This window comes from Trachemys scripta, chromosome 19, assembly GCF_013100865.1.
Source record: "Trachemys scripta elegans isolate TJP31775 chromosome 19, CAS_Tse_1.0, whole genome shotgun sequence".
NCBI classification, from domain to species: Eukaryota; Metazoa; Chordata; order Testudines; family Emydidae; genus Trachemys; species Trachemys scripta.
The window spans coordinates 10,748,132-11,036,489 of record NC_048316.1 but is presented as its reverse complement, the minus strand read 5'-3'; the positions used below and the strand labels follow the sequence as shown (position 1 = coordinate 11,036,489).

General features: G+C 41.2%; 6 protein-coding genes and 2 long non-coding RNA genes across 29 annotated transcripts in view; 4 read left to right on the top strand and 4 right to left on the bottom strand.

The window, feature by feature from the left end:
- KIF1B (kinesin family member 1B) overlaps positions 1-71,317 on the bottom strand; it is a 137,525-nt gene extending 66,208 nt beyond the window's left edge. For 3 of the 10 annotated variants that reach the window (XM_034753474.1, XM_034753477.1, XM_034753478.1), the window contains exons 1-18: positions 71,086-71,317; positions 62,873-63,060; positions 36,321-36,397; positions 33,269-33,448; positions 29,947-30,012; positions 27,197-27,375; positions 26,441-26,552; positions 25,235-25,312; positions 23,951-24,016; positions 20,329-20,404; positions 19,954-20,032; positions 19,230-19,372; positions 15,375-15,508; positions 11,644-11,723; positions 9,966-10,041; positions 3,798-3,877; positions 3,026-3,132; positions 1,566-1,649 (exon numbers count right to left, since the gene is read on the bottom strand). In XM_034753474.1, the coding sequence (XP_034609365.1) occupies positions 1,566-1,649; positions 3,026-3,132; positions 3,798-3,877; positions 9,966-10,041; positions 11,644-11,723; positions 15,375-15,508; positions 19,230-19,372; positions 19,954-20,032; positions 20,329-20,404; positions 23,951-24,016; positions 25,235-25,312; positions 26,441-26,552; positions 27,197-27,375; positions 29,947-30,012; positions 33,269-33,448; positions 36,321-36,397; positions 62,873-62,978 (1,723 nt within the window). In that variant the 5' untranslated portion in view covers positions 62,979-63,060; positions 71,086-71,317. Of the gene's footprint in view, positions 1-1,565; positions 1,650-3,025; positions 3,133-3,797; positions 3,878-9,965; positions 10,042-11,643; positions 11,724-15,374; positions 15,587-18,069; positions 18,112-19,229; positions 19,373-19,953; positions 20,033-20,328; positions 20,405-23,080; positions 23,099-23,950; positions 24,017-25,234; positions 25,313-26,440; positions 26,553-27,196; positions 27,376-29,946; positions 30,013-33,268; positions 33,449-36,320; positions 36,398-62,872; positions 63,061-71,085 lie in introns of all 10 variants that reach the window. The other 7 variants (XM_034753469.1, XM_034753475.1, XM_034753472.1 and 4 more) reach the window with 5 other exon arrangements.
- Positions 71,318-71,644: 327 nt separating this feature from the next.
- LOC117867998 lies at positions 71,645-83,799 on the top strand. 7 transcript variants are annotated; one of them, XR_004643551.1, is made up of 5 exons: positions 71,645-71,824; positions 76,830-77,018; positions 78,338-78,429; positions 78,533-78,608; positions 83,053-83,799. It is a non-coding gene; the product is annotated as an uncharacterized LOC117867998 (long non-coding RNA). The 7 variants fall into 7 exon arrangements; XR_004643550.1 differs by lacking the exon at positions 71,645-71,824 and adding an exon at positions 75,100-75,453; XR_004643549.1 differs by lacking the exon at positions 71,645-71,824 and adding an exon at positions 75,100-75,545.
- Positions 83,800-87,355: 3,556 nt separating this feature from the next.
- Positions 87,356-152,456, bottom strand: UBE4B (ubiquitination factor E4B). Of its 4 annotated transcripts, none has more exons than XM_034753214.1 (29): positions 151,905-152,456; positions 140,998-141,184; positions 130,887-131,022; positions 130,394-130,481; positions 126,319-126,463; positions 125,180-125,408; positions 123,337-123,747; positions 122,244-122,357; positions 118,110-118,251; positions 117,468-117,568; positions 115,475-115,589; positions 111,544-111,627; positions 109,876-109,932; positions 108,978-109,094; positions 108,793-108,891; positions 108,133-108,246; positions 106,941-107,139; positions 106,577-106,715; positions 104,224-104,323; positions 102,004-102,131; positions 101,548-101,646; positions 99,870-100,105; positions 97,936-98,062; positions 96,628-96,772; positions 94,004-94,138; positions 93,136-93,327; positions 89,919-90,093; positions 89,124-89,270; positions 87,356-88,692 (listed from the first exon to the last, which is right to left on the bottom strand). In XM_034753214.1, exons 1-29 carry the CDS (start codon positions 151,926-151,928, stop codon positions 88,631-88,633), a joined length of 4,047 nt encoding a protein of 1,348 aa, XP_034609105.1. In that variant the 5' UTR covers positions 151,929-152,456; the 3' UTR covers positions 87,356-88,630. The 4 variants fall into 4 exon arrangements, with proteins under 4 accessions (XP_034609105.1, XP_034609106.1, XP_034609107.1 ...); XM_034753215.1 differs by having other exon boundaries at positions 123,574-123,747; positions 151,905-152,452; XM_034753216.1 differs by lacking the exon at positions 122,244-122,357 and having other exon boundaries at positions 123,574-123,747; positions 151,905-152,450.
- Positions 90,069-93,890, top strand: LOC117867851. The gene is made up of 3 exons (XR_004643526.1): positions 90,069-91,213; positions 91,563-91,745; positions 93,614-93,890. It is a non-coding gene; the product is annotated as an uncharacterized LOC117867851 (long non-coding RNA).
- A 12,977-nt stretch (positions 152,457-165,433) lies between the features above and the next one.
- RBP7 (retinol binding protein 7) lies at positions 165,434-172,887 on the bottom strand. Its single transcript, XM_034753694.1, has 4 exons — positions 172,650-172,887; positions 168,822-169,000; positions 168,395-168,496; positions 165,434-165,728 (listed from the first exon to the last, which is right to left on the bottom strand). The coding sequence occupies exons 1-4, from the start codon at positions 172,720-172,722 to the stop codon at positions 165,678-165,680; spliced, it is 405 nt and encodes a 134-aa protein (XP_034609585.1). The 5' UTR covers positions 172,723-172,887; the 3' UTR covers positions 165,434-165,677.
- A 3,975-nt stretch (positions 172,888-176,862) lies between these two features.
- NMNAT1 (nicotinamide nucleotide adenylyltransferase 1) lies at positions 176,863-200,121 on the bottom strand. Of its 3 annotated transcripts, XM_034753147.1 has the most exons (6): positions 199,999-200,085; positions 195,724-195,802; positions 184,575-184,748; positions 182,874-183,057; positions 181,990-182,135; positions 176,863-180,404 (listed from the first exon to the last, which is right to left on the bottom strand). In XM_034753147.1, the coding sequence occupies exons 2-6, from the start codon at positions 195,734-195,736 to the stop codon at positions 179,992-179,994; spliced, it is 930 nt and encodes a 309-aa protein (XP_034609038.1). In that variant the 5' UTR covers positions 195,737-195,802; positions 199,999-200,085; the 3' UTR covers positions 176,863-179,991. The 3 variants fall into 3 exon arrangements, with proteins under 3 accessions (XP_034609038.1, XP_034609039.1, XP_034609037.1); XM_034753148.1 differs by lacking the exon at positions 195,724-195,802 and having other exon boundaries at positions 199,999-200,121; XM_034753146.1 differs by lacking the exons at positions 195,724-195,802; positions 199,999-200,085 and adding an exon at positions 191,539-192,417.
- Positions 200,122-200,166: 45 nt separating this feature from the next.
- Positions 200,167-214,295, top strand: LZIC (leucine zipper and CTNNBIP1 domain containing). Its single transcript, XM_034753149.1, has 7 exons — positions 200,167-200,264; positions 201,505-201,633; positions 204,369-204,504; positions 205,722-205,820; positions 206,559-206,654; positions 211,154-211,235; positions 212,352-214,295. The coding sequence occupies exons 2-7, from the start codon at positions 201,533-201,535 to the stop codon at positions 212,408-212,410; spliced, it is 573 nt and encodes a 190-aa protein (XP_034609040.1). The 5' UTR covers positions 200,167-200,264; positions 201,505-201,532; the 3' UTR covers positions 212,411-214,295.
- A 10,548-nt stretch (positions 214,296-224,843) lies between these two features.
- Positions 224,844-277,280, top strand: CTNNBIP1 (catenin beta interacting protein 1). 2 transcript variants are annotated; one of them, XM_034753374.1, is made up of 5 exons: positions 224,844-225,037; positions 245,467-245,563; positions 251,546-251,667; positions 252,719-252,809; positions 275,021-277,280. In XM_034753374.1, the coding sequence occupies exons 3-5, from the start codon at positions 251,572-251,574 to the stop codon at positions 275,077-275,079; spliced, it is 246 nt and encodes an 81-aa protein (XP_034609265.1). In that variant the 5' UTR covers positions 224,844-225,037; positions 245,467-245,563; positions 251,546-251,571; the 3' UTR covers positions 275,080-277,280. The 2 variants fall into 2 exon arrangements, with proteins under 2 accessions (XP_034609265.1, XP_034609266.1); XM_034753375.1 differs by lacking the exon at positions 224,844-225,037 and adding an exon at positions 228,638-228,660.
- The last annotated feature ends 11,078 nt before the right edge of the window (positions 277,281-288,358 follow it).

The window sequence follows — 288,358 nt, the reverse complement described above, 5'->3', positions numbered from 1 at the left end:
CAGAAGACAGGATTTCCCAATGAGAATTTGGACAATATTTAAACTTTTAGTAGTAGGTGGCCAAATGGGCAAAAGGAACACCCTACTTATTGCAGAGGAGGTTAAACTGTACATCCCACTGCATGCCCCAGAAAATGTCACATAAGAAAACCTGTCTATAGAGCCAGATTTAAACCCCTGCAGAACCATACCACAAAATAAAGAATGACTTGCTGATGGACTGACAGCTATAACAAGTAAGCTAGTCAACTAATTTTTTTTAAAAGAGGTGCAGAAATCATGGGCAAAAACCACCCCACAAACATTTCTATTTTAGATAATCTAACCACAACCATTTGAAGAATGAATGCTGTACATTTTAAAGTAGAGATTTGCCTGATATGTCACTTAAGTTTCTACTCAAGTCCTAATCAGGGGAATTTCTGGGGAGACATTTATTTCATTCTCCATAGCATAAGTAAGAGCCACAGTTAAGTGGTAAGGCAAGAATTGCATCTAAGTGTTACAGGAATCAGATGTACAGGAAACTTAAAACAAGTGCCTAGCATAATTGATAAAATACTTCTGCTCTCTCCATGTAACATAAATGAACCTCCAGAGCAATCAAGACGGTCACTGTGAACCTACTAGTAAAACAACCACCTTCTAAAGAGGTTAATGATTTTTAATCAATAGTTTTAATAATGTAATTGTCAAGAAATAGGCACTGAAAAGAGATATATAGGAAGCTATTTATAAAAATAAATTAGCTTGAAAGAACAGGAGTAGCAGTTCCCCCTCTGCAAGACATGCCCGGCTTGCACCTGCATTTTCAAAAGAGTGGGATGGTTGGAAGAGAGACTGGAAACCAACTCCCATCCCCACGACCATCATTCTGCTGAAATTGATTCACTTAATTCCTTGCAAGCACCCACTTACACTCCAGACTCCATTGCACTAGATTGCATTTCAGGACTAGAAGAACATATGCTCATGATTTAGAAGAAACTGAACCCTGCTGGTCTCAAACTTACAATTTATGAAAGCCACTCTCCCTGGCCCCTGAGACATGAGGAGATCTAACCAGGTTACTTAGTAGAGTTAAAAAAGGAAGGAGAGTCACTGTTGTACTCCTGCATGGGGTCACATCTTAGCTGTGCCAGAGAAGCTGGGAATTTTCCATCAGCAGCTGGCAGTCTGTCTGTTCTCTCACACTGCAACTGCCAAGGGCAGCAGTCTTGGCTAAATACATACTGGAAGAATATCAAAGTATGTAGGGAGAGAGAAGCAAGCAGAGAGTGCCCTATGTTGCAGTGATCATTTAAGTCCATCTTTGAGCTGTTGCAATCTGAAGGGCTTTAGAAAAAGAAAAGCAGGAACAGACACTAATGGCGAAAATGAGGTTAACTCCTATATGGTACCTCCACTACAAAAAAAAATAATAATAATAATAATACATCCCTTATCTTTAACAGCATCCAACTTTCTTCACTAGTCCCACATGAAATATCCTGTATGGACAATTCCTGAGGAACAATCTGTCCAAAAAAAAAAAAAACCAACCTCACACTTCTGAAGTCTCTTACCTGAGCGCAATTGCACAGGCTGTACAACCCTCTTGCCATTGACGTATGTTTCTGACCGTTCACAAGGCTCCAGAGTAACAATAACTAGAAGAAACACAACAGCATTAATGCCACAGAACTCAGTTTATTTAGTGAATGTCCCACAGTGAGGAAATGCAGAAAGCCTACCAACACATTGCATATAAGCAGACAACGCACTGCTCCCTATATCCTCCACAAAGATTCCAGGGAGATTATTCTTTGATATTACATCCTGGTTAGGAATGGATAGCAGCACATGACAAAGTGGCGCAGTTTTTCAGCCAGTATTTGACCACCCAGGTAGTACAGGTATCCATGTAACACATTTGCTAGGACTGTTTTGTTTTTTCTCCTCGTTTTTTCACAGGTGTAATGACTGTGCTGTCATACTGGATATTTGCACTGCCCAAACCTTGGTCAGGCACATACATGCCTTGTTATAAGGTTTGAATAATGAACTTAGTACATTTCACCCATCAGCACTTTAATTTCTTTGTAATTGATTTCAGCACTGCAATTATTGTAGGCAGATGTGACCAGCATTATGGGCCTGATCCTGAGACTTACTCGGCACTCTGTTCCTACTGAAATAACTTGGAGTCACAGGGGCTCAGCATCTCATGATTAGATCATATTTGCCTCAGTAACACCACTGGAAACTAGAAGGAACGTTGGCTAAGACTCCAGAGTTGTAGCAAGTAAAAGTTAAATACTTCTATAGCAATAACCTAAATAACCCCTTATAAACACTAAATTCTCAATATCCAAGATAAGCAAGTATTATCCCTGTATTATAGGTGACGGAACTAAAGCAGAGGGTAAGTGATTTGTCTCAGACCACTGAGGGATTTGGTCAAAGCCAGGATTAAAACTCAGGTGTTCCTGAGCTCCCACTGTTATCCTCCGACTAGCCCTATCATGGGTTCAGTTCCACTTTTCAAGAGGCAACCCGGTCACCCAGAGCAGGACAGAAGGAAACACCATTTATAGTCTCATCCAAAGAAGAGCACCTTTAACAGTGTAAAATTCGTTTAAGCTGTACTACACATTCCACCTGGTCACAACACAAAGGATCAAGACTGGATATGAATGCTGGCCCAAAGCAAGAGTGCTACCATCTGATCCAAATGGATGTAGTACAAAAATGTAAAATCTTAGTACTGCATTATTATAGTTATAGCTTCATCTCCAATAACTAAGTCATTACACCCACAGAGAAAATAACTTCACTGATCTGATGCACAAGGGCTATTCAAACCCCATCTAGCCTCTCAGCTCTTCTCCCCTCCACACTTCAGACACACATTTCAGACCACAGCTGCTAGTACAGAGATCAGTTTTTTGAAAGACTCAAACTATCCAGTGCTGAAGACCACTTTCATGGGGAAAGTTGCGCTTACTCCTGCATTTATACGTAGGAATTGTAAGTGCCATCTCACCATCACCATTGTGGTTCCTCTCACTTCGGAAGAGACAGTGTTCCTCTTTAATGTGAGCCCCACTCAGCACAATGTCTTGTCGCCGCTCAGCATCTGCCTGTCCAACCCTGCACCCAATAAAAAGCATTTTAGTCACAACTCAAACATTGTCTACTCTATAGCCCATACAGCAGATACATTTTTCTGGCTATGGTGGGAATAAAATACTACAGACTATTAAATCTATCCCTTACATTTTAAGAGCTGAGAAAATGCATCCTTAAATTTAATCTTGCGCATGTGAACAAGGACTGATTTCATTAAGCGTGTGTTTACACTGCTAGCCAAGAAAATAATATACCTGGGTTTGAGTGATGTGCTTAAAAAGGGAGAAGTGTGGAAAAAAACAAGAATGGAGAACTACTTTCAGTTTAATTTAAGGCAACACTAGAAATCCAACCAGTTTTATAGAGCTGAGCAGTTTTGAGTACTCCACTTACCCAAGTCCCCCAACCATTTTATATGGTTTTACTATAAATTACACCATCCTATATTTTCAAAGTGGTTTCTCTTTCTTGTTGCTCTGTGAAAGACCCAGTGGAAAACATCTAGGGAAGCTGAGTGACAATACACTGTACTATTAAACTAAATTAAATATATTTCTCTAATCTGTAATTTATGGTAATCTTAGGTGTTACTTGCAACAGCAGGTAAAACAGTTCAACAGAGAAGTGTAATTTAAACTGATGTCCCTTTAACAAGAAGTCTTAAGTGTAGTAGAGCCAAATCTCACCTAGTGATGCCATCTTTGATATAGTAAAGTAGACATTCTGACATGAGTGGATCTTCATTGAGGTTCACAAGATGAGGGGTCTGCAACAAAATACAGAACATGTTAATTGAGAGCTGAGTACCTTCAACAGCTTTGGAGACGGTAAAGGAACCAAACCACTTCATCATATATATCAGTGAAACTCCAGATTTCTCCAAAAAAACCCACATTTCTAAATTAAATGCAAACTTTTTCACACAGGCAGAGACCCATCTCAGGATAGGGGACAAATATCAGATTAACAGCTCCAGTTGGCTGATATTCTAGGTAAAGGATGCAGTGAAGAAAATATTTTAAACTGAAGAATTACAGATTCCTTGTCTCAGTAAATCTTGATAAAGGTGAGAGGGAGGGAAAGTTCAACAGCAGCATTCTTCCATATGCTTTGGTGTGAAAATGCTAGATTGTTGTGGATTTTTTTTTTTTTTAAATATAAAGAACAGACCCTCCTTATGCTCCATCTCCAGAGCTAGTAAACCTGGAAAGGATATCTAAACTACTGATGCTTCCTCATACAAGCAGCTAAGAATCTCTTCATCTACTATGCTACTCAACTTAAGTCTCTACAATTATTAAACCAACCTTCTTTGGTGAAAACACCCCACTGGAATCAGCAAACAAGTCACATGGCCTTGGTGTGAAAATCTGGCCAATGAGATAGCAGCAAATCACAGTTTAAAGAACACAAAAGAAAGGGTAAGAAACAAGAATCAGACCAAAGGACACTGAAAATATTAACAAGCCAGTTTCTTGTAACCTACAACTGTATTAGTAAGCAGATGATCTGTTTGGGTCATTCCCTTAGGAATGTCCATCAGTTTATTGTAACTCCAAAAGAAGTTTACTTGTTAGATGTGTAATAGCATACAATTCATGGAAGCTCAAAGGATATTTACATATCCTTTGATATGTAAATGAAATTGGTTCTGCTTTAAGCCTCCTGAGGTCCCTTCCAACCCTGAGATTCTATGATTCTATGATATGAGACAAGACAGCTGAGCTGATGCATGCTGTGAGAGACAAAGCAATAACCTTCACCTAGAAATTAAAGTATAGTATTTACATGGCACCTGTGCACTAGCAATAGGAACTATGGCCCCAGGGATGGGACAGGCCTTGTCAAATTAAAACTGCGCCCACTAGCCACCATTGAGAAAAGCATTCTCCAGCACAAACAAGGACTTCATATTGTCCATAGTGAAGTGTGGACTGAGCACAGTGTCTGAAAGGAATGGTGTTTGGCTTACTGTTAGCACCAAATAGGATTATAGACTACAGACCCAGTCAAACTGGGTCAGAGAAAAAAAAAATCCTTTGCTGTCCAAGAAAGTCAAAATGCCCAGGCAGCTATGTCATCCAACAATAAATTGTTTCTGGGCTTCAAAATTTTGGGGAGTTAGCTGAACAAATATGGGAGGTCAGTCCAGTGCAGAAAGTGACCTTGAAGTCATGTAAGTACCCACATATCAATTTACTAATTCACTTTGAATGGGGTTTATTTATGAAAACGATAAATGGAAATAAAGGGGAAATGACAGCACTTACTAGTAAATAAATATTCATACACTGAAATTTTTACTGCACTCAGAAATCCAGGATTTCTTATGAAAAAATAAATGATCGGAGTACACATTAGGGTGAAATCTGCATAGTCACGCAAAGAAAAATACAAAGTTGGCAGGATATATTATTTTTCTGTTTTATAGTACCTAATATATGAGAATCCTTTGTATAAATTTTTCATAAAGAAGATACTCTTTTTGCTTCTGTTTTCGAGCTATTTGATGTGAAAAATTCTAACCTATTGACACTTCCTGCTACAGGCAGCCAGAGATCTCAGTTTAGAACTTCACAAAAATCTAAACTGATTAAAACAAACCTTCTTTGGTGAAAACATCCCATTGGAATCAAACAAGTCCTGTGGCCTTGGTGTGAAAATCTAGCCAAGGCAAGGCACCATGCAGGTTAAAGAATAAAGTTAAGAGAAGTCAATAGGAGAGCAGATAGGCTGAGCGTCAACACAAAAAACATACCAACCAGCAAGAGATCAGAGAGGAGCAAGTCAGATAATTTGGGAATATGTCTGTACAATTTATGAATTGAATGTGAGATTATGAACCATGTGTGTGTCAGGCTGCAAACTCCATTTTGAATGTACAGCCTTTTGCCCTTTCTATGGCTTGTTTGCTTTCATGTGGCATATCTTCTAAAATCAGGGTTCTCAATTATGGGAGGGTGTCACGAACCATCAGCCTCCACCCCCAAACCATGCTTTGCTTCCAGTATTTAGAACAGTGTTAAATATAAAGAAGTGTTTTTAATTTATAAGGGGTTGCACTCAGAGATTTGCGGTGTGAAAGGGGTCACCAATACAAAAGTTTGAGAACCACTATTCTAAATAGTCCTCGGGTTTGCGGGACTTTCCCCGCTTTGCCCCACAAAGGCCTCTGTCCCACTTGAAGCAGTTCCAGTCCCACAAGGCTGGCTGGGCTCAGCTCCCTGCTCTAAGCGTTGCAACCTTGCCCCTGGCACATAACACTGCTCTGGGTTGGTCCAGCCAGCCTAACAGGGGAGCCGCCGGGCCCAATTTGAATGAGTGCCACACTGCCTGCCTTCCTGGACTCAGATGGTTCTCCAAGGGCTCATAAGGGAAGGGTGAGATAGAAAGTGAGGGATATCACTGTTGCAGATGTTCGTTTTGTATGAACTGTACTCTCCTGTACTTTACATGATTAAAGATAAGAGCACAGGAGTGTTAGACTGAGCAAAAAGCCTGTGTGTGTATTGACTGCTTCACAACTACTGTATGCCACAGAGAGTTTAAATGTAACCAGAAGTGTCATACCTTTATGGTGGAGTTCTGGGGGAGGGGTGAGTTTAAACACCAGAGAATCTGAAGGGTCAGCATTGGGAGTTAGGTGGCTGGACAGTGGGTTCCAACACTTAGCAGAGGTGCCCGATAGAAAGTCTGAGCCCTGAGACTGTGGCTAGAGACCCCAAAACTGTGGCAGCAGCTGGACTCAGTTCAGGCTCCCAAAGATTGAAACTCCAAGGATCCAGAGCATAGAGGACTGGATTCCCCTCCAGCAGTCCTAGTGGGTGTTCGGGAAGTGTGTTCAGAGTGAAGTGACTCCTCTTACCAGCAACCCTTAATGGAATAATCTGCTCTGAAGGGAGCCTCTGTGGCCCAGTGACAGAGTTAGAGGGGGCACAGAAATTAAACAGGACCCTTCCTCATCCCAAAAAAGATAAAGCTAACCAAAGACTACAAGAGAAGATATGCCACACTGCATTACCGCTGCTCAGTGAGCAACAGGAAGGCATTTAGAGTTGTAGAAGAGTTAGGAACTGCTGTTGTAATCTACTGAAAGACGCCAAATCCTACACGAGAGCTCAGCTACTACAAATAGCATTAAGGGATTTACACAGTATGGACATTTAGAAAAAAGTGCCTTGTGGTTTAGATGTGTGTATTTTGGTGCACAGGCAGTCCTCAGACTTATGACACAATTGGTTCCTGAAAATTGCGTCGTAAATCGAAACATCATAACTCAGAACCACAATCCAATCCATTGCAGGACCAAGCGTCGTAAAGTCAAAACTGATGGTCTTAAGTGGAATCAGGGTGTCAATTCAGAAATGTCAAAAGTGCCATTCGGCGCAAGTCAAACGTCATAAAGTCGAGGTCTGCCTATACTAGATTTTAATGAAAGTCAGACTGCCCTGTCACTGGGTAACCATAAATCAGAAAGCTTTTTAATCAAGAAAGTTTGGCAATTTGAAAGATGTTTTTGGTACTGGTAAAATGGGCAATTCAACCACCCTGAAGTCTATTGTTTTTTGGCACAATAGATACGCCCATAGACATCAGTGCAAATGTCCCATGCCCAGTGTTCAAGGATCTAGAAGGACCTCCCCTACTCTCACTCCTCCAGGGTGGACAGTATAGTTCAGTTTCCACAGCTCATTTCAAACAGTACCCTGCCATCAAGAGAGCAAATTGTGGAGATGGTTATGTTTGTGATGTGGATCTCGTTTCATTCAGGAACTGGACAGACAATTTTATGTCGTTCGATTTGTAAAGCTGATACAGATACTATGGAAGTTCTCCAATACCGCAGAGATGGGCACCAATATGAAGTATCATAGAGTCATACTAGTGCCTCTGAAGTAAAAAAGGTTTATAAAACATTCTAATTTTCTATCTAGAGCGCCAATACTTTCACAGCTACAGCTGTCAATTACCACAGGAAGAACTATAAAAACTAATCTAGACAGGCAGTAAGGAACAGAAGCAGAGGGGACTAGTAACAGATCAGTGGTCTAATGGGTTTATTTTCTCTAGTACATATTTCCACAGGCAGAACTTGCTAACTTCTATTGAAGCAACTACACATCCCTAACAGCTTTCATACACAAACCTGGTCAGCTGAAAAAGCATCAAGAGAGTCATTAAACAGAGTTGATGGCCTCTCAGGAAAAATCTATATGGTGATATGATCCACAATGTGAGAGAAGAGAAAAAAAAAAACCTCAAGGAAATGTCTCACGAGACTGAAGAAATATTATGAACCTTAGATGCTTTAGTAGTAAGTTGCAAAGGACAAACCAAAACCATTTGTAAGTGAAACATGTTCATTTAAACACATCAGGAAAAACAACATATCATTTCAGCTAAAGGCAAATCAATAAATCTGCCCTCCCGGGCTTCTGTGCAAAGTCTTCAGAAGGGTCCCAGTTAACACAACACTTGCAGTTCTCAGATTTTTTATTATTACACACTTAGGTAATGATGCCCAAGTCTCAATCGAAAAACTAGGCTAAGGTTTGTTTTGAGGGGGGAGAAAGGTCCCGTTCCAGATCTGGTAACTAATAATTACTGTGTTCACTGCATGGATAACTCCTCCCACAGCTCCCTCTTCTCATGAAAACGTTCACGTGGCATTAGATTTATCATATTTCCATAGTTGTGCCTCTTTCACCTTTCACTAACACTTAAGTAGAACTATTGATATGGACTAAAGGAACACTGCTCCCCTCCATGACTATGAATGCTCAGTGACAAATTAATGGATGTTTCATGAAGAAAATGGAGCCAGAACATCTTGGGATGTGATTTAATGGCAGCATTACTAAGCAACAGTTGTTGCAGGAAGTGGTGCTGGCAAGCTAGTTGGTAGCACATCTGAGTCAATGCTGAATCGGTGGCCTAGCATAGAGCAAGAGATACTGCTCTCAGAAGTGTTCGCTTTCTAAAGGAACATTAGATCTCTCAGCCATTTTTGGACATTAAGAGTCTTACAGTATTTCTCATACTGCTCCAGTTTCTTTTCTAAATTGAGGCTAGCATGTATAATACATTCTGCCTACCCTAATAATCAGCAGAAGGCACTGTGAACATCATTCTTTACTTTGCCTGCATACAGAGTACTAAGGACCTTCAAGACTGAAGTGTTGCAGAAATTTAAAGTAGTATAAATCATGAAAGGTAGCTTTTACCCCAGCAACTAATGGTTATCCAAAAACTCTGTGAAAGGTATACATTACTTGGGGGCCAAAGACCACTATAGCGTCTCTGTAGCTTACGAAGAAACCAGCCTCTATGTCAGGGGTGAGCAAACTATGGCCTGCTGGCCACTTCCGGCCTGTCAGACCATTTAATCTGGCCCTCAGCTCCCACTGGGGAGTGGGGGTTTGCCCAGCTCCGGCCGGGGAGTGGGATCAGGGACTTGTGCAGCTCCCAGGAAGCAGCCAGCATGATCCCCCTCCAGTTGCTATGTAGTATGCGGAGGTGTGGCCAGGTGGCTCTGTGCACTGCCCCTGCCCACACCCTCAGCCAGAGCCCTCACCGCCCCCTGGCATGCCCCAACAGCCTGCCCCATCCCAATCCCCCTCTGAACTCATTGGTACCAGCCCAGAGCACCCTCCTGCACCCCAAACCCCTCATCCCCAGCCGCCCCCCCCCACACCCCTACCCCCAATTTCATGAGCATTCATGGCCCACCATACAATTTTCATACCCCGATGTGGCCCTCAGGCTAAAAAGTTTGCCCACCCCTGCTCTATGTTAATGGTGGTTGACCAGCCTCTTCCAGAATTGACTCAACATTTATCATCAATATTCTGTACCTTTTTAGGGGAGAAGACCCCCAGTGTTCCTCCATCTTCCCGAATGGCAACTCCCATCTCGGCCAGCAAGGCCTCCCTACAAAGAGGAAAGCAAGAGGTGATGGAGGTGCTTTGTAACCCCACCGGTGCAAATCTGATCCAAATCAAAGTTTCACCTTATTGTTAGGGCCCTACCAAATTCACGGCCATGCAAAATGCATCACAAACTGAAATCTGGTCTCCCCCGTGAAATCTGGTCTTGTGTGTACTTTTACACTATAATATACAGATTTCATGGGGGAGACCAGTGTTTCTCAAACTGTGGGTCCTGACCCAAAAGGGGATCGCGGGGGGAGTTGCAAAGTTATTGGAGGGGGGTCATGGTATTGCAAACCTTACTTCTGCACTGCCTTCAGAGTTCAGTGGCTTGAGAGCGGCAGCTGCTGGCTAGGCGCCCAGCTCTGAAGGCAGCGCCCTGCCAGCAGCAGTGCAGAAATAAGGATGGCAAAACTATACCATGACACCCTTACTTCTGCACTGCTGTCTTCAGTGCTGGACGGCTGGAGAGCAGCAGCTGCAGGCTGAGGGCCCAGCCCTGAAGGCAACAGCACAGAAGTAAGGGTGGCAATACCATGCCATGCCATCCTTATTTCTGCACTGCTGCTGGTGGCAGCACTGTCTTCAGAGCTGGGCTCCCAGCCAGCAGTCGCTGCTCTCCAGCTGCCCAGCTCTGAAGGCAGCGCCTCCACCAGCAGCAGTGCAGAAGTAAGGATAGCAATACCACAATGCCCCTACATTAACCTTGTAACCCACCACCACAACACCCTTTTGGGTCAGGACCTCTACAGTTACAACCATGAAATTTCATATTTAAATATCTGAAATCATGAAATTTGTTATTTTTAAAATCCTATTACTGTGAAATTGACCAAAATGGACCATGAATTTGGTGGGCCCTAGTCATTGTATAATGTACTGCACTACCAACCAGCCTGCATCCTGATTGGCCACCAGCCCAGGGTGGTATCTTACATATGCAACAGGATTAACTCCTATCCTTCAGCTCCACAACACAAAGGGCTGCAGAACTTATGCAGGTCTGACACTCCAGTTTAGGGCAGGCAATGATACATCACAAGAGTGAGCACTTTTTACAATATTTATTCCACAAATCTGCCTATCCCTCAGGAAAAGCTAAGATCTGTTCTAAATGGCAATATTTATTCATGGTAAATGAGTATAGAAGCTAGATAAGTTACCAAGGCTTGAGTTTATGTTTCTGGTTCATTCTACAATTGGTCTACTCCCTCCACTAGATGAAATCACCCTAAAAATTCAAAGACAGTTAAGATGACCCATCCTCTTTTCTGTGCTTTCCTGGATTGAAACCCCAGAAGGCTGATGCTGCAACTCTAGATGCTGCTTCAGTCCCACCCTTACCCAACAGGAGTATCTTCTATGACAATTCTAAGCAGTGTCCTTGAGGTATGATATTGAAATACTGCTTCTGTCTGCATTACCCATTCACCTGCCATAGTGGAATACAAAGAGCAGACGACATGCCACCAAGAAGTGTGCTAGCTGCTTCAATACTCTGGTTTTCTTGGGCAAGATCAGCTTTTGACTATACTCTCTCCTTTCCCCCCCCCCCCTCCCCCCCCCCACCCAGAGGACATCCACAGCATTTCTTGCTCCTGACCTCTCCATCCTAATGGCCTCAGTCTTCCGCAGCTTCTCCTCCCATGTCTCATTCAGCTCTGCAATGATCTTCTCTGATTCCTGTGTAAAACCCCAGTATAGAATTAACAGACTGAAGGGGGATGATATGGAGCCCCCCAATTTAACACATCACATCTCAAAGAACCAGGGCTAACCAAGTATTGCAGACCTAAATGGGATCAGAATTATGAGGACCCAGCAGCAAATGCTCAAGTGCTAATTTTAAGCCTCATTGTCAATGCAAAGTTATTAACACAAAGCATCTCTGGGCAACCCAGACTCCTCCTACAATACCCATTTTTGCAGGAACCTACAAGAGCTAAGAACCTCCACCTTTGAAGTCAACTGTTATTCCCAAAGCTGTATACATTCGTACTGGCCAGGGCTTGACCAGCCTAGTGATTAGCTACAAAAAACCTGCAAGCAGCTCCAATTCCAAGTCACTGGGTTATAAGCATCCAGAAGATTATATGCTCAAGACATAATGGGTGCTGTTTAAGTCTCCAGGAAAGGAATCTTGTTAGACAAAGCAGGAACAGCTCCTGTCTACTGAGAATTTTTTGCCTGTAGCAGTCTCAATATCATAATAGCTAATAAGTCTTGGATTTTAGTATCTCATCCTATAAATTAGTTTGTAATGTATTCTGGAGCATTCTGGATGAAAAGTGTTATATAAATGGGTTTCAGAGTAGCAGCCGTGTTAGTCTGTATCTGCAAAAAGAACAGGAGTACTTGTGGCACCTTAACAACCCTAAATTTGTTAGTCTCTAAGGTGCCACAAGTACTCCTGTTCTTTTTATATAAATGGGTGTCATTATAACATTTGTTATTTGTTCTTGCATATTTCTGGAGCTATATAACTTGAGTGCCAAAGACACTACACAACAGGGTGTGGTTAAGGATGCCACATACCCCAAAATCAGCTTAATCATAATGGACAAGGTGACAAGTCAAATGCCTGCAGCATATGATACAAACCACACAGCCTGGTATGTACTTGCTGCACTTAGGAAGGGGCTATTTTAACCAGTTTCACCTTGGAATCTGTGCTGCATTCTCAGCCAGTCAGACTGATATTCTAGTCGAAGCTATTTCATAATAAACCTCAGCCCTTAACTTACACTTCCTCAGCAAAGCTACATTCAAGGACAAAAATGTGCAAATAAGCAAAGAGCATATTTTAAATATATTGTGAACAGCTGGCTGCAAAGGGCTGTGGCCAGCTGTTTACCAAGAGTAGCCTTTTGCGGGGTTGCACCAACCACAGTGCTGTGCAACAGGCTGAACCACTGATGGGGGTGGATGCAACGACACAGTTCGGAAGCTCATTAATTAGCCTCCCTTTTCCCATTGTTTAATCACCCTCCAGGCTCCTCTAGTGATGTAAACCTTTAGGAATGCAGCTCCCTCTCCCCCTGCACACACTCACAAACATCCTGATCATTACGGAAATATTAGAGACCACATCCGAAAGCTACAGCATAGAAGACTGAAAATTTATCAAAAAGCAGCATTAAAAAATGAACAAGTCTGCCCCAGAGGAATTCTCTCCATTCATAAAAGAAAAAGCAGAGTTAAATCATTTATGCTTCAGTGGACTGCACTGCTGCCTTAGGGACCCAGGAACGAATGCAAAAAGTCATACACAGACTTTTCACCTGAATAAAGCTGGGGGAAAGAGAAAAATTTCCCTCAATTCACCTTAAAGTTGTATTAAAAGAATACATTTTAAATGATAAAATCTCTTCAAGGACTCAGAGCCCTTGTATGGGGACAAATATTCAGATCAAAAGCTTATCATAATACAGGCTGGCCAACATTAAAGTGATCCTTGGCAACTGTCACCATTAAAGCCAAGTATAGGCCACAGAACCCTCATACCCTCGAGAATCCCTACAAGGGAGGCATGGCAATTAAAACTGACTTCCTAAACTACCTTCCAGATTTCACTCCATTTCTGGGCCCCCAAAATGGGCATCCATTTCAAGGAATCCTGAGGGCCTTCTGTCTTTAGTCCAGCCCTTCTAGTCCTAGACCAAATCAATGGGCTAGCGCTCGCATAGAAAGTTTGGGATAAGAGCTCCAGTAGCACTGGGCAATAGGCTGTCAAGTGTCCAAGAATTTTAGTAAATGAGGCTCTGAGTGTCAAGCTGAATGGGGGGCTCAATTCTCTCTCGCTCTGGTACTGAGGACTGAGCAGGATATTAGTAGCTCCCCAGCCCCCACAATAATCAGTGTGATTCAGTGTGGCATTTACTACCACGGTAAGAGGGTTCCAGCACCAGCTTACAAACCTGAAGCCAACAGCTTCTCTGGCAGCATTTCCGCTCCCCCCCCCCCGCCCCCAAGCAGCTTTTCACAGGGGCCTTTTCAATAGCTACAGCATTTACATAGCTTTAGCACAAGAGACCATTTCTTCTCTCTGGACGGAGATAAAGGGGAATATTTTTTGCCCTCACCACTCCATCCACTGTTTTGAATTGAGAGAAACGGTTATTTCTCTACCCTCTGATGCAACTTAAGATTACAGCAGAATGGATGACAATGAAGCAAAGTGGAAGTCATCAAAAATCTCACTCAAACAGGGAAATCACATCTGTGTAAGAGAATCCAGAAATCATTTTACAGGCACACCTCCCCCCTCACCACTTATTCTTTCTTCTTCCAGAAAAGCTAGTCTGCCCAGATCCCACTGGGAAGCAAAAATAAAGGTATCCACAAATTTAATTCTATGCCTCCATTTTGCTTTTGGCTCTAGAAACCCTCAATACTTGGAGTCATTAAGTTGACAAATTGTGTTGCTCTTCCCAATGGTTTTTTACAAGGATAAGTTGCCTTGAATATTGATAGGAAAGGAAGTGACTTTTCCTGGCAGCCTCACTCAGATTTCAAACCACCTTATGAATTGTTTTTTTAAATCTGGTTTATAGACGTCATTCAGTGACTTGGTGTCAGGGGACCGCAGAGACAGCGCCATTATCTCCATGGCAACAGCAGGTTTCTAATGGAAGGAGGATGTGCAGCGTGTATTCCAGCCCATCCAAACCCCTCCCCCCAGGCAGTGTCTCATGGAAAAGACATGAGAACGCAACACTCACATTCAACATACCCAGCTTCCCCCACTCATCCACCCATGAGGGATGGGAGCTTTGGTAAAAATGAAAGAAACCTTTCACTGTAATGCACTTTTGATGCTGTTCAATTCACACACATTTAGGACAAGGCTTCTATTGTCTGGATAAAGCAGGCTATTCTGTGTGCTTCACATTTTAATCTGTGGGGGTAGGGTGAAGACAGTGACAGGGTTATGCTGTTCTTTTTTTAGTTTGGGTACATTTAGGTTTTTTTAAAAGCTGATTGCATTGGCCAGTTCAGGGAGATGCTGAACAGGCCTCCCAAAACTCCCTTTGGCTACTCTGCTATTCAATCCTCTGTTACCACCACATAAGATTGTCAGCAAGTGTGCACTTGGATTACAGTTTGTTCTTGCCAAGTTTATTTCATAGTGGCTGAAGGCAAAAAATCAAGCTCAGATCTTCATGAATGAAAAGCTTATACATGAACCCACTCCCCAACTTGTCCGACCCAGCTGCACTTTCTGGGGTGCAAGGGCAGAAATAGAAAGGCACAGGTCATGTTTTCATAGGAAGACATCTCCCCATTACCCAGCCAGCCAAAATTACGTCCTGCTCAGTCTGCAATGGTACATACCTTCAAACGTTCAATGGCTTCCTCTCCTCCAGGTGTAGACATGATCCTTTCCTGTATGCTGGACACAGATGTTAAGCCCACCTGACTACTGAGAGAGCAGGAAGATGGAGATGCACTGAGGGACCCCATGGAGGCTGTGGAAAAATTGCCAGGGCGTTGATTCTCGGAGGCTAGCAAGTATCTATGTTTATTGTTCTGAAAATCTTTCAGATCTGGGTGAGACAGACAGACAGAAGGGAAGGCAGAAAGGAATAGACAAGGAGCAGAGAAAAGGGGAAAAGGAAGGAAACACTAGTGTAAGAGGAAAGCATTCAAGCTGCAACACAGACAAGATTAATAGTTTTAGATGGCAGTTCTGAAACAAATCCTTTAAAATAAATATCCCTGAGATATAAAAAGTTGCATTCAGTCCTTGAGAATTGTAAATAAGGACTCCAGTGTAAACTAATGTTACCAGTAAACTCCTGCCAAAATAAAGTCAAACACTCAACAAGACACTGTAAACCGGAAGAATCCCCCTGATCTAGGTAACAGCTGTGCACTGCCCTATTCCTATGATACCTTCAGCCTTCTAACACAACCGGACATTGTCACAGTGATGAGCAATGTGGGGCTGAAGGCTGGGAACAGAAATGGCCAGTTATCAGGAAATGTACTACTGGGCCAAAAAGCCTAAGCCACTAAGTTCAATCAAACTCATACCTAAGGAATCTGAAAGGAAAACAGTAATAAAAATCGTGATTTGCTGAATCTTAGTCTCCAAAGGTAATACGCCTGCTGAGATGCTACACAGAGCACAAGAGTAACTATAATTGCCTGTAGCTCAAGTTCCCCAAGGACAGGGTGCTGTAACCACCTATCCAGTCCTTGACAGGGTGAGTGATATGAGCATGGGCTCACGTTTATACCATTACATCTCATCTGTCCTAATCTGCTGTGGAAAAAAGGATCCACAATATATAACAGGTTACCTTTCTGCTAGGATACCTGTGCAAATGGCTTGAAGAGGTGGCACTGTTAAGTCTCTTGATCATGACTTAGAATGAACACAGGGAAGCATTTTAAGAGATGCCTGGAATTTGAGGCAGCTCTAATAGTCTAAATACTGAAAACCCAGGAGGCCTGAAGATGTCTATGAAAGTAGAAAATACAGGTCATTTGCGTACCTTTCCTTCCATTAAAAGTTATCCAGAGACCACCTACTCTGATCTGAATCCAATCCAAATACACCTCACAAAAACTTCACTTGTGTGTCAAAGACTGCTAACATGAGATGTTAGACAATTAAGTAGCTCCGGCCTCGCTGAGCCCCCCCTCACACCTTCTCTCTTCCCACTCAGACCAATCCTGCCGACATAAACCTTCTGTCCTATTTCACACCAATTTAGCCCTGTAGTTAGTAGTTCCATCAACTCAGTTTGAAAACCGCCATCTGCAGATACAGGAAGTGGAAAAATACAGAAGAGGGAGAGCTGCCAGGTGGAGGCAAGCAGGTAGGACAGAGCAGGAAGGATGGGGTCTTGAAAGGCCAGTGGGCACATGCACTCCCAAGGGACAAAGGAGGTAGCATTTGCAATCACTTTGGCTGTTGCTGAGTCCATACAGAACCTCTCTCTTAACATCATGCACATTTCTCTGGGTGATGCTGCAGCTGCTCACGGAGATGACAGATTTTTAGGCAACAAGCTTTAAGCAGCACCAAAAAAGGAAGGCCAGGCTGAGTCTTTACACTACCAGTATCTGAGTTCAGGAAATTTCAGACAGATCTCTTCCAGTCAGTATTGTTTTGGGGCGAGCAAGGGCTTTTGAAAAGGGCATAGGCATGGTCTAAAACAAAATAGTCTGCTTGGGACTTGCCGCCTCCCCCACCACCCCCACCCCCCCAAAAAATCTACAGAGAATCCATCGGTTCACAGAAGCAAGATATTTTTCTAAAGGTGGATTATAAAGAAGGAGGTACATTCCCTTTCACAGAAATAGTTGGTGAGGTCAGAAAGGAAAGTGCTGTTATACTGAACGTTATTCTCTGAGCCTACTATCTAATCCTTATCAGTTTCCTCACATTAAGATTCCTTCTTTCAGAGGAAAACCAATCTGTTCTAGACAGCAGCTATACTAATACCAAAGACAAATAAGAGTTCAAACAAAGAGATTGCTATCAGCACAAGGCACCCAACACCCCACACATGTGCAGAGGCTATCAAAGAAACATTCCCTTGGAGGAAATGGTTATTGTTTCATTTTACTTTAGTTTAAAGAATCAATTCTCAAATGTAAAATATTAAGACACATTCTGGGTAAGAAAATAAGTCATGAGGCTAGCGGTCCAGGGGGAAGGGAACCGGTTTAACTTATGAACTTGAAAAAATATTCTAAAAGAAATAGATTTGGGAAGTTCAAATCAGAACCATTATTTGTAACAAAAAAATAGGTTGGAGTATAACCATCCTCAGTCTCCCCAAAACAAGGAAGCAACAGACATATTAAAGAGTGGTTTCAACTTTGTGCTTTAACCAAAGGATGGCTCAGTAAGGGAGATGGAGGTTCATTTCATTTTCACGAGATAATAGACTCTGCCGTAACTGCTCTGTCTGGGATTTCCCTGTGAGGAATGCTGGCATGCAAAGCTCAGTTAAAAACTGGCCCAGCAGAAGCAGATTAGCAAGTAAGAGCTATAGAACCACACAATACACACATTTGCCTCCACTTCCAGAGTAATCATCTCCGATTGAATCAACTGAAGGGAAGCAAGAGGGAAATACAAGAAGGGTCAAAGTTCAGGATCAACAGTGACACAGGAAGGGAAGAGAATACTTGGCATTTGAAAGAACAAAAACAGTTTTCAATTTCACATCAAAATGTTTGTTTTGATTTGTTCCAATCTAACAGAAAGTTCTGTTTTTCAACCTAAAACAAAGACTGCATCAAATGTGAACACTTTTGAATCTGAGCGGAGTTTTTTTTTCTTTATCTATTCTCTTGAACAAATAACAATAGAAGATATATACAAGTTACACACTTCACATTGCCTGTGATTAAATCAGGGTCTTCCCTTCACAGGAAAACAAGCACCACAAGTCAGATAAAAAACATTCACTCTTTGCATACATTTTAACAGAGATTTTTTCTATTATTTACTAAAGGAAAACCAGTTTGCCACAAAAACTAACACTCATCTTCAAGGCATCTCCTGTAAAAGGAATTAAGGGCTGGTCTACACTTAGTCCGGATTTCGGACTAAGGTACGCAAATTCAGCTACGTTAATAACGTAGCTGAATTCGAAGTACCTTACTCCGGACTTACCGCGGTCCAGACGCGGCCGGAAGTCTCCCCCCGTCGACGCCGCGTACTCCTCTCGGCGAGCTGGAGTACCGGCGTCGATTGTGAGCACTTCCGGGATCGATCCCAGAACATCGATGGCGTGCCTCCGGACCAGCCGGTAAGTGAAGACTAGGCCTCTGTCACAGCCCAAATTCTCAAAGAATTTAGCATGGAAGATTTTAGCTTGTTTTCTGTGTTGGAGGTGAAGGTCAGAAAAACAGGACAAATCCAAGACAGGATCCTCAAACTTTTCTTTGCAGGCAAGAGACAGAGGAGCAGAGTTTGAATCTGATGTAGCAGGAACATAAAAAGGTGCTAGGGCATGTTATTTACAGAAGGGGATAGAGACAACCACTCACCAAAGCAATGTGAAAAAAATTAAATTAAATTGTGAAGCACTGAAATTTAATGACTACACCCCCTTCCCACACAAACCCAGCTTTCTCCAGCTCTAGGGCCTTGGTAATTAGTTTAGTTCCTGCAGCAGAGCACAGCCCCATGATGGAAAGGACTGGACTGCTTAACCCACTTACTGTCAATAATATCTCCTAGCCCTTGGGCACGCAGGAGATCCTTGAGCCTCGTCACCTCCTCCTTCAGCTCACGCACCAGCTTGGCATTGGGGTCTTCATTGATAACAGCATTGCACTTGATCTGCTTTGCACGATCTGCATATCTGGAAGCAGTCAAAAGACATACTAGTTTGGTTTTATATGGGACATATACAGCAACTCTCTACAGTCGTATACAAGTCCCTGCTGTTATTTCAGATTAACAAGATGCTGGATCAAGCAGCTTTACCTCAGAAGTGCTGTAGAGTAAGGAGCAGGGGTCACACTGAAAGGTTTTAAGCTCCAGCTACTCAGACTCCACTGAAGTTTTAGGTACTCAATACCTTTGAGAAATCAGGCTTAGGTGTTACCAGTGAAGCCATTTTAAACTGGGTTCTCTTCATGCATAAGATTATTTCTCTTTTGCACCATTAGACAGAAATTTCATCCTCATCTATAAGTACAGATAACTTGGAACTGGTCAAACTAAAACTTACCTGATTAAGTGAAGCAACTATACCCTCTCCTCTTGTTCTCACACACAGGACTGGGGTTCACTTTAGAATGATGGATTTTACAATACACAGCGTAGTCCCCTGGAACGCTCAGTTTTGCCTAATGCATGTTTCACGATAGGAAGGATGAGCACCTAGATACCTGAGCTGAAAGCCAAACATTTCCACTCCAGATTAGAGGCTAAAAGTACCTTAAAGTGCTCAAAGTTTCATCATAGTTGATATCTGCCGGACTCAGAGCAGCAACCATGGCAGTTCTGGAGTTTCCACCTATAATGAACAAGCAAGGTTTTAAATGAAGTTGCACTGGCACCTTGTAATGAGTATATTCTTGAATGTCAGTATTTCCCAGCCTAAACAATATCCATATTACAGTGTTCAACAAAATTACACAAAGTAGTAATAAGTAAACCCAGAGTAAATAAAACCCTGTAACAATAATAGTATGACTTAAAAATAGATACTGACATATTTAATACTCATATCATACAATGGATTCAGGCAGAAAATTGCTATGAAACACATGAAAATGGAGGGAAATATTGGCAGAGTCAGATTAGTCATACCTAGATTTTCCCGAAGTAGCCACGTTAGCACAGAATCCCTGTATGGAATAAAGTCTGTCTTCTTCTTCTTCTTACTCTACAAAAGAGACACACTTATTACTGAACAACAGTACCTGGAAAATGAAAAATTGAGTTTAGGAAAAAGGCAGAAATCATAATTGAACTGATCTCTTTTCTTAGATGCTTTAATCTTTCAAGGAGATGGAAAAGTATATGCAGTTTATTGTAGAAAGTTGAATGCAATGAGAACAAGGTTGGAAGAAGAAGTTGAACTTAATCTCTGTGGCAGGCTGAAAGTCGCTGATTAGACTAAGAATCTGGGGTGATCATGTCAATGTCTGGCAGCAGCTGAAGGGGGCTGCTATGCACATGAGAGAATCAGAGCACACATCAGAAGAGAAGATTATTAAGATGCTAGACAACAGGGCTGGTAAAGCCGTACATCAGATTCCATACACAAAATTAAAGGAGGGATACTGTACTGACCTTTGGAAGAGGTATATTACAGGCTATGAAGATGATAAAGCAACTTTAGGGTCAGAGAAAGCAGCAGTTGGGGACATGTGATTAGAAGAGAGCAGATCAAGAGGGGAAATGAGAAATGAAAGAGGTATAAACTCTAAACGGATAGAAGACAGTGGATGCTATGTAGGGTGACCAGATGTCCAGATATTATCAGGACTGTCCAAATACTAGGGGCTTTGCCTTACATACACAAGTATACCTCCACCCCCCACACCACCCCCTAAAAAGAGTGTCTTGATTTTTCACATTTGCTATCTGGTCATCTTAATGCTATGAGCCAATCAAAGGACTGGAAAATTAAACACTACCAACACCGACATCATAAGCTGAACCAAACTCACACTGTAAATGTAGTTCCTCCATTTCCTTACTTTTAATAGTTCTGCCCACCTACTTTACCCTCTCATTGTTATTTCCTTCATCTATAATAACAATGTAAGTGCTTTGGCTGCATTATCCCTGCTCCACCAAATAGTGATCCACCTAGGTAGTGTTTTCACAAGCTACTTTTTAAAATCAAATTTAAAGTACAATCAGAAACTAACTGGAAAGCATAAGATAAACGTTTATGTAAGTGGACCCAGGTGAAGGAACCAAACAGGATGAACAGCCCTGCTTCCACACAGAAACATTACTGACTTTTAGATTAAAAAAAATCCCATGCAACCTGTACTTGGACACAGAATGTTTCCTTTGGATGTTAAATGCCATTGCAATTAACACTCCATGAGGTGGGATAAATATTTTATTGGTTGCAATTTTAAACTCTCCTGACAGTCTCACAGTGGGAATGCAAAGGATAATGAGTCCACATGACTTGCTCAGAATACTCCTTAAAGGAAGGGTTATTCTGCATATGGAGAAAAAAACCATACAGTGGTTAAATTCTCCAGAACTAGTATCAGGATTTTTAAGTTTAGACAATAATAAAGCTTAATACACAAGGGAAAGGCTCAAGCTAAAACCCACTTTCCCTTTCAGGTTGTTGGGCTTTATGCTTTTCTGGAAAGCCAGAGAAGCAATTTGGAAAGACAGGGCTGGAGGGACACAGGTGGAAGGACATTTAATAAGTGACTCAGGAAAACGCTAAGATGATTAGGAAATGTGAGGACAAGGGAGAGGTCAAAAAGGACAGTAAGACTGAGTCAATGAAATTAGAAGCATGAGCACAAAGGGTGTTTCGTTTTATTATTTGTTTTTTAAGTAGCCTTGTACCTGGCTGCAGATTAGTGGGATTTGGGGACTGCTCAAACAAAACACAAGCTCACAATGCAGACAGCTCCCCAAGTCTTCCAGCATTCTGTCAATCACGGTCTTTATAAAAGGTTATAAGAAGAAATCCTTTGCGGGCAAGGAACAGACTTCCCTACAAGTTCCACTGTAAATATTTTCCATTCCCCACCCTTCTTAGCTCCCCAACTTGATTTTGATATATGAGCAGCGATTAGGGGTCATCAATGAAAGATCTCTGCAAAATGGGGTCCTTTGTCATCTGCTGACATGTGCAAGAGAGCAGGGAGGGAGATTAGCAGACATACACCTAGTTTCAAGAACTGCCAAAAGTTTAATTCTACAAGACACTATTAATTTAAGATTTGATTGTGCAATAGTAGTTTTGACTAGATGTTATGTGAAAGTCATCTTACTAACACTCAAAAGGTGATTACTGCACAAAAGGGAGTACCAGCCTTATAAAAATGATTTTCCCCTACTTGCCTCAGGTGAGTAACCTTTTGATGGCAAGTAAAATGAGTAAAAATTGCACATCAAAGCTTGTAAATTTTCATAGCAATTTTATAAGGTTAGCATAAACTGCAACCTGTGAGGCATCCTTTCGTGTGAAGGAAAAGAGTACGGGAAACCACTTGTAGTAAGCAAAGATGTTAAGATATTAAGTATTCCTAAGAAAAACGTCACCCACAAATCAGGAGCAGGGATGTAGTATAAAATTGTATTTATTCTTAAACATTCATTACACCTGCATTTTTTTCTTTTCTCCAACCCTAACAAGAACATTTTTATTTTGAGTTTTAGTACTGCTTTTCCTCATTACTTCATGGTCATGCCAATAAGCCTCTTCACTAAGTAAAATTCAGTCTACAACCCAAATCAAATAGTCATGGAAGCTCTTGACAGATCCCTGCTCTTGGTTTCCCAGGTGAAGCGCATCTGGCTCTACATCAGTCTACTAGGACTGAACATTCAAGGTTACTCAGCCCCACCATACCTTATTGGTGCAGTTATCCTAAAGTTGAAAGCATTAAAGGAAGAGGAAGAAAGAACACAAGATGAGCGACTGAACAAGACAGACTAGACCATTTCAATTGTTACGCTGGAGGATATGCATTGAATATGGCTTTTCTGAGGAACCAAATGCATGAGAACTGAATCTCCCAGAAAGCACTTAAATTAATTAGAAAGCTGTTAAGTCCAGTCAGACTGTCCCAAAGGTTAAATTTTCTGTAACTTAAGTGCACAGCAGCAGCTTTTCCAACATGCTGTCCCATTGCAACTGCAATGGAAGAAGCATTTTTATGCTACTCTATGATTACCTGTTTAGATTATAGGATACTTTCCAGCAGTTTAGTCATCAGGATAAAATTTCAGTTTTACAGTAGAATAACCCAAAGACCAAATGATTGCATACGACCCCTTATCATTCAAATCAAGCAAACTCCCAACAGGATGTATAAAGCTCTTCTTTTAATCAAAAAATGTCTGCTGCTTTTAAAAAAAAAATCACAACATTCAATATGTAAACATGTACTCTATTTGCTTTACTTCTTACAAATTTTATGCAAAAGCCTACAAACATTTGTACTTCACGGCTTCTTCCTAGCTAAGTAAATCAATGCTCCTGTCTTACTGCGAGCAAGTCCTGCACCAGAACCTATGAGATTAATAGATATTAACAACCTTGCATGTATCTATCATAAAATTAAAAAAAGGCTCAACTAGGCCAAGTACAGAGGTTAGCAAAGTAGATGGAAGGGCCTTGTTGGATTATATGGTCTCTTGCTGTTCCAGAATATTACCAAGCAGTGGAAGGTTTGAAAAGATGACAACTTCCTCTAGATAGATGCAATACTGTACTTACCACTTCTGCCAAGGCTGAAATTACTTTGCCAAGTGTTGTGAGAGACTTGTTGATATTCGCTCCTTCCTGGAAAGACAATCATTTGATGTGGTGATTCACACTACTCAAACAGGAACTCTGGTCCAGACTAAAAGGAGCTGGAGATCATGGCAAGTGTCATTGTGAAAGTAGATGTCTTAGATTTACAATAAAGTTAGTTTTACTGTGATCACACTGCCATGATTATCTGGGTCTTAACATTCGTTTATCACACAGGTACCTCCACTAATTTTATCATCTAAAGCTTGACCAAAACATGGGATACCAGTCTAAAAAAAGCTACTTCATGAAGAAATAACCCTTACACCCACCATATAAAAATCGCACATATTAGTGAAGGCAAAGGTAGATATTTTAAAATATCAGAATTAAAACAGAACCCACAAGCATTTTCATGCCATGTGTTATGTATTTCTTTTAAGGGGCGACGGACCTGTCTGGTTTTAAGATTAAGTTGGATAAGTTTATGGAGGGAATGGTTTAATGGTAAAACATAGTAGACAAGGAAAACCAAGCAATGGTACATGAATAGCATAATGGCCAACAAGGGTCAGGCTAGAGACTCTTGCCTATATGCTCGGGGTATTACTGATCGCCATATTTGGGGTCGGGAAGGAATTTTCCTCCAGGGTAGATTGGCTGAGCCTCTGGAGGTTTTTCGCCTTCCTCCGCAGCATGGGGCAGGGATCGCTAGCAGGAGGGTCTCAGCCAATTGAAGTCACTAAAACACAGGATTGGGGACTTTAACGGCAGAGTCCAGGGAAGGGTCTTGCGGCCTGCAGCATGCAGGGGGTCAGACCAGATGATCATAATGGTCCCTTCTGACCTTAAAGTCTATGAGTCTATGAGTCTATCCCAATATGAGAATTACATGCAATCATACAACTGAACAAACAGTCTCTGAAAATAGGGGGCCTCTTTGGTTCTAGACAGCATACCGAAGAGGTCTCATTTTTGCACAATAGCTAATGTGTTCAAGAACAAAGGACTATTGTAACATACCCATTACACCAGCCATAGAAAGATTTAAAAAAAAAAAAAATCAAATTGTTACTATTCCATAGCATCATTGATCAATGGGGCTGAAGTTCTGGATCTTTGATAGGACTGAATTTTTTATATTCTTTTGCTTATTAAGTAATGAATGGAGGAGAAAATAACTAAAGATTATCTTCAGACATCAGACTAATACACCATTTTCTCCTTTCTCCCTCATACAGCAGTGGCCCAATGCAATCCCATTACCTTTAATCGAGTCCCTTTGGCACCAGTTGAGTCTGCTCTCTCACTCCCAGCTAGATCCACAAGGCTAATCTTGCTGACCTAAAGAGGGAACACAGCAATAGTCAGAACTAGTTCTGGTGGAATTAGAACAAGAGAAAAATAAGTCTGATTACTTCATGATTCATGAAGTATTCTACTGTCCAAAATCATGATAGCCTGCTACAGATTCTACAGCTGTACTGTTTTTATTGGCAATCAATTTCAGAGAAGCAAAGTTGTTTCTGCATTAGGATAAATACATTCTGTTTTAAAGTGCAGCTATACTCTGAAAAATAGCTAAAATAAAGAATATTGTTTCATAAGTATGTAAGGACTTCCAGAGCAAACTGAGTCAAAAGATAATTTAATAGCTAGTGCTGCAAATAACCTAGGATCTAGAAAGAAAAAAAGACATGCTATGTTTTATTCATATTTGTATATGAAAAATCAGTAATAAGGAACTGGAACAACAGCAGAATAGAATGCAGGCCACTATCCCATAACCCTGAAGAGGCAAAACAATTCAGGAGGGAAAAACTTTGGTTTTCAACAGATCTGACCTAAATACACACTGGGATCAGATATGTGAAAATGGTTCATTTTTTATATAGTCACTTTTGCATACAGAGCCTCTTTGCTCTTCCACTACCCAAACCAACAGCAAGGCCAAACAACTCCACTCATACAGAATGTACTTCCTTTTAGCATGCAAATTCCATCTGTTTTGTTTTGCCTGAGTATCACTAAAGCAGGCCTATGCCTGAAAGAGGCTGCGGAGGATAGTTAACGAGGCATCAATTAGTTAGGCCTTGCCAAGCAGAAACACTGAAGCTTCTGTGTCCAAGCAGGAGGAAATTTTATTTCCCAGCTCATTCCAGATCCATCTTTCTTCTTGCTGGGTCTACTTTCCTACCCCCTCCCCAGCCCACGCCCTCTATATCTTTGCCATGCCTGCTTCCCCCATCTCAGCCACTACTTCAAACACAGTTTAGGAACAGAGTTCAGAAAACAAAACAAAAAACATAACAGTAATAAAAGTGCTCTGACAGGGTTGATATGGCATATAAGTAAATTCTCCCCCACTGAGAAGTACATCACGATGTGAGACAATTCCTACTTCCACCCCCAGTAAAATGAAGTAATTGAAAGCAGAATTAAGGTGATGGTCAGTTTTCCTCACTCCTCTACCTTCTCCGTGCAAAGGTCAGTTTCTGTGTCATGTCTCTTCTGAGTAAAGACAATCGTAAATACAGCGTGAGAGCGGCTACTTGTTTCATTCATGTTTGTAGCTGCCACGGTCCTAATAAAAAAAAATCAGACATTCATTTTTTTAAATGATCAGTTGGCTCCATGCTGCAACTACAGTTATCTGAACAGTTTTTACTGAGTACTGTCAATCTACACAATTACCTGTGCTTCCCTAATGCTACCCCCACTCCTCCCTCTGCACCAGTCTCCTTACATCATTCTTCCTTTGTCCATAGCCTGCTATATGGATTAACCAACCAGAGAGTATGGCTGAACAGGCCAACTTTACTCTTCCTCACCTTTTGGGTGGCTAGAAGTAGATTTTATTTTAACTGATTTATCACTGTATTTTTGTATACAGAGAAAACTAAAATTAAAAGGCATGTTACCAGAAGGAACTGCAACTAACGTATTTTACCAAAAGCTACTGCAAACATAAGGCATCAATAAAATGATGCGAAACCATTTCATAATACAAATTAGTGTTTGCGTCTAAATTGCACCAAAGTGTATTTTCACACCAGGTTTAATTCCTTTAGCAATTTTTAATGCAAGTTCTAGTTCCACATATGACAAAAGCTGCACAAAGGGGATTTCAAAACTGGCATTGTATGTCATGGTCCCAGCTGTGGAGCAGGGACACCATCCCACCACCACCCCAACTGGTACTGAGTACACATCCACATCATAACCAACCTGGCTTTGTTCCCAGCATCCATGAGGTCTGCAATGTCTGTATAAGAGGTGACTGCTAACTTGGACAGGTCCTCCACATACGGTCCGAGCAGAGGATGCTCTCGCACCCGCAAGTTCCCCTTGTTCTTCGGGTTCAATAAATCTCTGACTCTCTCACAATAAATCTCCATGTAACTGACCTGTGAATAGATTTGCATGGATAATTTACAGGTCCGGAAGGCCTCATTTTCTGTTGAGTGAAGCTCTGCAGCATTGTAGAGCACCACCATTAGGAAGGAGTCCTTCAGTTAAAAGGTGCATCCACAATTAAGGTATGTGGCAGCTTGACACACTCATGGGGAGAAGGTGAGAGCAATCCCACATTAGGTCTAAAATGTAAGCTTCACACTCTCTATCCATAGCAGTTTCTCTCCTCAACTTTTTCCTGGTTGGTCCAAACTAATGTGTGCTGTGGATCTTACTTTCCAGAAACTGTGCCACTTAATTCAAATCCACTACTTATGTAGATTCCATGATGAAATGAAGAGTTAGTAAAATACATCTTTGAGATACAACAGAATATGGGGCTTCATGTTCAATCATGCCACTTTTGGCTCTCTAGTATTTAAAGCAGCACAAAGTGCTGGTCAGATAAAAATCCCAAACCTCCAATGCGCTAACAATGCCAACTATAGTTACATGTCAGACCTGCACACTAACTCCAGCACAATTACAAAGTTAAAATTCTCTTAAGAGCATAATTTTTAATTGGCATGTTTCTCAGGGCACCAAGCTTATCCCATGTTAACAGATACTTAGTGACTTCAGCATCCAAAATATTAAATGACACAGTAAATTATTCACTTTCATTCTGTGGGAAGAATTCAGATGGAAGCAGCAGTTTTAGAAATATGAAAAGGAACCCCAAATATCTAAACCAGGACCAAAAGCCAGAGACAAAGGAACTTAAAATATCAAGTGGGTCACTGTTGCACAAGCAAATGTTTATTTTAACATTTACATAATTTCTGCAACCCAGTTCTAGCCTTTCCCCCACCCAGTTTGTCCCATGTCCACTCTCAGAGCCTTCCATCCACAATGAAGATCATTTTTCTGGCTTCTTTGCACAGCTCCCTCTGGACTCATCATCCACTCTTGCATCAAATAGTAGAAACAGTTCGAAAGTATGTTGCTCTTTCCATTCACAAGTATTAAGCACGCTGTCCCAGTGACATTCCACCCTCTGATTAAGCTCAAGTTCCAAAGTGACCCAGTGCTTTAAAACCTATTAAACGGACTAACTTTCCAGTAGCCTTTTCACAGCTCTAGAATTCACTAAAAGCTAATAATTGGAGTCATCTGCTTACTTAAAAGAAATGGATACAAAAACAAGACAAGTTGAATTTGATTTCTTTATTCAGAGCTTGCAGCACATTAGTCTGTTTTATGTTAACTGGTCCATTAAAATCAGTGCAAATATTTTTCCTTTTAGAGTTTTCACATTTTTCCCAATTGCATACTCTGACCCCAAATGAGAAAGAGGTTGAGAAAGTTACTAATTTCAGGAAGCTCTATGAAAAGATGAGTCCTGAAGAAGAGCACTGTATGAGCTCAAAAGCTTGTCTTTCTTACCAAAACAAGTTGGTCAAAAAAAAAGCTATTACCCTCACCCATCTTGCTTCTGAAAAGAAGAGGGCATTCTAAACATTGTGGATAAAGACAGTCATCTCAAAGTTCTAATACTTTCAACCAAATTCCTTGTGCAAACAGGTTCTAAATTGTTATGAGTAACATTCAGTTCAAGAGAGTCAGTCTGGGGTCTGCTCTGAAAGAACTAACTAAAAATTGATTTGAGTTCCACAAATGTTGTCTAATTGTTAAATTGGTTTAGTTTACACATTTAAAAGATCATTTTACTAAATGCGCTGCAATCTCACGCCGGGAGCTGAGACTCAAGCTGCACTCTGATTTACCCCATCACCAGCTGTATGAAAAGGTTCTGCAGTCAGAACTTGGTTACAAAACTTATGTGTGACCCAGAAGAGAATCCAGCTGATTATCTCTTAATTGTGCTGACTTGGAGACTAACAGGAATAAACTTATTTGTCTGGAAAGTGAGCAATTATAGCTAAACACACAGAGCAGATCTGCCAACCAAAGTGCTATTTTTACAGTCCAAATTTTAATCCTTTGCCAACTACGAACATACAGATCTTCCTGCACATTCACTTGGCTAGTAGCCTGGAAATTGCCTTTGTTCTAGGACTTAGCACAGACGACTAGTTTGGTCAGTTGGGACTCAGTCTATAACATTCTCTTCCTGTCAATTTTTTTTCCCCAGTACATATTCTGCATGAACTGTGTTCCCATTCTACTTACAGAAGAGAATGGCATCCCCCAGTAGCAGGCTAACAGAAGATTCCTGCGTAAGATTGCAACATCAGCTATTCTAAACTAGGCCTACGTTTAATAAGAACTAAAGTAATGACTAAAGGCAATTAAGAGAGAACACACTGAATAGGTTTCCCAACCAATAGTGGTAAAATGTTTGCAAGTTCATTTTAAGGCTTTTCAGGCCCAGAATCTATATTCATACAGACTAGTTTACCTTAGAAAGGCTTTGTTCATACATTTGTGTCAGGTGAGAAAGGGGAGTCAAGTGTTCATGAACATATGAAGCAGAAAACAATACCAACGATGTAGCAGCTTCTTCAGATCAGCAGCCTCATACCCACTAACAGTAACATGCCTCAGTCCACCAGTGTACTTACCTCCACAGAATAGGACATCTCCTCATTACTGTTGTCATTGATTTGCTCAAACAGTTCTTCACACAGCTAGAGAGAAAGTAAGCCTGAGTCAGACAGCAGTCAGTGAGCAATGACAAATAATTACTGTGACTCCATCTGTTCTCCTTCTATTCTTCCTATCTCCAAAAGTCACTTTAATTACATCAAACCACCACCGCAGTGTCCTGGTAAAAATGCAGTTAAACCCCATCCCCAATCACTAGTATTCAATCCTTTTATTTCTCTCTCATCAACTATGCCTCAGTTTAATCAACATTAATCTGCAATACCAAAACAGAATTACTCAACGTAAGAATTAGAAAGACAAGGTGGGTGAGGTAATATCTTCTATTAATATATTGGACCAACTTCTGTTGGTGAAAAATGAACTTTTGAGCTTACACAGAGCTTTTCTTTGGGTCTGGGAAAGGTGCTCTGTGTCAGAATTAAATAAGGGTTCCATTATGGGGTGATAGATGACAACTAGGGGCCATTCCCTCACTGAAGCAGGTTGTCTCCTACAACTGCTGAGGTATTAACTGCCCACTTCACCTTGAATGGGTCTTTTGCAACAGGTGTTAACTCTAACCATTCCACTTTGTATTTAGCAGTGACATGGAGAACCTTTCCCAGACCCAAAGAAAAAGCTCTGGAATTCATCTTTTTCATCAACAGAAGTTGGTCCAATAGTATTACCTCACCCACCTTGTCTCTCTAATATCCTGGGATCAACACAGCTACAGCACCACAGTACAAAAATGACAGCAACAATTGAAATAAGAAAAACAGATTATAAATTCTAGAGAAGGAGACGATTAAAAATATTAAATCCTCTCCCATCTGGCCATTAAATAAATAAATAAATAAATAAATGTGGCTATTTTTAGGAGAATAATCCTCAGAGTCCATTGGTTTGACAAAGTTCCAGGAATCATATTTGAGGCAACTAGTAGACGCTTCAAATCAGCTAGTAACTTGTTCATATGAAGGCTGCTGAAGCTACCCAGACAGACTCTATAGGAGAGATTCTGCTTTGTTTGAGGCTTGTATTTTGCTTAGTTAAAATTAAGATAACAAATGAAGCTACCAATAGTGGAGCAGCATATGTTATAGCTGGAAATGCATTAGAAGAATTGGGACTGCAGCGGGGGGAAGCATTGGTTTGGAAAAGGATAAAGGGTATAAGTAGGCCTCAGGGGCATCAGTATCTAAACAAGCCATTGCTTGTAAGATATGCAGCAGTGTGGACAGAGTGCCAGGGGACTTTAGGAGCACACACTCCGAACACTTAAGTTAGTGCATGGTTTTAAGATATCACTATTTTAGACCGCCACATAGATGTGTCAGAGGTTGGCTGGTAGGGGATCTAGTGAACATGAAAAGTGGAAGACCACAGACTACATTTGTGCATGGAGGACAGTTTTGCCCCTCCTGCGTAGATTTGTGTGCAGGTAAGGCAGAGGAACCAGTGAGTATATTCCATACAGAAATAATGCTTTCCCTTGTACATAGTTAGTTGTTTTTTTTCTTCTGTGGGATAATCTCTCAAGATGCAACTGGAGGAAGGGAGGGAGGAGAGGCTAGTAAGAACCCAAAGTAGATAACAGGAGCAATATTCTGGTTAGCTAGTTTTTAACATGGCCTTTGATTTGTATAACCTTGGGGAGCTAGAAAGATGAAAAAGCAAATGAAGAAACATCAAGTTTCTGCGTAAAGGCTTTGGACCCATTTCAGGTGTTATGCTCAAAAAGGTGTTAAATTCACAGAAGAAAAACAAGGTGTTAGATGTACGAACAACATTCCTTATTAACTATGCTCTGCACACATCTATGAGTAAAGTTTTCCCAAACGTGGTTGACATTTACACCTAACCTATGTGCCACTGCTAGTGGCAACAGAACACGTGTTATGTATTTGACTGCAGAGGTTTGAGCCATTAGCTTTCCGTTCTCTATTTCATACCTGGGGCATAGAGCCAGTAACTCCTGCTGCTGATCCTATAGCAGAACAATGACAGACTATTCAGCAAATTTATTTATTGAGGCTGAAACCCAATCTCTACTTTCATGGGAAAACTCCTTCCAAAACATGCACCCAACATATCACCAATGCCAGGACAACATGAGAGCTGGGCTGAGTGTGGCAAAAGCACCATGCAGCCAACATCTTGAACATTAGACATACCTGGTACAGTCTTAATGAAATATCATCAGCCACGAATTTCCCAGGGCATTCTTTCAGGCTCTTTATGTGGTCATGGACTAAAACTTCTCAAAATAAATGCTTTTTTAGGGATAGGGTTAGTTTAGTGTGTTTATACAAATCAATATCTCAACTTTCCTACCTATTTTATTTCTCACTTAGTAATCTATATGCAAATATATACACACTGCTAAAGGACAGCGAGACATTTATTTCCCAGGGTGGAAAGACAAGACGGATTCTCCAGATCTCTATCTCTCTACTGAGAGTTTCATCAATGACATCACCTCTTGGATTCTTACTGAATAAGTATTCCTGTACTGTCCTGTCAACAATCAGAGCAAAAGCCAGGAAACTCAGTGGAATCAGACATTTATCTTACCTTACTGAGTTATTTTTGGTTTTGTTTGTTTGGGGAAGAATTACAAAAGGGCAGATACTGCACTAAGTATTTTGTTCTTGGTTTTAAATTCTGTAGAACTGTTCTCTTTGGAATAATTTCTCTACTTCTCCTAAATCTGAGTCACTCATTCTTACACTTTTTAATTGCCTGAGGTAGAGGTTAAACGTGAGACGTTATATCTCCTCTGAACAATCTACACCCAAAATATATGCCCCATTCATTCTACAAAAACAGCTAAGTTTAAACAGTTGAGAAGTACACCTCTACCTCGATAGAACGCTGTCCTCGGGAGCCAAAAAAAGTACCACGTTATAGGTGAAACTGCGTTATATCGAACTTGCTCTGCTCTGCCGGAGTGAGCAACCCTGCCCCCCCAGAGCACTGCTTTACTGTGTTATATCTGAATTAGTGTTCTAACGGGTCGCGTTATATCGGGGTACAGGTATATGTTTGCAACCAAGCTGTGCTGTATCATGTTGGTTTCTTGCAAATATGGACAGAAAACATGATTTTATAATCTTGTTAGACAGCAGTGGTAGCCTATGTCAAGACTGACTGCACCAGATCCAAGGTCTATGCTTTCTCTCCTGAAAAGTAAGATTTGGTTCTTTGTGAACCATTACTGCAAGTAACAAATGATAGAGTAGCAAACATTTAAATATGTTTTGTGAAGTAAATACCCAGCCTGGGCTTTGTTACCTGAGGGATGATGCCTGCCTGGCTTTCCTCCTGTTTGCCCATCATGGTGTAGGATTTCCCAGCTCCAGTCTGCCCATAGGCGAAGATACACACATTGTAGCCCTCAAAGGCATGTAACAGCATCTCCTTCCCAATATCATTGTACACACGGTTCTGAGACGCAAAGCAGGGATCTTCAGGCTGCAAAGATTAAAAGAGAATAAATACTGTCTTCTACTCCCCACCCCAGAGGTCTAAATTCAGAAAGGTATTAAGAGTTATTTCATACTTAAAGAAACCTTGTGGGTCAACCCACAGTGGAAGGTAATGTTGGTGCTTCTCTTACAGACAGGTTTTCCCAAGACAGTACCAGTTGAAGCAGAATGAAAACAACTATTTAGGCAATGTCACTCTGCTGGTGGGGAAGTAATCTATTACCCTTGCTGATACTGCTGAAGAAGTTCTGTGCAAAATCCCACAGATAGTATTTGAGTGTGTAAGAAAGGAGAACAAGCACAGAGTTAAAAAGAGGATCAAAGTGAACCAAGAAGGGATGGGGCAGGAAATCTCAGATGGGTTAAGGCTGGATAGGGACCTGGGGGGGGGGGGGGGGGGGGAAAGCATTTTTTTTTTAAGTGAAAATTGTATTTGAGTTCCAGTTACCAGTCTCAACAAGCCATGAAAATGAATTAACCTGTTTTGCATCTGTCAGATTCCATTTTCTACATCCCAATCTAGATTTATAAAATTACAGTACAACTTCAAATTTGTATTAATGACTACAAACCCACTGTGAATTGATATACTTTTCCAAGTTAGCAAGTAGGTGAACAAAGCAAGAGTCAGGACCATGTATCAAAACAATTTCATTTTGGCAACGACAGTTTAGTATTGATAACACTTAAATACCTGATGTATATTTTGTCTCTAGGCATTTGTATTGTGTTTATCTAAAATTCAGCATGATGTAAAACAATAACACCCTACTACCACAAGAACTTACTACAGCCTCATCTACTACTCAAGCTTTGCAGAGAAGGGAGACCACTGTTTGTGTATGCACAAATTAGCAAATTTTTACAGTATTTTAAAAGGTCTCCGAATTTCTAAAATATAAGTGTGTGGCATTAATGTACTGGAGAGGGAAAATATCAAGAGCTCTGCTTGAGTCAAGTAGAAGCATGAACAATTTTGTTCCTGTTAAATCAATGTGAGAAGTTTGATTTTCATTTATTTTACTGAATGACAGAAAGCAAATATAGCCTCAAAATCCTTATGCTGAATATGGAAATCCCAGTCCAAGAAATAGTGGAACAGATTAATTCCGAAGTTATTTGCCCTGCCAACTCCTCTATGGAAAACAACATTCAGGGGATTTTTAATAAATTGACTAAGATGGAAACCAACATAGAAACGCACTGGAAAAGTACAGCACTTGGACAGTATGATTAAATTCTCTGAAAACCATGATGCTGAACAAAGAGTAGTTAATTACAAAACTAGCAGAGGGCAGTATGGTTACAGACCATCAAATCAAGATCCCAAAATAAAGGAGTTCTAGGTGTTCCTCCTCTCAGGCCTATTTTCTATTGAAAGTACTATGCCAAAAGTCCTGAATCTAAAGGTAAAAGATTTGACTTTGAAGTTCTGTCACTTTCCATGAGAAATCATTGTATTTTGGGATCAGACATCAGCATCCAATTACTTGACTCTACCCAACACACTGCTCAAGGCAAGGTCTAGGACACAAAGATAATTGACAGAATTCACGGTGTATATTAACATCCCCTTATGTTGACATGCTCCTCTTCTCCGTTGGCTAGCTGGAGAAGCCATTGTTGAATTATTTGGCAACAGTTTTCTTAATGCAATATATTATACATTACAGGTGAGACAGTTTTCTGCTGCATCGATTAGAAAAGATTACATTGATGGTGTAAAACCAGAACACCTTTTGTAGGAATTTCCTTTTAATGATTACTCAGATATTCTCTCTCCCCTCATAGCAGTGGACACTGACACCATTGGAAGAATGGTCATGCTGTAATAGGAGTGCTGGTTGATTTTAATATTACACTGTAACTTTAATAGCAAGTTCTTCTTGATGATGTGCATAGCCTAAAATGACAGCAAAAGCTGTGGCTACAAAAGCCATGTTTTCATCTATTAGGGTTTAGTCTGTATAGTGCTCATGGTGTTTTTGCATCTCTGCTTGATCTAGGTAATATAATTGTATGGTTTCTTCACAACTGCTTTATTCAATAAATAGGTTTAATTAAAAGCTCTGTGCATATATAAAGTTTGAGCTTTGGTCAAGAACACATTATCTGAGGGTGTCAACCAGTGCAGAAATGTCAAATTCTCTTCCCATCAGCCAGACTAAATACTGATGTTTAGCGGATGAGAAAAAAATAGGATGATCTCTTTCTCCACCTTTCAGGAAAACAGGGGAGGGGACCTAATGCAGAACCGTAGAGCTCTGCTATAGAACAATCACTGGAAGTCAGCGAGACTTCAGATCTAGCTCTCTGGAGAGGTGGGGCAGAATGCTTAGAGGACCAAAGCATATTGCTTTTACAGTTATAGGAAATGTGGATCACTACTCTGCCTTTTCCTGGTAAGCCAGTGGAATCCAGCTCACTTTTTTCACTGTGCCGCAGAGGGAGGGGGAGGGAAGGGAGGGGGGGAGAGAGAGAACAATTTTTTTTTTTTTTTTTTTTTTTTTTTTTTTAAGTCTTCACTTTTTCCAACAGAAATTAGAATGGAAAGGTTACTTTTGTGGCTCGAATTCCACTCTGCAGCTGCTTGAACACACATTTTTCTATGTCTTTCCTCTCCTTCCTCTTTCAAACACACACCCAGACTGTGTTCTCAGACTCCCAGACCTTACTCTTTCACATTCCCAGGATGAAAAAAAGCTAGAACATAGAGACAGAGCTCTGAACTTGTATCACTCAAAGTACAATAAAGTCATAGTAGGAGCAGCGGGTTGAAAAGTGGGGTGTCAGGAGACAATCCAGGCCAGTCTGACTGGTAAACAGTAGTTTTTGCTACAGTACATTCAGAAACTTACCGAGGTGTGAGACCAGTAGGAGTAGTCAAAGCTGAAGGACTTTGGTGCTTCCTTGGGGTTCTTTGGGTTGATAATACCTAGAAGAAATAAAATTCAGACTCAGCTATCCAAGACATTTAAGGACATAAAATTAAAACCAGGAGAGTCAGATCATGAGCTGCAGCAAGAAATGTTATGACAATTGACCCTCAGACCCAGTCGATATGGCTGTCTTTGCCTAGCCAGAGAGTTCATAAATTACATTGAAGGACATAAGATCAGGATGGGTGTTCATACCATAACCTCACAAAAAATAATATTTCTGTAGGGGCTCAGTGAAGCAGGTCAGGGAAAGGCAGATACAGTCATAAGGGAATGCACCTATTAAACAAAGATCATAATAAGCAGCGATGCAAGAGACTTAAGTAGGTCATTCTGCTTGTTCTGTCTTTGGACTAGTGAAGATTTCTGGAGTGGAGGGAGGGGTGCAAGGAGGAGTATTAAAGGAAGAGCCAAAACCCACAAAAGCTTGAGGCACTTCAATAATGAAAAGCTCAAGAGCCCTGGGATTTCACAGCAGGACGACAAGCTTATTTTGAAATTCATGTTACAGTATACGGATAAAAGCCCTTGGCCTATGGATTTTCTTTCAGAAGCTCAGGATTCTACAGGACATCGTGGGAGGCAATGAAAGGAGGTGGAGGAGGATCTACAAACATTTCAGGGATTACACTGATATGACATATTACAACATTCTTCTACAAATAAAATATGTGCAGAGCCCACATGGAGATTTTAATAGGACTGACATTAAACGAACTAAGCCAAACTATTTGTAAACCTTGCCTTCTGCAAACGACTATTCAATCCCATAGAAACCCAAATCAAACCTTTTATTCCCAGAGCACAGCAACAAGGCAATTTCACCCTTTGAAACCATCAATATAATTTACTTTTTAAGGTGACCCCAATCCTGGTGTAAACTTTATGTCAGCAGACAATAAAAGAATATCACATCTATAATTTGTTACAGCCTTCTGGAGGACCTCTACAACAGATTTAAACCTCAAACAAACAGTCTTAATGAACAGAGCTATAGACTCTTTACTACAATCTCACTAAGGTATTGAAAATAAGAACTTGGGACAGGGGTGGCCAAAAATGTACTGGCCCTCTGAGCCACATACCACAATCTTCAGGAGTTCCAGAGCTGAGACACACCTGCTGGGGGCAGGAACTTGGGGCTTCAGCCCCACAAGAGGCACCTGATGGGATTTGGGGCTTCAGCCCCACTCCTGCTGAAACCCCAAGCCCTGGCAGGCGTGTCCCGTGGGACTGAAGACCTAACACCCCTTCCCCACTGGGCAGAAGCCACTACCTCACCACCTGGCTGCAAGACAGAGGTCACAAGCTCTTCTTTCCCCTTCCCCCTCCCCCCCCCAGGTCTGGCAGGTGGAGAATGGGGGGCAGGGGGACTCTGCAAGCTGCACTTTAATGGTAAAGAGTCACATGTGGCTTGCAAGCCATAGTTTGGCCTTCCTTGACGTAAGATATGCCAAAGGCTCAAACCATTAGTTCATCTAATATGGAATCCTGCAGTGATGTGCCAATATTTAAAAAATAGATTTTTAAATGTTTTGCTTCAGTCAGGGATACACATCTGTAGGCTCAGAAGGATTAGATTTTTATCGGTAAATTCTTATTTCACTGTATACTGTGTGATAGATCCAGGCCAGTTGAGTCCAGCAGAATAGCAGAAGGCAGATATACTGGCCACTGGATTAACAGTTTTCTGTTCCCTGACTGACCAGAGCAGGGGCCACTCCAGGCTAATGAGAACACCTGACTCCAATTAACCTGCAAAGAGTCAGGTGAGACCATTAAGCTAATGTGACCACCTGACTCTAATTAAGGCCAGCTGATACTATAAAAAGGGCTCACTCCAGCCAGGCAGAGGAGAGCCAGGGAGAGGAAGTGTGGCTGAAGGACTGGTTAATGAAGACACCATCAAGTTATTGATAAGGGAGCCCTAAGGTAAGGGTAAAGAAGGGAGAAGCAGGAGAGCTGTGGGGAAGTGGCCCAGGGAAATGTAGCAACTCTGGCAGTGAAAGGTTGGCTGCCAACAGCTGCTACCATTAGGGTCCCTTGGCCAGAACCCAGAGTAGAGGGTGGGCCCAGGTTCCTCCCCAACCCGCCACTACAGGAACACCTCCTGGGAGGGGAAGTCAGGCCCTTGTCAGGACAGGAGGCTAAACAGTTCTAAAACAAGCCCCTAGAGACAACAGAGACTATGAGAGTTCTCTCACCAACCTCCTTGCTGGCCTATGATGAAAAGGGCTCAGACTGTAACCCTGACCCTAGAAAGAGAAGGGCTATGTGGAAGGTCACAGTGAGCCACTGAAGCTAGCATATACCACCTAGAAGGCACACACCAAAATGCTCAATTCTATACTCTTTCCCTTTCCCCAAATCCATCCACCCACACTTCCCCCCAGATCCCCCCCTCAATCCACCAGATTGATCATTCCTCAGAAATTCAGTTCTCCAGGGGGCCTCCTCTACCTGGCAGCTTTTGGCAGCAATAGCTAGATGTCATATGGACTCTGATCAGGAGGGGGGAGGGAAGAAGGTGGTGAATTGCGGAATGAGCCCTAAATGAGTTGTAGGCTGCAATGGTCTTTGGTTCTTAAGGTGAGAAAGGCCTTCCCTAGTTGGTGTGGGACCAAGTCTTCCCTAGTTGGTTTGAGGGACAGGTAGAACAAGATTCCAGTGTTCAAACTACAAGCTAAGGTTGGGCAAGCAAATACTGATGGGAAGAACTGAGCAACAGGATTGCCATGCAGTGAAACAGCAATTTAGCCTTGCCTCTCCCCTTAGGCCTTGGCTACACTTGAGAATTCACAGCGCTGCTGTGAAGCGCGAGTGTAGTCGCGCCGCCAGTGCTGCGAGAGCACTCTCGCAGCGCTGTATGTACTCCACCTCTCCGAGGGGAATAGCTTGCAGCGCAGCAGGCACTGATTACACTGGCACTTTACAGCGCTGCACTCGCTGGGGTGGGGGTGGGTGTGTGTTTTCACACCCCTGAGCGCAGCAAGTTGCAGCACTGTACAGCGCCAGTGTAGCCAAGGCCTAAGCGTCCTGCTGGAAAGACTGGCAAGAGGAAAAAGGGGATGTGGAATATCCCATGTGCACTCCAAGTAGCCCCAGTGGACAATGCAGGAGGGAAGGATCCCTTTCCAGCAGAGAACATATCAGCAGCCTGGCCAGAGGACCAATTATGACCCAGCCTTAGGCAACCATGCAGGTGAGTAAGAGTCCTCTGTGCTGGCTTTTCTGCATGAGGATTCCAGGCATTGGGGGGAGGGGGAGAAGAGTAGGTTTTATGGGGCTGCTAATTTATCCCTGTGAGCAAGTAAGATGGGATGGGAGCATGGTGGCCATGGCTCTGCTCTCCCCACAACGTACCAGCCAGAGGAGCAAACTGGACATTGAGGGGAGCATGCAGCAACTGGCAATGGGTCAATGCAGCATACTCTCTCCACCTTGTATAACATGGGAATACTTGACTCAGAGGGATGCATCTATGTCACAATTGGTTTTGGAGCTGTTCTGGGGCTGCCACATCTGCATGCTGCCCTACACTCAGGGCTAGGAGTAGTCTGAATCCAGGCCCAAGTAAGCAGCTGCTAAATCAACCTCAAACTCCAAGGGGCTGAAGTTTACACAAATCTTTGATTTTAGGGAAGGTCTGGATTTTGTCTTTCAAATGGGACGATCTTTAACTACAGCCTCCTGCAACAGCAGTAGAGCCCACTTACTTCCTCCTTTCAACCATAGTGACTGGCTTACTTTGATTTCACATTGGTTGGTAGCAAATTACATGCTTTCAAGGCCATCTCCACAAGGCAAAGGGCTAGACATGTATTTTTAAAAATAAAAGATTATTCTCTCTGGGTACCAAAAGTCAGCTTTGATAGTGTGGTTTACATGTCCCCTTCTCTACCTCAGTGGCATCCTGCCTCTGGCAGTGACCCATAGCCAGTAGGAAAGAGCACAAAACCCACCAAGGACTTAACCAGTTGTGCAGGGCTATACAGGGTGGAGATGGGAGTTCTTCCTGCTCCTATAGACAGTTTATACCCTGAAGCCAAACTCTGATCTTCCTTACTAAAGGCCATTTGTTTCTCAAATATTTAGCCTAGGTACTCTATACCTCTGGGAAAACTTAACCCTTTTTCCTATAAGCATGTCCTAGTCTACAACACCCTCATCTCTTATCTCAGTCATTACAAACTAAATTCCAAGGGGAACTGAGCCCTTTGAAAACATATAACCCCAGAATTCCCTTCCAAGATTTAACAGCTATACCAGATCCTGCATCCCTAAGCAAGGCCACTATCCAAGGGTATGGGATGGGAAGGGGATCTCTGCTCCAGACTGCTGTTTTGACCACAAATAGCAACAGTTGCTATTGTACTTCCACTGGCCAATTCCACTTTGCTTAGCTTTGCCCTGTGCTGACATTCCTGCTGTGAGCCAAGGATTAATATGCCTTACACCAGTATGCTCTCACATGGCAAAGACACATGTTGCTTTGGATAGCAACATGGGCATTATAACATTAGTAACAAAAAACAAACTGGTAACCTAAGCAATCAAATGTGGCTTCAGTTTCCCTTTAGTTGTCTCAGTCAAGCCGTAATAATTCTACAGCACACAGACGTCCGCCATCTCTAGAAATCAGAAAAACCCCAAACCACTCCCTTTGGTTCAATTTTCCAGGGTTCCAGTCCCATGATGCTGTGCTTGCTCTTATTCCCTTCCCACATCCCACTCATTCATAATCACCATCCACACCACTGAAAAGTAATGAGAGGCTGTACTTCCTTGCAAGGAACAGGAAATTGTCTGCTCACAAGAAGCGATTAGTAAAACTAGTTACCAAATGAGTTTGAAGTAACATCTTTATGAGTGAGGAAGTTATCTGATTTCAAAGCCAAAGTTTATAAGTGAAAGTAATTTTCACCATTAAGTGCAGAAATTGATAGAATCCATTCCCCTCTCCCTTAACTACACCTTAGCTTGATAACTTCAAGCAGATAGAGAGGCAGATGCAATAACGCTAACTGTCCTGACAATTATATTCCACTACGTCACTTAATAAACCCAATACCATGCCTCTGCCATTCCAAACTCTACAGGTACTACAAATGCAAGAGGAGTAAAGACTGAGGGAAAGAAACTGCTATCTTCTCTTCCACATCCTGCACTCCTACACAGTCCATATAGCTCCTCCTGACGTGTGAAGCCTGGAATAGACTAGCAGTAAGCAACAGAAATGTGGCCATATCTTCACTGACAAAGGTGTGTTTGTTTTTACTGCAGGATAACTAATGTTAGCTATCCTGCTGTAAAATGTAATGAAGACAAAGCACTGTAGTTTTCCCAGCAGGCCAACTAGGCAAGGTCCAGGATTGTGCTGACCTGACCTAGCTACCTCAGGGTAAAAACTTGCCCATGCCTTGTTGCCAGTTGGGATTTTAGAGACAATCATCATGCATTAGTTATCTCACTGTAAACACACCTGTCAGTGAAGGCAAAGCCTACACTTGCACAAGAGTTAACATTGCATTTTAAGAATCTTCTGTATCTCAGTAACACGAAAAACCGAACAAGCAGCAGGAACTGTTTAGGGTTACTCAAAGACAAGTTTGTTGTGAAAGTGATCTGAGAATTTTAAGAGCATTAAACTTGAGGACATCGCCAAAAAGATTCTCAATTGCCAACAGACAGATAGGAAAGCATTTATCTAATGCACTAAGAGCTTTGTTCAAGCAGGTGAAGAAAGATTATGGAACATGTTCCATGAGAAGGTTAACTTCTTTCACGCAATTAGGTAATGGTGGCTTATTTTAAACACCCTATTTCCCCAAACAATTATTCTCATAAAAGGAGTATGATGCATGCACAAGGAGCAAAGAATTTTTATAGAGCTATACAACTTATCACCCAGGGAATGATAACCTTTTACAAGTAAATCACAGTTCAAATTTGCCCCAGATTAGCATTTGATAATCAACACTAACTAGCATGATCATTAACAGTCTCAGAAGTCAAAGAAGCAACTATCCTTTTGTCCCAGAGGCTTGCCTTCCATGGAAAATTTGAGGTACACAAAAACCATGTTGGGCAAGTCTTGACCATTATTGCCCACATTGTGTCTTGAAGACAAAGAGGAAATTATCCAGGATTGTCACCTTTCCAAAAAAAAAAAAAATCAATCTAGTTTCTCCTAGTCACATATCTGAGATATACAGGCGATTTAGCAGTATACAGACAGACAATGGTGAAATTAGCTTCTCAACATACCCAAGAAACAATATTAAAAAAGTCCTTTAATCCAAGTAAATAGGTTTAGCTTTTCCCAGCTTGTTCTAGCACTTGGAACAGAGCTCCTTAAAACGTAGGCAGATGAAAATACCAGTTTCCATGGCAGATGCAAGTCATAAAATAATCGTTCTAGTATTCCTCAAAGCTCATTTCTGCCATATTAGCTGCTGGGATAAAACCATCTAAAATTTATCACAAGGCATCTCACTTAATGCATCTCTTAAAAAAAAAAAAAAGATATTTAATGGCAACCAACTGCTGAGTCACAAAGACAAGAGGGCCAGTGCTAGCGTCCCTCTTAATGAAGATGCTTCAAAATTCCCATATTTAAAGAGATATGGATATTGAGGTTAGGACTGCTGCTGCAATGGCACTAGATATAACATGACAACATCCCTGTCCTAAAGTGCTTGTAAGTAACCATCTCAAGCCTCATAATAATAGGTACTGTACTCCTGCCACCCACCTTTTAGGGCTCTCACTGTTGAGAGTTTGACTGGCAGTTTGGGTGGGCACTTTGCTGTGGGGCACAGAACACAATTATATCTACACCTTAACATCAGCCTGTGCCCCCTTCCTCCCCACTTTAATAACAAGATTTACTTTCAACAGGTTTCTTTAAAAACACTATGATCACCATCAACTATTACATTTCACAAACTACAAATATTTCATGGCATAATGAATAACGATACCAAATAGGCTGTCATTTACGGACCTGTCTACATTATAAAAATCTACCATCTGGGGAGACTGTTCTAGGGATTTAGACAATTTGCAAACAAGGACTGAACCGCATGGAATTTACAGCTGAATTTTAGTAGTTAAGCACCCCCATAACAGAACTGTTTCTAGGCAACACTGATTGTGCAGTAGCCAGAATGGAGGGGGGGGGTGTGTGAAGGGAGAGTACTAGGGCAAGACTGAGCTCTCCTTGCCATTCTGTTCCATACAAAGAGGAGAAAATTGCTTTTGCTAGTGAAACGGATAGCTAGTCTCCTTTCAGAGGAGAAAATACTTAACCCCAAAGGGAATGTTTACTCTGGATTCTGTAGGAGACATTAAATCTATCCACCTGCCCACCTCTGCCATTCACCCATACAAGATATTTTGCTGTGAGTAAAGCTGCACCACACACCACTACTGATCACTTAAAAGCAATAGGAGTATTTCTTGATTTATTCAAGACAATGCAAATAGGCCCATCTCCTCAAGCTGCACCCTGACTCATCTCCAAGCCTACTAAGGACCTTGGTAACTAAAGATTTTCACCTCAGTGTTTCTATGGCAACAGGCTAGGGCATTTCGCTCAAGAAACCAAATCAAAAGGTGAAGGATTTGAAGCAGAAATTGACGTACTGCCCTCAATACTGGATCCTGAGGTGCTGAATGCATTAGGGCTCCATGTGGATCCTTTAGACCCAGGATGGCACAGCAAGAAATCTTGGTTGAAACAATGTCCAACAACATTAAAATGAATACGGACCACCTACAGAGAAGTTCAGTAGAGATGAAGTCTATTAATGATGGAAAATGAAAGCTGAGAGTTTACTCTTCTGTGAATTGAAACACAGTGTTTTGACTCAATTCTCTGTTCATTAGAGGTGCCATTATTTATAGTTAACGAAACTGAAGGCCTCCACCCAGAGAATAAGAATGGTCCCTGCAGATACAGTGCAAACTTCTGACATAGTGGGACTTCAGGTACTGCCTCTGAGGATAAGAGTGGAATTCAGTCACTATGGGCTAGTCAATCCTCAATCTCTCTACTAAGGCTGGAAACAAGAGGGCCCCAATTGTAAAAGCAATTTTGTGAGAAGCAAACATCAGATCATTAGAACTGAACTGACACCAACTTCATGTAAGACACTGAGCAGTCATTAGATGACAACTTTCAGTCATGACCGATGCAGGTAAGAAGTGTTCTGAGGTCAGACACCTGACAAGAGACAGCAAGGCAGATAAGAATTAGGAATATTGTTTTTAAAAAGTGCCATGTAAAACTACATAGGCGTCATACAGCACACACCAACTGATTCCTTTATGGGATAGGTAGATGGATCGAATCTGGTCATTTATGAAGAATGCTGGCTGGGACTTCTGGAGAAAATAAGTAATACACTTCTACCCCGATATAATGCTGTCCTCAGGAGCCAAAAAAATCTTACCGCATTATAGGTGAAACCGCGTTAGATCGAACTTGCTTTGATCCTCCAGAGTGAGCAGCCCCGCCCCCCCGGAGCACTGCTTTACCGCGTTATATTCAAATTCATGTTATATCGGGTCATGTTATATCAGGGTAGAGGTGTATTTCTTTGAACAGAAATCTCAATCTAGAATCTGACAGTGCAGACAACTGCACAACAGTAAGAACCAACCTAAAACAATCAATGATCATGCAATAATCAGACACTGTTGGCAACACTTTCCACTGTTATTCACAAAAATGTCAAGCTGTACTGTCATTGGAAAAATGAAAAAAACGTGCTAGAATTAAAAAACTGGAGCATCAATTTCAATACCCCCCCCCCCACCCTCCCACCTTAAAACCCCCCCCCCCCCTTTTTTTTTTTTTTTTTTTTTTAATAAAACACAATCCATGTTAGGTCAGGATGAGACATATTAGTGAGTCATGAAATAGGTCATGATCTATACAACTGTCCCATTTCCTACCCATTACTACTCCAGTGCTGCTTCACTGCATCATACACAGGTTAATAGCTTAATAACAAAGACCTAGGAAATGAGAAAGGCAATAAGGCAGACAATCACAGCCGGGCCCACATTACTGGCCTTTTTATTTTACAGAATAAACTTGTTTATCTGCTATTTCAGAAGCCCATTGTGGCAATTAACTATTCTGTTTGCAATCTGACAAAGGTTTGTGTGTTGCAGCTATATTTAGTTTTCATGAGTGTGACACTGCAGTAACTTTGAACATTGAGTTAACCTAAACAGCCAGTTTGAGAAACCCAATCCCTTTTCCAGGACCCTTCCTGAAGCTAGAGTCAATTTCTTATCATGTCATGTAGAATCTTTCTGCTACCTTCAGTGTAAATTTTCACCTGCTCTAGCGCCTAGATTTTACTTAGGGGTAGCTAACGGGACACTTAAAAACCACAATCTCTCTTATAAAGCCAATATTATGATTTTAAAGGAACACTAATACTTCTCCTCTAATGGAGAAGTACTCTAGAAGTATAGAGTAGGGAAAGAATAGTTTTAACTTCCTAAAAGATAGTTACAGATACTTCTGTGATCACTGAAGAAACTCAAACTAAAGACTTATGGGGATACTGTCATGTTAGAAAACATTTAACGAATGCCCCTACTTGTGTATTGAGACCACACTGTACAGTCCGCTTCTTTTCTAGGGAATTAAAAGGGGGAGAGTGAGGCATGGGAAGGGTGGGATATTAAAGTTTATGCTCTGTCCAACTTGATGAGTTGCACTGGGGTCCATTTTGGTTCTTTTTAATGGATTATGTATTTTAATTTTACAAATTCCAATATTCGATAAATACTTTTGTTAAAAGACAAGCTACACATTTGCAGTTTCAGCTTGGAGAAATTTTTTTTAATTCCTTATGAAACTGAAACAAGGTTATACAGTTTGGATTACAAAACACTGGAGGGCAGGGGTGTGGAACCTCCCTTTGCACTTGGAGGTGTCTCACCCCACCCCAGGCAGATTCAGATTCTGTAGAAAGTAAGCTTTCATTTAAAAAGTTTCTATCCCTTATGGTTGTGAAGAGGAGCCATACAGTGTCATCTTAGTCTGAAACAGCTCCGGGAAATGTTACCTGCACACACTATTTTTCTGCATGCTTTGAAACCTATAGGACAAGATTTTTAAATAATTGGGAGCACATAATTGTATGCCTGCTTTGTGTACTCCCTACTGCATCCATGTACACAAATTAATTACATATACCAATAACCAAACTGGAAGACAAACAGTCCTAAAATATTATTCCTCCTAATAAGTGATAATCAACGCAACATTAATTTTAATAGGAAGTTTAGTTATAACAAAGGCCATTACTACCCTTGACCTTTGTTCAAACCCTCCCATTCTCAGAGGATGATCCACTGTGAATTCAGCCCTCCTCTTGTAATGAAGTCACAAACCATAATTAAAAGCATAACTGGTCCCCAGTCATAGAATGTGTTTGTTACACCTTCTATAAACTGTCAAAAGCTGAACTAAATACTATACACTGAAATTAAAATATGGAAACATTATGTTTTTTATTTTTTTCTGGCAGAAGGAAGGTTATTAAATATTTAAGACCCCCAATGTGTGGTTCAAAAGCCAAATGCAGTCAGAGTCCTAAAATGCAGCTCAGCCACAGTCCCTGTAATAGCAGTCTGACTTTCAAAAAAATCAGGAGTGGGCACCCTGGCTTTAGAAGGTTAGTTTCACATTCTTAGGGTCCATTTTAAAAAGAAAACTATGTGATTATGCAACTGGAGAGCTACTGGGGCAAGAACAAACTAGAAAATGACCTATAGCCCATTAGCCATGAACCCAGGATGATAGTTATATAACCTTTGTTCCCACAATCACCTACAAAACAAGAGCAATACCAGCCTTGCTCCCCAGTCCAGCTGATGACTGACACAGCCAGCTAATGCAATACAACTGACAAAAGGTTTTTCTCCTCACCGTTTCTTTGCTGTGCGATGCAGCTGAAGTGTACTGATAACTACAGAAGGTGACTTTATTCATAATAGGACAGATGGTCCACAAAGCAGCCTTGGCTTACAAAGGGATGAAAACCCACACACAGTTTGACCTGTCAGTCTGTGTGCAGGAAAAGCCAGTGTCAAGTATAGCAAGGGATGCCTCACTAAAACTGAGGTGCAGCAGCAGAACAAGGGGTAGGGAGAAATTAGCTTGGATGTGCTGGGGAAGAACTGGCAGCCTTATTTGTTTGAAAGATGCTCAATTTTAACTATTCTTGTGCACCTCAACAGGTAACTCCTGTTCCTTGGAATCGGACACTTTTACAGACCATGCTCTGCAGCATTACTCAATCCCCACAACATTTTTCTTACTGTCCCCATCTACTCAGTCTGCTCGATCATTTTGGTGTAGAAATTAGATAAAGTTGCAGCCTTTCAAATTTAGTGGACCAACTTAATCCCTGGATATTCTGAATTTAAGAAACCAAAAACAGTACTTGCAAACTCAAAAGTAGCTATTGCATCTGAACAGCAATCACATACAATTAAAAATTCAGGTGTATATTTTAATAAGTATATTATACATCAAAATATATATCTTATACTTCACACAAACCTTGCAGAGCCTCTAAGAGAATAAATTTTAGTCTTTGAACATAACATGTGCTCTGCCCTAGAGCCCTGCAAAACTGTTGATATCCAAGGACCACATTTGCGGATAGGGCTCTACTCATTCCTGCAATCACCACTGGATGAAGGAGCACAAGAGAGCTGACATGAACTTCGCTTATTTTAAAGTCAGACAGCCAGTCCTCAGAGTCAGGGGCTGCCCATTGTGTGGGCCCATGCATAGCTCTCACTCTGAAAAAAATCTCTGGAATGCTGTACAAAGTAGCACAAAGAAGGGATGTTTTCACAGGAAGATGACTAAATGAGGGGTGGGGGCAGCACATAAAAGGAGAGAAGCCTTCACATACTATGTTCCTCATCTCATTTAAAGTACACACACCACATCTGGCATCCTCATCCCCCATTAGTGATCAGACAGGGTACAGGGCATCATATCAAGAGACATGCCGTTCACTCTATACTGCACTCCAGTGAAGATTTAGCTAACTCTAGTTTGCCCTTCAAATAAAAACCAGCAGATGGAATTAACTGGGGCTCAATCCCTGGATTATCTGACATACATTCTGTGTGGGGGGGAGGGAAATGGATTCAGAGATTAAAACCCAGCAGGGACTCCATCAATTGCTGAATTTTTTTATTTTATTTTATTTTTTAAAGGCCAGTAAGAGGCAAAAAGCATATGTGCAGTTTGGGAAGTTGATTTTATCATCATCTTTTGTGCCATTCAGAAAGCCTCCAGACATCTACCGGATTCCAGGCAGGTTCCTTTTGTAATTAATGGGTTAAAATAACTCACATTCATGCTGCTGCTCCTTCCATATCTACCAGAACTGGAAGCACACATTCTTAGGGAAAGACTAAGAGCTTTGCTCTGAGTGTTCTACTTCACCAATCAGTCCTCACACAGGCTAAGCCTCCCACCATTGCACTACCACCAGTGGAAGCACTAGCCTAGACAAAAGCACAGGTATTTTTACCACCACCATTTATTTACACTTAGGATTAACTGACATTTTTAAATAACCTCAAGTGAACTGCATCAAAGGTAGAGCAATGTATAGAGATTTTGTTTAGGGAGGGTGGAGGGGGAGAACGCTAGTGTTGACAATCTTTTAGGAAAAGGATGTTACCAGGAGGTTTAAAATTCAGATACATTTAAGGAAGTGGAATCTGAATTAGCTTTTTCCACTTCACCTCACCCCATATTAATAGAGGATTGCTGAAGTAAAACATAGTATTGTTTACATGCCTATGTAGCCAATGTAATTGGGACAGATTAGGGAGAGATTTGGGGGGCCCTCAGCATCAGACCAAGAAGACTAAACCAATGTTAGAGACAAAATGCAAGTCTGTCTGGAAAATGTAGATTCACACCCTCAGAACAGATGGCATCAATGGAAACAAGTTTGTTACTGAGAGCAGGGTGGAAGGGAACATGATTAAGACCACACACACACACACTCTCTCTCTCTCTCTCCTGTTCAGTACAGGCTCTCTTACAGATACAATGCAACATCAATTAACGAGATTTTGCTACCTTGTTTTTTTTTTTTTAATATATATGAGAGAGAGAGAGAGAACTTGCAAAACCAGAGAACAGAGTTAATATTACAAGAGACAAATGCAGGGCCATGGACACTTCCAGCCTGTAAAATAGAGTTTGCTTTTCAATCAAAACATTGTTTGCATTTTTCAACCCATTAGAAAGAAAGGAAACCAAAGAGAGACTAAGAACAGCTCCCAACTGGAATTCAACAAGATTCACTCCCCACATGAGGAATTCCATCCCTGCACTGTGAGGAAGGCTGGGTGGGGGAGGGAGCGATGCAGAATAGTATCAAAGCCAGGCAAATGCTTGCCCGCAGAAGCTGCTGGAAAGCAATCTCATCCTCAGCTGCTCTTGCAGATCCAGTTGCTATAAATACCATCTCTGCAGCTGGCGTTTCGGGAAGACAACATGCCAGCAGACTTTGCCTCAAGTGGGAGCTAGTTACTTGAACCATACCATCCTAACTGTTCAGCAATCTTGATTAAATCCTTGTCCAGACCTCCAGTTTGTCCCTTGAACACTTCAGATATACTAATATCTCAGAAGCTAAATACATATTTTATGTACCTAGCTACCTCCAAACATCTATAAGACATACAATAATACCATTAGCCAGCTATTAAGGAAATCATTTTTGCCTTTCACTTTTGACTCCATCTCCCGAAAAGATATTGTGGTCTTTAGAATGGATAAAGGCTGAGCTGCGAGGAAATAATGGGGTGGACTGATTTCAATCACCAATTTTAATCATTTAAATCAGCAAGTAGGAAACCTTGATTTAAATAATACATTTTAATCCAGTTTTGCATTTATACTTATTTTCCTAAAGAAAGGTGACTTCTCATTGGTTGGTAACCATTAAAATGTTGATTTTAAACTAAATACATCCTTTACACTAAATTTGGTACTTTTGCTAACCAGGAGGATACATTACATCTAAACATATTTAACCAACCCATAGATTACCATACATTTATTCAGGATTCTTAATTTTTACATTTTTGCATTATGTTAGGAAACGAACAAATTCATTTACTAGAGATTAATTTTTGACTCATGATTTGTGTCAAGTTGCATTTGGAAATTGGAATTCAATTAGAAATTAACAAAAACGGCATTTAAAAATTATGTTAAAGTGACTTTAAAAGTGCTGGATACACAAGACATCTGCTTTTCTGATTACTTCCCCCTCCCCAACCACAGTCATTATACAGTAACTTAAAATAAAATGAGACTGACTCATCATCTACCATCAGTCAAAGAGGGACTCCCTCTTTTTACATGGCAATTACTGACTTTTCCTTGTTTTGAAGCCAGCTTGTGCTGCTTTCTTGCTGATGCATTTTCAATAAAGCAGTAGGTGGTGGCTGGTGAATCATTCCCAGATCTTTGGGACAGTTAGCTTTGCTATAATTTTGTCCTATTTTCTGATTCAAGATGCTTTCAAAAGTTGAAGACACCTTTGTATCCCAAAACAGAAGAATCAATTCTTCTTCCCCCACACACCATTCTGATAACATTTCTATAATGCCTTTCATGTGAGCATCACAACACATTTTAGAAACGTTTACACAATTATGAGATATTCAAATATCCATTTTACAGATGGGGAAGGCCAGGAGAGAAATCAGGTGACTTTACCAGGTCTGCCTCTCAGTCCAGTGCCTTTACAGGAAGTCAAGTGATTTGGGAATCCTTAAAAGCTCACCTAAGAATTATTCTTATGCAAATAATCTCCTCTCACCTTCCAATAAAACAGACAGGAAGGCTTTAAAGAACAAAAAAAATTTTTTTAAAACAACTAGCAAAGGATTTTGGCTCAGACCATAATCCAAGCTTTTTTTAAAATAACTTCCTTTAAAACCCTATTCTATGCCTCTTTCCCTGACACTGACCATGTAGTTGCATGCCATTGAACTGTGACAGCACAAAACAGAAATTAAAATAGTGTATCATAACCACAAAAGTTCCTTGTTTGCCCCACTGTAAAGTACAGAAGCAAGATAGGACATCAGTTCCTCAGCCAGCCAGTGAAATATCTCTGGATTTTGCTACGCCTCATTTTTACACAGATCAAATCAGAGTTATTTGCTAAAAAAAGTTAAGACAAACAAGCATTAAACCTTAAAACAAGCTTTTGGGTAGAAGTATTACACACATTTTGTAGATAACTATCCACTTGTTTAAGTGTCTTGCCCAAGGTCATAAAGCAACATATCTGCAGCATTGGGAACAAAACAAGGACTCCAGAATCTCAGTCTATGTTCTAACCACAGAGAATGCTTGAGCACTTTAAAGTTACACGGAAGAATGAAGTTGGCACATCAGAGTTCAAATGACTCCTAGTATTATTATTCACTATGATCTAAATATAACCTTCACATCTCAAGCAGGGAGATGAGTTCCTAGGTACACCTACAATGTGCCACATCTTGAGCTATTCACTGGCCAATGGTTCAAGGAAATGCTATCCTAAGGCGTTGCCAGGTTTCAAAACAGAACTGCTCTGAAGTTTTCTGATCACCGTATTTAAAAGTTCATTACACCAAAGCCCACCAAAAAAAAGTACAAACATTAAAAAATAACCAAGTTGAGAGTCAGATTACCCAACGGAAAAAACAGAGGAAAAATGTCTTGACCGCCAACATTTCCTGGCAGGCATGTCATGCATTTCATGTCAGACTGATGGGATACTGCCAGCCTTACTGCTGACATCTACAAATTATACATTTCAGAAGAGAGCAGTCATCAAGGATGGTATTAGTTTATAAAAGTGGACACTTCCACCTATTCTATTCTCTCCTGGCTGCCAAAACCACACAATTCTTTTAAGAGAAAAAGCGGAAATGTTGATTGCAAAGCTTGGGCTCATGGGATTATTGGGACAGACAGGTTACAATCAAGGCCTGATCTACACTAGGAAATTAGGTTGGCATAACTACATCACTCACGGGCATGAAAAAGCCGCACCCCTGAATGATGGAGTTAGAACAATCCAATGTCGAGTGCAGACAGCACTAGGTTGGTGGGAGAATTCTATCAATCTAGCTACCCCCTCTCAATGGAGCAGATTACCTACACCAATGGGAGAGGCTCTCCCAGCAGTATAAGTAGTGTCTTCACTGAAACAGTACAGTGGCACCGCTGCAGCTTTAAGTGTAGATAAGCCCTAAGTCTTCTGTTTCCTCTTTGTGCACCTCACAAGACTAGAGAGAGGACAAGCAGCAGTTATGTAAACTCCCTTATGTCCCTCCTACCCAAGTGATCTTGATCCTAATGTACATAAAAGCCAGTCTCTGCCAAGCAGCACTGGTCTCACCACAAATTCAGACCCAACTATTTCAATTAGACTAACACTTTAATAAAACCATACAAAGTAGCTTGGGAGAGCCTAAATTTATTAGACTCTGGCATCAGGTCACTCATATCCAACCTCAGGTTTTATAATGCTATTGGGGAGGAAGAAGGCTATCCGATTTTTAGGTTTAGTTGGTTGTTTTTTTTGTTTTGTTTTGTTTTGTTTTTAAACCACTAAATATATTGTCCTTTTCTCTATTTAAAAAAATAGACCTGCATTCAGATCACTGTCACAATAAGCTAACTGCAACATCTACAGAGCTACTAGTCAAATATTTTTATTTGCAACTTAGTTACTATGGTGGAGGATACTATTTTACACAACCATAAAATGTTCCAATATCTACACTAGATAAATTGACTGAGATGTCTTTTAAATTCTGCCCACTGTTGGTTTGGGAGAATTATTGATCAGGTTCCTTTATTCTATCAATTTTTCAATAAATACCAAGCCCAACTCCTCAGCCCAACACTCCAAATAGCAGCTACTTTAAATAATAGCCAATGCCACAAGTCATATCCCGGGGGGGGGGGGGGGGGAGCACGTGCTTTAGTTCGCCTCATGCCGACTCACAGTACCCACTGCCTACCCCAAAGCAGCACTCAGGTGCGTGCAGCTGTTGCTTAGCAGACTCCAAAAATGAAACTCCACTAACTCCATTATGTTTCATGAAGCATTTCTGAAGCCCAAGATGCCCGTTAGGCAACCTAGTTGCAATCTGTTCAGAGCAGCAGCTGTGACGATTGTTCCTGACAGATGGAGCTGCTCCACTGCTTCAGCAGGGGTCAGAATCCCCAGTCTCATAAGATGATCCCATAACCTCAAATACTCCACAGAAGGACCTTTCACAATTACTCAAGATGGCAAAGCCTGAACTGGCAAAATCCCCATGCAGGGCTTTGAGTCCTATTCTGAGGATCCAGGACCTGTATTCAACAAGAAGCTCACTGGATTATTCAGAGAGCAGTCTACCTGTGTGAATGGGAACACTTACACTGCATCAAACCAAACCAGAGTGTATGATAAACTCACTTCATTCTGTCACTGGCACTCAAGTGCTACAGTCTGTATGGGACACTAAATCAAGTTTCTATAGGCCAGACACAACAGAATGAAATAATCACCTACAGAAAGAAAATTAAACAGATAGGCTTCCTCTGATTCTTCTGACTTTGTCAGTGTGGTTTAAACCACTTTACCTACTAAGAGGAAAAGTAAGCCATATGGAAAGGGTCTTAACATCTTAAAAAGCTGCTGTGTAAAATACAAATTAAGATGTTAGGAAAAGAAGTTGTGTCATCTTGCAGCAACTTCTACCATAAATGTGCAATATTTAACACCAACAGCAAAGGCCAGTTAGCAAAGGGCCCTTTGTCACTTACATTTCCAAACGCCATATACTTGGACCAACATACATCTGTGCCTAATATTTTCTGGCCACTACAAGATATATGACAATCAGCATCTAAACAGTAAATGAGGATCAGTTTGGACACAGGGTGACTGCTAATTCAGGTTTTGGGATGAGATTTTTTACTATCACAGCCAAGGTAATAGAATGGAAACAGCTAACTACAGAAAGGAGAGCTAACACTGCAGCTGCATACCTGCCTTTAAAAAAAAAATTAAGTTTATTCAGCTTAGCTGCAAGCCTCATTTGTGCCTAGCAGTACAGGCTACTCAGTTTCTTTAGCCAAGACTTCAGTTCTGTGATAATGCAATCCCCCAGAATAGAGAAACTGGGATTCTGAAACCTCAGCACCCAGCCCAGCTCTGATGCATGCACATTGGTAACCAGGGAATGGCTGCAGCGTGACAAAGGGCCAATACACAAGTTGGCAGCCTAATGTGTGATCTTTGTAGCAGAGAACCCCAATCTCTCTTCATATTGGCTATATGAAGGGCATGAGAATGAGAGAGATTTAGGTTCAGCCTTAGGCACCTGCATAGTAAAATGCAATGAATCAGAAATACTTATTAGGTTATCCAGTCCATTCCCCACGAGCCACTGCTGGATTTTGGCCTACAGGATTCTCTTGCCTTTTGTCCAGTCTAGTACCGCTATTTCCCTTGGAAGATAATTCTGGTTTAAGATGTTCCCCTCTACTCCCTACCTTTCACCTTGAGATTCAATTTAAATTCCCTTTCTTAATTGCATTCCATTACTCTTATCTGAACACAAACAATCTCTGTGCTACTCAACTCCAGCTACAGCTAACCATTCAAACTTCCTACTCTTCCATCCATAAACTCCATGACAAAGAGTGAGCAGTGTATCAATCAGTTCCCAATGAATGCAGTTCAGCTCAGCTACACCTAATGCTCTACTGAAATGTACTCACTGCTGACAATGGATGTCAAACTCAACAGGCATCTTTGCACCAGAACTGAAAACAGTTATCTGCTAGTGTAGATGGAATAAATCATTAATGTCAAAAGTTAGCAATGGGTCAGTTTCTTAGTGCAGACAGGGTTTTGTAGTCTGGTTATGGCTTCACTCCTATGCAACTTTTGACACATTACAGCTATAGCCTCTGAATAAACTGGGCTAGTAGTCACTCAAAAAGTTTAGTAAGTCATATCTAACAATTGTAGAGGAAAGCATATAGTCTATTTAAGGTAGAAACTGGTTTCTTATTTCACCAATAGGCACTTCCAAGGAGCTGCTGTGTGATACCTTGGAATTTGGTTGGAGGGGAGGGCTTACTGAAATCACATGACAGTGTGCCATACAGCATGCTACCAATACGGCAGAAATGTTTACACTACAGTTACTTCAGGTTCCTGGTAAACTTGTTACACCAAAATGTTTTAAAATGGTATAGAGATTTTAAGAGCACATGGGAGAATGACAGAGGGAGGGAATGACAGAACAAGGAGTAATGGTCTCAAGTTGCAGTGGGGGAGGTTTAGGTTGGACATTAGGAAAAACTTTTTCACTAGGAGGGTGGTGAAGCACTGGAATGGGTTCCCTAGGGAGGTGTTGGAATCTCCTTTCTTAGAGGTTTTTAACGTCAGGCTTGACAAAGCCCTGGCTGGGATGATTTAGTTGGGGATTGGTCCTACTTTGAGCAGGGAGTTGGACTAGATGACCTCCGGAGGTCCCTTCCAACTCTGATATTCTATGATTCTATGAAAATATAGAAAATGCAAGCAGAAGGCTAACTGAAGATGATGCCCCATATGCAGAAAACACTATCTCAATACAAATGATCACCTGGCTGAATGTTACAGAACAGTCAAGCTTTCATGACCACAGTCCCACTCTGTGAAAGAAAAAAAAGAAAAAAGAAAATGCAGAATGAACCCAAGGGGTTAAGCCTTGAAGCCTGAAGCAGCGATTTGAGGAATGTGACCATTTCAAGGGGGTGGTCTAGCTATGCAAGCAGTAGTCAACTCTTAAGTGTTGCATGTTGTCAGTTTCTTTCTAATCTAGTTGAATAATCAGATGTACTCTGCGGGTCTACCTAACTGTATCCAGCCAAAAAAAAAAAAAAATAATAATAATAATAAATCCAAGGAGTTGTAAAAAGCTGCTGTATAACAGCCAGGAAAGCTGCAAAAATCAATGACTGTTTAGTTTTTGTTGAATTTTTTTAATCCCAGAAAACCATCTTTGTTTTTTTTTAAATGAAACTGATACTAAATGACAACAAATGTGGCTAAAACTCTTAAAAAAAAATTTGCTGCTATTCCAGCCAGCAGCTAATTTGGGAGTGGAGTTCTTTGCGGTTCTTTCACTTCCAGTTATCTGACTAACATTCCTTCAGATTGGTTTAAGAAAAGTGATGTGTTGGAGTATTAATATTTACAAGCTGAATAACTATCATTTTAATAGCAATAAATGGCATTCTTTGCTAGCTGAATGGATATTATTTAAATAGGGTCTTCTCTCCTCCAGCTTCAGCCACTGCTCAAACCTTGCTTTAAAAGCATGTTCTTTTGTTATGCAGAAACCTGGCCTTGTGTCTCTCTCTGAAGTGTCTGGACAGAGAGATTACCCAATCATTTCCACTGAAGTAGAGCAACACAGAGCTTCTTAAGTACATAAGAGTTGAGCTTGCAAATCCAATAAACCAAGAAAGAAAATCTCAACATATTTACATTTGACAGATCTCTACAACTACTATAAAAATAATGACTATTACATGTAGCACATGCCTTTCTTCCCATGCATTAGATGCAGGGGTCATTTCACACACTCATGACTAAAATGTAGCAATTTCTGGAGTAGAATGCAGCAGGCTTCAAATCAACTTTCCATACTAAGATGGTTTTTGCAAATATTTCAGAAGTCTTCAAAAGTCATTACTGCCCTGTGTCATAAAAATTAGGCTAATTATGAGTATTGTTTGCTCACAAAAGGGATTCACAATAGGAAGTAATTACTGGTACACAAAACCAGTAACCCATTTACATTTCCACCTCTACAATCCTATAGTGGTCAGGTGGGATTTTGAAAAACACCTAAGTGACTTAGGAACAGAAGTCCCACTGACTTCCAGTAGGTCTTGTACTCCTAAATTGCTAAGGTGACTTTCAAAAATCCCATTTTTCATTTTCACTCTTCACACATTAATACCAAATCTTCATCAGACCCTAGGAAGAAGTTAGAACTTCCTTGGCTGGGATGAGCCTGGAACTCAGTGAATTAAAGGAAGATCCAAGTGCTTAAAATAAATAAATAATAATAATAATAATAATAAAAACAAAACACAAAATAACTACTTTGGCCCTCACCTGAACCCTCCTGCTTTTTTAAATTAAGAGCCTAAACAGTAATGTTTTGTAACTTCTCAGTTCTCCAAGCCTATGAACATCTCCAACAATTTCTCTGTTCTCCTCTTCCATTTTCAAAGACCTTATGGCAGTAACATTCAGCTGCATACCATCTGCAATCAACTATGATCTCAACAAGCAGCTCAGGCTTGCTGCCAATATACCAATCCCTTAATGCAGTGAGCACATGACTTGAGCTGGACTGCAGGATTTCAGTCTTTCTATAACATATTTCAGTTCTGAAAAGATGATTCAATCACACAATTCCTTAAATACACAGTATTATATTTGTGTTAACTTATTCCTGCAGTCCCTGTGCATCACCAGCGCCAAACAAAATTCACACTATAGGCTAGCATATTAAGAGAAAAAAAACTTAATGCACAGCTACAAAAAATGCATTTACTAAATATGTTCACAGAACAGATTTGAAAATTCCCATGGTACTTCCTATCTACCCTTTTCAGATAGGAAATAAACTCCATCTTGGCTACTCATGATAATTAAAATCCCTCAGCACTTTCTGCAAGAGTAAGTATATCATCCTCAGCATCTTGCAGCTTTAGGTGGATATATAGTATTCTTTATTTGTCTGTACCTATCGCATAGTTTTGCTATGTGCTGTTAAGCAATTGCCATGGAATAGCTCTTTCACTGGTTGGTGAAGTGATGTCTATAAATACACATAACATCTGTAGGTATTATATGAATACGAGTTATTATCCACCATTATAATTATAAAAAAATGGTTAATATCAGATTTCCAATGGTTTAAACATACTGCTCTAACACTGACCCTAGAACACAACTTACTAGACAAGGTCTCCGGTCCAAAGCACTTACTGGCAATCAAGTTGCCTCTAGAAAAGTTTATTTAAGGTGCTCAGAAGTTTCTAGAAAGCAAAAACAGAAACTAGTCAGTTTACTCATTTAAAAAACCAAACAAAAAACAAACATTCCCCAGCTCCCAATTATTAGAAGTTCTTTAAACAAACATCCTGGGTTCAAGTCCCTAGTATGAAACAAGCTATTTCGGCATTTTTAAATATATGTTTGAAGGTACCAGTCAGTAGGACTACCAGTATTTTTATTATTTAAACCTGTAAGCCCTAACCACGGTTGATTGGGGATCTATTAAGCGAATCACTGTACAAAACACACAGGACAGTAAAACAATGCAAACACTTTGGGGGAAGGAAATCTTAACACCACAAAAGAGGCACAGAGGTAAAGCGACTTGCCCAGAGTCACAGCAGGTCAGTGGCTGAACTGGGAATAGAACCCAAGTCTGATTCCCAGTTAGTGCCCTATCCAGTGAAGCATGCTTCTGCTACAGTTTCGTATTTCTGTGTCACTTGTACTATGAATGCGTATCAAAAGCCTTTTAAAATTTAAGATTCAGTTACTCTACAATTAGAGGGCAGTATTTTTTTAAAGGTCTGTTACTTGTGTTTTTAGCAACTTTATAGAAACATTTTACAAATCTAGTTTAGTTTTCACTATTTATGCTATTTACTTAAATTCACTCAGTCCGAACAGTGAAACTGAACTGAAACGAACAAGAGAACCCATTTTTTGTTTTACATGTATTAGCACAATGTAGTTGCATTTCCAACACCGAATCAAGAACAGGATAAATACCAAATACTTTTATTGACATTTTAAAATAATTTGTGAATGTATTTGCTCATAGTGTATTTTGTAAAGACTTATTGTATGAATTAATTTTGGGGTCTGAACTACTAGCATCCCGTTTCTAAAAATGTTTTTGGATACTTTTGAAATGATATTTTCAAGCAGGCATTCAAGCTATTACATCTAAAACTTGACTTTTCATAGTTGGAATTTTTTCCTATTTCCAGTGCTTTTGTTTGCCTCTTACACCAAGATCACTTGTCACTTGGAGTGGGCCAGTCTTGCTGACAACCTCCTTCACACCACCCTGCATGACTCAAATTCATATTAAGAGAAACATACGACAAGCCACACGTTCTTTAGAACTCAATCAAGAGAGACCACCACCACATCCACATTTCCCCAACCACTACTTCAAAATTTATTATAACATTCAAATAGAAGTGTGATATTTGAGGGTGGGAGTGGGGAGGTTACTAAAATAGTTATACTAATACAACTCCTAGTGTGGATCTAAGTTCCGTCTAAGCTGCGCAGCTGCCTATTAAGCCCCATGCAGGGGCTCAGAGCTGCGGTCAGGGGAGAGGGGACCCTCCCCGCCAGCCCCAGCAAGGACCTGCCATGTCTGGGGGAGGAGGCCCCTCCCCACCGGCCTCTGGGGGGCAGGGACTGACTGCCATGCCGGGAGGGGGGGTGGGAACTCTGGGCTCCAGCAGCAGGGGTGGGGCTTTGGGCAGAAGGAGTGGTCCAGGCCAGGGGCTAGCCTCCCCGAGCCTGGGGTTCACCCGCTGCCCATGAGGTTACGCTTAATCTCACTGGGATTCTCTCTCTAGATAGCAACACCAACAACACTGCTGGGCACTGACTAGCAGAAAGTTTAACAGCCATAGAAGCCAGCCTATAAATCCTGCAGTTACAAAGGCACTATAGCAAAGAACAACCCTGGCTGCCATTACAGCATTTAAAAGATGTTTCAAGGAATTTGGGGTAGAGTTTGTCTTAATTTTCACTTGCCTAAAAAGCAGATAATGAAGATGGGGATTGATTATCACTGGTCTCTTTGCTACTTGCTACTCTGCGTTTCTATAGGATCATCAGGTGAAAGGAGAAAAGTGCTTTAACGTGGCTGTGTAGTCATGGCACCAGCCTCCATGAGGGGAATGGTTCCCAGCGCTGGTGCACTGTCTACACTAGCACTTTATAGCACTGAAACTTGCAGCGCTCGGGGATTTGTTTTTTCACACCCCCGAGCGAGAAAGTTGCAGCACTGTAAAGTGCCAGTGTAGACAAGCCCTCAACCCTAACTTCAAATTGGATATGGTCAGACCAAAGCCTCCTATACACTCTTCAGCAAGTAACAGGTTTCAGAACGGTAGCTGTGTTAGTCTGTATCAGCAAAAAGAAAGCGAAGTACTTGTGGCACCTTAGAGACTAAATAAATTGGTTAGTCTCTAAGGTGCCACAAGTACTCCTCATTCTTTTCAGCGAGTAAGCACAGCAGGACATGTCATTCCTCCATCCCATTTCTTTTCCCCACATTTTATGATCTTGAAAACCTGTTATTTTCAGTTAAGAAAACTCCTGTTTCCCCCACCCCCAGATTCCTGACATATTTTCCTTCTACTGGGAAGATTGGGTGGGAGGGGGAGGAAAGAGAAAGAGAGAATTAGCTCTCAGATTCAAACAGCAAGGACTCCAGAGCCATTGCAATTTAAGACTCCTTTCCCACAGTCTCTAAATGGCCTTGGTGATTTAAACCTGATCTCAGCCAACTTGTATCTATGCCATGAGACCCAGGGCAAATCTACACTACAATGCTACTTTGGCGCAGCTGTGGCACATCTGGTGAAGATGTGCTATGCCGACGGGAGGCCGCTCTCCTGTCGGCATAATTACTCCACCTCAGTAAGAAGCGGAAGCTATGTCAGTGGGAGAGCATCTCCTGCCAACATAGCGCTGGTGTGGACAGTGTGAAACTTGTGTTGCTTGGGGGGGGGGGGGGGGGGGGGAGAAGGGGATGGATTTTTCATACCCTTGAACAATGTAAGTTATATCAACTTAGGCTGTAGTGTAGACCTGCCCCTAGAAACAGAAGGCTTCAGATTATACCATTCTCAGAGGGGGGAAAAAAAACACAGCAGAAAGCTATGAAGGAACTGCTAGCTATGTTAAACTGGAAGAAATCCCCCACTTTTCCCTTCTTTTAACTATGACTCAGTTTATTGGAGCCTTCTATTAATGACATTGTATTACCATGCCCAGGCATTCAGCAAGTAGACCTAGTGCCAGGACCATGTCAGATAAACTGGCAGACAGTCTGCCAGAAATATGCCAGGCACCCTTGTCACTGGACCATAAGCAAGACATTTCCACACAGATCTAGACTAGACGCAATAAATCAATCCCTGAGCGCTCTCCCGTCGACTCCTGTACTCCAGCGCCGTGAGAGGTGCAAGCAGAGTTAAAGGGGGAGCGGCAGCAGTCGACTCACCGCAGTGAAGACACCATGGTAAGTTGATCTAAGTACATCGACTTCAGCTACGTTAATCACGTAGCTGAAGTTGTGTAACTTAGATCGATTCTCCCCCCAGTGTAGACCAGGGCTTAGGCTCTCTCATACATGGCCCATCTCTTTTGGTGATGTCACAACCATTATCATACGAATAGACTGATGTCACAAACAGATTTAACACTTCAGTGCAGGATCAGTCTGAAGGAGAAGCTCAGCTCAAAAGGATGGAGAGCCACAGTTATTGAATATTAATTACTGGTTACCTAAACACAAGAAAATAGCATCAAAGTAAATGGTGTATGTTTATTTCTGTTGTTACCCAATAGTATAATGTTGGACTGTCTGCCCCAAGGAACACAAAGGCAGGGAAGCAGCCAGTATTCAGAGAAAGTTGGCTGAAAATGAAAAGCTACATAAAAAAGAGAGGGTTTATGTTTTTGTTTACGTTTTGTGAACAGCTCCCCCTTTATTTCCCAACTATCTGTCCCTCCAACTCTGGTCCTCCTCAGTCAGCCCACCATGAAGGAGAACCCCAGGGGGAAGATGGCCCCGAAGGCTAAAACTATCCCAACTCCAAGTAACACCTCATTTGATTAACTGACTCAAAACAGTACTCTGTTAAAGCACACTAGGGAACCTTTAGTGTGCACAAGGAGAGCCTACATGAACCAATTAATGTCAAACATTAGGGGACTTTAGAAATCATACCCCCATAGCACAAATTACTCAACCGTGTGGACAAGCCTTACCACTCACTTCAACATCATATTCCTCCCCCAGAGCCCTCAGTTCACCACCAGCTAACATTACCTGCCGCAAAAAATCAAGATACCCAGGATTCAGCCTTCTCTAGTCAAATACAAAAATAATGAAGTCACCCATAAGAGGCTTGCAAGAGGAAGAAGCTTCCCTAAAAGGGTAATTCCAGATGCTGTAATGTGCACAGTAGTCAGTTAATTTTGATCAAAGAAGAGGACAAAGGAGTGGAACTGGGAGAGGTAGATTCCATTGGGAGGTCAGAATGAACTTACTGGTTGAGTTGCCTTGCATCTGGATGATGCATTTGGATTCTTTGCTGGTCTCTCTGGAATTGAAGGGCCTGACCCGGACAGCCACCTTCACAGAAGCTCCCGACATTTTGATGTCGTATAGTGTTGAGTCCAGAAATCAGATGCAAAGGTTTTTTTTTCCCCTCCTTTTTATGATCTCTTGGAGTTTTCTAAAAAGAAAGTGAGATTCAGTTACTTTAAAAATACATTCTAAACAGATTACATTAATGGATGGGGGAAGGGAAGCCTAACACATCACAAGTTTTTATGTCTATTCAGAGAATCCAGAGCTAGAGATATCCCCATCATGCTCCTAGTCAATGCCTATGTCACCCAATGCAGAAGTGAGCAAATAAGTGTTTTCACTCCTTGCTTCCCTTCCCAGAAAGAGTGGAGACTACCACTACTCGGATCTCTTGCTCTGCCCATAGCATCAGAGAAAAGGACCCCAGGTCTTTGTGCTGTTTACTCATTTCACTGGCACACAGAAGCTTGGAGAACACTGCAAACACTCAAGGATTTCCTCAGTTCAAAGTAAATAAAAATCTTAGTTACTGCTTGCACATCTAGTGACCTCCAAGGACACTACTCTACAGAGAAACAAAGAGAGACTGTTGCCTTTCAAAGAGATTTCTGCCTAAAATTTCTACCTCATCAGATGTCAACCAATATACTCATCTACTCAAATCAAAATAAAAATACTTATGGCTCAAGTCCCGTCACATCCAAATGATTGAGCACTTTTAGGGCACAAAACAATGCACTGCATCCAGTTCTAAACCAGCAGGCAAGTCCACTCCAAAGAACTGCAGGCCAGTACACCCTGGAACCTTCGACATCTCTCCTTAAGTACTATTTTATTAAACAGTAAATGTATATTAAACAGACATCTGCCAAGGCTGGGTCTGTGCTGGATATAGCTCTATAAGTGTGGATATATGGGTCACAACACCCAGAAATTGATCACATAGTTAACTAAACTCTGACTCTCCAATGAGAGCATTTTTATTCCAGGTTTAGACCAGGAAGGAAAAAAAAGTACAAAAGTAATTCACCAGCTGGTTTAAAAAAAAAGTCTTAGGCATGGCCTAATTCATTCTATGATATTTTCACATGGCACAGACAGATTTAATTAAAATTGCATTACTTCACCTCACTAATGGCAGAGGATGACATTGTATCACAATGAGGGAAAGGCTGTCTCATCCCAGAAAACAGGACAAGTTATTTAACAAGGATGTTGCTCCTCTCAACAGTTTATCAAGGTAGCTAACCAGGTGATTGTTACAATTTTAGTTGTCTACGGTAATCAATGACATGCAACTGGGTAACAATGTAACTAATAAGGTGACAGAACGTGACAAGTCACAGATATGCACGGGGTTGATACCTCCTTCTCAATTGCTGCTAAGAAGCAGAATTTAAAGCAAGTCTCAGGAAAAGCTCTTCCACAGAGTAAAGGCTAATTCAACCAGAGCAACTCTGAATGGCCTAAGATGATCTGCAGAGTGATGCAGATTCTGTATTTCACATACAGCAGATTACCCTAACCAGATGGTTATTCACTGTAGTCCAACACTACAGAACATTCCCTGCATGGCAGGTAGCAACAAACATAGGACTTTGTCACCATTCCTTATCTGAATATCAGATGACTTTTTTTATATATATAACTCCCTCCATACACACCCCTTTACCTCCTCAAGTGATATGATCCCGGTAGATACCAGGACACTCTAAGGAAAACATTATGTTAAACTAATGTTCAAGTGAACCTGCATATTGCTGCTGAAGATAGCAACCTGCCTGAATAGAAGCAATTCATCGAATTGGTCATGGAATCCAATTTAGGGAAAGATTCAGCACTCCCTATATTAAGTTGTTTGTAGCAGGTTAATCGAGGAGAAAGGTGAGTATATGGTACATTCGCACACAACAAAACTAGAACTGGATTTCACAAAGCGGACAGAAAGCCTTTTGCTGGGAATGTACTATCTGAAATTTTACGAGGCACTTTGCTGAGTGGGTCTTGTCTTTCTATTCTCCCACCCAGCCTGATAAAGAACTTGAAATTTTTTTGACATTTTGTTAAGCAGCTAACTACAAGTCCTAGCAAATCCAGGGTAACATAGAATCATAGAATATCTGGATTGGAAGGGACCTCAGGAGATCATCTAGTCCAACCCCCTGCTCAAAGCAGGGCTAATCCCCAGACAGATTTTTGCCCCAGATCCTTAAGTAGCCCCCTCGAGGATTGAGCTCACAGCCCTGGGTTTAGCAAGCCAATGCTCAAACCACTGAGCTAAGTAAGCAAGGCCATCAGCTAAGAGGATTTTTTAGAAGGTACATTTCCTAAACTTTTTAAGTTGTTTACTTTTGTAAAAATGCTTGGTTTGCATTATTGCTTATTTTTCCTTCAGATTGCTAACATTGATTTAATTACAAATTGAAGAAAAAAATATTGATCCTTTCACTAAAGTATCTTCTTGGATTTTAGTTTTTGTATAGAATTAGTATTTACTGAAGATTGAGGGATAGAGGATCCATTTAGTGTTGATTTAGATGTAAGGTCACCTAGCATTTTTAAGCCACTATGTTATTTGAGTATCAGAGGGTTAGCCGTGTTAGTCTGAATCTGTAAAAAGCAACAGAGGGTCCTGTGGCACCTTTAAGACTAACAGAAGTATTGGGAGCATAAGCTTTCATGGGTAAGAACCTCACTTCTTCAGATGCAAATCAGATGTCCCTTCTTCTCCGATCCCTGGAACTTCAGAGCCCTTCATTAGACTGCATTTTAGTAGACAGTTTGCAGCTATGTGTAAAATTTTAGTAGAAAGTACCCTTTGCAAATTATTGCCTATTGAGATGCAGCTGGTTAAAGCATAAATAAGTCAGGCATTTGGGGCTCCCCCCAACCATGTTACAGCTTCACTTTCTTCAGTGTTAATTATCGAGTCACATTCTGTGAAATAGGAACTACGAGCAAACTGACAAAGCTTTTCTAGTATCAAAAGTTACATATCCTACTATTAAGATGTAAAAAGTACTTTTGTATCCTCTACTTAAATGCTATTTTGTAACTTTCTACAGCATAAGAGATCTCCCTGCAGCAGCAGGCATAGGGATGGGTGAGACACCATTTCCTCACCTCACTCCAGTGATAGAAGCACACCTGTGTGAGAAGAGGCTGTATTGCATTATCAGCAAAAAACAGGAGTTCTTGTGGCACCTTAGAGACTAACAAATTTATTAGAGCAGAGCATATAATAACTCTAATAAATGCTCTAATAAATTTGTTAGTCTCTAAGTTGCCACAAGTACTCCTGTTCTTTTTGCGGATACAGACTAACATGGCTGCTACTCTGAAGCCTTGCATTATCAGGAATCTTGATTTACAGAGACCAATGGATTCTTCACTTACATTGAGTTTAAATGGGGGAAGTGACAATTATAAAAAACACCAGCCCTCTCTCTCCAATAAAAATGGTAAGTAAGATCAAAAGACTGCAAAATGTGCAAGCTTTAAAACTTTATGAAGAGTGGGATGTGCAGTTCCAGAAGCGAGGACAATGTTACCTCTCACAATACTATTCTTTTAGAACCTTCCCTGGCATAGAATCTGGCTACCAGACTGGCCTGCTTTCCTACCTTTGTGACATATTTACAAGCATCACAACAGCAGAATGGTGCAATGGAAGTTCTAGAAGCCCTCACTTGTACTGCAGGGCAAGTGTTTTACTTCATTTGAACTTTTCCACTCTATTAATTCTTTAGAGCATAAGATGATTTGGGTCTCTCCCACCCCCGAATACATAATTCTATCAAAACCTCAAGACGACAGTTCAAACATTTACCTAAAAATCTCAGTCATCTGCTGGCCCTTTTGCAGCAAAAAATAATCAAGGACAAAATGCTTTATGGTTTCTCTTTAGTAATGATGTTGCTTATTGGTGGATCAGAATTTTTTTAAATAAGAAAGTTTCCTGCTGGAGTGTCTAACAAGAGAAATCAATTCCCTTTCTCCAAAACCCAGGTTAATCACTATTAAATGAGCTTTGCACGCTCCAAGCCTAACATATGAAATACATTTAAAAAAAAGTATTTCTTACTCTGTTCTTTTCAATAACTCCCGCCATGAGAATGAGCTCCCTCTATACTGCCAGCAACAATGCTGCAGACAACAAAATTCATGAAAAATGGAAGCAGCTGGAGATCTCAGAATAGTTCATCATCCCACAGGAAAAATTTTGAAGAAGAGGTATGGGGAGTGAGGCCAGATCAGCATACAACCATCCACAACTGGAATAGAAAAAGCCAGGTACTGCTCCCTGGTGTACTTTTGCAATGCTCTCTCCAACAGCATCAGATGAGTTTAATCACGGCTTTTCAGGAACACCAAAGGGCCTCAAAACAATACTGGGTTTTTCATTCTTATTTCTACTCAAGCCACATTTTCAGATACCACATTTAACTAATGTTATAAATAGATGCACCTTATTTGTGTTAAAAGGCTCTACACACTGACAGGATGCCTGTCATATGCAGGACATCATGACTCAACTATAGGCTGAAGTATATCCTGTTCTAATGGCAAAAATCAAGAAAGTGAAGTTCACACACAACTGGGTCACTAAAATAACAGTCCAGAAGACACATCAATGAGCTGTTTTTTATTATAAAATTGCCCACATGTTTTCAGACTCTTTTCCTACAGTTGTGATTACACCACCTCATTTTACCTCATTTTCAGCTCTGCTACTTTTCACAACTAAAAAACAAATTAAAGTTGTTTGCTTAGGGTTACAAGTGGTTTCCATACACACTCATTACTGTCTCACTGAACAAGGTCACTTTCCAACACATTGATACAGCCTGTAGCCTAAGACTCCATTAGCTTCAAATTTTGCTGAAATTAGAGCCAATGGTTTGTACTTATACAGCAATTTTAATCAGACCTCAAAACACTTAAGATGGGTTCATGCCTTTCCAACATACTGAAGCATAGCGAGGTTAAGTTACTTACCCATGGCATCACAAAGCAGCCAGAGGTGAATTAGAAATAAGCCCCAAATAACCTAGCTCCTGATACCCTTACCACTACAGAACACAGCCTCCCTATGGAGTTGTCACAAGAGATGCACCTTGCAAGAAAATAGCAGCTGGAGTTCATAGACTTTGATAGATGTTTACGCCAATAAGATTCACAAGCTCAGATTTTGTTCCTTATACGCCATAGAAAGTTACCAATGGATTAATCCCAGAATGAATCATTTTCCTAATGACTTGGAAAGAGTTTGTTAATGGTCTATTCTTAGGCATTTTTTCTGCATGGGTTCAAACTGGGACAAAAGTGAAGAAAAAGACTGAATACTTCCATAATAAAATAAGAATACGGCTATATTGGGTCAGACCCATCATCCATCTAGCCCAGAATCCAGTCTTGCAATAGTAGCCAGGTGCTTTAGAGGGAATGAACAGAACAATTTCTGCGTGATCCATCTTACCCTGTCATCCAGTCCCAGTTTATGGCAATCAGAGGCTGAGGGACACCCAAAGCATAGACTTGCATCCCTGACCATCCTGGCTAATAGCAATTGATGAACCTATCCTCCACAAACTTCAATGCTTCTTTTTTTAACCCTGTTATATTTTTGGCCTCCACAACATCCCCTGGCAACTATTTCCACAGGTTGACTGTGCGTTGTGTGAAATTTCCATGCAGTTTGCAGGTGTGTTTCAATCTTGTGACTCTTCCTTTTAGTTTCTGCTTAACTAGCTTCTCATTTTTGAGTAGTTCCCCTTTTTGGAGTTAAATGCTACTGAGATGGGTTTCTTTGGTATTTGTCCTGTAATGAGGATGTTAAATTTAATTACATTATGTTCACTATTACGAAGCATTTCAGTCATACTCACCTCTTGGACCAGATCCTGTGAGTCACTTAGAACTAATTCAACAATTGCCTCTCCCCTAAATCATGAATTGCACTGTCGTAGATTTTATTATGTCTTTAACATGAACCATCACCTGGTTCTCAATCTTAAACGTGAGCAACACCTAAGCATCTAACTAGGTATTTGTCAGGACAGAAATAAACCCCATTGCTGCCTCCTATCAGATTCGTATTTACATATTTCAAACTACTACTAATTCCACCCCCACCCCCAAGCATTTAAATATCTAAATTTGTTATTAACTAGCAAATTTCAGAATAATTTACTTTTTACCATTTTTCACGTTATGCAAGGTGACAAATACAATACACTGATCGGTGTCCTCTGGGTTCTAATGCACTATTACTAGTACTACGTTTGGATTAAAAACATGAGAGCATTTACATTTTTTTTTTTTTTTTTGCTAAAGCTTAAAGACTCAAAAATTTCTATATATTTTTTGGGGTTTTGTACAACCACTTAAAAATACAAGACCTAGACTTCAGGCCTAACACTAGTTGAGCGTTTCCCTTTAAACAAAGTTTTCAAAAAAGAAAATCTGTTTTAAATGGAAACTAAGGGCAGACTGGAACTTGAGGACAATGGTATTAGGGACTTGGGTGAATAAATAGTGACGAGCGGAAAAACAGTTACACGCCATAAAACCATGTTGATAGTCTTATAGCCAGTCCTCCATCTTCAAGTAGCAAATGGAGTTTAGGATCACTATACAGGATAGATATTTGAGAAATGACAAATTATTGTATCACCTCTGATTAACCCAACTGGTGATTACACCACAACTGAAAACAAATTCTGAGTTGTACATATAGGATTTGCCTAGCACAGTGTGCTACCTTTTAAATTAAAAACAGCTCCTAGGTAACTGTAACCTAATCACTGCACCATCATTAAAAAAATAACAGGGGAAAGCAGACAGATTAGCCTGTGGAAAGTTAGCCAGAGCAGCTGTTCAAAGCAGTAAGACTCCATGAACAAGAGGACCATAAGGACTCCAATTTTGGGTACTCCACCAATGATCAGACAGAAATAACAGCCTGAGACATCAACTGGATTGCTGCAGTGCAGGCTGCCAAATTACTTAGATTTTTTTTCCAATTTAAACAAAAGTGCTGAAGCCAGACAAAATACTGAATACAGACACCTGGATACAGTGTCAAAAGCCTTGTCATTACAATGACTTCCCCCCCACAGGAATGCAAAAGGAAATAAATATAGGATTACAAACAACTGATCAGCACACAACACTGGATTTCACACAAGGGCAGCACACAAGCGAAAAACTATTAGTTGAAAGACATTGAATAACAGATTATGAACATAACTTCACTTCTAAGCTTAATTCTGCATTTTGTGTAAAAAAAAAATTAGGTGCAAAATTCAACCCGACATCAGTGACGGGTGGTTCTAACTCCACACCCTTGATTTAGCAGCTGTATTCAGGCAATGACCCCACAGCTGCCAGGCCCCTGTCATTCTCCGTCTCCTGCCCCCTCCCTCCCTCCCGATTCAGCTCCTAGAGGATTGTCCGTTCATCATCCCAATATGGCTGCCCTGATAATTATGCTGAACTGAATACAGACGATACAAGCACTATGGATGGGTCCAAAAACGCAGTAAATCCCCTGCCCTTAGGGTCTCCCCCCACCCTTCCCCAGCAGATGCTCTGGGACCATCCTTCACTCACAACCCTGGAGGGAGCAAATACAGCCTCCACCATGCACCTGAAGATGGGGATGCAGAGATGCGGCTCGATCCGCACTCCGGGGAGGAGGCGGGATCTGGGGACCGAGGTCCGGGAAGGGAGGGCGGGCGCGGAGACAGCAGAGGCTCTGGCACCGACCGTCTCCTGGGGGGAAGGGGAGAAGCAAGGGGGGGACTGGTGCGCCGGATCTGGCAGGCGCAGCAGGGAGGAGGAAAGGCTGCCAGCGAGCTCCACGCCCTTGGGCCGCTGCACTGACAGCTCAGGGCAATCTCCCTCGCCAGCAAAGCTCCAGGACAAGCTGGCCCCTGCCATCGCCGCCCGGGGGCTCCCCTCAACCCCTGCCAGCCCTACCCAGAGCCCGCAGCCCCCGGGGAAACAAGCGGCCCCCGCCCATCCCCCCCCCCTTTTGGCCCCCACCCCCCCCCCCCCCCCCCGCCCCCAACTCCCCTTTCCTAGGCGGCTTTACCGTCCCCTGGCTCCTCCCCCCCTTTCACGGGCGGCTTCCCCATCGCCCCCAGGGACTCCCCTCAGCGCTCACCTCGCGCGGGGCCGCGGACAGTGGGGGTCCGGAGGGATCCGCGGCGCACTCAGCAGGAGAAGGAGGAGCCGGCGGAGACCCGCAGAGGAAGGGAGAGGAGAAGAAAAGGGCCGCCCAGCCCCATCACGGTGCCCCGGGACAGGCTCGGAGCCCAGGGCAGCCCCGGACCGGGAGGGAGAAAGAACCCCCGAGAGGAGCCGGCAGCAGCTCCGCTGCCTTGGAGCGCCGCTTGCAAACTGACTCAGGCGATCCCTCAGCCCAGCAGCGCCCCGCCCCCATCCCCGAGCAACGCTACCCCCCGCCAATCCCAGCGCGGCGACGCCCCTTCCCCCAATCCCAGCGCGGATGAGTGCTTAATCGCTTCGCGCCACTCCGCCAATCACAGCCCGAAACAGAAGAATGGGCTTGGCCAACTCAATGGCGCTCATGGGGGGGGGAGAAGGCTGCGCTGCCTCCTTGGCCAATCCCACTGCGAAACGGCGTGAAAAGTCCGCCCCTTCATCTCTTTAGCCAATCAGCGTTCGAAAGAAATTATTCTCCTTTCTCCCCTAGCCTATGAAGAGCAGCTAGGGGACGTTGGTTCGTCGCCTATCCCGCCCGGCTGCGGAGGAACACCGGCCCGGGCCTACGGCTCTTTGCGGCGGCGGCTGTTACTAGGGGGTACCGCCGCGGGGCCTAGGGCTGGGGAACGAAGGGGGTTGGTGAAGGGGATTCAGGTCTAGGACCCTGCCTGGCAGAGGTGTGGCTCGAGGCCTATTTCTCCCATAGCATCTGGTTACCGCACAACCCACTGCCTCCCCTCATGAAGGGGGCCCGCCCCATGAGAAGGGTAATGAATGGTGGGACAGACCACTTCCCGGGGCAAGTTCTCCTTCCTTGTCCCGGCTGCTGAGACTAACTCCGGTCACCCGGCTGCAGGCCCATCTCCATCGCTCCAGACCACGGCCGCAGACAAAGCCCCGTCTCCCAGCAAGATCGTGGCTTCTCAGTGCAGACGGGAGTAACGTTTTCTTCATCAGTTTCCTTGCTGAAGGGAAAAGAGCAGCCATAAAATCCTACGTGATAGTTTGGGGGTTGCTGGCTGTTAAAAAGGAGGCGCCAGGCTGACTGTGCTGGGCAAGGAGACGAGAGAACTGTTCCCAGGCTAGTAAGAGAAGGGTAGCTTCAATTCTGCTGTTAGCAAAGGAGGGGGAGCTGTGCTCCATCTCCTCTCCCCCCACAAGCACTTCTATCTCAGCCTTAATCCTGGAAGAGTTTTATGGAGAGAGGAGTTGTATTTTAGGCCAGCTATTCATGACCCAGTCTCTTAGATATACCTACGTCATCAGTATTGCCAACTCATGAGTCAGGTGCCCAAAAGAGTTGCTTGGCTCAAACTCATGTGATTTTAAAACCTAATACACTTTAGGTTCTTTGTATATGCCTTCTGGTTTGTAAATCCTTAGGATTCACATTTTCAAGCTTTTCTCTGTTATTATGAAGACTATAAAATTACTTTTAAAATTAAAGCTGCGAGACTCATTTAGTCAGATGACTCCAAAAGTTGCAGCTTTAATAAAAACATCAGCTATCCCAAGACTCACTAAAATCATGAGATTGCAAACCTGTAACATACTCTTTAGGGAGCCAAATAAATTACTAGTGTAACAGCATCTCCAAACTTATTTTAATGTAATTCCACTTCAAGAATTAATTTGTTCAGTATGTTTACAGACCGTATCTTCTTATAGGTCAGTAATTTTACTCACAAATATATGTTACTCTGGACCCTGGGTAATCTTTAACATTTCACTTGTTTAAAAACTATAGGTAAATGGAAAGAGGATATGGGGTTTTTTTTAAGTATAAGAAAGAAGAAAACAGCATAAAAGGAGCTCTGCACTTATTAGGTAGAAGGGAGAGAAGGGCTAGCTATAGTAGGCAGAGGCAAAACAATTGTTTTAGCACTACAGCTGATTGTTTCTTCCAAATTTAAAGGGGCAGTTACCATACAGGTATGCTGGGAGAAGCTATAAAAGGGTAAACCCAATGATTCCTAGGCAGTTAGGCCCTTTGGAAGGTTTTTAATTTACAACAGTGAGTGCTGGATTAGGCCCAATGAAAGCAAGTTACACGTACAGAAAATATATTGTAATTTCTTTAGAAGGGCATTTTGGGGTACGAGGCAGCTTGAGTTGTCTAGAGCTACAAACTGGCATCTTTTTTACACATTCTCATGGCCATTTGTTTTCCTGCGAATGTTTAAATAGCTTTTGTAAACTGGTTGTGTAATCTAAAGTTATATTTGAGTGCTTTAAATATTCATGATGTATGTCTTACTGCTTCATGCTAAAAATTGATTTGTAGTGACAATCTGCTCAAAAACTCTTTCTAGCTCTATATAGATTGGCCTATGCTACTTTAGGAAAAAATGGATTGGAAGGAGGAGAAAGCTCAACATATGCCCTTGAGCGAAGGCAATGAGTGAATTAATAAAGGGGGAGGTCAAGACTCTCAGTTCTTGCTTTGAGGAAAAGTACAGAGTTATGGATGGGAGAAATTACACTTTTCTTGGCCCACTGAAATTGTCATTTAATCAACACTTTTAAAGAGCTGGTGTGAGGTTTTTAAACTATTACAAATTTCCAGTCTGTACTCCTGCTAAAGCTACATTTACTACATGTATAGTTTTGAAGCATTAAGACAATTAAATCAGATCAGCCCAGGATACATTTGGTTGTCTGATTTGGGTTTAAAATACAACTATCTTCATAGTCTGCTAATAAGGGCTTTCAGTGCAGTGCACTCTTTTCTTCCTGATACTTGGATAGTCACAGACATATCAGTTATGTGGTTAATTGCCAGCTATTTGCAGTGTAAGTGAATGCAGAAAAATCTTGCATGCATGAATAAATTCTTGTTTTCTATCCGTTCCACAAAACTCCATTTACAAATGTAGTAAGCAAAGTGTCAAGATTTTTAATCCTAGCAGACCATTTCAAGTTAAATTTTTTCAAAACCGCTGTTGTCTGAGGTCATTCAATAAAGAAGGATGAAGTCACAGATCTTTTTTTGGAACTGTCAATAGGGAAGTCTGTGCTGCGCTGCATGTGATTCTTGCTTCTGGTTCTCAGAGTGATTAACATGTAATACTCTGTTGTTAGAGGTGGCAGCATTTTGCACAAGTAAGGCCAAAATAGTCAAAAGTGGCAATTAGTTTTGGGTGCCTCAACTTTTGGTGCTCCATTTGGGACATGTTGGGTTCTGATATAAGTGCTAAGCACCTACAACTTCAAAAGGAGACATGGATACTCATTACTCCTGAAAATCAGGCCCAAGGTGGCACATAAATCAGGGGGCACTCCTGAAAATTGGAATGTCAGTGTCTTTTCTGTTCAGTGTTGTGGTCCTTGTTTTAGTTAGCATTCTCCTCAGGCTGATCTTGTTGCCAGGCTTCCTGCAGGGTAGAAAAATAGTAGTTGCAGAAGAAAATCCTCATTCATGACCTGGTAAAAACAATCATGTCAGGAAATGTGTGTTGTTCAGATCCTACAAAGAAAATAATAGTGAGGTCTGGAGCAATGTTAAGTAGTCAGGTCATTTATGTAAACAAATGCCTCCTGAATGCAACTAAATTCAGTGAAAATGATTATTGGTACTTCTGATGTGCCAGCTGGATGATATGCAAATGTCTGCTTCTTGCCTATCTATCAGAGGTGAATAATAATTGTGTGGATCTTTAACTCTCTCTCTCCTTGTTAATTGAGAAGGAAGAGCTCACAATTGTTAAATACCTTAAGCCATAGAAATTATTTTCAGCTTATGTTTTGTTATTCAGCACATGTGCAACAATACATATATGGCCTTCGTGTTTTGGTGGCCATCAGGCTTTATTGTTCATCACTGTTTATTTACTAAGGCAAAACTAAGGTCAGTATTTACGTAATGTATCAATATGTCTCGATGTTCATTTTAGCAGACCTCAGAGTCTGCATATTGCTTTTGACAGTCTGTTCATCTTTCACAGAAATTCTAATCTCTCAGCTTTCCAACTGCAGAATTTCACACCCACTCCACAACTAAAACTTGAGTGGTTCTAGAGACTGAAACCCAGTCACTCAGCATCATCCTAACACCCAAAATCTTTCTGCTATCTTTGTAATTAAATCTTAGCTTTTAAAACTATATTTTAAATTAAGATTAAAGATTACATCTCTTGTGTGGAGTGATTTTACTCTGTATATCTGCTGGAGCTATGAGGATGCCTGCTTGTGTTTCTCCAGGCCTTGTCTTGCAGCACTGTCCTTTTGGCAGAGATGAAATGGATGGGACTCCCTAGAGAACTGAATTTTCCTCCTGAGTTAACTGGAGGGGTTGCTGTTGAATATTGTAAGGCAGAGTGTCTCACCGCAATATCATGGATTTAAACTGAGCATTCCAGAATGTAAACCAACAAGCTGAAGAATTGTACTGTCATGCTGGTCTTTTATTAAGCACAATTTCTTTTTGCAAATGTTTGATGCCCAAGATTTCTATATCCAGTACAAGATTTATTTTTGTTCCTCTCAATCACAGTGTTCAATATTTGTTTGTAGTAATCTGCATTCCTTTTGACACATTCTAAGAAGCTTAAAAAGGGGGGTGGGGATTTCATTATTTGGCAAACCTTTATTTCCCTTCCCCCCCCCCCCACCCGCAATGTGTTTTTGGATCAAGTTGACATGAGCATAAGTGTTTTTGTTTAGCAGCTACAATTTTAACTTGCATTCATAGTGATTCTTTGCATGGCAGCATGATTGTCAGTACAGATGTGGAAACATTACTTGCTAGTTAAACATTGCTGCAGAACCTGCAAAGCAAGAACAAAATGTAGTTTTATAGGTCCTATAAATTACCATTGTTGTGGTTTTCAAGTTCTTGTTGATGAGAGTATGAGATTTAGAAGTAAACAAAGAATCTAAGCAAGATTGAATCTGGTGCCTAAAGCGTTTGACGTTGCCTTCTTAAAAAATCCTATCTTTAAAAGCCTACTATAAATTATTAATGTCAGATATCTGTTTTGTTGTCACCGTATCCCACAGCTTTCCCTGGTGACAGCTGGAGGTGTTTAATTTCACTCAAAGATCCTGTGAACCATTTGTTTATGCATCATTTTTCTATAACAGACATTTTTTACTAATTAGGAGCAACCTCGTATCAGTTAACTTGGGTCTTAAAACCATGATTTAAAAAAATCCCACGATGTCATTTATAGGAATTTCTGTGCAATGACAAATGGTCTCCAAACACATGGGCAGAAGAAGAAAGGGCCTTAAGGAGGTTCACCACCAAATTTCATACAAGTCTGTAAACTGAATAAATATAACAGTACCTAAGGATTGATTGCAAAAAGGAATAGCTTAGTGTGCTCCTTGAGTGTCTGTTGGGGTAACTGCTTTTCTGTAAAGGATAAAAAGGATTTTAGGAGGAGATACCTTGAGGCTTAAACTGTCACCATATGGAGTGGAATTACATGCAGGTTCTTAAATGTTTGTTTTTCTTTGTCAGTTACAAAGTATATAAAATACGCTATCTCTTTGTGTGAACTAAGTATGAGCTAGTTCACCTGATGGATGATACTGTGGGGGAAGAAGGGTAAATTGAATGGGCCAAAGTGGTCCCTGATATAACTCCATTGAAGTCACTGAAGTTAAGTCATGGATAAATTTCTCCCAACACTAACAAGTGATTTTTTCCTTTGTTTGTTGTTTTAAACTTATAATTAGAAATGGACCTGAACAGAAACCCAGATCCAAACAACCCTGAAATTTGGGAGAGTCCAGAGCCAAACTTCATGACTAGCTCCTGTTCAACTAATGGAATGAACCAAAATTGCAGATTGACACATCCCTATACTTGAAGCATGTTCTAATGTCTGTTTCAACTCTGCAGCTTGACCCCATGTCAACTTGTAGGTAATTAGTAATTTTATGTTCTGAGTGATGTAATGTGGAGCAGTTATTGACAACACATAGTTAATGCAACTGACTCACACAGTGTCAATTCAAAAGAACCCAGAACTTCCTAAGCTACAAAACAACCATCCACCCACCAGTCCTTTAAATGCTCTATGTAGGAACAGTCCTGAATACAAATGCAACAGAGTGACGTCAATGGATGCAGGTGACATTTCTTACAATGCAGTGTAAAATTGCTTATCTAGATGCAAATGACCAGGAATCTGTTGGTCTAATAATTTGTGGCTCTGACCCTAAATCCCCATGCCATGTCATCTAAATTATCTGTGTAGTGCAAGAAATATACAAAATGCTTTACAAAACAAACACAACATTAGCATTTCTCCTTCATCAGAATGCTTTACAAAACAAACACAACATTCTCATTTCTCCTTCACCAGAACTTAGACAAGATTTTAGTCAAAGGAGGGGAAAACATTTTTATTTTTGTTATGACAGAACAGGTTGGGGAAGCAGTTCAAACCTCTCTCAGTGCAACCCAGAGAGAAAATCAGGAGCATCTGTATATTTCTGTTATCTTTTCCTGGGCGATATTTCCTGTCTGGTTCCTTCTCTGAAATTACACACTTCTACTAGCCACTCCTTCCTGACACTTCCAGTTTACTCAGTGAGAACTGCCTATCTCAAACTATCCATTTCCATCTGTTATTTCCATAGCACATGCAATCTTCTGATTCTAGTGTCTATCCCTTCTTCCACTCAGAACACAATGCTCACTGTGGATAAAATTTACCCCCGTGTAAGGGCTCAGCATGAGGTAAATGCATGTCTCACCTGAACTCATGGCGTATGCACTAGATGAGTCCTACCACCTCTTCTGAAGGACCCCATTTTAGGTTTAAGTGGGATTGAAGTGATGTATATGTATTGTGGTGTCCCCCCCATACAGGGATGAATTTCATCTGATTTGAATAGCAGAAGAGAAGGAAATTATCACTCTGTGATGTCATCTCTGGAGACAGTTTGGTACAATTACCTTGGGGAAAGCAAGTTCAGCAATTACAGCAACATGAGACAGGTAGAAAATAATGGAAAAGCTGTTGTAACAGTCATTTCAAAGACTCTAAAAATTGCATTCTCCCGAGGCAGCAAAACAATCACAGTAAAAAGCATCCAAACTGGGACTGCCAAAAATGTCTTGGCATTAACACATTTCCAAGATGCCCTTAAATATTAAAATCAGAAAAAAATGCTCTTTTTGGTGTGTGTGACGCAGCATGAATCATCAGCCTTCCTCTTTGTGTTTAAAAAATTAGATGAAAATTCAGCATGGAGAGATAAAAATAAAAAGCTCTGACTACAGGCGAGAGAACAATATTTGTGTCCCATTCTGAGGATTTTGAGAGAGGTAAGTATTATTTCAGGGTTGTGGTTTTTTTAAATACATTTTAGTATAACTTCTCTATTTTTTAATATTTTTTCTCTTCTGATCTGTTTTTCCAATATATCAGTCTCTGTCAGCAATAATAGCTTCCTCCAGACACACACCCGGTAAGAGGAGTCCAGTAACATGAGCCCTTTCAAAAGGTACTGGATTGATACCATCTTTTGTTTGAGGGCTGCCACTTGGTTGTTTGGGACAGTAATTGACTGAAGAGTATTTTAGTTTCTGTATTGTTTTTAAAGAGATCGATTTTTCTGTCTTATGACTTCTATAATGACTGATCTCAGGAATTTTTTTATATAGGTCTTTTTCTATTTAGGGAGGCAAATAGAGGTTACTGATTCATTTAAAGATTCAAAGGATGTATTTTAACATATGGGATTACAGTGGGTGTCCAAAATGTATACTAATTTCTTAAGATAGTATCTACACTACAGTTAAAACATTTGTCCTATAACCTGGCTACAACACACATCCGTTGTGTAGTAGAGCTACAATGCATCTAAAGCTTTAGCCTGAGTACGGAACATCCCCACTACAAATTGCCATGGTTAGCATATTTCTGTATATCAAGTTAAGTGTATATGGTATGTGATATAATTCCTGTTCAGAGGAACTTAACTTCTAAATTGATCCAGAACAGTGGGAGAGAGGGAAAAGCAGGGGAGAGGAGGGAAGGAAGAAGGGATATGCAGAATAAGGTGGAGGTTGTAGGCATAGTACAGTTGCAGTACCCTAGTTCCTAAGGTTTGGTTTGTTTAGAATCCCTTTGTTTAAAGGGATATAATTAGAGAATCCATTAAAAGATTGTGAGGGGCGGGAAAAGGTGGATATTGAGGAGGGAGGTTGCATGGCATACACCATCGAGGTGGTTGTTCTACACCTAGGTAGCAACATGAGAGAAAACATGGAGGTTCTCCTTAAATCTCAGAATATTGATTGTTTTTTTGCTTTTGGAAAGTGCTTAAATGTTAAATTATTTGTGTGTCCTTTGGCAACCTCTGCTAAATACAGGACATTGCCTGTATTTAGACATTGTACCTTGGCATATAACTATTCCATTACATTAGAATCATTTTCATTTTGGCAGTCTTCCAATATCCCAAAATGACTAGCTCCTAAATTGTCGTCATGGAGGATTAACCCAGTACCCCACGCACAGCTGGATTGACACTGAAAGCAGAGCTGCTCATTTGCACACTCCCCCATGCACAAGTTGCCCATGACCCCAGCAGGCAGTTTCTGTCTTAGGTAAGTGGAACCCTATTGGGTCACTCTACCTCCACAGCATTGTCAAACATTTTAGTTTCTTAGTCCTTCACTTCTGTGAGGTGCTGGAGACCCTATATGCTGCTCTTCGAAATACTTCTGGCCAACTGAACAGGAAATGCTGCTGGATTCCAGATAATCCAGACCCTCCTATGCTGGGATGGCTGATCACTACACTACCTTGCTTTTGAATAGGTGTGGATTTAAAGAGGAAAATGTAGTAGAAAAGAAGCTTTCAGGGCTCCAAGAGTAACTTGCAACCCCCCAAACTTCCTGTAATAAAAATTTAGTCATATAATCTTGTTACAAGAAAAGAGGAAATGTTACGTAACAGTTGCATACATCTGCATGAGCTTAATACGTACAAGTAGAGTTGAGTGCCACCACAACATTAATTTGATGTGCTCCCTAAACACTTAGAGATGGGTAAGGGTTTGTTTTTATATTCCTGTGCTTAAATGAGTTGCGGAAACTATTTTTTAATATGAAGCCCACAGGAGCAGAAGGGGCTTATCAGTCAATGGCTGAAGCAACATTGCCTTTTGATGACAGCATGAGGATGTCCTGAGTCCCCGTGAAGAGTTAACAGTAGCAAGCCATCAACTGGATGACACATCCTTAACTAATTGTAAATGGGGAATCATCATCCCGTGGAGGTGTTTCTAGTGGGGCCCCCCTCATTAAATCTGTTTTTGTTCCAATCCTGTTTAATATCTCTATCGACAACTTGGAAGAAAACTTATCATGCCTGGTAAAACAGACCACAAACAGTGGACGGGTAAATGACAGTTCAGTTCTACAGAGCAATCTGTCGAACAACATGCACTTTAATACAATTAAATGTAAGGTTTATATATAGTAGAAACCAGAATGTAGGTCACCAAAGGTGGAGGACTGTATTTTGGAAAGCAGTGACTCCACAGGGCTTTGTGTTATGGGGATAACCAGTTGAACGTGAGCTGACAATATGATGCAACTGGCTAAGAGAGAAAAGGCAATAAACTTATTTGTATAAGTAGGGGAATACTGAGTAGAAGTAGGGAGATGTTACCTCTACTGCATGTGTCAGTGCTGAGACAGTTACTAGAAGACTGTGTTCACTTCTCACCTTCTGCTCTTTAAAGACGTTTACTCCTTGGGGGATTCTGTGTGACTGCGTGCCCACAGAAAACAGGGCCCAACCTTAAAGTGAAAGAGAAGGGCTCACAATCTAATTAGCTTAACAAAGAGAAGGTTTAAGAGGTGACTTGATCATGGTCCAAAGCTATGTCTACACTACCACCTATGACGGCAAAACTTATGTCACTCGGACATAAGCGACAGAAGTTACACTGATATAAGTGCTAGTGTGCACAGCTCTATGGTGGTGGGAGAGCTTCTCTTGCTGACATAACTTATGCTGCTCCCAGGGTTTTTTGTTGTTGTTTTTTTTTTTTTTTGCTGGTGAGAGCGCTCTCTTTAATCGTCATAGAGTGTCTTCACCACATGTGATACAGCTACGCTGCTGTAGCACTGTAAGTGTAGACATGGCCTAGATATCTACATGGGGGGAAAAGATTGACAGTAAGAAATTTCTTTAATCTAGCAGACAAATGTCTGAGATCCAGCAACTGGATCTGAAACTAGATAAGTTCATACCAGAAATCAGACATTTTTTATAGGAGAGTAATTAAACATCGGAACAACTTAGAAGGATAGGGTGGATTCTCCATCACATGTTGTTCTAAAAGATATGCTTTAGCTAATCCAGAAGTTATGGACTTAATACAGGAATCATTTGGTGAAGGATTTGTCATGTAGGAGGTCAGACAAAATTGTTATGATCTCTTCTGACCTTAATCATATATTCTGGAGAATGAGAAGGCAGTAGCAAAAGGGTAATGATGTATCATACTGCCATAAACTAGCCCAATCTGACCCTTTGACTGTAGTAGCCTATATTACTATGAAGTCATTATATAGTGTGGGAAAGTTTACATGGTGTTCTAGAAATGCACTAAGATAGCCCTTGCCATGAAGATGCTATATTCTGTCATACAAGAAACCTGTCCAGGGAGGGGAGGGCAAGGAGAGATTATTGGAGAGGATAATGGATGGCTATTTGGTGGAAGTAGGCTAGTGGCTCTCAACCTTTCCAAAGTATTGTACCCCTTTCAAGAGTCTGATTTATCTTGCCTACCCCCAAGTTACACCTCACTTAAAAAATGACTTGCTTACACAGACATAAAAATACAAAAGTGCCATAGCACAATATTAGGGAAGAAGTATTGCTTTTTCATTTTTACCATATAATTATAAAATAAAGGGAGTGGAATATAAATATTGTACTTACATTTCAGTCTGTGGTATATAGAGCAGTATAAACAAGTCATTGTATGGAATTTTAGTTTGTACTGCCTTCGCTAGTGCTTTTTATGTAGCCTGTTGTAAAACTAGGCAAATATCTAGATGAGTTGATGTACCCCCTGGAAGATCTCTATATATCCGCAGGGATATATGTATTCCTGGTTGAGAACCACTGCGATAGGTCATAGAATTTCCCCAAAATAAGTCCTAGACCAGATCTTCTAGAAAAACATCCAATCTTGATTTAAAAAGTCAGTGATGGAGAATCCACCATAATCTTTGGTAAACTGCTCCCATGATTAATTACAGTTAAAAACCTATGCCTTATTTCCATGCATGATGCTATGAACCATGCATGTTATTGGTATTAGATTCCTGCTGTACATCCAGTTTGATGATCTCTAATTAATTCCTCAGAAAGAATGTGATGCTTTCCAAACAGCACTAATGTTACAATCACAATACTGCTTTTCAGGTTACTAGTGTGCAAATGTCAGTCTGCTTTGGAGTGGAAGCCATGAATTGGATTGCTGTGAAAAACTGAGTGACTAGGACATTCATAGTCTTTTCATATGGGGGGTGGGGAGTTAAATTTTATTTTACCAGACAGAACTGGTTGGAAAGTGCCATTGCTTTCTGTTGCCACTTTGAAAACCAAAATGTCTCTCTTATTTGGGCTTCAGTTCTCCTCTGACTGAAGCCAGGGGTGCGGTGGAGGTGGCCTCATGAACGTTTAAGGAAACTTTCCTAGGAGCCCTCAACTCAGTCTCTAGCTTCACACATGCAGCTCAGCAAGTTTAATTAACTCATTTGCAGACACATCCTTTTGAAAAGCCCAGCCATAATATTACAGCAAGTGTCAAACTGATTCCTGCTTTAATTCACTAAAGCATAGTTTGCACTATCTGATCTACAATATGTAGGGGAGGCTGCTTCTCTAAGTTTTAGCCACCTATTTCCCCTGTATTTCAGGTCCAGCTGTACATAGCAAAGGTGGGACCAGCCATTTTGATTCAACTGAATTGTTCCTCATTTGAAGACTGTTTATTTGGGATTTTAGTTTATATTATTTCCCTTACATGTTCATTGAGATTTATTAGCCTTCAACTGCACATGCTCATCAAAGGTTCCTGAATCCATCCTAGATGAAGATGGCACTGTTTCAAGTACTAGACATTTATGCTAAATTTCATATAATTTTCTTACTGTCTTATGTATAGCACACTATGAATGCTGAACTTTCAAAAAGCTTTTATGCTTGATTTGATGACTTGCTTGATTCAATGCCTTTCTGAAACATTTGGTATTCTTTTCTCAAAACACAGTTATTTCCTTTGGCAGCTTTTCCTTGATGAGTTATAACTGATGTCCATGGTAGTTCTGCAGCAGAATACAGTACGTCAGACTTTCCAGGTCAAATTCTGATCTTAATTACACTAGTAAAAAGCCAAATCAACCACAGTAAATTACTTCATATCTAATAGGCTTTAAATCCTGCAACAAGTATACATACCACCCACCCTTCTCCCTGATAAGCCTAACGAAACTTCCTAAGAGTGTGACTACACTAGAAATGCTACAGCAGCACACCTGCTGTAGTGCTGCTGTAGTGTAGACTAGTGGTCTCCACGCACCCAAAGGGTGCGCAAGAGGATCCTTGGGGGTGCGCAGAGGAGTTGTTTTTTCCCCCCTTGCTTCAGCAGTTCGGACAGAAGTCCAAGCGGCTTTTTTTTTTTTTTTTTTTTTTTTTGCACTTCGGCAAAAATGGTAGAGCTGGCGCAGCATGGGGTGCATGCTCAAAATTTTTTTTTACTGATGGGGTGCACTATCAAAAAAGTTTGGAGACTACTGGTGTAGACACTTACTACAGCAATGGAAGGGGTTCTGTCACTAGTAAATCCATGGCTCAGAGGGAATAAGTAGGTAGCTCTTGGTGTCTATTTCACCAGGGCTTAGTTCTCCTCCAGCACCTTATACTGAGGTCCTGGCTGCACTTCTTCCCACACCTCCTTTTACACACTGCATCTGTGGCCCCATGGAGTTGCAAGACCTCCTTGTCAACCCCCTGCTGGCACTGGCCAAGATCGCCCTCCATCACACTTGGAGCAGGAAAGCTGGGGAGTGGGCATGTTCTGTGACTGAGGTCTATTTCTGGTCCCTTATCCCACTGGTTCTCAATCTTTCCAGACTACTGTACCCTTTTCAGGATTCTACTGTGTCTTATGTACCCCCAAGTTTCACTTCACTTAAAAATTACTTGCTTACAAAATCAGAACATACAAAAATGTCACAGCACACTATTACTGAAAAATTGCTTATTTTCTCATTTTTACCATAAAATTATAAATAAATAAATTAGGGTGTAAATATTATATGGATATTTCAGTGTTTAGTATATAGAGCAGTATCAATTTATCATAGGAAATTTTACTTTGTATTGACTTCACTAGTGCTTTTTATGTAGCCTGTTGTAAAACTAGGCAAATATCTAAATGAGTTGATGTAACCTCCCGAACGACCTCTGTATACCCACAAAGGTGTACTACTGTCAGGAGTTCTTTGTTCTGTATTCTCATCTGGATCCCTGATTTTCAACCTTTGACGTCACTCCTGTTCCTGTTTTTCCATTTGTTGTCCCCAGTATACAGGTGCAGCCTGGGTCCAGTGGCAGCCCCCCTTTGGTTGAGGGGGCAGGCCTAGACATGCCTGTCCCATTATCCACAAATAGTACCAGGGCTTAGGTCAACTTAACTTCATCATATAGGGGGTGACATTTTTCACAGCCCTGAGCAATATAGTTAAACCAACCTAATTTTGTAGTGTTGACCAGCCCTGAGTTCATTCTAATGAGTCAAAATGGCAAATGAAATTTAACATGGATAAATGTAAAGAAATGCACATTGGAAAAAATACCCCAACTATACATACAATATGATAGGGCCTAATTTAGCTACAACTAATCAGGAAAGATCTTGGAGTCATCGTGGATAGTTCTCTGAAGACGTCCACGCAGTGTGCAGCAGCAGTCAAAAGGCAAATAGGATGTTAGGAATCATTGAAAGTATAGAGAATAAGACAGAGAATATCTTATTGCCCTTATATAAATCCATGGTATGCCCACATCTTGAATACTGCATACAGATGTGATCTCATCTCAAAAAAGATATACTGGCATTAGAAAAGGTTCAGAGAAGGGCAACTACAATTATCAGGGGTTTGGAACAGGTCCCATATGAGAAGAGATTAAAGAGGCTAGGACTTTTCAGCTTGGAAAAGGGGAGACTAAAGGGGGATATAATAGAGGTATATAAAATCATGAGTGGTGTGGAGAAAGTGGATAAGGAAAAGTTATTTACTTGTTCCCATAATATAAGAACTAGGGGCCACTAAATGAAGTTAATGGACAGCAGGTTTAAAACAAATAAAAGGAAGTTCTTCACACAGCACCTAGTCAACCTGTGGAACTCCTTGCCTGAGGAGGTTATGAAGGCAAGAACTATAACAGGGTTTAAAAGAGAACTAGATAAATTCATGGAGGGTAAGTCCATTAATGGCTATTAGCCAGGATGGGTAAGGAATGGTGTTCCTAGCGTCTGTTTGTCAGAGGGTGGAGATGGATGGTAGGAAAGAGATCACTTGATCATTACCTGTTAGGTTCACTCCGTCTGGGGCACCTGGCATTGGTCACTGTCGGTAGACAGGATACTGGGCTGGATGGACCTTTGGTCTAACTCAGTATGGCCATTCTTATTCTGTTGATGCTTGGATGGGAAGAGGTGGAAGAAAATACACATGTCATAACTATTTATATAGACTAAAAAGAGTGAGATTTCTATTGTGCTTTCCCATTGAAAAGGATGGTCAAATGATAACCCTTCTGCATAAGATTCCACTGTGGATCAGTCTTTTGTATTGAATACTGTCAGTGTTTAATTTGTAATGAAAGAGATGCCAGGGCTCAACCAATTGTTTTACATTCATAACTGATGCAGCAAGCCCAGAGGTGCCAGGGCTATGAACTGTCAAACCTAGAAGTGTCAGGGATCAGCCCTGGCAAAAATTAAGCACTGAATAAAGTACTCAAAGTGAAATAGCAGTGACAGATTTCTGCACACTTAGGCAATAGGAGCCCTCCGGGCCTAGACAAGATGTACTTGTAATTAGTGAGGAATGTATTCGACTTAGTCTCAGTTTCCATCAATGAAGGATGGATCCTCTCTGTCTTCAGTTTGCACTTTTCACATTTTATTCATCAGTCCTAGATCTGCATGAGATTGCTTATGGTTTCAGGCATCCTTACCCCCAAAAGCAGATAAGCCACAGGAGAGAAGAGACAAATCTATCAATGCAAATATCTAATTTGTAACAGCTGAATGGGAACTAAGAATTTTTCCCTCTCTCCTTTCCCCAAACACATGTTCAGAGCTGTCAAGGGAAATGAGCACATTTGAGAGAGCAACAAGGTGAAACCATGAAAATTTGGAGCCCACGCATTAAAAACCAAACAAGCACATTGCGGAATATGCCTCTTCCGGCAAACTAATGATGAATTCATAACTCTTGCAGGGCTTTTCTAATAGCTTTAAGCAATAAACCTTTGATAATTAGAGGTCTTCCCTATTGTAAGTAGTGAGATTAATCAGTGTTTACACACACAAAATTAATTAGGCCTTATCTTTACAAAAATTTAGTTTGTGAAAGGGACATTCCTTATTGATCATCACACAGTTATGGCAGAACCCAAAAGCCATGACCAAGTGTGATGGTAAGTGCTCCTTCAAAGGTAGCTTTTTTGTGTGGGTTTGTTTTGTTTTTAAAGCCCTCAGTGTCAAGTTATGGATAAATCAGCCAAGAAGTGATAGAAAAGACACTTCAATCATCCACACACCCCAGGATTCTCTATCTCACTAGCACTGCAGCCAAATACTCCTCCCTTCACATTTATCCCACCTCTCAAGTATCTATGTTGTGGTTGACTGAAGAGGCTGAACAAGCCTCTGTTCTGGAGCCTGTCCACCTCACTCCCTACTCAGCCATGGAATGGATGTGAAGTGGTGTGAAGCTCTCCCAGCTGGGAAAAAGAGCATTAGCTTGACGGTTCCACAAGAGGAGAATCTGCATTTATGTTTATGCAGCTTTTCATGTCTAATTGCTTTTCCTCTGGAACCCTAAATTGATTATCAAGATTTCCAGCAGCAAAATAGGCCATTCCCACCTAACCATTCCATCCTTTCCCCTCCTTCAACAAGTCACTGAAAGATGGGGAGACAGAAGGTTCCTTGCGAATGTGTATCACCATTTATTTTAGTTCAAGAGTCAGGAACTGAACAGAGGACACTGTCAGCGAAAAACAAAAAGAAACAATTTTTTTTTTTTTTTTTTTTTTTTACAGGCTTAATTTTAAAACACTGCGGTTTCAAATCCTTTTTAAAAAGGAAATTCAAGTATCTTAAGCAGGGGGCAGTAATACAAAAAAATTTTTTTTTTTTTTGGTTTTAGTTTTTTTTTTAAAAATGTAATTCTACATTTCCTGCACCCTTTTTGCTTTGGTAAGGCCAAGCCATGGATACAAACTGGTACGCAACATAAAAATGACCCCCACCCCAAATTACAGGCTCCAAGAATAAAAGGATCCACTCTCCAGAGACAAACTGTAACGGCTCAGAACTGTCACTTAGCATACTATGTCTCCGGCTTTAAAAGAATTTATTTATTTCTTTATTTTAAGTCACTGAAGTCCTGGCATTCCCAAACACCTCCTTGGTAGCAGCTGTTTCAACATGTTCTATCATAAGGCTTTTCAAAAATACCAGAGCATCAAGATTTTCTCTATTCAACATAAAGAAAAGGGACATCTCAAAGAACAACTTAAAATCCGTGTGTCAAAATTTTTTTAAATTATTATTCTTGTGTGTCATCTAACACCAATTAAAAAACAAATATGCGAATATGTATAATATAAAAATACGATCCCAAGATTAACACTTTGTTGCAGGCACAATTATCTCACAGAATATGTTCTCCTGGGGGCAGGGGAAGGACTATTTTCACTGGGGAGTTTTGTTTTCGTTTGCATTACCAAAAAAAAAGACAGCAGTGCAGGTTTGGGGGGAGAGGGGGGAAGGGGAAAAAAATGTTATTTTAGCAGCAAAGTGTCCAAGGTTCTAACCACAATCAAATTAATGAATATCTGGCTGTAAAAAATAAAGTTGAAGGGATGCTGCCCTGATCCATTCATTTTTGCTAAAATAATTCAGCTGTAAAACCCCCAAATTGTGACATATTGAAGGACTTTGTTTTGTAACATTAGAAACTTCCTAATTTGTCCTCCACACTATTGACCATTGTTATCACTTAAATATATGTACAAGAATTAAGCTGCTTTTCTTCTCGTCCACATGCTTCTGGTCATTACTACAAGTCAGTGGTGGTGGGCACCCTGAACGTTAATTCCGTCTTCAGCTTCCAATGGATTATATGCACCATCATCACTACATCAATCCATGCCCTGCTCTTCTCATTGGCCTTGGCGTGCACTGCAAGGGAGTTTTTAATGGTCAGTGTTCTGCTTGTCTCTCATCCAAGCTTGGATTTGCTCTTTCAGTTCTGGCACTTGGAATGAAGAGAAAAAAATGTAAATGGTTAATGTGAAATTTGTGAAGTTATAGAAACCACTATGGGACAAATAGTGCTGTCCTTTGGTTAGGACAGAGAATGAAGAGGGAACCCCAGAGCTCTATTTTCTGCGCTGGTAATGAATTTGCCGTGTGACTTCAGGCAAATCACTTAATATTTACCTACCATTATAAAATGCACTAGCCTAAATGGTGGGAGCTCTGGACTCATTCAGATAAAGAAGGGAACAATACAAAGACAGACTGCAAAGAATAAAACTTAGAACTTTTCTGAGAGACTCGGGGCCAAAGCTGAGAGAGGGGAGGGCAGAACAGGACTGCTGTTCTATCCAGGCTATGACACTGCCCTTCAGAAGCCTGAGACATACCCAAAGGTACAACCCTCCATCAATACAAAGGCAGAGCTACCTGGTTCTAGCATATTTTCTGTCAGTGTCTGCCGATTGAAAGGGTCAGTGGAGGAGTTCAGCAGGTGTCGTAGGATGATTGATCTGTCCATGATCGTTCCAGATGGCAGCCTCACAGGGTCAGTCATAAGAGTGTCCATGAGTGGATCTGAAGAGACAGATGAAGCTTATGTAATTAAATTAAAGAAACAGAAGAAAAAGTAAGTGCTTTCCTGATGCCTCACAGCACAGAAGTGACCTGGTGAATCTCTCTGGATCATTGAGGATGAGATACATTATTGAAGTGACACAGGGTAACCCAAAGGGAGGAAAAGCAGCTCTCTTAGGTGTCTCCTGCCAACTGATCCAGAATTGATGTGAAGGTAGCATCAGATTAGATCTCATACAGGTGGGCAACTGCTGCTGGAAATGGGGAATTGCTGGGATGAAGGCTGCCCTAGAATGCAGAGCTGACCAGTCACTTAAAGTTAGGAAGGAGAACGAAGTGTAAAGTGCGAGCATTTCCCTATGCTCTCAGAGATCTTGTACTGTTTTATGACCCATGTTTGCAAAGCTGGTCCAAGCACATGGCTAGTTATGAATAATGCAGTCCATGAACAGCTTTGCTCTCTTTACTCAAACCTGAACTGTTTCACTGAATTGGTGGAAGATTCAGGACTACAGAGAACAGCAGACTGTTTCCATTAGAAATCACAGGTCTAAATTATACATACCTTATACGTACTTTAAGCAACTGAACTCTTCTCCCCCCCACACACAAAAAAAAAAGTTAATATTAAAAAAAAAATCAACCTGCCTCTGAATTCATCTGGCGCATCGCTATAATCGATTTCTGCACGGGCATTCTTGGCAACAATTTCCTCCACTTTCTCTGCCAGCAGTTTGAATTTTTCTATTGCTATCGTGGACTTGATTCCAGCCTTCCTCATCTTTGAAATAACCTCTTCAAATAGCTCTTTGCTGTAGGACCTCTGCAAGCAAGCAGCATAAGGAAAAAATGTGAACTAGTGACAACTTAGCTCAGTTATAGCATCTTTCATCTAAGGATCTTAAAACGCTTTGTAAAAATTAACTAATTAAGCCTTGACACTAATGTGAGGTAGGCAAGAGGATATAGAGGAATCACTTCACTGAGCACTGAAATGTAGCTACCTCTGGAATGGAGTGCAGCTGCTGCATCAGTGTATCTATGTAGGATAGGAAATGAAGAGTACTATATCCAATTGGAGTTGTAGAGGAGTTTATGGAGGCTGAACTTAATTGTCAGAGTTGGTGTTTACTCAGAACACCTGGGTTACCACCCTTACTTTTGTGACACGTGCTATGAACACAAGACGTATATTTTATATTTCATCTAAAAGAATGGCAGCTTCAACTACACAGGCTCCACTACCACCTCTTTCAGAGGGAAGAGTGTCATCTACTGAATCACCACCATCCCCCAATCATTTCTTTTAGATATTCTTCCAATAACTGATTCATCCCAACCCTGATTTGCTTGTGAGATGATCATGGCACAAGGTGATGCAGTAAGGAGGAATAGCAGTGTGCCCAAATCTCCCAACCTGCCTTGCAACTGGGATAACTGATTAGAATATAGAGTCATCTTTTTCCACAAGGCACAATATGAACACAGATGAATTCGCACATGTTGGTGGAAACATCACCTAGAGTTTGGCTTTTCTGAATTATTAATTGCTATAATTATTGCCAAGGGTAGTTACATGCCATGCAAGTGTTGGGATGTGGGAATCAGTATGACACTGGGGAAATCTTGAAAACAAGGATGAAAGCACAGAGTATCTAGCCCACCCACCAGCAGGATACTGGTAATCAGGTGCATTTGGGGGGGGGGGGGGTGAACCAGCTAAAAACGGGCATGCAGTTGCTATAGGGATAGTCTGATGATTTGTTTATTTGTGTGACAAAAGTAGAAGACAATTCTGGGAAGGGACAGAAGAAGAATGATCCTTAACAGCAAAAAAATCCTGCTGCAAAAATGAGCAAGAAGTCTGAGTGAGGGAGTTGGTACCTGCTGGGAGCCTGCCAGTTCGATGCACCATGCAGCACACTGCTTCTAGAACTGCACAGGTACACTTGCCACAGGCACAACGCACACTTTACAGCTTCAACTGACTTAGGCATCAGTTTAATCAAAAATAAAGCTATATACAAGGACTTTTGCAAACTGCTCATGTTCTGGAGACTATAAAGCCACCTACACGTATCTTCAGAGTGCTGGGCTTTGAAATAAGCCTTTCAAATTTTATTTTCATAGTTTCAAAAGCCCTCTTTTAATAAACACCTATTAAACTACACAGTATGAGACGGAGCTAAGGAACAAACACGATTTAACATACTGGGTTTGACGAGTTTCTGTTTTCTTCGGGAATTTTAAAGTGTTCTAAACACAGTGGTAATTCTCTACTCTGTATTATAGATCTCACTGAAACATTGTATTCAATGCTCAGGACACAGTGTGCCCACCCAAACTCCATGCCAACCTGGAGGGGAGAACATAACTATGGCACTGCGCCTGGGGGCTGGCAAAGCTCTTCAAATTTCTTCTACGTGCTAGGATTTGTAAATCAGAGATGCATCAGAACATCTCTGCCACACACAGGTGACATTTTAGAATACACTTTTTACCGAATCGCTATTATAGCATCATGTATTTTCTTGGATTATCCTTCCTGTCATTGACAAGACACTAGTCACTCCCCCATTCTTTTTTATTTTATTTTTTTTTAAATGAGAAGCCGCTTTGTGTTATCCAACATTAACTCATTTGTACTAGTTACAACTCAAATGCACAGCAGCGAGGTGGTGACAAACTAAAATAAAGCATAATGGTCTGGGAACTGGAATAGTGTTAAAGGGACACTGTCAATTTCAAAGTTATAGATAGTTAACAAAAGGCATCTTTTTACCTACATTATTGACACCATGTGAGATCATCAGAACGGAAAAATCCAATTTACTTTTCTCTATTTATGCTGTTTGTTTCCTGTATTTCTCAGCCTAACTGGGGGGAGGGGGGGGAAGGGGCGGGGAACACGGCACAAGGGGAGGAAAAAAAAAAAAATCGATCAAGCCACTTCCACAGTTCTGCTGCTTGGAGGTGCACACACAAAGGGGAATATTTACTTACAGCAGACCCTCACTAGAATGCGCGTCTATATAGCGCGAATTCGCTTATAACACAGGACTGTGCATGGATCCCAAATTTAATTACCTTTATTGGAATCCGTGGTAATGCGGTCCCCGCGTTAACACAGGACTGCGCATGGATTCAAAACCCCGCGTTCTAGTGAGGGTCCATGTATTTTAAAACCATTTCCATCAGAATTCTAAGCTGCCATGGAAACATTTCTATTGGTCTTTGGATTCTGAAAAGCTTGCTTTGTACACAATGCTGGACCAACATTTGTCCTTTCAACTCTCAAACAACAGGACAAGGAACCAAGGTTACAGATCAGCCATAGTTTATCTATATGATCTCTCTCTCTCTCTCTCTCTCTCTCTCACACACACACACACACACACACACCCCCCAACAACATTTTATATAGAAGTGTCACTCTAATGATTATTGATGGAAGGAAATATGTTCTAGAGGAATGAACCTAGGTTTGTGAGAAGAGGCCCTTAGATCACAATCCCAGTTCTGCCAGAGACCATCTGTGTCACAGGAGAGGCTAAGCAGGTAATGGTTAATGTTTGTAAAATGATCTGCATATGTAAAGTGCTACATATGTTCTAAGAATGACTATACATTATTTATATAGCACTATAGGTTTGCAAAGCACTTTATAAACGTACCTGTCTCAAAGGAGAAGAGAGAGCCCAAGCAGAGATTAATCATGGAAAGTAAATTGAAAAGATGCATTTGAAGGAGGTTGGTTGGCAATGCACAGATAGTGGGCAAGCTCTTCCAGGAGTGATTCTGCAAAGCTCTGCCAGTTCTGTTTACTCACACCACCACCAAACCCATCTCTCTTTCTGGAGCTCACCTGGTCGTCAGCAATTGCTTTAGCAAAGCGAGCACAATCTAACTGCAGGTAAATATCAGTCAGTTGGTCCAACAGCTTCTTTGGTTCAAACCCATATTTTTCAGGGTTTTCAACTTTCAGGTCACGGCACTTGGGGCCACACAATTGCTGAAGGTTAAAGTTCAGCATAGCAGCCAATCGTGGTCCAAGTTCCTAGAAGGCCAAAATAACGTACAAATGAAAACGAGGAGGCACTGGGGAAGGGACACCACCTTAAGGGCCACATGCATCTGGCTCAGGAATTAGACTATGATTTCTCTTCAAGAAGACTGCCACTGATTTCATAAGTTTCACACAGTGAGCCTTTCCTCACTGCTATCTCCAAGCAGTTATACTTGTATCCAAACTCAAGTGTTCATCATATGAAGTAGAAAACAATGCAACTTGTACTGAATATCTACCCAAAAACACACATTTAAAAAAAATAATATAATTCCAGGTGGTGTTTCTTCTGCTGGTGACAAGATGAAAACATCACATGCCTATGTCCCTCTTCAGATTGCAACAATCATGGTGACTTTTCTTAGGCTGGAAGGACAGAAACAGTCTCCACAAACATAGATCCTAGAATGCCCTTCCTACCATCCAATCTCAGCATCATCGTAACATGCTTGTTATAATCCAAACACCAAGGGAATCTGTGACATGTCTAAAAGCACCATTAACATCTCAGGGACTAAGGAAATGCATTTTATAGCACCAAATCATTGCTATCTATAATACATACATACATTTTATCTAGTAAAGAAAAAGAGCCAATCCGCATATTAAAGAAGCTGGAAACCAGGCAGGCAATGAGGAACACTAGAGCAGAACAGTTTATACTTACAGGTCTGAGGAAAGGCTTCTGAACCTGCTTGGTAAGGATATGGAACATATCAACAGTTTCTGTTGCCAGGGCAAGATACGAGCGAGACACACGCTCATCCTGAGCGAGCTGAGACTGCCGAGCCTGTTGCTGGTCCTAGAAAATAAACATGCCATAATTACAAGTCCTTATGACGCCCTACTCAATAGCTAACGGACATGCTCTAACATCCTTTTGGCAGGGAGCAGAGTTACAGACTGTGGTTCAAGTTGTTGTAAGATGCTGCTCTTTTATTTAAGGTACAGCTCCCCTTCAGTCGCATGTCCTAGACAAAAGTCTGGTGTGGTGGAGGGGTATAAAAGTGGATAGTAGCAAGGCTGTAAAGTGCTGTATCACACCAAAAAATGATTGTACAAATGGTATCGTGATGGAGTCCCATGTTTAGTGAGTCTCACTGATTCCATATCCAATTTGCTCAACATACAATTAAAAGGGTGGGTTGGGTTTCTCCCCTATCCCAAAATATCAGCACTGCAGAGTCAATGTTGGAGCGGAGAGTCAGGCTGGGTTCTTTCTGGCTTGTTCATTAACACAGGTAAAGCAGCTTCTAAAATTGGAACAATTCTATAGATGTGTCAGTTCACTCCTTCACCTAGTATCGGCTCTGCCATGCTAACAGGGATAAATGGTCATAAAGGCTTCAGAAGAGCAAACCTGATTCTGACTGAACACATGAAGCAGAAGCCGTGAAGGTGATTTTTTAGAATGTCACTTTGTTGATCCAGAACTGCACTTTGAATCTTTTTTCTTAATTACTTTTATGGGAAAGAGATAAGGGCTCTCAGAGATCCACACATCTTTCAAAGGTAAATCAGAAAGAGTCACATGGATCAGGTATTGCACAACTTTCAGCTCTGAACAATTAGCAGCAAGCTCCTACAGGACTGCTAGGTGTCAAGGTCATGCTGTTTGTCACCTAAAAGCTAAAGTTTCCCTAGATTTGAAACATGACTCATGACCTGTATGTCACAACCTATTAATGATTTCCGAATCTTCTATTAAAACTAGATTTGACAAAAGTGCTGAAGAATACATTACAGAGAACCATTCTGCCCTAGCTGGAGGATGGACTGGAGGTCATAAACAGAACTGTTCCAACTCTAACTCCATACAGGTTGTATGGAAGAATGTTATTTACAGTCGTACACCCAGTCAGTAGGACTCCAATTATCAACATGGAATATAGATGTTCCTCATATAGGGAGTTCCACTTGGTGACAACAACGAATGTGAGAACGATACTGTGAAGTCCAGAAGGAAAGTTAGGTCTAAAGTAAGGAACAGTAAGAGCTGGACTTTGAGACCTTCATCAGCCATAGAGCTATCCCCGCTCCTGCCAAGGGCTACATCAGCCTCTGCTGATCCAAAACCCTGAGAAAGTTCTAAATGCTAATTCCCTACAGGGTGCCGTGTTGGAGCCACTTCTAGAAAAGAAGACAGTGTTGCTGACTACAGCCAAGTGCAGCTGTCAGTTTAATATTTGGTAAATCTTCTATCGGGATTATATCCTGCACTTGTCAATGGACTGGACTCTAATCTAAACGGTCGTTTCTATCTCTAACTTTTAACTCACTACAGTAATTTGTATTCTTCTCCCTCTGACAAACATCACAGACATCAACACGTCTGCAACTAGATAATCCATTATAACTACAAAGTGGAACTTCCATCTTCTCCTTCACACATACACATGCAGCCACTTAAGCACCAAAGATTACAACCATGCAGAATATTTCCACAACTGTATGGTAAGTGAATCCCAGGACAACTGCATACAGTCATTTACTATCCCAGTATATTTTAAGTTTATCCAAGACTATTCAAGAAGAGAATAATCCAGCTGCCTACTTTACATAGGGCTTTAATGCTCTATTTTTTGCCACCACTGTTTGCATTGTAAGGATTATCCACTTCCAAGATTTGCACTCATCTGCTCTATCTGAGCCAGCTGTCCACATTCTTGTTGTATAAAAGTTTTGGGATAGCTAATGCTTATCTGTATCAAAAAGAGGAAGTAATGCTATGGGAAAATACAGACTTTAGAACATTCTCATCTGAAAGGAACTCCGCAATATGGATCTTCCCTTTCTATCTATCTTTTTTATTTCAGATTTTTGAATCAGTAACCTCAGTATAAAAATATCTGACATTGCTTGGTGAATGCATACAATTATTGTATAACAACCCTGAATCCTGGAATTTATTCTCTTCCATTCCATCCCAAAGCCTGCTTCGAGCTCAATACATTAGGAGAAAAAAAAGCTCTTCGCTGGGACAGTTCTTTGACATGAACTCAGCTGGTGGGCATCTTCCAGAACTTCCTTTGAAAAAGGATTATAAGCCTCAATTTCTCCATTTAGCATTTTAAAGACACAATCTCTTAAAAGCCTCATATACCCTCCCCCCCCAATGCCACTGACATAGCTCTGCAGCCTGGATTCTCTTTCAGGAAGTAATTCCCAAAGTGACCTGGCCCATGGTAGCATTGCAGGGCTGCTCCCCATAGCCAAAGAAATCTTAGCATAAGAAAGGAAGGGGCACGGGGGGGGGGGGGGGGTAGAGGGAAAAAACAAAAACATACTCACCCTAGGCAGCAGGTCCCACTGTTCTTTGTTCTTCATCTCCTCTTGAACTTCATGGATCCGTTTTAGGGACTCCAGACTCTCGTCCAGCAAGAAAGTTGTGTCATTTATCAGCATGTTGATATAGCGAACAAACTGCTTCCCAGAGCTGGAAAACATTGAAATGCATTTATCGCTGCACAGTACCCAGGAGCATTCAATCCACAACGCATCTCTCAGTTTGGAGCACTAGCAACATTCCTTCTTCATACCACGGTTTGAATAATTAATTCCCCCACTCCACAGGCCAGGTGAATCAGAGTCCAGAGGCACCCTATATTCCTCTGTGTTTAGAATGGCTATAGTAGAAAGGCCTAATCATGTAAGCTGGGACTGATCAAAAGAGGCATCTTCCCCTTCCTGACAGTAATAGCAAAGTAAGAGCAAGAAGAGAGTCCAAACAAGAGTAAAACAGGAGGACGGAAAATCCTTTTTCAATGGATAAAGCAGTTCTTGTTGGCCAGTGACAGAAAAATTGTCAAATATCTAGGTACTCACATGAGAGGCTCAAATAAACGCCACCAGGGTCTGGAAATGAAATCTGGGACAGACCAGCAGGGGGAATAAAAGGATGAAACAGATAATCCCTGTCTCTGCACATTTGGACTATAACACGATGACAGATATTAATAATTGTGGGGGGAGGGATAGCTCAGTGGTTTGAGCATTGGCCTGCTAAACCCAGGGTTGTGAGTTCAATTCTTGAGGGATTGAACATTTAGGGATTTGGGGATTGGTCCTGCTTTGAGGAGAGGGTTGGACTAGATAACCTCCTGAGGTCCCTTTCAACCCTGATATTCTATGATTTAACTGGAAACAAAAAAAAGTATGCTCAGAAAAATACACAGTGGTTCCCAACTGGGATCACCACTGTGAGCTCAGGAAAACACTCAGAAGAAGCATAAGGTGGCAACTAACAAAGACTAAAGGAAGCACATTTTCCACAGTATCTGTGGCATAACATGACCAAGGAATGGGAAGAGTGCAGAAGATGTGCCCTCCAACACAACAGAGAAGCAAGCAGTATGCGCAGCAGCATAGGGAGGCACATTTGAAAATAAATACTGGGGGGAGTTTTCTTCTTGCAGCTCTGGGTCTTGCACATTTTTTTCATGTTCTGAAGCTAAATATCTTTGAGTAGTCTGGCTCTCCGGCTACATATCCTAGTTGGAGGGATCAGCCTCAGATCCTTACTCCAGTCGTCTCCACACTTCAGAAATCCAAGGCGAGTGTCTGAGCAGTTATCTCTGGCATTTACAACATTTTACTCACTTGAACTCTTCCATGAAGGTGCCATGATGAGCTATGTTCTGCCAAAGGCTTTTGAAAATGGTGCTGATATGGTAGCGGATTGTAAATTTGTCATAGAACTCGCTGGTGGCTCCAGTGTGCTCAACATCTGAGAAGAAAATAGAAGACCTCAGTAGTAAAACTAGAACCCCATCATCAAAATTTCCCTCCAGTATGCTGTGCTGATTACTAGGTACCCATGTACCACACTCCCCACCCTCCCAATCTAACTGACGAGGTACAGCTAAAAGCTGCAAAAAAATAAATCACACATCTGTAAAAACAATGAGGAATTCTTGTGGCATCTTAGCGACTAACACATTTATTTGGGCATAAGCTTTCGTGGGCTAGAATCCACTTTATCAGATGCCTTGTGTTTTTGCTGATGCAGACTAACACAGCTACCACTCTGACATCTGTAAAACTCCATCTTGGTCCCCATTTTAAAGGGGCATTGCTCACTTTATTTCTCAGAATCAACCTTCCTTTCAAAGGAAAGCAAGTCTCATGATACAGCATCTTTGGAGGAGGAGAATACCTTACATACTACTTTTATTCCCTGTTTAAAAAAATCTGCATGGTTTGGGCTCTCCAGTGTGTGAGGTGCTAAAGATAAATAATTAAAGTCAATATAGAGACCCATAAAAAAACTGGATTACTGAATACAAAAAAAATCTGCTACCTCAACATTATGTTGAGTATTTTAATCACCCTAGCCCCCCATACCTCCAAAAATCAGGAAATTGAGTTGTTTCTATATCAACTGTAGACCTCTTTCAAATGTGTAGTAATCTGATTTAAGAATATCCATGACTCTCAGTGTTTAATATTTCTGCTCATCATCACAGCATCTGATCACTATCCGTGTAAAATCAATAGCAATAATGAAATCTCTAGCGTGCCTCATAGGGTATATGGTTCTTCTCCAATTTTACTAATTAACTTGAGTTTTTTTGTTCAGATTGGTTGATGTTTTTCAGGGAAAATAATATGGTTATTAGTGGCTGAAAACATGCGCCGTGTAGTCAATAAATGCTTACTAGAGAGATAACTTTGAACTGCTTGGAGATTATACTATACACTTATTCTTCTGTAGTGACCATCCCAGAGTAAGTGGCACTGTACAAAAGTTAAAGGTCACATTAACATAAAACAGAATATGGCAGAAGGATGTAGCCAAATAATGAAATTAAGCAAGAAAAAAAAGAACTGAAAGAAAGGTGAAGTCAGAATACTCAAATGAATTAATTTTTGTGCATTTAAAATATCTGCATATTGTATTAGTTTAGGCTTTCTTTGTTTTTATTTTTATTTTTTTTAGGAAAAGAAAAATAGCATTTGTGTGTAGGACTATAGGATTCCTTTTCTGCCCTATTCAATTCAACGCCTATATGTTCTATGACTCTGTGCTCCACAGTGCAGTAAAGCTGGCAGATCATGGTAGATCTGAAGCTGAGATAGTTGAAAGGCCACCTAGACTCACTGGATCCCTGGGATGTATGTTTGAAAAGCAAAAGGCAGCTAGGAGAGATGGGACATCAGAGTGGATTGAAGGGGACTGATGACTTCCCAGGGGCAGAGCCCTCAAGGACTGTCCAAGGTTTATGTGGCTATCAGAGTACTTACAAGCTCATGCACAAAAAAATTTCAGCTCCAAGCGCCACGTGTTGACCCCCCCCCAAAAGAAGCAGCTTTCCTGCCTTGGAATCAAAGTGCCACTGCAGCACTGCTAGTGTCAGGCTACAATAAAGCAGCACAAAGATGGTCAGAAAGCAATATGACAAGGCATCAGCTAAGGATGTTCCAAAGGACTGATTGATTTTTTTAGAGCCTAAGCAGACTGACAGAACCTCTTGCCCTACAAAGCTTTCACCACTCACTGTGTTGATCAATACCCTGCAAACACAATATCTTACCTGTATAAAACTTCATCAGCGAGGGGACTAACAATTTAGTGGAGAGAGGATGATTCTCAATCATTTCAAAGAACTTCTGTGTCCGTGGCTGAACAGCTGGGTTTGTCATGAACATCACCTCCACCAGCTTTGCGACCAGATACGGGTTTCGGATGTAGTTCTGGTTGCACAGCATCACAACAAGGAACATCACAATGTCCTGAGTGCAGGGCTCATAAAGCACCTGAGGAGAATATCTGAAAAGCGGTGCGGGGAGGGGGGAGGAGAGGTGGGGGGGGAAATGCAAAACCTGTAAAGGATTCAACTACATATTGTCTCAGGCAACTCAGGTCAGACTACCTGTTAGCCCTAGCAAAAGCGTAAGTCATTATGGAAACTAAACTCTGATTCAGATACATTAGACGCTCTTGCCAATAATAGTTTCCTGGGACCACCTTTGAAGCACAGCGACAATCAGTTGTTGCATTTCATATGGAGTCAACACTACTTTGACTACTGCCACTTTAATGCTTCCCACCTCCTAGGGAGGCAGGGACAACTGCTGCCTCTCTTTGAAGCACTGTGAGAAAGACAGGGGATGGACATGGGGTTGGAGGAGGTCTGAGATCTCCTGAATTCTATGAACACCAGTGGACCCACAAATCTGAGGGAACAGCCATATTCGGCTTTAATGAGGTAACTCTTAGAAGTTAATGTGATTCTGGCAAATCTACAAATTAAACTGCATTTGTTTATTTATTAGTGTGTTATTTCTTATCTTTACTACTTCTCTAGAAATGGTTAATACCTCAGACCTTATTACGATATCTAAGAGAAATTGCCTTTTTAACAACACATGGTATTACATTCAATTTATAATAGTCTAGGAAAGCATTTCCCATTCTGAAGGGCAGTGTCACTGGTGAGCCCCCTACAGACTATTCTAAGAGAGACCTGGGCAGCAAAGGAGAGTGGGGCAGACCTGGAATAAGGCAATCTCCTCTGCAAAAATGCTCCTATGCCTGTGGGTAAAGCAGAAATTGGCTCTTTGAAAGCCATGTCCACAACCCCGTTCCTCTTTCTGCAATGACTCCGAATGCAGTCAGCAACAAAAGCAGCTAACATGGAGAGGGCTGCATGCAATGGCAACAGCCCACTGCCACAACCTTCTCCTCTTGGCTCTCATGGTACACAGCTTTGTGCAACAGCAAACCAGCCTAGCTGTATGAGGCCCCAACAAATGCTTAGCCCATCTGCCCAGGCAGCAGGCAGCCTTCTAGTGAGCTGGGAAGAGGGACAGAGACTCACAAAAGCAAGAAAATATTAGAGAAATGGAAGAAGATTAGATAAAAAACCCAAGAAGTAGGAAAAGACCAGAGAGGGGGGGAAAAAGCACAGCTAAAGCAAACCCTGGATCTACCCTCTCAGACATGCACACGGGAGGCCTGCAAGGTCTAGGTAACTGACCACAGTTTGCTTCCCCTCACCCTTCTTTTTCTGTTTTTTTTCCCCTCCAGAGAAATCATTGATCTTTTTCTTATTAGTCCCTCTCTTTGCGCTGAAACTGGAACTGACTTAGCTCAGAGTTCTGACTCGTTTTCAGTTGTAGAGAAGGGAGCCCATAGACAATTACAAGAACACCGTCTGTGATGTAGGATTGGGAAGCATAATAGTTTGCCTCAAACATGACTTCACTTACTGTACAATAAAAAATAAAAATTCAGCAACATCTTCTACATAAAACTCAGGCAGTGCTGCAAACATCTTCGGGACATCAGGATTTAAAGGCAGTATTATGCTGTGGAATAGAAAAGACAGCGACAGGGTTAAAACGAGGACAGCGGAATACCAGGGTTAAATAATATCTTCTGCATTCTCCTACGGAATTGCCGAATGGCCCTTTATAGATATCCTCATAAATATTGGAAGTTTAAAAATCCAATCTCAGCCCTTCTGATTAGCAAAACATAACTCAGGTTTTTACAGCTGTAACTGAAATAACTACATAAATCAGACTTACAGTCTAAAAGTAGTCATTCATTGACAAGAACCAATCACAAAATTTAGGAGTCCCGGTAGGTGGTAATGTTGAGGTAGACACAGCTGGTATCAGATATTTCAGATAGTGATTTACACACCCAGCCCTGAAACTCACTTGGGGTAGGCAGGGTCGAGGATTCGAAGCAACAGCTGAATCACCATACCATAAAAATTCAGACACCTCCTCAGAAAGTTCTCATCTAGCAAGCCAGCATCTGCACACGCCTTGCACCGCACCAGTTTCTGCAGGAGGAGGAGAAGATGCACACAAAAGGCTAATCAAGAGCAAGATATAAGAAACACAGTATGAAGGTCAAATCCATCCACTCTACTCAACACTCCCAATAATTAAGACAGTTCTGCCCCTCCCTCCATACAAAATATTTTATCATTGCCCAAAGAACAGGACACTTAAAAAAAATCCCCCAATATATCAACAAAGATAGATGAATACAAGTCAACTAGATCCACAAAGAGAAAACCTTCACTAACTTGTAGTTAAGGAGCAAATATTCCAACAGTAAGAACAGGAGAGTTAAGAAGCTAGAAGAGCTGAGAAATTGTCAGAAAAAGCTGTCTAGATGGTACAGAGTAGAAAATTCCCATCAATTTACAGTTGCAACAATTAAACGGGGTATTGAAATTCATAATGAAGGACTCCAGTACATCCCCCCCCCCCCCCCTTTTTTTTTTTTTTTTTTTTTTTTTTTTTGAAAGAGTTCAGGACTGAGTCAGGAGCTCTGGATTTCTAAACCCAGTTTAGATAGAAATTGTATGAGCCCATGAGCAAGTCAGTCACCCTCTGTGCTGTTATTTATCCATCCGAGAAATGGAAACAGCAACACCGTCATTCCTCAGAAGGGTGTTGCATGAATTGATTTTTGTCATCTGCTTTTACATTTAAAATTGCTCTATAAGTGCTAAGCATTCTCATCCTGTATTGTACTGTGCATATTATATAGTGTTCTTAAGTCAACAGGTATACAACAGTGTAATACAGGGGTAGGCAACCTTTCAGAAGTGTTGTGCCGAGGCTTCATTTATTCACTTTAATTTAAGGTTTCGCATGTCGGTAATACATTTTAACGTTTTTTAGAAGGTGTCTCTAAGTCTATAATATATAACTAAACTAAACTATTGTTGTATGTAAAGTAAACAAGGTTTTCAAAATGTTTAAGAAGCTTCATTTAAAATTAAATTAAAATGCTGATCTTACACCGCCAGCCTGCTCAGCTGGGTGTGGGGGGGAGTTCAGGGGTCAGGAAAGAGGGCTGGGGTGTGTGTGGAGGTGCAGGGCAGAAGGCTGGGGNGGGGGGAGTTCAGGGGTCAGGAAAGAGGGCTGGGGTGTGTGTGGAGGTGCAGGGCAGAAGGCTGGGGATGTGGGGGGATTCAGGGGTAAGGGCAGAGGGCTGGGGGGGTGGCGGTGCAAGGCAGAAGGCTGGGTGTGTGTGGAGGTGCAGGGCACAAGGCTGGGTGTGCGGGGGTTCAGGGCAGAAGGCTGGGTCTTGGGGGGGACTCGAGGTCAGGGCAGAGGGCTGGGGTGTGTGTGGAGGTGCAGGACAGAGGGCTGTGTGTTGGGGGGGGACTCGAGGTCAGGGCAGAGGGCTGGGGTGTGTGTGGAGGTGCAGGGGAGAAGGCTGTGTGTGGGGGGGGGTTCAGGGCAGAGGGCTGGGGTGCTCGGCTCGTAGGGGTGCTCCCAGCCCCCTGCCCTGAGCGGCTCACGGCAGGGGGCTGGGAGGAATATGCCCTGTTCCACCCCCTTCCCCAAGGCCCGTCCCTACCTCTTCTCTGCCTGCTCTACGGAGCAGGGAGCACGCTGCCGCTCCGCTCCCCCTCCCCCTCGCAAGGGCCATCGGCGCAGGGAGAGTGAGGGGGAGGAGAAGGGGCCAGAATGCACCAAGCTGGGGGAAGAAGCGGGGTGGGGGGAAGCTTGGCTGCTGTAGGACCAAGCTTCTGCCTCCTGCCCCCACAGGGGAGAGTGTGTGTGTGGGGGGGCGGAGGGGTTGAGGGTTGGTCCTGCGGCAGCCAAGCTTCCCTCCTCCTCCGCTTCTTCCCATAGCGTGGTGCTTTCCGCCCCTCTGCCCCCTCCTCTCACCGGGCAAGCAGCGTGCCACTCAAAATCAGCTCGCGTGCTGTGTTTGGCACGCGTGCCGTAGGTTGCCGACCCGTGGTGTAATATATTGAAAACAATCCTCCTATACACCTAAGACATATTTTCAAACATTTATGGAAACATGGTTGCTAGCAAATCTTTTCCATTGAAAAAGAATCACCACCCACCCCACCCACCCAGGTTGACAGGGCCATTTAGTTGTCATCCTAACTAGCTACAAACCTTAAGTTGTGTTTTACAGCGTTTCAGCATTTCTCGATGTCTGGTAGCTAGAGGAGACTCTTTCCATTGACTTTCATTGTTTTTCAGATCTTCCACAGTCCTGAAAACCACATGAAATCACTAGTGATGACAGTAAAGGGGACATATGTTGACAGCAGGTAAAACATTTACTCTACCTGATTTCAAATTACAAAGGAAAGAAATTTGGGATGAAAAAAAAAGATTACAAAAATTCATCACCTTAATAGACACTTTCAGCAGGACAGCAAATTACTCTTGCATCTTTTGAAAGGAGAGACAAAAATCTTCAAGGCCAAATGCTGGGATACACTAAGTACACTAGTTTCACGATTGAGGACGCCATTAAGCAAACAAGAACCACAGCAAAAAAATATTCCTGGTAGGACAGTGGGGAAAGGATTTCCCCTCCAGACACATTCATCATTTTATCACATTTCTAATACTTGGTTTGTACCAAATTCACAATCTCTATAAAAAGCAGAGTTAAAATCATGTCATTAAGAACAGTAACCCTGTATTGGAGCAAGTCTGATCCAGAACATCTGACAGGCAGGCAAGCAAAGGCTGTATCTCATTTACCCCCCAAACTAAGAGCAGAGATATGAAAAGCAGAAGCTACTGGAGGAAGATGGGAAGGTTGGGATCAGGAACGGTTCAAAATACCTTCCTCTCCTTTCTAGGACAGATACAAATGCACTCCCAGCACTGCTCTCTCAACCTCCTTCTAGAAAAGATTTCTCTTGGCAGCCCCTGTCCCCATGCACAACCCCCATTACAATTCAAGCCTGTCGGAAAAGAGCATAAGCAATGGGAAAGCTGCTCATGCTCTCCCCTTCAGTGCAAGGCCCATCATTATAACAAAGACTGAGTTTTGCCCCCTCCACCATGGTCACAGTCAGCCTAGACCTAACACAGGATAAATGTCACACAACCATCCACACAAAGCTATTCAAGTCTCATCATTTGGACCTAATTCGTTTAAAAAGCAGCTGATTAATGTTTTGTGTATGTGGGTATTAATTTTAATGTATTTTAGATTTTATATTCTACATTATTATGATTCTATTTCCTACCACCCCTGGATGTAAACTAGTCTCTCTCCACACCCCAGCCTCTATCTGCTGCAGATCATTATCTGACCTTAATTCTTTCATTAGTGACATCAAAATATATGGCCTGAGTTTACAGAGGGCTAAGCGTTTCCTGGTAAGCGCTGAGCATAAATGGAAATAACTCATGATTGACAACACTACATTCCAAATAAGGAAAAAGAGGAGTGATTCCTTTTTAAAATCCAGGGTCTGGTTTATTTGAAAATATTTGTTTGTGTAAAACGTGTGTTGACTGTTCACACACAGATATCGACAGCTTTCCAAGCCTTTTGTATGTCTATATTGTAAATAAAGTTAAAAAATCCTTCAATAAACCTGCCACCTTAACGTCAAGGGACTTTTACTAAGTGAATGCAATTATAAATAGTGGAAAACACTGATGCTGTGCAATCTGCTCTTATTTATTTTAACTGAGAAAGTTTCTTGAGGTTTAGCAATCCAGCTGCTATAAAAAGTTTATTTGGATTCATGTCAAGAAGGGAAAACAAAAGCATCTTCCTGTCAGCATCAGAACTTAAGCAATTTTTAAAAAACAACAAACCAGTAGTTGAATTACATATGCAGCTACCTTAGAATTCACTGTGAAAGCTTTTATATAATGAAGGAGATCATTTGATATCCACCGAGGCCATAGTAGCCACAAGGAACAGATAAACATCTGTTCTGCAGCGGGATATGCAACATAGCAAACATAGGAGAGGATATGCTGCTTCTCAAGCAACCACTACAATGACTTGCATGTCAGAGATACATGTGTATGCACCTCCACAGCAATGCAAAGGGCTTAAAGCACTAACATTCCCAATCATACCACCGACTAGTCAACAAAGTTTAAACTATCAAAACATTGCAACTCTGTACCCGCTAGGATGGTTTCAAGAACTGTCCAGTGCTCTCTAGGACTGCCCCGAGAGTTTGAGATCCTATATAGAAACAGCATCCTTTCCTCCCACTATTGTTTGAAGTCACGATGGATGCCATTGTACACATCAGCACAACCAGAACCTGCAGACACAAAATACTCTGCAAGAGCTATCAAAGCAGCAGACTGACCAGTTGATAAAACTCCCCAATACTCCATAGCATGGATTTACTTAAGTTGTTGTTTTAATTTCCATCAAATTTGCAAGAACCATAATCATATATAGGAAAGCACCTACAAGTCAAGGTGGCAGGGAAAACTGTAGGACACATGCTAGGTAACTAACACAACTTCTAACCTGTTGAGCTCCCTGATGGCCCGCAGTCTACGGATGTAGCGGCGGCAGCTTGGCAGGATGGAGAGGTGATGGGCATGCAGGGTTAGGAAGAAGCATTCCGTTGGGAATTTCGGTTCAGAACATGGAGACTGATCCCTGTCTACAAAAAAAGAACAAAACGGGATGAAGGAGAGTAAGAAAAAAGGCTACATGAATTAGTGCTCAGACTTCGAATAACTCATTTCTCTGCAGTCTTAAAACAAGCTATAAAAGCAACAGACAGTCCCAAGCAAAACATTTATGGTACTGAATGTTTTGTGATATCCCCAATACCAGAACAAAAGGGTAGAGACAAAAAGGTAGACAATGCATGCTCTTTACTCACAAAGCTCAGCCATCCAGCCTGTAACATCCTCCATTGTTGCTTTCACTCTTGTCTCATCCATTGGGACGGTGATGCGACACCTGGGATGGAATATATAGGTGGGATCAACCGTTTCTAGCTTTATCTTCGTGCTAAGCTGCTGCAGCACCCAGAGGAAGTTGAGCATAAAACCATCCGTAGACACCATCCGATCATCAGTCTGCAAGACAAGGGAGAGAAAGTGAATGCTAGAATATAAAGCAGCAGGCAACAGACCATTGCAGTTGGCAGGCCTGGGACTCCAGCATCCATCGCTAATACACAATGCATGGTTAAAACAACAAACGAAGGACCAGACCTCTAAGGCTAACTAGAATATGAGCAGCTGTAAGTGTTAACAGCATTTCCCTGCCCTGTGTGGGTCAACCACCAGTTATTTTTATGAGTACTAAACGCACATACTTAGGGGAGAGAAAAAAGGGGGAAAGGGTCTCAAAGAGGCCTCTTAAAATTTTTTAGCATAGGGACAGCCAGGAACAGGAAAGATTCATAAAGTAGCTAAGCTTCAGTTCTTAAATTTTACCATACAAGCAACATTTCCAGTAGTTCCTTGTTTCACCTTGAAGAAAACAGTTCTGCAGATAGTTTCAAAATGTTTGAGTCGATGGAAAATGGGGACTTCAAGACACTGATACCTCAAATCGTACACATTTAGAATTCACAACCAGGTTATACCAAGGCAAAAATCAACTAACCAACGGCAAAAAAAAATCAGCGCTGTTGCTTCAGTGGAATTGTGCCAATTTTCACTAGAGCTTACTCAAATTTACAAGAGCCACAAATAAAGTGAGTGCTTGACAGTATGTTAACTGGGGGAGAAAACAAGTTTTCGTTGCAGCCAGTTGGTGGAAGCTGCCAGGAAGAGCACATATCAATAAAAAGGCACAAACTTCAGCCAAGGAGGGTTGTGTTCTAACAAATTTAGATATTTCAGTACTCAGAGAGGAGTGAGCAAACAGGGCAAAATAGATTCATTTAAAAAAAAAAGAATATATAGAAAAATAATATTGAAAGAACGACCTAGATGGAATTCCTGGTTGCTTCAGGCCCTAGAACGTCTGTTGTCTTCTGTTAAAAACTACCACCGCCTCAGCCACTTAGAACTATTTGTGCTAACTACATCTGTGAATGAGGAAGAGAGTTCAGTCTTTACCTGCATCTGTGCCTTCTTCATGTTGGCATCAACAACAGCTGCCATGTAACTGAGAGCTGCCTCTCGAGTTTCACCATTCAGCAAAATACTATGTAGAATTTTAAACAGCTCTTGCTGAAATTTAAAGTGAAAATTATGTCACTGAACAGCAAGATCATGAAAACAGGAGCATGGAGACACATGTGCATATTCCAAGTATTATACAGAATCTACTATTCAGTTGTAGTCTTCTTGTAAAGAACACAGCTATCCCAGGTATGAAAAATATTTATTTACAGAACAATGTTATCTACAAAAGATTATAGCTTAAAAATCATGGCAACACAATCACTGTGGAAGTGTACCAGGTCTTCTTTACTCATCCACCCACAAGAACTGAACTATGAGAGACATTTGTGAATAATAAATATCTGGTAGTAACAGTACCGATATTCCTTGGGTTTGGGTAGGGGGCTTACAGAAAGATCTCCTAGTTTTGTGGCTCTCTGGTTAAACTCTTCTTGCTGGGTTTTTGCTCACGCTCTTCTTTACTACTTTATTGTTTAATGGATGGTCTATATTTTGTAAAACACTCTTCACCCATGTTATGGAAACCAAAAATTAAAACAAACAAACAAACCAACCAACCGTCTGGCAGCAATTAAATATCAGGATACTTACCCTTGCAGATTCCAGGTAATGCTGCAATGACTGGCTAACAACCCGCGTGTTTTCAAGAGTAATGGCAGGCCCTGAGAAATATTTTTCAACTACTTTAGTCTGAAAGAAAAAAAATTTGCAAGGAGTACAAACACATCTTTTGGGTTCTTTTCCAGATGAGAGACTGCAGACAGCATAGTACTTACATCATCTTCAGCAAAGACAGAGAGACTGAAGAAAGCTCCAAGGTAAGAGAGTCTTTGCAACTCTCGTCCTGCACCTGGGCTTACAGGTTTAGGCAACCACAAGGGCAAAGAAACGACCTACCAAAAAAACCAAACAAACAAAAAGGAACAGGAAGATATTGACAGGGCAGCCAAATCATTAACATTATTTTTCTATCTGCATTTCCTTATTTGCATTTCTCTCTGTTGATACTTCATCATCCCATCACACTGGTAGCAAAATGGTGAAGTCTGTAGTGCTTCAGAAAGCTAAGCAAGCAATCTTTGTTTTATGTCTATCTGAACTTGAGTTGCCTCTCCTTGAGAAGAGAAATAACTGAATTTATTGATGTTCTTCTTCCTTGGGCAGATCTTAATTATTGCTTACTATTAAATAATACCATAAGTCCCAAGAGCCCCCAATGAGGATGAGGGCCCCATTGTGCAAGATGCTACACAACCACATAACAAGAGTCACTGGCCCAAATAACTTATCAAAGAAATCTGGATGGTCCATCATCTAATGGATGCAATTCTCAACTAGACTGGTATTGCCAAAGAATATAAAGAATAAACCATGCCATAAGCAAGAACTGCATGCAAATTAGAGATGAGGTAGGCTTAACAGACTGGGCATTAGGATGGAAACCATGAATTCATGGCCTCCAATCCTGGAAGCCACTGACTTTTTGTGTGGCTTTGGAGCAAGACACTTCTTTGTGCCTCAGTTTCCTAACTGTAAAACAGGAATACCACCTACCTAACTTTTAAGGGTGTTGTGAGAATAACTAATGTTTCCAGAGTGTTTTGAAAGCAAAAATGCTATGCAGTTAAGTATTATGTAGCAGAAATCCTTACATTTAGGTGTGCAGACACTTACCAAACTGCATATAGGGTGCGTTTTCCCAAACTTGATTTCACACAATTCACCTAATGCCTGTAAAAACATACAAACCGACAGTTCATTCAGATGCATTTCCCAGACCACCCTGGCTACCAATGAAAAGATAAACATGCTAGAATGCTTAAAAGGCCAGATCCTGCTCCAGTTAAGTCAATAGTAAAACATTAATTGTCTACAAAGCGAACAGGATCTAAATATGCTGATGCACACCTTGCAACTATCTCGGCTTTTATGTCTTTTCAAGTTGCCTCAAGAAAGCCAAATATCACATTTATTTTAAAAATTAACTGGGCAAGTTATTTGCTTGTTCAATACATAATGTTCCCGTTGCTCAACTCCTAAACTGCCATACAAGAGTCAGTAAGAGTAATAAACAGAGCTATTGTCCTACACACACCAAGGCCTTTGTCTTCCGACCCTAAGTGGAGCATCGTCAGATGAATGCTGAGGCCTGAAACAAAGAATCCTATCTACAATCTTTAACTCAAGTTAAACTGCAGAGGAGAAGGAAATAAAGAGGCTATAAAGCAGGATTTTGAAAACGCAAAAATAACGTAAGCTTTTACATGCTCCACTTCTTGTATTATATGTTCTCATACTTCTATTACAGCGTATCAAGTTAACTACTATTCCACCCTTTGCCACTTCAAGGCTCTGCAGAAGAGACTCCAGCAAGCGTTAACCTATGCTGAAGCTGACAGCTGAATTTCACAAGGGTTCCAATTATTTAAGGTTGGGGTAGCCTGAAAATTGGGGAACACGGAACAAGCAGAGAAAGGATTTTTTTAAAATGTGGATCAGTGACATCAAATTTGCTTAGTTTGCAAAGTCCCAAAGTGGTTTAAGCTAATTGGCAGAACTGCAAGCTCAACCCAGATCTGAAGCAGTCCTCTTTCTGGTTAAAAAATGATCAGTAAGAGATCCTGCAATCTGATTTTATCTGCAATAAATGGGATAGAGGAGAATCCTGCTTGCTGTCTTGTATCTGTACTTGGCTCGGCAATGTTGCCTACAGGAATAAAAGTTTGGTTGTGTCAATAAATCAGCAGTTCTGCCTCAAAGACACATTGGGAGTTGATCTATGGAGTAAAATAAAGTGCTTTTTTAAAGTCACTTTTCAGTGGTCAGACTGCCATGAATTTCCTACAGTAGACAGCCATAGGTTTGAATCATTTTGTTTATTGAATAATGGACATCAGTTGGCTAGACAGAGAGCAATATAAAAAACAAACAGAAGTAAATAGTGGAAAGTATATTAGATTCTCTCCCCTCCCCCCATTTCTGATCATTTAGGGTTTTTAATAACAATTATGGGATTTATTTAGTTTTTAAAACACATAGCATGTGCACTAATGGGCGAGACCACATCTTTCATCTGTATCAGCAGGATGTAAACATTTGAATAGACTGTTGCATAAAGTCTGCTGTACATTAAGCCTGAGACATTATGAGCGCCACAGATTCCACCTGGTCATTACTCTTTGTTACTCACCTCATAACACTTTACATTTCCAACATGAGGTCAATGTTCAATAAGACATTTGAAGCAAGCCAAACAGGGTTAATTAAAGTTACTTTGAACTGAGTCTGCATCAAATACTGGGTATCTTAAAGCAAAAGCTGCTAAAAAGGAATAGTCCTTACCATAAGGGGATATTTAAAATTGTCACTATCAAGGGAGCACTCTTTGGAAGCAAGAGCCAGGCCTTGTAAGATAGGGATAAAGATCTGTAAAAACATAAGTACATTACTTATACACTTCAGAATGGGAACCAATAAGACATAGGTGAAGCCATAGCCCTGGGCATCTTGAAACCCGCTCACATCTCAAATACTAATATGTCCACAGAAGGAAACAAAATATAAAGTTTGTTCTGTCCATTTACGTAAGTTATTTCAAAAGAAATAGCAATGTTTAAATGTAAAAAGAAAAGCAAACCTAGCAGTAGAACCTCAATCCAGTTCCTTTACGGTTAAGGCAATTAAGTTCAGCCCATGAGACTACATCTTTTTTGTTATATTTTGAGAAGAGCATCTGGCATGAATCTTCAACGCATCCAAGTACAGCGTAAATGATAGATCAACTTGATGTCTGTACATGAAAATTCACTTGTACAAACAATTAAATATTCCAAACACGTGAGCACTTGAAAAGTTTTCCTGGTCAGTGCCAAGAACCTACATTAGAGTCTAAAAAATTCTAGCAATGCAAACATGCTAATCTGGACTTGGTCATAGAGCTAGTGGAACATACAGACACACACTGCAGCTGATCAACAATGGTAAAGCCACAACAAGATTAGGGACCTGATCTAGCAAACTCTCCACAGGTAGAAATCATGTATAAAAATATAAAAATACCAGAGATTATTGCCAAGAAGAAAGGGTCTGGGGCTTCCTTTAACAGCTTAATAGCCCAGCCTTGCAGTACTCTATTGACCCATTCACTTGGGAGTGAATAGTGATTATATACAGCAGAATAGTATTTTCTGGGCAAGTAGATTTTGTGCCTGTGTCAGTAAATTTTAATACTGTGATAGGCATAAACAAAACAGCAGCAGTCACTGAGACTGCAAGGAGGAAGGAAGAAGGGAGGAAATGATTAACCAAGAAGTAACAACACCCAAGTACAAGGGCCCAATCACACACTATCGAATTTTTCCTTTTGGAATAAAAATCAAATATTTGTTTTACAAAATACAGGAGTGACCACTGGAATCCAAATAGAACTGTACTGGGTCTCTTGGATAAAGATATACAAAGATCATCAAATCGTGTTAGGGAACCTGGTTACAACAAGGCCGTTCCCTAATCCAGTTAGGGGCATGATTCCAATCTTGATCTTAATCATGTTCCATAATCATTCCCTGACAGGGTAAGTCTACACTGAAGCTGGAGTGTGCCTCCCAACCTGGGTAGACAGTTACATGCTAGCTCTGCTCAAGCAAGCAGGCTATCCTCCTGGGGGGAATTCTGCGCTACTGCACACGCATATCATTAATTAGGCGTGCATATTTTTAATTTTTTGCACAGAAAAAAGCTTCGCCTGGAATCTTGCTGCAGTTCTGCCTTTTGCCCACCAGCGGACACTTTGGCAATAAATCACAACAGCCGCTCCCAGCCAGCTAGAGAAGAGAAAGAGCCTGCAGAGCCTTCTTCGCAGCGAGCCAGGTCAGGAGACAGAGGCTATGGGGCTGCTGGGGGCGGGGGGTATCACACAGGGGCTCAAAAGGGCTAGTGGAGGACAGACTGGGGCAGGGGCTGAATGGGAGTGGAGGCTCAGGGTTACGGCGGGGAGGAAGGTGCAGGGGCACATGGGCAGAGGGGGATGGGGTACAGAGCTACAGGGGGAAGGCATGGAGGGACACATACAGACAGGGGAGTTGTTGAGTGGGAGCACAGACATGGGGACGGGGGGCGTGGAGGGACATGTGGACGGGGGGGTTCAAGGACACATAGGGGTGCAGGGGCACATGGGGACAGGGCAGATATGCTTGACTGAATGGGAGAGGCTAGGGTCAACCAGGGTCTGCATGGGGGAAGCTCCCTAACAGTCCCACCTGCCCTCCCCCCCGCCAAAACCTGTTCCATACTTTTCTCACCCATACCCAACAACCCTCCACATTCACACCCAGGCTCCTTTCAAGCAATTACTTCCCTCTCCCTCAGCTCCTCCTTTACAACTCAACTCCCCCAAGCATTTGCACTGCTTCTGAGGGGTGCAGGAAATATAGTTCTGTATTGTAGTTTAAATGAATTATTATTCCGAGTTCTGTATTAATATGCCTAGTAAGGAATCTATTTGTCAAAACACATTTTCTGAATCTTTTTTGTTGTCTGTATTGTTACAGATGTACTTGCTGACAGATATTTTGAAATAAATTACCAAAAATAATTGAAACTAGTGTGATTATATTGGATCATTTTGACAAATAAAATATGCAGAATTTTGCAGAATTTGAAAATATTGTGTGCAGAATTTCCCCCGAGTAATGCTAAAAATAGCATGGACTAGCCACCTGAATACAAGCCTGCCCAACCCTATGGCTCTGAACTTGAGTGGCTAACTTGAGTACCGTTAACATGCGAGAGTCTACCCAGGCTCCCAGTTGCAATGTATACATACCCACAGTATCTTAGACACACTCCAGGTCAAAGCACTCTTTGATAATAAGAGCCCAAATAAGAGTTAACACATAAATTAAGTGGGCTTTTAACTCTGCAAATTGATATTTAATTCCAAATAGGAACGATAATATTTCTTCTGGACTCTCATTCACATGAGCACATGTTAATTAAAAGCAAAGGCATTTGTAGTGATCACATACTTCTTTCCAAAAGCCAGTTCCTATTGGTGTTGATGCATTTGCTCCTCACTTATATCAGTATAATTTTCAGGAGTTAATACAAGATAAGAATTTCTCTACGTTTTCTAAAGCAGTGGTGCTCAAACTTTTCCAGTCATGCCCCCCCACCTACTAGTATACAATCTGTCCATGCCCCACCTCTGTTTCAGCACACCCAAGGCTTCTTCAGCAGCAGAGCGTGGGCTAAAGGCGGAGCTGGGGGCGGAAACAGGGATGGAGGAGTAGCTGGGCCTGGAGGGAAAGCGGGGCTGGAAGTGTGATGCTCCCTCCCCGCCCCCCCCCGGGGGCTGGCCCCAGCCCTGCTATGTACCTCTCCAAATGTTGTTCTCTGCACTTTGAGAACCATGTTCTAAAGACACTAGAGATTTCATACCATTCTGAGTGCTGCTTTGTTGTGAGTAAATCATGGGTGCGCTAATCAGAGCCAGTAATAACCTGACTGACCTGCTTTGGCATTAAATTGTGAAGTAGAAGCGTGGCCTAGTAATTAAAGCACAGGACTAGGAATCAGGAGAACTGGTATTCCAATTTCTGGCTCTCCCATTGACCCACCCTGACATCTAGGGCATGTTGTTTACACTCTGTCTCAGCATCTTCATTTCTAATGGGGGATAATAATGGTTCCCTATCTCAGAGGGGTGTTGTGAAACCTTAATTAATTAATATTTGTAAAGTGCTTATAAATCTTTGGGGTGAAAGTGTTATAGATGCAAACTATGAATTCACTCTGTCCTTGGCAAGATGGACAAAAACTAACATTTCTAAATGTGTGATTTGGGAAGTTTGCCATTTTATGGATCAGGGAAATTTGGATAGAATGATCTGAAAAGTGACAGTCCAAGACAAAGCCTTACAATGGGATACTACTGTACGCAAAAAAGTTTCTGGTAGGATGCGTCAATGTTTCATTAAAAACTGCTGCTTATTATGGAATCTTCCTTACACAACAAATCTATAGATTTGTACTTTGAGTAAAACTTCATACAGAGCTCAGTCATTCTTTTTGAATCCCTTTAACAAGTGAAGCAAGAGAGACAGCAAACTCCCCCAATTGCTTAATTACTTGCCAGTCCAGGGAGCAATGGTTCTCAAACTGTGGTCTCAGAATGTGGTCTGCAGAACAAAGAGTTGGACAGCCACTTCCTCGGATAGTTCAGGCACTAAGTTGTAGAATATGCTAATGCTTGCAAGTTGAACAAGCCTCTTACCTGTTTAAACATCTCTTCATCCTGGTGAGTTGTTCTCACCAATTCTTGGATGAAGCCAAATGGAAGATTCCTACACAGCATGTATGGTACCAACAGAGATTGCTGCTGCAAAGACCTTTATTAATATAAAAAAAGGGGGGGGCAGGGAAGGAGACATCTTTCAGAAAAAAAAAAAACCTGGTCTCACATTTACTGATACACCCAGATAATGGAATGTCATAACTGAGACAATTACTTCTTTCAGAAGCAACTAACCAAGTCTCCCCAAGTCCTTGTACAAAGATAATCCATCAGGGGATGCTGCTGCCAAAACCCCACTTTGGTCTAATGTGGTCTGAAGAAAACTATGTCCTATATAAACTAATTGGTTCTCCCCTCTACCTCTCTATACTGAAAAGACCCTTTGTTAGGCTCATCCTAGTGAAGCAAAAGCATTAGGTTTGTTCCACTAATCTCAACCTGTTCATTTTTCCAACTTTAAGGAAAGGATGAAATCATAGTAATTTTCCAAATTAACACTTACTTTTTGTAAGCACACCCTATGAACCTGAAACTGAATTGAGCCTCTCTCTCTATTACACACAAAAACAGTTGTTACTCTTGGGTTGTTCATCTATATAAGTGGGTGGCTCACATTATTTTTGAGAAGCTTATTGAAGAATTTGTTTTGAATAGATACTCGTAAATTACTTGGATTTTAGCAAATAAGAAAAAAAAAATCAGGTCAGTGTTCTACTATGACACTGTCCCTTTAAATACTTAGAGCTTGTCTATACCAGAAGTGCTACCAATATAAATCCCCATGTGGACACAGGTATCAGAGGGGTAGCCGGGTTAGTCTGGATCTGTAAAAAGCAACATCCTGTGGCACCTTATAGGCTAACAGATGTATTGGAGCATAAGCTTTTGTGGGTGAATACCCACTTCATCAGACGCATGTGGGCACACTTACTCCAGAGTAAATGTGACTTTTTGGTTTAGCTTAAACTGCTTTCAAAGTGACAAACTGAACTAGATAAATCCACTCCTATACTGGAATAAGAGTGTCCACATGAGGGTTATATTGGTAGAATTACAGCAGTTTAAATTCACACCTTAGTTTATATTGGTATATCTTCCAATATAGACAAACCCTGAGCCACTGTAATCACAGAATCAGAACTGGAAGGGACCTCAAGAGGTCATCTAATCCAGTCCCCTGCACTCATGGCAGGATTAAGTATTATATAGACCATTCCTGACAGGTGTTTGTCTAACCTGCTCTTAAAAATCTCCAATGATGGAGATTCCACAACCTCCGGAGGCAATTTATTCCAGTGCTCAACCACCCTGACAGTTAGGAAGTTTTTCCTAATATCCAACCTAACCTCCCTTGCTGCAATTTAAGCCCATTGCTTCTTGTCCTATCCTCAGAGGTTAAGAACAACAATTTTCTCCCTCCTCCTTGTAACAACCTTTTATGTTCATGAAAACTTATGTCCCCTCTTTTCTAGACTAAACAAACCCAATTTTTTCAATCTTCCCTGGTAGGTCATGTTTTCTAGACCTTTAATCATTTTTGTTGCTCTTCTCTGGACTTTCTCCAGTTTGTCCACATCTTTCCTGAAATGTGACGCCCAGAACGGGACACAATACTTTAGTTGAGGCCTAATCAGCGCAGAGTAGAGCGCAAGAATTATTTCTCTTATCTTGCTAACAACACTCCTGCTAATACATCCCAGAATGATGTTCACTTTTTTTGCAACAGTGTTACACTGTTGACTCATATTTAGCTTGTGGTCCACTATGGCTGCCCAGATCCCTTTTCGCAGTACTCCTTCCTAGGCAATCATTTCCCATTTTGTATGTATGTAATGGTACATACTATACATATTGACCGAAAAAGTGTCCCATTTCTGTAGCTGATTTTACTCAATTTTTATCTACTTCTGTAGATATACAAATTCTGTGTTAGATGTGTGTCTATTTCATGACCAACATCAACTTTACTCACCTTGGTTGTGTTAAAGATCCCTGTAGCACCAAAGCAGCATGGGAAATGCACTGTGATCGGATGTTGCTCAGTAACTGGCTAACCGCTGGCTGGCTACACATCTAAGAAGAATTAAAAAATCATTTTAATGCAGAATGAAAACATTCATAGATAAGACACAGGAAAGGCAGTGAACAACTTCTGCATTCATGCAATCTAAGCAAACAGATGGCATAGATGGCATATTTCCAGCTAAAGATTCTTCAGATTACATTTAATGAGCTGAACTAAATATTTTCCATTCCACTGTTGTCTACAAGGGAGACGTTTAGGTTTATGTTAACAGCAAAGGCTGCTGGTCTTAGAGATGTGGTTCTATGTGTAATAAACAATTTAAAGCAAAGGAAAGGGAATAGATAGATGGATGTCAGTCCCCAAAACAATGTCAATTTTACAGATGTCCAACTAACACAGATGGGGGTTCTGAACACAAACTTTAAAAGGCCAAATAGGAATCTCAGTAATAAAACAAAAACTTCTCACAAAGCTTTTATAGAGCTATCTGCTGCAAACTATCTTTCCCCTCTGGGCAACGTAAAGTAAGAGAAGACAGTTCAAGACTCAGTGCTGTTGCAAATATGGCTTTACTCTTCTCTACAATACCTTTGGTGCTTTTCTCTCCTCTATTCCAACTCTGTCAAAACACTCAATGAGGTAGTTCAGCATCTCTGTCTCCTTACAAGTTTCAATGCTGAAATGGTCACTGCAGGAATCACAAGCACTTGCTCCAGCAGAGCCTCCCACACTTAAAAAAAAAAAGGAGAAAAAGAAAATCAAGATGCATATCCCTCTTCTACCAATGTCTTGCATGCTCCCAACTTTCTCTGGCAAACAACTTCTTTATAGCAGAAAACCTCATCCCAACACACCACACTCATGCAGACAAGACCTGTAAAAGTAAGTTTGTTTGTGTGACCTGAGCAGAAGTTGCTAAATGTTTTTGTCCAGATCTTGAGATAAGACCGTATTCTCACATGACTCACGTTCTCTGCTTGCTCAGCAAGCAGCCTAATGCAATTCCTAAAGGGGGATCAAGACAGTGCAGATGTTTGACAGATGGTAAAAGGCATGTAACGCTAAAAAATCACTTATAAAAGTGATTCTCAGATTGTGGATTACAGAGGTGAAGCAGCCAGTCTTCAAGCAGTGATGCTTCTAGCTAGTTGTACCCTACTCCTGCACTCTTTTATGGTTCCCAAGTTATCTGACCAGCAACACTGAAAAAGTAACAAAACCCCTCCACACAGCTGCTTCACATTCTCTCTTGGGCATCTACTGTAAATTCAGCCACAATCACACTTTTTTTGTATAATTTTTTATTCAGATTTTTTGAGCATACACATTTGGTTAAATATAATCAGTCACAGAAGCCATGCTAGTTTCTCCCTATTATATCATGCAACGGAATTTTATTTTTAAGTTACAATTTCACATAGTTTGGCTGGGACTGAAGCAATGTTTACTGGGCTGTAATTCTTCGAATCACAGGAATGTGAATCACAGAAGTGTAAGACATTTCCTCCTCCCCGTAAGTAAATCCATACATAAGTAATGTAAGTTTATGTAAGTAAACTGGATTCTGGTGGCTGCATGTTTTGTTTTTTAAGATAGGTTCCCCATTTGCTTCCCTCCAGCTCTCCAATACAACAGCTCACTCTTAGGAGACTGGTTGTTTTCATTAGCAGCTCAGACACTGTGTTCTTTTGTCTGTCAGAATTCTTGGATATACCACCTGGTCCTGACAACATGTGGTGCCTTAGGTTATCAGCTAACACCAACACCTCCTTTTTGATACCTCTATCTCTGGCAGGGTCTCATATTTATTGCCTTGGGATAGGCATTCATCACCATCCTCTATTTTACAGACATGAAAAATGAAAGATGAAGTTACTTGCCCAAGGTTACATGGGAAATCCATGACAGACACAGGAACAGAACCCTTTTCCCCTTGATCCTCTATCTCAAGTCTCTCTTTCTCTCCAGTTTAAACTTGGCAATTTTATTTAACATGCAAATCTCAGTTTATAAAATAGTTTACAACTACATATAACAAGATTAAAAAAATAAAAACCTGTCAATATGGGTGGTCAAACAGCTATTCTTCACAAGGCCATTTTTCAGGGTCTCTGGGTATGTCTAAACAGCAAACAAAAACCCGCAGTTGGCCCGTACCAGCCAACTTGGGTTCATGGGGCTCGGGCTGCATGGCTGTTTCACTGCTAGGTAGACATACCCAGAGACCCAGGGTTTGGGCTGGAGCCCAGGCTCTAGGACCCTGTGGGGTAGGAGGGTCTCAGAGCTCAGGCTCCAGCGCAGAAGTCTACACAGCAATGAAACAACCCCACAAGCCTGAGTCAACTGGCATGGGCCAGCCATGGTTTTTATTTGCTGTATAGACATACCTTCTGTCTCATTGCTAACATCTCCACCCCAATAACCAGTTTAACCCTACTGACACGTTATTGGTTCAAGCTTTGATCCAGTGAAAAACTACACATACATATGCTTTTCTCCATGTAGCCTCTTTGGAGTTTCTCACCTCCAGCCTGAAAATCACCAAATTTATTTGTACAATATCAACTTCTTTTCAAAAAAGGATTTTCACGCCAAAGTTAGTTACTTTATAGGCAACTTCATTTCAGCAATGGCTGAAATGATTCCTATACATAGCTATATATGTTTATTACACAGGCAAAGTGCTTTGTAACTTTCAAAATGAAAGTTATTGCATAAATGTTAGATTATCATGTTAATACTTTAAACTGATATTCCTCTGCAGTCAGTTAGAATGTCACGACATAACATACCAGCAAAGCCACCTGAAGTGTGGCAGTCCCATAAGAGATTACACTGCACAAATTGTGTTAACTGACATCTGGGCTATGTTTTCAATAGCACTGGTGTAAGATTTGAAATTAAAGCAAAGGGTGAAAACAACATAGAATTCCCTGTACACAAACTGCAAAACTTTAATCTGAATAAAATACTTCTCCTGAAATCACTCAGTGTGGATTGGCAGATGGGAGTTTATTCAACTCACCTCTTTGAGAATCTTCCAATAACTATTTATAAAATCTACAGTTTTTAACTTTGTCACAAGAGTTATGTTCTAATGTTCCACCACGGACAACCACATACATAAGAGCTGGAAAGGTCTCGTTGGACTTTCCTCCACTCCTGTGCAGGACTGGATTTCTCCCTACATGGCACTTTCCAGTTCGGTGTCTAGTCTAGTTTTAGAAGTCCCAAGCAATGGTGCTTCCACCCACTTCTCTTGGGAGGATACTTCAAATCCTAAGTAGATTTCCCTAATTTAGGAATTCTTAAAAATTAATATTCAGACTAAATTCTCCTTTTAAAAAGTCTTATTGCTCTTTGTTATACTCAAGATATAAACACCCTATCTGAAATACACGAGACAATAAGCACAATGTTGTAAGCATCATGATTAGATTTTTATTGCTATAAAGAAGCCTTTACAGTATCTTAAGACAGATCAGCGGCTGGCCGCCATCAGCTTGGGTCAGGAAACTGAAGATGGGTGTAAAGTATTCAATATGCTGGAAATGTTATAGAGCTATTGTTTTCCAAAGAACTCCCCTTCTCCAAAGGGCATGCTTCCCATATACTATTCCCATACCCATCTCCTAATTTGGCTAAGTGCAAAAGAAAAGAATAGATGCCAAAAATGTTTCTTATAGATATTTTTTAATGGGAATAATGGAACCAATATCACCAGGGCCAGACCAGGAAAATAGATCATCTAGAACTGAGCAACACGCATTCAGGGAGTTGTTTATTTTTTTCATTTCAGAAGTTGCATCCTACAGCAAAAATGTTTCAAAGGAGGTTGAGAGACTGTGATACACATTCAGCCATTTGCTATTATTCTCCAGCTACACATATCATTACAGAAGATCCTATTCTTCATTGTCATTCCTAGAGGCATCTCCTGCCTGGCCCATTCAATATTCAACGAAGTGTAATATATTTGCAAGGCTAATGGGTAACCTCCACATGCAGTGAACATATCCATTCTCATTTTGTTGTCATGTATTTCAGTGCCATATAAACTGAAGAACTTCACAATGGGACGGCCATGTCTTTGACTCACAATAAGCTATCTTTCTCCCCAACTTAGTGTCCCAAATGTATCAGTCTTCACCACCCCATCTCCACTGGCTGCTGATTTCTACTTGTGCACTTGAGAATCAGGTAACATGTGCTTCACAGATTAGAGGAAAGATGCTCAGTTGGAGTAAAGTGCTGTAGCTCCATTAACTTCAATGAAACTGCACCAATTTACATCAGTTGAGGATCTGGATCGGTCTTTTACTCCCCACTAACTTCTGTCCTCATTTTCAAGTATTCAGAAGACGTGCTTGTGCAGGAGATAGCACTGACTTTAAAGGATGTAGTTTTTGATGAGCAATATTCCTCATATCATGCATTCAGTAAGGAGTTCCACTTACACAGCTATTTCAGACTTTGTAGTCATTAAACCTGAAGGGCAACATGACTAACATTTCCTGTATTCTGAGTCGTCTCTTTTTTTAAAAAGAACTGGCTAAGTAGGACTCATTATGCATGTTTATCCTTCATCTCCCATTAAGACCTGTCCAAGTTATCTCCTCCTTTACTTATTTCCAAAGTTCCACTGAAGAACGCTTAAAGCTCCACAAACTGTTAGTTCCTAGAGCACCCAAACATGCAAGTTACATTCTATTTCTCCAATACCTGGACCCAAACTGGACACAAGAAAAATCACCATCTTCGTTTTCTTCATCACTACTGTCCCCAGACACATCAGAAACGGCAAGGAAGAGGAGGGAGAAAGGGTTGTCGTATATACTACCGCAACAAAAGCGAAAAAGGCCATCAGAGAACAAAACAGATTTTAAAAATGAAAAGACAGCAGGAAAAGTAAAACTGCTATAGTTTTCCTTTATAAATTATCTGTCAAAAATCTTCCTAAACATGCAGCAAACAATGGTTAATACAATCCAGGACATTAGAAAAATCAAAATGAAGCTAACATGCTCCATGACGCTACTGACTATGAGTTATTCACATACCGAGATAAAAACATTCATACACAACTAATGAAGTAAACAAGGAGAGTCTTTAGAAAAAGTACAGCATAAATGGAAGCCCTTCGATCTCACTGAATACTAAAGATCAGAGCTCTGAGCTGCTCAACTGAACCACAGCATTTGCAGAGCAAAAAATGAGAGCACCAAAAAGGCTGTTTGTTGGTTTCTCCCTCCTGCAGAAGCTGGGGGATCCTGGAAGCAGCTAGCGGAGGGCCTGCATAGTAGTTAGTACCTGTCTTTGCTGACAAAGAGACGCTAATCTATCATTTAAATCTATACACTAAGGAGTCAAATCTGACATACTCCAGCAAGCAAGAGCATTCAACAAACCAACTGAAGATCCACACCAAGTTAATTACAAAGCAGGAGACCTCTTTGATAGACTATCCAGCATGAGTGTCTGAACTGCAATTTAAACGAAAGGAAGATAGTTTATCAGTAAGGAGGGGGGTAAAGGAGAATAAAAGGAAGGGGAAATATAGAATGATATTGCTACCTTTATGCCAATTACGTTAAATATCAAATACCTACAGAAAAAGGTTTAGTACTTTGGCAGCCAGGGCTTGTTAGCAAGTCAATATATTAGCAAGTCAACGTATTAGCTCAACACCAACAGAAAAATCAACGCTTGGTAAGTAGAGTGAGCTCAGTACAGAGACAAGTTCTTCCAAACAGCATAAAATGCACCACACCCTGCACTGCATATGTAATAGACACTGTTTGTGCTTGTGAATTACCTAAAAGGAATCCTGTTTAGGAAAGAAGAACTCCTGCTCAAGGTACCGGGCAAAGCAGTGGACAAAGGTGGGCCCACTGTTGTGGGCCTCTGTCTGGACGAGCTGACTGGCACAGCTTGAGGACTGGTAGCCATGACTGGAGGACTTGGTGAGCTAGCTGGGATGGAGATATTCAAGGAGCGTGGGATATGAGAAGCTGAAAAGCCCCAGGGGTGGGTGATGGTATATGGGTGGTACCTTGGAGAGGAGGGCTGGACTCCAGAAGGACTTGCTGCTGTGAGATGAGGGCTGACAGAAATGGAAGGCACAGATGTGATGGCAAGTGAACTGGCTGGTGGGGTAACAGATGAACCAGTCATTGGCACATGGCTTGAGAAATTGTTACTAGGAGCTGGACTAGTCCCATAGAGACTAAATCAATTAAGTGGGGAAAAGGAAAAAAAGCAGCCATTTAGGATACATAGAAGAAGGGCAAGCGAGAGACAAAATGAACAACAGAAACACCCCACTACTACTAACCAATCAGTATATGAATATTCCACATAACACACCACATACAATGCTTTTACCTACTGATTCTCATTTTAGGATATTTGCAATATTTAAACAACGTATCAATTTCATTGCTTGGATTATACATTTAAAAGTTAAGAGCCAGATCCTCACCTGTCAGTGAGGCTCCAATTACTTCATAGACTCAGATTCTAAAAGTCAGAAGGTACTACCATGATCATCTAGTCTGACCTCCTGCATAGTGCAATCCACAGAACCTCGGTCACCCACTGCTGCAATAGACCCCTCACCTCTGGCTGAGTTACTGATGTCCTCAAATCATGATTTAAAGACTTCAAGTTACAGAGAATCCACCATTTACACTAATTTAAATCGGAAAGTGATTGTGTCCCATGCTGCAGAGGAAGGTGAAAAACCCCCCAGGGTCTCTGCCAATCTGACGTGGGGGGAAATTCCTTCCCGACCCCACATATGGGGATCGGTTGGACCCTGAGCATGTGGGCAAGACTTACCAACTAGACAGCTGGGAAAGAATTCTCTGCAACTCAGAGCCCTTCTCATATAGTGTCCCATGACGGGCTGTTGGAGATATTTGCTGCCACAGATCAGCTACATGCCATTGTAGACTGTCCCATCATACCTCCCCCTCCACACACTTATCAAGTTCAGTGTTGAAGCCAGTTAGTTTTTTTTGTCCCCACTACTCCCTTTGGAAGGCTGTTCCAGAACTTCACTTCTCTGATGGTTAGAAACCTTTGTCTAATGTCAAGCCTAAACTTGTCGATGGCTAGTTTCTATCCATTTCTCTTCAATGGAGCTGTATCAGTTTACATCAGCTGAGGATCTGGTCTTAATTACCGAATGTGCATTTAACCACGGAGGTCCAGTCAAGAAGGCGGAAGAACATGCTGGTGCAGCAGGATGAAGCATATTTTTTAACCTTTTATACTTGCTGCTTTTGTGGCATTTCTATGCCCATATGAAGCAGAGGATGTTAAATGCAAGAACTCATGCTTCTGTAGTGTAAACAAATCCCAACTATGGCACTGTAGCTATGCTGCTGTAACCCCATAGTTTAGACACTACACCAATGGAAGCGATTGTTCTGTCACTGTAGTAACGCCACCTCTTTGCGGTAGCAAGACTGACAGAAGCATTCTTCTGTTGAGCTACTAATGTCTACACCAGCGGTTAAGTCAGAATGGCTACATAAGGGGAGTGTCATTTTTCACGCTCCTTGAGCTACAATTATGTCAATCTACCTTTTAAGTGTAAATCAGGCCTAAGGCTAACCCTTCCAAAACCAACATTCTAGTGTACTCAAAGTTACCTGGATAAAGAGCTGGAACCAAAGGAGCCCACATTACAGAATATAGGACTTGTTCCTGGGTTGGAGCCAGCGTTTAGAATCAGATTTCTGTCAGGTGACCGGGCAGCTGCTGCAATTGGCTGGGATGTGGCTGTCAGGCTGGCAAATGGGTTTTCGTCCCTCGACTGGGTGGACATCATCAGAACTTCCATTAAAATCTGGCCAATCAAATCCTTAAAATCTGAGAACACTGAAGAGGACAGCAAGAAAATTAGGGATTGGTGTGGCGATGAGGATTCTCCTGAGGGACCTCGGTGGTTAGCCCAACCAAAATATTTTCTTCTATTTCCATAAATTAAATGCTATTGTTCCCAACAGCAATAGACGAGGTTACTTTATTTTAAAAATTATCATTTGGTCTCTATTATCTCGGGTTTTGAGAATACAGCAACATGCAAGCTCAAGGTTTGTGGAAAATGCAAAGAATTGTGCATGGTCTAATGTCATTCCTGTGGACATTACAGATAATTTTCTTTTTAAACTCGGTTGTATTTTCCTTCCTTTTGTTGAGTTAGGTCACAGAATGTCACAAGGAAAAGCAAACAAGTTTAAATGAGCAATGAAGTATTTTGGTATCTAGTAAGCGGACATTTATATCTGACGAAATGGCGATCAACCTAATAAAGAGATAGCAGACTTCCTTAGTTTTATCAAATGAACAGCAGCCCCATCTATGATGATGCAATATTGAATACTTCAATTTAAAAGGGTTTCTGAAAGAGTCAAAAGCATGGCAATGCTGCCACAATAATTTCCCAACAACAGATTGCTCAATTTTGTTAAGGCCGTTGACTTCAACGGGAGTTGCTGGTGCTCAGCACCTTGCAGAATCTCGCCTTTGTCCATGTATTGTGGCCCCATTGTAACGGCATCTGCTGATGACAAATGTATTTTGTGCTCAGTAACTTCTGCATCAAGCAAAGAATGAAGCTAGAAAAGCTCAAGCATCAGTTATATGACAGCAGCCGAACAAAAAGCTAGAGATGAAGCTAGACAACAAGCCAGCCACACCATTTTAATGTTTGAAAACAATGACAAGACTCCTCCAATTTGTTCTTTCATCCCCCAACTAGCACAATGGGAACAGCTGAATTTCCTACCTTCTTTTGGGTTCTGCTTAAATTGCTCAGAGAGCGAAGTGAGGAAGATGACATCTCTGTCTCGGTCCTTCCAGGATACTCTGAAGATCTTACAGACCAGCTGTAAGGCCTGCTCCTCGGATACTTCAGATCCTGATGGAGGCTCCTTGTTGAGGGAAGAGGGAAACATGTTTTGCATTCATTTTGGTTTGGCTTATGCAAGTCAAAGTTTCAACAGGCAAAATACGACACCTTAAATCAGCTCTGGTGGCAAAAGGAAACAGGACAAACAAAATCCAACACTTATTATCCATTGATTCTGTAAAGAAAATGTTCTGCAAGGCTTCTTACATGTCAGTTTGAAAGCCACAACTAGACTCTGGTAGCAGATTCTGTGTGCTTATGAAAGGACAGTCATACCAGTTTCAGAAAATATTTCAAAAAGAAAAATTATACAAAGAAGAGTTATAGGAGAAATGAAATGATATCACACAACTATATGGTGCTAAGCAACTGGCATACATCATACTAGAAAATGGTGTGGAAGGAAGAAAAATTTTAGCCTAGATACTGGCGCAACTCTCTACTCTTACAAGAGTTCTATGTTGATTTTAATTTTATTTAACGTCCACCCAGAGCAGACAGGACCTCCATTTTTTAAGATTTCATCTCAAAATGAAAACCTAAAGATTTCCCCCTCTTTTTAATCCCAATCTTTGTTTTACCAAAAAAAGACCAACAAAAATAATTGTGTCCATACAGCAGTTAAAAACCATTTCCAGTTAGCTGGCTTGCAGAATGTTAAATACAGAGGAACGCTCTTTATTCATGGCCGGATCCCAACTCTTTGAAGTACTTCCATTGACTTAAATGGGAGTAGGAGCAGTCTCACGGCACAAGTCAGCGTCTCTTAAAAACTTAATTCTACACGGAAGTTCCACTGTAAATGACATTGCAGTTTGCACGCTGTGATACCTGGAAGCAACTGGGGATTTCCAGTTGCTAGATGAGACCTGAATGAATGTAAATAGGTCCCAGCATAGTTAATAAGTACTTTGTCAAACAGAGAATACAAGAAAAAAAATAAATAAACGGAGAAAATTAATCCTGATACCAAGTGAAAACTTTTGGTCATAACACTTGGGGAGAGCTGTTACAAACTGTTGCTTGCTCGATCTAGCTTTTGTTTCACCCAGCCCCAAGGCTTTGCCTCTCTTTCGAAAGAGGAAAGAGCAGGACAAAGTACTCAAGGGCCTGCCTCATTCCTCTCCTCCCTTCACTTAGCAAAGTCATGTTAACTGTATTCAATTCCAAGGCAAAACAAGCTTCTCTGCAGTTATTCCCCTCAAAAAGTTGTCACTATAAATAATTGCTAACACAAGGAATGAATTACCGTGGTTTTACAAAGGTGATGCCAGATTTTGGGGCGTACAGATAGAAAAGTGGCTCAAGAAATAAGGGAAGTAAGTTTCAAATAATCGTCATCTGCAAAGAGGGAGGGATTGAGAGTGTTTAAAAACCTTTCCAGGACATATATGCAACCAGCAATCTTTGTTCTCCATCATGGCTGGCCTGGCTAACTGTAATTAGACACAAGAATCACTCAAGAACACTGAAAATACTTGTTGCATAAAGGTCAGTGGTTTCTGCCTAAAATTATTTCTTCTTTTTTTCCCTCTAGCACTTCCCAGCAAGAACCCTGCACTTGGAGCTCTATGATGTAGGGCACGTTCCACCAGTTCCCAAACACCTTTTGTTGGGACACCCTGGTCACTGGATTGGTGACTGGACTGTCCTCATCCCACTTTTCCTTATTCCATCACACCACAACCCAACACACTTGTTGCCATCTTTTCTATTCTCTTTCCTTCTTGTCGGCAAATGCTGACTTCTTAATGGCAACAACTCCAGCTACTGACTTAAGCAATACAATTCACCTGAGGTGGTCTGCATTGGAATAGCTTGAACCCATATGCCTTTGTTCTCATTTTACCGTACATCAGTTTCCAATACATGCTAAAGTTGTATGTTACACAAAGTAAAAGGGCCAGATCACATCACAATGACAAAACCCCAGCAAATGCGATTTTAAGCCATACCATTAAGAGATGGAAAATGCCTGTTGGATCAAAGCCCATTCTCCTGGAAGAGTATGGGATAGTTATCAGCTAGAACACATCAGGTATTCAGCTGATATTGAGCTTTTTAAAAAGTATCAGGATAAGTCAGTATCTTCTGAAGAAATTGCTCTCTTTAAAAAAAGGAATGGTTGGCAGGGGAGGGAGAAAATTCAAACTAGAAAAAAACTGGAAAAAAAATCTGACAGGTTAGCACTCAAGATCCAGCAAAGATTGCCTCAGTTTCCTTACCACTCCCACAAAAGTTATCTACCACTATTGTTTCCCATTTTTCCATCCCTCCTCTGCAGCCAAGAAACAATACACAGGATTACAGACCTCAAATAACCTAGAAGCCTGGGCAGGATATGATAACTTAGTGTGAATTCAATTAACAACCGTAAGGCATGTACAATTAAACTGGTACTATTTCTATTTCACACAACACAAGAACTAAACCCCAAACTCTTCTATTTCCTTTTCATGCAAACAAAAAGGCTTCAATACTGACATTATCAAACTATCAAAGTTATTCTAAAATAATGCCCACATTTTCCATGCAGAAGGAAGGGAAGGAAATTTCCTACTTATAAATTGGGTTTGGGATGCCTCCTTTCCAATTCATTCACTCACAGTAGTCAGAAGGCTAAAGAGGAATCAAGCCAAGTTTGCAAGGCTTCTTCGTACTCTCCACTGAGCCCCCCACCATTCAAGCCACCCTTGATTTGAAACTACTTATTTCACAGCAGCACAATGGAAGCGGTCTGACTGCCTGGCTTGCAACCAGCGACTGCTCAGAAAAATAAGTTCTGCATCAGGGTTATTGCAACATGGCTCAAAGCCAGACTTTCACCAACTGAGCTTATTACTGAAAGTGCAAAGGTAAACAAAGGCTTAGAAGGAGCACTGCAAAAATGGTGGTGGAAGCTTCTCCACACCCACATTAAGGCCGCATTTCTAGCATTGGACCCAGAGTCAAGTGATAACTTTGGAGTGAATCTGAGCTTTGGGTCTGGTTCCCCCCTGTTCTGCTCTTCAGGGTCCCATCCCTTGCCTAGATGGGTGGGAGAGCTAGCTGCTCTTCTTTCTCTCTTTTGTAATAAATAAATAATAATAATACCTAACTCTCATAGTGCTTTTCATTAGGAGATCTGAAAGCGCTTTACAAAGGAGAACATGGTCTTCAAAATTATATCCATTATTTCCCGTAACAAGTGTTTGCTCTGATCTAATTGCAGAAAAATCAAATTTCGAGGGTTAAACTAATTTTATTGCAAGGTAGAATATCCCTCCCTAGGTCTCTCAAGAGCATTTTTCCATCAACTGGATTGCTGAAGCTATTGTGCAGAAAACACTCCGAGACCATCCAGTTGCTTGCTACAAAAGTTCATTATCTCATGAGTTCTGTCTGTTTTAGGTTTGACCAGGGAATTTGAGAAAGGGAGTGTAGTCAGATGAAGCTTGAAGGCTGGGTACTTCCCCTCAAAAACATCTATATGGCATAAAGGTGAGTGATCCAATGGAAGACAGATTAGGAGAAATACTGTATATTGCTCTAACACCAATCTGACTATTGTTCCATATCCTTTGGGGGGCCTACCAAAGATTGATTCTGATTAGGAACATTTCTCTAAGTCTGATTTAAAACTTCTAGAGGTAAAAGGGAAAGCAAGACATCTGCACGGAAAAATTGAGAACAAAGCCAGTACCATAATGCTCATCTATTAGTCCATTTGCCTCACTAATACAAGTAAAAGGCAGTAGACTGAGTCTAAGCCAAAGTCTTTGTAAAACAAATCTAATACTTTATGAAACAGTAGCATGCATTACACTAAACAATAAAACAGTCGTGCTTTAAATTTAAACATTTAAGTTTCATAATCCAAGTAAACTCGCTTATAAAATGCAAGAGCTAAAACGTCACAATACAGAGTTTCTCCATCTGGCCTGAGATGAAAGAGACTCTGGGACTAGCCAACCTTATCAGTCAGGCTCCTTTTCTCTCTGCGATCACTCTCATCGACCTCCATGTTCTCTATTCCTGAATCTACATCCACCTGGGACATACTGTAAGAGGAAAGAACAGAAGAGCCCATTAACTGCTGGAAACCCAAAGACAGTTCTTTATGAAGATGCTGACTGAAGGAGTGTTCTCTTAAACGGAAACTGCTGAGGAAAGAGGACGGATGCATGGGAATAGCCAGATCCATAAATGTGGCAATTAAAAGTTACTAGCCAGTAAATGGGTCTTTTGGGTCTGCCTCTCATATTATGTTTGCTTTAAACACAGGAAATATGACACTGAATTTCTTAAGCAGGCAAAGAAAAATATACACTGTAGGAAATAATACAGCATTTTAACCTTGACCTTTAACATGTTGGGAGTGGAAGATAAAGAGTGTATTTTCTTTGTACATATTTAGATGGCCTGTACTGCAGTACCTGTCTGGTAGTATAAGCAGCGTTCTTTACCTTTTCTCACAGGAGACACTATCAATATCCATGCTCTGGGACCGGGAGAGAGACTGAGATTGTGTTTCAAGGCTGTTAGATGGGGAACTGCTGAGCGAACTCACTCCTTCGCTGCTCTGGCTTCGGTGGGCTACTCCTAAAGAAAAGCAACAACCAGATTAGTGCTGCAGAGATAGAAAGCCACCACATAATTATCCAGTGAGGTCCATGTAGTTTTTTGCAATCATTTCTCAATCCAGCTATTAAGGATTCCAGGTAATGCATTACTGTACCAAGGTTTACATAGCAGCAAGATTTACATGTTGGCAGTGATTTACACCAGAGCTCAAAAAAAGGGCTACAGGAATTTTTCCTTCTTTTCCAACATGCTCAGGTAAGAAATGTGGATGTGTCAAATACACTTATTCAGCTCAATAACACCTTTCTCCCACCCCTCTCCCTCCAAAAAATTGCACTGAATGCAAATGCCTGAAGTGATCAATGTGAGAGGAAGGTAATCCATACTGGGGCTTTGATGCAATTTCCCTACAGCTTTGAGGTCAGCCAGTTTTTAAAAATTAATCCTAAAGCAAATAAATAATGTACATGCTGTTAATAGACAAAACAACAACAAGCCTCAGGCTGTAGAAAGTGACTGACCAAATCAGAAGATGTGCCTCACAGCAAATTGTTGCCAAGTTTTAAAGTTCATGGAGTCGTTTATAGATATATTATTAGATATGTATAGGTATCACTGCGTCTCCATCCGTCTGACCCCCCATCCCTCATGTGGACAGATCACCCTCACAGACGCACACACACAAGCTAATAGTTTGCACCAAAAGCAGTTTATATGCAAATCCATTTTTGCTTTTGTGAGTTGGGCCAGAAGAAAAAAGGAATTTCCTTCGCCAGACCTGTCTGCAGTGACCAAACTCTCCTCTTTGAGGCAGGTTGGTACATCTACATCTGGGTCCCACCAGTGCAACCCCAGTCCACCTTCCCAAGCAAGGAACTAAGCTCACTATCAAACTCTGGTCATGTGTAAGACAGTGCTATATGCTGTCAAAAGACTGCCAGGTCATACCAATCCCGTCTTTATCTATCTTCAGATGAACACAAAAGTTATAGTCTTCATTGCAGAGTTAACCTCGGCTGTGACCTGAGTGTTGCCCATAAGCTGGTTCTCCTCCACACACTAAAACCTCCGCCCCGAGTTCAATGGTGCTTTCAACCATGCTAGCTGGCCAGTCATGGAGTATAGTCTGTACCCCAAGTGAGGCTTTCGCTTGAGTAGTATCCTGCCCACTTTGCAGTGAGGATGCAGGCTAAGACCATTCAAATGCTGACCCTTTTCCCACAATTCCCTCCATGTGCCAAGAAGGGCAAACAAGTTCTCCCACAATTCAGTGGGAAAGAACCAGTGTGGCTCAACTTACTAAAGCACAAAGAACCACGCAATATGCCCCAGATATTCTAGATATGCAGACAGATGAGCACAGCACCAGTGAGGATAAAATAATTGAAGTGCAGCTATGCAACATGGCTAGGCTAACCTGGGTGCCAATCAGCCAGGTTCTCTCTGATGTGAAGGCATGCACACCAGCATTCAAGGGTGTAGGGAAAAATACACATACAAAATTCATATTAATGCAGAATAAACCTTGGATTCAAACTACCGAAAGCAGACTGAGCGCTACTGACATCCATATAGAGGTCAGTGCTGAAGTGCAGCACACTCCTAAAATTTCTGCCTGGTGATACTTGGTCAGGGAGAGCGATGTTAGGTTAAGTCTTGTCTAGTAATAAATTATTAAATTACAAACTGTTACTGTAGCAGTTCTGAGGTATTATACTTGTATGCTGATAACTGGGCTCTTTGAAGACCAAGCAAAGAAAAAGGTATTATTAGCCTGCTTGTTTAATATAAAAGCAGCAGTGAATTCCACTCCTATAGGGTTTTCCATCTGTTATTTACAAGATATTCCCCGATTAGTATTAGGTTTCAGGTAAAAAGTGTAAAACCAGATTGATAATCTATTTTTAAATTCTAGCACTGGGCCTGTTCCAGCATTACTCTACTCTGCAGTAGCTTCTCCCATGCTTATGGTAGTATCACATTTTCAAGTTAACAATGTGGACAGTGAAGTAGAACAGATGCAGGATTATGGCATTTTTTCTGCAAGTAGTTTGTTTTAGCAGTTTCTTCACAAAATATTTCAAAGCCTTGACACAAATTTCAACCTCATGAGGAAATCTGAACAGCAAAAGTAAGGCCAGTCTGCAGAAGAATATAATTTGGGAAAAAACATTTTGCTTCATTTGGTCAAAATGAAGAATAAATTAAGTAAAACACCTTCTCAACACTTTAAAAAACAAACTTCTGGTTGTGTCCACACTTTATAACAAATCATGTTAGCAATAGCTATTTAATTGGGGTTGGGCCAGATTCTCTTTCTACATATGAGTGTACATCTGGAGTAATTCCATTGACTTCAATGGAGTTACACTGATGTAAAACTAGTTTAAGCAAGAAGTTGTCAGACGTCCTTGTTTCTAGCAGTTTCTTTATCCAATATGGAAAAGGGTTTTTGTATTTTTAAATCCATGTTATAAACATGGAATGGGAGACAGTATGCACTGTGGCATAATTTGGCTAAATTGTCATAAAAAAATCCCTATTCAACTTGGTCAGGGACCTACACTAGAAACAACCATATGGTTATTGTTAGAAAAGTTTCAGCTGCAACACAGAGAGGGTGTCAATAAATTAGCTCCACACCACACACACAAAAAGTACTGTGTTGGGGGAATCATGTTATAATACAGCATGGTCCCATCTATCAGAATTTGAGGGAGTACTATTGTATCTTAACATGATTCCGATATACACAGTAAATCTATACATTGAAACAGGTAGCCAAAAATAGGGCATATTCTGAAAAGGGTCACTGAGTTGGTTATGTCTCCATAACACCCCCTTCAAAATGTGTGTTAGCTTTTTTCTATGGGTTTTCTGCAGCCTTAGTTCTCAGAACACTTCTGATAACAAGTACCGATTTAGCTTCCAAAAAAGGACTGAACTATTGACAAAGTGCAATGATGGCCCAGTAACTTGATGGGGATGGAGCAACACTAAATTAGTATGCACTCCTTAAAGCCTTGCCATGCTAGGGGCAAATGAAGAGACACCAGCTGACAGTTAAGTTCACACAACTGGTTACTCTCAAAGCCATCTTGTACATTAAAAATAGATTTCCTAATGTTAATGTATAGCTGGAATTTTGAGACACTTTCTTCAGATGATTAAGTTCCGCATTTGAAATGCATATTGCAGAGCTCAGTTTTTTAAATCTTCTAATTTATTTATGGAAGCTAGTGGGGATGTTTATTTGCTCTTACTCCTAAACTATGTCAGTCTCCCAATTCCCCAGGTTAGGTGGCTTGAAAGGCATCTAGTTATCAGTGGTAATCAATTTTTCTGTTAATAAAAAAAAAAAAGTAGAGAAATAATTAGAGTGAACCCAGCCAATCCTCCCCATTTCAGGAGGGAAGGAGAAGCTTTTGGGCAAAATCTGTGTGTGGGCAGAATTTTATAGTCACTATATTTTTGTGCATTTCTTTTATTCCACTGTATATGCTAAAAGACACATGTAATGTAATCATACCTTTTCAATGTTAATTAAATCTTCAAAAAGCTGCACAGACCTTAACTAAAGTGCCATGTAAATGCTAGGTATTAACAGAAGTACCAGTAGGTTCAGATTTGCAGGAGGCAAATATTAGAGCTCTAACTGCTCTCTTCCGAAAAGTATGGCAAATTCATGCAGCAAGGTGCAGCTGGAATATCCACTGTTCTGTAGGATCAACCACCATTTTGGATTCCATCCACTTACAGGGTAATCCCAATGCAAACTAATATTTTTAAAATTACAAACTAAAATAAGACAAGCTAAGAAGGAACAGAACAAGCACTTTGTTTTAATGAGTACGATTTTCAAACCATAACCTGCCAAACTTGATCAGGCAGCGTGTCCAAACCCTGCTTAGCTAGAGAATTGTGGCCTCGAAATGGGGCCTTAAAGAAGAGTTCATAGAAGAGGGGGTGATAACCACTCTCTCTTGAGAAGGGGAAAAAGCAAACCTCTATCTCAAGGAATAGGGTATGAGTCTTTAACCTCTAATTTAAATGGGGTAGGAATTCAGCCCAATGGCCAGAGCACAGCACCAGAAGCCAAGACTATTCCTGACTCCACTTCCCTGTGTGCAAAATGCATACAAATAGAATACACCTCTACCTCGCTATAGCGCTGTCCTTGGGCGCCAAAAAATCTTACCGTGTTATAGGTGAAACCGCATTATATAGAACTTGCTTTGATCCACTGGAGAGCACAGCCCCACCCCACTGGAGCACTGTTTTACCGCGTTATATCCGAATTCGTGTTATATTGGGTCGTGTTATATCGGGGTAGAGGTGTACTTAACTTCCTCAGACAGGTTTTGTGTCTGAAATGTATTCTGAGATCATTAGATGACTGGCATAATAGACATGCAAAGTATTATTAATTAGCATGTACACCAGAAATACAGTTAAACTAAGATTAAACTAAGATTAACAAAACGTCCCAGTTCTGTGGCTGAAGAGACAAGTGTGCTCTGTTGAGTGGTATGAAAACACAGAAGGAATATGCAACTCACACCTGCCACAATTTACATGGTAAGTTTAACAGTTGTGAACAAAAACAAAGGAATGTGGTAAATGTGGGTTAACAATTTATATAGGGCTGAAGCTGACAATTAGCATGTCATTTCTAACAGCATTCTCAGCCAATTAAGCATTCTCTAAAAATGAGGAGGAAAAATGGGATCTGGGATCCTGTAAGACAAGTTAGATTTTGCTGAGATGCCCATTGGTCAGTATTAGATATTCACAAATTATTCAACTTTATGGATGAGAAAAAATAAATCCCACTAAAAGTAGATAGATTATGAAATGCATGCTACAGCCTTGATCCTGCAAGTCCTTGCAAAATGCACAAATCTGTTGCAATCCAGCACAAATAATGGCTCAAGGAAGCATAAACGTCAGGCATACCCCTCAACACTGAGTAGAAGCAAGCATGACGCCTCATTTACATTAAGGAGATTGATGTAGTTACCCCAGTGCTAATGCTTTATGTAAATGTGCTGTGTGAGTTTAAAGCAAGCCTTACATTAGTGCAGTTTACGTTACTACGTGACTGGTTTAAGGTGTCCTGGTGTAAACCCTACTTTGTTTCAGTCCAGTGCCTGTGCAAACAACAGCCATTTAAAAAGAACAGTACTTGTGGCACCTTAGAGACTAACAAATTTATTAGAGCATAAGCTTTCGTGGGCTACAGCATATGTATCCGAAGAAGTGAGCTGTAGCCCACGAAATCTTATGCTCTAATAAATTTGTTAGTCTCTTAGGTGCCACAAGTACTCCTGTTCTTTTTGCAAATACAGACTAACACGGCTGCTACTCTGAAACGGCCATTTAGTGACTTCAGTACAAATGTCCTTAATGTAGACAAGACCCAATGGCGCCACTGCACCTACTCCATTATCTACAGACAATGCAGGGGGGGGAGAGAGTAGACATGTGAGCAGAAAATGGAGGTGATAAGCACAATCCTCCATCATGCGCATGAGGTGCAAAGCTCTACATGCCTCCCAGGGCCTTGCTCCTGCTATTAGACAAAAGCACCTTGGTGGCCACACTGCCAGGGCCGGCTTTAGGCACCGCGGGGCCCAATTCGAAGTCCCGCCACTGTCTTCGGTCCTCCCTCCGCTGAAAGGCCACTGAAGACAGCGGCAATGATTGAGCTGCTGCCGCCGACAGTGCTGGGACTTCAGCGGCAGCTCAATTGGTGGAGGGTCCTTCTTCCATGGCAGCGATTGAGCTGCCGCCAAAGACAGCGGCGAGACTTCGGCGGTAGCTCCTTTGGGACATCACGGGGCCCTCTTAGGGGCACGGGGCATGATTCCAGGGAATCGGCTGAATCACCCTAAAGCCGGCCCTGCACACTGCAATACTCAATATGGGATCAGGGGCCCCTAGACTGTGTCCTACCTATCACTTTCTATCTTGAGATAATTTGCATAACACCCCACACCTGCATTGTGCTGGAACAAGTACACCATGAAACATTTGACCTTCAAAACTCAGTCTCTCTTTAAAATAAAAGAATGCAAATGGAAACCCTGTAAATACATATTGATGTGCACTGAACACATACGTTGTATACGTCTCACTCCTTTATTTTATTTATTATTTCCAGAGTCTCTAAACATGCTTCCCAAATAGGGACATAAAGTAATAAGAGTCTTTTCCACTAAATGGATCCTGTGCTCTGACCTCACCATTGTATGCAACTCCTCGCGCAAAGGGACGCTTACAAGGACATTATTTTGCTGGAGCTGCTCTCTTCATATCTAAATGAATTAAAATCCTCTGCAGTCATTTTAGTGTAGCACTGCTACGGGATTCCTGCAAACTGTCGAGCTTTAAATGAATCTTTGCTGATGTGAAGAGCATACAGTGGATGCTCAGCATTGAACACCACCACTCTCACTAACCACCACCAATTTTCTAGTTTATCTACCCCCCGCATTCTGGTCTGAAAAAAAAAAACCTGAACATTGTTTCAGTAATCAGTACTATGGAAATTGGACACTGTATTTTAACTAGTGATTTTATGCTTCTGGCCATGACAAACCAATAGCTCATGCATCCCTACGGTATGGGTGTCTAGAACAGACTAATACATTTGCCAGACTGACCTCTCCAGGTAAACAAACTCTGACCCATGAATCTCTCAATGCCAAGTGGTAAGAGGGTTACAAGAATATCCTGATTCTGCTATGTATATTCTGGTTCACCAAATAATGTCATGTGAGTTCTTAAATGAAAGCCAGGGTCACACTGGTTATTAATATAATTGAGAAATCTAGGTCCAGATACTACGTAAGGAGTTATGTATATATACTGAAAATATGTTTTAAAGTCTGTAACTCTGCCTTGATACAAAGGCCGACAAGAGATATTTATTCACCTGTCTCTCTGGCATACAAATTAAGCATTGTAAGCTAACAGAATGGGGAATCATTTACAGAGAAAGTTAAAGGGAGGGAGGGAGAGCGTGTGTGAAATCAACAAGGAGGCAGCACACTGAGAACAAGCTACGGCTGGTGATCCTGACTCTGGGTACAGAAAATTAACTTTGTGAGATACAAAGAGAAAGCAAGACAGATATCTAGAAAGTAGGTGTACCTTTATTCTTCACCTAGGAAATAAAAGGACAGCGCATTTACATTCATGAAAATGGGATCTCTGCCTACCTTGGTGGAAGACACTGCAAAAGACTTCGGGTGACATAAGAACTCTTTAGACAGGAGGTTACCTTGGTAAATTAAGATTAGTCTCTAGGAAGATTATTATGATTTGATTTGATATGTAACCCCTTTGTTTCCGTTATCCTTACTCACAGTCTCTTGAATCTTTGATAATAAACGTATTGTTTTCACTTTAACTACATCTCAGCGCTGTGGTGTGAAGCTAGGTGCTGATCCTCAGTTGAATCAGGCAAGCTGTTGTGTACACCTCTCCCTTGGGGACTGCAGACCTGGTATTTCTGTGAGAATTCAGTGAATAAAGTACTGGACACTACAGGGAAACACTTCAAAAGAACTCAGGGGCTGGGTTATATCTGTTAACCGGCAAGACAAAGCAAGGGCTGGAATAGCCCAGAGTAGATTGTTTGGCTGGCTAACAGCAGGCTGGTCATGTCAAGGAGCCAATACCCAGTTAAACACAAGCAAGTCTCTCTCTTGCTAGAAGCAGGGGGTAATAAGGTGACTCTCAGTCCTCCTGGGTATCCCAAGAACCATCACACAAACTACATGGACTCTGCACCATACCTACTGAGTTACTTATGGGGCTATCAAGTGGTTTTTGGGGGTTTTTTTTTAAATCACCTTTGCTTCTGTGTCTTTTTTTGTAATCACAAGGCCAGTGTACTGTTTTAAATTGTAACTGCAATTAGCTTTTCTCTGGAAATGCTTTTAATAATGACTGGTTTCAGAGTAACAGCCGTGTTAGTCTGTCCACATATCTATTCAAGTGACATCATCATAGGACCTAATCACATCAGCCATACCATCAGGGGCTCGTTCACCTGCACATCTACCAATGTGATATATGCCATCATGTGCCAGCAATGCCCCTCTGCCATGTACATTGGCCAAACCAGACAGTCTCTACGCAAAAGAATTAATGGACACAAATCTGACATCAGGAATCAAAATACTCAAAAACCAGTGGGAGAACACTTTAACCTGTCTGGTCATTCAGTGACAGACCTGCGGGTGGCTATATTACAACAGAAAAAGTTCAAAAACAGACTCCAAAGAGAGACTGCTGAGCTAGAATTGATATGCAAACTAGACACAATCAACTCAGGATTGAATAAGGACTGGGAATGGCTGAGCCATTACAAACATTGACTCTATCTCCCCTTGTAAGTACTCTCACACTTATTATCAAACTGTCTGTACTGGACTAGCTTGATTATCACTTCAAAAGTTTTTTTTCTCTTAATTAATTGGCCTCTCAGAGTTGGTAAGACAACTCCCACCTGTTTATGCTCTCTGTATGTGTGTATATATATCTCCTCAATATATGTTCCATTCTATATGCATCCGAAGAAGTGGGCTGTAGTCCACGAAAGCTTATGCTCTAATAAATTTGTTAGTCTCTAAGGTGCCACAAGTACTCCTGTTCTTTTTAATAATGACTCTCTGTCATGACTGAAATGCAGAGAAATGGGAGGTAGAAAGAACAGGTAAGAAACAATCCATTATGACGAGTCAACACTATAACAAGGAGTCAGAGTTCTAATCAGTCCTGAGACAGGACTGTATGTAATAAAAGGAGGAGGTTTCCAGCCTTCTAGGTTGACTTTACTGAATGCATGTTCCAAAGGACATAACCATAAACCCAACGCATTAGACAAAGGCTCACAATGCAAATAAGTTATGCGCTAGTTTGATCTGCACAGGCATAGAAAAATGTTTCATTATCCCCAACTATTAAGCATCTCCCTGATCTTTTAGTAGTAGTTTGCTAAAAACAGCAAAATCACTACCTTTGAAATACTAAAAATTTTAAAAAAAATAAACTCACTTCAGTGCCTCTACTTTCATAAAACTATAAACATGAAATATAATTTATTACAGATGAAGTTTATAAGATTTGGCAAGTGTGCCAAGTTTAGCTCAAAACCCAGATTATATGTAAATATTGCATAATTAACTCTGTCTCAACAAAAGAACATCCCTCTTCCCATTCTCACCTGCTCATTTAAAAAAAAAAAAAAAAAAAAAAAGAAAGAAATTAGTCTGGCTCAGATATTTTCCAAGCCTTCTGACTCCTAGATTCACAAGAGTAGTAACTGAAGGTGATTCTACCTTTACCCTTCAGAAGTGTTAGAAGACTGTTTTTCCCTTTGTTTATTGACTTCACACACTTTGCTCCTATAAACAATACAGAGACACACCACATACATCATTCAAATGCACCAAACTCTAGTAATGCAAGATCTGAAACAAAACTGGACTTTGGGACTGAATGTTGAAGTCTAGCTAGAAACCAAATCAATAAAAAAGTTATTTAAAATCTTAGATATCTAAAAGGCAGATGGGAAAAAAATCCTGTTTCTTGTTCAGAATACTCAGAAGAGGTAATTATATACTTCACTCTACAACATGTTTTAACTCTGAGTAAACTTTGTTTTAGAAGCATTTGTAATTCTCCCTCCATAAAAACTCCCTCCAAAAAAAAATTATACAGAAGAGCTCTCTCCTTTACTAGTTGCCAAAAGAAAATTAATGTAATTTAAAATATGTTAATGCATTCACCTAAACAACTGTATATAGTTTACCAGAAAATAATTAAATATATGCAACATCAAAAAAGTGTCCATTTCCTCAACTCCTTCCAAATTATACCAGAAATAACCTGTAGCACTCATATCCTAGGTTTAAAATCTTCAATAGAATAACCACAACCACCACCACCAAATAATTCTTCAATGATTAAGTTGCAGCCTACCTGATGCGCCAATTGGAGAGGTAGCTGGGGTCATACTATGGACATTCAGGCCAAAATTGTGGGATGGACCTGGGGCTGGCACTACTACAGGTGGTCCAGGTGGGTTCTCTCTTTGTGGAGAGGTAAGGGGGGTGGTGGGCTGGGAAGATGGTCCACCTGCAAGCCGAGCAAGGCGCCTTCGACGGATCTGTACAAAAGGAAATAAAAAGTAGATAAAGTACACAGACACAGAATTTCACAAACATTGCACCAATGGTCCTTCCAAGCAGTATGCATATCAATCTCTGCCAAAAGGCATCACCAAAAACAATAATATAATGTATGACCCTTGATACAAAGGAAAACCTGCATTAAAGATCACCTCCAATAAGCAATTCTCCTATGTCATGTGACCAATCCTCATGTCTTATGTGACCATTTTAAAATACCTCTAGAGTTTCCAGTACATTTTTAATATCTCTGAAGACCATCTCTACTGGCCAACCTAATTTGTGTTAGTCCCTTGAGTAGTCATTTAAGACAGGTTTCACTTTCTATTGAATAGCAATGTGAACACACAACAATTCCCTTCCTCTATTTTAGCATTTGATGGAATAAACTATGTTCTTCTGTTAAAGCGACCTTATCAACATAAATGTTGCCCAAATTTCATAACATCTAAGAACATCAGAAATATTTGTATTTTAAAAAAAATTCTAGTGAAAATAGTTATCTTTAATCAAAAGATCATTACCCCACAGTGTTTGAAACCCAAACATGAAGACTCTATAAGTGAGATTTTTCAGCCAAACAAAAATACAGAAAGTAAATGAAGAGACTAGCATCCTGAGTCTAGGAGCAGTAAATGAGCATAAACTGACAGGTTAATTGGATTTTTAAAATTCTATCCCTTAATGTGTTATTAATAACAACACAAGTAAAGAAGTGTGTTTGCTTGCAACATATGACAGGTTGCTAGTGTTCTTTATAATATTCTAAAATTCAGTACCACCACAAGCAGATTGGCTTGATACATAGGGAATGGACAGACAAAGGGAAAATAATATATCTACAGAATTTTTAGAACCAGAAAACTAAAAAAAAAGTAATGAAAAACTCAGAAAGTTAAATATTACCAAGAACCACTTCTCTAGCACTAAATCAGTGTTCAATCAACTGCACCATTTCTCACTTTTGCCCGTAATACCCAAAAGTTGCCAAGCATGTGAAAGAGTGCAAGAAAAGATTTGTGTCAAGTGACTTATACCATGTTACAACAGTCATTTAATGGCCTGCCAAACCTTCCTCAATAGAGAAAGAAGATGAACAGATCAAATTAAACCAGACTTGAAAAACTCTGGGAAAACATAGCTTCTGGAGCAGCATCTCTTCCTTGACTCTGATGTCACCACATGAATACAGAAGGTGGAAAGAAAATAAACCCTTGGGTTTTTTGTTTTTGTTTTTTTAAACAAAAAGGGCTTTGAATAGAATATCTTAATCCTACTCTTTACTAAGTGAAGTTGGGGTGTTTCTATTACAGCAAGACAAAGCAGGATCCACTCATGCAGCTAAAAACTGTTCTTACTGGGCTCTCTACAGAAAAATATTTAAGAAATAAAACTCATATTTTCACCCAAATCAGATTTGCAGAGTGATTAAAGCTCAAGATTTTATATCCTATATACCCACTTACATGCAAATTTTCTGTAGTGTAACATTGCTCCAATCATCAGGCAGTTACAACATTTCACCCAAGAGGTAGCCATATTTTGGTAGTGGTTCAAGTGATCCCTAAATATACACCTTGTAAAACAGTTGTAACTCAGAGTATCCTCTACTCTTAACCTATATCTGGGGTCGGCAACCTTCGGTACGCGGCCCATCAGGGTAATCCGCTGGCAGGCCATGAGACGTTGATCATCCGCAGGCACTGCCCCCCACAGCTCCCAACGGCAAACCGCAGCCACTGGAAGCTGCAGGGGGCAGTCAATGTAAACAAAATGTCTTGCGGCCCGCCAGCAGATTACCCTGATAGGCCGTGTGCCAAAGGTTGCTGACCCCTGACCTACATCATGCTATTTATACTATATAAAATAGAAAACAATTGACGTGAGACAAAAGTACCCTTAGGGTTTTCTTTCACACTGTGTCAATGACTGGATGTTGTTATTGTAAACTAATTCCTCTACAACGAAAACAAAAATCACTTTAAGATTCTAGTCCCCCAAAAAACGTATGCAAGTGCTGAACTTGACACACAAGCAGCCCTGTAAACTACAGTGGGGATACTCACATGTGTAATGTTCTGTTTGAGTGTCTGCAGGACAAAGGCCTAAATGTCCATATCTGCATTAAAAATATATATATAATTTTTGCGCGTGTCTGTGTGTCTGCAAATGGGCTGCGGGTGGTTTAGAGCTAGAGTCATCACCACAGATGTCACAAGGAGATAGGTAATAAGACAGAAAATATTCCTATTCCTTTCCTCATGGTTCCTAGCATTGTTAGCTTTTGACTGCTGCTTCACATTGAGCAGATATTTTCATGGAACTAGCCGCGATGATGCCACAATCTCTTTCTTGAGTGTTTACAGCTAATTTAGACCCCATCTTTTTGTATGTATTGTTGGGATTATGTTTTCCAATGTGTATTACACAACACTGAATTTCATCTGCCATTTTATTGCCCAGTCATCCAGTTTTGTGGAATCCTTTTGTAACTCTTCACAGGGTATGTCTAAAGAAAGAAAAACCTGGGCTCTAGGACCCTGTGAGGTGGGAAGGTCTCAGAACCTGGGCTCCAGCCTGAGCCCAGAAATCTACACAGCAGTGAAACTTCCCCGCAGCCGGAGCCCCGTGAGCCCGAGTCAGCTAGCACAGGCCAGCTGTAGGTTCTTCTTTGCTGTGTAGACATACCCACAGTCAGCTGTGGACTTAACTATCTTTAGTAATTTTGTATCATCTGCAAACTTTGCCACTTCACAGTTTACCCTCTTTTCCAGATCATTTATTAATATGATGAACAACACTGGTCCCAGTACAGATCCTTGGGGGACCTTGCTATTTACCTGTCTCCACTGTGGAAACTGAACAATTTATTCCTACCCTTTGTTTCTTACCTTTTAACCAGTTACTGATCCATGAGAGGATCTTCCCCCTTTTATCCCATGGCTGCTTGCTTTGCTTAAGTGCTTTTGTGTGAGATCTCGTCAAAGGCTTCCTGAAAGTCCAGATTCACTTTATCCAAGAGATCACCCTTGACCACATGCTTGTTGATCCATGATTCCCTTTTACAAATGTAGTGAGACTCTTCCCCAACATACTGTGTTCATCTATGTGTCTGATCATTCTGTTCTTTACTATAGTTTCAAGGGCCAGGATCGTTTCTATAGCATATTACAAAAATTGGCTTAGCCATTCAGAAGAAAAGATTATTGAACACAAGAAGCCAATTCTCAGTCACACTGTGGAACAGTAAGAAAAGAGAATTACTGTATTAACCCATTTATCCAAAGGGTCTTCAAGACACCACAGATAAATATGGGAGCAATGCATGGCAGGATTGTTTAACTGGAATGTATGTGCATCATAATTTTTGTACTTGCACTACTGAAAGGTTATTCTCAGTCTCCCTACTATAAGAAAGCACTTTAGATTTCCATCCTTTTTTTTCCCCCCTTCTCTTACCTACAAATCCACTCTGAAGCAGCAACACTAAGTCTCATTCATACTACCGTTGACGCTATACTAGTAACAATTCTGTTTAAACATAATTATTGCTAGTACAGTTTGCTTGACCAGTGGTTGGTACAATGGCTTAGCTACAGCCAAATTTAAGGCCCAATCTATTCCATAAAATCTACTATGTTTAAGTGTCCTTCTTAAACACACTCTAGTAATCCTAAAATGTGACTGGATTACTAGAGTGTGTTTAAGAACGACACTTAAACATAGTAGATTTTGATGTGACTTGGTCTTGCCTCTGCCGATTGGCCCAGACAATGTCATAACCATCTTAAGACATCCTAATACAGCTCTGGTCTTGTGCCCCTATACTTAAACATGGTACATTTTGGAGATGAGATGGGCATAAACAGCATTTAAAATCAGAGGGGTAGCCGTGTTAGTCTGAATCTGTAAAAAGCAACAGAGGGTCCTGTGGCACCTTTGAGACTAACAGAAGTACTGGGAGCATAAGCTTTCGTGGGTAAGAACCTCACTTCTTCAGATGCAAGTCTTGCATCTGANTGCTAGTACAGTTTGCTTGACCAGTGGTTGGTACAATGGCTTAGCTACAGCCAAATTTAAGGCCCAATCTATTCCATAAAATCTACTATGTTTAAGTGTCCTTCTTAAACACACTCTAGTAATCCTAAAATGTGACTGGATTACTAGAGAGTGTTTAAGAACGACACTTAAACATAGTAGATTTTGATGTGACTTGGTCTTGCCTCTGCCGATTGGCCCAGACAATGTCATAACCATCTTAAGACATCCTAATACAGCTCTGGTCTTGTGCCCCTATACTTAAACATGGTACATTTTGGAGATGAGATGGGCATAAACAGCATTTAAAATGGGTTTTAAACAGTGTTGTAAGGCCAACACAGAGAAGATCTATCTCAGGATATTTACAATTTGTCAAGCATGTCTCCCTGGGAGAAAAAAAATCCTATCCCAACAGGTCAGGAAAGCCATGCTAGCAAATGGCCGTGTTTAAACACAGTTGTCAATAGCAGATTTTGACTGTAGTGTAAGTGGCATCCACGAGGCTCCACTCTACACTACAATAAAAAACACAATCTGAGATGCCCATGTTATAGTGTGTATTTGTAACACTTAGAATTTACATCTCTCTTTTTGCCTGTTTCTCATGTTTTGCAGCAGCCATCAACTTTAGCTGAGCAATGACAATAGTACTCAGAGACACAAGGCGGGTGTGGTATTATCTTTTTTTGGCCCAACTTCTGTTGAACAAGACAAGCTTTCATGTTCCACAGAGCTCTTCTTCAGAGGTTTAGGGTTGTCTGTATTGTAACATTTTCCCCTTGCTTTTGTGGACACACAAATCCACATCAGTGTTCAGGAGCACTGATTTAATATAGATCAAAACCTTCAAATATCAGTTTTGACCTAGATTAAAGCATTGTTCCTCAACACAGCAACCTTTTAAAAAAAAAAAAAAAAAAAAAAAAAAAGTGAACAGGCAAAAAGGGTTGCAAGGTGGACAACTCTAGGCTTGTCATACCACCATGCACTAACAGTTCTTTATGCAGTGTAAACCAACTAGATCAGTTCTAATACTATAAATCCTACAGAGTGTTGTTGTTGTTGCCCTGCTAATATCAAGAATTATAGCAAGACAAGGGAAATGAGCAAAAGGGAATACATAAAGTCTACCTGTCATTACAAACTCTCATTCAAATTAATGGAAGTGGAAGAAAGAAAAACACAATCTTTATTAGCCAGGGATGATGGATTTGAAGGCTAACCAATCCATTCAAAATCATTTCTAGCAGAAAACATGAAAAAATGATTGAAAAGTCACAGATAAGTAGAGTGTTGATGAAATGTCATACAATTCAGCTAATGTTATCTGAAAAATGAAAAGTCATCCCCTGACACTCTGATGTATAGCTGAGGAAATGTCAACCACATGTCCTCACTTTTGTTTTTCCATTTGCCAAGTCCACCTGTACCAACACTGTTAGAGCCAGACAAAAGTATGACCAAATTAAGTGTGCCTTGCTCACAAACAGAAGTTGTGCCAAGGAGGATAATTAGTAAAACAAAATTGCTGAATTTATAATCTAATTGGAAGCTGCATTAGGTCTTAAAAATAACCTGTTTCCCCATCATTCAATTCATATATTTACAGAATGCTTCTCAAATAAAGAAGTGGTATGCAGGATGGAAAAACACAGAGGTGGTTGGGAAATGGGAAGGAGAAACACAGTGATTCAGTCAGTGGTGTGACTGGGAGGAAAGGAATTAAGAGGAGGAAAACAAGGAGAAAGGGAAGGCAGCAAACATATAAAAGAAAAATCATTCAAGTGTCATTGAGTAAGACAACAAGTTTGATGTCACACTTTTCCACACTATTCAAGCACATTTTCTGCCTTGCTAGCTTTTATCTTCACAGCAGGCCAACAAATTTGGGATCAAGTGGGAGAGAATAATAGGAGAGAGGAGAGGAAAAGGCACAGATGCTGAAACAGTAACACTGGATCAGCACGTTTACCAATTTGTTCTCAAATGCAGTTAAACCTTGATTATCCAAAACAAGGTCATGTCTTGCACAACATGTATTAATTGCACAGGAAATCCCACTCTGTTATCCATTATTTATTTCCCCTCAACCCCCAGTTTCAAGAGGATAATCAAGATCTGATTGCACCCTTGTGTCACTTCATATCCCCCCCACCTACACAAAGTGACAGACCAAACCAACAGTTAACTCAGAAGTTCTACTGAGAACAGTCACAATTATTACTTGCAACAAAGAGGGAACTATTACTACATGTAACATGAACAATTTCTTTCCAGAAAGCTTCCCGTCACCATTTAGCTGAGGTCTATTGGGGGTAAGGCATTTAGGCACTTTTGAAAATCCCAGCAGGCGCCCATCTGCATCTTTAGGCCCTAAATACCTTGGAAGATCTAGTCGTAGGCTCTTTAGGGCAGGCACTGACACTTTTTTGCAGTGCCTAGCATGAGGCCCCAGACTCACAAATGTATTAAGACAGTGCTTAAATCCCCACAGTTTTTCTCAAAATGGTCACTTTAAGAATGAAGTGGTACTTACCAAAGAATGAAGAAAGAAGGTAGTATTTTGAAACATTTTACTAAGAAAGGATGACTGTTTAGCATACAGTAACCCTACATCTCGTACGTAAAGGGCAAGTTATTTTGTGCCATTCTTTATATGGGGCCTTGAACCATCAAGAGCTACCTTCCCTATATATAATATAATTTGTTAATATTGTATAAAAGGTTAACGCAAAAATCTAAGCAGCCCAATGGAACAGGTGCACTAGTTCTTATTAGTTCACTTAGCACTAGATGTATCTAGGCTCTTTCTGGAAATCAGCTTTCAGAAACATTTTTCATCTTAATGGACTTCTACAAAGCTGTCAGCTGGATACTCAACAACACAAAAGATAAAAATAGCTTGATCACTAAAAATAGCAAATTCACGACTTTATTTATACAACAGACCAATAAAAATACAACCACAGCAACTAGCCTTTCATCCTCATATACCTTTGACCACAAAAACTGAAGTGATTTTTATTCATATCTATTTTGGAGCAATGGTACTAGATCAGCTGAGATTCTAAGCAAATAACCTTTATTTTTCCATGAAAGAGCGGTTTCAAAACTGCAAGATGCCAAGAGAAGAACTGACATTAACTCCAGACCCTAATACATCATAGGGAAATAAAACGATATATCAGCTACAGCATGCCAAGCAAGTTTAAGAAATATTTCATCTTCTGAATGCACTGTTCATTTAAGAACTTGATGGAGGTTATTTAGCCATTTAAAAATAAGGACATTTTAAGAAATGACAGGTCACCTAATTGTCTCAAATTTAAGCCACATTTTTCCGTCACCAATTTCTGTTCTTGTTTTCACATGCAATTGTTAGCTTTGTCTTCTTTGCAACTCAAAATATTCATTCAATTCTGGCCTTGTTCTTCCGACCCATCTCTCATACTCTCCTGATGCTTCTGCCCCATCTTCCTCTTTCATGTCTCCATGCTCTTGTAGGCCCTCTTCCCACATAATCTTCTTTAGGTGCTACAGGCCTTGTTTTTTGCATCAGCATGCAGCTTTACTGCCATAAGTGAACACTTTGCTATGCAATTAGTGAACTGTGCCAAACAGATGCTAGCCCTTGCCCTGAAAAACGAGCAACATAAAGGCTCAAGCATTGATAACAGTCACTTTAAAATTATTATGGACCATTGGTCCTTATGGTTTCCAAATAAACCCTCACTGAAGTGAATGGAAGGCCATTGATTCCAATGGAAGTTTAATCTGTCAGAAAGGGTGAAAATCTGAAGCCTTCACTGAACAAAGTGATAGAGCTCTTAAGAGAGAATCTAAATCAGAGTCTATTAACATCCTTCTTTAAAGACTAGCCACATTTTCACATCACGTAGACACAAATCAAGACAAAAATCAAATATATTCAGAATAAAACTGCAAGAGATTTTAGAGAAGGAGGAAAGGGATGCATAAGGTGAAAAGATATCCCAAAAATATTTTCCATACTAATAACAGAAACTAATAATTCACCAAGGCCATTATTCTGCCATATTTCTTTCAGTTTTAGTAGTTTGTTAGGCTCACTCATATTTGTGACAGACAAATCCATCCATTTCTCTTACTTATTGTGATTACATTTCTGTGTGGCAATATCCGATTCTATTTCCATGAATATGGAAGACCTTACAATATTCAGCAGAACCTTGCTAGCTTTCCCTTTACTATGCCACACACCTCAGCTGTAGTGAGCTCTCACTTTACGAAGACTTCAATGCTTTTACAAAACGTACCACAGAAATATAGAAACACTTGTCAATGCCTTGATCTTTCTTCTTTTGAAATGAATTCTACATATCCCTTTAACTTTAAGGGAATTCAGACCTTAACATATATATTGTAATGTTTCAGTCTCGCACTTTTAAAAGTTGTGTTTCTTTATTCACCCACTAATCTGCAAAATTCAGTAATGTGCAGTGGATCTCTTAAATTATATTTTGAAATTAGAAGAATATCCAACCCATGTCACTACCTTCAACCACTGGCAATGCTCAGCATATAAAGTTTCCACTGAAAAGAGTTTTCTTTTCAGCTCCATCCAATTTAGAGACAAAGGAAATCTAGTCATCTTTAAAACAGCTATATTTTCCAATAATGGCCATCTAAGATACAGGACTTGCTGCAAACAGTAGCAGTAAAAAGGAGAACTTGGAGGAAATAAAATTGATTTGGTTCTGAAGAAGGTCTTTTCCAGTTAAAAGGGTGTGTATATGTTAACCACAAAAATTGATGGCATTACTCCCTTCAAAAAACAAAACAAACAAACAAACAAACAAACATACAATAAACTTGCCTCAAGCAACCACCCAAAGGACTAGCTAGCTCAGATCTTTAGCTAAAATTGTACTAGGAAACTTGGGGAAGACTTTAAGAAGTTATTTAAGAGAATCAGAGATTTTCCTTAATGAAGGTGGAATCCTTAGTGGAAGAGACACTGTGTTTTCTGCAATCTCAGTTCCATGATGCTGCAATTCTGAGGTCAGTCATTTACAGTAACAGTGACATAACCAGTTTTCTATGGGATGAAATGGTCTAAAAATCTAACATAAAATGCTTCATAATCAGACACAGTTGAGAAGTATGATCAAAAGAATTACAGATTCATGAGTAATATTTTTGTAACATACCTACTAAATTACAGGCTGTTCCCCATAATAGGAACTACATTACTAGCATCCCCCACCCAGTGCCATATTGGAAATGTAGTCTCTATACCACCACAACATATGAAGATCATCCCCAGCCACATACCTATGAGGCACTTTTTCCTAACTTCTATTGCGACACAGTAGGACTGCTAAATCACAACTTACAACATGATCAAAAATATCACAGTATTTTGTAATACAAACCTGAACAACAACAACAACAGCCACCGCCACCTTGTTCTACAAGCTGGTCACCAAGTATGGCACAGAATAAAAGCCATTTCTCCCTACTACCACTACATCCTAACCGTAGAGAGTAAGTCTGCAATTAATCTAGTAGTAAACCAGGGGAATCTGATGCCCCGAACTATGATGTTGCAGCTGATCTGATCAGTCATTGTTTACAAATATAGTTCCCTATGAAAATGTTTTTAAGGGAAGGGGTAGGAAGAGAATGTAGGTTTGAAGTTGTACATGAAGTGGACACTCGGGCAGCTGGAGGTTACTAGAAGCAGGAAAACTCCTATTTCCAGATCAGCAAAACTTCAGAAGTAATCTAATCTTTCTCTAAAATATAAACGCAACAGCAGCTTGTGAGAGTACAACGGGTTTCATTTAAAAAGAAGAAACAGAAGCAGTTTGCAAATGATTTGCCCCACTTATTGCCCACCACAAGAAACAAACCTACAACTTTAACTGGAAGAATAAGAGAGAAGAAAAAAATTAAGGGAATTGAAGCCAGCCACAGAAAACAGGTTGACCTGTTCTAACATGAGCTAACCTGAGTTCTTCATACAACTCTGAAAAAAAGAAACCCTGTTAAATATGAAACCACACATACACCTCAATTGTCTCAAGTATTGACAAAGAGAAGACTCTTGAATGAGATTTTAAATGTCTCGTTCAAAAACAAGATAAAAATCCCAAGAGTGAGATTTTTTTAAAATTCCTAAAAATTAACCCAAAATGAAGAAGTCATCCCATAAGTGAACAGGACTTGGCAGAAACAAACATACAAACAAACAACCAGAAGAAAAAGAATTCAACCTCCACCCTCAAACAAGATCATTACAAGCCAGAAAAACCATGCTGAGATGCTACAAAGAGAGTCAAGTGAAAAGACACACAAACACTTGACAGAGGAAAAGTCATATTATTGTACTTTTCTTAATCAAAGTTTTCCCTTTGGATCAGCAAGACTTACATGAACATCCCCAGAACAAGTCCCCCCCTCCTCCTTCTCCAAATCAGAAAAATTAACAGCTTTACCCAGTACCCCAGGTGTAACCCTAGAGTTCAAAATACCCTCTCAATCCCATCCTCCTCTCCTAAAGAGCACCAGGTACCCTCTCGGATCCATCCTAATGCCAAGACTCCGTTCTTCAACTTATCCTTTTCCCTCCCAGCATCCAGCCTTTTCCCCCGCCCCAAGACCCCCCAAACTCACCTCATCAGCGCTCAGCTCCTCCATCGTTTTCCTCTTAATGGTGAAAGTAGTTTGGGGGCTCTTTGCTTCTCTAGGGGATGGGAGCTTCGGGGGAATTCGGTCCTGCTGCCTCTTGCCCCAGGGGTGTCTCAGAATTGCATAGTCAGAGGTGAAGCACAACAATACACAACGCACCCTCTCTCTGCTTGGCAGTCAGGCTAAGAGCAGCAATCCCCTCCGCCAACTCCTCTCAGTGGCTGCTGCTTCCCTGCGCCCCAGCTGCGACTGCTGCACCCTGCCCCAGCTCCAGGAGCCTCGTATGCCCCAGCTCTTGCTCCCCGTTCTCCTGTGCCCTAGCTCAGATGCCCTCAGCTCCTGCCCCCCCCCTTCTCCAGGTGCCTCCTTCCCTTGTTGCCCCCAGCTCCTGTTGCCCCCAGTACTGCAGGAAGGGCGACACCAGTGCCTGCCTCAGCCCTGCCCGCTCAGTGCCCCGCCCGGCTGCCCCCTCGGCCGCTGCCCGGCTCGCTGCCCCTGCCCCTGCCCCACACGGAGATTATTCATCAAAACAAGAAGGCGCGGCGGCCATCTTGGGGTTGAGATCACGTGAGCCCGCCCGGCTGCTCCGACTGAGCTGAGCACGCCGGGCCCCGCTCCGAGGCGGCCAATAGCAGCAGGAGGAGGCGGCTGCAGCCACGGCCGCTCAGGGCGGGGGGAGCGCTCCAGCCGCGGGCACGGCGAGGGGAGGGCCTGGCCGCTGCGCCATAGCAACAGGGGCGGGGCAGTAGGGAGCGGGAAATGGGAGAAACCGGCGTGAGGGCGGGGGAGGAGAGATGGGCGCGGGGAGAGGGGCACAGCGGGGGGGTTGAGATGGGATATGATGGAGACAGAAGGGGAGAGGTGGGGGTTGGACAGGGAAGGGGGAGAGGTGGGGTAGGGGAGATGGGGAGGAAGGAGATGGAAGGGGTGAGAAGTGGGAAGGATGGAGTCGGAAGCCAGGAGTAGGGTGGGAGAGATGGGGTGGGTGGAGATGGAAGGGGGAGAGTTGGGGAGGATGGAGACGGAAGGCGGGAGTAGGGTGGAAGAGGTGGGAGGATGGAGATGGAAGGGGGAGAGGTGGGAAGGAGGGAGGATGGAAGGGGGAGAGGTGAGGGGAGAGGTGGGGAGGATGGAGACGGAAGGCGGGAGTAGGGTGGAAAAGGTGGGAGGATGGAGATGGAAGGGGGAGAGGTGGGAAGGAGGGAGGATGGAAGGGGGAGAGGTGAGGTGAGAGGTGGGGAGGATGGAGACGGAAGGCGGGAGTAGGGTGGAGATGGAAGGGGGAGAGGTGGGAAGGAGGGAGGATGAAAGAGGGAGAGATGAGGTGGGGAGGATGGAGATGGAAGGCAGGAGTAGGGTGGAAGAGGTGGTGAAGATGGAAGATGAGAGAGGTGGGGTGGAAGATGAGAGAGGTGGGGAGGATGGAGATGGAATGGGGAGAGGAAGGAAAGGAGCAAGAGAAAGAAGTGTGAAAGAAGGAAATGAGAAGCAAAGAAGTTTGAAGAATTCCTGATATGTCTGCAATTTGACGTAACAAGTACGAGAGACTCAAGCTTTTATTTAAGGGAGGGAGGGGGAGAGTTTCCCTTTGACTTTTGTTTAACTTGTGACAGAACAATGTTACTGTCATTGTAACAGGAATTGTTTGTAGGTGGTGAGGTAAGTTCTCCAAACAGCTGAAGTGCTTGTTCCCTGACTCTAAACATTCAATAACTTCCAAAACCCAGGCAACATTTCACACCCTTCCCTATTTTGGGTGACCTGCTGTGTGAGTTGCTCAATACATATTTCCTGTGACAGTAATCACTGGTGTCATGTTAAATTTACCTTGGTCTGCAGCAGCTTTGCTGCATTTGTGTGGCTTTCCCTCCAGCCCTTGTGTTTATCAGAAAAATTCCCATTCCTTATGGGGGTCAATAAAACTATGCTACAACCTCACTAGAAGCAAATCTGTTTAACTAATGGCATGCGTCTGATTTCAGCATGGTCAGATCTTGTGGGGTGCAAGTCCAGTGCTTGGAAAAATCAATGGAAGTTTTGCCATTGACTTCTTGGGAGCAGGCCCTCATACCTCAGAGTATGGTAACAGTGAGCAATTGCATTCAGGTTAATCTGTCAGCAATAAATGTTACTACCATGCCATAGTCAGGTTTCCAGAGTTTGTATGAAGGCCTTTCAACTATTTATTACCATTTAAATGGACCCCCACTTATCTAGACTGCTTTATGGTGTGAACAAAAGGATTAAATATTCTTAAATATTAAATGCTCAATTTCTGTTCCATTATCTCAGTGTTTTTCTATTAACTAATTATATAAGTCTTATGACACCCCAGTTGGGTAGGTGAATTATCCCCATTGTACAGAGGGGGGAAACTAAGGCACAGATAGGTGAAGCAACTTGTCCTCAATCATGCAGCAAATTAATAGTGGAGACAGAATAGAACCCTTGCTCTAACTTCTGAGGAAAAGTAATGGGGCAGATACAGTCTTTAGAGGCCCCTTAGCCATGATGCATTCTAACCCAGAGTTGCTCCAAAGAGATGGTCATGTTGAGCCAAACAATGGTATTGGTCCCTTGGGGTTAAATCCCAGCAGGGGTTTCCACAGCGCATCTGAAAGAGGGCCTCCCACAGTTGAGGTATCAGGTGCAGTTGAGCTAACTTAGGCTCAGAACCTTAAATGGGACTGGGTCTCTTTTATGAGAGAAAAGAAAAAAGGGATTGCTGTCTAAAAACCAGGATAGAGTGGCCGAAAATCTGCTTTGTTTATGTATGGCTTATTTTGGAGTTTACAGATTTAAACTGCATAAAGAGAATGTGAACAGGGTCTTGTGATTTATAAGTTTTTGATTGCATAAAAAATGTAAAATAAACTTGAAACCCTAGTGAGGGTTTTTCCTCTGCTTTATGTGAAATGCCTGCAAAGTTTCTATTGAATAGCATGGATCATGGTCTTGCCATGTCTATGCAGCGTCTCTTTTATATGAAATCAAAATAATCCCCATTCTATGGCCACTAACCATTCTGTCTGGGATTCTTCTTTAGAGGCATACCCAGGCCCGCTGATGGGGGGCGTGGGGGGAGGGGAAGAAAGGGGGCAATTGCCCAGGGGCCTGGGCAATTTAAAAGGGCCGGGGGGCCACCAGCCACCACTACTGCCGCCAGCAGCGCAGCAGAGCTAAGGTAGGCTTCCTGCCCACCCTCACTCAACGCCACCCCCAGAAGCAGCCAGAATGGCCCTATGGCCCCTGGGGGAGGGCAGGGGGTCTCCGTGCGCTGCCCCGCCCCAAGCGCCAACTCTGCAGTTCCGATTGACCAGGAACTGCGGTCAATGGGAACCGTGGAGGCGGTGCCTGCAGGCAGTGGTATGCAGAGACCCTCTGGGGCCCCCCACCTAGGAGCCGCTGCTAGATGGATGTGCCAGTCGCTTTTGGGAGCCACCCGAGGTAAGCACCGCACCCCCTGACCCCAACCTGCACCCCCTCCAGTCTAGAGCCCGCACCCAAACTCCCTCTCAGAGCCTGACTCCTCATCCCCTCCCACACCCAAACTCGCTCCGAACCCGCAACCCCTCCTGCACCCAAGCTCCCTCCCACACCCAAACTTCCTTCCAGAGCCCAACCCCTCACCCCCTCCCACACCCAAACTCCCTCCCAGAGCCTGCACCCCCCCCCACGCACCCCATCCCCCTGTCCCAGCCTGGTGGAGGAGAGTGAGCGACAGAGGGAGGGAGTATGGAGTGAGCAGGGAGCGGGGCCTTGGAGAAGGGGTGGGGCAGGGGCAGAGTCTCAGGGAAGTGGTGGGGCAAGGGTCTTTGGATTTGCCCAGTTAGACAGTTGGCAACCCTACCAGGCAGTCATGTGGAAGCCCTAGCCATGCCAGAAGAGCACAGGCACAGCACCACCCAAATGTCAGGTGGACTGCATCCGTGCAGGCACGGATTGTGCATGCATGGGGGCCCATTGACTGTTCTGCCCTGGGGCCCAAAATTGCTGTTGGTGGGCCTGGCCATACCATTAACGTACTTCTAGCTTTCTGATAAGTGGCCTTTGTTTCAAATTAACATATCAGTGAGTTATATGTATAGGCACACATTGATATTAAAATTATATAGTATTTAAATTTGAAAAGTTTTACAAACATATAGTAAAATATATATATATGCACACAATCATCTCCACCTCTACTTTGTAATATTGCTGGAAACTGCAATCCCCATCTGTCAAGGAGCCCTGAGTTGTTTCCTAGTAATCCCCTTTCAGTTTTCCTTCTTAAATATGGGCTAGTCTACACTACAAGTGCTACATCAGTGCAGCTGCACCACTGTAGCACATCTGGTGAAGACGCTCTATGCCAATGGGAGAGAGCTCTCCCATGAGCATAATAAATCCACCTCCGTGAAAGGCAGTAGCTATATGGGCGAGAGAAGCTGTGTCATAGCGCTGTCCACACCGGCGCTTATGTCGGTGTAACTTACGTCGCTCAGGGGGATGGCTTATTCACATCCCTGAGTGACCTAAGTTAAACCAAAGTAAGTTGTAAGTAGACCTGGCCTGAATAGACCTTTCAGTGGCTGTCCCTGATCTTTTTCCCTTGTGTAAGAATAAAAATTTACATATTCTCATCTACTTGTAGCTAATCTCTCCATTCAGTCCTTTAATGGGGCTTTTAGTATCACCATAGAAGACATCCCCATTTTCCCCAATCTTTTTTATTTTTCCTGGCTTTGTATTTGAATAATCATGCATTATAATGAGAACGAATCACTCAAGGTCTGTCTCTGCACTGGGAGACTGTGTGTTCATTTTCAGCTCTATAGCTAAGATCAATCATTACTTTCCTAATCTATTTGGGTGGAAAAGAGGATTAAAAAAAAAAAAGAAAGAAAGAAACCCAGCTCTTTTTGAAGAGGACAGAAGATAGGGAGTTTGTATCTTTGCGCTGATATTTTCTGCAGGTTGCACAGTCACTGTCACCAAGGCTCTTAATAGAAAGCTGCTTGTAGCAGCCTAGCCTGAGTCAACTGATGACAGAAGCTTATAAAAGGAGGACAACAGGAACCTCCTGAGACAAAAGCAAGTTGGGCTACATGGACATAAAATAGAATTTAGCAAGAGTGCATATTACATGAGCACTATAAATAAATTTCAAAACAATAAAAAGTTGCTGAAAATTGAAAGAAATCCTAGAATTTTTTTCAGATATCATGCCATCCCAATGCTGCACCTGCGGTCCAATTCCATCATTCGCTAACTTGACTTATTTTAAGAATGTTTAAGAAAAGTGTTTCTCTGTGGAAATTGCTTTCTTTAGGAAAGAGCCACCACTGACAACCTGAAGACTAAACTCAGGAAGCCAGTCAAGGACTGCGTTACGGCAAAGCTCCAGCTGGATCTCAGTCTCTAGTCTTTATGTATATAATCTGATTAGCTACTACATCATCATATCTGTGACATTTATTATCTTAATAACTTTATTATATAGATTGACATACCTTCTAGAGTTGGAACTTGCTTTTGCTATCCAGGGCTCTTAGTGGTTATGTTCAAGAGTGTATTACTAACTATGGTAGGAAAAGGGATCATATGGATACCAGTGGAAGTCAAATGCTAATGCCCAATGGTGTAATACTAGGGGTTACCTTGAAATAGAGAATCTTACAGTTGTAAGGTTGGGTCTGTAACTCAATGGGTATGTTGTATTATATCTCCTTCAGAATTGGTTTATTGGTCTTTATTCAGCTTTTTTTTGTTTAGAAAGGAATATCTATTTATTGTAGTGGGTCTCAAACTTTTTTACTGGTGACTCCTTTCACACAGCAAGCCTCTGCGTGCGACCCCCCCCCCCCCAATAAATTAAACACACTTTTTTATATATGTAACACCATTATACATGCTGAAGGCAAGCAGGGCTTGGGGTGGAGGTTGACAGCTCACGACTCCCCATGTAATAACCTCTGGACCCCCTGAGGGGTCCTGACCCCCAGTTTGAGAATCCCTGATTTATTGTATTTTCTGCTGCCCTTTTTGTGGGATCTTTGTGCCAATCATTATCTTCATGTAGTTATTGGTCATGGATGCTGCTTAATCCTATATCCCCTTTTTTCCCTTGGATTATGTTTTTTCATGCTGCCTTTTGTATCTTTCCTCCAGGAAAAATCTTAATCTTTCAAATGTTCCTTTTAGAGATGTTTTCTTGAAGAACTGCAGTCAGACCTCTAGTTGTTTTACCTGATTTCACTTGATAGTTTGTTCGTATGCTGGTCTGTAAAGCCACCTCAATGTTAGCAACATTTTACATAATAGTATGTAAAGCATGTTGGAAAATAAGTAAGGGGCAATAGATTATCCCATCTCTGCACAAATTTAACATTGCTGGTTGTACTTCTGATAGCTATTTTTGAAGACATACAGTAAGAATTAACCCAAAGAACACTCCTAAAAATGGCAGGGAAAAAAGTTACCTGTTCTTCTTTGGTTTGCTTGTATTAATATCACTTGAAGCAAACTGAGTCCAGTGAAGAAGACTTTCTATAGTTCTGTATGCCATGCTCAACATTGCTTCCTTTCTGCACCTCCTCATCCTAGGAAGGGTTTACAAAGCTTATGAACCCTAGCCCTCTGCACAGTGAAGTGTTAAATTACTGTCCCTTTGTTTTTAGATGGTTTGTTTTCATTGCAAGCTCTGATGGGCGGAGACCTTATCTTCACATATCCGTATATGATTTCCACATACAGAAATCACACAGTGGTCAGATACGGCACTGGCTTAGAAGCTGTCTCTGTCTTGGGGCTGTTGTGAAAATTTTGTATCCGCTTTGCAGTTATTTTTGAACGACTGCTGCAAAAAGAGAAAAATTTCATCACCAAAATGGCAGTCAGAAAATCTAAATGATCTACTGTGTCTACAAAAGAGACTTTTCTAATATTTTCACAATGGAGAGAAGATAAATAGATTGTGTGCTGCGACCTGTGCTGTTCAACATATTCATAAATTATCTGGAACAGAGCGTGAACAGTGAGGTGGCAAAATTTGCAGACTCTACAAAATTACTCAAAATAGTTAAATCCAAAGCTGACTGCAAAGAGTTACAAAGGGATCTCACAAAACTGGGTGACAAAATGGCAGATGAAATTCAGTGCTGATAAGTGCAAAGTAATACACATTTGAAAAAATAATCTCACCTATACATACAAAATGATGGGTTCTAAATTAGCTGTTACAACTCAAGAAAGAGATTGTGGATAGTTCTCTGAAAATATTTGCTCAATGTCCAGCGGCAGTCAAAAAAGCTAACAGAATGTTAGGAACCATTAGGAAAGGAATACATAAAACAGAAAATATCATCGTGCCATTATATAAACCCATAGTACCCCCACAGCTTGAATAGTGCGTGCAGTTCTGGTTGCCCCATCTTAAAAAATTATATTAGAATCAGAAAAGACACAGAGAGGGCAACAAAAATTATTAAGGGCATGGAACAAATTCAGTATGAGGAGAGATGAAAAAGATTGGGACTATTCAGCTTAAAAAAGAGATGACTAAAGGGGGATATGATAGAGGTCTATAAAATAATTAATTGTGTGGAGAAAGTGAATAAGTAAGTGTTATTTACCCCTTCACATAACATAAGAACAGGAATCACCCAATTATATCAATAGGCAGTAGATTTAAAACAAACATAAGAAAGTACTTCTTCACACAACGCACCGTCAACCTGTGGAATTCATTTACAGGGGATGTTGTGAAGGCCAAAAATATAACTAGGTTCAAAAGAAAATTAGAGAAGTTCATGGAGGATAGGTCCATCAATGGTTGTTAGCCAAGATAGGGATGCAAACCCATGCTCTGGGTGGCCCTCGAATTGTCAGAAACATCTGGCACTGTCCTTTGTCAGAGACAGGATATTGGGGTAGATGGACCATTGGTCTGACCCAATATGGTCGTTCTTATGTTCCCTTGGGATTTTTCTCCTGTCCTTGGCTCCTGGAGCTCAACAACACACCTCTCCCATTGCAAAAAAAACATGCAGGAACAGTGTAGACTAGTTTATAATGTCCTAATTTATTTACAGTTTCTCTTTCCTAGTCTGTTTGAGAGTAAAACTATTTCCTTTCTCTTTTCACATAGTGACTCAAGCTGCTGAATTTTGTATCTAAAGGCTCTTCAGTCAGCTGGCATGTTGCTGAAAAAGTATAATCTGGTTAGGCAGTTCTGTTTTTGTTGCTAACCAATAATTTCCTAATGTCTAGAATGTGCACGAGAGCTCTTAATCCTCTCATGAGTATCCCAGTTTGAGCTTCTGCACAGCAGCATATATCTAATTGCAACACTGGCTAAATAACATTTCTAAGTGAGCCTGTAGTAATGGGAGCGCCCATAGCTGTCCTGGATGAGGGCTCTTTGGTATATTCAATAGTAACAGCTTCCCAACAATGGTGCTTCACCGCACGAGGCCTGATTCTGCCAATACGAACTTTCTGATAGTAGTACTTTGCCACCTGGGAATCTTATGGGGGTGAGGAGGTCTGTGCACCAAAAATATTCTCAAGAATGCAATATCAGAATCCTCTTACATAATAATGACTTTGAAGCTGACAGTCTGTGCGGTTTATTATTAGTATTGTATTGCTTTAAAAAAAAAAAATCCTAATGCAAACCAAAGCCTTTTGAGGAAGATTCCGCATGTTGCAAAGATGCCACCTAGTGGAGTAGGGAATCCAGGGTGATTTGCAACCTCTTATTTCCATTCATATGAGTTGCTTACTGGATATGACAGAGCTAGTTCAGTGCTTTGAAGTTTAACCCACACTGAATTAGCGTAATGGTGACTTATCTTGACTTTGAATCAGTGTCTTTTTTAAATCAAATTAAAGCAATTGTAGCTCAGCAATAGGAAGATGTATCAGGTTTTGTCAGCTACATGGCAGGATTTTTATTATACTGGTTTTTCCGCTTGAGAGAGAGGTTTACGCAGATCCTTTAGGGAAAACAAATGTACACTAAAGCTAATCACATCAACCTAACTAAAATGGGAAGGAGAGTTTTGTCTCATGTATCCAGCACTGTCAATAAAATCTCAGACTTCCTCCTACTCTATGCTGCATCAGTTGACTAATTTTGCTGTCTTTACCACATATTGAATAGTAGTACGCTTTTCCTTGTTTTGATTGCCAGTTGAAAAGGACCGTCCTCAATGGGAAACAATTCCATGTAATTGTGTCTGTTTCAAACTACATCATACACACTGTAACAAACTTTTATTGTGTCTGTCACTGTAAAAAGGAAAGTCTCAAAGTCTTCAAGAAAAATTTTGCACACCACTCTTTGGCACACTCAGAGTGTAGATATTTGAAAAGGTGACCAAGAAAATGGTTTTGTATCATGTATGTTCTCTCTCAAGGATGCCAGATCTTAAATTTGCTGATGTTATATGTAAACAATTTTTTTCTATCTACCCTACTCAACTTAGAGTGATAGTTCTTTTCTTCTCATGTGACAGCATAAGTAATAACTCTACCAACTAAATTATGTCTTAAGTGATGCCTCTGCAACCCATTTTTCCTGGTCCATCTGTAACCTAGGAAACAAGTTATCCCTCCACTTATGATTTAGTTAACAATTCTGTTGATGCATAAGCCAGAACACAATCAAGCTTACTCTGCAGTAGCTGTTCTATCTCTGTGCTACTAAAAGAAAGTCTTTTGTTAATATAGTGAGCTAAGACACGTGATGTTTCTGAAAACACATCAGGAGCAGATCTGTGGAGCAAGAAAATGTCTAGTACAATTCTAGCCTGAAAACTCTCTCTTTCAATTACTTTGCAAGCTGAAAACAGTTCGGATGTTCATTGGACCCCTCTTCATAATAGCCATCAAATTGGCTCACCTATTGTAAAAATCCTTTTCCAGTACCACCATTTGGAGAATGGAGAAACTATATTGCAAATATAGAATTTAACTCCCTGGACTGTAGGTTGGTTTAGTCTAAAGCTCCTTGTTCAGAGTTCTTAGTCATGCTGATCAAATAATCAGCTCCCTTGTAGAACGATTGGGGTCTTTGGATAGGTCTGGATTCAGACAGGATGTCTTAACTATTTGAGTCAATAAAGTAATATAAGCAGAAATCCAGTGCAATATATGCTGTTGCTTTGTCACTTGTAATTATGTACACCCACCATTAGCTAGTTATAAATATTTACTAGGGCTGTCAAGCAATTAAAACAATTAATGATGATTAATCATGCAATTAAATAGAATACCATTTATTTAAACATTTTTACATGTTTTCTACATTTTCAAATATATTGATTTTGATTACAACACAGAATACAAAGTGTACAGTGCTCACTTTATATTTATTTTTGATTACAAGTATTTGCACTGTAAAAAAAACCCAAAAGAAAGTATTTTTCACTTCACCTAATACAAGTATTGTAGTGCAATCTCTTTATCATGAAAGTTGAACTTACAAATGTAGAATTATGTACAAAAAAAATTTCATTCAAAAATAAAGCAGCGTAAAATTTTAGAGCCTACAAATCCACTCAGTCCTACTTCTTGTTCAGCCAATCCCTCAGACAAACAAGTTTGTTTACATTTGCAGGAGATAACGCTGCCTGCTTCTTGTTTAAAATGTCACCTGAAAGTGAGAACAGGCATTCTCATGGCACTATTGTAGCTGGCGTCACAAGATATTTACGTGCCAGATATCCCTTCATGCTTCAACCACCCTTCCAGGGGACATGCGTCCAGGCTGATGACGGGTTCTGCTAGATAACAATCCATTACAGCGGGGACCGATGCATCTTAATTTTCATTATCTGAGTCAGATGCCACCAGGAGAAGGTTGATTTTCTTTTTGGTGGTTCGGGTTCTGTGATTTCCACATTGGAGCATTGCTCTTTTAAGACTTCTGAAAGCATGTTTCACACTTCATCCCTGTCACATTTTGGAAGGCACTTCAGATTCTTAAACCCTGGGTTGAGCACTGTAGCTATCTTTACAAATCTCACATTAGTACCTTCTTTGCATTTTGTCAAATCTGCAGCGAATGTGTTCTTAAAATGAACAACATGTGTTGGTCATCATCTGAAACTGCTATAACATGAAATATATGGAAGACTGTGGATAAAACAACAGGGAACATTGAACTTCTTGGGGGAGAATTGCATCACTTGTTAAAAAAAAAAAAAGCATCATCAACATGGAAGCATGTCCTCTGGAATGGTGGCCAAAGCATGAAGGGGCATACAAATGTTTAGTATATCTGGCATGTAAATACCTTGCAATGCCAGCTACAAAAGTGCCACCATGCAAATGCCTGTTCTCACTGTTTGGTGACATGGTAAATAAGTAGAAGATATTATCTCCTGTACATTTAAACAAACTTGTTTCTCTTAGTGATTGGCTGTAAAAGAAGTAGGACTGAGTGGACTTGTAGGCTTTGAAGTTTTACATTGTTTTGTTTTTGAATGAAGTTATGTGACAAACAAAAAAATCTATATTTGTAAGTTGCACTTTCACAACAAAGATTGCTCTACAGTATTGTATGAGGTGAATTCAAAACTGCTATTTCTTTTGTTTCATTGTTACAGTGCAAATATTTGTAATAAAAATGTACAGTGATTTCAATTAGAATACAATATATATGAAAGTAGAAAAACCACCAAAATATTCAATAGGTATTCTACTGTTTAACAGAGTGATTAATTTTTAAGTTGTGAGTTAACTGCAATTAATCAACAGCCCAAATATTTACTTTAATCTTAGATCTTCTACATTAGTCAACTAGAACTAATACTCTTAAAACACTTATTCCTGATTAAGTCTCCATGTAGTCTGTGGCTATAGAATCCATCCCATCCCAGGGCAGCAGAATTTATGTTCTTGAAAATTATGTCTAACTTTAGTGGTTGTAAGGGCAACCCTTCAGGAACTGACTAATCTGTGCTGTATTTTCAGTCTCAGTCTACCACTCATGTCTCCCCAGGTGGCAAATACCGCCCCTGTCTTCCTAATTGCCAAAACCTGGAGCTTTCCATTGTCAATTTTTTTTTTAAGCCACACAATGCAATGGTGTTTTCTGTATAAAAAAATTCAATATGGTAATTCTACTCCTGCAGTAGAATACCACTAAACTGGTATTATAAATTTTTACTGGACTAAGTGCATTGATTTGAATATGAAAGTGTTGTGATCCTCCTTTTAAAAATTTGCATTTAGGGATGCTGCAGAAACCCTGCAGTCCTTAAAGGTTAACTAAAGCTTTGATCTTTACCACAGCTATTTTTGTTTCCAGTATTCAAATGAGATTTCAGAGTCCTGAATAGCTGTTAACACTACCTGCAACAAGTCCTGCCATAGACTTATTAGCTGAATAAGTTACTTGACATCACAATTGTTGAGTGTGTCAGAAGAGGAAAGAGTTCATTCTTAAGCCTATTTTTAATAGGCAATTAAAACTAGAGTAAAGGAGCTTAAGTATTATAGCATCAATGTTGTAGGAGGGCCACATGTTCCTGAAGAGTGCAAGTAGTAGTAAGATATATTGAAACTAACAGCCAAAACTCAAAGCTATAATATTTAAACTATATTCATGTCTAAGAATACCCAAAAGACGAATCACCTGCTGTCACTATCACATGATGCAAGCTCACTTATTTCTGTTGAGCAAGTCAAAGGGGAGGTTTGTCATCTGAGGGAAGGGTATGCGTGTGCGGAGGGAAATCCTCATGTGCTGAGTTTGTTTAAATAAAAGAGCCTCTGCTGCTTTTGATGAGAATGTAGATGAAGTAATTTATTGGACCAAATTCTACTGGCTAAAGAGATTGATATCTTGGGACCAACACAGCAAGTCAAAAGTAGTTAGTTCATTTGGATTCTATTCCTCATTATCTCAACTGGAAGGGTGCAATTGGGAGCCTTCATGAATAGGCTATTGAGTCAAAATCTTAGGAGAATGATATCCTATGTTACCTGTATGAAGGTATACTAATCCAGACATGGATCTTCATCAGTATAAGGACAGCTAGTAAGTAAAAGTGGAATCTAGTCCACTTCCTTCCATGTCAGTAGTTTAATCAAGACACTAAGTCTTTAGTGATGTCTACAATATTCTATTTAGACTATTGTTTGAGTAGCCAAAAAGAAGATTACTTTAGTCTACCACTCTTGCATACAATTAAGTAGTTTTGTTCCTTTCAGGTCATTGTTCAACCTCCTTTGAGGAGTGCAAGTACTTCTAGAGACTTAACCGAAATGGCTGCCTCAACAACATGAGCTATTGTCTGGACCCTCTGCACTGGCACAGGTTGTATAAGGCCATAGAAATTAGATGTTCCCAATATCATAACTGGTGATTTGATATTATCTTGACCTTTTGAATTCATAGAAGACTCTTCTAGAGGCCTGTGGGGATGCTGGCATAGTTCTGAGGGTTAGATGGGGCTTGAGTTACCTGACAGTCTCCCTTTCTTACACCCCCAAATGACAGCAGTAGAAGTCAGACAGGATTGTTTTCAAGTGTTTATTAACAAGAGCAGAACTGCAACACTAGTGCAAGCAGTTACATCTTCTCCTGATCAGAATACATACTGAGCAAGTACACCACCAAAAAAATAGACATGCCTGATCAAGGGATGCTTAGTGTTGACCTACAGATATCATGTAGAAACCCATGTTCCTAAAGAAATAAGTTCCATGTAGGTCTGCTCTGTACAGATGTGTTTTTCAAGGGTCAGTCAAGGCTGGACTAAGTCAAGCTCTCTTGTAAACCTGTTTGCATACTTGGTCCTCACAGCGGAGCTCCTAACAAGAAGGGAGAACAAATATGTTATTTAACTTGTATAGCAACAGTCAACCTGACAGTTAGGTACTTGTGAAGTTGAATTGGCTTACAGCAAGTCCTTTACAATGGTGAGCATCTTGTAGATCTTGTGCCCTTGCTGCCAGTCTGCAACTAGTACCCACACAAGTTGGGCCTTACAGTGTGCTCTATAGTGGGTTGTGGCAAGCGGGATTCCAGAACAAGAGCACACCAGCTACTTTTGAATTGCAGTGCAAGTGCAAGATGCCCCACATGCAGCTATTCATGCTCAGTGCTAGTCATCCCCACTTCATTCTGCCCCTTCACATGGAAGACAGAGGGGGGCCATGTTGTTACTTCCAGGAGCAACCCCCGTCCCTGCTCCCCAGCTGGAGCAGGATAAGCCCTAGACCCTGCTCATCAGTGGGAGCTTGAGGGCCAGATTAAAATGGCTGACAGGCCAGATGTGGGCTGTAGTTTTCTCCACTCCTGTACTAGGGCAAGCCCCCCCAATGCATTTATGCTGCAGCTGCCTGGGACTCCAGGGGTGTTACCCACTACAAATAAGACTAGAAATGGACTTTAAATAGGAGTGAAAGTGACAGTCTAGTCATTTTCATAGTATTGCCAACCAAGTTTAAAAAAAATTAAACAGCCTCACCAAAAATCATGATTGGCTTTAAGAAAAATGTAAAATAGATGTGTTTATTTATATTCTGCTTTGAGCCTTTATACTGGGGTCACATTTTGAAGCTGTCTCCCACAGCCACAAGAGCTAGAAACTTAGCTTCTTAAAGAACGAAGGATGAAGTCATCATAGCCACTTGACCCCAGGAGCTGGAGCTTTAAGGATAATAATCATGAGATTTGGCAACACTGCCTTCTGTGTAAGGCCCTTCTGGAAAGTAACTAGCCTCTAAACACTAGAGTTCTTCAGTTGCAGTTTTCACAGGAAAATATTTAACACCAAGAATACTCCACATTTTAAGTTGGGGGGGGGAAAAATTGAGACTTGGTCTCAGGGCCACTGCACACAGGAAAGGAAGACAGCACAGGAGCTCTTAACAGCTCTTCCTCTTGAAAGAGTTGGAGGTCAAGTCTTCTAGCCAAATCAAATAAACTATTGCCATCAGTGCCTCCACTCAGATATTAACGTGACAGTGAATGTCAGGTCAACAACTATACACTTCATACTTAAATATCTGAGCCATCTTATCCAGAGTTACACATCATGTGTATTGGCTCAGGGACAACATTCTCCCTGCTAGGTGCCTTTGAAAATCTGGCCTTTAGTCTGTGTCCTAGGGTGACCAGACAATGAGTCTGAAAAATTGGGACAGGCTGGAGGTTAATAGGCACCTATATAAGAAAGCCCCAAATATTAGGATGGGGACTATAAAAATTGGGGCACCTGGACACTCTAGTGTGTTTCTCAGTGCCTCATCTGTACGATGGGAATAACAGCACTGCTTTACCTGACTGCAGGGCTGTGATATGAGCTACTCCAATACCATGGTGATGGGGCCACATAAGTGCCACAGGCAGAATGGCAATTTGTCACTATCACTGCTATCCCTTTCCTGGGTTTTGGCCCACTCTTCATCTACCCCCACAGCTCTTTTCTGAATGTAAACTTGGCTCAGAGGGCTTGGCTGTATTTCTTCTGAGTCCCCTGCATTCTCTTCAACACCTGTCTCCCCCCCCCCCCCCCCCCCCCCCCCCCACACAGGGATTCCTGTTTTACAGGTTCATCTAATGCAGGGGTGGCCAACCTGTGGCTCTTCAGATGTTAATATGCAGCTCCTTATATAGGCACTGACTGAGGCTGGAGCTACAGGTGCCAGCTTTCCAATGTGCCAGGGGTGCTCACTGTTGAAGCCCCCAAGCCTCCTGCATGCCACAAAACAGCTAATCAGGAGGTATGGGGAAGCACTGATTGGCAGGGCTGCTGTCGGTGAGAGGCACTAGGATTGGGGGTTACTGATTTATTAGTGTGGCTCTTTGGCAATGTACATTGGTAAGTTCTCAGGCTAAGGTTGTCTGGCATGAGGTGGCCAATTCTCATCTTGCAGAGGTCACTCGGTCTTTTGGAGGACTGGGGGGGTAGGAGAAGGAGAGAATACTACCCTGAGAACTAATGGAGCAAGTGAAGAGGGTGGAAGTTTATATATACACATACACACATTTCTCTTCCAAGGCTCATGTATCCTTCTTGACTCAAGGCTTTAAATGTTAAAAGCTACTAGACTCAATGCTTAGTGTTATGTTCTAAGTAGTCTTTTGTCCCTGTTGCAATACCCAGAGATAGACAAACAATAGGGTGGATAGACAAGAGTCCCAACTCTAGAGGAAGTTCAGGAATGCCAAGCCCAGGTACAAGATTGAGACAGAAAAGTCAGATTTTGATACTGAAATGCTTCCAAGCCATTTCAGAAGTCTACTATCTTTGGGAGAAGAGACTTCTCCTGTAGTAGAGTCCTTGCCTCTGTACTAACCACATGTATGTAGATTCTTCCTTTCCTGGTCATGTTTATGTTAGGCCCTAGCATCCACTGCACAGAGAATTGCATGGGAACATACCAGTTAACCCAAACCAAAGCAGTATAGATCCTGACAGCCATCATGCAGAGCCATGAAGTTAATTCAAAATTGGAATACAACTGAATACCAGATATAGCTGATCTCCTTCAATCCAATGAGTCCAGCCCCTGTTGTTCTTGTCTCCAGTCTGGACACAAACAAGCTTGTCATTGTCCCAGGTAACCACACTCTGCATGTGAGACACAGACACACACTTAATTTTAGTCTTACCCTGGTAAGGGAGAGGGGCTACAAGAATGTGGTGTAAGTTGCTCCCCACAGTTAGTGCTTCTACATCATGCTCTGTAGAAAGTGGGCTACCTTAAATCTCACATGTATGCCATGGAGTAAATAAGTAGTCCCTATCCCCACCTCCCAAGAATCTTGAGGGTTCCTTCTTTAAGAGTTTGAGGACAAAATTTAGGTCCCAACACTAACAATTCATCATTGATCAGTTGAAGCAGTTTGATGGATTTTTGCCTTGTGATTTGAGCAGGTACAGCTTTTTTTTTTACCTTGCATTTTCTATGATCTAGGCCTTTATTGTCTTCCTCAAACTCCTCTCCAATTTTGAACTGGACAAAGTAACTTCTGAAAGTGCTGGTGGTTTGGATGGAGAATGAATCACCTTCCTGTTCAATCACCTTCTGTGGCTTCAGCATTTTTGCTATCTTGCGAGTTGCAAAGTCAATACCTTAGGAGAGAGATTTAACATCATAAATTTTTTTGGTACTTGCCAGCCTACAAGACCCAGGCTACACTGTAATCAGTGCTACCCACCAGAGTGCTTCCCAAAGCCGATCCAGGTTTGAGTGCTGCTAGTGTGGCTCTATGTCAGAGGTACATGAAAGGCCCCCCCCTCTCAGGCAGTTTTCTTTCAACCATGTGTCTACCTAGTATTTTACTCACAAGCATGGGACTGCAACTCCCAAGCTAGGTTGTTGGGATTTGATTAACCTGGTACAGGAGAGAGTTTCTCAACTAGATGGGTCACCTTACACTATTGGCTAGTCATAGTAGTGTGCCAGTGCTGGCACAGGTGTTTATTATATTGACTTCTGCTGTATTATTACAACCTGATGGATGCTACTGCTGTGGTAGAAGTGAAGGTAAAGTTTGGCCTGTACTTAGTTATGCTGACCCAGATAAAGTTGACATCAGATGAGATATGCATGTGTGATCAAAAACAAACCACCACAGAATTTGTACCCCACAGTTAGGAAGCTCTAAGACCAGAGTTCTCCATGTTATTGGTTATTCCTTTGTTACAAGGAACTGTTCACATCAACATGTTCAACAGAGTATGCAACATGTACCCACTGTAGCTTAGACACCTATTGTCTAGTGTTATTTGCTCCATTAAGGAGCTGTTCAGCCTCACCTGTTCATCTTTTTGATGATTACCAGCATGGTGTTTTCCCCACACATGTAGTATTTATAATCAGTAGAGGGCAAGGGGCTGTCAAAAGCAGAGTTAGACACTTATGGTTTTGGCAGCCAAACCAAGCCACTTAGCCATTTGGTTGAGTAGTTCAAAGAATAATCTTGCATTTTTAAGGTAAACTGTCTGTCCTTGCTCTCTAAACAGAGAGCACACTACTGCTACCCATGCGCCACAAGAATCCTCACATTTCTTCCCCTAAGTAATTTTAACTGTTCACATGTCAGGACCATCACCAGGCTGATTGTTTAAACTCAAGCCATTTCCAGGGACTGTCAATTGCCATGCAACAGCTGCTGATCAGTAGCGAGTCTGCAAGATCAGACTCATTTCATATGGAACATGAGACAACTACTCAGTGGCAATAGTCACTGGCAAGGGCCTGTATCCCAGAGCTGTTAGTTCAGAACACTGCATGCATTAACGTTCAAGTTCACTGGCAATGGAGACAGTCTTTTAGGAGGAGCCCTTACATTTAACTCATCTGCTCCTCAGTCTCTTCAGAGAGACAAGACCAACTCCCATTCATCAAGGGGATTCATCCAAGTTTCTACTCCCCTATTTAGGCAGGGTGAACATTCATTGGCAGGTTTCAGAGTGGTACCAGTGTTAGTCTGTATCAGCAAAACAAGGAGTCCTTGTGGCACCTTTGAGACTAAAATTTATTTGGGCATAAGCTTGCGGGCTAGAACCCACTTCATCAGATGCAAGGAGTGGAAGATACAGGAGCAGGGATAAATACATGAAAAGATGTGAATTGTCTTACCAAGTGTGAGGTCAGTTTAATGAGACAATTTAATTAACAGGAGGATACCAAGGGAGGAAAAATAACTTTTGAAGTGGTAATGAGAGTGGCCCATTTCAGACAGTTGACAGGAAGGTATGAGTCACAGTAGGGGGAAATTAGGTCTAGGTTTTATAATGATCCAACCACTCCCAGTTGTTATTCAGGCCTAATCTGATGGTGTCCAGTTTGCAAATTAATTAGTTGCAAACAATTTGTCTATTGGCAGTTTCCCTGTAGGATAGGAAACAGGATGTCAAAAACAGTATTTAATAGAAAGCATGGTATCCCCGCTCTGAGCTACTGAACTTCAATGCAATCTTCTTTGTGCTAGTGACAGACCGAGGCAAGATAGAAAATAAACCTTCTCATTGTATAATTTGTGTCCATCCAGCTTCATTTAAAAAGGAGATTTAAAAATGTGTTAGACTCCCAGCCATGTGGAGAGGCAAGCAATAAGATACTTTTCAGTCTTCCTATGGTCATATTTTTGAGCTAGTAGACTCCAGTATATGCTTTTATGCAGCAGAGGCTGAAAAGTCTCAGCCTACTTTGTCTTGTTCCCTGCAACATATGGACTTGCATGTGCAATGATTAAGACTTGGAGATAAGGACTGGTCTTCATTAAAGAGTTAGAGTACATTAGTCCTCAGAGGGGATTCAAGAACGTTATCCTCAGACCAAGGAGGTGGTACTATTACTAGAAGAGGCTCCTTCAATATATTACCAATATTGGATAAAAAAAGTGCTTAATGTTCTAAATGGCTTTGAAATGTCCAAAAAAAAAAAAACCACAACACCAAGCAATATATTTAAGTTGAGTGCATAACTGTTGGAAAGAGTCAGGGCCATTCACCACACTTAGACACCTTAGGAGCTTACTAAAACAGAGTTTCCCAGTTTTGTAGGCTGTGCCTTTAGAACCTGTGACACTTGCTGTTACACTACAAAAGTATTACAGCACTGAGGCCCTTTCTAGTTCCTCTCCCACATTCTCCTCATTATTGCATATAATTGGTCTGACCCCATTCTTACCAGCAGTTCAGATGCTAGTTTCAGAAGTTAAAAAGGTTGAGAACCTCTACTCTAGGTTCTTTCTGAGGCCCTCCCCCCAGCATGCTATAAAAACTCCATGACCCACCTGTGCCATAATTGCATTTCTGCATATAAAAAGCCAGGGCCAGCATTAGGGAGTAGCAAGTCAGGCAATTTCCTGGGACCCCATGCCACAGGGGCCCCTACAAAGCTACATTGCTCAGGCTTCAGTGTCAGCCCTGGATAGCAGGGCTTAGGGCTTCAGCCCCATGCAGTGGGGCTTCAGCTTTCTACCCTGGGCCCCAGCAAACCTAATGCTGGCCCTGCTTGGAGGCCCCCCTGAAACCTGCTCACATCTCCACCAGTTGAGAATCACTGACCTAAAGCATGGCAGAGAAACAACTACTAAAGAGGATATGCTCATCATCCTATTTGGGGTCACCACAGGGAAAGTGATTTTGCAGCAGTCATCTGCTAGACACCGCTCTTGCTGTATTAGAGGACTGGCATTTAATTAGTCAGATGTTTAGCAACAGGGAAGGTCAAGGACATAGTCACTGACAGAGAAAGAGAGTGTACCTCATAGCTTCCTTGTAGCCCTAGTAAGGATGTTACCTGGATGTAGAACATCTTATTGTGGGGAGCGCTTCTGAAAAAAGCCTTATTCTTGCAGATAAGGCAAGTGTATATTCAAAAGGAGTGACACTAGTGAGTGGACACAGCTGAAGAAATCACTCCCTCACACTAGCAGGGGTCTACACACAGGTACAGCAGTACTGCTAATTCCCCATGAGAAAGGCACCAACCAAGGACAGATATCAAACTTCACTACAGGGAGCAAGGACTCCTGAAAGTAACAGCATATTAGTTACATTGTACCCCACACCATACACTGATCAGACAGGCAAGTGAGGGAATAGTCCTTTTCTTACCTATGGGAAAGAAAGAAGAGGGAAATCAGGTCCTCCTGTAAGGAGACAATAATTGCCCCCTCCCCCCACCCAGAGAAGGAAAACTTCAACCACCCCTAGATTTTAGCAGAGTTCAAACCCCTAGGCATAGAATTCTATAATTTTCACCTACCCAAAGCCAGCATGTAACCTTCAAAGTTGTCACTGCTCATGAGGTTCCAGGTGCCACTGAAATCCACAGGCATAGCTAGGCTGTTAGAGCAAGAGCCCCAAAAGGAAGTACACACTGACCAGACAGAAAGGACTGAGAGGGTATCTACCAGCTAGGCCCTATATGAGGGGAATTGTGGGAGGGGTTACAGCTGACAGCCTTGCTCGTGGGAAGGTGCCACTGGCCAACTAAGAAGTGGAAGAGGGGGTGGAAGTACAATTAGCTTCAGCTGGGATTGGAGGGGAAAGGTCACACTGTCTGAAATCTTTGTGTGGAGCAAATGTTACTGGCCCATGAGTCACAGTGGGGAAACGAGTGAATAGTTTAACCTCTTCATGGTCACTCCCTGCCCCCATCAGTTTAACAAGGGAATCAGGGACAGATTTCGTAGTTAGTAAGTGAGGGCCAATGCAGGTGCATCAGACCCAGGCTCCTAGATTGGAAACCTGCATGAGTCTGGGGAAAGTTAATCTCCTTATTATAAATATGATGTGTGCTAACAAAGGCACAAAGGACTGATCCTTATGCTGTGCATGACCTTCTATCGGGGAGGAAGGTGACCTCCATGCCACAGTATTAGAAACTACAGTGCACATTCCTCTTGTTTCTGAATTATGACAGAAGAATTATATTAATTCCTTTTGTGGATGTCTGGATGGGAATAGAAGGCAGTATAGTGTAGTGGTTAGAGCAAAAAAAAACTGAAATCTGATTCTGATTCTTGGCTCTACAGTGAATGACCTTGATCATGTAACCTCTGTGTTTCTTAGTTTCCTCTTCTGTGTTCTGAGGTCTTTTTATGCTGTGAATTATGTCCAAGACAACCTGGAATCCAGCTGTGTTGCCAGAGTGCACAGTGATTGCAGTAGTTTTGATCGCCACTTTTCTTGCTCAAATCCTTTCCCTGTCCTCAGTCTGGGAACATTGTCAGATGGGGAGTGGGTCTAGTAGTCAGAGCAAGAGACTGGGAGTCGAGAGACCTAGATTTAATTCACAACTCTGTCACTGAATTTCTTTGTAACCGTGCCTCAGTTTCCCCATATGTGAAATGTGAATAGTAATGTCCATATTTGAAAAACACTTTTAAACCCTCAGAAATAATAACAATAATTAATAATAAAAGTATAAAGTGCTGTCTTCTATATAGATAAAAGACATGACCTGCTAGTTCTTTAATACACACAAAGCCTGATCAAGTAAAGGGAATGCACACGGTAACATGGATATGTTGAACAATTCATCCCTGTGATGCTACATCAAATGCTACATATGGAGGCACAGTACATAAGGATCAGAGCAGAGGGTGATTTCAGTAGAGAATTTCCTGTCTTCAAGTGGAGGAAGAGGGGTAGAGTGCAAGGAATCCTTTATCCTTAGGTGGTGGGACTTTACCTTTTTCAGTAGCTAAAGTAATCAGTATTCTGCTAAGCAAGTCTTTCTGCATGGAAAGGGGAATGAGAGTCCAGGCATGTAGTAATTGACTGAATTTGGGAGAATAAAGATGATAGAAGCCCTTACCCCTTTTACATGTGGAATTGAGATGATTCCAATATTTTGATTCCTTTATTTTTCTGTTGTGAAGTGACCTTTCTCCATTGTGTATATAAATAAAAGCCAGGAGGCAGTATGGTCTAGCACAGTGTTTCTTTTCAGGTTATCAGCTTCTTATTCAAAGCAAAAAAATGTTCATGACCACCTTAGATTTACTATGAGTATAAAACATATGAATTATAACAATAAGCCTATATTATTTGTGTGTGTTTTGAGACTGCTTGACCTTGAAGAATAGGGCTGTATAGGGAGCAAGATTTTCTTTACTTTAGATTTAAATTTTTATTACAACATCTTGCAACTCCTCCTCCTTCCCCCTGAGGGTCGCAGCCTATTGGTTGAGAAACTCTAGTCTAGTAATCACTAGTGGATTAAGCATGAGGCTAGGAGCTCCAGAGTTCGCCAAAGATGTGTGTATGGGAAAGTCAGATCATTTTAACTGTTCTGCCTCAGTTTCCTCATCTGTAAAATGGGGATAACAATATTTTCCCTATCTCAGAGATGTGTTCTGAGGATTAATTTAGTCACAGGTGTGAGGTATTCAGATGCTATAGTGATGAGCGACACAGAGGAACCTATAAATATCTGAAAGAAGAAAAATGATGTGGCTTTTAAACTTTAACCCAGACTGTGCTGCTGTTGTAGCAAAAAATAATGGTGACATTGACATTTATATTAGTCAGAATGTTGAATGAGGAAACAGTTCCAACTACTATATTTATTTAGCTGCTGCTGAATCAGTGGGTTGAGGTCAGACTGGATTAAGAGCCAGATTTCACAAACCTGGTTTCAAAACTCTGACCACATTTCTGGAGCTAACAATTGTGCCTACTTGACCCATGTGACCATGGAAGTAGAATACTGGGATGCCAAGCTATTCTTCCTCTTCTGAAAATGGTATTGTTCTCTAGCATATAGTGTAACAGGGAATGACCCAGACAAACATTTTGTAGTTTATAAAATAGCATTTCCCCCAGTCAAAGAGTTAAAATCTGCATATAATTTATTAAGTGGTTAATGTAGGAACCAAAAAGGGCTCTCTTCTTGCTTCTTAGAAAGATAAATGTTGCACAGATGAAAGGGTTATTTTGGCATAATCCTTCCAGGCATCTCTCCCACAGTAAGGAGGGTTCAGCTGGGTCACTGCTTGGAAGGGCATAAGGCCCAGATCCTCGCAGGTATTTAGTCTCCTAGCCTCCATGGAAATCAATGGAAGTTAGGAGCCTAAATACCTTCAAGGATCTGGGCCTAAAATGTTATGGTGATGGGTGCTGCATAAGAACATAGAAAGATAGGAAACTTCCAGAGAAAACTTACATAGTGTAGAAAGTTATGCTAATAGTTCAGTAGGTGGAGCTCTTCCCTTTAAATCAGTACCAAACTATAAGCCTACGTATAGAGGCTATACTGCTTGAATTGCCAGCTTTAAGATGAGACATAAAAAAGTATCCTTTACAATTGAGCTCATTTTGTAAGCATAGCCCAGAGTGCTGGCCAAATTCCAATATGAGTAATTTAATTCTGCCCCATAAATTCCTCTGTAGTTTCAAAGTTCTGTACTGTTGTGTAGTGTTGCTGTGCACAGCTAGGCAGCTGTTACATTCCACCATGGAGATGGTAGCATCTCAGTATTAGATAAAGTGATTCCAAGCAGATATATTGTTTGTAAAATATTTTAAGCTTCTTCTGGATGGATGAAATGTGTAGAATAAACATAATATTCTCATAATACAGTACAGCTGAGCACAATGAATAATTTATCTGACAAATTTAGCCTTTTTATCCCACTTGCAGCACATCTGTGAACAGATTATAATTCCTGTAAATGTATTTGTTATTTGAATTTATTCAGTGAACTGGATTATTTGTGTGAATACTAGATTTTCAATATTTCTGGGGTCATTTAGGGCTGGTCAGCATTTGAAAATTTTACTGATATAACTTTTTAGGTTGGGGTGTGATATTTTTATTAAAATTGTTATACTTGTATAACTCCCTGTGGACACAGAATTATGTATAAAAGTGACTTATACTGGAGGAGTAGTTATTGCCCTGCCTGTACAGGAATAGCAAAATAGCTCTCAATTTGGCAACTCCTCGGAAAGATGACATCTTTAACAGTTCAACACAACAGTGTCACATTTTGTCTGATATCATGTTTTAATGTGGGATCATTTTGCCCAGAGGCAAGAACGCAACCCACTGACCCATACTCATTAGCTACATCTCTGTTATTGTGGGGAAGGTAGCTATTCCAAAAAGTCCTCATAGCTAGGAAATTAATTATAAAAATGCCACATCCTAGTCTCACTGAAGTCAACAGGAGTTTTGCCATTGATTTTATTAGGACCAAGATTGGGAAATCAAAGTAGAAATTGATGCTGTGTTGGTTTGTGGGTTCTAGTGGTACAATAGAAAGGAATGATCAGTATTCACAACAGAACTATGATTCCAGTCCAGCAAGCTGCTCTGTATAGGCAGACTGTTTCACCCATGCAGAATCCCATTGCTATTGGTGATACTCTGTGCTGGGTTAAGGATTGTCCCTGTGGAAAAGCTTCTAAGATTTAGGCTATCAGACTTTGATTAATTTTATAAATGCTAAACAAATTAACACACTTGCTTATCACCAAAATTTTTATTGAAACACCTATTACACATAACTGCATGAAAGACCAGCAAAATATAACATATGTAGACCAGGCCACTATAGAACATTCTGTTTAGTGCACAATGCGTCTCTTGAATTATATAAATCAAGTATAACAAAACACACCAGCATCATGATTTACAAAGTAAATCTCAGACTTAAAGTGCAATTTTACTCTGAAAAGTAACTATATAAACAGCACTCTCTCACAGAAAAGATCTGTTCTGCTTGTGTATTTAGGGTCACATCAGATGACTTTAATGACTAAAATAAATCTTTATTGCTTTTTATTCCTGTCAGCCCTGCAGAACCAACATAGCTAAAGGAGAGAGAGGTGAATTCTGTTCTTTCCTGGGCATTATCAGTAGAATTGTTTACTAAAGTTCCAATCTGTTAGCCCAGTTAAGGCAGTGGGACTGCCCAGATGTCACTGATTTGGCCTACAGTATCTTTATTACCTATGATGATGCGTGAGCTAGAAAGAACCTAGCTTGACTGTCAAAGTCCAAGGTGAGTTTGCATAGCTGCCAGTGAGAAAAAACATTTTTAATTATAAACAGATCACATTTGATCTGGAAATCACTGAGAAGAAATAAACATGGAACCTCTTAGTGCCAATTTCAGTCACTTTTCAAAGTTAGAAGTGCACTTTAAGGTAATGTGCTCACCTTATCACAAAGATTTTTTATAAATACAGTATAGATGCTCTGAAGAAACCAATGGTTGCAAACTGGAACTAGCAGCAGCACACAGAGGCTCTAATCTAAAGCATAAATTAATTCCAGCATTTTTGTGTACATGTGGAGATGCCATGCATTGCTCACCTTGTCCAGAGCACTGAGAATCTCATGTTCTGATAGCATATCTGATCTGGTCAGTATGACAGACCTCTGTTGTGGAGGATGCAGTTCAACAGTTTTCTCATACTATCTGAATAATAGCTCCTCAAGCCCTGGAACTTTTGATAAGGCACTTAATTCACACACACAATGGAGAGAGAGGAGTGTAGAATTCACCAGCATGACATTTATAGTGTTGTTCTAACTTACACACCCAATTTGCTATGCTCACTTCAGAACCAGACTTCTAGGAAAGAAAAATGACATGTGTAGATTACATTGGAGCCCTAGTCTCTCCTTATTCTTCCACCCTTCCAGTTACAAAAATTCTGGCTCAGAAATCAAATGTCCTCCTCTTTCCAAAGAAAGGGCCCAAATTAGTAAGAATCACAATGACACTCTTCTTAACGTTTAGCCATTAAACCATTCATTTAAAATGAATCAGACTATTATATACTCCAGATTTTGGAGTATGCTAGTTACTATGCATCAGTGATAGGAGAAGAACTGTAACAATTTTTTTTTTTCCTTTTTCATGAGCAGACATTCCCAGGCTTTCAGTTAAAACACGACAGTGGAAGAAAGTGTAACTTTGCCTTGAAATGACCTTGTCTTTTGTTATAACACAATGAAGTGTTCAAAACATTTGTGTTGTTTATCAGTTTACAGTTTGAACAGGGAAACTAAACAGGTCAATTTTGCTTTCTGTTTCTAGTCAATTTCACTTTCTGGTTCTAATGCACTAGTGCCTGGCCTATAGGTACACTACAGCTTAAGCTGACATAAATTATGTCACTCGGGGGTCTGAATTAGCTACCCCTTGAGTGACATAACTTACGCCGACTTAAGCACCGGTGTGGATAATGCTATGTCAATGGGAAAGCTATGGCTGCTCGTGGGGGCTAGAGTAATTAAGCCCGATGGAAGAACTCTCTCCCATCAGCTTAGAGCAGCTACACTAGAGAACTTACAGCAGCACACCCCTGAACGACTAAAGTTTTAGTCAAGGATATCTGTAACATCAGAGTTTATAAAACCCATTTTGTTTCATTTTTATTATGCTAAGTTTTAGGTATCAAACTGTAGCACTTGATGCATAATTGTAGGGCCTGCTCCTCCACTGTCTAGCATCTTTTGTTGCTGTTCATGTGCAAAGAGAGTGTAAAACAGCAGCACAGCTGAGTGGCAGCATTTTGCACCCACTTTACTCTCAATTTGCACAGCTGTAAATGACAAGGTAAAGGACAGTGGAGGAATCCAGTTCCTAAGGCCTTGTCTTCACTGCTAAAAAATGTCTATTCTTAGATTTCAGGATAATGAATGAGTGTCAGCTATCCTTGAGGTAAAAACACTGTGAAGACAAGTTACTTTAGGCCTTGTCTACACTGCCACTTACAGCGCTGAAACTTTCTTTGCTCGGGGTTGTGAAAAAACACACCCCTGAGCAATGCAAGTTTCAGCATTGTAAAGTGGCAGTGTAGACAGTGCTACAGTGCTGGGAGCTATTCCCATTGCGGAGGTGGTTTTATTATAGCGCTGGGAAAGCTCTCTCCCAACGCTGCAGCCACGACTACACAACCACATTAAAGCGCTGCCGCAGCAGCACTTTAATGTCAGCTGTGTAGACATATTAGCTGTACTGTGAGGTAGACTTGGGCTGTGTCTACACTGCCACTTTCAGTGCTAAAACTTTAGTTGTTCAGGGGTGTGAAAAAACACCCTCCTGAGCAACAAAAGTTTTAGCGCTGAAAAGCGCCAGTATAGACAGCACTTTATCGCTGGGAGATGCGCTTTGGGTGATAAAACTACCACCGCTCATTCAGGGTGGGTTTTTTTTTCTTTTTTTAATATCGCCAGGAGAGCTCTCCCCCAGTGATAAAGTGTGACTACACTGGCCACGTCACAGCGCTGCCATGGCTGCGCTGTAATGTGGGCAGTGTAGACATACCCTTGGTGAGGTCAACAGAGCTGACCTTTCCTAGTTTATCTTATGGTAAAACTAAATGCCGTGTCCTCACTGTGTCTTTACCTCAGGATAGCTCATGCGTGTTAGTTAACCTGAGGTAAAACATACTTTTGTTTTGTTTTTTTTAAAGACAAGGCCTGTGCTGTAAAAGCTCAATCCCCATACGCACAAAACTCCCATTGAATTCAATGGTACTTACGTACATACAAGGGCTACAGAATCAGACCTGATTTACTGGAACAGATTAAACATCTTCCCACGTTAAAGCATAAGGTTTTCACAGCATAACAGGCTAGATTACAGTGTCTGTTCCTGCTTACACCCCCTAGCATATTTCTGTAAAGGGGCCAGAATAACCTCAGCATTCCTGTCTTCACTTTCTGGACTATACAGGTTGTGTTTTTCAATGTAAGCCCGGACTGCATCAGGGACCAGGTAACGGACGCTCTGTCCTCTCCTCAGTGCTCTCCGGATCTTGGTGGAAGAGATGTCATTGGTGATCCACTCTTCAACCAGGTGAATGTTATTCTTGTGTTGCCAAAGCGTGTCAGATTCATAGATAAATTTCTGTGCATTGTTTCCAGCTCTGGTTATGCAGACAAGGCCATGGTTTGCCACAATTTCAGTGATGTCTTCCAGCTTCCACAGGTTGGGGATTCCAAAGGACTCCAGCATGTCAGCTCCGCAGAGCAGCTTCAGCTGTGGGACACCTAAAAAAAGGGAATGGAAGAAGATTCAGTTTTAGCCACTGCTATTTGCTGACTCAGCAAGGATGTTACACTACCTCTCCATATCCTGGGTATACTGAGGTAATGGGATGAAATTAAGAAAAGGAACGTTCTGACAGTGTATTAGAAAAAACATCCTGATAATAAGTTTTATAGACTCATAGACTCTAAGGTCAGAAGGGACCATTATGATCATCTAGTCTGACCTCCCGCATGATGCAGGCAACAAAAGATGTCCCACCTACTCCTGGAATAATTCTCTCCCTTGACTCAGCTGTTGAAGTCCCCAAATCATGATTTAAAGACTTCAAATCACTGAGAATCCTCCAGCAAGCGACCCCTGCCCCATGCTACGGAGGAAGGCGAAAAACCTCTAGGGCCTCTGCCAATCTACCCTGGAGGAAAATTCCTTCCCGACCCCAAATATGGTGATCAGCTGAACCCCGAGCATGCGGGCAAGATTCTCTAGCCAGACCCTCTGGAAAAAGTTCTCTGTAGTAACATTCGGACAGTGTATTAGAAAAAACATCCTGATAATAAGTTTTATTAGGCTATCCATAGAATAGTCTCCAAAGGGAGCAAAAAGCACTAGAAAATTTATTCTAAGGAATGATCCTAACACTGGCCTTGTGATGAAGCAATCCACCATTGAAGATGAGAGAGCTCAAGGGGGGGAGCTACAAAAGGGTTAAATACAGAAGGATATCCTAATTTTATTAAAACCTTAGATGACATTCCAAAGGGATTCCCCTTAGAGAAAGAGAAACCAAATACAGAGCTGAAGAGGTCTGTGGACCTCAAAAGCTTGTCTCTTTCACCAACAGAAGTTTGTTTGGCATGATAGTTATCTGCCCTTCATGGGTGGCTGGTGTTAGTAGGCTCTGGCCAGGGAAGACTAAGATGACAAATTATTTTTAAGGGATTAAAAAACCACATCGGGGAAAAAAAATCCATTGTGGAAAGTTGGAAGGGGCTTATTGGCTGAAACCAAAAGGGATGGGTGGGCCCAACATACTAAGAAACTGGCAAACTTGTTAGATCTTAGTTCATGCAGGTGCTCAGATTAAATAGAGATGAATAATAAAATTACATCTTTGTAAGAAGTAATAATCAATCTGGATGTTAGCTGGAATTTGTAAATCATGCTACTCCACTTTCATGGGGTTTTAAATTACACCCCTACTCCCATTTCTGGATATACAAGGGACTTCTGACTTATTGTCCTTCCTTTCCCTCATTGAATAAAAAGAGCCTATGACTCACAATTCCTTAACTTCAGCTGTAGTATGATAAATCTCAGTAAACTAAATGTTTTTTTCCAGTTCAGATTTCTGTTATCCTAAGGATTATTGTAAAACCCGATTACTTCACCCTGATAGTTTACTGTTATGAAGGAGACTACTGATTCACGCCATAAAAATCTAGATGTTTTATTTTCTTTACATTGTTCAATAGGGAGGTCAGAACCGAGATCTAACACCAGAAAAATGCTTCCCAATGGCAGATCACCATGGCCTGGAAATAAGCGTGTGTTGCTATGAGGATTTCTTTCGCAAACATACTAAACCTTTTGTTTCTGGACTCAGTTGATTCTTTTTAACAGGAATGTATCTATTTGCTTCCTGTTTTCTCTTTCGGCCTGGCTTTATTAGAGGTACAGCATTCTGCAGACTGTTAGCAGGATTAGAAGATGCAAGTTTCTGATGATGGTATCTACAAAATAAATAATTTTTAAAAGAGTATTAAAGTTGTGCGATAACATAGGGAAGAGAACCACCTACTGAATCATATTTCATCACTTCCTCCTGCAGTAGCACCCTGAGTTTTTCATAGAGGTCTCTTGAGAACTTCCTCAACCATGGGCTGTGAGATCTGAGTCCTGTGACTACCAACGTGCTGGAGCTAGACGCATCAGCAATTAAGTAAGTTTATTTTTTCAAAGGAAGAAATTGGATGGAGTTAGAGTGACACAAACCATATGGAGAGGAAAGGCAGACACAGGAGCATCATGGGTGTGAAGGAAGATTGAAAAATAGGCATTCCTTTAAGGTTCTCACACTGCTTTTAAACGTACAGAAAAGCAGCATGGTGCATTAGCAGAGCTTAGTGAGGGAAGCTTGGGCAGCATGGTCCCACTCTACTCTCGGCTCTAGTCACCATTATGAATCCCTCACTTTCTTCAATGCTAAAAAGTCATCAAAAATAAGTATGTAAATGATATGCCCTTGGAAATGTTAAAGTGTTCATAGTCTCAGCATATATGCCTTGGGGCCTAATCCCGCAACCCTTATTTATGTGAAAAACTCTTGCTCATATGAATAGTCCCTTTGACTTCCATGGGACTGTTCATGTGATTAAGAGTTGCAGAACTGACCCGTAGCCATTTAAACCATTCCTGTCCTGATCCTACTAAAGGAATAGGTGTCTTTTCAGTGTATGGCTATGCAATACCTTAGAACTTTGAGTGTCTCCAGCCATTCATTCTGGCTGCTTTCCCAGTCATCAACTTGCACCCAGTCTGAGCTTTCTGTAGCAAGCTTTGCCATGGTTACTCGGTGATTGGCGCTGATCAAACTTTTCTTCTTATATGCATCACCCACTGGGGAAATGATTCCTTTGATTACATTGTATTTTCCTGCGTGACAAACACACCCACACAAAAACATAAAGAATGACTGAGCAGATGTCAACTTCACTGTATTGTACATAAAGTACTTCATATGCATGGTCATTATGGTCTTTAAAAGAAGATGAATGCCATTTTCCCCACAAAGCCCCGTTAGCCAATCCACTGGAACTGGAAAAGTGCTGTGCACTCTGGCCGATGTATGGAGCACAACTATGAAAGAGAATTTGAATCATGCTGCCAAGTGTGGGTGACATAGACTATAAAATGCTGGTGTGATAGTCTCAGGGTTTGGGAAGAAGAGGCTGTGACAGATTGACAATATATCTGTGTCAAACTGTGAACTCCTTTTTGTTTTGTGGACCCCATTTTGTTTCTGGGTCTCTCTTTTGTATTATAACCTTTGTTTTGAAGTGTGACCTTCATGTTGTATTGCAGCCTTCTTTGTGGATTGGAGCATCCATTTTGTAGCAGGGGCTTGACATCTAGTGGAATAATTATGTCTGAGAAGCAATGACAGAGCAATCAAGGGCTATCAACATTAAATGACTCTTCCCTAGTAGAATAATGGTTTTTCTGTCATTCAGAGTCAAAGACCCTAATGATAAGGGAGAAGCTGTAGTCCCAAAACTTACCCAGCTGAAGCACATAGACAACAGGGAGACAGAGATTGTTTTAAAAGAGGGTTGCTTTTCTCCGCAATGGGCCAGGCCATTGGCACATGCAAAATGACCAGTCAAAAGAAGGCAGCAAAAGATGCATAGTTTAAGGATGCTGATCAAACCCAGGACTCACAGGGATGAGAGATGAGATGAGGGATGAGATTTGACTTTGGGTTGGGGGGTGCAGTCAGGATGTTGTTGTTTCTCAAAGATCTGTTACTTTTGAAAAGGCTAGAGAGTTAAGTGTCTGTGATTAAGAAATTGCTTTGCTAAGTCTGTGTTCCTTGACTATCTCCTGATTGACCCTGAAGGTTTTAATTAGAAACCAGGGCTACAACAGCCAGATGGACTTGGGGGGGAATATATCTAAGCAAATGAGGGCTCAGGAAGGCTGAGGCATTGGTTCCAGAATGTGGGATCCTACTGACCAAGAAGGGTGTCAGACCCAGAGTCTACCTCTGGGAGCTTGTATGAAATATCCAGGGGTAGGAACAGTGACCAGTCACTACCCAGACCCAGGGAGGCTTAGAAACACATGGACCTAGGAGTTGGGGTTGCTTACATCAAACTGGTGCTGGTCCACAAGAGGGGACAAGAATACACTCTGACAGAGGCCACTGCCACAGATATGATCTATTACTATGCTATATTCCCTGCAACTCTAGAAATTCTTCTTTGTCTTACTGGTAATTATTATCATGCATACACTCATACCCATCTCTACATCTTGTTAATTGGAATCCGAATATAGACACTGTCATAGCAAAGCAATCACAGATACCCACACATATGTACTCACCTAAACACACAACCACACACATCTCAGAGCTATACATTTTGAGTTAGCTAAGCTATTACTCCTACCTGTTTCATGCAAGTAGTCTTTAGCCAGTTCAAACAGCCTCAGATGCATGTTGGTGATTGGATTGAAAGAACCACAGGCCAGCAGAACGACCTGCGTCTTGTTATCTGGATTCTCCATAGGAGTTCCCTGAAGCCACAGGTCCAAATGAAGAACTTCAGAGTCACAGCCACAAACTACAGTAAGGGGAGAGGACAAAAAAGTTTCAGAGTAGCAGCCGTGTTAGTCTATATCCGCAAAAAGAAGAACAGGAGTACTTGTGGCACCTTAGAGACTAACAAATTTATTAGAGCATAAGCTTTCGTGGACTACAGCCCATTTCTTCGGATGCATATAGAATGGAACATATATTGAGGAGATATATATACACACATACAGAGAGCATAAACAGGTGGGAGTTGTCTTCCCAACTCTGAGAGGCCAATTAATTAAGAGAAAAAAAACTTTTGAAGTGATAATCAAGATAGCCCAGTACAGACAGTTTGATAAGAAGTGTGAGCATACTTACAAGGGGAGATAGATTCAATGTTTGTAATGGCTCAGCCATTCCCAGTCCTTATTCAAACCGGAGTTGATTGTGTCTAGTTTGCATATCAATTCCAGCTCAGCAGTCTCTCGTTGGAGTCTGTTTTTGAAGTTTTTCTGTTGTAATATAGCCACCCGCAGGTCTGTCACTGAATGACCAGACAGGTTAAAGTGTTCTCCCACTGGTTTTTGAGTATTTTGATTCCTGATGTCAGATTTGTGTCCATTAATTCTTTTGCGTGGAGACTGTCCGGTTTGGCCAATGTACATGGCAAAGGGGCATTGCTGGCACATGATGGCATATATCACATTGGTAGATGTGCAGGTGAACGAGCCCCTGATGGTATGAGACTGCTTTGAAATTAGGAGGTTAACACCAAATGTAATTCTGCTACCTCCAGAAGGTGTAACAGAGAAAGTGCGACCAGAGAGACGATGCGGCAAAGGTGGCTATCTGCCACAAGAAGAATGAGGACTCTTGTGTGGGCCTTAAGTATGGGAAACATACAGTTGGGGCTACTCAGGGCTTCAAAGGATGTAGAAGGAAGAGAGCAGGGGGAGACAACATGAGATTTGTGTGTAATAGATAGCAATGTGACTGTACTATGGGACAGCTCAGAGCTTTAGTAAAAAGTGTGAAGTGTATATGGTGAATAATAGCAGCACTGCCATCCCAGCATTCAAAAAACATGAATCAGGCCCCTCAAAAATGATAAGATTTATCCTTTTGGAATGTTGGTCCTTTTAATTTGCATTTGCAGTCAGTTAATGTTTTCAATACACTTTTCTCCACAACCCCGAGGGCTAGAAAACATACTTTAAAAAAAAACCCAAAAAGCTAAGATTTTCATGCAAGCTCTTGATTCTAGTAGCTGGGGCTTTAATTAAAATAAACAAATAAATAAAAATCACAACACTTACAACAGAATTGTGAAAGTTGGCAACACTGAAAGTTATCCCAAACCTGTAAACTCCTATGTTCCTGTCTAAAGACATCAGCAAGTCTAAATTATTGTACCACCACTCTACCAGCTAACAGTTAATGACAGAGGGAGACCCACTAACTTCCTCATTTCCCTCCCAGCATTAGCTTGCATCATAATCACTGTGAAGATAATACATTCTGTGGGTGGTTAAGGTTAAAAAAAAACCAGTGATGTATGGTATAATTAAGGTTTAAAGGTCCCAGTGCTTATTTTTTGGCAGACTTGCTAGTAAATATTAGTTTAATCAAGAAAAAAACAGAAGCATTGGGTGTTTTAAACACATTCATTAAATACTGGCTTCAGTCCACAATTACCAATGTATAGTATTTTAAGCTGTAATTCTTTTCTATCAAAACTACTACTCTAATTTAGTACTCTCAAGAAACATAGGGACAGATGCTTCACTCCATTATGCTGGTTTTACACCTAGCGAACATAGTTCTGTCCAGGGTGATCCATTCATTAGTGATCTATGAACTAGATTATTGCAACTCATAGTTAGGAGTGGAACCACACATCCTGAAAAAAGCTCCTATTGGTATAAAATGCCAGTCTGCTTAGCTGCGCAAGCTGCCATAAATGCATCACTCCAGTGTTCACTTTCCAACTGTCTTCCCAATTAATACAGAAACTGCTTCAGATTGTGTCCTGATTTTCAAAATCCTCCATAGGACTGATCTAAGTACTGAGAAATCATCTCTCCCTCTGTGACTGTGACTTCCTACGACAGCTATATTCAGGTGAAACAATTAAACTATAGATCAAAAGGAAGAGGTTCATGAGTCTCGGAAACAGAACTTTTGTAGGAATTGGACCTTGACTATGAATCCTTCTGCAAGAGATTAGAACAAACACATCCAGAACTAAATGCAAAATTCATTTCTTTAGGTTAGCTTTCCCCAAAAAAGTTATTCACACAGAAAGATACACAACACAGCACACATACAGACAGACAAACTATAAGCTATTATTCTCTTACACACTGTGAAGGAAGATAGAGAGAGAGATTGTTATTTTAAAATATTTGGGAGGCATTCAGATACATGGGCCTCCGTTACTGTAGCAAGTATGAAAATACCAAATCACCGCGTTTAATACAGAAAGCAGCTCAAACATTACTACATTTGGACACAAAAATATAGCATCTAATGAACGATCCAGTTTACCTGAACGTAGTGACAATGATGTCTATTAGTTGTATCATGAGGAACAAAATCTTTTCTAGTCACCTTTATCAGCTCTTCCTACCGAGACTGAGAGCACACAAAATTCCTTTGCTGGCAGCTTTGCGATTTGACCACAGGAAACAGAAGAGCTCCTCTTAGCTCTGAAGGTGAAGTTATCACCAGTTTACTTGTTCTCTTTGCTACTGTTCCATTCAGACTGATCTATCAAAATTCTTTATATTACCATTCAGCTCCCTGCCTCTCATCTTCTATAATGTAAGCAATTTCCCTTTTTAAATTAAAAGAAAACAGAGAGAAAAAAAATCACTGTTTCTGGAGCCTCATGAATAGTTCAAAGTATCTAGACTTACTATTTAACAGCAATATCAGAAAGTAAAACAGGACAAACAAATTGAGTAAATATCCTTTCAAAATGAGGAAAAGAAGCTATAACATTAAGCCTAGTTTGCCACTAAAACTTAAATACATAATTCAAGATTCTTCAGTTTTTTTCCTGCAACACTGCTAGTGGTTCCAAATTAAAGGATACATCTTGAAGTTCTTATTCAGCTTTTACTCTACCCTTACTTGTGCAATACTTCCAATGATTTTGTTAATGTTTTTTCTGAATAAAGATTTCAGGATTTTGCCCAACTGAAGAGCCTGTTTTCCCTCAAAATTTTAATGGAAATCCCATGCACACAACAAATGAATATAAAAACTAAATATGAAAGACAAAGGATCTGCTCTTAGCCACAGTGGTGTAAATCTAGAGTAACTCCATTGGTTTAAAAGGAACTGTTCCCTATTTACAAGTTTATAACCATGAGCAGAATCTGACCCACATAGACTGAATCTGTTACAGGAACTTCTTGTACTGGAGCTGCTCGATCTTTGAATGTGGTGTAGTGGTTTGGGTACAGCATGAAGAAGCTAGGGTTCCTGAGTGTGCCTCCAACTTGCTAGGTGGCCCTGGGCAAGTCTCTTGGCCAACTTTTTCAAAAGTGGGCTCTGATAGTGAGAGTCTGAGTTCTTGGTTGTCCCCGTGTATTTCCCAGGGGTAGTGTACAGCAGGGCAATCACTTGACCATGCTAGTGTCAGTGCCATCCCTGTAAAAGTGCAAGTCTCTTCCTTGCAGTGGTTTGCATCTCCTGTCCGGGAGCGTGTGAGCCGCTTGCACACACTAGCGTGACCAGGGACAGCTGCTGGTGAGCCTGCCCCAGTGGTTTCTCTGCTGTGCTTCCTGGCCCAGTCGCTGGCCATGGCCTGCTGGTCTCGCTTGTTGTGGCCAACTAGATGGTGGTGAAGGGCTCCCAGTGGTGCATGGTGCGCTTTGCAAGCTATGCAGATAACTCTCTATGCCTGGGGGCAGACACTGCCTGGCTGGGGTGAGCGGCGGCTGCAGGAGCAGCAGCGTTGGACTCTCAGGGAGATCAAAGGGGATGGGGGGCATCATAGCCATGCAATTTGGGAGCTTAGGGGGCAGAGCACAGTGGAGGAAGGGGGGAGCCAGATTTAGGAGTGGCACCCTTTTGCCTCCCCCTCCCAGCTGGAGCAACACACATGAAGCTCTAACTATGACTCACCCCACTAGCCCTGGGGAGGTAAATAAGGCGCTAAGAGCATGGGGGAGGTATAAGGTGCCCACCCATTGCAAAACTGCTACTGCTGATTGTGGTCGCCTGTATTTTTCCCAATAACTCCCTCAGAGCTGGAATCCTTATAGGGGCCACCTGGCGACAAGCTCCTGTTGCAGGCATGGGCACATGCCGAGCTAAATTCATCTCCACTGTAACTTACTTTACAGGATCATATTAGGAATGAATTCGGTCCAAGGCATCCATAGTATGTAAGTGACAGCCACAGCCAGACAAGTGTCATGAGGTGAAGTAAGGCAGGATCCAGGAGCTAGGCTTTTTTTAATCTGAGCCTAGCAAATCACTGAGAAGCCACATCAGATGTGCTGAACACCTAAAGCTCCCCAAGACTCCCATTGTAGTTGTGGGTGCTCAGCACATTTGAAAAATCAGACATCAAGTGGGTATGTAAGAGATGGTGAACTGGTTGAGAAATGGAGTCCATTGCAAGAGAGTGAGGAAGACACTGTATGGAAGGCCAACTTGGGGAGCAAAATATTGGCCCATCTGGGCTTTATTTAGGTTTAATCCATCCTTGCTTCCATAGATACCACTGTAGTTAAACAGCTGGAGGAAAGCTCTAGTTTCTGTATTGAAATAACTCCTTTCTATCCCATAAACTTTTTTATCTAAGCTGTGTCTCCTCTCTTTGCCCCCCCCACCCCCATCCCCATCCCCCAAGAGTAGTGGTGCAACCACAGATATGGTTAGGATGTCAGTACAAGTTAAGATTTTTATTTTGTTCTTTTAAGGTGGGTTTTTAATTTTTTTTTAACCTTTACTAAAATATTAAGGGGGGGGGAGAGACTGGGGGATTATATTACCCCCAATTAAAAATTAGCTATTCTGCACTAATCCTGACAATTCTCATTACAATAAAGGGACTCTGTGCTTATGCTGACCTAAGGGAAGTAAGCTCCATTCAGGTGAATGCTGGGCTTTTGAAATCCAAGAGCAATTGATAGCAGAAATGAACTACAGGGCATAGAATTCTGTCACTCTTACCAGCCATGTATTGCTGGAATTAAAACCTCTCTTAAATGGCACTTCTCCCAGCTTCTTGAACATCTGATCAGCCCAGCTATGATTCATTACTGCCTGACTCACATGGCCTACCACCTGAGCTAATGAGTGTCCAAACACCATCACAGTTTAGATTGTAAGCACAGTTTTGTTTTAGGGCTATTTAATAGGGGTGTATGTATCCACGGCAGAAAACAGAGCAATAGTTTAGAATCTCTTAAGTCCAGTAAAGGAGCAAAAATAATTAAAGCCTGAATTCTTTATCAAAAGGGTGAAGGGTTGTGTAGAGGGTAAATTGAGATATTGTTTATTAGCTTTTAATTATTATTATTTCTGAAAGGTGAAGTTAGTGCTTCTGAACTAATACAACTAATGGCACTGACTATAGCCACACAATGCTCCTCAATCCCGACTCACAACATCCTTGTCTTCTGAGCAGAGACCTATAGCAATGTGGTACTTTTGTTAATGTGTTCAGATCCAGGTAGATTTCTAAAGACTAGGATGAGACCATTAAACTACTTTTACTTGTGAACCAAATTAAGATTCTAATCCAGTTCTCCAGAGGTGAAACTTCAATGTTTAACTCACTGAAACACTTAGCCTCCATTGCCACTTAAAAGAGCTACTAATATTTAAAGGCAAATGTTGATTTTTACAAGATATACAGTAGTGCATACCTGTATCACAGGGTAGAATGGTGCTCTCAACAGATATAATATAAAATACCTGTTTCCAGATACAGTAGCAAATTTGGCATAAACATCAATAGATATTGACTCTCTAGTGGGAAAGGAATAGAAGCTTGTGAAGAGAGGCCTACAAAATATAAAAATGGTCCAAATCAGGTTGGGACTAAAATACTGAAAAGCTCTGAAGGGAAAATGCTCATAGGAGAGTACCTGGTAGGGTTAGACCATGCTTAGACAAACAGATGATGGAATCAAATTTTCTATTATAACATCACATTGTCAGGAGACAAAGGCCTTGTCTACATTGAGAGGATCTGGATGATACAGTGGTAAAACTTCATGCAGCAATATGCCCTTCTGCTTGCACCATTGCTTGCAAAAGTGGAGCTGTGTTGGTGCTACCTGGCAATGGGAGAACTCCTTAAAATTCTCAGTGCAGTTAAGGCCTTTGTCTCCAGATTAAGGTTTGCTGCTGCAACATCATGTAAAATACAAATTCAGTTCATCTAGAGGCATCATCTAATAGTACCATGTCCCTTCCTATGAAAAGGTCCCCTCAGATCTTTTAATTTTGGACTTTCTAAGTTATTCCCAAACTGCTTGGGAATTGGTGGGTGCTCAGTACCTTTGAAATGTGGCTACAAGTCCTTTGCCAGCTTTAAATATGGGACCAAGAGTTGAATGCCTCAGGTAACCACGTAACAGAGTTGTGTATTGGTGGAATATTTTACTGTGTAGTAAGTAATGAATAATAATGTGACTCATGTCATTTTCTTCTCAGTCAGGTTATAGTGTTTGTTTTTGGAATCACTATTCTGCTCCTTCAGCTCTACATCCTACAGAGGTACAAAGAGGCTTAATTAGTAAAACTTGTAGAGGTTAATTTAATGCATGCATGATGAATTTTGAGAGGGAGAAATGAAGCAGGTTTCTTACCTAAAGAGCTGATTTGAGTATTCTGAGATGTTCTTGAGAAGAGCGAAATCATAGCCTGTCCCATAGTTTCTGTTCCCTTTTGACAAGGAGACTGGCAGCTGTTTTCACTCCCCTGAAGATCTGACAGCACAAACCTGAAGGACTGAAAACTCCAATAAAGGACGTGGCAGGAAAGGCCTGTTGAAGTTTTAACTAGGTGGTACCATTTTCAACTCCTGTTTCTATATCAGCAGCCTGCTCATTTAAAGTAAAGTAGTGATGGCAGGGTGGTCCTGCAGCCTGTATTTTGGAAATCAGCAGCAGTCCAGTGTCACCAAAAGTGCCTGATAAGCATCTCTATGATGGGAGGGTGACAACTGAGATAAGTCAGGTATAAATGGTACATGTAACAGGAGGAAGAAACATCCTGCTATTTCTTTCAAGCACATCTTCTGTTAGGAAACCTCTACTGAAGTTTCTCTGTGTTGGTGAGACAGAGATCTTTCTACTGAATAAATATAGAAGGATGAGACGATGGATATAATTTGGTACAGTGAAATTTTTACTAAGGTCCTCCTGTCTGATAGATAACTCCTTGTATGAAGCCATTCAATTATCCCCAAGGTTTTCAATATGGTTTTGTTGAACTTGCAGTTAAAATAACCTCTACTGACAATTGATTTTACTGGTCCATTGGGTGGCTACCTGAAGCAGCTCTCATTGTATATTTAAAAGTTGCTGGGAATAATACCATTCCAGGTTGAGCCTGGAGTTGCTACTCTAATGCTTTGCAGGCTTAAATCTAACATTCCTGCCATTCTTTGGTTTGTATCAAAACCTTAATGCTATTTTAGAATAATGTTCTCTAACAAGAGACTAATGTATACATCTGAAATTTGCAAATACAGACATTTGGAAACGCAATATTAGCTTTGTCTAGTAAAATCAAAATTAAAAAAGGTTATTCATTCAGTGAATGTTTAACTGATTTCTTGGGGTTGCTTTTCAGACCGAGCTTGTCCCAGTACTGCAGCCAGCCACTTTTTAACAACTTGGTGGTAGTATGTTTACTTTCTTCACCATTGATGAGTTCTGCAGGTGTCCGGGTTTTTACAGTGAGATACGTGGGACAGCAAAGAAACAGGGCTTGATTCTCCTGTCACACTGGTGTAAATCAAGAGTGACTCCACTGAAGCAGGAGCGTGCGAAGGAATTTAAATTTGACCCTTTTTTGGGGGGGGTGGCACAGAAGCTCGCTCTCCCCTCTCCTGGCCCCAGGAGGAGCTCACTGCCCCCCCCCCAGCACTGGAAGAAGCTTACTGCCCCCTCTCCCCACCCAGACCCTGGGGAGAGAGGACTCCCCCAGCTCCAGGGCTGGAGCTCTTTCCCTGCCATAGCCCTGGGGTAGGGGGAATCCTCTCTCCCCGCTTCAGTCCCAGGGCAGGGGAGTACTGTGTCCCTCGCTGATTATTGGGGGTGCCCCTGCTTGCTGCCCCCTGTGCAAGCCCCTGCACTGAAGTCAGTGGAGATATCAGTGTAAAGAAAATTGAGAGATCAATCAGGCCTGTGATACTCCCCTGATTCTCTTACAGGCAGTATACTCAATTATGTAATTCAGGGGTCATGAAACAGCACTGAGATGCCAGGACTGAGAAGCAGGCTGAGAAAATCTACACCCATTGTCAAAAAGAGTTAATGTATCTGATTTATCTGTGATACAACAGCTATGTTTATTACCACTTCTGTCCTTCGACCCTTCACACATACTTGGATTACATCAGATATCTGGCTGTTTTGGATCCAGCAGGAACACACCAATTGTCTGAGAGAGATGCAATGGTGTTATGAAGATAGCTTAGGAAGAGAAAATGAGGGTGAACAATATGTGGCTGATTAACTTAGTGGCTTTTTAACTTTTCAACATATTTTAGGTAGTTAGTTCTGTGTGTCAAGCGTAGTGACAAAATAATTTGCCTCTCTCTAGCTATGCTTTTTAGAAGGCAAAGATTGTATAGACTGGTTCTGCAACACAGTGGACAAGATAACGATTTCTCAAAAGAGGGAAGCTTATCTTCTTGAAGTTTCTCATTGGGAAGGAGTTTAAAGAAGTGTTATCTTGATCACTCTCCTATCTCTCCAGGGCTGGCTTTGGTGCATACTCTTGTGGAGCCAATTCCGTAGGAGCTCTAAGTGGTCTGTGTATTCAGGAGTATAGGATCCTTTATTGAAGGAGTCTGTACTGTTGTATTAATTGCCTTGACTACACAGTATGTATGTATTCAAGCCTTCATTCTACTTCTGATTTTAAGTTTTCTAAAGCAAAACTAATTTCTACTTAATTTTAATAGGACCCTTTGGTTTCTAATAGCTCTTAAATGAATCATAGAATCATAGAATATCAGGATTGGAAGGAACCTCAGGAGGTCATCTAGTCCAACCCCCTGCTCAAAGCAGGACCTAAGTATTTTAACAAACTCCTAGTCTCAGCAGTGCCATAATAAAAATGTTGTTATAGTTACAACTGGTATACTTAGTTGAATAATTTTGTTTCACTATTATCTTTTATAATTAATTGCAGGCTCTCTGCATTTTTCAGTTAGAGGATGGATTGCTAGGCATATAAAATGGAACAGAATAATCAAAAACTAGGAAAATATTAGCCTAATTTTGAAATTAGTGAATTAGATTAAAAATGGTGGAAGCATGTTTTCTGCACCTTCAGACTTCTTCTAGTCATAATGTCAGAAATAAGTATTGCTACTCCTTTCATTTATCAATTTAAAACACGGACAAACATTGCTACAATGATAACAAGAAGTCTCTCTCACAGTTGCTTTCTTACACAGGCCAAAACTAGCCCAAACTTTAGGATCTGTCTCTGATGCTGTCAGTGAGCACTGTGACTTCAGCAGGTACTTTTAAAGTTTCTTTAAATGAGAAATTAAACCTTTTCTCCTTCATAGAATCAGGGCTGGCTCTAGGTTTTTTGCCGTCCCAAGCAAAAAAACAAAACAAAACAAAAAACCTCCAAAAGCACAACTGCCAAAGCAAAACAAAACAAACAAAAAAAAGGTGGCCGGAATGCTGACCCTGAAATTGTGCCGCCCCAAGCATGTGCTTGGTTTGCTGGTGCTTAGAGCCGGCCCTGCATAGAATTAGCTTTACACATTTCCCTGAAATACTGATCTACCTGACAGTTTAAAGATATGAGTATCTAAATTAATTAAAGGGCACTGTCAAGCAGTTAGGCCAACATTTAGATTTTGTTTAAGTGAAACCTAAAAAGAATATGTTCTATTACATTCCTTTAAAATTTAAATAAAATGTTTATTTAAGTGTTCTGCTGAAGTCCTGGAAACCTAAACAGGACAGCATGGTGTTAGCATGTAAGAGGAAAAGCTGATTATAATTATAAGTAAAAATGACCAATCTATTTTTGTTGTGGAAGCTTAATTAAGTGAAAATAATAAATCAATAGCACTGATGAAGCGTGATTCAGATTTCTTAAATGTTCAGTTTTAATCCAAGGTGTGGTGGGTAAAATAAGTATGAATGACCATACATGCAGAGTAAATCCTTTTCTACTAATTCAATTTCTTTTCACTTGTCTTCCCACCCTTTCCTCACCCTAAATATGTCTTAGTGTTCTTTGTGGCAATCTGACTTGCCAGTATGGCTTCTCCTGGACTGATTCTGAACAGACTAAAACTGGAATATGTTATAAGCTAGTCTCCTGTTGTAGTTGTCTGTGTCCTCTATGCAAAGTACTGAATATTCCGTCATTGTTCCCACAGCAACATCCCTGCCTGGAAAATTCTCACGAGGCCACTCTTCAGTAGGAAGGGGGTGAAGAAATTAGAAATGTATTGATCCTTGTAACAGTCACAGTGAAGAGAATTTCAAAATGAGAGAGATTCATAGCAAAGTCTTTAACTATCAATATATACAAACATCAGGGGGCTCTTGAATGGAAACTGCAGGGCTTTGGTGTCCTTATGAGGTTCACTCTGTGTCAGTACTTTTCAGTGCTTTCAAGAGTTTTTACACAGAATTTTTCAAATCCTCTTCCTTATTAGCACAAAACAGTTAGCAGGCAAGGACATGAAGGGTTTGGTGCCACTTTGAGTGCAGTGCTTGCACTGGCATCAGCTGGAAGAGTTACTATGGAAACACTATGGAACAGGAGAAGGAAGGAGCTGGACTTGCCTTTGTAATGCATAAAGCTCCGATTTCAAAGAAGAAAGTGACTCAGACTGCAGACGTGAATAGGGTAGATTTCCTGCTCCTAAAAAAAGGGGGAAAATAATCAGAAACTTAAGGATGAAAATATAGGGTGTCTTTTTCGGCAATGGGATCAAATGACCTTTTGCATCATGGCAGCTAATTTTACAGTCTAGAAAATCAGGCAGCTATTAAACTGCATCATAAACTTGCCTTCTAACTCGTGTCTCTTTACTAATTGAGGTATTTATAGGCAAGATCTGATTATTCACAAATACTCTCAATTTCTTAATTCCTGCTGACATCTGCAGTTTAGCAACATTTCCTCAGGAAACCTGCGTGTGCTGGCATAGAGAGCAGAAGGGCTGAAATCTAATACCATTGTGTAATACGCATTTTCTGATCCTGTAATTTTTAAAACTAGTGGCACTTTCAGAACTGGGGTCCACTTAGTATGAAGTGACCTTCACCTTTATATTCCAGCAACATTCTGATCTACATTGTTGAAAAGTGGTGCCTTGTACAAAGGGAAATGAATTAGCTTTTCCTAGCAGAGAACAGTAATGTGGGACTCCAGTAATTCTTACAGCCCATCTACTGTCACATTCAACTGTTCACTCTAAGTTGAAACTATTTAAGAAATTAATGTGTTGTTGAATTATGGACTTCTTATTCCTTAAGCTTTTTAGAGAAATCAATAAAAAGGATACAAGTTATTCACTGGTGTAACTCCATTGGTCTCAGGGTTGAATTTGGCCCAAAGGCTTTTTAAAAAGTCATTCTTATAAAGAGAAATTAAAAAATTTCAGAAATTCTTGTGCTAACTAATGTAAATTATTTCATTTCAGACAACTTTTAGAATACCTCACAGTTACTCTCATTCATCACAATTGTACATGTCTTTCCTCTATGAAGAACTGCTCACTGCCCTGGAATAATCAGGAACAACTCAATTAATTTCAGTGTTCTTTTACAAAAAGGACTTATTTGAAGCCTTTACTGTTGCAGATTTCAAAGCCCCTTACTTCTACTACAAATCTGTGGAAATGATATTGCCTAATTTAGATCGGGTAGGCATTCAGGGTGACACTTAAAATGTAACTTGAGATCAATATGTCTTATGTCTTGGAAAAAAATGTTCCTAAAAACTTGTTAAAGGAAGCTAGCTAATACCTACACCTATCTTGTTTACATAAGTACATCTCAAATGTGTACTGTTTTGTAACTCTCTAGAAAACTTGTGCTGGTTGAGGAGATAACTTTTATAGAATATTGGTTTATGTATTGTAGGAATAATCTTTTGAATCTGTTGCACAAAAACATTAATCCATTTCTCCTGATGTTTACTTTAACTGTTTTCATACTAGTGTTGCCTTAAGAAAATTTGGATAAAACTCTATATTGTGTTTTTAGGGACAGTTGATAATTAAAGAAATAAATTGTATGATTCTGTCCCAGAACATGCTAAACAACGTCTTCAGTATTTCTCTAGCTGTGATTTAATCTTTTTGACTCCAACATTACGTGGGCCAGTCCTGTTCAGTAACTTAACAGCTCACGCGTAAAGGAAGACACTGAGATTTTAAAAACTTATTCTATACTATTTCTAAATAGTAAAGAAGCAGTGCCTGGCACTTAGATCAGGCAACTGGATATGAATACTCCTTGATGCTATTGCCAGTTCTTACTTGCTTTATGACCTTGGACAACTCACTCACTTAAACTTCTTTACCTCAAGTTTAGTCATCTGTCAAATGGAGATAGCTACACTTACTGAACTCAGAGGGGTTGTGAGGCTTTATTAGTGCATGAGCACCATGTGAGGGACACCTGGAAGATGCTATAGCAGTGCAAAGTCTCATCAAGAGACTAACGCAGGCCTGTACTTATTCACTGATTTATTGTGCCCCTCTTGTAAATCCTTATAACACTCAAGAAACTTGCCTCTCAAGGAAGAAGTTGTTACAATGATTAAAGATAACTAATGAAATTTAGTATCATGTAGAGCCAGCTTACAATACATTCTCCAGGTTTGTTTGTTTGTTTTGTCTATGTGAAAGAGTGAAATCATCACTAAAAAGTGTGTGAATCTTCCCCAAAATGACAAATACTCCTCCACTCCACCAAGATGGCCCACTGCTTGGATTAAATCAGCTCAGGGTTGAAGAACAGCTGTTTAAAGCTGGAGCTGAGCAAGATGGAGCAGAGGAAAGCACTATGGGAGTCTGCAGTCTCCTTTAGTTGGAGGAACGTACCCACAATTGGTCAGTTTGATCTGTAGTTTAGGATTCCTCCCTGACTCGTAAACTCTCACAGTGCTATGATAAACAATGTTGTCTACCATCTCTGGTTGCCGATAAGACTCCATTTCATCCAGACCAGATGATATAACCTGCATGCCTTTATCACCTATTGGCTGGATTGCAGCAATACAATATATCTGGGCATAAAACTCTTGGACTACAGGAAACTTCATATGGGTACACATACATGCACTAGCTTTGCTTGAACTAGTGTTCTAAAAATAGCACTGTGGTCATGGCGGCACAGACAGCAGGTCAGGCTAGCTGCCCCAATACAATCTTGCTTGACCCCCAACTCAGTAGGTACATGGACTGCTAGCCCAAGCTGCTACCCTTGCCACACTGCTATTTTTAGGTGCCAGCTTGAGCATAACTAACGTATACATCTACCCAAGTTGGGAATCGCACCACCCAACTGCTGAGTAAATGTGCCTGCAATTTCGTCCATGGGAAGAAGATGAGAGAGAAAATAAATGACACGTGACAAATGTTAATCAGATAATCTAATGCAGTACTGGAAGGCACTCAGATGCTACTGTGATGAGGGTGCTACAAGAACCTCTATAGAACAAGAGAGCCTCCTGCTCTGAATGTCCTTAGAAAGGTTAATCATTGTACCAACTCAAGTAATCTTTTTCCTCATAATAAAGTTAAATTATGTATTATCATTTAAGACTGTAAGGTACTGAATTAACACTATCAAAATTATTCCAATGTGACCACAAACAATATTTAAACACTCATACCAGTAAACAATAGTTCTTTGTTTTTTATCCACTTTCTCTCATTCACGTTCACAAAAGCCAAATCCTTGGCATGTACTGATGAAAAAGGTTCTTATGCATTTGTATGTACTTAGTTTAACAAAGTTGAGGTGAGTTACACAACATCCAACTATTTTCATGCCCACTACTAAATAAGACATTGAAAATCTCTAAGGATATCTGAGAAGGATAAACAAAATGACTTAAATAATATTAGTTCCCATGGGGATTCTTTGTAAATTGACATTGTTAAGGTAGATGTTCAAAAATTCATTGGGGCAAGCAATAAAAACATCTATAGAATACAGAATAGCAGCCGTGTTAGTCTGTATCCGCAAAAAGAACAAGAGTACTTGTGGCACCTTAGAGACTAACAAATTTATTAGAGCATAAGGTTTCGTGGACTGCATCCGAAGAAGTGGGCTGCAGTCCACGAAAGCTTATGCTCTAATAAATTTGTTAAGTCTCTAAGGTGCCACAAGTACTCTTGTTCTTTTATCTATAGAATACACTCTGCTTTTACTAAAAACCTTGTTTTGTTAATACCAAAAAAAACTTGTTTTTGTTGCCACTTTCTTTTACCAAGGATTTTGTATTTGGTTTCAGTAGGAGAAATTGACAAAAAATATACTGTACACATGCATGCTCTATAGGTGACATTTTCAGTAAGTGCAACCCATACTGGTAAAAGTCCAGGACTGTTGTATAGTGTTGCTATGCGTTGTTAAACAACTACCACCTTCCATCCCAGAGGTGGAGTATTTCAGCGTGGGACGAAGTGATACTGAGAACAGCCAGGCTGATTTGGGGCCCAGTCCCACAAACCTTATTCCTGCATGTAGTCTTTGCTCATGCAAGCAGCTCCACTGATGGGATTTACTTGTGTGAGTAAGAATTGCAGGAGTAACCTACCATCATTTGTAAATGCCTTTGGCAAAACAGGCTGTGTTTCACTATCCCGTGGCAGCGCTTGTTTTCGTTTTAGTCATACAGCGGTAAGGGGAACGGACTGAAACATTGGCAGCGCGCTGAGAGGGAAGTCCCTTGCCAGCTACAAGGCCACCGGAGGGGGTTGAGGCCCCTTCTGTAGCCAGAGTTCCCCAGATGGCGCCCTGCTCCCTTCCCCACACAGGGTAACCCAGGCGCGGCCCCTAGGCTCCTCGCCCCACCGAGGCACCCCTCAAGCTGCTTACCCGGCTGACAGGCGCCGCCCCAGCTCCGCAGGGAACGGCCGAAGGGCCGGATCCACTGTGACCCGGGATGCCAGGCGCAGACGGGACCGCCCGGCACAGCGCACAAGGAGTGCTTCGATTGGCTACTCGGCGGCGGAAGTGGATATAGGTCCGTGCCTGGAGCTGTCCCCTTTTCCGGAAGTGGGTGTGGTTGGGTCTCCCTGCCGCCCTGGAGGCTGAGGGACGGATATGGAGTGAGGGAGCCCTCCCCCCCCGCACGTTGTGAGGTGAGGCCGGTCCACGTCTCCCGGGGAAGGGATGCTTGTGGGCGGTGGTCATCACTTGTCACCCCAAAACAATAGTCAAGATACAGTTTATCACTTAACTATGAGTAAGAGGCTGGGGCCTACCCCTTGAGTGCTAGGGGTAGGGGGTGCGTCTGTGTGAGGTTTGCAAGTAAAAGGCTAGGGTAAACTTGTGGGGGGGGGGGTAGGGCAGCCCAAGGGTGCATAGGGACTAAGGGTGAGTGGTATGAGTGGAGTCTGTGGCGGGAAGTAGATCGGAGAATAGGGACAGTCATAGAGGTGGTATTGGCTTTTACTGTGTTTAGTATAGTTGTGGTTATTTGGTGGTGTTTGCTATTTCTTTACCAGTTAGTGAAAAGGGAGTGGGTAGGAGCTAGATAAAAATATATTTGCTCACACCCATTTGAAGGGGGTAGTTTTCTTCTCCCCCCTAACATTTAAAGCCCCCCTCTCCCCAACCAAAATACTTTCCCTTCACACACCCACCCACACACCGTTGCTTTTAGTGTTTAATAATTTTCTAGCTAGTGCCTGGGATATTTTCCAGTTTCTTGTTAAGTATAGCACAAAGGGCTATTGACTTCAGTTCCAAGTGTTAAGACCTCTGTTTTTGTTTTTGGGCCTAAACTGTATTTCAATCAACAAGTTATCCAAGAACGCAAGTGTTTTTTATAACCCAGATAATTTGTTATTAGAGAAGTGGAGATTATTTAGAGAAGTGGAGGTTTGATTGGGAACACCACAAGTTTTTAAGGTTGATGGTTGTAATAATGTTGTGTGGAAGCCTCAGGCATCCAAGCCTAGGCTTTCTCTAGCTTATCTAATTCCCAAAAGAATATGTCAAGAATGCATTCCATTCCATAATATAGGGACTAAGGATTTTAGTAATTGCTTCTTGGTTTCAGTCATGTTTCCATTTTGATATGCTGTGGCTATTCAACTTCTTCACTCTATTGACCACTTTAAGGGAAAAGTTATCCCATAGACCACCTGTTCCTGCCCAGCCTACCAAATCCGCCACTGCTTGGGTCTCCAAATGTTTTTATTCAGGTATTCTCAGGCAAGATACTGCAGATCATAGGTAGTTCATGGGTCATCTCTTAAGAAACACTTCTAGGGCACATTGGTCTTTATTGTAGTGTAGAGTCCCTGCTTGCCAGGACACCTTTTAAATTCAGTTGGTACATATCTGGATATCAATAAAATGTGCTCTGTTTTATAGGTGTGCACTTTCCATATAAAGATTTAAAATGGCTTCAAGAGGAGCAATAGAGACCAGTAAACTAAAACAGAACTTGGAAGAGCAGTTGGACAGGTTAATGCAGCAGCTGCAAGACCTGGAGGAGTGCAGGTATGAAAAGGCAGGGTCTCCCTTTTAAATGTAAATATTTTCCCGGCAACAGCTGGCAGAAGAAAATGCTGCACCTTTCAGTATTCCTGTCACAGTTCTTTGAGGCTTTGTTTTTAAATCAGCATAAGGATGCTTGGATTAAACAGTGCAGGACAAATTCAAATGAACTTTTTCTACTCTTTCCATGTATAAGAATGGCCCCTACAGGAAAAAAGAGAGTCCAGGAAAACTTGTTGCACTTTTCTTGGAGATTTGAAATTCTTAGGTGGAGTGTGACATTGTACTACTTTTGTGAACAATGGAATCATCACCTGTTCACAGAATTCAAAATTCATTGTTCATTATCTTTTAAAAAAATGCTATTCTTGATGTTTGTCCCTGTTTTTCATTATAGTTATTTTGTTTTTGTGTGTAGCTTGGAAAACACAATCAAATGGTTCAGTGATGTCCTTGAATATTCACTCTTAAGGGAATAATAAAAAACAGAGATGGAAAACACTTTTAGCCCACCTTCCTGCCACCGCAGAAATGTTCTCTACAGTGAATTTTCTGATGTCTTTGTCCAACCTAGTTTTAAAAGTTCTTACCACTTGTTTTCATGAATCATTCCACAAATTAATACAGCTCACTGTCATAAGGTTCCTTCTGGTAAAATTTTCCTTTTCTTCATTTCATCCCATTGCTCTTAATGTAATATTCCATTCTGTCACCCTAAGCACTTGCCTCCAACCTTCGTGTTTACAATTTTTATATAGCTGTAGATGGCGACCTTGTCTAGCCTTCCTTAACTATTGTTTCGTCAACCTACACATAGTATTTGTTCTTTCCTCATTAGTGAATTATCCCAACCTCTGAAGCATTTTTGTTCCTTTTTGGAACTCACTCAAATTTATCAGTCACTTTCTGGTAATAAGGCACCCAGAACTGCATGCAGTATTTTAGATGTGGTCTCAGCAGAATTCTATAGAGTGGGACTACCCTGCTCCCTAATACTGTATTTTTAACAAAGTTGCACAAAATCCTAAGCCTTCTGGTAATCTAGAGGCCATTTCCACATAGGTATCCAAGGTCAGAACTTGGTCCTGAATTTCCAGCTTGGCAGGAGGTAGAAACCTGCCAAGCCATTGTACTTTTCACCTGAGGCAGTACAGTAGAATCTCAAAGATAAAACCACCAGAGTTATGGACTTGCCAGTCAACCGGACACCCTCTGGAACCTGAAGTAATGTTGCAGTAGCAGAGATGCACGCACACAAATACTTTACTCCCTTGGGGCTTTAGTCCTGGGGCTCAGGGCTTCAGCATGGTTGTGGGGAGGTGCAGCTGCAGGGTGAGGGTGGTCAGGGCTTCTGACTCTCAGGAGCACCGGTGCTCAGGGCTTCTGCTTTGCAGGGTGTGCTGGGGCTCAGGGCTTCAGCCCTGTGGCTCTGTTCCTGGCTTCAGCCCTGTGGGGGGCACTAGGGCTTTAGCTACAAGGAGAGCACGGGTCTCAACCCCAGCGCTCCCCCTGTAGCTAAAGCCCTGAGGTCTGGCGCTCCCCACCCCCAGCCTGAAATCGGGAACGGAACTGCGGGGCTGAAGCCTGGAGACCCAGTGCTTCCCACCCCCAACCCTCCACGGCTGCAGCCCCTCCCCAGTGGCAGAAGTCCATAACGTGTTGTTCAGAGTTAGACGTTTGAGTATGGACAACCTCCATCCTGAGGTGTTCTTAATTCTGAGGTTCTACTGTATGTTTCAAGTTGCTCCTCTAGTGCCTCCTTGGGCAACTCAAGAAACCACACTGTCTGGCCATAGGCCTTGAGGAAGTGTTCAGCCCTCTTGAGCTCAGAGAGAAGGTTATTGTAACTGAGTATGAGAAGAGGAAGTACGAGTGTAGATAATGGGGCAAACTTTGGGGTCAGGAGTACAACCCTTTTGGGAAAGGGAAATAATTTGTAGTACACCTCTACCTCGATATAACGCTGTCCTCGGGAGCCAAAAAATCTTACCACGTTATAGGTGAAACCGCATTATATTGAACTTGCTTTGATCCACCGGAGTGCGCAGCCCCGCCCCCCAGGAGTACTGCTCTATCGTGTTATATCCGAATTCCTGTTATATGGGGTTGCGTTATATCGAGGTAGCGATGTATCATCCTCTGGAGTCCCCAGCTAAAATTATGGCCCATTGTATTAGGCATTGCACATATACATACTAAGTGAGTCCCTTCTCCAAACAGCTTATAATCTAAATAGACAAATGGTGGGAGAAAGGAATGATTATTATTAAGAAAGTATGATTGTAAACAAGCTACTTCTTTGAGGATGCTATTTCATGTTCATTCTTGAAATAAGCCTCTGGTATGACTGACCTTCAGGTATGTTTTAGAAAAGTAGTTCCCATTGGAACTGCACAAATGTTCCCTCGTGGTACCAAGATTCAAAGCCTCAGCTCCGTCCTTACCATAGCTAGCTATGGGTGTGGAGACCTTTACTCCACACATAGGTATTACTTTACTTTTATTCTTAATTTTACCCTGTATTACCTCATCTAGCACAATATTAAGGTTAAAAAAATGATCTTGTGGAAAGTGAAGAATTCTTAGTTTTTCAGCAGTGAAGTATTGAGACTCCTTTGCAAGGAGACTAGAACTTCCTAGGCTACCCTTGAGAGAGGGAAATGTTGGACAGTCATTATTCTCCTATTTCATTGTCTTCTGAGAGCAGTTGTTTCATTAACTTGTTGAATTTCCTTTAGAGAGGAACTGGATGCAGATGAGTATGAAGAAACCAAAAAAGAAACTCTAGAACAGTTAAGTGAGTTCAATGACTCACTGAAGAAGATCATGTCTGGAAATATGACTTTGATAGATGAACTCAGTGGGATGCAGCTGGTAAGGATGATTCATACTTGGAAGTCTCCTCTGTGGTATCTTTCTAAAGATAGCATATGTCATATTCTAGTTTGTGAAAAAGAAGGTGAAAATACATACTGGTGTGTGTGTGTGTGTGTGTGTGTCTGTGTATGTGTATATATGTGTATGTGTACATATACAGACTGTGTACATGTATTTACACCTTTGTATTTGTTCTACACACACCAACTCATATATAACATATGAATATTCCACATTAATCGAGAATATGTTGATTTAATCTGTAGTCTTTCAAATTAAAGCTATATTTAAGAATCAGGGTAATTAAATATGTAGAAATAGAGTTGTGTATCTCCAGGGCAGGGCTTAAATATAGCGGACACCTTGTTAAGTGGAGTCTGATATGAAAGATGGTGGGGAAGACCCCACCAACTAGGTTTAGGGCAACACATTGTGAGAAGTTTCTACCCCATCTGCTGGGTGGTATAGCAAGGCTCTAGGGGACCCTGGTACAAGAACAGATTAGGGACCCCTTCCTGATTCCAAAATCTGCCCTTCTCCAGCTCCCCCATAACCCTAGTCCAGCACCCCTCCCCCCATCACCTAGCTCCTCTCCAGTCCTCCGATGTTCCAGACCCCAGTTCCTGCCTGGGTCCCTCATAGTCCCAATACAGACATCTGTTCCCTAGTTCCTTTCTCTCCCTCTCTTTCCCCCCTCCAGCTCCGCCATAATGCCAATCCAGCCCTCCTGTCCCAGTTTCTTCCTAGCTTTAAATGATTTAAATGGAGTTTCAGGATGAAGGGGAGAAAAGAATTTTAAATTGAAATGCTAAATTAGTTATGCAAATAAGATCAAAGTGTTACAGAAACAGAAGAGACACTTTTACTATGCCTCCTAATCCCATAAGGGGAGTAGAATAAGTAATAAAGCAAAAAAGCCCAAAAGTCAAGGAGGAATGTTGAGAAAGTGTAGTGTTTGTGTTTGTTCCCATCCCCAATATATGGTTTGAAACTTATGCTGGCAAAACGTATGTCGCTCAGGGGTATCTGTTTTTCACACCCCTGAGCGACACACATTTTGCTGACATAAGTGGTATTGTAGACATGGCCTGAATGTCTCTTACCAGCTGAGTCAGAAGGTGCTGTTCAGCATTTGTGAATCTGGTGTAATGTGTCTGTATTTCATGTTTGCTATTAGGTGTGCTCATTCTTTTAGCTTGTTCTTTTTCTTCCAGGCTATACAAGCAGCCATCAGCCAGGCTTTTAAAACTCCAGAAGTCATTAGAATGTTTGCAAAGAAACAGCCAGGGCAGTTACGGACAAGGTTGGCAGAGGTAAAGATTCCTGGAGACAGAATCTAACTCTAATAGATTTATTTCAACTGGCCTGATTTTTGTCCTTCCAATCTCCACAAATTAAAGGTCAGTGTGAATTTTGTGGTGACAGAGAATCTTCTGATGCCTTTCAGAATCTGGTCAGCGTCAAATAGCTATCTCACTGTTGGGCATGGAGGCTGAAAATGTTACTTGTGTTCCCTTCTTCCCCCCCCTCATTTTCCTAATACAGCCAAAAAAAAAAAATCTGGTAACCAATAGTAAACTGAGCACCAGAAATACTTCCATTATCAATATAAATATAATTTCAGAAGAAGAGCCATGATCCTGGAACTCAGATTGAGGGACTGGCTGGTGCACTAGCCTTTCATCTCCAGAGATTTGGATTCAGATTCTGGATAGGATACAAGTGAAATGAAGTGTGGTGGCATTATTCTAGTGGATGTTTGTCCTCAGAATATTACCACACAACTTGACATAAATAGCAACCTCTGTTCAGAACTGGTCCAAGATTGGAATAGCCAAACATGCTGAAGTTAGGATTAAAAGGCACTGGCAGAGCTGTGGGGGGGCTTTTTCACAGCTCTTTTCCACACACTTTCACAATTGTCATATTCATTCACAAGATTTTTTTAAAAGGAATCTAAATGTAGGTTCTTGGGGTGGTCACGTTGTTAATTTTCCACTAGTTTCATGTGAAATTTTCCACATTTGAAAAAAATATTCTTTCTTGTTCAGATGGACCGAGATCTGATGGTTGGGAAACTGGGACGGGACCTATACACGCAGCAGAAGGGGGAAATCCTAACTGCCCTCAGGAAGCTTGGAGAGAAGGTAACAATATGAGCATTGATATCTGTCATTCATTGAGCTATGATTATGATTGTCCCTTCTGACCTTAAAGTCTATGAAAAGGGAACTGAAGTTCTTTCTTGCTAAACACTTGTTTTGTTTTTGTGTGCATTAAATATGTATAGAGAAAATGCAGTTATATTGTGTAATGCAGAAGCATCCTTATGGCTGCATCTACACTACGAGCTAGGGGATGTCAATCCCCTGCTTGTGTACACATACTTGCACTAGCTCTCCTTGAGCTGGCAAGAGCATAAATAGCAATGTAGCTGCCCGTAGCACAGGCAGTGGCAGCACAGTTGGGATGTGCCAAATGCAAACCCTCCTGAAACCCAACTGTGCCTCTATTGCCTGTGCTACCATGGCTATGTTGCTGTTTATACTTGCGCTAGCTTGATGAGATCAGGGGAATCAGACTTAACCTAAATTTCAGTGTCACTCAGCCTCCCTGAAGAGTATGCTATGGAGAGTATAGAGAACAATACTGAGCATTTGTATAAACCCTTTCATAGATGGTTGATCATGACCTTAATTTACAGTGGACTCATTGATTGTCATCTGAGTGCATGACATATAACTAACATCAATTAGTACCTGCTTAAAACAAGCTGCAATACTACTCGTTCCCTAATTAACCACCCAGCCATGGAAAGAAAATATCAAAGGCTTACAATAATACACTGTCTTACTTCACCCTTGAAAGGTAGGTATTATCCCCGTTATGCAGGTGAGTAAACTGAATTAGGGACGCTAAGTGACTTGCTGTATGTATGGAATTACTGGGAATAGAACCCAGGAATCCTGACTCTTAATTGTTGTCTCTAACCACTAGAGGGATGAGGGGAACAGTTATGTTTTCCTATTCCCAGTCTGTGAAGGAAATGGTCCCCATGTATGTTAGCTTTAAAAAGGAAGCAGTTTCCATTGAGGAAGATGCCTGTTCTTGTGATGTCAGATTCACATTAGCTTTCCAGTGTCTTGGTATGTGTTTTGCTGCGAGTTACTTGAGTAATATTCCATTAGTTTCAGAGTAGCAGCCGTGTTAGTCTGTAATGGATTCCATTAGTTGCTTTCTTTTGATAGTGCCTGGGGTTTGGATATTTCGTGTGGAAGACATGACTTGTATTTTATGCACCTGTGTCCCAGTTACAGTATTCATTTTAATCAATACCTTCTTCCAAAAGATTTTTATTCCTGGTCTAAGATGCTGATGCTTAAAATGGCTTGGAAGAAATAATTGCAAAAAGTTACTTAAGATCTTAAATCATTAACAAACTACTTGGATAGACTTAGTTAACTATAGTTTAAATGGAAGACTTTTTTTTTAAGCTGCCAAAGTCTGAGTTCAAGTATCTGTGTTTCTCTTGTGAGAGTTAATAATGTCACTAACTACTAAAGCAAGGCAAGGAACTGCACTCCTTACAATATTTTTGATATTGGGCCCCATCTATGCTGTAAATACAACTCTAGCACATTAATTTGAACCAGTAATGCAGCTGTGTCCACAAAGTTGTGAGAAAAGCTGCACAATCCTTTGTCAGCTTTTTTGTGTGTACGTCTGCCGCACCTCCTATCTTGTTTATATGAATTGATTATAAGAGAAAGTAATCAGCTGTCATTTGCTATCTTGGACATTCCCAGTAGACACGTGAGGTAGAATATTGTTTCAGGTACAGAAACTGGGAGGGAGGAACCAGTTACGTACTAAGTACAGATAGGGAAGGTATCTGTGTATACTGCAGAAAGTGTTACTCCTGGGGGAATTCTGCGCCACTGTGCAATGCAGAATTTTGAAGAAATTAACGTTGTGTGCATAGAATTTCCCTGCTCCTCAGACATGGCTGCCACGAGAGGCCACTGGACCCGGCAGAGCACAGCTCGCACATAGAAGACACTGCCGGGGGAGGGAGAGGAAGCTAGAGGGTTCCTGGTAGCTGCACTTCCCCGCCCGCCCTGAGGGAAGGAGAGGGCAGGGTAGGAAACTCCTTGCAAGCCTGGTACTGAGTATCAGACTGTTTCTCCCTCTGGATCCATTGGCTCTGTGAGGGGAGGGGGGACCACAGCTGGGCTCTGGCAGGGGGAGAGGGGGCAGGTGTCTGAGCTCTGAGGGAAGGGGATGTGGTTGTCTGGGCTCAGGGTGGGAGGGGATGGGGGTATCTGATCTAGGAGGGGCCCTGTGGCTGTGCTCTGGGGGGGAAGGGGTTTGGGTGTATTGGCTCAGAGGGGTGCTGCAGTTGGACTCGGAGAGAGGGGTTGTGGGTGTCTGGCCCTCTGGCTTGGCTCGGGGGAGGGAAGGGGACAGAGAAACAGGACCTGGGTTGTCATAGGGGTTTCTTTAACTCTCTACTCCTGGGGGAATTTTAGTGTGTGTCTGTATTGTTAGACCTACTGGCTGACAGGTATTTTGAAATAAATTACCAAAATAATTGAAACTGGCGTGATTATGCAGTGCCATTTTGACAAATAAAATTTGCTGAATTTTGAAATATTGTGTGCAGAATTTTTAATTTCTTGGTGCAGAATGTCCCCAGAAGTAAAAGTGTGCTGAACATATAGCTGATTTTCAAAGTGCTAGCCATATATTACCATGTTTTCTGTGGGCTCAACCATGCTGAGTTGACTCTAAGAGGCTAATTGGTTACAGTACTGATTTAAGTTATAGTGTAGACAGGACTCTGATTTCATCAGGTCCTAAAGGAAATGCACAAAAACTTGAACTGGGATTTGGGTGGTTGAGAAGGATGAAGGAGGACATGATTTTCAAATACTTTGGTTTAAAAAGCATTTATTTGTAATTTAAGTGTTTCCATCCAATCTCTTAATTTAGGATGTTGTGTTGAAATGCATTTCAGTACATCTTTAAGTGTACAGCATTTTCCATGAGAGGCTGTGGGCATAGTATATTGGACAGGAAGATAAGGGTCAGGGACTCTTGGGTTCTAATCCTAACTGGTACTCTGTATTTTGAGCATGATCTTTCACCTGTATTTCTTATTTTTAAAATTAAGATTAACCTACCTCACAGAATTGTGAAGATTAATTGGATGTCTGTACAACACGTTGAAGTGATAAAATGCTATATAAGAGCTAAAGATCATGAGATGGTCCTCAAAGCATTTGCATTGCAACAGGTTGCTAAATGAGTAATTATGCAGCAGAGCTAAGTTATGTAATTTATTTATAATAATTTTTCTCCAGTGTTTTAGTAATTTTACAGTGTTGACATCCTTTACCTGATGGCTGTAGTATATCTTATATTTTTCAAGAACTAAAGCCTGGAAAGGAGCCTATAATGTTTAAAGGGAACTCATGCTCTCCATTATTCTGATGTGTACTCAGTTCTTTCCTTCATCTAAATAATTATTTCACAAGTGTTACATTTTTGCCATTGGTACAGTGCAGTAAACTAGCCTTATCAGTATGTTAGAGCTATACTGTTTTTCTCTTTTGAAAGAGGTTTTTTTTTTTTTTTTAATAGGGTATTTCCAGAATACCATAGTTGTAAGGGCTCATTTTCTAGGTGCAAACTCCCATTCCATTAGTAGCTGGGACCTGGGAGTGCTTCAAAGACAGGGCACCCAAACCCTGGGAAAGGAATCTAGGAGAGTTGGGTCCTTGAAGATGGTGGGTGTGAGGTGACAAAACAGGGAGGATGCTCAGGGCTCCTAAAGGAATGCAGCAGGCTTCACCCGTGGGAATTTGCCATATTGCTGACACCAACAATTGGGAAGGCTCGTATCAGACACATCAATTTCTGTCTTGCTTTAATAATCAGAATACAGTCTTGATGAGTTCCTAAATAATAATTTGATCTTACCTCTGAATTTCCTGGCTTTTCCAACTTTGTGATGCTAGTTCGTTACTGAGTATTCATAAATGTCACTTGTCACAAAGCATTGGAGTGCCACACAATAAAAACCAAAATACATATGCACGTGACCAGATGGTTCAGGGTTGTAATGAAACAGATTGACATCTCTAAGTCATTGCTTTAATATGGCCATGGCAGGTAGTGGCTGAAAGCTGTTGGTCTGTTCATTGGCCTATGTGAAATAAGTTTGGACTGGTATCCAGTTCCTCATGGCTAGGTGTCCAAATCACAAAAACACCATTGCGGTTCGCATACTTGTTGACAGCCTCAGCACAAAGATGAAGGGTGACCTCCTCTCCTAAAGGTAGTCTCTGCAGTTTGGCATTGAGGTTCATTGATACAATTGGCTAAAGCTTGCAGCAACGCTGCTTGTGCTCTCCCTTTTCTGTTGATTGACAGAAAGAATTTTTGTCTATCTGGCACCTTTCTCCAGTGCTTACTTTGCATTCACACCAGTCAGATAATGCCATCACTTTAAAAGCATATCAGATTCACAGGTCCTACAGGATGAAATATTTCATATATACACAGATACATATCCTTACAAAGTGAAAAAGATTATGCAATTAAGGTGTCCAGTTCATATATATATATGGTTTTTCTGGTTCAGCTGACTCCAGATGATGAGACTTTCCTGTCAGCAAATGCAGGTGCAGCCCTCAGCCAGTTTGAGAGAGTCTCTAGTGACCTTGGTAAGTTTCTTGATACAACTAACATCAAAGCTTCTCAGCATCCCCGTGCACTAGTGGAAAGAAATGGCTACATGACTCGGGATCTAAAAGGGAAAATCTGACCAAAAATATCCATGCCACTTAAAAATATATGTCCTAGTATAATGCTGGTGAAATTTAGATATACTGCTCTATGGAAAAATAAGTACAATGTGGAAGAAACCTAACGTGGAAGAAACCATTAAGTGTTCCATGTAATGGGGCAGCCTTGGGAGTTATACCTAGTAAATAGGGACAACATTTTTAGGGATAAACATGATTTCTGCTCAAATTCCTTGTCCTCTTCCAGTACTCCTGAAAAAAAGCCTTTTCCCTTCTTGGCCCTGAGAGCCCTGCAGTTTCTTGCCATAGCAACAGACATTACAGGGGTGAAACACATCATCTCTCACCACTGTCATAAACAGATGCTCTCCCCCCCCGCCCCCCAAGTGGCAAGACTGAACGTCTGAACGTGCATTCAGTATGCAATTAATGTTGCATATCAACACATTGCAATATTAAATCTAGATTCTTCTGGGCCAGATTTCAGTCCAGTTGCTTCTCAAACTGGGGAGAAAGCAGTGCTTCTGTGAGACTCTATTCTGACTACTCCTCTTTGCCACTTGCATGCTTCCAGTGAAGCAGGGGTAATCGTTGTGGGATAGACGTGTGAAGGGCCAGGCCAGTGTGTGAACTTGCTGAACTTGAGGCCTTACCCTGAAATGCATCTTCTCATGGCTCTAGCTTAAAGGTCCTGGGAAGCTTGGATCTTGTTAGGTTTAGAAGGGGGTTAGAATTGGGTGGATGTCATCAGCCTTGCAGCTACTTTCCTGGCCACAGCTTTTCAGGCATGCACATAATATAGCTGAAGCCAGAATATGGCCCCATTTTTTAACAAGTTATACCTGAAATGTTTTTGTTTTCAAAATGTAGGTTTGACTTCTTGCCCCAAAAGTACTCTTGTGTTATTTTGTCTGATTTAAGGTATCAAAAATGAACCCCTCCAAAACACAGTCCCTGCTAATAACTTACTGTTTCTCTAATCTGGGATGGTGGTGATGGGATAAAGACCATTTTTATTTGTTTTTCCTTCCATAGGATCTGGAGACAAAGTCTTTGCTCTGGCTAGTGTTGAAGTGGAAAAATCAAAGCAATGAAGAGGTGTGTGGGGCTAGAGTTTCTCCTGTTGTCAGCAACATTGGACTTCTATCATATTGTAACTGGGTTTTTTTGCTCATTTGATTTTTTTGTAAACTGTTGTGGGGGTGGGGGGAGGACTTCAATCTTAGTCACAAGACAACGTAAAGTGAACAGTCTTAAAGTGCACTTTGGGACCTCAGTGTCTGTACCCCATAGCAATGTATGCTCTGAGGCTAAACACTAAGTGGTATTTCAAAAGCTGACTATGATTGTCTTCTTTGAAAGGGATCAACTATTTTCCACTTTTCTGAATGTGTATTTCTCTATTAAAATGTCATCTTTTTCAATGTGATGACAGTGAGTAGATCTTTTCAGAAACACATCGAGTCCCAGCAAACGGGTCAGTTTTCAGAGCTATTCCTTAGCTTGCCTGTAAAATTCAGTCTTGTCTGGAGTTAGTCCCTACTGAATAGCTTAAGTGTAAAAACACATTGTAACTTAAAAAAAAAAAAAAAGACTGTTTGTAGAAAGACAGGATTTCAGACAAACTGTTCCCAAAAAATCCAAAATGAGAGTACACATACCAACATTCGCTGCCTGCATGTTTGCTCTGGACATGAATGAATGCCATTGTATCTCTGAGTGTTGATTGGCAAACAATGGAAGCCCTGTTGGGAGTCTTCTGGAGTAATTTAACCTCGTGTATTGAAAAGACAGGGAAGCACTAGGAAATGGCAGTGAGAGGCCCACTCTGACCTCTTGCTGTTGCCCAGGATGTATCAACTACAAGCTACCATTATTTCCCCAGATTTCTGGGGCAGCATGAAATAGGTTGTAAGTAGAAACAAACAGCCCCAATCATAATCCTGGTCTATGCTATAACTAAATCAGAGGCGTCAGTTGCAATGCTGTTTTCTCGTGACCTGCTTACCACATGGTTAAAAGCTGTAGTGCAAATGAGACCTGTGTGGCCAGAATTAGGTTAAAACCCAGGACAAACTCCGAGTTTAGGTGGAGCAAAATAAAACCTCATACTGTCCAGGGTCTTAGCCTGGTTCTGGAAGACAATTTGGTCCTATGCGCACTACAGCTTTTTACTGTGTGGCAATCAGGCTTCTGACTCTATTGGTATAGACTAAATAGGGCTTACCGCATTTGCTTTTGTAGATGGGTAGTGGTTGCTTCTCAGTCCAAATGGAAGAACTGTACTTGGTGCTTTAGATGTGTGTTCCATTCATTGTTCTTGTAACTGTAAAATATCTGTGCACACTGGTTCTGTACATTCAATAGTGGGGATCATTCAAACAGTTACAATACAGGCAGTGTTACTTTCTAGTTCAGTATCTGTAAATACTTCATGCCAATTTGAGCAGGAAATCTTTTTTCACAGGTGAGTTTTGCTTGACTACTTATTGAAGGCGTATGTGCCAGGTCTTCCTCTCAGTTTAAATTTGGATGTTGACCTAATGATACCAGGAGTTGTAGATGTTTCTCTAACAGCCTTTCATGCAATCTTCCTTCTCTTTTTAGCGCTGCTTATATCTGAACCTTTTCTCCAGCCGTAAGAACATTTCTCAGATGCACATTTTACAGCTGTGTATCAGCTAGGATTTATTTTCCTTTCTACAGAAGAAAATAAGCTTGTCCAATTCCTTATCAGGTTCAGTCTGTCCTGCACCTGGATGCCAGAATCCTAAGGTTCCTTATCGCAGTACATCTGGAGAAATTGTGTTTCCACTGATAGTTTTATTACTTCTAGCTCATACAGAGAATTAATTTCACTTTAATCCTGCACAATTTAGATTCTGACGTTTGATGAAGATTGTTATATTTTTTCCCTTTTGACTAGCTGTTTTAGATACAAACTATCCCTTCCCTCCCCCCCCTTTTTAAAAAAAAAAAGCTTTAAATGTGGAGGAAGTATATGAAATATCATTGGTAAATGGAACAGCTGGCTGAGAGTAGAGCGACATACTATTATTATACAGCACCCCACAGAGAAAGCGTGACTGTGGAAATCTGATGTGTTCATGAGTCACAGACGCAGTCAGTCCCCATTCTAACAAGCTTTTGATAGAGACAGAAATCTGGTAAGAGAAGAAATCTACCCTTTATTTCTTAGAAATTCTATGGATACTGAAATTATTTTTCTGATAAAAATTAGTTCCTTTATTAAATAAATGAAAGCTATTTACAGAATGGAATGATTAAATGCAGGGATTTGTTAGCATTATAGTATGGTAAATTATCAAGTAAGAAGGAATAAAGGTTTTCAACTGTATAGTTAAGGAGGTGACTGTGTGTGTCCAAGAGCTTTTAGCACCAGATAATATTCTGATCTTCCTAGGAGGTGGTACTTCATTTTTTGGTGACTCTTCAAACTGTTTGTTACTATAGAAGCAGTTGCCTCTGTGTTCAGAGTTGTTGATGTGTGAGTGAAAGCAACTTTCTAAAAGCTTCACATCTTTAATTTTAGTTAGTTACTGCGGCCTCATGGGAAATCTTGACAACTTGCAAGTTTTCCTGAACATTGTTTATCTCCTTGCTCCTTACCTGAAATATTTGATTTCTATAGCAACCAGTTTTGCTGTCAAAGAGAGAGTAGTGACTTAAGATGGGCAAAGATCAGACAGAATTTAAAGAAAAATAGATCCTGTTTTCATGTAACTGCCCCTAATTATAAAAATTAAGTAAGGCAAATACTGAAAAAAGATAATATTTAAAATTGTTTCTAAACTAATAATGGTTCATGAATATCAGATGCTTTCAATCCAGAGTGTGAGATTATGAAACTCTGGGACAAATTAATTTAAAGTAAAAGCAGGTATAATTCTGTTGACATCAGTAGAGTTGTGCCTGCTTCAACGAGCACTGAAATTTAACCCACAGCTTTCAGGACATGCTTCTCTGATGCACTCTGTGGAACATTAGAGTTTTACTTTTTAAAAGGGGATGATATTTTAGTAGGTTTCTACCAAACTTTGATTTTCTACCAAATCTATACAATAGTTTTTTCAATTTAATGAAATGTTTTTCTTATCTAAATGTACACAAATAATCCACTACAGTGTTGAAACTCCAAATGCTATACACTGCAGCTATCTAATGAGACTAGACAATGACGTTGACTATAAATTGTAAGTAAAACTGGACCAGTCCAGTTTGTTTGGATAGTGTATAAAGTGTAATAAATAAATCCTAAACAAACATCATGAAGGATGAAAAGGTAAATGAGGCTTTGACTAATTCTTTTAGTTGTAAACTAAGGTTGTAATAAATAATCAGGAAGGGATTTCAAAAATAAAATTTTTATTTTGATAGACATGTTTCTAAAAGCCACTACCTTAATGAAGAAAACACATAAATCAATAGAGGCAAAACAATCCTCTTTTTTAGGTGGGATTCTTAGTCCATAATATCACAACTTTTTGTTTCGGTGTCTGGGACAGTATTATCTTCACTCACACAAAGGCTGCTGTAGCTTCACAGCTGAGAAAGCAGCTTATTAAAGGGCATTATGGACAGTCTAAAATTATTGAAAACAAAACAGTCCATGGAGACTTTAACCTTCCTCTCCTCTGTCTTTTACTCTGCTCATTACTGGTGCTAAATAACTCTCCGCTTCCCGAAATGCTTGCAGCATTAATATGTAAATGAAATCTTTCAGCGTTCCCACAGATCCCAGTGAGCTTACTGTATGGCAACATGGAAATCGCTTCCCTTCTCTCCAGTACTAGAAAGGAGGTGTTAATTGTGAAAAGAAATGCTATTTTATATTTTAATTGATTTGCAAATACTGGTGGGTTTCTTAAAGCCTCCATTCTACAGGAAGGTGCAAGATTGCTATTAAAATGGCTCCCTTACTCAGTATATTTGTGTGTTAAGTATGTGGGAGCAAGAGTGGATTTTTAATAAACACTAGTCATAGACCATCTTATAATTCAAGAGAGGTTCCCTAAAGTGATGTTCAGTGCACTTAGTGATGAAATGTTCTAAACATGAGTAGGAAGGACATGAACATTGAATTTGTCGAGTGGAAGCTTCCTTTCTTGTGTTTTTCTCTCAAAGCATACTGAATTCTCTGTTTGGGGGGGGGGGGGAGACTTTTCCCACTCCCCAAACAATAAAATATGAATTGCTGCAACAGACTTATTTACTGTGATGAAAGATAGAGAAGGATGTAGATGGGTCTACCTTTTGTTTTTTTTCCCCCCAGAAGTTCCCTGATTTAGGAAGGTAAAGGTGAGATGGGACGCATGCCAAAAGAGACTTCAAGATTAACTGTCAAAATCGTTGCAGGATACTGTGGGCTAAGCAGACATGCCTGGTTACAGTTTGGGTGGGGTCAAAAATGTGTATCTTAACCCTTGGGTTGAGGCCTTCTCACAGAATACCTTAGCCATCGATGTAATTTACAAAGGAAGACAATGAAACTATGTGCTACTTACATGTTGGCTACACAAACTATTTCTCTAAGACAGGGCTGGCTTTAGCAGGTGCGGGGCCCTATGGTGGGACGCAAATTGCCTCGTGCCCCCCCACCCCGACTCTGCCCCCTCCCTGCCCCATTGGATCCCTCCCCATATCCCTGCCCTGGCCCTGGCCCTGCCCCCCAGCCACGCCCCCTCACAGCCCCATTGGATCCCTCCGCAAATCCCCACCCTGGCCCTGCGTCTTCCCCAGCACGCTGCATTCCTCCTCCTCACCCCTACCTCCCAGACTTGCGCTGATCAGCTGTATGGCGGTGCAAGCGCTGGAGGGAGGGGGAGAAGCAGGACGTGGCTTTTTTTTTCCCCACTCCGCCGGCAACCCCGGACATTGCAGGGCCCTCTTAGGCATGGGGCCCCATCGGGGAATCGGCTTAAAGCCGGCCCTACTCTAAGATTACCACTTTTTAAATGGCTACAGTAATATCAGAGAGACATCACAAAGTAATCATGTTACTGAGAAGTGTGCTATATTAAACATGGTCCCTAGTGATCTTGGTATCATGACTCCACCAATACCCTATCCCTGATGCTTCTGTAGGTGGTGAAGATAAACACTTTGTCAAGAGTTTGCCAGAGCCTGGTGCCCCATAGAGCAGGCTTATCTCAGGTTTTACTGAAAACAAATTAACATTGAACTAAGACGAGCTAGCTAGGCATTAAAGTCCACAACAGAAACAGTAGTCCTTCATAGAGGTACAACGCATACACTGTCCTTGGTAGGCCTTGACCATGCCAGATCACTTGGGTTATGGTAGACACAACCTTGTTTCACCCAGAAGTGGCCCCTAGTAAAACCAGCCAACTGTTTTTATCTGAGCTGCTGGGCCCTGATTGGTCACTGCCGGCTCCTGGCCCTTCTAGGCGTGGGAGGACCAAGTCTCACTCGTTCTTCCTGTGGCTGATCATGTGAGGCCTCTCTAGGCAACCTGGGGGGCTGGAGGATGGTCTGAATTCAGTGCTCTTCCTTTTTCAGCATTACTACTACTTTGGGTGGGGCATGCCACAGTAGAAGGGCCTCCAGTAGGGGCCAGCAAGTGCCTGGAACGCCCCCTCACATCCATGTTCCAATATTATGGTAATCATTTGCTCAGCTAGGAAAGCATTAGCCTGAACATCTAAATGTTTTTTCTTCAATCCTGCATTTTAGCAAGTGTTTCCTCTTCACATCATCATCTTTTAATAAAAAACAATGTCTGGAGGAAAGGATGGTCTTGTAGTTAATAATTCACAGGCCTTGGACTCAGGAAATCTGGGTTCTGTTCCTGGCTCTGCAGTAGACTCAGTGTGTGACCTCCAGGCAAATCACTCATTCTCGGTCTCATTTTTCCCCATCTGTAAAATGTGGATTTTAATACTTTCATGTCTCATGGTGTGAGGTTAAATCATTGTTTGTAAAGTGCTTTGAAGATTAAAAGCATTATATATGTTTACCATTTTACTTCTAAAGCCAATATTATAAAATGCAAACAGCTGTAAACCTGGCAGTTCAGCTGCCCAAAGTTCATTTTGGTCATATATGATTTTTCATTTTTAAATCTTTTTTCTTTGTAGGGCTAGTGTGGTGGTTGTAGGATCAGAAAGAAAAGGGACAGGGAAAAAATTGCTTCTATGAATACTTTTGTGTGTGTCTTCCATCCCTTCTTCCCCCTGTTGTTTTCCTCTTGTTCATGGGTGATCTTGAATGGAAAAGTAACAAATTGTCATTTGTATTACCATTAAAGGAAAAATATAAAATTAATCGAAGAGATCTCTTAAGAACCCATCATGTTATCTCAGTTGAGGAAAATCTATTTCAGTTGGGTAGGGAATTTTGTGTTAGTGTTACAGCCTTTTTAGCTGCTGTCTTAGTAGGATGTCATTAGTGGTAGAAATAGTAGGCAAATTAAAACTTATCCTTTTATCTTTTTCAGTCACTGTGCAAACCCTTTACCACACTGATTTTATGTTTCTCCCCATCCTGGCCAGAGAAAAATAATTAGCTATTGAAAATTAAAAAAAGCTGTAAATGTCACCTAGATGCTGTTCCCTACTTTCCCGCCTTCCCTCTCTTCTCTGTCTCTCTCCCTCATCCAGTCCTGGAGAAAGCCTCTCTGCTTATTAGTGAATAAATGCCCCTTTCTGTTTTGTGTCTACTTAGCCACCAATTATTAAGATAAGTAAGAGTGCTCCCATGCTGAGCTCTTTAGTAGGATCCATGGAAGAAGCTGATATTTTGCTTTGGTACAAGATGTTCAAGCTCCCCTCTGTCCTAGAAGTCCTCAACACAGTTGGTCTAGTCGTGCCTGGGGTCTGCAACTGTTTCATCATTATAGCAAGTTCTGAGCAGTGCTGTGGCCTTTTGGTTAGAGGAGTGAATATCTTCTTGTGAATCCAACTAGCCCCCATCTTCCACACCCTTCCTTTCTCCTCTGGCAGACCCTGCCCCTTTCCATAAATATGGACATCAAAAAAGGTCACAGGGAGCAATGAATTTAAGTAATTTTTTTGTGATGACTTTTTTGTTTCTTGAGATATTACCAATTCCATGTCCTGTGTGAGATAGCAGTAGGCCTCCTTGGCTAGAAGCAAGACCTGTTCTCAATGGAGAGAGAATTCTAGTAGTCTTGATATGTTAGGAAGCAAAGTCAATCCCAAACATAAGTAAATTGGGAATTCCCTTATCCTCTTCCAAAACTAACAGCCTGATACACAGAAAACTGTACAGGCAGTTGGCTGGCTCTATGTTGCCTCCGATCTCTCTTTTCTAAGAAGCTTTATGCCATAATTATTTAAGACTTTAAAGAGATAACCAAGGAAATGTTGGCCTGGATCACAGCAACCCTAGGAGAAACAAATTTGTTATTAACAAATAACAGCCAAAGCAGAGAGTGACAGTCGATTCACCACTGGAGTAGTAAGAAAACTGTCTCTGTAAACTGTATCTTATGTCTCATTAACTCAAGTAAAAACTTCCAGAGCTGCTACTGTCTTGTGCAAGGGAATGTCTAAGTATTATAATACATTGCATAGCTATGCCTTCTTCCCTGCGAGGATCTCAAAGTATAAGCATTTAATTATAATTGTGGTAGGTAAGATCAGGAAACAGGCACAGAGAATGAAAGTGACTTGCCCATAACTGCTTGGTGACTCGGGTACATAGGTGGGAACAGAAGCCAAGATGCCTCATTCGGTGCTCTAACCATTAGATTTTACTACCTATATAAATTCAACATTTGACATCTGTTATAAATGAACTTAATATCAAAGACTGTAGAAATCTTATTAGTCCTCATGAGAGGCTTCTTTTGGCCTCTGCAGGAGGAAGGCTTTACCACAGTGCCACCAAAAATGCCTAGCTTGAGTCAAATGCTGTAATCACATAGGCTTTAGCTTAGCCAACTTAGTACATATATTCTGCCTTGTCTGCCCTAGACTTTTACAACATGTTAGTTAGAATAAGTAAGCCAATATTCTAACATACCTTTAAATCCTAGGATAAACAAAACTCTTGATAGGTGATTATATTTTCCTATTCCATGAAAATTTCCTTTAATGTAAAACACATCCTTACACAAACAAGGTCACATTTTTCAAGAGGAGACCCATACTTTTTGGTGCCTGAGTTTTTGTGTTTCCAATTTGACACATTTTGGACCTGATTTTCAAAAGCACTAAGCACCTAAAACTCCTAACTGCAGTCAATGGAAACTCTGAAAATCAGTCCCAACGTGTCTCATGTTGGATATCAAAAATGTGAGCATCCAAAACAATATGCTACTTTTGAAAATATAGCTACAAATAAGTAGGTTTGGAAATGGAGATTTAATGCCAATAGGTATAGTAACATACATGGTATACAATATCATGTGCTTAGCTGAAATCCCTATGCTACGCTGGAACCATGGGGTAAATTAAGGATAGAGTTTTAATCAGCTCAGAATTTTTTGATATTGTGAATTTGAGTTCTAGTCATGGAAATTTCTTTCCATCATTCAGAAGACTGGTTTAACCTCTTTACTAATAAAACAAAATATTCAATACCCAGTTTTCAACAGGTCTCCAAAAATGGGTCTATAATGATTGCAAGTGCTTTGTTCTGTCTGGGGTTTTCCCCTTGCAAATTTTGTTGGCACACAGTCCTTAATATATAAGTAATAAAGCTTTTCTTCTGATTGTCAAAGTGGCATCCTTACAAGATGGAGACCATTTGCAGTGCCTGATGTTAAATCCCTGTGCTGTTGGTAAGTCAGTATCTAGCAAGATAATGACTACAGTCAGAAGGGTTGTAACTACAAAATTTTATCTGGAAACATTTTATTTTAAAATACAATTAGCAGATGAGACTGAGGGGAAAAGAGGATTCTCAGCATCTGAACTTAAAGCACAGATTTCATAACAAAATGGGATTTTAAGCCCTACCCTTGTACTAAACAGCCAGTGGTGCATGTCTTTTTTTTTGCCCACCTCATCTAATCTTTCTGGGAATTTCTAGTGCACCCATCACAGTGGAATCTTAGCACTAAGTAGTGCAGCAAAGGCTGCTGAATTATTTAATTTGAGATATTTGTAACATTGTTCTGACATAGTATAGAGGCAATGCCAGAACTCTGCTAGCCACTAGTCATGAAAAATTCTGAGATCACTCTTGATCCCAGTTTGGCTACAATAATGTCCCCAAAGACGGAAATTAATAATACCTTGGGTGGCTCCTGAAAGTGATCAGCACATCCCTTAAAACCTGTAAAACTCAGTAATCCCAAAACTCAAAATTGTTGTTGGAGATAGTAGGGGAGAAGGGAGCGAATTGTTTTGAACCCATAATTTTAAGAAGAGGACCTTGAGAATTCCCAAAAGGTCCCCAAAACACTACAGATCCCTCACTAAAAAGCTTTCTAGAGGAATGCATTTCAACCTGGGTGCTACACTGATACTATATAAAATTGCTATAGGATATGTTACACAACCAAGCAATCAAATGAGGATAGGAGAGCTAAAGCCTGTACAGTATTTTATTTTTAAATTACACTTTGCTCATAAATGCCTTCAGAAGCAAATCCATCCTATTACAAATGAGAAAATTGTTTCATTGTGGAGCTGCCAACTCCTCACTACCATAAAGTATTTTTGGATCTTTCCCTCAGACTCATGTACTGTGCTAATTAACATTATTCTAACTGGAGGATCCCAGAGCGATGCTTCCGCATTTTTCTTTCCAGTTTTTGTTGGTGCTCTCATGTTCTTTTCTTAAATAATTAATAATCATTACTGCCTACTGTGCAGTGTGTATGTGCTGGTAATAATCTCAGAACCCATCATGTTTGCGCCATTTCTGTTCCTGTCTGCAGCTTGGGTTTGCTCTTTGGAAGGGCTTTCATGTTAAGACCTTCATTAACTGGCAGTGGGGTACAGATTTCAGTGTCATTAAGCTTTGATGTCATCAAATAAACTATCAAAAGACAGGCCACTCATTTAATTTCTCTGACTATTTTTATGTAATTGAGATAAAATATAAAATAGAATAAAGATATATTTACTAAGTAACACTTAACACTTATAACCCTTTTCATCTAAATAATTTTATAAATGCTTAGACCCAGATCCTTAAAGGCATTTAGGCACCAAACTCCCAATGATTTAAATGGGAATTGGGCACCTAAATACCTTTGAGGATATGAGCCTTAACTCAGTGTTCCCCCAACTCCTATGTGTGGAAGGTAAGTAAGCAACTTAACCACAAAAGAAATCCGTGTCAGAGCGAGTCTGAGTATCAGAATTGACATTTTTGTCTTCCAGTTTTGTGTTAACTTCTCTCATCAGTCAAAATCTCCATCCTACTTTTACTGAAAAAATATCAGTTAACAATTTTCATTAAACTATGCATCCCAGTGATTGACACTTTTTGTAGCACTAGTCATTCTGGCTGCATTAACAGTTGGACATGAACTCCTACAGTAGTCTGTTAGTAGTTTAAGCTTGTGCCATATTTATTTGGAAACATAATTTTCCCAAGGCATGAGATTTGACTTTTGACTTTATATCGTAGCTACTTCAGAATGGCTCAATGGCCATGTGACTTCTTCCTAAAATTATAGGAGTTGAAGGTTGTGGCATCTGTGCTCAGAAAAGCAATTTCTCATAATTTGCAAAAAAGACCTATTACTTGAATGTCACAATAATTTGGGCATTCTTAATATATCAGTTTCTTGGCAGGGTTAGAACATAGCTGGTTATGGTGTCTGTATTTTAGTCTTAGTGAAATGTATTTTAATACTGGGCTGAAGATACTGTAATAGCTAGGGCCCTACCAAATTCACGGCCATGAAAAACACATCATGGACCATGAATTCTGGTCTTCTGTGTGCTTTTACCCTATACTATACAGATTTGATGGGGGAGACCGGCATTTCTCAAATTGGGGATCCTGACCCAAAAGGGAGTTGCAGGGGGGTGGCAAGGTTATTTTAAGGGGGTCACAGTATTGCCACCCTTACTTCTGCACTGCCTTTAGAGCTGGGTGGCTGGAGAGCGGTGACTGTTGGCCAGGCGCCCAGCTCTGGAGGCAATGCCCCACCCATAGCAGCACAGAAGTAAGCATGACAATACCATACCATGCCACTCTTACTGTTGCGCTGCTGCCTTCAGAGCTGGGTGGCCGGAGAGTCGTGGCTGCTGACTGAGGGCCCAGCTCTTCAGGCAGCAGCACAGAAGTAAAGGTGGCCATACCATACCATGCCATCCTTACTTCTGTGCTGCTGCTGGCGGCAGAGCTGGGCTCCTGGCCATCAGCCACTGCTTTCCAGCTGTCCAGCTCTGAAGGCAATACCGCCACCAGCAGCAGCACTGCAGAAGTAAGGGTAGCAGTACCACAACACCCCCTCCAATAACCTCGTGACACCACTTTTCCCTTTCCCCCCACAACTCCTTTTTGGGTCAGGACTCCTATAATTATAACACGGTGAAATGTCAGATTTAAATAGCTGAAATAATGAAATTTACCATTTTAAAAATCCTATGACAGTGAAATTGACCAAAATGGACTGTGAATTTGGTAGGTCCCTAGCAATAGCACAACCACATGGGGCTGAGTAGGATGGCTAGAGGGAAGGTGAGGATGAGTCCACAACATCACCTGGCACTGCTTTATAATGTCAGAGTCTGATTTATAATATCTGTCCTAACAAGGTGGGTGTCTAACTTCATACCAGGACGTGGACTTAGAGCCAACTCTGCTAACAGTACTAACCTTTCAGCAAGAAGCTTAAATGATAGTATGAGTGGATTCCTGCTTGTACTAGCAACCTTGCAATGAGCCTGTGTTTCGCCCACTCCTGTTCTTCCTTCCCTAAACTCCAGTTCTTACCATCTTCTCCCCACTGCTTTTGCCTCCCTCCCATTTCTCAGACTGACTCCTCCCTTAGGTGTGTTGTCCACACCCCTTTCTCACTGGCTCCTCCTGCTGAATCATTGACCACACCCTTTCTTCTAGTTCTAACCCCCCACCCCCTTCCCAGCCAGCCATCCCCCTACATTTTAACTCCTCCCACTGGTTATTTGGCCACTTTCACCCCACTCCTTTACAATTCTGCCCGCTCTTCTTAGTTTTAATCCCATTCCTAGTCCTCTGGCTATTCCCTATTCTGGGCTCTCCCCTTCCCCTGGGTTTAAACTCATTTTGCCCCCCCCCCCCCCCCCCCTTTTTACCCCCCCCCCCCGTTTTTTGGCCCCCCCCCCCCCCCCCCTTTAACATTTTTTCCCCCCCCCCCCCCCGTTAATTGATCCCGCCCCTTGCCTTTAGCTCCACCCCAAATGTGGCCACACCCCTTTCCACCTCTCTGGCCCCTCCCTTCCCTATGGCTCTAACTCCTCCTCCTTTGCCACGATGGCCCCACCCCCAGGTTCTGCGGCCGCCCTTTGCCCCTCCCCCCTCGAGTTGTGCCTGAGGCGCCACCGCTGCCCTGGGCGCTGGGACGCGGCGGGTCCCTCCCCCGGAGCCGCCCAGGCGCCTCCCTCCCTGGGCCGCCGCGGTGAGTCACGACGGAGGAGGCGGCCGCTCTCGCTCGCCTTCGCTCTGCCGCGGCTCCGGATCAGGCCCCCGCTGCTGCTGTCGCCGCCGCCCGTCCCGCCGGGATCCAGCCGCCCGTTCGCCTGCCCCGGGCGGTCTGGCCCCGCACCCAGGTGAGCACCGCCTGCCTGCGGGCCCGGGACTCCGCACCCGCCCGCCCTTTGTTCCCGGGGCTCGGGCTGCTGGAACAAAGGGAGCTGGGCCGGGCCGGGAGCCGCTTGGTGCGAGGGAGCCTGGGGGCCAGCCCCCCACTGCCCCTGTCCCGGGCCCCTCTGCCAGACCCGTCACCCCCCGCCCGGGTCCCGCTCCGCCTGGCCTCCTCAGCTCCAGCCCCCCGCACTACCTTCTCCCCTTCCTGGGGCCTTCCCTCCACCCCAGGGTAGCCCCGGGCCCCCTCCTGGGGCTGCCCCGCTCCGCTCCTCACCCAGGGCGCCTCTCCGCTTCCCCGTTCGCTGCCTCCGTCCTCTAGGGCTCCCCCAGGCCCCGCCACCCCTTTCTCGGGGCTCCCTGCTAGGCTCCAGGCCCTCCCCAGGGGGCCCCGAATCCCCCCTGCGCTCTGCTCTCGGGGCACCCGGACCCGCCCTTCTCGAGGCTGGTCTCAGCGCCCCTCCCAGGATATTCCTCTGCAGAGTCCCCCGTCCGCTTGGTCCTCCCTTACCTGCACTGAATCCCTGCCCTCCTCCATCCTCCCCGATCCCCTCACCTCGCTACTCTGCCCCATGCAACCTTCCCCACCGAGGAGGCTGATTTCAGACTGACTCCTCACTGGTTCCGCCCTAGCCAGAGCTGCCTGGCGAGGTAGGCACAGTCGTAAACTGACTGATGAAGATGACACTTCGCTTTCGGTCAGGTCGTATAGCCGATAGCTACTGTCTCTGCAGCCTTTTACTCTCCCTTCTCTCTCCTTCTGCTGGTGGTGCAAAAAATCTTAACAACTGCTGCTGTGGAAGGTTGGGTAATAGCATGTGATTTCTGTCTGCCTTGAGTCCAAGTGGTTTTAGACATTCATGGCTTTTAAACCCCAACTAGTAATGGATACTTAGTCACCACAGTCTTTTAAAATAGATATGGTATTTTGCTTTACTTCCTGACTGCTATATAGTGTTTCTGTGCACTATTAAACAGCTGTCATGTCCTACCCCAGAAGTGACTGCATTTCTGTGGCAGGTGAGGTAGTTCCCACATGAAGCTGATTAATGTGCTTTAAAATCTTCAGAATGACAGGTGGGGAATAAAATTATAATAAACAGAGCACTTAAGCTTACAGCAGTGTATTCCATGCAATCTGTTCATGTGTATAGTATGTCTTATAAAGTTACACCCAGCGTCATAGCTGTCTGTCTGGTAGAGACAAATACGGGTAATTTAGATTGAATGGCATACAGGTAGAAGAAATTTGAAGAGCTTCATTGTGAGGCTCCAGGAAGTATTTAATAGAGATTGAGTTGGAATTTAGTTGCAGATAATGTCTGTATAACCTTGAATGTTAATAGATGTGCTCTTGATCATTTCTGTTAAAGTAACATATCATTGCAGGGTGCACAATGTTATGGTAGCCTTAGGCCTGAGCCAAAGGTGCAGTTGCAGTAGGGTTCTGTGCTTCCAGGGGTCTGTTCCTGTAGCACATGCATGCAACTGGACTCCCAGCACCATCTATTCTGCTTCCACTCTTCTGACTTTGGTAGGCTTCAGTAGAGACTTCATTCCCCAGCTTCCTGTTCCCCAGTTGAATATTGAGGATAAAGGTGGACATCTGTTGGCTCATAATACATTTTTTTCTTCACTTTGATGGTAGACAGCTGCTTGTGACAGGGACAATGAATGATACTCGGTAGAGCAAATCATTGTCAGAGGCCAGGGAGAGAGGTATATCAGTAGCTGAAATACTGTTTCTGCTCTGGGAAATGGATAAGAAATTAGTTTGGGCTCTGCTTGCCATCTAAATGTACTTTATAAACACATTTCTGGTACACTATTTTTCTGGTACACTGAGGAAAAGTAAAAGCCACGTCATTTTGTGGACTGTATAGATACTCTGTTGTGGGACAGAAGAATAGAATAGTTTGCTCTTTTGTGGAGGGTCTTTTTGAGGATTTCTGAGCTCTTGACAAACTAATTAAATAAGCTTTATAATGCTCATATGAGGCGAGGTAAGACATCCCTTTCTTACAAATGGGGTAAGTGTGCAAAAACTGAGACACAAAGAAGTTAGGTGATTTGCTTAGTCTTTTGAGCTAATCAGGCTACATCATAGTTTTCAAAAATCTGCAGGATTACTGGCTTTGAATCAAGTACTGTAGAAAGTTAGACAGCTACTATCCTGTTATATCTAAACAGCTGTCTTTTCTGATAAATATTGAGGGGGGCACAGTTTAGTGTATATAAAGTAAAAATTACCTTTAGGTAGCCCACTAAACTATGTTGTGCATTAATTTCTCTAGCTTTGGTATTTTATTGCCAGTGTCTGACATGAAGTGTGTTTTGATGGATAGCCAGTAAATTGTCATGGATTGGACGTGCATCACTGTAATTTAGTGTAAATCCACTTACTTTGAAAATAGAAATATTGAAGGGTGTTTATGTATAAAACTTTTTCATACTATATCTTTACATAAACAGACTTATCAACCACAAAGCTAGTGCCCTATTCTCATCCTTCCTTTTGCCTCTGCCAAATTGGCATAGATGGAACACAGTAATGGATGTGCTGTAGAAACCCTGTAGTGGCTTCATGATGCTATAAACTTGAAAAAGTGTTTGCTCTTTGATATTATTTGCAGCATTTTTGTAAATATTAGTAGATTCCAGAGTATAACTTTAGCATTTGTATGTGTGGATTTGTGCACTCTTTCAGTTGATGTAAGCACATGTTAATTGGATAAATCTAAGCAGCGGCTTCTAGAATTAAAAAATAAATCATAAAGTGGCAATGAGAGAGAGGAAGTCTTAAGTGAGTTAACTGAATATATATAAGCTGGCCATTTGAAGTGCTTGGGTCCTCATAAAAACTATTGTGAAATAAACTACTTAAAAATGTAGCGTCATTAAAATACAGATTTCAGCTAAATCCTGAAAACACCTCAAAGTGGGCAGAGATTGAGATTTCCAGTGGAAACCCATTCAATATTCTGGGGATGGCACCCACAATATTTACATGAATCATGTTTGTCATCTTCCTGGACACGTAATTATTTATTTATTTATTATTGCAATAGCACCTAGGTCCCCTAGTCATGGACCAGGAATCCATTGTGCTAGGTGCTGTACAAACACAGAATAAAAAATACAGTCCCTACTGCCAAAAAGGAGAATGGAGCAATTCTGCCTGATAGTGATGCATGTGCTTTAGGACCTCATTCAGAAGGGAGAGGAGTATTTTTTTAAATATAAGTTTCTGCCAATGTTGAATGTTCATTACAAGAAATAATTGGTTAATGACTGTACAGTACTTTAAAGATATGAAGTGATATTTTTAGTATTAAGTAGTAGTATTAGGGGAATGTGAAAGGCACGTTCTGAATGAAACCCATATATGATATCTATACATCTGTGGTTTACAAATTTAATTGCCTTGTGTGACTTTTTTTTTCTCCCCCTTTTTGTTCCTAGTATATGTCATTCTGCACTTCTTGTTTTGCAAGGAACAGAGACAGGACTACAAGAAATTTTATTTATTTCCCCTGCCTCCCCCAACAACAAAAACCCTCTCAAATTTCAAATGCTTCTAGTATTAAATGTAAGTTCAAAACAGTATCATAGATGTATATCATATTATGTGGCAAATATAATGTCCATCAGGGATTTGCATACACATGGTTATTCTTATAAAATATTAAAGAATGGTAGGTGCAAAGGAAACAACTTGTGTAAAATAAATTGGTCATGGCTATTTGCTATGAAATGCTGTTGAGTTGCTAACATCTCTAAAGTTTCATTATCATCTGGAATTAGAACCTTTCTGTAAAATGTAAATCTATTCAATTTTTAAAAAAAAATTTCATTTATACATCCAATATTTAAATAGAAAGTAGCCATCTTCATAGACTGACCTAGTTTGCGATGCCAGAAATACAGCTCAGCATTGAATGCATATGGGAGGCAAGAGACTTTCAAAGCCCACTGTTGAATTTATTTAGAAAAAATTCATTACAGCTTTCTTCTTAACAACTTTGATATCTCCTGAACATTTTCCATTTATTCAGATGCTGCCTTGCATTTCCTCTGTTGCAAACAGTTATCAGATTGGATTTCTAGCTGAGAGGTATCAGTTAAATAGCAGCTGTCACTGACACACCAGCACCAGTCATGGAGTTGAGATGCTGAAACAGTGACTGGTCCTTGTAGTAACTATTTTGAAAAACATTTTAAAAATAGTAGAATCCTTATGGTTATGCTGAATATTTATATAATGGGGAGTCAATAGAACAGGGAGATGTGCAGGAAATTGATTAGACAGTGAAAGTGTTGAGTAATTGAGATATTTCTGTATTTGCAAATGTAATACTTCAAAATTAAAAACATGACCGATTAGTTTTAGTATTTAAAGTACTGTCCACTATGGCATGCTCCTCTGGAATGCTATCTGTGGCTGAATAGGCCTACTATAAGCCACAAAGTCTGAAACACATAATAAATAGAGGCTTACAAGAGATAAAAACAATATTTACATTTAGTAGTTTCTACTGAACACTCTAAAAGAAATAGTTCTTCCTGTCTCTTCACCCCACAAGATAATTAGATTAATCAAGATCCTTCCTTTGTCCCCAAGTATCATGCAGAGTGCTTCTTACAAAGAAATGCATATATAAATATTTAGGTGTGCTGTTTAAGATATTATCTAATATTCTTACACCCTAACTTACATATTGCATGAGAACTATACATCCTTCATATTTAAGGAACCAGTTTTTGAAACCCATTGTAAATGGCCTCTTCTGTGTCTCTCACAAAACTTTGAGACTATGCTCTATTTTCTGTCTTTTCGGTTTTAAGAATTTTGATTTGCTGAGACATGAAGTGTGTGCATTAATTTCAGCCCTGATCCAAGAAAGCATGTTTAACTTAAATGGTACTATGCACATACTTAAAGCGAATTGAGCTACTCATGTGCCTAAGTTAACCACCTGCTTAAGGTTTATGTAGTATTTACAGGTTAAGAGAAAGCAAGGACCAGAAACAATTCTCCTTGGTAGTTTTATAGAGCGAGCACTTCTGAGGAGCCGGGATTAAGTCTGGGTTTGTGTTGGCCAAAGAAATATAAGATGGTGTTGCATATTGCATACTGCAGAGAATTAGAAATGAGGATTCCTTTGTTCTGTTCACTGCTCTGCATTTGACTTTGTATATGATGAGTTGGACAAATGCTGAAAATACTTCGAATATCAGTTTGAATTTTTAAGCTAGTTTAAGTGTTTGGCTTTTTTGTGCCTCTTTTACATTCACTTTCTGTGAATATTCTATAAATGAACTTCATAGACATGAATATTAGCAAAAAACTGAATTTAAAACTAATATGACTGGAAGCAGATTTTGTATTGAAAAACTAATCAATAGTATAAATCTTGAATTTCAGATTTTCACTTGACTATTTAAAATTCTCTTGGGTTGTCACATAAGTCACCAGTCAGAGAACAGAAATAATAAAACTTGACTTGCGTAAGTAACCAACATCACTAAATATTAAAAATTTGCATGGGCTCTTTGCAGATTTGCTGCCCAAGAGTTATTTATCAGAAATTCTACATTTTCTCAATTTGTTAGAGAATAATTAACAGAAAAATAGAAAAAAAATTGTCAATTTTTTAATTATCTGCTTAGCTCTGTTTGTCACCTTAGGCAAGTCAAGCTGAGTCACACAGAGCTTTCTTATCTTTCTATAAAATAATAAACTACCCTGTAAGAATGTTGTGAGATTTAGTGTTAATATGGCCGCTGCACTCATAAGGCCTGATTCAAAGTCCACTGAAATATTTGGGAGTCTTTTCATTAACTTTATGAGCCTGATTCAGAGCTCACTAGTGCTTTTCATTACACAAGTCCCACCATGTACTCTATGGTAAACATGACCTACATTTTTTTAGTAAGCTTTCTCCAGTGCTGCAAACTGAAAATACTGCAGCAGCAAAACAATAAGTGGAGGTCTTTAATTAAAATATGAAAGAATAATACCACCAGCACAATATTCTCTGGTATTTAATATATACATTTAATTTTAGGTGGTCCCTCAATTATCAATGAGACAAATTTTGTTTTGAATGCTGATAAGTTTAATTCCAAATTGTGGGGGAGTGGGAGGTGGGGTTGTATAGTTAGGGGATAAGAGACTGTGGGATAAACACAATAGTTGGATGCTTCTGCTAAAATGTCTAGAAGTGATACAGATACTAAAAATATATTTATTGTCTTATAAGTTTTGACACCCAGATTGAGATGAGTTGGGAGTGTTCATATCTCTGAGCTGCTTTTTTTGGCTGTCAGCAGATTCTGGAAACTACTCATCAGTCTATGCAGGATTCGCATTTGGAAGATTTTCCTTCAGTCCTGGAAGCTAGAGATTTTTTTTTTTTAAATGAAAACTTAACCAGTGATGCAAAACTTACAGTAATGTATTGATTCAGCATTAAATTTCACAGCAACTGAAATGCATGGGGCCCTGATTACACAGTAGTTTACTCTGAACTGTGGAAGATTTCTCTTGTATAATAGGTCTTGTGATTACTGTTTTATACTGTTTTGTTTTTGGTTGTTATATCTAACCATCATTCTACCTAAAATATTGAACCTGTAATGGTGAAAAAACTTAGCTTTTGACCCTAACTACATCATTTCTGAGGGACAGATTATAAAATTGATAATGTTCTTAATGGTTATAACTAATATAGTAACCTTCATCTAGTTTTTCCCTTCAGCTGGGAATTTCACTTCTAGAGATGGTCTGTAATTATGCTAAATTGTTTGGGATATGCAAAAAGCCTGCTAGAATCTCATTGGATTTTCCCCCTTATGTGATATGGTTACACTGTAACAGTTGATCAGTAAAACCTCTTAAACAATAACTAATTTGAGAGCTCAAAACAAATCTCATTAAACACTTGCAAAAATATCTGCCTTGTATCAAGTGTGTTGGTTAATGGTCCCAGGGTTTCTGAAACACTTATTATAATTACTGATGTATAATAGCATTTTGGTTAAGCTGCTTACGTTGGTTGATCGGGTATGTACTCTTGGGTCTGTATCCCTCTTCTTTGCTGTGGGTTAGGGGTGCAATCTATCTGGTAAATGCTCTGCTTCAAATGCCTCTATATATCACAGAGGCCCCATCAGTCTTCTTGAAAAGTGTTTAGTGTTTATTCCTGACTAAATTAACCTTTCGGGACAGTTGAGCATGGAGTCCCATATGCAGCACAGTCTAGTTATTTTCTTTACTGATGTGAGTATATTCTCAGCCTCTTAACGGACTGTCTTTCTCACAGTCTCCAATATTGGCTCCAATGCAATAAATTCAGTATTGATTGGGGCACTGTTTAATCCACTGACTGAAAGTTTGTAGGGGTTATTTCTTTACAACCCATATGTTAATAGGTTTCTGCTAAGGGGAAAATTCTGTTGTCAAGCTAATGAGTTCATTGAGATTATTTCACAGTTTAGTGCTAATATAACTAACTTTTCACATATAAGACTGTGTCTAGGAAGGAAGGAAATTACATCCCTGCTTCCTGAGAAACAGGGAGCCCCTTGAGGGCAAGATTTCCTTCCCTGCAATCCCACCTTCTATCAAAAAACCTTATATAGCATAAAATTACAACAAATGAAAAACTACAGATGGTAAAACATCTGCATCAAAACCAATATGTAATTAAGAGTTTGTGTTTTGAATTTGTGGATGGTAGAAGTCCTACTTGTGAAAAGGATGACAAGGAATCAAATCTCTTTCTTCTCCACCTCTTCTCTCCCCCCTTTCCCCCCCAATAAATCCCTTTGAAAACTGGGCTAGTTCATTTAATGATCTAATAAACAAAATGGAAACTTTGAGGCTGTTTCTGCTGCTTTTTTAACAGAAGCTTCAAAGAGAGTAAGAAGGCAGGAAAATTGCTTGCATAAACTAACTATGGCATTAACACAGACCAATTTATAACATGCAGGAAAAATATTTCATATGGAGTACATTCTTGGTAAGATCCTTGGAGCAGGGAACTGTTTTGCATAGAGCAAAGTATGATGTTAGTGCTATCCAAATAACCAGGGGGTATAAATGGTGTATGGCTGCAACTGGCTACAACACATTCACCTGCAATATAATTGTGGTAGGTAAATCATTAAATTGTTATAGATTTTGAAATCTAAATAAAAAATTCATTATTGTGAATAATGTCTGTTTGGCTTGAAATCTAGATCTGAACATAGAAAATAATACTAGACTAGTTCTCCACTAGTGCAGTCTTGAGTGCTGATGTTTTCTTCCTAGTTCACCTTCTGGCCAGTAAAGAATAGCCTAATGGAGCTGGAAATCACCTACACTTAGGCCATTCATACATATCTATATCAAGTCCTGTAGTATACTTTGATACATATATGTGGTAGGCTTGTTTTGATTAAGCTCGTGAAAAAATTACATTTTACTTATTCAATAAGTGTGTAGAGTGGCCTAGCAGATTGTCAATTTGTCCATTGTGACAATGGGCCAGTTCTTTATCGCTAGGCCTACTACATGGAGTTAAAATGTTGACACCATGTGAATGATGGTTGCTGTTGCCTAGTGCTCTGGCTTCTGTGTAATAAATAGCAGCTTCATGCATATAGACTGGATTTTTCTGAAGAAAAGGTTCATAAGTCTTTAGACGTAAGAGCCTGGGTTTTTTTTGTTTTGTTTGTTTTTAGTGCTTTGAATCTAGCACTTACTAGCTCTTGTAAAGCCTCAAGTGAAAGATCCACTCCTTCGAAATGTGAGAGAATTCAGGGACAAAGATGACTAAGTCCATTATGAGTTATGTGACCACAGTTGTCGGTTTTGATCTCCATATGAATATTCATCCTTTAGCCCCTGAGTCAGTTTCTGAAATATGTTCCCTAAGATGACTGCCAACTGATTAGTACCCCAAAATACATGGGTGGATACATTACAGTTGCCTCAAGGGCATCAACAAGAACTTGAAGTAAGTGTCCTCTTTTGGGACTGAAAAATAAAGTTGTGAAAAAATTATTTCACGTTAAATTCAAATTTTTAAAGATGCGGATCTTTGAGATCCTGAAAAGGCAGCTCAAGGTTCTCTTTGTTGGAGTCCACAAGATGTGGAGTAACTTTGTGGTCTGCAGTTGGAAATCTTTTTTTCTCAAAGAGCAGTGGGAAATTATGGGGGTTGAGGTGGTTCACACAAGGAGATCTAGTTTCTTCATTTTGTCAACTTTTTTGAACTGTGAAACAATAAGAAAACTGAATTTCAAGAGTTTACAAGAGTAAGGTAACTATGGGCTTCAATATGTTAAGTCCAGTCCCTTGAGAAATTAAGAAAAAGAGGCACCGTAACTGGTTACAACTAAAGTTCTGGGATACGTCTCATTTTTTTTACGTTCTGTATAGTTTCTGCTAGGTATCTGTTTTCCTGTCCTACATATTTGTACTGTTCCATATAAAACCACGAATCATCTAATGTTCTTGCAAGAAGTTCTGTCATTTGGCAGAATGAAGGTTCTTTCCAACTTCTAACAAACAAGTACTAAACTATCATGATAAACGAGTCCTAGCAACATCTTATTTTTCCGTCTTTCATAGAATCATAGAAATGTAGGGCTGGAAGGGACTTTCAGAATACGTCATGCCTGGGTCCCTCCCCGTGCTGTGGCAGGGTCAAGTAAACCTAGACCATCCCTGACAGGTGTTTGTCTAACCCGTTTTTAAAAATCTCCAATGATGGGGATTCCTCCATCTCCCTTGGAAATCTGTTCCAGAGCTTAACTATCCTTATAGTTAATTTTTTTTCCTAATATCTAACCTAAATCTTCTGTGCTGCAGATTACGCCCCTTACTACTTGTCCTACATGGACATGGAGAGCAATTGATCACTGTCCTCTTTATAACAGCCCTTAACATATTTGAAGACTGAGCAGAGATCTGATAAGTCGTCTTTTCTCAAGATTAAACATGCCCAGTTTTTTTAACCTTTCCTCACAGGTCAGGTTTTCTAAATCTTTTATCATTTTTGTTGCTCTCCTCTGGACTCTCTCCAACTTGTCCATGTTTCCTAAAGTGTGGCTCCCAGAATTGGACACAGTACTCCAGCTGAGGCCTCACGAGTGCTGAGTAGAGCGGGACAATCAGCTCATGTCTTACATATGATACTCCTGTTAATATACTCCAGAATATTAGCTTTCGAGATACTAGTTTTATAGACTTCTTATTTCCAAATTAGTATGTCTTGGTTTGTTTCATTTTGAGTTAATATGATGATAATATCTGTTAACTTGGGCATTAGTTGAAAAATGTAAATCTACTTTAATGCCTGTACAAAATGCTTTTACTTAAAGGCATGTGTTCTGGGAGTGAATTAAAGTGCCTAATTCTTTCTATTTTCAGCATACCTTTAGAGATCCTACCAAGACTTGGCTAGTGTGTAGTAAAAAAGAATAAATAATTTGCTTTCTTACAGTACATAAATGTTTTTATAAACATATTGACAGGAAAGTGTATATAATCCTAAATACAGGTAAATGCATAATATTTTTGTAACCACTGTCACCCCTTCCATCCTATTGTTTGCTGCCACTTGTCATCTTTTCTAAAATTGTATTGCTTGTAAATTTTTCAAGGAGGGTACTGTATCTCTTTTTTTAATCCGTCTGTAAAGCCGCTAGTTTATTTTTGATAATGTAAAAAGAATTATAATATTAAGTGGAGTTATATAACAGGTATATCTTATTTACTCAATATAGCCTTAAATGCTTTGGTCACCGAGGGCAGGTCTATGCTACATTGGCACAGCTGCAGCATGTCCGATGAAGACGCTCTATGCTGATGGGAGAGCGCTCTCCCATCAGCGTAATTACTCCACGTCCACGAGAGGTGGAAGCTATGTCCGTGAGAGAATGCTCTCCTGCTGACATAGCACCAGTGTGGATGGCGCTTAAGTCACTTGGTGTCTTTTTCTAATGTAAGTTAGATTGAGTTAAGCGGTAGCATAGACGTGCCCTGAGACTGAATCTCATGTAACTTCCCATTCTTTTGTCTACTCTGATTCCTATACCTTTATCCTAGGAATTTATTTTTCCCTCTTTCTTAAGGGGTTGAGGATATTTACAAAGTAATCCACAGAAAGGACTCCCATAGAATGTTCTTTTGCTGCTTAATGTATAATTACTTTTACAGATGTAACTGTTTTTCAAATTTGCTACTGGTCATTAAGATGAGCAGCACTCCATTATTATATTTTTGGACAATTTCCTGTTTTGAAGGTTTGTAGCTGTGTTATAAATATGTGGTTGAGTGTATGACGACCTGCAGAAGACACTAGCTGTTGAAATGACCAATAGAATATTCCTTTATCAGCTGTTAAAGGTCATCTTCTATTTTATATTATTTCTTCAGAATTACATTGTTTTGGTGACTTTAGGATTCTATAGTCTCTCTTGCAACTTTTTCTGTTACGTTTTTGGTCATTTTTTAAGTGGTAAATGTGGTTTAGGTCTGGTGTACACTAAGACCTATGTCAGTATAACTGCAATTCTCAGGGATGTGAAAAATCAACACCCCTGAGTGACATAATTATTCCGACCGAACCCCCCGTGTGGACAGCACTATGTCAACAGGAAAGCTTCTCTGATAGACGTAGCTACCGCCAATCGGGGAGGTGGATTAACTGCCAACGGGAGAGCTCTCACTCGTCAGCATAGAGCATCTTCATTAAAGTGCTACAGCAGTGCAGCTCCATCGGTGCAGATGTACACTGATTTTAAGTGTAGATTTGTCCTTAAACATGTGAATATTTTGTTTTGAATGTATATGAAAATAAGCTTTTGCTAAAGGATTTTTTCTAGTTTTAACAAACATTTTAAATTAGGAACATGTTATCAAACAGATTTGAATATCATTTCAGATACATAATGTAACTTAAAGGCACAACAAGGCTGAGTACTTTTTCTGGAATTAAAAATTGCCTTTTAAAAAAAAAAAAAAGAATTAACTAAAAATATATGCTGTTTCATTTACCTTTATGAGGCATACCAGATACTCTACTTCATATGTTGCTAATGTGATAGTGCAAAAATCTAATTCAAAACATGTTTTTTATATGCCTAAATCTCAAGAGATAGTAAACAGTTGTGTAAGAATAATGGTTATGTAGCTAGAATAGCTTCTCAAAGTTCATGTTAGACCTGATGTTCAGAAGTACATACTCATCTGGGTTTTTCTTGCAACTTGCTTCATTAATATTTTCAAAGTGCTTTGAGATCTTCTCATGAAAGGAGCTATAGAAGTGTAACATATATAACCAAGAAAGGAACTTTTCCCAGTTTGGTTTTATAAATTCTCATGTTTGGGTGGCTGCAGTTGTGGGTTTGTTTGTTTTTCCGCCAGAGGGAGGACTGTAACTGCTTTTTCTGAATTCTGAATTGGACGAGACACTCAGGGACCTCTGAACCACATTTAGAGTTCTACATGAAGTGTAACTAAAATCTAACACCAGGAGTCCTCAGACTCCAAGACATACTTGAAGATAGCTCTGTGCCCAGTAAATGAGATGGAAAAAAGACATTCAGGAGTTCAGCGTTTACTGTTCACTTATAAATAGATAGCTGTTATGGGTTCTGGATTGTTGTATCCTTCTGGAAATGGGAATTAACGTAGCCTCCAGCTGCCTGTGGCTGAAGGTCAGATTGAATTAGAGGAAAATTTTGTAGCAGGATTTGTAGATTCTGATTCCTGATTTCAGAGCTCCAGCTGTTAACTGGAAAATCTCATTGTAAATCAACAAGGCTTTAAAGGTGCAGCGTCCCTCACACTTATGACTTGACCAGTGTGACAATGATGTCACCAAATGAAATGCTCCGTGGTGTAGTTGCTGAGGCCAATGGCTTAACCTTGTATAACATCACAGAGTTAAAGGGACTTCATGTTGGTTGTTAACTTATATTTGCATAGTTCATGTGAAACCTGCGAAAGCTAGGTTTGTTCAAGACACCTGGTCATTTGAACTTTTATTGTCCTCTCCCTTTAATGTAGGTCTCTAGATTGAAAGATGTCTTCCTATAGATCCAGCAAGGATCAAAGAGAAAAATATTTTTTGTAACTGAACCAGCTCCCATTGGGTTTTTATTTGTTGGAAACTGTTGGAAAAATGCAACCTTCTAAAGGACATTGTCAATCTACAACTTGAGAGATTCCCATATGACTGACATTAATACTTTAAATTATTAAAACGGAACTGATAAAACTTATTTTAGTCCATTATTTGTGTGGGCAGTTTACTCCTGGCCTTTTGGTCAGTCTGCACTATGCTAATAGTGAAATAGAACAGACTTTTATTCTTATGCACAAGTACAGTGTTGGTGTTTGGATATACAACATTGCAGAGGAATACTTCTCTGAAAAAAAAAAAAAAAAGAACCTTATACTTGGGGGGGAGGGATAGGTCAATGGTTTGAGCATTGGCCTGCTAAACCCAGGGTTGTGAGTTCAATCCTTGAGGGGCCATTTAGGGATCTGGGGAAAAAATAAAAAATAAAAAAAACAACTGTCAGGGACAGTACTTGGTCCTGCTAGTGAAGGCAGGGAACTGGACTCAATGACCTTTCAAGGTCCCTTCCAGCTCTGAGATAGATATATCTCCATATATTTATTTATTTTTATTTTTATTTCTATTAAGACTTGTATTAAAAACAAATATGCTTTTCAATCTAAAATGTTGTGGGTTTTAGTTGGGTGTCACGTTCATGCAGAACCTAGATATGAATTGGAGGATTATAGTTTTGATTCTCTTCTTGGATACAAACTAGCTGCTTATTAATGTACCTGTTTGTGACCCAGTTCTATAATGTTACTGAAGACATAATCAGAATGCTCTTGATGTTTTATATCATGAATCTTGCTTGTGATATTACCTAGGAGAGAAGCACCCTCTGGGGTTTGTGATGAGAATGACTTCCCTACCCCACTCTGAATTTTGAGGTAGAATGGGCAGAGTTGATGGAAGCATGATGCAAAGGGAAAGCTTTCAGTAACTGTTTGTTGTAATTGTTCTTTAATTTGAGGCAAGACCACTCTCAGTGGCAAGATTCACTCTACCTAAGGGGTTGTTCTTGTAGATTTAGAGATAAAAAATATTTTAATAAACTAAGTTTGTGTCTGGGCAGCCTGATTCTTCCCTTCTCCCACAACAACTCAGGATCAAAGACTTGCTTCTGAGTAGCACAGGGGCTTCAAGAGTTACACTGCAATTGACTGCCTTCCCTCTCCACTCTGTGCAGCACCAGCAACAAAGGAGAGTTAATGCTGCTTGCAGCGGTATACTGACCTTCCAAGCAGGAGCATGCTATGGAGAACACTTCCTCCCCCACCTGTTGCTCCTATTCTAGCCCCCCAAACTAGTATGGCATAACTCTCATGGAGCTCCAGCAGAAAAGGTTCTGTGGGGTTGCTAAGAGGGGGAGCATGTTGTGGAGCCAGCATTTGCCCCTTCCTGTGGCTGCAGCTAAGTTCTTGGCCTCTGTTCCATTTGAAAGTGAACAGGCAACTGTAATGTTTAATTTCTTCCCTCTACTACCAGGATAGGGTCTCCTATTTTTATTAGCTGCTTCTACACTAGCAAATTCTGAAAATTTTGTATTTTCACTATTGTAGCTCTGCTGGTAATAGCAACCATGGGATCACTAGTGTAGATAGTAAAAAGATCTTTACTGTGGCAGAGGGGGGTTCTTGACATGGTAGTTAACAATGCCTAATTCCAGTCTACATTAGCATCTCAGTGATCCTGCTTAATAAGGATAGTAACTTTTTACTGTTTAGGTGCACCCTCTATAGCCAAGACTTTAGTTCGTCCTCGTCACTCCCACCTCAAATTTACAGGCTGCTAGAAGGGGTCCAGTAGCTTTACTCTGTCACTTTCTTCCTCTCTTCGGGTGGTTGAGGATGGTACTATTTTCTTTCTCTTGGGAGGGAGACAGCACATGCACGTAGATTGGTTTGGTATGGAGACAGCGGGGATCAGAACTTGGATGACAGGCCTCCTCTGCTCTGCGCAGTGCACATGTTGGGCCTTGCAGGACAGAAAGTGTTCCTATGATCCTCACTCTGCCTCATGTACTCACTATGTACTTCAGGCAGAATGAGGAATGTAGTACTGAAGTGCAGGGCAGTTTTGCATATGTCCACTAGCCAACTTTATTTGCCATTTGGGAGAGGGTGAGAACATTTTCAGTCCTGAAGCTGTTGCTTGGCAAAGCTGTGCAGGCGGCCTTAGATGTAGCCTACAGATCTTCTTCATTTATTATTCTGTTTTGTGCATCATATTAAAAATAAATGAGAAGTAACTGTCACTCCTTACGAGTGCCAAACAAGCTTTATGCTGTCCAGAAGAAATTAGATGCACAGCTTTGTGAAAGTGTTCACTCTGTTTCAGACTAAAATTGCTATTGAAATAATTGAACTTAGTTCCCTTCTTGTAAGAGGTGCTGGCTGATGGCATTGGAGAATGAAGACCTTTGTTTAGCCACAGAATAGATACAACATGGGCATTGGAAATGAACATTTTTCCATTTGCCTTGCGAGTTTGTCTCACCCTGACCTAGAGTGAACACCTCCAGGTGTGACAAGACAGTTCATTCTTGATGGCCCATCCAGTTCTTGGCACCTCAGCTGTGACTGCTACTGAGGGTTTCAGTGGCGGTCATTTCTGGGATATGGACACCTGGGTTGAGACTCAATTTAACTTCATGTAGGCCAGCAAACATGTTAGGTCATAGCTGTGATTTCAAGTAACTCTCTCTGGATTCAGTTCTAACCTAGATCTGAAAGGCTCTATCTAGGCTTGGAAGGTTTAGATTTTTATCTTTGTGAAATTAACTGAAAAAGACAATATTCAATTATCTTGTATATTTTTATATTTATTATTTCACTAGACGGGAGAAATATTTCGTGTTGAAGATATTTTAATAAAAAGTAGTCAAGAACAATAACTGATTCAAAAGTATAGATTTTATATTCATCACATTTCGTGTACAGAAAACAATCCCTTATTAGCCTTTCCACCCCCAAAATAGTTTAGAATGTTTTCTTCTTTTTTCTTTGCTTTTGGGGTGGAGGGGGATGTGGGCAATTACCCCCACTAATTAGATTTTAATCCTTCCAAATCTGTCTTTATCCCATTCAATCCTTTGAGCCGTCTAGTCCCCAGTTAAATTTTATTAGATTCCAGGACTCCTGTGGTACTATATATGACACAGTCCATGTTTATCTGTCTGCATGTCTTCCTAAGAGATGTTAAAAACTCTGCTTAAACAGCACTCTGTAAAGCTAATATTTTCTAATGTGTGGTATGAAAACATCTGGCAGAAATAAGAAAAGCAAACTAAGCTACTGTGTTTAACCAATAAATGAGGGTCCAAAAGTGCAGTGACCAAAGTTTAATTATAATTAGTGGGGGTGTGTGAAATTATTGTTGGTGTTTGTTTTCTCTTTTTGATGCTGATAAAGTATCAGCGCTGCTATTAAACTCCCAAGATGCTGCAACCTGGTGCGTAATATCTCAGCATGACTCCTGAATTCATTTTGCTGTTTTTTCTATGTTGTCCCAATTCAGTGATATTGCTAATGTTTTTCTGATTTAAAATGTGTTTTCCCCTTTCAACCAGTGTGATTTTTTTTTTTTTTTTCTTCAGCTGAAAACCTCATATGATCTAGCTTTATTTACTGGGAAGTATTGTGATTAAGCTGATAGGGTGTGAGGGAGACAATTGGTACTATTTCCAGTTCTGCTGTGGACTTGTGCTGTGACCTCAGGTGCATCATTTTGCTAACTGTAAAACAAAATGCTCACCTGTGTGAAACACTCTGAGATTTATGGGTGTAAAGCACTTTATGAAAGTGGCATTATTTGGTAGAGAACTGTTCTCTGGAGAGGACAGTAAAGGGATGAATTCCAGATGCCTAGAAAATGTTGGCATGGGAAGAGTTTCCATTCTGTCATCTGGTCCTGCTAACCAACCTGAACTCTGCATTGTGGAATCTGTCAGACATGAAGTTTAGAATAAAAGGCCCAGCATAACCTTAACTGTTAAGCCTTTCTTGGAAACATATGAGTAAGCTTGGGGGTAGAGGAATTGTGTGTGTAAACCAGAAAAATGGCTGTATTCTCTTCCACATTCTATTGGCAATGAAATTCAATGCATTTGATTACTCTTATCCACACCTGCAGTAGCATATAGTAAGAATGAGGCTTTGGATGGATCTCTTTCAGCCAAAGAGAAATTAGAAGCTTGCCTTAAAAGGGATGTTGACTGGAAAAAGACACTCTGAACAGCTGTTTTCAGTACCTGTGAAATCGCAGAGATGCTTCTGTGGAGGGGGATGAACCTAGATGAACCCTCAAAGTATTTAATCTGTTAACTGAAGCAGTTGTCATGTGTTTATAGACCTATCCATAGGGTCAAGTAATTAGAATAGACTTGGAGCAGAATGCACAGCCTTCTGACCTTTCCCAATCTGCACATGTCTGCTGACCCACAAAAAAAGTAAAATAGCATAGTTCTGAGCTAGTATTCTTAATTGAACCAAATAATTACCCAACCTTGTGGATCAGTTGGATCTACTGGAACATTTAAGATGGTGAGCAAAGCTACGTGCTCTGATGGTAGCTCAGCTGTTCCTCAGCTGTTTAGCTAAGCGTGCTCTCTCATATTTTGGACCTCAGTTGTCATCTTCCTGCCCACCCCCAAAATATCCTGTTGCAGAGTATTTTTAGATCATATTTCTTAGGGTCCATTAAAGATCATCACTCAGGATTCTTAGTTTAAAAAAATGTGAGAGGCAGCATGGTCCAGTGGCTAGAGCAGGAACTTAGGGTACCTGGGTTCTATTTGTGGCTCTACCATGAGTTGCTATGTGATCTTGGACTAGTCAGTGGACCTCTTGGGACTTAGTGTCTCCATCCCACCTCTTAAAGGACAGTGAAATCCCAGTTTATCTATTCCAGTCACCCTGTGCCCTTTGCAGAAGAAGTGCTGATTATTTACAGAGCACTTACCCCAACCTCTCTAGCTCAGCGGTTCTCAAACTGGGTTGGGACCCCATTTTAATGGGGTCAACAGGGCTGGCATTAGACTTACTGGGGACCGAAGCCTGAATCCCATCGCGCGGTGCCGGGGCCAGGGCCAAAGCCAAAGCCTGAGCCCCACTGCCTGGGACCGAAGCTCAAGGGCTTCAGCCCTGGGCGGCACGGCTCAGGCTTCAGCTTCAGTCCTGGATGGGCTACAGGCCCCCCTGCCTGGGGCTAAAGCCCTTAGGCTTCAACTTTGGTCCGTCCCCCACCCCCCCGCCTGGCACAGCTTGGATTTTGGCTTTGGCCCCTTCTGCCCCCCCCCTCGCTCCCCCTCCCCCCGTTCCTTCCGCCCGGGATGGTGGGGCTTGGGCAAGCTCAACCTTTTGTCCCCCCTCCTGGGATCATGTAGTAATTTTTGTTGTTGGAAGGGGTTCATGGTGCAATGGAGAGAACCCCAGCAGGGAGTGACAAAGTGAAACTAACCAGGATTGTATCACTTGCACAGTGCTGCTGCTTCTGAGTTGTAAACTTAGTATACTTGTTCTGAAAGCTGGTCTCCATGGTTTTCTGACTAGCTGTGCTGTAATTTTTACCCAGACCAAATTTCAATCTGCAGTTGAGTTCAGGTGGGATTTGTAGTTTGTGAGATGGTAACTACAATGCCTGGCCAGGAAAATGTTCTCTTTTCTGAGTTACTTGATAATGGATTGTTTGATAAATGGGGCTTATATGCATAGATAGATTGCCATTACTTAAAGCTTTTTTGGAAGGGTCTGGCATTTTAATGGTAAGTGTGAGAGTGCTATTGTTGGCTGTTAATAGAAATTAGTGCACTTCAGAAGTGGTTAGTTCCTGTGCTTTAATCTCTTTTTGAAGGAAGGAGTTCCCACAGTTCCATGTGTATGTAATGATGGAGGGTGGGATGCCTTTGAAGTCTATAAAAATGAAAAGAGCAGTTACTGTAAATGGTTCTGTTGTCAGTGCTGTAGGTGATGGGTCATTGGGCTGTATTGCATTTTAGGGGGTAAGAAAAGTGGGAACTAATTAGTGAAGGAGGAAGGTAAGGCTTAAATAGTCCTTTCATAACAGACACTTTCTCTCTTCTGGAGAGGTGCAATGAATGGCTTTTAAAGCAGTTGGTATAGCTCCTCCACTCCCAGCTCTTCCTAGTAGGAGCCATTGTAGAGTGCTGTGGGTGAAGCTTGTAGTAATTTCAGCCTTGGTCTCTCTTGGACAAAGTTGGTATAATGGTTCAGGAGATCTCAGGCATTCCAGGCTTGGCCGTCTCCCAGCATGGAATGGTGCAGGGCACTGACTAGGAGAAACTCTGAGCTACTCCAATTTTGCCTTCACCTCCTGATTGAAAATTACAAGTGTGTATCTCTACACTTAATCAAGAACCCTGGTCTCCATGCTGGAGGTTTCATTTAGGTGGGGAGTGCAGGACCAGGTGTGTACAAATTGGCTCTTCTAATCAGAGTTTTAATTAAAACCTGGCCCTTTGTATGGTAATGATTGACATGCTTCAAGTTGTGGAGCTGTCCTGAGCAGAAGCTACTCACACCGTTGTGCCATATTATGGGAAAGGTTTGATGACCAGTAATCTCACTTGAGCTAGCCCTGATGTGTGTGGACTCCTGGTGACCAGTGATTGTCCGTTAGGGAACCTACTCAACCTCTAGTTCCTAATGATAATTATAAAATTGGTTTAGAAATACCCACATCTTGATCAGTCAAAAAATGTAATCAGTATGTGACTAGCCAATGTTTAAAATTTCTTTTTGAAACATTAATTACAGTGTAAAAAGAAGCAGGGGTTTTTAATTAATCATTTAAGTGCTATATTCAGATGCCATATGCATAATTGAAAACATAAATTTTGGCCATAAGCATTATATTTTTCTACCCCACCCTGAATTTTTAAGTGATGAATCATGCTTGTTTTTACCCAGAGGAGGTTACACCTGGTTGTTCTGCTGCACTTTTACTTGCTTGTCCAAAGAGACGGGTTTTATGTTGAAACCTCCCCCAACTCCCAAAGAAAGCAAGATTTGAGTGTATTCTGATCAACAGTGATGCAGAATTCCACCAGGAATGTAGTTAGTGATTGATTTTCATCTTTAATCACTTACTGAAATAATACATAAGGAGTATTATACAGATTTCTGCTTCACGTAGCCTGTCTTCAGTTTTACAAACATTGGCTAGATGCAATGGTATAAGACTGATTGAAAAAAAGTTAATTGTATTGCTGTTTTTCAGTTTATATATTTCTCTTTAATATTTTATCTTCACAGGGCATTTTCGTTCCCCTTTTTTTCCAGTTGTGATCGTTAATCAGGACTGAGCACTTGGGTTATCTGATCTTGTGTGGTTCGGTTTTTTTTAAAGCAGGTAAGTTGTATTTGTTTTGTATGCAATATCCTTAGATTTTTAAAAAGGGAACCTGGGATAGGGGGTGGGGGGAAATTCCATCATGTTGAACCCTATTGACTCCCACATGGTTCATCAGCAAGTTTGGGATCTTTAGACCCAAAGCACAGCCCTCTCCCTGTCTGCCACTTGAGTTAACAGAATAACTGGTGGTGTAGTTATTCACTGTGGACCAGCCACTAGAATAAGATGAGAGACAGTTGGCCAGTTGGAGTCACAACTTATTTATTAAAAACAAAGGAATCCTGATGTGAGAAACATGGGTTCGATTCCAGGTTCTTAAGGGGAGTGTGCTCTAGTTGATATAAACTCTCTGCTCCTGTGTATGTGCCCCCTGTCTCTCCAGCTCCTGCTCTGTTTCCCCTTTAGCTTCTGATTTCCCTGCATTCAAGTCAGGCAGCTTCTTCCTTCACCACACTGCATGGGCAGCACAGCTCAGGAGGGTGGACAGGGAAAAGAGCACAATGACTGTCTTCCTAGTCTTAGTTCCAGTGCCCAGCACCAAAGCAGGCCCTAGCAGCCAAGAGGGAACAGATCCAGGAAAAAACCTGCTCAGCCCCTGCAGCCCAAGAATGGAGAATACTTTGTTACTCTGGGTAGAGGGAGTGGAGTAGTGCTTGCACAATTTGGTTGATGCATAAGAGCTGTGTGGGGATGGAGCATGCTCAGCAAAGACAAAAATCTTAAGGAAACTTAGCTGTCAAACTCTTAACAAGCCATTCTAAGCATGTGCACACTGTGATTTTCAGGAGCTTATAACTTGGTCCAAATTTGGCCACATTTCATGGGGACAACAAAAGGCACATCCCTAACACTGGGCAATCCCCTGCCAAATTTCAAGTCACTGCTCCAATGCTTGAAGGCACTACAACTTCTCGATGAAATAGTTGTAAGTATTTTAATAGGCAAAACAACATATTTTCTTCTAACCTCATTCTTGGAAATGGCTCAACAATTTTAGCTGATACTTTAAAAAAAAAATCAGAATTAGGCAAATAGCTGGCATGGAAAACTTTGGCATGAATGTCTAAAATTTGACACATTTATAAGCAACTGAAAAAAGGGTCTTATAATGGAAAGTATTAGATATGGCTATAGTTAAGATTCATCCAGGCAGCGTTGTCAGGCAGAGTCAGAATTGCTCCCTATTGTTAAACATAAAGTCAGTTGTACTACTAGAGAAACAGTTGCTTTTTATTTAAAAGAACAACAGCACAATTACTTTATGAAAATAAAAAAACCTAAGAGGGCTAATATCTAAAATACTGGACTAACAGAATTACTGAAATTTCTTTAGTAAAAGTTCTGTTATGGAGTCCCAAACTTGCATCTCCACAGAAAATAAGTCCATTGAAGAGCAATGAATAACATGAGAGCTCACACTTTGTAAAATTCTAATTTAGGTATCTCAGCCAATTACATCAAGATAAAATCCTAGTGCCTTGCCTACACTAGGCTTTTACAGCATTAGCTGTCTTGTAAAAATGCATCTTTTTTTTCCTCAGTGTTGTCATGACCTAATAGATCTCATTGCTGAGAGATCTTTTTTGATACTCCGCTTAAATTTTCATTTGCTCAGTTTCATCCCATGACTCTTCAATATGCCCTCATGGCTCACCTTAAACAATTCCTCTCTTGGCTTAGATAAAATGGATATTGTGTTCGGGCACCGTTCTCACACATGCTTGGTTGTTGCTAAACCAGGCTCTGTTTAGTTTTTCCCTTTTATCACTTTTGATGCTTTTTCAATTCTATATTTTTTTACCTTTTTGAGGCGAGTTAAGTGACATGCTCTACTGTGTAAATGGTCTCTCAAGTGCAGAACAAATCTAGAGATAACACTGTTAGATTGTTTACCTTTGATTCAGTTCTGACTTTTTGGAGTCTTAAAAGTTGGGGGTGCGATTGTTTATAATTACTCCAGCACAAGCACTTGTGAGTGGGAAAACTCATTTATGGCATTGGGTTGGAAGTGTTTTTTCTACACTTCTTTTTAGTCCTTGGTATCAAACCAACTCAATTTCTCTGCTGCAAACATAGAGAATGTTTTAATTCTAAATTCAGAAGTTTGAAATGGTGTATTCCCAACAATTCTCTTGGTTTTTGTCCTTGATCTTAGTGTGTTTTTCTCCTCATTCTCCCCATTCCCCTCAACCTTCTTCCTGTTTCTCTTCAATCATCTCCTTCCTTTTCATCCTATTCTATTTTTTTCTCCCTGTTTTGTTTCCTTTGTCCTCTCTCAGGTTGGGGTAAAGTGAAGAGGAGTTGTCACCCTTCCATGGTTAAAGATAAACTGTTGAAGTGTGGGGGGATTTCTCTAGGTGGGAGAGTGGGGCAGAAGTGGCGTCTCCCTGGATGTTTGTGCCACCTACTGGTAGATAATTGGTATAATTTTATCCACATTTAATATGCTTGAGTGTTAGCATTTCTTGGCATTTTTAGGCTTTTGTGGGGAGATTAAACTCCTTTAATTTTTGGAGGATTTCTTGCTTTCTGCCCCACTGAAACATCTGATTTACCCATTCAGGGGTTCAGATTATGAAAGGACACTTGACACCCTGGGTAAATGAAACCTCTTTCTGTACTGACCTGCTACAAGCTTGCTCTGTCATCGTCTTCCAGGTTATTGGTGTATGAAGTGAATGAAATTGGCCCCATGTTGATCCTTTGAAGGACTTGCTTGCTTTTCCCTTCTCAAACTACTGACCCACATTAGGGCCTTGTCTCTGGATTCTGAACCAGTCAGTCTATTGATGCTTGTTCCTGTACTGGCTGCACTGGTAGATGGATGTGTTTGATAGCCCTTTAAACTAACATGGCATCCATAAAGCCAAGCACAGTATTCTGAAATCTAACCTGCTGAGAATCTGTATGGTTCAAATGTCAAAGTGCATAGTGAAGCCTTTTACAAAAATGGTCCAAAATCTGTAACCAGGAGAAGAGAAAAGAAATGTGGGTATGTGAAATGTTTCCAGAATGTTTTTAAAAAAGTGAATTAATAGAAGGGTACAGCAGTTAATGATGGCATTTGGTTCTGAATCTCAGCCTAGCCAGTTAAGATGTCATCCATGGATTTCCAAAGCTATCCCACATCCATACTTTTTAAGATCAATGATGTGAAGATCAGACTTGTTTCAAAATCATGTTAGTTTGTAGGCTAAAGTATTGTGATCTCCCCAATGATTATTTCAGGTGTGCTTTCCAGTCCTCAAATGACTGCAGTTCTGTCTTTATTTATTACTTGTAACTGAATCCTAATGGCTTGAATTTAATAGTTAGGCAGCAGGTATGTTGATTCTTAATTTGTGCCATTGCTCAGCTGCACTGCTGTTAGCTCTGGTGGCCTTATAGTATGACTGACTGGTGCAGATTGTAAAAGCTGGGACAGCAAAAATGAGTGTCAGCTGTCTCGTGCTATTCTACAACTTCAACTCTCTGCAAAACCCTTCCTTTTAATAGAGCTTTTCAACCATAAATACAAAATGAAGGAGAAAGGAATGGGGCAAAAAAATTTCAAGGTGGGGTTCTTAGAGTTCTAGAAGTATGAAGAGCAGAAGACTGTGTGAAGCCCATTATGGGTCATGCAGTACAGATCTTACCTGTGCAGTGTTTGATGCACACTGCAGATAACAGTCCATCCAGATTGGGCGTCTAGGTGGGATAAAGTGGGAGAAACTTGTGCTGCTGCTGTCTGCTTTTTTTTTACAGGATAAATAGGATTGAATCTCCTTGGCTGCCAATCCAGCACCTTTCACTAGTGTTAAATTCACCTCTTTGCACAGCTGTGCAGTGGAGAGTGATTCAGAACCACTTGCACAGTTTTTTCAGTGTCATATGGATCAGTTAATTATTATAAATGCTTTAATTAGATTGCCTGTCTCATCACATGCTTATTTATTCTCCGTTGTTCACTTTCTTTTCACAGTTCAGAACAGTGGAATGTGTGGCATTTCAGTATAAAGTTACTGACATTTTGAATGGAAAAACTATTCCACCTTTTTAAGAGAAGAAATTATAATTTTTTGATGTCATTGGATTGTGTGTGTTTTTCTGCCCTCCCCAAATCATCTGTTAACTCAATTATAAATGAAGTCAACATTGCATATTTACCAGTTGCTGGTTTTCAAATATAGCCTTCTACATCAAAATCAGCACAATGCAGAACCTCTCGCTGGGAACTTTTTCAAGTAGTGTTGTTGAAATTATAGTTAAATCTCAGGCCTGCATTTCACTGGCACCTTGGCAGTACTGAAATAAAGTGGGTGGTGAGGTTTCTCCATTACAGCTACTGCTTAAGTTTGAATAATTACTGAGTCATCCAGGAATGCCAATATATAACCTGAACTCTTTCCACATCCTAATTATTTTTTCTCTTTAAAAGTTATAATTAAGGAGAAAAGGAGAGGTCTGACTTGCTTTAGAAAAAATTAAAATAAAAAAGCTTGTCTAAACCTGGTGCTCCAAATTCTTTAGCAGTAGTGCCTTGATGAATCTGATGTGTTCCCTGGATTACTGAAACCTGCCAGGAATCACAAGGCTGACAACTCAGCACAGGCCGAATTTAGAGAGTGAAAACTAACTGCAGAAGGTAGTACTGGGGACCTGTCTGCTAGATGTGCAGTGTGGAGCAATACCAGGCTTACATCTCCATGAAGGAATTCCCTGGTGGGGATTAAGTTTCTGTGATGCACAGGTCTGGAGCCAGTGCACAGTAGCTGTTAGTTTGCTAGTCTGTTTCATGAGTGAATATTGTGTGAAGCATCTTAATTTTCAAAACAACTTGTACTTAAGAATTTATTGAACCTTGACTCTGAATGAACTGGTATGCAGTGTGTGTATTCATAGTAATAGTGGATTATAATTGAAAACATTTACTCTGTGGGTTGGTAAAAGTACCAGATTATGGGATTTAAGCAATTTCAACCTACTCCTGCAATAAAATGAAGTGCTACTGTGGGCATACATGGTGGATATAAATCTCCAACTGCTATTTCCATAAAACGCTTCCTTCTGACAGAAAACATAAACAATTAAGTAATATTGGGAAGGAAATTTTAAGGTATTCCACTTCCTACTAAAAAGCAACACATCAGTTTTAGAAATTTATAAAGAAGGATTATGTATGGATTTTTTTCAGATTATAAGAACAGAAATAGGGAAAATGACTTGGGGAATAAATTTCACCTGACTTATGTTTGACTGTAGAGCTAAATAAACTTGAATGATGTACGCGCTGCATCCTGTCTCCACCTTTAGTCATGGTTATTACAAAAAAGTCTATAGGCAGGTGAAGTTAAATCAATTGGTATTAGAGATGATTCTTTCAATTTTTCTTGAATCCTATCTTCTCCCCTTAGATTTAAAGTCATGACACGTGCTAAGTGAACTGATATTGACATGATCAGCAATGTGGTGGTGTGTTTGAGTTTCATACTTAAGGCTCAGTCCTGTGACCTGCTGAGCATTCTCAACTTTTTGAAGAAAATGAGATGGAGATGCCCAGAATCTTGCAGGGTTGAGCCCTCTGTCATGAGGTCAGTAGATGAGCCTTTTTCTATCATGGTGTCTCTGCCTGTATAATTTAATCCCATGTACGTGGTGTGAGGGGATACATGGCTACTCTGTGCCCTTCCCCAACCACACTCAATGGCTCAAGTGTTATGGAGGTGCAAACTCTGCTCAGCCAGCTCCTGCTGCCAGACTTGTGATGGGTTTATTTTCCAAATCCACTGTCTGGTTTGTTTTTTACAGTGGAGTGACTCGGGCCTCTTTTTGCCTGTCAGAAGTTAGATTACCAAGCCATCCCAGCCTAGTTGTCAAACCAACTCATGAAGTATTTTGGCCTATGGTGAAAAATAGGTGTTTTGGAAATAGAACTCTCCAGTTATGCATATCAAACCATAACTATCAGTTCACTTCATTCTGGTTTCTTTACATCTGCAGGAGTCCCAGGAGCTGGGAGGAGGGGAATGAACCGTGAGGGCGTCCCCGGGAAGAGTCCGGAGGAGATGTACATCCAGCAGAAAGTGAGAGTTCTGCTCATGCTTAGGAAGATGGGATCAAATGTAAGTTTAATGGAGTCCTGAAAAAGTATCAGAACTTAACCACCTCCTACTTCCACCCCATCATGGAATTTGTGACCAACTGGGATGTTCCCATTCCCTGTCCCCAGGGTTAAACTCTGTTAAATTCTTTTAAGATGGGTGGAGGGGCCACTTGTTCTGGAATTCACTTTTGCAGGACACATTTTGGTCATGTCTATACTACGGGGACAATAGCAGCGTAGCTATGGCATTGTAACTATGCCAGCATAATCCCATAGTGGAGAGACAGTTTTACAGCAGCAGAAGGGGTTTTTCCATCATTGACCCAAGATCTAAGTGCAGGTAGAGATCACTGATTCTAGCACTAGAATAGCAGGGCTGCAGTGAATATAGATATGGCTCATACACCCAAGTTTGTATAAATGGGTTTATAGTTTTCATAATTTTTCAGGGAATTCATATAGTCTTTGTAAAATTAAAAATTGTAGATGAACTGGTTCTGATTAAAAAAAGATGTTAAAAATCTTAAAAATTGGTTTTTTAAAATATGAATTGTAGGATTCTGTATTGATTGGGTCCCACTGATTTCTATGTACAATTCATTCCGTTAACAAATAAAAAGAAGTCTCTAAGTGCAGCCCCATAAATTTTCCTTGGGCTCTAACATTCAAGCTAAGTTCTTTCCCTCTTGCATGTCATCAGCAGTAATAGGGTACTCATACTAGAGATCAGAAAATGCTTTCAGGTATACTGTACAATTAACCTCATTTAGATTTGCACAGTGAGGATATAAATCTGGAGACATTGAGGAAAGGAAAAGTCACTCCATCCATCCTTGTGATAGTCCACTTTTCAGTGAGTATGGGTTGTGGGATTGATACTCTCTGCTTTTGAAGTGTAAGACTCTGAAAAATCAGAATATGGTAGCAAAGGAAGAGTTGGGTCCAATTGGAGTTAGATGCTTTAAATGAATTAAATTTAAATTGTACATGGACTGATATGGGGAAGGCAGTGGTATTTGTCAATAGTCTGTTTCCTGCTATTCATCCTTCCTTTTTTTGCACATTTCCAGTTGACTGCCAGTGAAGAGGAATTCTTGCGGACATATGCAGGTGTAGTGAATAGCCAACTTAGCCAGCTTCCTCAGCACTCTATTGATCAGGGTGAGTACCAGCAAAGGGGAAGATTTACCAGTGCTTTCAATCTGTGCAGCAGTTTTTCCTGTTTGTATAGGGCTTTCACACAGCAACACTGGAAAGAAAAACCTTTCTTTAAAAAAAGAAAAATGACTGTAAGTCCCCCCTCACTCCCCCCCCCGCCCAAATTGGCAAAACTACTTCGTAGAGGGGAGGTATAGTACCTGAAACTAGTTTTAACTCATTTCCAGCTGATGCTGTTCCTGAGGCATTTTGGTCTGATGCATATTTTTGGACGATGTACATGTTGAACAAAAAGGAAACCTTAATTCGGATACAATGATCGACCATTAGAAAAAGCATGCATCTATCTCCCTAGGTCTCTCTATTAATTGGTAGATAAGTGATCTGACTTGGTCTCAAATAAGGGAGATGTCACTTGAATTGATAAGAACTGCTGAAGTGGTTTACAGCCCACAGAAAACTGGCCATTGTCATAATTTGGTACATCTTCATTCTCTGAAGAGGCAAGAGCTGAATGATCTTTGCTGTCATGGAAAGAACTGTCACATTTTGCTTGTCATTCATGACACTGGTCATGATCTGCATATCCTGGTGGATTCATTTGCCCTGTGCCTGCCAGGCTTCTAATGTCTACTTAATCTTTGAGCATAATCTCGGTAAGCATTGAGTTAGGTACCTGTATTTGGGTAATTACATTCCAACCTACATAAATCCTTCTTGTAGTCTGAGAAATACACAGTTCATTTTCTGACCTAAACTGTGGAGGAGTGTTACCATGCACTGTTAAACAGGTGGCTGCATCTCAGTGATGAGTGATGTGAATCCTGGATGTATTTGGGATCTTTTAGGATGAGCAGTTTTATAATAAATAGTATTGTTCATTGCAGTGTTGGTCCCAGGATAGGAGAGAGATAAGGTGACACCTGTCGGAGAGCTCTCTAGATCTCAAAAGCTTGTCTCTTTCACCAACAGAAGTTGGTTCAATAAAAGATATTACCTCACCCACCTTGTCTCTGTCAATATTATTCATGACCACTTAGAACACTGAAGGCCAAATTCTCCCAAATTGACTGAGAGCCATGACCGCCCAGTATCTTCTGTTCATTCTTATAACTGTATTTGTTTTTGTTTTTTTGAGGCCATGGTTGAATTCCAGGTATGTGTGGTGCACCCAACATCTCTGCATCTGCATTTACCATACATGCTGTGGCTCATCTGCCTGCGCTAGCTGTGGTCTGAATTTTGTCACTATCTCTCTAGCTGGGACTGATCTGTGGACTATGTTATAGGTGTTAAAGTGCACAAACTGCAGTCCTGCTTTCTGGAAAGATAGAAAGGAGATACCCTACCAGAATGTGAGCTCAATGCTTCTGTGTTCATCCCCTTTCCTAAGGAAGTGCTAGCACATCGTGAATTGCCTTCTCTCACTGACCATTTCACCTTTCTCAAAGTCATGCGCAGACTTCTCTGGTGGTAATAATCTTGCGGAAAGATTTTCCCTTTAAATTGACAGTGTCAAGTAGTGTATGCCCAGAATGGTCGTGCTTCTCTTCTCCTGCCTACTCCAGAAAAAAAGGGGGTGAAGGATGGTCACAGAACAATAATGAATGGAAATACTTCATGACTTTTTAAGTTAAATTTCCCACTAAAGAAGTTTTTAAAGTTTTCCTGTAGTGATGCAGACTCAAACACAGCAGCATGGCACTTATACAAGAGTATCAGCAGGAAACTGATTAAACAAAGTCAAACAATAAGTGTATAAAAAGTAAATAAGCTAAGGTGTGTCTAGAAAAACAGATAAATTGTTTGGGATGTGGGCCCCCTTTTAGTTGTGTTTTATCTAATAACTAACACAGTGGTCTTCGATTACAGTAGTGCATATAAATATAAAAACGGGTATAGGAAACCCTTTAGAAGGGGGTACTGGGAAGATGAATAATTTAATGTTGAGGTTTATTCTTAAATGGAACAGTGCTTTTATATAATTTTGTAGTTAGAGGAACATGGGATTCAGTAGTTTTCTCTGTTCTCCAAACTGTTTGGCTGTTGTATAAGTGAAAATAAAATGGAAAAGTAGAAATAGATTTCTAACCCACACAATGCATTCCTATCGCTTGTGATGCTTTAATTAATGTACCTGCAAGCAGATATTTGATCACACTGAAGTGAGGGCTCACACAGAATAAATTGGAGTCGTTTAGCATCAACTCTGCCCTTCCCATTTACCCGAATATGTGAGCGGAGTAAAATGTTGGTCAATACAGGAGTCCATTATAAGACTCTTCAGGTAACTCAGAGCCAGCAGAGTGAGGTTGAATGCTGAGCAGTATGAGAAATCTTCTTATCTGATTGGGTTCCATATTGTATTTCTGTAGTTCTGTGTGGCAAAAGAGCTAGGATCTTCTTAAAAGAGCTAGGATACCCTATTGCACAGTATTTCTTATGCAATAGACTAATATGGCTATTAGTTTTGAGGGCCCAGACAGGTGAAATGGTCCCCATGCTTCATGTTAGAGCTGTTTTAATGTATATTGCACATTACGATTCAATAAGTTTCTAGATTACATTAAACTATTTCCCTGTTTCCATGAAGAACTGTGAAACATGATGATGATGATGGAGAGGAACACGTTGCAGTAAAACTTCCATATTTATTTTGATATATGCTAAACTATTCCTTGTGGTGTTTTCATTTGGTGATGAACTGTGTGTAATCTTATTTGGATGGTCAGGTTGCCTTATTTTTTTGTTTAGTCACTGGGTATGGGGCTGGCTCTTGGTCTCTTGAATCTTTATCAGAGTTTTGGTGGGAGGGAAATTGTCTGGCACTGGTGTAGTTGTCTAAACCCAGACCATAAATCTGTTCTGTATCTCACTGCCTCATTCTCCAGCACTCCTTTTGAAGGGTTCTGCACTGGCTCAACTAAGTTCATATTATGAGATCTGGGTTTGATGTGGAAGTTGTTGATGAGCCCTGTTACCAGAAAGCCCAGATTTTAATATAGAATCAAACAGACATTTAATATAATTAAGTCACTTAGAAAACAATTCCAAACACAACCTGCATAAACTTGCTCTTCAGTTTTAAATCTGCATGTTCATTCTTTAACAAAACAAAACAAAAAAGACCAGCAATTACTTCATTGCATTAAACCTCTGTCCCATGTTGGAACAGATAACTACTGACTTCTTTGCAGCTAACCTCCTTTATACTTCCTGCTGAGTCCCAGGAATCTCTGGCCATAGCCCTTCTCTCCTGGAAGTAAATTCCTCCCCACTGGTAATCACTGTGATCAAATGAGAGCCAGTTCTATCTTTGAAGATCAAATCCACCTGACCAGTTTTCCCCTTCAGCTTTTGGAAACCTGACCACAGCCAGAGAAATCCACCTTTTAATAGGAGAAAACAAAATAAAGGGAGAGATAATGGCTCACTAGCATGGCAAATTTGAACATGATGAGGTTAAGTAAAAGTGAGTAGTACGGAGAATAGGAGTTAAGTAAATCAGGCGTCCTAACCAACTCTCATTTGCTTTGAGGAACAAAGAGGGAGCTCTAATCTATCATATTGGCATGCGTGTTGTAAAATTTATTGGTCTAGACTTCGACCATCCCAGAATGAATTTCTCCAGTTAAACTATCGCACTTAAGTATGTTACCACAACGTTGGCCTTTGTTTCTTCTGTGGTATTATTTTAAGGGTACATGTCAGTTGTGATGGATTTGCCAGAAGTCACATCAGACATATTTATCTCCTGTTGTCATGTTTAGTGTTGCTGGAAAAAGGAAGAGTTCACTATGGCTTCAAAAATAAATTGATACAAATCCCAACGACACTAATGGCTTACTTAAAATCTAACATCTTGAGGGAAGCTCCCTCTCCACTAGATGGCAGTATCTCTTGCTGAAAACTTCTATTCTAGACACACAGTGAGGTACTTAAATTGTAATTTATTCTTCAAAACTTCTTAAAGGAATTTCTTTCTTCAGTTCTCCTCCTTCTCTTCTCTTTTATGGGATCTTCCTTGTCATGTGTTTTTTCAGCCTTTTTCAAAGCACAAGCAAAAAGTTTTTATTTAGGAAAAAGTATGTAAATTTTTGGGCCCACCTACAAAGATTTGGCAGCCAAGTGGAAGTCCTGATTTCTTCTTCTAGCAATAGGACAGAAGAAAGGTACCTCTCAACCTGAATTGTCCTATACCATCTGTACCATCTCCTTCTCCCAGCAGACAGACCAGAAGGGGTTGGAATTCATGGCCCAACTTCTCCCCAGCATATGGAGCAATGTGTTAAAAGCAACAGGAGTCTTATCATTCTAGATGATGCAATAGAACCAGAGAAGCAGACCTTTAGTGTTATACAAAACTATTTGCATCTCTAACCTAAGCATGCTGTAGAATTATGTACCATAGTTGGAATTTGTGAGAGCTGAACTTGCCAACAGGCATGTTGTTCTTAGAGGTTTGAGACAAACTCCTGGTTCTTCCTCCCTTCTGCCTATTTCCCTTGGAGATATGACTCTTCAAATGTTGTACAGACATTAACTAAATCTCTTCATGCTTGTGAAGCAGGGCAGAAAAGATCCCCATTTTAGCTGTCATGCAGTGGAGGCAGAGAGGTAAGTAATTCTCCCGAGGTCAAAAAACAGAGGATATTGAGATTAGAAGTTCTTAAGTCCTGAATGATACTTTATTTTAAAAAAAGACAAGAATTTAATACCTGTCCTAATATCTAGTTTGTGTACAGTATAATCCAGTAATGCAAAATGGAATAAACTGTTAAAATTGTACTTGTATTCTGCCTTTCATGTGACAATCTTAAAACACTTTGTCCTCTCAAATCAAGACGTGCTAAGAGGACTGTAGTCAACCATTGTTGTAACAAGCATGGTTCTGGTTTGATGTGGTCAAGACTTGTTTAATTGGAAGGGGAATTGATATCAACCCCATGTGCACTTTGCTGCCAGCACTGCATGCAGAACCAATACAGATACATAAGTTAACTGCTTTCTGTTCTATCACCTCATACTCCACAAATTGCCAACTGAAGTCTGTTTCCTTCCAGATCTTAGTGATGGGGATATCAAGCAGAAAGAAAAGATCATGATACATATTAAGCTGGCAGTTAAAACCACCTTGCTTGAGCTTGTAAACTAAGCACACACAGCATTAGACATTCAGGGAGAATAAATATGGGATCCTAAGGCTTAATTTTGTTCGTCGTTAGATTTGTAACTATGATACCAATAAAAGATTTAGATCAACTTCCCACACAATTCTAATGCCAATGAAAGTGGAAGCACCTATTTTCTCACCCAACTGCAATCCTGGAGCCTTAAATTTTTCCCCTGTCAGGTGAGTATTTTTTTACAGCAAGTAGAGATTATGCAATGGAATTCACTCTGCAGAGCAAGAAAATCTCTTTCCAACAAATGGAATTATAAGGATCCAGAAATGTAATGTGGTGAGAGAGAGAGAACACTTTATGGCCAAACCTTTTATGAAAGGGGTCCAGCCTCTGCTTGAGGATGGCTGCTCAGTCCAGGATGCAAGACTATCAAACATGCCCAAGAGGAGAGCTCTCCCCATCCACGGAAGACAGAAGAACCTTGTGCAGGATCTGTGCTAAGAAGAATGGGAAGAACTGGCTTCAGGTGATACCTTGTAAATTAGCAGCAGAGAGTCATGTGGCACCTTTAAGACTAACAGATGTATTGGAGCATAAGCTTTTGTGGGCATTATGCTCCAATACATCTGTTAGTCTTAAAGGTGCCACAGGACTCTGTTGCTTTTTACAAATCCAGACTAACACGGCTACCCCTCTGATACTTGTAAATTAGATTACTTCAGAAAACTCAAAAGTATGCTGAAGAAGTGGAAAGTCCAAGCGATCTTCTTAGAAATCCTTCCTATCCCACGAGTGAAGACAGAAGATTCTGGAAGTGAACCTTTGACTGTGTAAATGGTGTAAGGGTAGAGGGTGTTAGTTTTGTGGAACATTAGTTGCCCTGTGGGGACAGAGGGCTGTACAGTTTGGATGCCCTTCATCTCAGTAGAAGGGGGAACCAGTTTGCTGGGGCGACAGGCTGGCTAGACTAATCAGGAAGGCATTAAAACAAAAGGGATGGATGAAAAGAACCAAATGAGCACTCATTTAGCACAAAATCAAGATGTCAAGAACAAAAGTAAGGCACCAAGGGGCATGAAAAGAAGAAATTCTTTAATTGCCTATAAACCAATGCCAGCTAGCTTGGTTGCCATAGGTTCACCTGAGACAAGACCACTGAGGTCTTCCTTTTCTTGTGTTCCTTGGTAGCTTTCTTAATAAGGACCTGTCAGCCTATTTGAGCGAGGCTATTTTTGTGTCTACTGAGAATCACTCTACAACCAGGGTATCTAGTCTTGTGTGATGTTTACTTGCAGCATCAAGACGGTGCTTCAGAGGGAGTAAGCCCTGCTGAATACAAAATTGTTCCAGTCATAAATCTCCAATGAGCCACCAGTAATAAAAACTGAAGTTTAAATTACAACCTTGATAGTCGGGAAAAGGCTTCAGGGGATTACATGATCTGTCAGAAATAGACACTAATAATCTCCAACTGTAATCAAGAAACACCTTAAAATTCCTATAATACTATGTATTTAAAAGCTAGCCCCAAAGGAATAGACTCAGAATTTTTTCTGCAGTTTGCTCTTGTATTCCAAGGGGGAAAAACAGATCAAAATCTAGTGCGCTTATATCGCTCACTCTGCTTTCCAAAAACTATCCATTTATAAAACTTACAAACTCCTGTTCTAGGCTTAATCATGTACCTCATTTTACATTTGTGATTGCTGCTCCCCTGAGATGCCTCTGAAGGAATGTGCTATAAGGGTGAATTTTGCTTTCTTGACAGGAAATTGTGCAAGCCTCAAGTTTAGTTTGATTCTGTGTTGTTGTATTTCTCTGTGCAAGTCAGGCAATGAACTTGTTCCAATGATCTGTGATATACCACCCTTGTTACTCTAGCAAATGTCAAACCAAATAGCATGCAACTGATAATACTGACTTGATTATTCATACATTTACAGTAATGAATGCTATGAACAAATAAAATGTGCCTGGATATAGCAAACAGTTTTATAAAGGTAGCTGTGGGTGTGATGAATTCTAGCAATCAGATTAGAGTTCCGTATTTCAGTCCTTGTGCTGGAGTGAGAGTAGTCTAGGGCTAGCTCACCACTCTGTGCACTTTGACAAGCACCCCCACATGGCCAAAATTGGGAGATAATTTATTAGAACCGGATGATTAACCAGGTAACAAAGGGATTCGGCTTGTCAGCTGGGGACGGTTAAAAGAGAGACAAGGAGAGGCGGAGCCTGGAAGGAAGGGCAAAGAAGCCCAGGATCTCAGACGTGAGACCTCTCTCCCCACCGTCTCATCTTGTGACTAGGGGGTATGTTGAAGCTTGGTGATGGGATATGAAGCTGCATAAGGTGTAAATAAAGGACGCCATGGGTGAATTGACATAAAAGTGTGGGACCACTTGCAAAGAGAATCTAGGGTGAGGGAGCAAGCTCTGAGACAGTCCCCTACAAGACAGGGGTCATAGAGGAGGCTATTTCCTGCAAACTCCTCATCAAAATCTTGACTGTAATTGCAGCACATCTCTCCAGGTGCTGCTTCCTTAACATGGACCAGTGGCTATTACTGGTTAGAGTACAGGACTGAGAGTCCACACGCATCTGAGTTCTAGCCTCAGCTCTACCACTGACTGCTCTGACCCTTGGGCAAGTTCCTTAAAATCACTCTGCCTATCTGTAAAATATGATAAGGAAGAATTATTTCATAGGCGTGTTGTGAGGTATAACTAATGTCTGTGAAGTATTTTTGAAAGGTGCTAGGGAGAGGTGAAGTATTAGTGGAAGGGATGGAACTATGGGATGAGATGTCTCTTATCAGGAAAAACAAGTATGACTTTTATGAAAGCACCAGAGTTCTCTACTCCCTGACTAGGTGAAAGAGACTAAACTTTTTTGAGCTTCATGTCTCCCCCTCCCCACCCCTCACCATTTACATTAATGAGAAAAAAAGACTGCAGTATTCTACAGTTACGGTACTAAATGCAGCTGTAACAGTGTTGTAACCATATAATGTTGGCGCCATTAGTGTAGAGTTTTTATAAGTGTACATTATTCCTCTTTCACCACTCCAAAACATTTTGTAACTAAGTCTCAAGGTTTTTCTTCATGGGCTCAGAAGTCCTGAAAGATCTAAGGAACTAAGTAATTTCCATCCATAAATACATGCTTAGGAGGGATGTTGGTCTCCCTCTTCTAAGTTATCTGTTTTGATCTATTCCACACTAGTCCCTCTCCCCCCACTGCAGCAAATACTAAAGCAATTCAGACTGTAAGCTTCTTGTGTTTGAATTTGTGAGTTGATGGCTTTCCACCAAATCTCCATCACTCTTCAAATGTATCTTGCAGTGAAGTGTTCAGCTAAACATATCCTTGTAAAAAATACAGTATTTCCCTTTTCTTAGCAAATTTTGTTTTTAAATTGTGCTTGGCTACTGCTGTGTGGTTGAACTGGAAAACAGAAGCTGTATAGCTAGTAAGTACAGTACCTGGATTTAACTTCTAAGGCCTTGGGGACTACACCACTGTTCCTATAGCAACAGGAATGCCATGCTCTTCTTAAAGAAAGCAGGTCCCTTGGGGAGGACAGAGCTGAGCTGCAAACACACACTGGCTGGGTTAGACACACTATCTGGGTGTTAGGGTATTAAAAATAAACCCACAGTGTAAATTGAGGAGAAGAGATTATTGCCATGAGATTTGGGGTAGTTGCTGAGGAGGGATGGAGTTGTTGGCTAGAGCATCTCTTCAACTGAGTGCTTTTCTCTTTCTGTACACACATAGCTTGTCTGAGTCTATTCCTTCTATAAAGTTGAGTATTAGGGTGCCAGACCTGGGATTTAGGGAAAGGGCTAAACGTTGAAAGGTCTTTGAGAGTAGGTGACGGAGACAGGAGAAGAGGATGTGTAAAGGCTTTGAGCCAAGGAGAGAGACTTCTTTTTCCAGTTCTGCATCCTTCAAGTAAGCTGCTTGAGATATTTAACCCTTTAATCCCTAAAAGCTCCTTAGGTGGCTTAGTTTCCTTGTGGTTGCAAAGCATTCAGGGCAAAGGGGAATAGATTTGTTACTGAAAAGATACTTGAAATAGCTCATTAGATGTTGTAAAGTGTTAAATACACTTTTGTATCACTTTTTAAAATGCAAGCTTCGTATTTCTGACTCAACTGAATGTCTGGACAGTGTTTTGGCTTCTGTTATTGACAGGGCTGAACCACATTACACAACACATGATACAGAAAGTATGACTGACTCATCCTGAAGGGGTCTGTGACAGCAGCCTAATCATATTCGTGATTTATAGGGCCGGAGGAGTGTCATATTGAGTGGACTCTCTAGTAGAGCTTACTTTCTAATGTAGACACAGCTTGTGTCTCACTAGAACAATTTACCATGCATCACTTATGAGTCACACAGCAAAGATGAACAACTCAGGTAAACCTTGCTAAGGTGGAGTTTCCTGTGCTGAAGGACAGTCCACTTAACAATGTTCTTTGTCAGTCTTTTTGCTATCTCTTCTTTGAAACTGATTCCCACTGAGTAGCAGATCCACTTGCTGGAGAGTGTTGAGCTCAGTGGCTGCCTGCAGCCTTCCCTACAGTTCGGCTTCATTCACTAGTTGCTTGACCTTCAAGTAATTTTATTTGTGTTTTAGGGCATGTTTTGCCTGCCTTTTAAAGGGCCAAATGAATTCATATAATCAAAACAGAGATGTTTCCGTATTCAGCTGAACAAACTGAGGTTCCAGAGTGCTGGGAAAAGATGCTGTCACAGATGACTGGCCCACAAAGTGCCAAATTTCCTCCTCCTCCTTTGCCACCTACATTAGATTTTGTTTAAGAAATTACTCCGTCTTCCCACCAGCTAGTAATCTTCCAAATTAAGTGCTGCAATGGTGTTAAATCCAAGTACCATCACTGAGTGAGAACCTGCAAACTGTGCAAGATGCTGGAGATGGTACCCAACCACATATGTGGACAGGATATTTTGCCATTCTGGTTCCATCCATCCTCTCTCCCTGCCACTTCTATTCTTATGTGTCAGCAGTCTGAGTGAAAATGACAATCTCCTGTCTCTTTACTGATGTGGCTGGGAAAGCAGAGGCTGCTGTAATAGGCATGTATCTGCAATTGCAACAACTCCTGCCAGCCAGCAGGGTATCTTTCTTTGGGTTCAATTTTGAAACTGGGATTTTAACACTATTGCAGCAATCTATTTGGAAAGTTAATAAGGGGGAGACTTATCACTAGTGCATCTTAACGTAGAATATATGTTATTTAGGGGTAGTGTTTAAATATTAGGGCTATCAACCAATGTGTATAAGAAAACATTTTAAAAATAAAGTAATGGGGGTGCATACACCTACCTCGGCCCTGAAAAACTTTTGTTGATAAAGGTTCTGAATGTCCAGTCTTGTTTGATGAGGGTGGTTTTGGGAGTGGGAGGGTGGGACATGGAACAGGGCTCTGACGCTTATATTCCTACCCTCAAATACAGATTCATAATATGAGTTTGTATTTGAAGGCAGGAATGAGTGGCCAAGGACTCTGGAGGGTCTTGAAGAGAGGGGTTGCATGAGCAGGAACTGGAAGGTCAAGTCTGAGTATGTACCTTTCCATTGTTTGATATACCTTAATTACTGGAAGTGTAAATGCCTAATGAAGGATGTGCTCAATGTAAATATGGTTCAGGACCCTATTGTTTGGATCACAGGCTTTTGGCAAAGGTACATCTTAACTTTGAAAACTCTGTGTTGGGGTTTTTTCACGTCAAAGAAAACGTCCATTGTGAGAGCCAAGTTAGTTTGGGGCTGAGGGTCTGTTCACTAAGACTTCTAAGCCTTGTTGTCCTCATACTATATGGAAGCCCTTGCTCCATTCTCTAGAGATACTTGTCATGGTATGTGAATACAGGCTGCTTTGCAAACTTGTTGTGTTGTGGGTGGAGTGGACTTCAACAAACACTGCTGTCCCTTCTAAGAATGCAGGTATGGTATGAACTTTCCCTGGGCAAGTGTACCCAAACTTTCTGCTGTAGTATCTTCATACAGTCTAATGCTCCATAAGCAGGTTGTGAAGGGTGAAAGATCTCATGACAGGGTCCACTCCAGTTCTATTGCATATACGCTAGCTGTCCCTCTTTAGGAAGGATGCGTTCTTCAAGTGCTGGTCCTGATGTGTACTTCACATATGGATATGCATGTGTGCCATTAGAGTCTGGAGATTAACATGTAGTGTCCTTTGGCCCACACAAGTGCAGTTGCTCTCCTCATGCTCCAGACAGAGGGCGTAAGAGGTGGTGCAGGCCGATACTGCTCCAGTTCCTTTTTACCACTGCAAGGCCTGAGTTGGAATCCTCTGTATACAGATTTCTGCAGCTTCTTCCTTCTAGCCTGTAAATAGATATTGTAAATAGTTTTTATGTTAGTTATTTTTTATAGTATAGTTATTATAGCTTGTTCCTCTCTCCTCTTCCTGCCTCCCCCCCTCCACCTTGATGGGGAGCCCCTCCTCACAGTCTGGGACTATGCCCAGAGTCGCAGGGTTCAGGAGTTGTCTCTTGCCCTTGCTCCTTCTGAGTGACACCACCAATACTGCCTTTGTGAGGGTGAGTTGCATATCTCTGTGAAGTGCAGCATCTGCTGCTCATCTCCACTGCGAATATGTGAAGGCTGTGAGCATATGTTGAGGAAACAGATCTAGTAGTTGACACTTCAGTACTGCCTTCCATCCAAGAAACTCAAAGTGCTTGGCGCACACACACCTCCCCCAGGAAGTAGGTCTCTGTTTCAGAGGGGTAAACAGGGCATAGGGGGTTGAAGTGACTTGCCATAGGGGACCACAGCTGTCTCACACAACTGGGACCTACATGTCAGAACTCTTCATTCCTAGATTAACTACCAGACTCAGTCTAAGGACAAACCTAAATGATTTAGAAAACATACATAGAGATGCAGTTTTACATGTTTTTCCTTCTTTCATTGTTGTTGTTGCCTCTCTCTCCCTCTAGCTCCACAACTGTGGGCTGATTCTGGGGAGATCACCATCTTTTAATAGGCTTCCTCCAGTATGGGTATCTTGTGTTTGCTCCTGAGCATAATTTGAGTCTGGTTCTGTCAGGTCTCTGATAAGGTCTTGCTAATGAACAAGGTCTGCCCGCTGCACCTCGGTGCCTTACCATGCTTTTACTATTGTTTGCAGTGTTGTAGCTGTGTTGGTCCCAGAATATTAGAGAGGCAAGTTGAGTGAGGCAATACCTATTATTGGACCAACTTTTGTTGTGGAAAGAGACAAGCTTTTGAGCTTATAATTACACAGAGCTCTTCTTCAGGTCTGGACTAAAAAAGTTCTGTAAGCTCAAAAGCTTGTCTCTTTCCTCAACAGAAGTTAGTCCAGTAAAAGATATTACCTCATTCACCTTGTCTCCCTGTTTTGACATGCAGGGCCTCAGGCCCGTATTCCGCCATAAACTCCATTAAACCCAGTGGCAGAATACCTAGACAGAGTTGAATGAAACTGAAATGAGAACTTTGTGGGATTGAACAGTATTTTGCCATTTATAGTTACTTTAAAACATGGATCTCAAAGTGCTTAGAAATACTCATTAAGCCTCAACCCTCCCCCCCCCCGAGTTCTTCCCATATTACAGATTAAGAAACTGAGGCAGAGAGGTTAAGGCCATACAGCAGTTTTTGGAATGGAAACCTAGGCTTTGGAGAGTCCTCTGAGTCCATTTGAATCATTATTAAAGGCAATAAACTATAAAGCTCTTTATGAATGTCAAACCAGCATATGAAGTACAGCAGCCAGAGGGCACAATTGTGTGTTGGAACTGATTAGGCCTGAGGCTGTCTAGAAACCTGAACCCATTGTGAGAAACAATCAGTTTCACAGTAAGGTGGGATAGTTACGAGGTTTAAATTCAGCCGGAGACGTCCAGAGCGGAGCGCCGGTAAATATTTTCAAACCTGCAGTAGCCCCGGCACACCCTGCGTGGCTGAAGCCCCAAGCCCCAGCACCCCCTGTTTCCTTCAGGGCTGAAGCCCTGAGATCCCCGCCCCTGCAGCTGAAGCCTGGAGCTCCTAATGGGGGTGGGGTATGGGGGGCTCCAGGAAATACTCTGAGAATTTAAGCCCTGGATAGTTGTGTGCTCATGGCCGAACATGGACATACAGCTTCAGATTTCACAGCCTGTCAGATAAATTATTCATGGCTAGTGCTGTTTGGACAAACAGTGGCTCTCTGTAATAATGTATCTCCTCCTGCCTTAGCTACACAATTTATTAGACTTTATAGTTGGGAGCATTGGAATACAGCAGAGGCTTGCTTCTGTTGCAGGATAGGACTGTTCTGTTTTGTTTTCACTCTCCGGGCCTGCTATCTGTGAATCAGTATTACTTGTCTGCAAATTTCTTTGTGCTGTATATTATGTTTCTGAGTGTCATGTGGTGCCATCTGCTTACTCACCCATCCACCTGGCTGCCCTGGGGGGGTGTTATCTGTTTTTTGATGGATTATTGTTATGTTTAAATGCAGTTGCTTGAGACTCTGGCAAACAGTGGTTTGGATGTAACTACCACATATGAACACATCACCCCCTGAATCAAAAAGGAATGGGAGGAGGAAGTAAAGCTGTTAAAGTTTGTGTAAAAAATTCAGTGTTGATTAACTTTATCAAAAACTGTACTGGAAGGGTGAGAGCAATAGAGACCGCATATGCACTACCATACCAGAAAGCTGAGCTGGAAAAACACCTCATGACAAGATGAGATCCATGGAAGGACCTCAAAGACTGCCTCTTCTCATGCTTCCCTTCTTCTCTTCCCCCCCCCCCGCCCCCAAAAAAACAAAAAAAAAAAAAAAAACCCACCCCATAGCTCCTCATTCCAGCTCTGTAACAGGCTTCCTGTGTGACTTTGATAGTCATTTATTGTCTCTGCTTCACTTTCCTAGGTGTTGAAAATGGGGACAGTTTCATTTTGTAAAGTGCCTTTTACAAACTTATAACCAAAGAATATTACAATTGGTAACTTACACAAATGTGATTTTTTTTTTCATGAGCACAAACAGCACTTTACAAAAATATAACTTAAAATAATAGGATAAGATTTAGTCGCCATAAAATAGTTTTTAAACCTCATTTTAAAGGGAAAATGGGTAAACAAATCAAACGAGTTAGAATTACATGGGTAAGGGACTGGTCTTTACAATTATTATAGATTTCTAGCACTGTAGGAAACAGCTAGATTGGAGAGATCCCAAATTATATTAGGTACATGAAAACATTTTCAAGCTTAAATTTAACTTGTAGGAAAAAAGGGATAGATATTGAAAGTTCTCAATGAGCCACATGCAACTGGTTCAGTTGCAGCTAGAACGGGGAAACTGCAATATAGTACAAAAGATGCTCCTACATCTAATTACAAAGAGCAAATCAGTCAAGTTATATAGAATGTATTAAAGAATATCAAAAAGGCAGCCATACTCTTGATGGTTAATGTGATAATAAAACCTGTATGTACTTACTGTGTTTCATCCAAGGATCTCAAAGAATTTTACAAAGGTGGTTATTTTGTTTATTTTACAGTTAGGGAAACAGAAAATATCAGTGACTTGGCCAAAAGCTAAGTTAATGGAACCCAGATTTTTTTTACTTAAAGGCCCCTGCTGTTGTCACTAGACATACTGCCTCTTCAGGTCAGGCCACAAGAAATGAAGCTCTAGTGAAATTAATAGCAATTGAGAATCTTCAGCATGGTTATAAATTCCCCCCCCCCCCCCCCAAATAGAACTTACCTTATGACTTTCTTAATGTTCTGTTTTTGTTTGTTTGTTCACCTCATCATTGGAATACATGGACATTTCCTGTGCCCCAGTCTGTTTCCCAGTAAGAGGTTCAAGTAAATGGCAGGGTAAAGAGAAGCTGCTAGCCCAAGAGAGACCCGCACAATTCATCGGGTGGGGCTGCTGAAACCATGATGTGTATTTCCCAAAACTGTCTTGAATATTTATTTTTACTGCAGCTGTTTAGAACAGGAGCTAGCAAGCTATGAACATGCTATTCAGAGAGCTGATTTGACTGAGAAAGCCAATGTGAACTGCAAAATTCCCAGCATCTGCTGTGTGGTTAGAGATATTTATTGCTCCTGTCGTGCTTTGCATACTGCTCTATGCTGGCCACAGTGAGCAGTGCAAGGGAACAGCATAGAAAGCTAGGACTGTTGGGTTGTAGAGATAAATCAGCTGAGGGACTTAAGGAGCTGGTGGATTATCTTGAAATAAGTCTCTCTACTTCCATAAAACCCACCACAAGAATTTTTTAAATTTTGAAAAGAGAAGAAATAAAGAAAACAAACAATAACTGTTAGCCAAACTAGCTTGTCTGCTATGCTGGGTTTGATATCATCTGTGATATTACTGTTGCTAGGAGACCTTGCTTGCTCTGGAACTACATAGCAAAGGCACCTTTAGTTTAAAGGGGGATGTATATTAAGGGAATAGGAAAGTTGGGGCAAATACCAAGACATGGGATGCCAAGTTCAAGCAATATCCTGCCCGTTCTGTTTAACCGTTTCAATGTTGCACTAACTATCAGGAGCTCTCTGCATTTAAATTTCTCATATTATGCTTATTAGAATCCTTACTAGTCAATACCTATTTGATATGGAGGGTAATAGTTAAAAGATGCACCTCTTTATTTAAAAAAAAAAAGAAAACACAAGAAAACCAAAATGACTCCTTAGCCCCTGGTTTTAATTCCCTTCTTGGATATATAACTTAAAACAAATTGCCCTAGAGTATAAGAATTATTGAACATAAATATCATAAGTAGTGCTTTTGTTCTTTGAATTACATTAGCAGGAGGAATTGTGGTCTAGAGGTCTAAGCATGAACATGGGAGTCTGGACTCCTAGGTTCGGTACCAGGCTCTACTACTGACTCTGTGTGGTCTTGGGTAATTCCATTTGTACCTCAGTTTCCCCAATTATAAAATGAGGATAAAATGTACTGTGCAAGCCTCCAATAAAACTGGTACAGTACAAACTGTATTTTAAAGAAGTCTTAATAAACTTGGTTATCATCCTGTCTTTGTGTTTTCTTTCCTTACCCTTTTCCAGCTCGCTGTACAGAATTTTGTCTCAAAACAATTAGCCTCTCTTGTTCTCCATTGTCTATTCATTACACACTGTTAGCGCAGAGACCAGCTGATGCAGCTTCAACTGAGATGTAAGAGTTTCTTTACCAGCCAAGCCGAGCTGAGGTATCTCCAGGGTGAGAGAGGGGGACCATGTTCAGTATAACGCAGCTATTAAAAACAAAAATAAATGCCATGGTACAGAAGCTGTAATATAAAACTTCTGTCGCCAGTTCAACATCCCTAAGCTGTTGTGGATAGATTCACAGCAATATGAGACACCTAATTTTATGTGGTGTCAAGTATGTTTTGCTACAATGCATACTGAACTTGGAGCTGGTCCATATCAGCTGAATGACCGGTTTTGAAAAGGGGCTAGAAGGACTGTCTTATTCAGTACCCGATGTCAAATACTGTAGTTTCTCTAGTATAAATACAGCCTGAATGTATGGCTGTATTTTCATTTCACAACCTCAGCTGCTGTTTGTCAGTGCCACTTGCATCTTCTGTTGCTTTGCTTCTCTGTGTAAATCCTTCAGAAGTTATTTTCCTAACCTCAAATACATTTGGAAGCAACAGAGCAACTTTTTGGTTGGTTTTTGGGGAGTGGTAGCATTGCTGCCTTCTGAGACCAGAATAAAGGTTGAATTAAACCAGCTTATTGGAAAGTGAAATTTTGGCTGAGAGTTAATTTGCAAAGCACAGTAGTCATCGTTTACATCGGTTGGTAGGGATCAACCTCTAAAATTGCCCAAGCTACAAACTTGAGATCCACACCTGCACCTTCTCAAAGTTCAGGATAAACAATATTAAAGAATATTAAATTATCCTGATGATGGGAAGCAAGTAAGAGGCTGATATGACTGCATCAGCAGTTCTTTAATGACCTGAAAATCAAAAGAACCCTACAAACAGTGGAAACATGGACAATTTGCTACAGCGGAGTACAAAAGACTAGCACAAGCATAAAGGGACAAAATCATAGAAATATAGGGCTGGAAGAGAGCTTGAGAGGTCATCTGGCCCAGCTCCCTGGGGTGAGGCAGGATCAGGTATATGTAGAGCATCCTTGATCATCTAACCTGTTCTTAAAAACCTCCAATTAATGGGGATTCCACAGCCTCCCTTGGAAACCTTTTCCAGTGATTCTAACTATAAGGATAATTTAAGTTTTTCTTAATATCTAACCTAACTCTCCCTTGCTGTAGATGATCTATTCTTGTCCTACCACTGGTGAACATGGAGAACAACTGATCCCCGTTGTCTTTATAACAGCCCTTAACTTATTTGAAGACTGTTGTCAGGTCCCTGCTCAGTCTTCTTTTCTCACGACTAAGCATGACCAGGTTTTTTTTTAACCTGTCGTCATAGGTCAGATTTTCTACATCTTTTTTCACTTTTGTTTGGTCTCTAGCCTCTTTCCAATTTGTCCACATCTTTCTGAAAGAGAGTATTCCAGCTGAAGCCTTACAAGGGCCGAGTAGAGTGAGACAATTACCTGTTCTGGTATATATGACACTCCTATTAATACACCCCAGCCTTAAATTAGCCTTTTTCACAACTCCATGACATTGTTGGCTTCATTCACTTGGTGATCCACTATAACCCCTAGATCCTTTTCAGCAGTACTACCGCCTAGCCTTGAGGGAGGGGCCAACACTTTTAGCATTTCCTTGTCCTTGTTTAGATCCACAGTAACTGGGATCCAATTGACTCAGTTTGCTGGTTATAAATACCATCTCACTAAAATAACTGAGAAAATCAAGAGCAGAAACTCTTCCCCCAAACAAATGGGTAGGGTCCACCTCGGGAATTATTCATAGATTCTAGGACTGGAAGGGACCTCGAGAGGTCATCGAGTCCAGTCCCCTACCCTCATGGCAGGACTAAATACTGTCTAAACCATCCCTGATAGACATTTATCTAACCTACTCTTAAATTAATACGTAAACACTTCATAGTTTGAGGCTCACTCTCTGCTACTCAGTTGGCAAATATTGTGCCTCAGTTTGGTTAACCCTTGCCCACACTAGACTAGTAGACACACAGATTAATCATACTATGAGAATTACAGGCAACATTGAAGCCAACAAAACTTGCATGGTTACCAGTCCTCGCCAGTATTCCTCCACGATAAGGTCATTGCAGAAAAACTAAGTGAATTCTTTGCATCGGCCTTCACAGTTGAGGATGTGAGGGAGATTCCCAAAACTGAGCCATTCTTTTTAGGTGACAAATCTGAAGAACTGTCCCAGATTGAGGTGTCATTAGAGGAGGTTTCGGAGCTATAACAGGGTTCAAAAAAGAACTAGATAAATTCATGGAGCATAGGTCCATCAATGGCTAATGGGCAGGGATGGTGTCCCTAGCCTCTGTTTGCCAGAAACTAGGAATGGGCGACAGGGGATGGATCACTTGATGATTATCTGTTCTGTTCATTCCCTCTGGGACACCTGGCATTGGCCATTGTTGGAAGACAGGATGCTGGGCTAGATGGATCTTTGGTCTGACCCAATATGGCCATTCTTATATTCTTAGTTTGTGGTGTTCTGATAAAGCATTTTGGTTCACATTCATCTCTAGTAAGAACACCGAAGAGCTGCCTCTCTGAGTCTTATTTAAGTTAGGGAGGGGAGTGAGAACAATCAAAGAGAAGGTTGCACTCAAAGCTTCCTCCTCTGCAGTCTGGTCCTTTAGTTAGAGGCTTCAAAGGAAATCTAAATAAAGGAAATAATTAGCTCATGCCAACCTAATTAGTTCATGAAGGGAAAAAAATGCTGTGTGTGTAATCGGTTCCACTTAAATGGCAAGGATCAGTTTAATGGTTGGTCAGATATCAGAAATTGTGTGGGTTGTGGCTGTTAGAGTATGTTCTTTAAATAAATAAAAAAAAATTGTGATTTTTATAGTTGGAGCTATGGGATCCACAGATGAAAGCAGCATTTGCTTTTATTTGAGTCTCTGGGGGCTGGAAGTTCTGAAACAGATTAAAAATCTTGCACAGTTAACCCCTAGATCGCTTTTTTTATGGCCTTATCTAGACTAAAGAGATTTATTTATAGCACTGCCTTACGACCAGTCCACATGCTCTCATTTCCCCAACATTCTGAAGACATTTAACTTTTACATGTCACCTTGTGCTCGTCTCTGAATATTTAGGAGTCCAGAGAACAGTTTGGTTTGTGGATGGCCCAAGAGGAAATGTCATTTGAAGAATGAAAATAATTTAGAATGGAATGTTTTTCATGGGACTGGATAGCTCATGTGGGTTATAGTTAACTAAAGATTCTTTTGCCTATAAATCACAAGTTCAAATCCTACCCAAGTCAGTGCTGAGTGAATGAGGCTATTCATGGCTTATGTGAAATGAGCTAGGTAGGTCTCAGTTCAGTTCTCCCCTCATGTTAGGCATGAGTTAGGTGATCATCCACAACTGACAGCCTCAGCCAAAAGGCCAAGGGTTGAATAAGTCATGGAGACTGAACCTTGCAGGTGGTTCCTTCAGGTCTTGGTTGAAGCACTTTGGAACCTCAGTGTGAGAACCTTGTACAGCATGGCAAGTCTGTTTTGTGGGTTAATAGAGGCCTTCAGTTTCAAAAAGAGTGTTCTGAACTACTGTTAGGGGTGTAACAAAAATGTTTGTTTCTTAATATACTTAGGGATGCTCATATATCAGTGATGTCTAGTGCTATCTAACTACAAAATGAAGAGGAAAGCTAAACATGGCTCACAACTTACGTTCCTAATAACGTAGCAAAGTTTGCAGATAACACAAAATTACTCAAGGTAGTTAAATCGAAAGTTGACTTGGAAGAGTTATAAAGGAATCTCACAAAACTGGGCAACAAAATGGCAGATTAAATTCAATGTTGATAATGCAAAGTAATGCACATTGGAAAACATTACCCGAACTATACATGTAAAATTATGGGGTCTAAATTAGCTGTTACCACTCTAGAAAGAGATCTTGGCGGCGGCGTGGATAGTTTTCTAAAAACATCTGCTCAGTGTGCAGTAGCACTCAAAAAAGCTAACAGGATGTTAAGAACCATGAGGAAAGAGATAAGGCAAAAAAATTCATAAAGCCAGTATATAAATGCATGGTATGCCCACACCTTGAATGCTGCATTCAGTTCTGGTCACTGCATCTCAAAAAAAGATATATTAGAACTGAAAAAATGCAACAAAAATGATTAGGGGTATGGAACAGCTTCTGTAAGAGGAGAGATTAAAAACTGAGACTGTTCAGCTTAGAAAAGAGAAGACTAAGGGAGGATATGATAAGTCTGTAAAATCATGAATGATGTGGAGAAAGTGAATAAGGAAGTATTATTTATCCCTTCACGTAACACAAGAACAAAGGGTCACCCAATGAAATTAAATGGCAGCAGGTTTAAAACAAACACAATGAAGCACTTCTTCATACAACGTATAGTCAACCTCTGGAAAGCGTTGCCAGGGGATGTTGTGAAGGCCAAAAGTATAACTGGGTTCAAAAAAATAAATAGGTAAGTTCATGGAGGATAGGTCCATCAAAGGCTGTTAGCCAAGATGGTCAGGGATGCAACCCCATGGTCTGTGTGTCCCTAAACCTCTGACTGCCATAAACTGGGACTTGACAATAGGGGATGGATCACTCGATAATTGATGTATTCTGTTCATTCCCTCTGAAGCAACTGTCACGGCTGGAAGACAGGATACTGGGCTAGATAGACCATTGGTCTGACCCAGTATGACCATTTTTATGTTCCTCAATTATACACCTTACCAGGTGAGAATCCAATGTGTCTTGAGTTTTGGATCATCTCTGTTTGGCAACACTTGGACTCATTGTGAGCCAGTGGATGCGCATATATGATACATATCCCCCACTGTTATCTGTTAATATAAACAACTTCTCAGTGAAAGGACGTAAGATATTGACAACTATAACTGCACTTATCAACTGCACCATGTAGCAAATACTGAATTTGCTCAGCTGGCCAGCATTAAAAATATCTCCAGACAGCCAGAGAGAAGTGAGAGAAAAGCGGTCTTCAGAAATAAATTTGAGAGAACATCAAGATGGTGTCTGGGACTTTCCATCTTTGGAATAAACAAGGAGTTGTTTACATGGATGCAGAGGGTCACGGAGGGCTGGAAAACAATAGATCTGGGTTCTGCTCCATTCCATGCCACATTTGGGAGGTTTTGGCACAAGACCCTAAGCAAGCTATTGAACCTCCGTGCTTCAGTTTCTCAATCTTTAAAATGAGAATAATATTTACCTTCCTTACATGTGTTGAGTCCGAATTAATGTTTAGAAACCACTTCGATTTCCCTTGAATGGAAGGTGCCGTACATGCTCGCATTATAACCATGGACAATGAAAAGCCTCTCAACAGGCCTAACAAAACAGTGTAGTCCTAGTGTGAAGGAAATTCCTGTTAGGAATAATGAAGGCAGGCTGCAAAGAGTAACCAAAATATCCCATTAAAGGAGAAAACGACACATAGGGCAGCAACTCCCAAACATCTTTTTATTGAACATCCCCATTCTCATGATCCACGATAGTTCAGCAAGGCCCTTTTGCAGTGCAGGGATTTGAAGGATGATGAGACCAGCAAAGAATTTGCAAATTTCAGTGTTTCCAACTCTCTCAATATTTGGTGTTTTTTTTTTTTTTTTAAAGCTCCCGCTCTTGGAGGTATGTGAAAACTGGAGAATATCAGCAGCCATTTAAAAAAAAAATAAACAAAAATTCTAATCCTTGCGATTGCAGAGAAAAGCTTGAAAACATGAAGCCTAAATCCTCCAACACCAGAAGGCAAATAGGAACCTAAAATGTATTATTGTTAAAATCCTCATGACTTCTGAGATCCTGACTCATGACTTTTGAATTTTTGACAATACTGAAATTCAACCCACCCCCTATTCTGTGAATGCAGTACTCTTAGCTCCCATTTTTTTTATATGTACTTACAGGTGCTGAGGACGTGGTGATGGCATTTTCCAGATCAGAGACGGAAGACAGAAGGCAGTAATTAAAGAGTGTCTGAGCAACACAGAGCTGGAGAGGGCAAGGAGATTCCTGAAGATAGAGGATGGCAGAGCATTAACAAGTTCCTTTGCCCACCCCTAATTTTCCATGGCAGCCCTTGCCCTTTTCCTTTTAATTTTGCTTCCCTTTGCCAACTCTCTGAACACATCTGACAGCCATCTGTTCCTATACACTGTTGCTTCTCATCTGGGCTGTGTTATCAAGGACGAAGCTAGCGATGCATTTACAATTGGTTCAAAGGGACAGACTCTGTTTATGATTGGCTAAAGGAAGACAACTTTTTAAACTTGACCAATGGAAATCTTTTATTTTAGTTCTGATTTTATTTTATATTTTAAAATAAGTCTCTTGACATCCTTCTTCTAAAGAAGCTTTTCAAGCTCCGGTGCTTATTTAGGTCAGATTTGTGAATTTGAACAGGGTTTGGCTGGCTGCATAGAACTGGAATTGAATTGTGATTGGCTGATAATGCTAAAGCTTTCTCTAGATTGCTTGCAGGTATTTTACTGACATCAACATTTTCATTGCAGAAAGTTGATTTTTTGGTGCATTGGTTTACTTTTCACTTATTGATCTGAGGGGAAAAAAGACAAATGTTCTTTGCAATATTTATTACACACCTAACACACGCACACACTTTGCTTTTTTTTTTTGATTGGCTTAAGAACTGTTTTTAATTTCCTATTAGCTCCAAAGTCTCCCATGCAATCAATTTTTCCATACTTATCTGCTCTATGGCCTCTGGCACTCTTGGGACCGTGTGTCAAAAACATACTTACTTTAATAAGTCTACCTGTTGCAGCTGGAATGTGGAGAGCTGCAGCCCTCTGCTTTGCTATGGGCTGTATCAATGAATTGCTAAAAAAACTTGGCATTTGGGTTGCTTTTCTCTTTGCTTCTTACAGAGGAGCTGTAGATTTGCAGGAATTGGAAAAAGATAAGATCTGTGGCTGTGACATTAAATTCCCAAATCTGTATAGCATATGAATGAATTGTGTAAAATAGTACATACAGCTCCACTTTAACCCTTTAATTGCTGCACAGGATTTAGCTCTCAGATAGGGGAACATTACCACCCATGATCTTATATCCATGTTGCACTGGAATACAATAAACAAAGTTTCTTATCACCTGCAGTATTATGTGCAGTATGGCTCTAGTATCTGCAACAATTCAATGAGATGGAAGTCATCTGTCTCCAGGATTAATCAGTTTTTCTGTGGCCATTGCTGTATTGGTGGCAGTGGGAATGCACTAAACTGCCCAAACATGAGTGTACATGTGACATGCGCAGATTCACAGAGCTGGGAGAAGAAGTAGGGCCTTCATCTGCAGTGAAATTTTAAAACCATGCACTCACTCTTCAGGAATCTGCACAGTGAATATTAAAATCCTGAGGTACCTTGTGCTGCTGCCTAAAACCAAGCACTTCATTCTCTATTATGTGCAGTGAATTTTTACAATACTTCTAGACTCTGTTGTGGGTTGCACTGATTTAAGATATTTCAAACCGTATTTAAATAGAAATCCGTTCACCTGTACCTAGTTTGTTTCATGCGATTGTTAATTATTTGGAGTAACAGCTCAGGATCCTGGCTGTGACTACTTGACTGTTCTCATGACATGCAATTATGATGATACAGATGTTATTAAAATCTCAAAAGTGAACAAACAGAAGAAACCATTGGAATATGTGTGGGAGAGAGAAGTGGGGACTTTATCTTGAACAAATAACCATTGTGTAAATGGGAACAACTGTAATTCTATCTATGAAAAAGATCCTTTTGATTCAATTGCATCTTTGTAAAGTTTCAATGTGAAAATTAATCTCTTACCTCAGTTTATTGAGGCTGGATAAGATTTCCCTGTATTAAAATGAAACCATCAATGAGCCCAATTGGTTCTTGTGATTTGAACTAAGAGGCACTTTGATTTTAACTTTGGTGCAAAGGGGGCAGCCCTTAAAGGGTTAATTTAAGGTGATATGTATTTTCAGCCACTGGCTGGAATGAGGGGGCTGGATTGTAGTGGCCTGTCATTGTCAAAGCTAACATGCATACTCCATGTGTATCTATGGCATTTCTGAGCTGTTACATCTTTTTAAGAAAAGTGAAGTGTTTCTGTGGTTTAATCTTTTGACTAAAAATGTAACTGTTGGGGGGAAAATACAGTTTTTAATAGCTACTCTTGTTTCTTATTGATTTATTATATTGGTAACTCACAAAATGCAAAATATCCATGTTGCTCTTGTGAAAGATTTACCTGTAAAGTCCAAACTGGAAGGGTTCAGTAGACATCTCTGATGCAGATACGCTGAAAACAGGATAATGTGGAGTTCAGATGCCTGAACAAATATATTCACAGCAGGATATTGCTGCCATCTCTTGTATCTGTATACTGAACCCAAGTTGCCTGGCATCCTTATTATACCATTATTCTCTCTCCTCTTCCCACCTCAATCTCACTAATTTCCATTGGCTACAGGTTTTAGAACAGTGGTTTCTTACATTGAAATGGGGCAAGAGGATCTGTGATAAATTACTTTCATATGTTGGGGGAGGCAGAGTATGGTAGAACACTGGAAACCCTCTTAACCCCCTATGGCCAAGTCCAAAGTGCTTGTGTTGTCCCTTTTCTGGAAACCAGATTTGCCTGTTAACCCTGGAATAGTGAGGGATGGAAGAAAGAGCAGTGGGGACTGACTTTTTTAGTGTACAGAACACTTTCTATAGCTTCCCTTTCATGCTTCAGTCTGTCTTGTGTAAACAATTTCTAATTAAAGGTTGAGAACTCCAGCTTCATGTGGGCCAGCGGTGGGTGTGACTCTAAGGCCTGGTCTACACTACGGGTTTAGGTCGACTTTAGCAGCGTTAAACCGAATTAAGCCTGGACACGTCCACACAACGAGGCCCTTTCTTTCGACTTAAAGGGCCCTTTAAACCGGTTTCTTTACACCACCTCCGACGAGGGGATTAGCGATAAAACCGGCCTTTGCGGGTCGGAATTGGGGTAGTGTGGACGGAATTCGATGTTATTGGCCTCCGGGAGCTATCCCACAGTGCTTCATTGTGACCGCTCTGGACAGCGCTCTCAACTCAGATGCACTGACCAGGTAGACAGGAAAAGACCCGCGAAGGTTTGAATTTCATTTCCTGTTTGCCCAGCGTGGAGAGCACAGGTGACCACGCAGAGCTCATCAGCACAGGTAACCGTCATGGAGTCCTCCCAGGATCGCAAAAGAGCTCCAGCATGGACCGAACGGGAGGTACGAGATCTGCTCGCCATATGGGGAGATGAAGCAGTGATAGCTGAACTCCGTAGCAGTAAAAGAAATGGAAAAGTATTAGAAAAGATCTCCAAGGCCATGAAGGACCGAGGCCATAACAGGGACACACAGCAGTGCCGCGTGAAAATTAAGGAGCTACGGCAAGCCTACCACAAAGCCAGAGAAGCAAACGGAAGGTCCGGGGCAGAGCCGCAAACTTGCCGCTACTACGCGGAGCTGCATGCGATCCTAGGGGGTGCAGCCACCACTACCCCAACCGTGTGCTATGACTCTCTCACTGGAGAAACACACAGGGAAGACGGTTCGGGGAACGAGGAAGATGACGATGGAGGTACTGTAGGTAGCTCACAGCAGCAAGGAAGCGGAGAAACCGGTTTCCCCAACAGCCAGGATATGTTTGTGACCCTGGACCTGGAACCAGTAACCCCCGAACTCACCCAAGACCCTCAGGGCACACAGGAGACCTCTGGTGAGTGTAACTTTGTAAATATTTGTAAACATTACAAAAAAAAGCAAGCAAGTCTGTTAACGTGTATGGGGATGGAGCGGAAATCCTCCAGGGACATCTCCAGAAAGCTCTCCTGGTTGAAATGGGGTGATTTTATTAAGGGGGACATTCAGAGGCGCCCGTTCCTGCTCTTCTGACCAGAAATGTTCCCCGCTGTTAACCACGCGGTGGGGGGGAGGGATGAAGTGATCATCCCAGAGAATCGTGTGTGTGTGTGGGGGGGGTGGTGGTTTACTTGTGTTTGTGCCGCATGTTAACCGGGAAACCGCAGCCCCCTCCTTTTACATTGAAACCCCATTTTAAATGGACAACCCAATTCATCCTTGATATGGGAAATGCGCTGCTGTTTGCAACCTTTCCCGCATGTTAAGAAGGTTAAAAAAGCCAAAACACTGTGGCCTACGATGGCTGCCTGCAAGCCGAAATATGCGACCTTGTAATGAAAGAGTGTACCCATTGTTCCCTAAAATGTGTCTTTTTTAACCACCTCTCCCTTCTCCTCCACCAGCTGCAAATGTTTCTCCTTCGCAGAGGCTCGTGAACATTAGAAAGAGAAAACGTAAGACGAGGGACGAGATGTTCACGGAGCTGCAGATGTCCTCCCATGCTGATAGAGCACAGCAGAATGCGTGGAGGCAGTCAATGTCGGAGATGAGAAAAGCCCAATATGAACGAGAGGAGAGGTGGCGGGCTGAATCGCGGGAAGAACAGAGCAGGTGGCGGGCTGAAGACGATAGGTGGCGTCAGCTTGCAGACAGACGGCAAGAGGCAATGCTCCGTCTGCTGGAGCATCAAAGTGATATGCTCGAGCGTATGGTTGAGTTGCAGGAAAGGCAGCAGGAGCAGAGACCGCCGCTACAGCCCCTGTGTAACCAACAGCCCTCCTCCCCAAGTTCCATAGCCTCCTCACCAAGACGCCCAAGAACACGGTGGGGGGGCCTCCGTCCACCCAGTCACTCCACCCCAGATGATCGCCAAAGCATCAGAAGGCTGGCCTTCAATAAGAGTTAAAGTTTTAAAATGCAGTGTGTCCTTTTCCATCCCTCCTCCCCCACCCATCCCAGGCTACCTTGGCAATTATCCCCCTACCTCTGTAAGGAACTAATAAAGAATGCATGAATGTGAAAAAACAATGACTTTATTGCCTCTGCAAGCGGGAGGGGAGGGGAGGGTGGGGTGGGGTGGTTGGTTTACAGGGAAGTAGAGTGAACCGGGTGGGGGGGGGGGTTGGAGGGTTCATCAAGGAGAAACAAACAGAAGTTTCACACAGTAGCCTGGCCAGTCACAAAACTCGTTTTCAAAGCTTCTCTGATACGCACCGCGCCCTGCTGTGCTCCTCTAACCGCCCTGGTGTCTGGCTGCGCGTAATCAGCGGCCAGGCGAGTTGCCTCAACCTCCCACCCCGCCATAAATGTCTCCCCCTTACTCTCACAGATATTGTGGAGCGCACAGCAAGCAGCAATAACAATGGGGATATTCTTTTCGCTGAGGTCTGAGCGAGTCAGTAAGCTGCGCCAGCGCGCTTTTAAACGTCCAAATGCACATTCCACCACCATTCGGCACTTGCTCAGCCTGTAGTTGAACAGGTCCTGACTCCTGTCCAGGCTGCCTGTGTACGGCTTCATGAGCCATGGCATTAAGGGGTAGGCTGGGTCCCCAAGGATCACGATAGGCATTTCAACATCCCCAATGGTCACTTTCTGGTCCGGGAAGAAAGTCCCTTCCTCCAGCTTTCGAAACAGAGCAGAGTTCCTGAAGACGCGAGCATCATGTACCTTTCCTGGCCATCCCACGTTGATGTTGGTGAAACGTCCCTTGTGATCCACCAGGGCTTGCAGCAGCATTGAAAAGTACCCCTTGCGGTTTACGTAGTCGGTGGCTTGGTGCTCCGGTGACAAGATAGGGATATGGGTTCCGTCTATGGCCCCGCCACAGTTTGGGAATCCCATTTCAGCAAAACCATCCACTATTGACTGCACGTTGCCCAGAGTCACTACCCTTGCTATCACCAGGTCTTTCATTGCCCTGGCAAATTGGATCATAGCAGCCCCCACAGTAGATTTGCCCACTCCAAATTGATTCCCGACTGACCGGTAGCTGTCTGGCGTTGCAAGCTTCCACAGGGCTATCGCCACTCGCTTCTCAACTGTGAGGGCTGCTCTCATCTTGGTATCCTGGCGTTTCAGGGCAGGGGAAAGCAAGTCACAAAGTTCCATGAAAGTGGCCTTACGCATGCGAAAGTTTCGCAGCCACTGGGAATCGTCCCATACCTGCAGCATGATGCGATCCCACCAGTCTGTGCTTGTTTCCCGGGCCCAGAATCGGCGTTCCACGGTATCAACCTGCCCCAGTGACACCATGATTTCCACATTGCTGGGGCCCGTACCTTGTGTGAGGGCTGTGTCCATGTCAATTTCCTCATCACTCTCGTCGCCGCGCTGCAATCGCCTCCTCGCCTGGTCCGGGTTTCGCCTTGGCATGTTCTGGCTCTGCATATACTCCAGGACAATGCGCGTGGTGTTCATAGTGCTCATAATTGCCGCGGTGATCTGAGCGGGCTCCATGATCCCAGTGCTAGCTATGGCGCCTGGTCAGAAAAAAGGCGCGAAAGTAGTATCTGATGGACCAGGAGAAGGAGGGCGGGAGGGAGGGAGGGAGGGAGGGCCGAGTGACGACATGGCGTACAGGTACAGGAACAGGGAGAAACACAAACAACTGTCACACAGAATGGTCCCCCCAAAGATTAAACTGGAAACCCTGGGCTTAGCAGGCCGTTGATTTCACGGAGGAAGGGGAAGCAAATGAACACAGAACAAATCTATTTTTTACATCTTAAGGTGGCAGCCGACGCTGCAGCATGAGTGACAGCCATACCAGTATGACGACGATGGGTACCAATCATAATATGCCATCATCTGCCAAAAGGCAAGGGGCTGCTGCTGTGTAGCAATGCAGCCCCACGTCTGCCAGCCCCACGTCCGCCAGCACCCAGCATCGCCCTCGGCCTCTTCTGGGTGCTTAGCAGACAATATTGGGCAATTGGCAGAAAATAGTATATTATGACTGGTAACCGTCATCATCGAAACAGTAGCATGTCTGCCCAGGTGGCCATGATTGACAGCCATACCAGTACGACGACGATGGGTACCAGTCATAATATACCATCGCCTGCAAGGGGCTGGTGCAATGCAGCACTACGGCTGCCAGCCCCACGGCTATCACTCATGCTACACCGTCTACCGCCAAAAGGCAGTTAGCAGCTGCTGCTGTGTAGCAATGCAGTCCCACGTCTGCCGGCACCCAGAGGACATATGGTGACGGTGAGCTCAGCTGAGCTGAGCGGGCTCCATGCTTGCCGTGGTATGTTGTCTGCACAGGTAACCCAGGTAAAAAGGCGCGAATCTATTGTCTGCCGTTGCTGTGACGAGGGGGGAGGGGCCTGACGACATGTACCCAGAACCGCCCGCGACACTGTTTTGCATCATCCGGGCATTGGGATCTCAACCCAGAATTCAAAGAAAAGGCGCGAACCGCTTCTCGGCTCGAGCTGTGGCGCAAACGTAGTATCTGACGGCCTAGGGGAAGGAGGGAGGGGGGCCGAGTGACGACATGGCGTACAGGCACAGGGAATTAAAATAAAGAACGGTGGCTGTGCATCAGGGAGAGACACAAACAACTGTCACAGACTGGTCCCCCCCAAAGATTAAACTGAAAACCCTGGGTTTAGCAGGCCGTTGATTTGACGGAGGGAGGGGGAAGCAAATGAATACAGAGAAAATCTATTTTTTTACATCTTAAGACGACGGTGCAGCGTGACTGATAGCCCTCGGCATCTTTCTGGGTGCTTGGCAGCAAATACGGGGCGGTGTATGACGATGGTCTTCAGGCCTATTGCACGAGCTGCTGCTCAGGGAAGACTCTGCTAACGTGCGATGACCCGACTTGTAATAGGCCGGCTAACAGTCATAATACACCATTTACTGCCAAAAGGCAAGCCCCACGGCTGCCAGCACCCAGATCGCCGATGAAGGCTACCAGTCTACTGCACCGTCTACCGCCAAAAGGCAGTTAGCAGCTGCTGCTGTGTAGCAATGCAGTCCCACGTCTGCCGGCACCAAGAGGATATATGGTGACGGTGAGCTCAGCTGTGCTGAGCGGGCTCCATGTTGTCTGCACAGGTAACCCAGGTAACCCAGGTAAAAAGGCGCGAATCTATTGTCTGCCGTTACTGTGACGGGGGAGGGAGGGGCCTGACGACATGTACCCAGAACCGCCCGCGACACTGTTTTGCATCATCCGGGCATTGGGATCTCAACCCAGAATTCCAAGGGGCGGCGGAGACTGCGGGAACTGTGGGATAGCTGTGGGATAGCTACCCATAGTGCAATGCTCCGGAAGTCGACGCTAGCCTCGTACTGTGGACGCGGTCTGCCGACTAGAGCACCTAGAGCATTTTATTGTGTGGACATACACAATCGGCTGTATACAACCGATTTCAATAAAACCGGCTTCTATAAATTCGAAATAATTTCGTAGTGTAGACATACCCTAAACTGAAAAATATAACTCATGAGCCAGTATTGCCAACCCCAAATGTTCAAAAATCATGAGTCAGGCTCACAAAAAATCATGAGATTATGTAAAATAATAGATTGGGTGTTCTTTTCATTTAGCTTCTGCTTTTTGAGTCTTTTGGGTGTACTGCGATCACATTTTGACGCTTTCTCCATAGCCACGAGGGTCAGAAACTTACTTTTTCTGTAAGAATGAAAGCTGAAAACATCACATATCCACTTGACTCCAGGAGCTGGGACTTTAAGGAAAACTATAATTATCATGAGACTCATGACAAAATCATGAGTTGACAACACTGAGTATAACACAAAAGGTGACGCCAGAGAGCCCACAAAAGATGTACTTAAGGCATTATGTAAAGTGGCAGCGGAGGTCTCTAGGTGGCTTCTCAAATAGAGCAGATCTGAAATCCTTGGGTGGAAATCTTTGGGAGAGTGCCTCGTGATCTCCATATACTTTAGGGTTTTTTCTCTTTCAAGAGCTCACAACTTACCCCAACAATGTAGGCAAACCAAACTAAGAAGGAACTAAATTGAAACCTGTGGTAATGCTAATTCAGCATCCTCTGAGAGCCTGGCTGAGCATGAAGGACAATGGTTGAGAGAGAAAAACAGATTCTGCCATTCACTTCAGAGTTCAGGGTTGCTGCTTGTATATGCAGCAGGAGTAGAGCAGATTAAAGACCTCTCCTTACCCAGTTTAAGCACAATGTGCACTGGAGTTTTACAGACCGGGGGAAGGGAGGGAATTTAGGAACTGAAGGAAACACTCCTCCTGTCTCTTCAGGTGGGTAGCAATTGCTGTAATTTTTGCTGAGGTCATTGCATCCGTGAGCATTGCCCATTGTAACTGAAGAAAATGAGACTTCTTATCTTTCATGTCAGCCTTTAGACTGATTCTTCCAGATCCCTAAATAAACTTTATAGTAAGAGAGCATGTGAGCTGTTGGTGAGGCATGGATGTCAACCCATGAAGATTTAGTAATAGGGATTCTTGGAGGGAATGGTTATTTGATATAGTGAGGACTGGTAATGGGATATAGAGCCTTTCACCTTTAAGTTGCTTATTCCAATCTATCTCAGGTAAATAGTGATCAAAACTTGTCACTCTCTCATGGCTGTTCAGTGGCCTGTGTGAAAGGAGTTACACAGTCTCAATGGTAGTGCACTGCCCACTTCACAGGTGCCCATACTGCTAAAATGCCCACCTTAATAGTCTTAGGAGAAACTAAGGAATAAATAGCTTATGAAAACCTCCCTCCCTTGGTCACTGCTTGTCAGGGTGGGGTAAATTTTTACAGCCACTGGTGATCCTGTTCTGAGGATAAATAGAGAAATTCAGTCTTCAGGGCGGTCAATATTTTAACTTTTTTTCAGTCATTAAATTCTCATGACAAATTAAGCAGAGAAAAATAAGGACCACTAAATGGGAGGTTGCAAGTCAATGTGTCTTGCAAATCTGACTTACAAATGTTATGTAAGATATTTGTTTTATACGAGGGTTACTGAATAATTGAGGAAACTTTTACACCTTTAGAATATTTTAATATTAATTCTCCAGTTTTCTTCCTTTTTGTATTGCTTGCCTCCTCTTTAAGGACTCTGGTGTGGCTGGCCACAAGTAAAACTTGTGGCACAAGGGCCAGTACAATGCAATATGTGACCATTAGAGAAACTGCCTCTCAAATCCTTGATGGTTTGCTGTGTACTCTGGTGGTAAGCAGTCAGAAATTCTGGGTTTTATTCTAGCCTCTGCCACAGATCCACTGGATAACCTTAAGCAAGTTTAACAAGGAGTCCGGTGGCACCTTAAAGACTAACAGATTTATTTGGGCATAAGCTTTCGTGGATTAAAAAAAAAATCACTTTACCCATGAAAGCTTATGCCCAAATAAATCTGCTAGTTTTTAAGGTGCCACCGGACTCCTTGTTGTTTTTGTGGATACAGACTAACACAGCTCCCTCTTGATAGTTAATCAAGTTTGTTAGGCATGTCTGCCTCATTTTTATCCCACAGAGAAAAGGGTATATTAATATCTTCACAGAAGTGTTGCAAAGCTTAATTGTTTGTAAGGAGCTTTTAAGAACCTTTGCTAAAAGGTGCTGTTGAAATGCAAAGAAATAGTATTAGAGGAACGACTGGAATACCAAAGCATTGCTATGTAGCATATGTAGTATGTCCTGCACTGGTAAGATTTTTACTGTGTACAATTGAGCTTCATGTTGGATTTGGACCAGTGCTATTGGCTAACCCAGAGACCCACCTGTTCAATGTAGGCAATGCTGAAATCAATGGTGGGGTTGGAATAAAGGTAGAAGAAGTTAAAAGTGTAAAAGAAAAGGAGCCCTTTAAATAGTTTTCTCCTGCCCTATTGGATTTAATTGGTGGCTGCTGCTTTAAAAACACATATCAAGCTTTTACCTTTCAGAAAATTTAAGGAAACAAGATTTATTTTTAAACTCATTTTAAAAAAAATGTGGTGTTGCTTTCATTCTGGCCTCTTAGTCTTTCTCAGTAATTTGCTTCACATGTCTTCTGTTGATTAGTGTGAAAATTCCCATCAGCTGGGCCTATCGCTTCAGTAAACCTGGTGCTGTATCATGTAACTATAGTTAAAGTTGCATTTTAAATGCATTATATGGGATTGAATTTGGTGCTTGCGCAAGTGAATAGTCCTGAGTTGAACCAGGCACAGTGCTGGTAACTGTGTCTAGGCTAACTTCTTCCCTATAGCCTCCCATCCACTAACACTATAAGTTTAGTACCTTATTTGAATACTGCAAATTTTGCTCTCACCTGCCTATGTGCAACCCCTTTATAGTAAATTGCATGCTGATGTGCACCTCCTGAAGTTCCATTCACTTTAGTATTCATGTTATGTTGCACATGTCCCAAGTGTACCTCTAGGGTCATGCAAGTGAATTGACAGCCACAGTTCTGGATGATGAAGATTACACTCTATCAACAGCACAGTGCCCCTGAAGCTAATTTGGTTAACCCCATCAATGAGGTAAAAGGCACTGAATTTGACCAATTGCTTTCAGTGTGATTGCACAGGGATAACTGAAAGAATGTGGTGTTGGAAGGGCAAGAATAGAATAGGTGGGCATCAGGAGAAGGGCAACAGCAGAAACCATGTTCCAGACTGCAACATGTGGATTAAATTGTGACTTTAGCATTCTTCAGGGTATCCCTTTTAGCAGAGAGGTAGCCAGTCCCAGTGGATAGGACATTGGACTGGTAGACAGGTGTCGGAGAATAACTCTCTGCTTCCACACAGGAGAGCTGGGTTCTATTTCTAGATCTGACCTTGATTTGCTGTGTAACCCTGGGCAAGTCACATAACTCTGTAACTCCCTTTCTCCCTTACCTCTTGGACAACACCAAAACGTAGGGATAACAAGTGTTACAGCAGGGTTACATATTGTTAAAGACATTATCAGGGCAAGGAGATGGCCTGGCTGCTCCAATCCATGTTAGAGCCTTCTAGTTTCTGCAGTTGATATCATCTGGTGAGTAAGGGATTCTTTGTTACCCTGCTATCCCTTCTGGCCCTTCTTTCATTTTCTTTTCAGCTGATTTGCTCCAGACAGAATTATTGCAACATTTAATAAAACGAACTGGCTAATTTCCCACTATAACCTGGATTACCTCAACTTTATGGATTGTGTTTGGGGAAGATAATCCTGTTTTGTTTCTTAAAGCTTTAGCGTTTGGTTGCTTACAAGCTGCATCATGTATGGGCATGGAACAGCTGTATGTGCAGAGCTTCTTGCTGCCTCACCATTTCCCCACATTGAGCCTCCTAGATGCGAACTGTGATTGAGATCAGAAACTCCATGAAACCCAGAGAAGGGGTTCTCCACTTACGTTACTCTTTAACTTGCCTTTCCCCAATATAAAGGCCATTCCAAGTGTGGACTGATGCATCTGCTCCTTCCATTGCTTTTTCACTTCGCTCAATTATTCTCTTTTCTTTTGATGCAAGCATAAATGCATGCAACCCCCACTGGGACAGACACTGCAGCCTCTTCTGTATTGTTTGTGGGAGCAGCTGGAGGCATTTATCCAGTGCAGAGCAGACATTATCTCTCCACATGGTATGCTTGTCACTGTCACTTGCACCTGAGCACCATTGGCCCAAGGAAGCAAGGCACTGTTCACACTGTGCTAGAACCAAGTTTAACAAATGTTTAAACAAGGTTTGAAAACAGCTTCAATTAAATTTACTTGCAGTTTGGCTGGGCTCGGGCCCTGAGGCTTAACTGTGCTCTAGCAGAGCTGAGGTAAGACTGGTTATGCTTCATGCTCCTCAGTCTAACCACATGAGAAACCAATTTTACTGGATCTATGTTTAGACAGATCCTTAACTCTGTTCCTGGCCAAGTGTATAGGGCCTTACGACATTGTAAGTCTGCAACCTGGGCCAATTGCTCTACACACTGCGGCACAGGTATTCCATCAGGTTTTGAGCTACAAGGCCCATCTAAAGGACACAAATATGATTGGGGAAAACTAATAACAGTCCCTCTGCCATGGTTAATGTTTCCGTCTAACAATGTAGTTGAACTGAACTGTCTTTTAACAGTTCTTCTCAAATCAGGCTAAAGTCCAGGGCACGATTCGACACTCTCTGCTGCAGCACCTTTACGATGGCTCATCTGGAGTAAAGGGACTGCAATGGTGGCTTAACTAGCCCCCAAAGTTTAGGGGGCTTTGCTGGGTGTATCCCCTGATGTAGGGCTGTGTGAGGAGCAGAGGAAGTTGCCAAAGTGTCCTGTGCTTTGCTTATTCTGGCCTAGAAGGGGTCTGTTCAAAGCAGTCATAAAAGCTTAAAACTAGCTTTGCTCCCACTTCCTGGGTTGCTCTTCCTGAGAAGCAATATACAGAATT

What these genes read in the sequence shown, in the direction of transcription:
- RBP7 (XM_034753694.1), bottom strand. Translation starts at nt 172,722, where the DNA reads ATGCCTGTGGATTTCAGTGGCACCTGGAACCTCATGAGCAGTGACAAC. An exon ending in AGGTTACATGCTGGCTTTGG is followed by an intron (nt 169,001 to 172,649) that starts GTAGGTGAAAAT and finishes CTCTCTCCTAAG; the next exon opens with GTATTGACTTTGCAACTCGC. An exon ending in AAGGAGATCAGCTATATCTG is followed by an intron (nt 165,729 to 168,394) that starts GTATTCAGTTGT and finishes CCTTCTTGTTAG; the next exon opens with GAGCTCCGCTGTGAGGACCA.
- CTNNBIP1 (XM_034753374.1), top strand. Translation starts at nt 251,572, where the DNA reads ATGAACCGTGAGGGCGTCCCCGGGAAGAGTCCGGAGGAGATGTACATC. An exon ending in TTAGGAAGATGGGATCAAAT is followed by an intron (nt 251,668 to 252,718) that starts GTAAGTTTAATG and finishes GCACATTTCCAG; the next exon opens with TTGACTGCCAGTGAAGAGGA. An exon ending in TCAGCACTCTATTGATCAGG is followed by an intron (nt 252,810 to 275,020) that starts GTGAGTACCAGC and finishes ATGTACTTACAG; the next exon opens with GTGCTGAGGACGTGGTGATG.
- NMNAT1 (XM_034753146.1), bottom strand. Translation starts at nt 191,602, where the DNA reads ATGGGACAGGCTATGATTTCGCTCTTCTCAAGAACATCTCAGAATACT. An exon ending in TACTCAAATCAGCTCTTTAG is followed by an intron (nt 184,749 to 191,538) that starts GTAAGAAACCTG and finishes CCCTTACTGTAG; the next exon opens with TTTGTGGCTGTGACTCTGAA. An exon ending in AGACTACTTGCATGAAACAG is followed by an intron (nt 183,058 to 184,574) that starts GTAGGAGTAATA and finishes TTTGTCACGCAG; the next exon opens with GAAAATACAATGTAATCAAA.
- LZIC (XM_034753149.1), top strand. Translation starts at nt 201,533, where the DNA reads ATGGCTTCAAGAGGAGCAATAGAGACCAGTAAACTAAAACAGAACTTG. An exon ending in TCAGGAAGCTTGGAGAGAAG is followed by an intron (nt 206,655 to 211,153) that starts GTAACAATATGA and finishes TTTCTGGTTCAG; the next exon opens with CTGACTCCAGATGATGAGAC. An exon ending in GAGAGTCTCTAGTGACCTTG is followed by an intron (nt 211,236 to 212,351) that starts GTAAGTTTCTTG and finishes TTCCTTCCATAG; the next exon opens with GATCTGGAGACAAAGTCTTT.
- UBE4B (XM_034753214.1), bottom strand. Translation starts at nt 151,928, where the DNA reads ATGGAGGAGCTGAGCGCTGATGAG. An exon ending in AGGAGAGAAAAGCACCAAAG is followed by an intron (nt 117,569 to 118,109) that starts GTATTGTAGAGA and finishes AATTCTTCTTAG; the next exon opens with ATGTGTAGCCAGCCAGCGGT. An exon ending in ATTACCTGGAATCTGCAAGG is followed by an intron (nt 108,247 to 108,792) that starts GTAAGTATCCTG and finishes TTTAAATTTCAG; the next exon opens with CAAGAGCTGTTTAAAATTCT.